Raw genomic sequence first — 233714 nt, 5'->3', positions numbered from 1 at the left:
GACATAGCCTTTGCAAAGCCTCTCCAAAATTCTGTAAGCGCCGGGCATGCCCAAAACATATGGACATGGTTTGCTGGGCTCCCTGAACACCTCACACACCTCCACCCCAAAGAACTTACTCATTCTCGCCACTGTCATATGTGCCTGGTGCACCACCTTAAACTGAATCAGGCTGAGCCTGGCGCAAGATGAGGAGGAATTGACCCTGCCCAGGGCGTCTGCCCACAAGCCCTCATCTAGCTCCTTACCCAGCTCCTCCTCCCACTTGCCCTTCAGCTCCTCCGCCGAGGCCTCCTGCAGCTCCTGGTATATGTCCGATACCTTTCTGTCCCCTACCCACATGCCCGAGACCACCCTGTCCTCTATCCTCCGGGCAGATAACAATGGAAATTTCCCCACCTGCTTTTTCATGAACGCTCGAACCTGCAGGTACCTAAAGGTATTCCCTGGGGCAACCCAAATTTCTCCTCCAGCGCCCTCAGACTAGCAAAAGTGCCATCAATAAACGAGGCCCCCATCCTTTTGATACCTGCTCTGTGCCAGCTTAGGAACCCACAATCTATTCTACCTGGAACGAACCTGTGATTGTTCCGTATCGGGGTCCAGACTGAAGCCCTTGCCTCCCCCCTGTGCCGTCTCCACTGACCCCAGATCCTCAATGTCGCCGCCACCACCGGGCTCGTGGTGTACCGTGGCGGCAGGAGCGGCGCCGTTATCAATGCCCCCAGGCTAGTATCCCTGCAAGACGCCACCTCCAATCGCTTCCACGCCGCCCCCCCTTCCTCTACTACCCACTTCCGAATCATGGATATATTCGCTGCCCAATAATAGCTGAAAATAGTCCGGCAGCGCCAGCCCACCCCCACCCCGATTGCGCTCTAAGAACAGTCTCTTAACACGCGGGGTCTTGTTTGCCCACACAAATCCCATGATAATCCTGTTCACCCGCTTGAAGAAGGACTTGGGGATGAGGATGGGAAGGCACTGGAAGACGAACAAGAACCTGGGGAGGACCGTCATCTTCACGGACTGCACCCTGCCCACCAGGGAAAGCAGCAGCATATCCCACCCCTTCAAATCCTCCTCCATCTGATCCACCAGCCACGCGAAATTGAGCTTGTGCTCTTAGCCACCTGAATGCCTAAGTAGCGAAAGCTCCTCTCCACCATCTTAAGCGGTAGCTCTCCCAGTCTCTTTTCCTGGTCTCTCGCATGTATCACAAAAAGCTCGCTTTTCCCGACATTCAGCTTATACCCCGAAAAGTCCCCGAAATCTCTAAGGATCTGCATGACCTCCCTCATCCCCTCCATATACAGGAGCAGGTCATCCGCATACAGTGAAACCCAATGCTCCCCCCCCCCCCCCCCCCCCCCCCCCGAACCAGCCCCTCCAGTTTCTGGACTCCCTCAACGCCATGGCCAGCGGCTCGATTGCCAGGGCAAACAGCAGGGGGGCACCCCTGCCTCATTCCTCGATGTAACCTAAAGTACTCCGACCGCAGCCGGTTCGTCGACACACTCGCTACAGGGGCCTGATACAACAATTTAACCCACCCTATGAATTCCTTGCCAAATCCAAATCTGCCTAACACTTCCCACAGGTACTCCCCCTCCACCCGATCGAAGGCTTTCTCCACGACCATTGCCGCCACCGCTTCTGCATCCCCCCTTCCGAGGGCATCATGATCACATTCGGGAGCCTCCGCACATTCGTGTTCAGCTGCCTGCCCTTCACAAACCCCATCTGATCCTCATTGATCACTCCCGGGACACAGTCCTCCATTCTGGTGGCCAGGATCTTGGCCAACAGTTTGGCATCTACATTAAGGAGCGAAATCGGCCTGTAGGAGCCACATTGCAACGGGTCCTTATCTCGCTTAAGGATGAACGAGATCAGAACCTGCAACATCGTCGGGGGAAGGGTTCCCTTTTCCTTAGCCTCGTTAAAAGTTCTCAACAATAGTGGACCCAACAGCTCTGAGAATTTCCTGTAAAATTCCAAGGGATATCTGTCCGGTCCTGGGGCCTTGCCCGACTGCATACCCTCCAACCCCTTAACCAATTCCTCCATCTCAATCGGTGCCCCCAACCTGGTTTAGGGGCTGGTTTAGCTCACTGGGCTAAATCGCTGGCTTTGAAAGCAGACCAAAGCAGGCCAGCAGCACGGTTAAATTTCCGTACCAGCCTCCCCGAACAGGCGCCGGAATGTGGCGACTAGGGGCTTTTCACAGTAAGTTCATTTGAAGCCTACTTGTGACAATAAGCGATTTTCATTTCATTAATTTCATCCCTCTACCCGCCCCTCCTCCACCTTAGGATACCTCAGTTGGTCCACGAATTGCTTCATCCCTTCCCGCCTCTCCGGGGGTTCTGACTCATACAATTTGCCATAAAAGTCCTTGAAGAACTTGTTGATCCTTGCCGAGCTCAGCACCGTGTTACCCCCCCTGTCCCTAATTCCCCCAATTTCCCTAGCCGCCTCTTCCGCAGTTGGTGCGCCAGCATCCTGCTTGCCTTCTCCCCATACTCATACACCGCTCCTTGTACCTTCCTCAACTGAGCCTCAGCCTTCCCCGTGGTAAGCAGGTCAAACTCCGCCTGCAGACTCCGGCGCTCCTTTAACAACCCCTCCTCGGGGGATTCCGCATACCTCCCGTCCACCCTAAGTACCTCCCCCACCAACCTCTCCCTCTCCATCCTGTCCCTCTTCTCCCTGTGGGCCCTGACTGAAATTAGCTCCCCCCTGATAACCGCCTTCAGCGCCTTCCAGACCACACTCACTGAAAGCTCCCCAGTATCATTGGTCTCCACATAGCTTTGGATACACCGCCGTATCCACCCACAGACCTTCTCATCCGCCAATACTCCTATGTCCAGTCTTCTCTTCTCCCCAGCCCCAACTCCACCCAGTGCGGGGCATGGTCCGAGATCGCAATAGCCGAATATTCCACCGCCTCCATTCTCGGGATTAGCGCCCTACTTACCGCGAAAAAAATTCAATCCGCGAGTACGCCTTGTGAACATGGGAGACGAAAGAAAACTCCCTCGCCCTTGGCCTAGCGAATCTCCACGAGGTCCACTCCCCCCATCTGGTCCATGAACCCCCTCAGGACCTTGACCGCTGCCGGCCTCTTACCCGATCTTGACCTGGACCGGTCCAGTACCGGGTCCAGGACCGTATTGAAGTCCCCCCCCCATTACCAAACTGCTTGACTCCAAGTCCGGAATCCTACTCAACATCCGCTTCATAAACCCTGCATCGTCCCAGTTCGGAGCGTACACGTTCACTAGCACCACCCGGGCCCCCTGCAACCTGCCACTCACCAGAATATATCTACCCCCTTTATTTGCCACAATACCCCCCAAATGCCACCCGGTTTCTCACCAAGATTGCGACCCCCCCTGGTTTTCGCATCCAGCCCTGAGTGGAAAACCTGCCCCATCCCTTCCTCAGCCTGGTTTGATATGTGATCTTCAGATGCGTTTCTTGTAGCATGGCTACGTCTGCCTTTAGCCCCCTTAAGTGCGAAAACACACGGGCCCTCTTGACCGGCCCATTCAGGCCTCTCACGTTCCACGTGATCAGCCTGGTCGGGGGGCTAATTAACCCCCCCGCCGACTAGCCATCTCCTTTTTTAAGCCAGCCACGTGCCTGCGTCTCCCACACACTCCAGCCCCCCAGCCTGAGGCTCCCCATCCTCCCCTTTAAACTCGATTCTCCTTCAGCCAGCTTTGCATTGTAGTTTTAATCAGTCAAAAGCAATTTCAGAACACAGGGTATGATTCAACTTCCTGGATTAGTCATGTGCATGTTATTGGACAGCTAGGCAGCCTATTAGCCAACCAGGCAGTCAGACTGGGAGGATATTTCAGATTGAGCCACTGCAAATATTCCACTTCCTCAATCACCCTACTGTTCCTATTAGTTCCTCCCACCTCCATTTTGATTGACAGCCGCCCAGTGCCAAATACCAATGACCAAATGTATCAGCCACGGCGCAGTGGGCAGCACTCTCGCCTCCGTGGCAGGAGGCTGCGGGATCAAGTCCCACTCCAGAGATTGAGCGCAGAAACCTAGATTGACACTTCCAGCACGGTACTGCGGGAGTGCTGCCCTACTGTGGGTGCCAACTTTCAGACGCGGTCTGAAGGCTCCAGGTGCTCCCTTGAGCGGATGTAAAAGATCCTGCGGCCGCTGTCTCGGAGGGGCGTCCCTCCCCACCCCTCCCAGTGCCTTAACCGATAGTGATCCCCCCATGAATCACCCGTGAAATCCGGTCATTATCACAGTGCTCTTTGAAGGAGCTTGCTGCGTGCAAATTGGCTGCGGTGTCCCTCGTGCAGCTGCAAGGACACGGGGGCAGTCGGTGGCAGGGCCAAGTGGTTCTGAATGAAAGGCGCTACAAAAATGCAAGTCTTTCCAATCCGTGGGGATGGGGGGGGGGGGGGGGGGGGCTTGTTGCCACGCTCCCCACCCCACCCAAGAAGGCGGGGCGCCTGTAGCTTCCAATGTTGCAACATTGGGGAACTGTAACAATTTGGTGAGATACGCCAAAGGGGGCGGAGCCGGGTGACTGGGAGCTGGAGAATGAATTGGGAAGCAGAGTGTTACCGGGACCTGTCCTTGCGGAGGAGTGGAGATACTGGCCGAGTGGGAAGCGAGCAGACTTTGGCCCCTTTTGGTTAAGAATGGGCGAGGTGATATTGATCAGCAATTAACATGCGCTGCAATGACTAAGAGACCGTCCTTCCCTCAATCCCTCCTCTCAGCTTCCAAATCAAACTTGCTGTACGTAAAAAAATAATAATCTCATTCCCACCCCCCACACAAACAAGGGAAGGGAAGGGAAGAGGAGCTTTGCTCCCTGAAGCTTGAATCATGCAGACATGGGTCAAGGCGAAGCGAGTGGGATTCTGCCTGAGCGACAAGAAAAGGAGGAAGTTGCAATTTCTGCTCTTTGCTGATCTCTGTCGGTAAGCTGGGGTTGGGGGGTCTATTTGCATTCCCTTTAAAGGTACAGAGCTCTGCAAACTCCTCTGTCAACGCGGATGGATGAATTACAGGTGAGTTGCATCTTGTGAATATTGTATTGAGACACTCCTGTGGATCCCGCTGACACGATTCAACCCCCCCCCCCCCCCCCCCATTGCTGAGAATTCTGATTCAATCTCTGGCCACCTCTTCCCCACCTCGCCCCCACCCTGCTAATGCTGACCGACCCCTGAGGAACCTTCTGACAGTCCTGGGGAGACATCAGTAACCCCCCCCCCCACTTTATTACTACACACTTCCCCGGGGAGCACCTGTAAATACTGACACGCTCCCCTGGGGACCCCCTGTAAATACTGACACACTCCCCGGGGAGCACTGTACATACTGACACACTTCCCTGGGGACCCCCTGTAAATACTGACACACTCCCCAGGGAGCACCTGTAAATACTGACACACTCCCCGGGGATCCGCTGTAAATACTGACACACTCCCTGGGGACCCTCTGTAAATACTGACACACTCCCCGGGGACCCCCTGTAAATACTGACACACTCCCCGGGGATCCGCTGTAAATACTGACACACTCCCCGGGGACCCTCTATAAATACTGACACACTCCCCAGGGAGCACCTGTAAATACTGACACACTCCCCGGGGACCCCCTGTAAATATTGACACACTCCCGGGGACCTCCTGTAAATACTGACACACTCCCCGGGGAGCACCTGTAAATACTGACCCACTCCCCGGGGGCCCCCTGTAAATACTGACACACTCCCCGGGGGCCCCCTGTAAATACTGACACACTCCCCGGGCACACCTTGTAAATATTTACACACTCCCCGGGAACCCCCTGTAAATTGGGCAGCACGGTAGCATTGTGGATAGCACAATTGCTTCACAGCTCCAGGGTCCTAGGTTCGATTCTGGCTTGGGTCACTGTCTGTGCGGAGTCTGCACATCCTCCCCGTGTGTGCGTGGGTTTCCTCCGGGTGCTCCGGTTTCCTCCTACAGTCGAAAGATGTGCAGGTTAGGTGGATTGGCCATGATAAATTGCCCTTAGTGTTCAAAATTGCCCTTAGTGTTGGGTGGGGTTACTGGGTTATGGGGATAGGGTGGAGGTGTTGACCTTGGGTAGGGTGCTCTTTCCAAGAGCCGGTGCAGACTCTATGGGCCGAATGGCCTCCTTCTGCACTGTAAATTCTATGAAAATTCTCTGAAATACTGACACACTCCCTGGGGACCCCCTCTAAAGACTGCCACACTCCCCGGAGACCCTCTATAAATACTGACACACTCCCCAGGGACCCGCTGTAAATACTGATCCACTCCCCGGGGACTACCTGTAAATACTGACACTCCCCGGGGACTCTCTGTAAATACTGACACACTCCCCGGGGACTCCCTGTAAATACTGACACACTCCCCGGGGACTCCCTGTAAATACTGACACACTCCCCTGGGGGCCCCTGTAAATACTGACACATTGCCCGAGGACCCCCTGTAAATACTGACGCACTGCCCGAGGACCCCCTGTAAATACTGACACACTCCTCCGGGGACCCCCATTAAATACTGACACACTTCCCGGGGACCGCCTGTAAATACTGCGCACTCCCCCAGGGGGGACCCCGTGTAAATACTGACACACCCCGGGACCCCCTGTAAATACTGACACACTCCCCCGGGGGGACCCCCTGTAAATACTGACACTCTCCCCAGGAACCCCTGTAATTACTGACACTCTCCCCGGGAACCCCTGTAAATACTGACACACTCCCCCGGGGACCCCCTGTAAATACTGACACACTCCCCCGGGGACCTCCCTGTAAATACTGACACACTCCCCGGGGACCACCTGTAAATACTGACCCACTCCCCGGGGGCCCCCTGTAAATACTGACACACTCCCCGGGGGCCCCCTGTAAATACTGACACACTCCCCGGGCACCCCTTGTAAATATTTACACACTCCCCGGGAACCCCCTGTAAATTGGGCAGCACGGTAGCATTGTGGATAGCACAATTGCTTCACAGCTCCAGGGTCCTAGGTTCGATTCTGGCTTGGGTCACTGTCTGTGCGGAGTCTGCACATCCTCCCCGTGTGTGCGTGGGTTTCCTCCGGGTGCTCCGGTTTCCTCCCACAGTCGAAAGATGTGCAGGTTAGGTGGATTGGCCATGATAAATTGCCCTTAGTGTTCAAAATTGCCCTTAGTGTTGGGTGGGGTTACTGGGTTATGGGGATAGGGTGGAGGTGTTGACCTTCGGTAGGGTGCTCTTTCCAAGAGCCGGTGCAGATTCGATGGGCCGAATGGCCTCCTTCTGCACTGTAAATTCTATGAAAATTCTCTGAAATACTGACACAGTCCCCGGGGAACCCCCCTGTAAATACTGACACAGTCCCCGGGGAACCCCCCTGTAAATACTGACACACTCCCTGGGGACCCCCTCTAAAGACTGACACACACCCCCGGAGACCCTCTATAAATACTGACACACTCCCCAGGGACCCGCTGTAAATACTGACACACTCCCCTGGGGACCCCCTGTAAATACTGACCCACTCCCCGGGGACTACCTGTAAATACTGACACTCCCCGGGGACTCTCTGTAAATACTGACACACTCCCCGGGGACCTCCCTGTAAATACTGACACACTCCCCTGGGGGCCCCCTGTAAATACTGACACACTCCCCGGGGACTCCCTGTAAATACTGACACACTCCCCGGGGACCACCTGTAAATACTGACCCACTCCCCCGGGGACCTCCCTGTAAATACTGACACACTCCCCTGGGGGCCCCCTGTAAATACTGACACACTCCCCGGGGACTCCCTGTAAATACTGACACACTCCCCGGGGACCCCCTGTAAATACTGACACACTCCCCGGGGGACCCCCTGTAAATACTGACACACTCCCCCGGGGACCTCCCTGTAAATACTGACACACTCCCCGGGACCACCTGTAAATACTGACCCACTCCCCGGGGACTCCCTGTAAATACTGACACACTCCCCTGGGGACCCTCTATAAAGACTGACACACTCCCCCGGAGACCCTCTATAAATACTGACACACTCCCCTGGGGGCCCCCTGTAAATACTGACACACTCCCCCGGGGACTCCCTGTGAATACTGACACACTCCCCCGGGGACCCCCTGTAAATACTGACACACTCCCCCGGGGACCCCCTATAAATACTGACACACTCCCCCGGGGACCCCCTGTAAATACTGACACACTCCCCGGGGACCCCCTGTAAATACTGACCCACTCCCAGGGGACCCCCTGTAAATACTGACACACTCCCCGGGGACCACCTGTAAATACTGACACATTCCCCGGGGACCCTCTGTAAATACTGACACACTCCCAGGGGACCCCCTGTAAATACTGACACACTCCCCGGGGACTCCCTGTAAATACTGACACACTCCCCGGGGACCCCCTGTAAATACTGACACACTCCCCAGGGACCCCCTGTAAATACTGACACACTCCCAGGGGACCCCCTGTAAATACTGACACACTCCCCGGGGACCACCTGTAAATACTGACACCCTCCCCGGGGACCATCTGTAAATACTGACACACTCCCAGGGGACCCCCTGTAAATACTGACCCACTCCCAGGGGACCCCCTGTAAATACTGACACACTCCCCGGGGTCCACCTGTAAATACTGACACATTCCCCGAGGACCCCCTGTAAATACTGACACACTCCCCGGGGACTCCCTGTAAATACTGACACACTCCCCGGGGACTCCCTGTATATACTGACACACTCCCCGGGGGACCCCCTGTAACTACTGACACACTCCCCGGGGACCCCCTGTAAATACTGACACACTCCCCGGGGACTCCCTGTAAATACTGACACACTCCCCGGGGACCCCCTGTAAATACAGACACACTCCCCGGGAATCCCCTGCAAATACTGACACACTCTCCGGGGACACCCTGTAAATACTGACACACTCTCCGGAGACCCCCTGTAAATACTGACACACTCCCCCGGAGACCCCCTGCAAATACTGACACACTCTCCGGGGACACCTTGTAAATACTGACACACTCTCCGGGGACTCCCTGTAAATACTGACACACTCCCCGGGGACCCCCTTGAAATACTGACACACTCTCCGGGGACCCCCTGTAAATACTGACACACTCTCCGGGGACACCCTGTAAATACTGACACCCTCCCCGGGGACCCCCTGTAAATACTGACACACTCTCCGGGGACTCCCTGTAAATACTGACACACTCTCCGGGGACTCCCTGTAAATACTGACACACTCCCCGGGGACTCCCTGTAAATACTGACACACTCTCCGGGGACACCCTGTAAATACTGACCCACTCCCCGGGACACCCTGTAACTACTGACATACTCCCCGGGGACCCCCTGTAAATACTGTCACACTCCCCGGGGACCCCCTGTAAATACTGACCCACTCCCCGGGAAACCCTGTAACTACTGACATACTCCCCGGGGACCCCCTGTAAATACTGACACACTCGCCGGGGACCCCCTGTAAATACTGACACACTCCCCGGGGGACCCTCTGTAAATACTGACACACTCCCCGGGGGATACCCTGTAACTACTGACACACTCCCCGGGGACCCCCTGTAAATACTGACACACTCCCCGGGGACTCCCTGTAAATACTGACACACTCCCCGGGGACCCCCTGCAAATACTGACACACTCCCCGGGAACTCCCTGTAAATACTGACACACTCCCTGGGAATCCCCTGCAAATACTGACACACTCTCCGGGGACACCCTGTAAATACTGACACACTCTTCGGAGACCCCCTGTAAATACTGACACACTCCCCCGGAGACCCCCTGCAAATACTGACACACTCTCCGGGGACACTTTGTAAATACTGACACACTCTCCGGGGACTCCCTGTAAATACTGACACACTCCCCGGGGACCCCCTGGAAATACTGACACACTCTCCGGGGACCCCCTGTAAATACTGACCCACTCTCCGGGGACACCCTGTAAATACTGACACACTCCCCGGGGACCCCCTGTAAATACTGACACACTCTCCGGGGACTCCCTGTAAATACTGACACACTCTCCGGGGACTCCCTGTAAATACTGACATACTCCCCGGGGACTCCCTGTAAATACTGACACACTCTGCGGGGACACCCTGTAAATACTGACACACTCTCCGGGGACACCCTGTAAATACTGACACACTCTCCGGGGGACCACCTGTAAATAGTGACACACTCTCCGGGGACTCCCTGTAAATACTGACACACTCCCCGGGGACCCCCTGTAAATACTGACACACACCCCGGGGACCCCCTGTAAATACTGACTTACTCCCCGGGGACCCCCTGGAAATACTGACACACTCCCCGGGGACCACCTGTAAATACTGACACATTCCCCGGGGACCCCCTGTAAATACTGACCCACTCCCCGGGACACCCTGTAACTACTGACATACTCCCCGGGGACCCCCTGTAAATACTGACACACTCGCCGGGGACCCCCTGTAAATACTGACACACTCCCCGGGGGACCCTCTGTAAATACTGACACACTCCCCGGGGGACCCCCTGTAACTACTGACACACTCCCCGGGGACCCCCTGTAAATACTGACACACTCCCCGGGGACTCCCTGTAAATACTGACACACTCCCCGGGGACCCCCTGTAAATACTGACACACTCCCCGAGAACTCCCTGTAAATACTGACACACTCCCCGGGGACCCCCTGCAAATACTGACACACTCCCCGGGAACTCCCTGTAAATACTGACACACTCCCCGGGAATCCCCTGCAAATACTGCCACACTCTCCGGGAACACCCTGTAAATACTGACACACTCTCCGGAGACCCCCTGTAAATACTGACACACTCCCCCGGAGACCCCCTGCAAATACTGACACACTCTCCGGGGACACCTTGTAAATACTGACACACTCTCCGGGGACTCCCTGTAAATACTGACACACTCCCCGGGGACCCCCTGGAAATACTGACACACTCTCCGGGGACCCCCTGTAAATACTGACACACTCTCCGGGGACACCCTGTAAATACTGACACACTCCCCGGGGACCCCCTGTAAATACTGACACACTCTCCGGGGACTCCCTGTAAATACTGACACACTCCCCGGGGACTCCCTGTAAATACTGACACACTCCCCGGGGACTCCCTGTAAATACTGACACACTCTCCGGGGACACCCTGTAAATACTGACACACTCTCCGGGGACACCCTGTAAATACTGACACACTCTCCGGGGACCACCTGTAAATACTGACACATTCCCCGGGGACCCTCTGTAAATACTGACACACTCCCAGGGGACCCCCTGTAAATACTGACACACTCCCCGGGGACTCCCTGTAAATACTGACACACTCCCCGGGGACCCCCTGTAAATACTGACACACTCCCCAGGGACCCCCTGTAAATACTGACACACTCCCAGGGGACCCCCTGTAAATACTGACACACTCCCCGGGGACCACCTGTAAATACTGACACCCTCCCCGGGGACCATCTGTAAATACTGACACACTCCCAGGGGACCCCCTGTAAATACTGACCCACTCCCAGGGGACCCCCTGTAAATACTGACACACTCCCCGGGGTCCACCTGTAAATACTGACACATTCCCCGAGGACCCCCTGTAAATACTGACACACTCCCCGGGGACTCCCTGTAAATACTGACACACTCCCCGGGGACTCCCTGTATATACTGACACACTCCCCGGGGGACCCCCTGTAACTACTGACACACTCCCCGGGGACCCCCTGTAAATACTGACACACTCCCCGGGGACTCCCTGTAAATACTGACACACTCCCCGGGGACCCCCTGTAAATACTGACACACTCCCCGGGAATCCCCTGCAAATACTGACACACTCTCCGGGGACACCCTGTAAATACTGACACACTCTCCGGAGACCCCCTGTAAATACTGACACACTCCCCCGGAGACCCCCTGCAAATACTGACACACTCTCCGGGGACACCTTGTAAATACTGACACACTCTCCGGGGACTCCCTGTAAATACTGACACACTCCCCGGGGACCCCCTTGAAATACTGACACACTCTCCGGGGACCCCCTGTAAATACTGACACACTCTCCGGGGACACCCTGTAAATACTGACACCCTCCCCGGGGACCCCCTGTAAATACTGACACACTCTCCGGGGACTCCCTGTAAATACTGACACACTCTCCGGGGACTCCCTGTAAATACTGACACACTCCCCGGGGACTCCCTGTAAATACTGACACACTCTCCGGGGACACCCTGTAAATACTGACCCACTCCCCGGGACACCCTGTAACTACTGACATACTCCCCGGGGACCCCCTGTAAATACTGTCACACTCCCCGGGGACCCCCTGTAAATACTGACCCACTCCCCGGGAAACCCTGTAACTACTGACATACTCCCCGGGGACCCCCTGTAAATACTGACACACTCGCCGGGGACCCCCTGTAAATACTGACACACTCCCCGGGGGACCCTCTGTAAATACTGACACACTCCCCGGGGGATACCCTGTAACTACTGACACACTCCCCGGGGACCCCCTGTAAATACTGACACACTCCCCGGGGACTCCCTGTAAATACTGACACACTCCCCGGGGACCCCCTGCAAATACTGACACACTCCCCGGGAACTCCCTGTAAATACTGACACACTCCCTGGGAATCCCCTGCAAATACTGACACACTCTCCGGGGACACCCTGTAAATACTGACACACTCTTCGGAGACCCCCTGTAAATACTGACACACTCCCCCGGAGACCCCCTGCAAATACTGACACACTCTCCGGGGACACTTTGTAAATACTGACACACTCTCCGGGGACTCCCTGTAAATACTGACACATTCCCCGGGGACCCTCTGTAAATACTGACACACTCCCCGGGCCCCCTGTAAATACTGACACACTCCCCGGGGACCACCTGTAAATACTGACACATTCCCCGGGGACCACCTGTAAATACTGACACATTCCCCGGGGACCCTCTGTAAATACTGACACACTCCCCGGGGGACCCCCTGTAAATACTTACACACTCCCCCGGGGACCCCCTGTAAATACTGACACACACCCCGGGGACCCCCTGGAAATACTGACACACTCCCCGGGGACCACCTGTAAATACTGACACATTCCCCGGGGACCCTCTGTAAATACTGACACACTCCCCGGGCCCCCTGTAAATACTGACACACTCCCCGGGGACCACCTGTAAATACTGACACATTCCCCGGGGACCCTCTGTAAATACTGACACACTCCCCGTGGGACCCCCTGTAAATACTTACACACTCCCCCGGGGACCCCCTGTAAATACTGACACACACCCCGGGGACCCCCTGTAAATACTGACACACTCCCCGGGGACACCCTGTAAATACTGACACACTCCTCGGGGACCCCCTGTAATTACTGACACACTCTCCGGGGACACCCTGTAAATACTGACACACTCTTCGGAGACCCCCTGTAAATACTGACACACTCCCCCGGAGACCCCCTGCAAATACTGACACACTCTCCGGGGACACTTTGTAAATACTGACACACTCTCCGGGGACTCCCTGTAAATACTGACACACTCCCCGGGGACCCCCTGGAAATACTGACACACTCTCCGGGGACCCCCTGTAAATACTGACACACTCTCCGGGGACACCCTGTAAATACTGACACACTCCCCGGGGACCCCCTGTAAATACTGACACACTCTCCGGGGACACCCTGTAAATACTGACACACTCCCCGGGAATCCCCTGCAAATACTGCCACACTCTCCGGGAACACCCTGTAAATACTGACACACTCTCCGGAGACCCCCTGTAAATACTGACACACTCCCCCGGAGACCCCCTGCAAATACTGACACACTCTCCGGGGACACCTTGTAAATACTGACACACTCTCCGGGGACTCCCTGTAAATACTGACACACTCCCCGGGGACCCCCTGGAAATACTGACACACTCTCCGGGGACCCCCTGTAAATACTGACACACTCTCCGGGGACACCCTGTAAATACTGACACACTCCCCGGGGACCCCCTGTAAATACTGACACACTCTCCGGGGACTCCCTGTAAATACTGACACACTCTCCGGGGACTCCCTGTAAATACTGACACACTCCCCGGGGACTCCCTGTAAATACTGACACACTCTCCGGGGACACCCTGTAAATACTGACACACTCTCCGGGGACACCCTGTAAATACTGACACACTCTCCGGGGGACCACCTGTAAATAGTGACACACTCCCCGGGGACCCCCTGCAAATACTGACACACTCCCCGGGAACTCCCTGTAAATACTGACACACACCCCGGGGACCCCCTGTAAATACTGACTTACTCCCCGGGGACCCCCTGGAAATACTGACACACTCCCCGGGGACCACCTGTAAATACTGACACATTCCCCGGGGACCCCCTGTAAATACTGACCCACTCCCCGGGACACCCTGTAACTACTGACATACTCCCCGGGGACCCCCTGTAAATACTGACACACTCGCCGGGGACCCCCTGTAAATACTGACACACTCCCCGGGGGACCCTCTGTAAATACTGACACACTCCCCGGGGGACCCCCTGTAACTACTGACACACTCCCCGGGGACCCCCTGTAAATACTGACACACTCCCCGGGGACTCCCTGTAAATACTGACACACTCCCCGGGGACCCCCTGTAAATACTGACACACTCCCCGAGAACTCCCTGTAAATACTGACACACTCCCCGGGGACCCCCTGCAAATACTGACACACTCCCCGGGAACTCCCTGTAAATACTGACACACTCCCCGGGAATCCCCTGCAAATACTGCCACACTCTCCGGGAACACCCTGTAAATACTGACACACTCTCCGGAGACCCCCTGTAAATACTGACACACTCCCCCGGAGACCCCCTGCAAATACTGACACACTCTCCGGGGACACCTTGTAAATACTGACACACTCTCCGGGGACTCCCTGTAAATACTGACACACTCCCCGGGGACCCCCTGGAAATACTGACACACTCTCCGGGGACCCCCTGTAAATACTGACACACTCTCCGGGGACACCCTGTAAATACTGACACACTCCCCGGGGACCCCCTGTAAATACTGACACACTCTCCGGGGACTCCCTGTAAATACTGACACACTCCCCGGGGACTCCCTGTAAATACTGACACACTCCCCGGGGACTCCCTGTAAATACTGACACACTCTCCGGGGACACCCTGTAAATACTGACACACTCTCCGGGGACACCCTGTAAATACTGACACACTCTCCGGGGACCACCTGTAAATACTGACACATTCCCCGGGGACCCTCTGTAAATACTGACACACTCCCAGGGGACCCCCTGTAAATACTGACACACTCCCCGGGGACTCCCTGTAAATACTGACACACTCCCCGGGGACCCCCTGTAAATACTGACACACTCCCCAGGGACCCCCTGTAAATACTGACACACTCCCAGGGGACCCCCTGTAAATACTGACACACTCCCCGGGGACCACCTGTAAATACTGACACCCTCCCCGGGGACCATCTGTAAATACTGACACACTCCCAGGGGACCCCCTGTAAATACTGACCCACTCCCAGGGGACCCCCTGTAAATACTGACACACTCCCCGGGGTCCACCTGTAAATACTGACACATTCCCCGAGGACCCCCTGTAAATACTGACACACTCCCCGGGGACTCCCTGTAAATACTGACACACTCCCCGGGGACTCCCTGTATATACTGACACACTCCCCGGGGGACCCCCTGTAACTACTGACACACTCCCCGGGGACCCCCTGTAAATACTGACACACTCCCCGGGGACTCCCTGTAAATACTGACACACTCCCCGGGGACCCCCTGTAAATACTGACACACTCCCCGGGAATCCCCTGCAAATACTGACACACTCTCCGGGGACACCCTGTAAATACTGACACACTCTCCGGAGACCCCCTGTAAATACTGACACACTCCCCCGGAGACCCCCTGCAAATACTGACACACTCTCCGGGGACACCTTGTAAATACTGACACACTCTCCGGGGACTCCCTGTAAATACTGACACACTCCCCGGGGACCCCCTTGAAATACTGACACACTCTCCGGGGACCCCCTGTAAATACTGACACACTCTCCGGGGACACCCTGTAAATACTGACACCCTCCCCGGGGACCCCCTGTAAATACTGACACACTCTCCGGGGACTCCCTGTAAATACTGACACACTCTCCGGGGACTCCCTGTAAATACTGACACACTCCCCGGGGACTCCCTGTAAATACTGACACACTCTCCGGGGACACCCTGTAAATACTGACCCACTCCCCGGGACACCCTGTAACTACTGACATACTCCCCGGGGACCCCCTGTAAATACTGTCACACTCCCCGGGGACCCCCTGTAAATACTGACCCACTCCCCGGGAAACCCTGTAACTACTGACATACTCCCCGGGGACCCCCTGTAAATACTGACACACTCGCCGGGGACCCCCTGTAAATACTGACACACTCCCCGGGGGACCCTCTGTAAATACTGACACACTCCCCGGGGGATACCCTGTAACTACTGACACACTCCCCGGGGACCCCCTGTAAATACTGACACACTCCCCGGGGACTCCCTGTAAATACTGACACACTCCCCGGGGACCCCCTGCAAATACTGACACACTCCCCGGGAACTCCCTGTAAATACTGACACACTCCCTGGGAATCCCCTGCAAATACTGACACACTCTCCGGGGACACCCTGTAAATACTGACACACTCTTCGGAGACCCCCTGTAAATACTGACACACTCCCCCGGAGACCCCCTGCAAATACTGACACACTCTCCGGGGACACTTTGTAAATACTGACACACTCTCCGGGGACTCCCTGTAAATACTGACACATTCCCCGGGGACCCTCTGTAAATACTGACACACTCCCCGGGCCCCCTGTAAATACTGACACACTCCCCGGGGACCACCTGTAAATACTGACACATTCCCCGGGGACCACCTGTAAATACTGACACATTCCCCGGGGACCCTCTGTAAATACTGACACACTCCCCGGGGGACCCCCTGTAAATACTTACACACTCCCCCGGGGACCCCCTGTAAATACTGACACACACCCCGGGGACCCCCTGGAAATACTGACACACTCCCCGGGGACCACCTGTAAATACTGACACATTCCCCGGGGACCCTCTGTAAATACTGACACACTCCCCGGGCCCCCTGTAAATACTGACACACTCCCCGGGGACCACCTGTAAATACTGACACATTCCCCGGGGACCCTCTGTAAATACTGACACACTCCCCGGGGGACCCCCTGTAAATACTTACACACTCCCCCGGGGACCCCCTGTAAATACTGACACACACCCCGGGGACCCCCTGTAAATACTGACACACTCCCCGGGGACACCCTGTAAATACTGACACACTCCTCGGGGACCCCCTGTAATTACTGACACACTCTCCGGGGACACCCTGTAAATACTGACACACTCTTCGGAGACCCCCTGTAAATACTGACACACTCCCCCGGAGACCCCCTGCAAATACTGACACACTCTCCGGGGACACTTTGTAAATACTGACACACTCTCCGGGGACTCCCTGTAAATACTGACACACTCCCCGGGGACCCCCTGGAAATACTGACACACTCTCCGGGGACCCCCTGTAAATACTGACACACTCTCCGGGGACACCCTGTAAATACTGACACACTCCCCGGGGACCCCCTGTAAATACTGACACACTCTCCGGGGACACCCTGTAAATACTGACACACTCCCCGGGAATCCCCTGCAAATACTGCCACACTCTCCGGGAACACCCTGTAAATACTGACACACTCTCCGGAGACCCCCTGTAAATACTGACACACTCCCCCGGAGACCCCCTGCAAATACTGACACACTCTCCGGGGACACCTTGTAAATACTGACACACTCTCCGGGGACTCCCTGTAAATACTGACACACTCCCCGGGGACCCCCTGGAAATACTGACACACTCTCCGGGGACCCCCTGTAAATACTGACACACTCTCCGGGGACACCCTGTAAATACTGACACACTCCCCGGGGACCCCCTGTAAATACTGACACACTCTCCGGGGACTCCCTGTAAATACTGACACACTCTCCGGGGACTCCCTGTAAATACTGACACACTCCCCGGGGACTCCCTGTAAATACTGACACACTCTCCGGGGACACCCTGTAAATACTGACACACTCTCCGGGGACACCCTGTAAATACTGACACACTCTCCGGGGGACCACCTGTAAATAGTGACACACTCTCCGAGGACTCCCTGTAAATACTGACACACTCCCCGGGGACCCCCTGTAAATACTGACACACTCCCCGGGGACCCCCTGTTAATACTGACTTACTCCCCGGGGACCCCCTGGAAATACTGACACACTCCCCGGGGACCACCTGTAAATACTGACACATTCCCCGGGGACCCTCTGTAAATACTGACACACTCCCCGGGCCCCCTGTAAATACTGACACACTCCCCGGGGACCACCTGTAAATACTGACACATTCCCCGGGGACCCTCTGTAAATACTGACACACTCCCCGGGGGACCCCCTGTAAATACTTACACACTCCCCCGGGGACCCCCTGTAAATACTGACACACACCCCGGGGTCCCCCTGTAAATACTGACACACTCCCCGGGGACACCCTGTAAATACTGACACATTCCCCGGGGACCCTCTGTAAATACTGACACACTCCCCGGGCCCCCTGTAAATACTGACACACTCCCCGGGGACCACCTGTAAATACTGACACATTCCCCGGGGACCACCTGTAAATACTGACACATTCCCCGGGGACCCTCTGTAAATACTGACACACTCCCCGGGGGACCCCCTGTAAATACTTACACACTCCCCCGGGGACCCCCTGTAAATACTGACACACACCCCGGGGACCCCCTGGAAATACTGACACACTCCCCGGGGACCACCTGTAAATACTGACACATTCCCCGGGGACCCTCTGTAAATACTGACACACTCCCCGGGCCCCCTGTAAATACTGACACACTCCCCGGGGACCACCTGTAAATACTGACACATTCCCCGGGGACCCTCTGTAAATACTGACACACTCCCCGGGGGACCCCCTGTAAATACTTACACACTCCCCCGGGGACCCCCTGTAAATACTGACACACACCCCGGGGACCCCCTGTAAATACTGACACACTCCCCGGGGACACCCTGTAAATACTGACACACTCCCCGGGGACCCCCTGTAATTACTGACACACTCTCCGGGGACACCCTGTAAATACTGACACACTATCCGGGGACACCTTGTAAATACTGACACACTCCCCGGGGACCACCTGTAAATACTGACGCACTCTCCGGGGACACCCTGTAAATACTGACACACTCTCCGGGGACCCCCTGGAAATACTGACACACTCCCCGGGGATCCCCTGTAAATACTGACACACTCTCCGGGGGCCACCTGTAAATACTGACACATTCCCCGGGGACCCTCTGTAAATACTGACACACTCCCCGGGCCCCCTGTAAATACTGACACATTCCCCGGGGACCCTCTGTAAATACTGACACACTCCCCGGGGGACCCCCTGTAAATACTGACACACTCCCCGGGCCCCCTGTAAATACTGACACACTCCCCGGGGACCACCTGTAAATACTGACACATTCCCCGGGGACCCTCTGTAAATACTGACACACTCCCCGGGGGACCCCCTGTAAATACTGACACACTCCCCCGGGGACCCCCTGTAAATACTGACACACACCCCGGGGACCCCCTGTAAATACTGACACACTCCCTGGGGGCACCCTGTAAATACTGACACACTCCCCGGGGACCCCCTGTAAATACTGACACACTCCCCGGGGACCCCCTGTAAATACTGACACACTCCCCGGGGACCCCCTGTAAATACTGACACACTCTCCGGGGACACCTTGTAAATACTGACACACTCTCCGGGGACACCTTGTAAATACTGACACACTCCCCGGGGACCACCTGTAAATACTGACACACTCTCCGGGGACACCCTGTAAATACTGACACACTCCCCGGGGACCCCCTGTAAATACTGACACACTCTACGGGGACACCTTGTAAATACTGACACACTCCCCGGGGACCCCCTGGAAATACTGACACACTCCCCGGGGATCCCCTGTAAATACTGACACACTCTCCGGGGACCACCTGTAAATACTGACACATTCCCCGGGGACCCTCTGTAAATACTGACACATTCCCCGGGGACCACCTGTAAATACTGACACATTCCCCGGGGACCCTCTGTAAATACTGACACACTCCCCGGGGGACCCCCTGTTAATACTGACACACTCCCCCTGGAACCCCCTGTAAATACTGACACACACCCCGGGGACCCCTGTAAATACTGACACACTCCCCGGGGACACCCTGTAAATACTGACACACTCCCCGGGGACCCCCTGTAAATACTGACACACTCCCCGGGGACCCCCTGTAAATACTGACACACTCCCCGGGGACCCCCTGTAAATACTGACTCACTCTCCGGGGACACCCTGTAAATACTGACACACTCTCCGGGGACACCTTGTAAATACTGACACACTCCCCGGGGACCCCCTGTAAATACTGACACACTCCCCGGGGACCCCCTGTAAATACTGACACACTCCCCGGGGACTCCCTGTAAATACTGACACACTCCCCGGGGACCCATGTAAATACTGACACACTCCCCGGGGACCCCCTGTAAATACTGACACACTCCCCGGGGACTCCCTGTAAATACTGACACACTCCCCGGGGACTCCCTGTAAATACTGACACACTCCCCGGGGACTCCCTGTAAATACTGACACACTCCCCGGGGACCCCCTGGAAATACTGACACACTCCCCGGGGACCCCCTGTAAATACTGACACACTCCCCGGGGACCCCCTGTAAATACTGAGACACTCCCCGGGGACGCCCTGTAAATACTGACACACTCCCCGGGGACTCCCTGTAAATACTGACACACTCCCCAGGGATTCCCTGTAAATACTGACACACTGCCGGCGACTCCCTGTAAATACTGACACACTGCCCGGGGACTCCCTGTTAATTCTGACACACTCCCCGGGGACTCCCTGTAAATACTGACACACTCCCCGGGACACCCTGGAACTACTGACATACTCCCCGGGGACCCCCTGTAAATACTGTCACACTCCCCGGGGACCCCCTGTAAATACTGACCCACTCCCCGGGACACCCTGTAACTACTGACATACTCCCCGGGGACCCCCTGTAAATACTGACACACTCGCCGGGGACCCCCTGTAAATACTGACACACTCCCCGGGGACCCCCTGTAACTACTGACACACTCTCCGGGGACCCCCTGTAAATACTGACACACTCTCCGGGGACACCCTGTAAATACTGACACACTCCCCGGGGACCCCCTGTAAATACTGACACACTCTCCGGGGACTCCCTGTAAATACTGACACACTCTCCGGGGACTCCCTGTAAATACTGACACACTCCCCGGGGACTCCCTGTAAATACTGACACACTCTCCGGGGACACCCTGTAAATACTGACACACTCTCCGGGGACACCCTATAAATACTGACACACTCTCCGGGGGACCACCTGTAAATAGTGACACACTCTCCGGGGACTCCCTGTAAATACTGACACACTCCCCGGGGACCCCCTGTAAATACTGACACACTCCCCGGGGACCCCCTGTAAATACTGACTTACTCCCCGGGGACCCCCTGGAAATACTGACACACTCCCCGGGGACCACCTGTAAATACTGACACATTCCCCGGGGACCCTCTGTAAATACTGACACACTCCCCGGGGACTCCCTGTAAATACTGACACTCTCCCCGGGACCCCCTGTAAATACTGACACACTCCCCGGGGACTCCCTGTAAATACTGACACACTCCCCGGGACCCCCTGTAAATACTGACACACTCCCCGGGGACCCCCTGTAAATACTGACACACTCCCAGGGGACCCCCTGTAAATACTGACACACTCCCCGGGGACTCCCTGTAAATACTGACACTCTCCCCGGGGACCGCCTGTAAATACTGACACACTCCCCGGGACCCCCTGTAAATACTGACACACTCCCCGGGGACCCCCTGTAAATACTGACACACACCCCGGGGACTCCCTGTAAATACTGACACACTCCCCGGGACCCCCTGTAAATACTGACACACTCCAAGAATTGTTATGCAGATTGTAGCTCATTCCTTAAGGCTTGCAATGATAAATACTTATTGTTGGTCACCTCATACTGCCACGTCCTGTGTAACACCGGAAGACTACACGAATAGGTGCTTGCATAATCACCACTATCTGATAAGCCGTTTCCTTATTTCTCAAGCAGTTTTGTCTTTGTTATTTTTAGAAATTTAGAGTACCCAATTCATTTTTTCCAATGAAGGGGCAATTTAGCGTGGCCAATCCACCTACCCTGCACATCTTTGGGTTGTGGGGGCGAAACCCCCGCAAACACGGGGAGAATGTGCAAACTCCACACGGACAGTGACCCAGAGCTGGGATCGAACCTGGGACCTCGGCGCCATGAAACTGCAGTGCTAACCTCTGAGCCACCGTGCTGTCTCTGTTCTGTCTTTCTTGGCACAGTGGTTAGCACTGCTCTCTGAAGGAGCTGAGGACCCGGGTTCGATCCCGGCCCCGGGTCACTGTCCGTGTGGAGTTTGCACATTCTCCCTGTGTCTGCGTGGGTCTCACCCCCACAACCCAAAGATGTGCAGGGTGGGTGGATTGGCCACGCTAAATTGCCCCTTAATTGGAAAAAATAATTGGGGACTTTAAATTTGATAAAAAGCTCTGCCTTACTTGTGAGTGTTGAGCAAAATTGGTCAGGCTTCCTTGTTCCACGAGGCTGAGTGTAAGACAAGCTGGGAAATGTAATGACAATTTCAAAAATCTGGCCAACAAAGAATTGAGTTGGCAAGAGTTAATGCTGTTTGACATTTCCTCTGGCTGCAAGGCCAGTCTGGTTGGTTTCAGCTGTGTACGGGACCAGTCGGAGCCAGTGCCTACCTGACAGCTGTTCAAAGACTCCTGTACGAGAGGAACCTCGCCCCTTACTGATTTTCTCTCTCTCTCTCTCTATATATATATCTCTCTCTCTCTCCCCCCCCCCCCCCCCCCCCCCACCCCCACCCCCACCTCCCGAGACCCTCTTCAACCATTGATCACTTCTTATTCTTTACGGGATGTGAGCGTTGCTGGCTGGCTGCCCACACTCCCCCGGGGAGAAGGGTCCGTTGCCTCAAACTGCGGCAGGCACATCCAGGGTGTGGAGTTGGGGAGAATGTTCCTGGATTTCGACCCGGTGTCAGTGAAGGGGGTTTGTGGAGTTGGTGTTTGGGGGGCGGGGAGGAGGATGTGCAGAGAGACGATGATTTTGCATTGACAATTCAGTTCCTAAGGCGGGACAATGTCTGGAAACATTAACTCCGCCCCTCTCCTGATAAATGCTGGAAGCCCCGCTGAAATTTTCCAGCATCCTATGTCCTTGTTACAGTCGTTTTTTCAAAGCTTTATTCAAGGGCCCCATTTTTACCAATCGGCCGACCTTCGCGGCCCACGCCGGCCGACCTTCGCGACCCACGCCGGCCGACCTTCGCGACCCACACCGCCCGACCTGCGCGACCCACACCCGCCGACCTTCGCGGCCCACGCCAGCCGACCTTCGCGACCCACGCCAGCCGACATTCGCGACCCACGCCGGCCGACCTTCGCGACCCACGCCGGCCAACCTTCGCGACCCACGCCGGCCGACCTTCGCGACCCACGCCGGCCAACATTCGCGACCCACGCCGGCCGACCTTCACGACCCACGTCAGCCGACCTTCGCGGCCCACGTCAGCCGACCTTCACGACCCACACCAGCCGACCTTCGCGGCCCACACCAGCCGACCTTCGCAGCCCACGCCAGCCGACCTTCGCGGCCCACGCCGGCCGACCTTCACGACCCACACCAGCCGACCTTCGCGACCCACACCAGCCGACCTTCGCGACCCACACCCGCCGACCTTCGCGGCCCACGCCAGCCGACCTTCGCGGCCCACGCCAGCCGACCTTCGCGGCCCACACCGGCCGACCTTCGCGGCCCACGCCAGCCGACCTTCACGACCCACCATTTTCTCTTACCTTGTTTGATGCTGACAAAAATGGAGGAAATGGTTTTGGGTCCCTTTGGCCCCAATGGTCCCTTTGGCCACCCCCCCCCCCCCCCCACCCCCCCCGTACTTGGGTGGGGGGGAAAAAAGGCTGCGACCATATAAAAAAAAAATGCGGCCCGTGCCGACCATCAGACACGCATGCGAAGTGCGGCCGAATCTTTTTTTATCTGTTCCTGGCCATTTTGAAGGCTGCTCGCAGCCGGCATTATTGAAAGCCGGCTGTCGCGTGCGGATTTGTGCGATCCGGAGCGCCGCCATGGATGGCTCCACAACCCGCCCGCGATCCACCCGCGGGTCGTTCCCCCGAGTTTGACAATGCCGGCAGTAGTGACTCCGCTTCAAAAGGAATTATTGGATAGGAGAGTGAAGATGGAGGCTGTTCGGCATAGTGAGTCTATGCGGTTTCTCTTGAGGACCCATTCCCGTTAGACCTATTCCTGTGTCTTAAAATCCATCTACACAAATTGGTTCCATCACCCAGGCACTACAAAAATTGAGCAATTTCCAAATGAAACCAATCTCGGTTTTGCCATGCTTCAACTGTCCCAGCCTCAACACATCCCTGCAAATTGCGCTTGTCCAATTCCCTTTTGGAGGGGGTGGTGGAATAACATTCCAGACCCAAACTACTAATCCTTCAGTCGCTTCCTTCATTGGCCCACCAATTCATTTGGCAAACATTCCTCCTTGTCATTCCCGACTCCCATTGTGAATCACCATCGTTCGCAAGCTGAATCGGGATCGGAATGGGGAAATTGCAGCATAGCCTAGCCACTATCCCTGGCTCTGTCGGCAAAAACGCCGACCCGTTGTTCTCTGTGATGTTTGCTGAAGGTCTGGGCCAGCAGTCCACAGAATATTCCCTGCTACACCTCGGAAGGGGCGCTGTGGCACGTTTTACCGGCGCATCCACCAGAGAGGGCAGACGGGACTTTGGTTTAATATTGCGCCCAGGAAAAGCCAATACCTCCGACGATGCAATGTACTCTCAGCGATGCGGTGGAGTGAGATTTCACAAAGTATCGGGCGGGATTCTCCGCCCGCGCCCGCCCGGTGACTGGAAACCCCCGCCTGAGATCAATGGACCTTTACGTGTCCCGCGTCCCGCCCGTGGCGATCGTACGGCGGGCGGAGCGGAAGAATCCAGCCCATAATCTTTCATGGGATGTGGATGTCGTTGGCAAGGCAAGGACAGAATTTATTGCCCATCCTTAATTGCCCCTTGAACTGATTGGCTTACGGGACCGTTTCAGAGGGGGGGCGTTAAGAGCCAACCACGTCGCTGATCGTCTGGAGTCGCGTGTAGGCCAGACCGGGTAAGGACGGCAGATTTCCTTCACGTTAATGAACCAGGCGGATTTTTACAACAATCGTCGATAGTTTCACAAGATGAAAGCGAAATACTGAGGACGCTGGTATTCTAAAATAAAAGCAGAAAATGTCGAATCTACCCGGCAGGTCTGGCAGCGACTGTGGAGAGAGAGAAACAGAGTTAACCTTTCCATCGCTTCTTGGTCTTTTGGCTAAGGTGAGCGTGAGGTCATGTGTAATGCCTGGATCTGGCACGTCTCTCTTGAATTGGTTTTTGGAGCAGGCAAGGAGCTGGATTAGGGGTTTGCCCCCTGTCCACACTCTGAGCCCTGGCTTCGTAACTCTGATAAAGGAATAAAATCAATAAATAAAGAGTTAACCTTTCGAGCCCAAATGCTCTTCCACAGAAGCTTCATGGTCATCTTTAATAATAATCTTTATTGTCACAAGTAGGCTTACATTAACACCGCAATGAAGTTACTGTGAAAAGCCCCTAGTTGCCACATCCCGGCGCCTGTTCGGGTACACCGAGGGAGAATTCAGAATGTCCAATTTACCTAACAAGCACGTCTTTCGGGACTTGTGGGAGGAAACCGGAGAACCCGGAGGAAACCCACGCAGACACGGGGAGGACGTGCAGACACCGCACAGACAGGGACCCAAGCCGGGAATCGATCCTGGGGCCCTGGTGCTGTGGAGCAACAGAGCTAACCACTCTGCTATCGTGTATACCGCATGAGATTAGTCGTATTTAGTCAATGTGGGGGATTTGAACCCATGCCTCCACAGGATCGGCTCTGGGTCTCTGGATTACAAGTCCAGTGACGTTACCATTACACCATCCCCATGACTTCTTAGAGATTCTTTGCCATTCTCTTCCCCAGGGAGCAGTGGGGCCTGGGTCATTGGGCGGCACAGTGGTTAGCACTGCTGCCTCACGGCACCGGGGACCTGGGTTCAATTCCGGCCTTGAATTACTGTCTGTGCGGAGTCTGCACGTCCTCCCCGTGTCTGCGTGGGCTTCCTCCGGGTGCTCCGGTTTCCACCCACAGTCCAAAGATGTGCAGGTTAGGTGGATTGGCCGTGATAAAATTGCCCCTTGGTGTTCAGGTCATGCAGATTAGGTGGGTTTAACGGAGGCAGGGTGGGGGAGTGGGCCTGGGTAGGGTGCCTTTTTGGAGGGTCTCTGCAGACTCAATGGGCCGAATAGTCTCCTTCTGCATCATGGGGATTCTATGGATCTCCCTTGGGTGACGGTGCTGCCTATTGACTCACAGTTGACCCAATCGCCAAGTGTAGACCCACAGGGAAAGTTTCAGCTGATTTTAACTAGAAGGGTTCCCTCAGAACCTTGTGCCAGAGGCAGTCAGCAACACCAGGTATAGGGAAAATGAATCCGCTTGGAGTTTGTGTTGTTAGCGCACCTGAGATTAGTGTTGACGTTTATTAATGTCAATTGCGTTGTTACGGTGAAGCTATAAATAGGGGATGCCATTAACAAGTGCAGGCAAGTGAGGGGTCAGTTGACTCGACGGCCTATCCCTGTTCGGTAGCTAAGGGTGCAGCCATAAGACCGGCCTCCCCGAACAGGTGGTGGAATATGGCGACTAGGGGCTTTTCACAGTAACTTCATTGAAGCCTACTTGTGACAATAAGCGATTTATTATGAGTCTCGCTTCTCTCCTCTCACTCAACCCAGCTGCCCCCTATTTATAATCTTTTGGGCAAACGATTAAAGCAAATTAACAAATTGACACTCCCTTGAAGGGCACTGTATCTAAAAACAAAGATTTCAACAGAAACTTAGCAAAATTGAAATACCATTTTGCGGGATATTGACGCACTCCAGCCCCTGTCGTGGCTACTGGACATGGAGGGTATCTAGCACACTGCATGTTCCCTCTCCAGCAACACTCTTGGCATGAATGTAGCTGCAGAGAAGGGGCACACAGTCGGGTCAAAAGACCACCTCATCTGCTCACTGCCTGGACCTGTTAAAGGCATCCCCTATTATATTCTCTTTTCCAGCTCAAACAAATCATCGGTAAGTTAAACTGGCAGTCCCTGGTGGGGCACAGTGACACAAATCAGAACTTCAGAAGAAAACTTACACAATCAAATCAAAATATCATTTCCCGGGGGCTGATAAGGCACTCCAACTCCAGCGGTTCCCACAGGTCATGAGACGCCGCAAGCGTACCAGTGGATATCGGGTGTGCCTAGCCGCCCTCTCTAGGGCCACCTGGCTAAGGGGATCAGGGGTTATGGGGAGAAGGCAGGAGAATGGGGATGAGAAAAATATCGGCCACTGATATTCCGGCGCCTGTTCGGGGAGGCCGGTACGGGAATTGAACCCGCGCCGCTGGCCCTGTTCTGCATTACAAGCCAGCTGTTTAGCCCACTGTGCTAAACGAGTCAATGAGCTCTCTCAATAAAGAAAAGCTCCCAGTCTTGGTTTCAACTTCACCGACTGGCTTGTATCCCATTAACGGTCAAAAATCATCCTTCATCACGGCGCCGAGGTCCCAGGTTCGATCCCGGCTCTGGGTCACTGTCCGTGTGGAGTTTGCACATTCTCCCCGTGTTTGCGTGGGTTTCGCCCCCACAACCCAAAAATGTGCAGGATAGGTGGATTGGCCACGCTAAATTGCCCCTCAATTGGAAAAACAATAATTGGGTACTCTAAACTTTAAAGAAAAAAAATAAAAAATCATCCTTCAGGCCTACAAAGTCCTGGTTCGATCGGACCTGGATTCTCTGTGAGAAGTTCTGGGCGCCGCACCTGAGGGGGGATATCTTGGTGTTGGGAGGGAGCGCGCCATAGATTTACCAGAATGAGACCTGGACCCCAAGTGTTGAATTACATGGAATGATTACCCAAACTAGGATTGTACTCCCTGGATTCTGCAAGGTTGCGGGATGACTTGAATGAGGTTTTCAAATAAGGAGAACAGGTCGGATTAATAAAGATAAATCATTTCCTCTGGTTTGGAAGTCTGGGATTAGGGGTCAAAATCTAAAACATTAGCGCCAGGCCTATCAGGAGTGAAATTAGGAAACTTTTCTACACACATGGGATGGTAGAAGTGTTAATCAAGGGTATTACCCCGAGGGTAAGGAGAGGGTTTCTGGAACGCAGTAGGGACCGAGGAGGGTTGGCGCTGCCAAACCTAGGGAGCTACTACTGGGCAGCAAATGTGGCGATGATCCGCAAGTGGGTGATGGAGGGAGAGGGGGCGGCATGGAAGAGGTTGGAGATGGCGTCCTGTAAAGGAACGAGCCTGGGGGCGTTGGTGACGGCACCGCTGCCGCTCTCGCCGACAAAGTACACCACGAGCCCGGTGGTGGTGGCGGCAATGCTAAGGATCTGGGGCCAGTGGAGACGGCACCGGGGTGCAGTGGGAGCCTCGGTGTGGTCCCCGATCAGGGGTAACCACCGGTTTGTCCCGGGGAGGATGGACGGGGGGGTTTCAGAGCTGGCATCGGGCGGTGATTCGAAGAATGGGGGACCTGTTCATTGACGGGACGTTTGCGAGCCTAGGGGCACTGGAGGAGAAGTTTGAGATACCCCCGGGAAATGCTTTTAGATATATGCAGGTGAGGGCGTTTCTGAGGCGACACGTGAGGGAATTCCCGTTGCTCCCGGCACAGGGGATTCAAGACAGGGTGATCTCGGGTGTATGGGTCGGGGAGGGCAAGATGTCGGCAATATACCAGGAGATGAAAGAAGAGGGGGAAGCGCTGGTAGAGGAGCTGAAGGGTAAATGGGAGGAGGAGCTGGGGGAGGAGATTTAGGCGGGGTTATGTGCTGATGCCCTAAGTAGGGTTAATTCCTCCTCGTGTGCCAGGCTCAGCCTGATACAATTTAAGGTGGTCCACAGAGCGCACTTGACGGGGGCGAGGTTGAGTAGGTTCTTTTGGGTAGAGGACAGATGTGGAAGGTGCTCAGGGAGCCCGGCGAACCATGTCCATATGTTTTGGTCATGCCCGGCACTGGAGGGGTTCTGGAGAGGAGTGGCGGGAGCAATATCTCAGGTGGTGAAAGTCCGGGTCAAGCCAAGCTGGGGGCTAGCAATATTTGGAGTAGTGGATGAGCCGGGAGTGCAGGAGGCGAAAGAGGCCGGAATTCTGGCCTTTGCGTCCCTAGTAGCCCGGCGAAGGATCTTGCTAATGTGGAAGGAGGCGAAGCCCCCCAGCATGGAGGCCTGGATAAACGACATGGCTGGGTTCATAAAGCTGGAGAGGATTAAGTTTGCCTTGAGAGGGTCTGCGCAGGGCTTCTACAGGCGGTGGCAACTGTTCCTAGACTATCTCGTGGAGCGTTAGAGAAAGGTCGGTCAGCAGCAGCAGCAACCTAGGGGGGCGGGGGGCGGGGGGGAATGGGGAATGGGGGCTCGCCTGGGAGGGTGGATGAGCAAGAGATAACATGAAGGATTGGGGAAACTGGCACGTGCGGGAGAGAGCCAGTGTACAAAGCTATGTAACATATCATTTTACCATGTATATATCTTGCTCTGCGAGATTTCTTGTTATTTTGTTACGGGGGGGGGGGGGGTTATTGTTTGTAAGGGTGAAAAATTGTGTTAAAAAACTTTAATAAATATATATTTTTAAAATAAAATAAAATAAAGGGTATTAACGGATAGGTGGCAAAGGCTGGTATATGGTGATCAGCCATTATCTCATTGAATGACGGAAGAGTCTGGAGGGGCTGAATAGCCTCGATAAAGTCCCTAAGTGTCTTTGTGCCTTGTCATTATAACTCCAAAGTTTTTCTGTAGTTCTGCTGCATCTTTACTTCCTGCCGCTGCCCAGCGGGCTCGCCAGGTATTCTGCCTTATTTCTGGTCATGTTGGCGCAGGAAGCTGTACGTGTCAAAGAATTAAAAACATTCAGCATTTTGTTCATCTTACTCTATCATTCCAGGTGTGGGCTTGTCTGAACCAATGTCAAATCACATGGCCTGACTCCTCGTCAAGTGCTAAAACCCTCATCCATGCCTTTGATAGCTCCAGACTTGCCTATTCCATTGCCCCTGGCTAAGCCTAGATCATTCACTCTCCATACACTTGAACTCATCCGGAACTCTGCTGTCACGAAGCACGCCAATGTTATTTGCGAGGGTATCCCAACTTGGAACTCCGCTTCGTGGGGGTGTATAGTTTTATTTTGTTTTGATTTGAGGAGACAAGTGAATAGAGAGCCCAGCGCCGGGTAACGATTATTAAAGACTATTTATTAAAGTAAAGTAAAGACAGATATACACACAAATCGGACTACTCTACCCCCACGCAATTTATGAATTATTAAACACAATTTCTATAGAACATACCTCTCGTTACAAAATATATCTGTGACTCCTGACCTCTGTAAGATTTCCCCTGCTCCCTAAACAACATTCAAATTGAATAACCAGCTATAGGTAGCACATGATACAGGGATGACACTCAAATCGGGGAACCGTCTTTTTCCTGGTCCAGCGTAGATTTTCTAAAACTGCTGTTACGAAGGTTTTCTGCACTGCCTCGGCTCTTAAGACTTAGAAGCTTGCTTGCCGTAAACTTGGCCTTCTGGCTTGGTGGCTGGAAGCTGGCCTATCCGCTTTCTGGCTCCTGATCCTTCCACCAATGGGAGCAGTTTCTCCCTGTCGACTCTGTTCAGGTCATTTTGAGCACCTCTATCAAACCTCCTCTCAACTTACCCTGGCGGGTAGGGTAGGTGGATTGGCCATGCTAAATTGCCCCTTCCTTGGAGGAAAAAAAAAGAATTGGGTATTTTAAATTTACAAAAATGAAGGTACCTCAGAAGAACGTGCTCAGTCACACCACTGGCATTTTATTTGACTTCCTGCCGCAGCCATCTTTATTGTTCTCTGAGCCACTAACTGCAGGATATTCGTACCAAGAGGCCTCAAAGGGACAGGCCACATTAGACACCCTCTTTGCCTTAGCAACAGCAACTCGCATTTACGATAATGTCTTCCATTGTAGCAAAACATCCCAAGTTGCTCCACAGGAGTGTAATCAGAAGAAACTTGACCCCCAAGCCCCTAGGGCCGCCAATGTTTCAGGATTGGCCTGAAATCTCCAGGAATTGAAGATCAAACGGCACTGTGTGCCGCTCTGGGGGGAGATCGTTGGCACGTTGTGAAATATCGTTTTCTTTTCTAATTTTCTTTGAGCATGACTCTTTACAAGATATACAAATATTGAAAAGAACTGAGCCTTTTAAAAATTCCATTGGTGCAGGAAGGCAGTATGTCATAAGGATGGAGATGGGTTCATCGACTAATGTCTGGAGCGCGGGAGGGGGGGGTGGGGGGGGGGGGGGGGGTGCAAGTCAAGTGTTGAAACCTCCAGGGATACATTTAATCCATGAGCCGCAGAAGCGAGATACCCAGGACCAAGCTTGGCCAAACATGTCAGTAAGGAATGACTTAAGAGGTTGGATTTGTGGGAATGTACCAATCTCGGAAGGTTGTAGGGGCTGGACGAGGTTACAGAGATAACTATGGGTGCAGTAAAATAACACACGGTGTGTTACGTAATATAATGTCTCATTCCTTCTAAACCATCAAACTTGCCGCTGGCAAAGCCATCAGAGGTTTGCTGGTGTTAATGATATGTTTTGCATTCCTTTGAGAAATAACTAGCTCCATATTAGACTGAAAAGAGGTGGCCGATAAATTTGCCAGAAGACTGGTGATCCTGAGGACCAAAAATTGATAGAGAGAGAGAAAAAATAAAATGAGAGCGAGGTCCATCTCGTTTAGGACGATGCCTTAAGAGGAAGTCGGCAACCATGGACTCCCATTCAACTGGTCTGTGATTGTGCTTGGCAAAGGACTGTAGTGATCTGCCATTGTCTTCTGCAGCATAACCGACCCAGAATCTCTCCCACTCTTCACTCTGGGCGGCATGGTGGTTAGCACTGCTGCCTCACAGCGCCAGGGGCCCGGGGTCGATTCCGGGCTCCGGTCACTCTCTGTGCGGAGTCTGCACGTTCTCCCCGTGTCTGCGTGGGTTTCCTCCGGGCGCTCCGGTTTCCTGCCACAGTCCAAAGATGTGCAGTTTGGTGGGGTTATGGGGGTAGCGTGAGGAAGAGGCCTAGGTTTGGGTGCTCTACAGAGGGGTGGTGTAGACCTGATGGGCCGAATGGCCTTCTTCTGCACTGTACGGACTCAATGGTTCTTACCATCGGCGCATTGGAAGGAGTTACAGGCTGATAAACAACCTGTTTGACCGTGTTAGGAACGCACCTTCCATAAGACCATAAGACTTAGGAGCAGAAATAGGCCACTTGGCCCATCAAGTCTGCTCCGCCATTCGATCATGGCTCCCCCCCTCCCCGCTCACATTGGCCTCAACTACCTGGACTCTAAGAAATTGTCATAAGGCAATTAACAAGATACTCTAAGCTCTGGTATTCCCTCCCTGAATCCTTCCTCCTCTCTCGCTCTCTCTTCTCCTTCAGGACATCCTTTAAAACCTCTCCCTTGAGGGAGGGGGGGGGCGACACAGTTGCGCAGTGGTTAGCACAGCTGCCTCGCGGCGCCGAGGACCTAGGTTCGACCCCAGCTCTGGGTCACTGTCCGTGTGGAGTTTGCACATTCTCCCCGTATCTGTGTGGGTCTCACCCCCATAACCCAAAGACGTGCAGGGAAGGTGGACTGGGCACACTAAATTGCCCCTTTAATTGGAAAAAAGAATTGAGTACTCTTAAATTTATTTTTAAAAACCTCCCCCTTTGGCCAAGCCTTTGAGCGTCTGTTGTGATATCTCAATCTGTGGCTCGATATCAAAAATTCCGTTGATGACACCCTTGTTAATTGCCTTGTGACAATTTCTTACATTAAGAGTGTTCAAGTTCATGTTGTTAACGCTATTGAGTGTGAGAGAAAGTCACGCTTGATCCATCCAAATCTGGGATATGCTGGGCAGACCCATTGAGGAGTCAGTTTCTCTTTTACAACAATCTAGAAGCTTCTGTTGTCATTGTTCCTGGTGCCTGCGCACGGCTCCTCATTCTGCCTTGGTGGGATTTAAAGCCACAACCTCCCTGTTGCTAGTTCCACGTCCCAACCTCTTGTAAGCTTACCGTACATCTTGCTGGACGTGTAAGAGACAAAATCTGCTGGGTTTTTTTTTCCCTTTAAGCTTCGTAATGTAGAAGCTTCGAGTCCCTCAGAATTGAAGGTCAATCTCCTGGGCAGTGCTCTGAGTTAGAGGCAGCCCTGTAGCACTGCTGCCTCACGGCGGCAAGGTCCCAGGTTCGATCCCGGCCCCGGGTCACTGTCTGTGTGGAGTTTGCACATTCTCCCCGTGTTTGCGTGGGTTTCACCCCCACAACCCAAAGATGTGCAGGGTAGGTGGACTGGCCACGCTAAATTGCCCCTTCATTGGAAAAAGTGATTGGATACTTTAAATTCATAAAAAAGGCACTGTACTGACAGGGAAATTGAATTGGGATCTTTCTTCGTTTTAGGAAAAAAAGTGAGAATTTACATTTGTATAGCACCTTTCAGGACCATGGAATGTTCCACAGTGTTTTTCAACCAATGAAGCATTTTTGAAGCGCATTGGCTGTCGTAATGTAGGAAAGGCAGCAGCCAGTCTGCACATGGCAAACCCCCAGAAATAGCAATCTGGACCCGCGATGATAAGTAGAAGCTTTATTTTCTCTGCATCCGCCACGCCATCTAGGTCGGACGCTACCAGGTAGATCTCGAATCTCTGCCGGAACCAACGCCAGTTTTCACTGAGATTGCCGTGGTACCTGAGCTGCTGTGGAACGGGAATCTCAAACGTCATCTTGCCTGGCTGCTGTTGCTGGTTGTCGCTGTTTGCTGAGTTGTAACTATATGGATTTAAACAGTTCACTCCTGGAACCATGTTTTGTTATGCTCTTGATGTAGCATAAGCTGCTTCCTTGATGTGCACTCTGACAAAGGAAGGTTCAGACTTGGAGATAGCTTTAACACATTTATTAAACTATTAACAATTCTCCTATTTGGATTCGACTCTCCTGTTAATCCTTCTATAGCTACTCAGACTGACGAACCAGTCTGCTACAATCCACGTGGTGGGTGTGATGTGTTTCAAATCAACCCTGTGTCTATACTCACTGAGAGTCGTCACTGGAAAGAGGAAGATCATGTGTGATGTGTCCTTATATATGGGTTGGTGTAATGCCCTCCCGTGGTAGTGTCACCTCTGTGTGTATCGTGAATGCCCATTGGTCGTGTCCTATCTTACTGACCTATTGGTTGACTGTCTGTGTGTCATGTCTCTGGTGCTCCCTCTAGTGTCTAGCTAGGTGTCGTGTATGCACATTAACCCTTTGTGTACTTACAGTGATGTATATCACCACAGTGGTGAATGACCAACAGTAAATGTTTTCATCAAGTTGGCTGAGAGAGAGATATTGTCCAGGGCACAGGGGACAACTGCCTTGCCCTTCCTCAAGTCGTCTCGTGGGATCTTTCCTCTGAAGCTTCATTCAAAAGGTGGCATTTCTGACGGTGCAGCACTCGCTCAGTACAGCAGCGAAGTGCTCATGGGACCACAGAGAGCAGGAGGAGGCCATTCAGCCCCTCGGATCTGCCCTGCCATTCGTTCTGCTCGTGGCTGATCATCCAACTCACGCCTCTTTCCCCCCCCACCCCCCCGCCCCCCACAATATCCTTTAATCCTTTTCGCCCCAAGTGCTATATCTAACTGCTTCTTGAAAACACCCAATGTTCTGGCCTCCACTGAACTCCACAGGCCGACCGCGCTCTCGGTGACAGGATTTTGGAGTGCGGTGTGAGCCTACGGGCGGGATTCCCCGGGTCTGCAGCGGCGTATGGCGCCATTGGCCGCCGGCGGGAGTGCCGCCAGGTGCCTGTGACCTTTTGCACGGCTCGGCCCTCCCCCTGACGGGGATTCACAGTGCGCATGGGGTGGGGGGGGGGGGTTTGGCCAAACGGTCAGTTAACGGACGACAGAAGTTACAGTTTCACTCAGTCATTGATAAAGTGGCTAAAAGTTTAACGATGATTTTTCTTCTCCTCCTCAGGGCAAGAGGAATCGAGGTCATCCAGGTGAGTCACGGCCAGCTTCTCGCATCTTTTAGACCCCTTGATAAAAGGTTAAAACTGCGCCTCTTTCCCCAGCTAGTCTCTTGTGGTGAAGATTCACTCCGCTAATTTTTTTCACTGCTTCGTGGGCGTCACTGGCAAGGCGGTGACGCTTTTGCTGCCCGTCCCTAATTGCCCCTCGAAAGGTGGTGGGGAGCCGCCGCCTTGAACCGCTGCAGTCCCTGAGGTGTAGGTACACCCACTGTGCTGTTAGGGAGGGAGATCCGGGATTTTGACCCAGCAACAGCGAAGGAACGGCCGATATATTTTCAAGTCGGGATGGTGCGCGGCGGTGGTGGAACTGGAGATGATGATGTTCTTGTGCATCTGCTGTTCTAGCGATGGAGGTCGCGTGTTGGGGAGGTGCTAGCGAAAGATTTCTTTAACATGGCAACAGGAGGAACCTCTGGGGGCCTCTACTTGTCACCTCGGGTCAGATTGTTGGAAGTTCATCTTTTAGATATGGAATTTGTAAATATTTCATCGGAGTGAAGAGTGAATAATGTTAGAGAGACTTAGCAGATTAGCAACAGAGGGTTAGGGTGGCGAGGGGGTGTGGGAGTGGGTGGAGTGAAAGATGATGACCTTTCATCGTTTCCTAGTTTCGGGCTATAGGTTATCAACCCGAGTCCATCGCTCCATAAATGCTGCCCAGCCTGCTGAGTGCGACCAATGTTTTTTGTTTGTATTTTCCTCCTTTGGACTTCCTTGCATTGATAACAATTCAAGACTCTACTTCCTCGGGATTAATGAAGGGTGTGTCTTGACAAATGTGGTTGGTGCTTACGCTTGTTTGGCAAGATATTTGACAATGGGATGTGTACCTATCCCATTAATACTGGGAAGAGTTTTTGCAAAGTTACAAAGTATTTATAGGTCATTCAGTCCATTAGATCAATGCTGGTGTTCAATCTCCTTTCACCCCTCTTTAATCTCCTGATCTGAGCCCCCAAAGCCTGTCCACCATCTACAAGGTACAAGTCAGGAGTGTGATGGACTCTCCACTGGCCTGGATGAGTGCAGCTCCAACAACACTCAAGAAGCTTGACACCATCCAGGATTAAGCAGCCCCGCTTGATTGCTCCTCCTTCCACAAACATTCACTCCCTCCACCACCGACGCACAGTGGCAACCGTGTGCACCATCTACAAGATGCACCGCAGCAACTCACCAAGGCTCCTTGGGCAGCACCTTCCAAACCCACAGCCGCTGCCATCTAGAAGGACAAGGGCAGCAGCAGATACATGGGGAACCCACCACCTGTAGGTTCCCCTCCAAGTCACTCGCCATCCTGACTGGGAAATATATTGGCCGTTCCTTCACTGTCGCTGGGTCAAAATCCTGGAATTCTTTCCCGAACAGCACTGTGGGAGTACCTACACCACGCCAACTGCAGCGGTTCAAGAAGGCGGCTCATAGGGCAGCATGTGGCGCAGTGGTAGCACTGTGGAGTTCGCACATTCTCCCCGTGTTTGCGTGGGTTTCGCCCCCACAACCCAAAGATGTGCAGGGTAGGTGGATTGGCCACGCTAAATTGCCCCTTAATCGGAAAAAATGAATTGGGTACTCTAAATTTATAAAAAAACAAAGAAGGTGTCTCACCACCACCTTCTCAAGGAGCAATTAGGGGTGGGCAACAAATGTTGGCCCACATCCCATAAATGAATTTAATAACACTCACCCTATCAGCAGAGCCTCCCTTCCTTTCTTTCTGATATGTTTATCCGGCTGCCCCTTGAATGCATCCACACTACTTGTCTCAGCCACTCCCTGCGGTAGTGAGTTCCACCGTCTCACCACTCTCTGGATAAAGACGTTTCTCCTGGTTGGGTTTAAGGGCGGCCACCTTAGATGTCATGATCCATAGCTCCGGACTGCAACATGCCAATCCGGACACCCCTAGTGAACTGTAACACACACTGTCATCCTAGCCCCTAGTTTTGGCCCCCTGTGCTAGTGCAAACATTGTCGACAGAGACCCTACCAAACTTTTGTATAACTTGAACAAACTCTACCCAATAACCCCTTGATCTTCTCTTTTCTAGAGAAAAGAGGCAGCCTTTTCCTGATAGGCCCAAACCTCTCAGTTTGGGTATCGTTCTGGTAAATCTCTCCACTGCTTTCGTCGAAGGCGAACAGGATTTGTTTTTTATGGTGGTTGAAAGCGGGAACAAACAAACGATTGGGAAGGGGAAGAGAAGGATACGCTGGTGGTGTCATAATATACACCAGTATATTATGGTAGAATTTAAAATACAGTTAGAGGATGACAAGGTAAAATCAAGCACTAGTGTTTTGTGCTTAAACAAAGGAGATTACAATGGGATGAGAGAAGAACTAGCTAAGGTAGACTGGGAGCAAAGACTTTATGGTGAAACAGTTGAGGAACAGTGGAGAACCTTCCAAGTGATTTTTCACAGTGCCCAGCAAAGGTTTATACCAACAAAAAGGAAGGACGGTAAAAAGAGGGAAAATCGACTGTGGATATCTAAGGAAATAACCTGAGGAAGGAGCAGCGCTCCGAAAGCTAGTGACATCGAAACAAACCTGTTGGACTTTAACCTGGTGTTGTAAGACTTCGTACTGTGCTCACCCCAGTCCAACGCCGGCATCTCCACATCTAAGGAAATAAGGGAGAGTATCAAATTGAAGGAAAAAACATACAAAGTAGCAAGGATCAGTGGGAGACTAGAGGACTGGGAAATCTTTAGGGGGCAACAGAAAGCTACTAAAAAAGCTATAAAGAAGAGTAAGGTAGATTATGAGAGTAAACTTGCTCAGAATATAAAAACAGATAGTAAAAGTTTCTACAAATACATAAAACAAAAAAGAGTGGCTAAGGTAAATATTGGTCCTTTAGAGGATGAGAAGGGAGATTTAATAATGGGAGATGAGGAAATGGCTGAGGAACTGAACAGGTTTTTTGGGTCGGTCTTCACAGTGGAAGACACAAATAACATGCCAGTGACTGATGGAAATGAGGCTATGACAGGTGAGGACCTTGAGAGGATTGATATCACCAAGGAGGTAGTGATGGGCAAGCTAATGGGGCTAAAGGTAGACAAGTCTCCTGGCCCTGATGGAATGCATCCCAGAGTGCTAAAAGAGATGGCTAGGGAAATTGCAAATGCACTAGTGATAATTTACCAAAATTCACTAGACTCTGGGGTGGTCCCGGCGGATTGGAAATTAGCAAACGTGACACCACTGTTTTAAAAAGGAGGTAGGCAGAAAGTGGGTAATTATAGGCCAGTGAGCTTAACTTCGGTAGTAGGGAAGATGCTGGAATCTATCATCAAGGAAGAAATAGCGAGGCATCTGGATGGAAATTGTCCCATTGGACAGACGCAGCATGGGTTCATAAAGGGCAGGTCGTGCCTAACTAATTTAGTGGAATTTTTTGAGGACATTAACAGTGCGGTAGATAACGGGGAGCCAATGGATGTGGTATATCTGGATTTCCAGAAAGCCTTTGACAAGGTGCCACACAAAAGGTTGTTGCATAAGATAAAGATGCATGGCATTAAGGGGAAAGTAGGAGCATGGATAGAGGATTGGTTAATTAATAGAAAGCAAAGAGTGGGGATTAATGGGTGTTTCTCTGGTTGGCAATCAGTAGCTAGTGGTGTCCCTCAGGGATCAGTGTTGGGCCCACAACTGTTCACAATTTACATAGATGATTTGGAGTTGGGGACCAAGGGCAATGTGTCCAAGTTTGCAGACGACACTAAGATAAGTGGTAAAGCAAAAAGTGCAGAGGATACTGGAAGTCTGCAGAGGGATTTGGACAGGCTAAGTGAATGGGCTAGGGTCTGGCAGATGGAATACAATGTTGACAAATGTGAGGTTATCCATTTTGGTAAGAATAACGGCAAAAGGGATTATTATTTAAATGATAAAAAATTAAAACATGCTGCTGTGCAGAGAGATCTGGGTGTGCTAGTGCATGAGTCGCAGAAAGTTGGTTTTCAGGTGCAACAGGTGATTAAGAAGGCAAATGGAATTTTGTCCTTCATTGCTAGAGGGATGGAGTTTAAGACTAGGGAGGTTATGCTGCAATTGTATAAGGTGTTAGTGAGGCCACACCTGGAGTATTGTGTTCAGTTTTGGTCTCCTTACTTGAGTAAGGACGTACTGGCACTGGAGGGTGTGCAAAGGAGATTCACTAGGTTAATCCCAGAGCTGAAGGGGTTGGATTACGAGGAGAAGTTGAGTAGACTGGGACTGTACTCGTTGGAATTTAGAAGGATGAGGGGGGATCTTATAGAAACATAAAATTATGAAGGGAATTGATAGGATAGATGCGGGCAGGTTGTTTCCACTGGCGGGTGAAAGCAGAACTAGGGGGCATAGCCTCAAAATAAGGGGAAGTAGATTTAGGACTGAGTTTAGGAGGAACTTCTTCACCCAAAGGGTTGAGAATCTATGGACTTCCTTGCCCAGTGAAGCAGTAGAGGCTCCTTCATTAAATGTTTTTAAGATAAAGATAGATAGTTTTTTGAAGAATAAAGGAATTAAGGGTTATGGTGTTCGGGCCGGAAAGTGGAGCTGAGTCCACAAAAGATCAGCCATGATCTCATTGAATGGTGGAGCAGGCTCGAGGGGCCAGATGGCCTACTCCTGCTCCTAGTTCTTATGATGCAGACACACACTGATGGACACACAGTGGGACCAATCAACATACACAACACTGCAGCCAATCACCAGTGAGAGCACACGCACTATAAAGACAGGGGGCATCAGAGTTCCCGCTCATTCGAGTAGCAGCTAGCTAGGAGCACAGAGCTCACAGCCTGCCAGTTAAAGCTAGTATCGTATTTACCCACAGTTCAAGTATGTTTAAATAGTTAACCTTTTAATAAAATAGTGTTGCACTACTTCAAGTGATGGTGACCTGTATGTGATCCAGAACACCCAATACATCAGGTGGGATGTGACGAAGGGGGAACCAGGAGGAGACGAGTGGAAAACCTAAAAGCCAGCATCAATAACTTGGGCCCCAATGGCCTGTTTCTCTGCTGTGCTTCGGAAATCTGCCTTCTTTGCCCGGTCTGGCCTACACGTGACTCCAGACTCACCTCGACGTGGCTGGCCTTTAACCGCCCCTCTGGAATGGCCCCAAGTGAGACACTTGGTTCAAGGGGCAATTAGGGATGGGCAGAACATGCTGGGCCCAGCCCAACGATGCCCACATCCCCTGAAGGAACAAAGAACATTCTACGTAACTCCTGTCTGTACGTTGCCTTGTGGTGCGATTGTTTGATTTATATTTATTATCCCTGGCCGTGTTATCTGCCTTGTTTTAAGTTAATGTTCATAGTTTATCCTTCTCTCAACAAGGCGACGCATTTTGTGCAAAGGTTTAATTCAAGAGGCGGCTGGATACAGCACATGGGGAGAATGAGATCAAAGGCTATGGGGAGAAAGCAGGATTAGACTATTGAGTTGGATGATCAGCCATGATCGTGATGAATGACGGAGCAGGCTCGATGGGCCAGAAGGCCTCCTCCTGGTCCTATGTATGTAAACAGCTGGTTTTGCGTGGCAGGTGAATTAGCTTCTGAAAAGAAGGGATAATATTTTGGATCGGATTCGCCGGCTGCAGACTCCGGTGGCGTTGTTATGGGTCTTCCCGGAATCTGAGCCAGATTGTCAACGTTAAAGAAACAACTTGCATTTGCATAGCGCCTCCCACTATATCAGGACGCCCCCCCCCCAAAAAATGTTTTTTCTCCCCCCCCCCCCATTCTCCTAAGCCTAGTCACTGCCATAACGTGGGGAACGTGACAACCAATTGCCGCACAGAAAGATCCCACCAACAGCAATGAGACAAATGATGCGTTTTGACTTTAGTGACGTTGGCTAAGCGGTGATTATTGGGCCTGGGCGCTGTGGGGGATCTCCTCCTTCCTTCGCCCGCAGGTTACAGCTCCCGGAGCTTTTACATCCACCTGAGAAGCCATCCTAAACTTTGGCTTAACCTCCCATCTCGTGAGCTGTTAATCTTTTTTTAAATACATTTTAGTGTACCCAATTCATTTTTTCCAATTTAAGGGTCAATTTAGCGTGGCCAATCCACCTAGCCTGCACACCTTTGGGTTGTGGGGCGAAACCCACGCAAACACGGGGAGAATGTGCAAACTGCACACGGACAGTGACCCAGAGCCGGGACCGAACCCGGGACCTCGGTGCCATGAGGCAGCAGTGCTAACCCACTCCGCCAAAGTCAATTGGGTGCTGCCCCCTCATCCCTGGATGTGAGAATGAAGCTTCTCTCCCCCCAATCGGGAGAAATGGGTGCAGGATTGGGCCATTCGGCCCCTCTAACTTGCTCTGCCATTTAATGACATCATGACTGATCTGATTGTGGCCTTAACTCCACATTCCTGCCTGTTCCCCCGTAACCCTCGGCTCCCTTTTTCAATGAAAACTCTGTCTCACTCAGTCTTGAATATCATGGAATCCCTACAGAGCAGAAGGAGGCCATTCGGCCCATCGCCGGCTTCACTGACCCTCTGAAAGAGCACCCCACCTGGGCCCAATCCCCGTAACCCCACCTAACCCCCTCCAAGTCCCTCACCACCCCGAAAGACATCGGCCGTTCCTTCACTGTCGCTGGATCAAAATCCTGCAACTCCCTCCCTAACAGCACAGTGGGTGTACCTACACCCCGGGGACCGCAGCGGTTGAAGAAGACGGCTCACCCACCACCTTCTCCAGGGCAACTAGGGATGGACAATAGATGCTGAGACGCCCACAGCCCGTAAATGATTTAAAAAAGGAATTGCACATCTTTGGACTGTGGGAGGAAACCGGAGCACCCGGAGGAAACCCACGCACACACACGGGGAGGACGCGCAGACGCCGCACAGACAGTGACCCAAGTGGGAATCGAACCTGTGCCCCTGGCGCTGTGAGGCAGCAGTGCTAACCACTGTGCCACCATGCCGCCCAATCACGAGGCCTCCACTGCTCTCTGGAGAAGAGAATTCCAAAGATCCTCTGAGGGGGGAAAAAGTCCCCCCCCCCCCCCCACCTCCTTCTCAATTGGGAGACCCCTTATTTTTAAACTGTGCCCCCTCTCCCACTTTCGCTACATCCTCTCAGCACCTACGCTGTCAACCCCCCACCCCCCCCCCCCCCACCCCCCACCCCCACCTCTCCGAATCTGATGTTGAAAGGGTTGCTGCGCATTGCTGCCATTTAAAAACATAAATTGTTGATACTCTCCCCGCTCCAGCACTTTCCCGCGTCCAGGTATTGTGCTGGTGTCATGCACAGAGGCCACCCATGTCAGCTGGTTCACTGCTCCACCAGCCACAAGGGCCCAACGTGTCATTCAGGTTAATTTGCCCCTGCCACGACCGGCTGCTGATGGACATCCTTCATGTCCCCCACACCTGCAGCTCCAGTTGGTTCCTTTCATCTCCTTAGCGACTGACCCTTGAGGTCTTGGAGAGATTGCTGAGGTGCTTTAAAGGAAGAGCTTTCATTCCCGACACAATTTTCGTGAGCTTTCCCAGCTAATGAAGTCGATCGGAGTGTAAATCCTATTGCCACGTTTCGTTGTTGCTGCTCTCTCTATCCCCTCGTCTGCTTCCTGTTGTGTCCCTCTTCGCCTTCCTTTTTCTGTTCTGCTTCGGGCTCTCTTTGTTCCTGTCTCTTGCATGCTCTCTATCTCTCTTTCTCGCTCGCGCCCCCATCTTTGGGCAGCGGGGTAGCACAGTGGTTGCTTCACAGCTGCAAGGTCCCAGGTTCGATTCCCGGCTTGGGTGATTTTCTCTGCGGGGTCTGCCCGTGTGTGCGTGGGTTTCCTCCGGGTGCTCCGGTTTCCTCCCACAGTCCAAAGATGGCCGTGATAAATTGTCCCCTTGGTGTCCAAAAAAGGATAGGTGGGGTTATTGGATTACGGGAATAGGGTGGAGGTGTGGGCTTAGATAGGGTGCTCTTTCCAAGGGCCGGTGCAGACTCGATGGGCCAAAAGGCCTCCTTCTGCACTGTAAATTCTATGATTCTTTCACTCTCTCTCTCTCTTTGCCCTTATCAACTCCCTTGAGTGTACATTAACATATGAGTATGTCTTGGACCTTCCCAATCATCTATTATCTGTTTCTTCTCCAAAAGCTAATCACACTTGATTATTGTCTAAACTACCATTCTAACCTCATTACTAGGAGAGATTCATTCCAATTGAGACCCTTTCAATACCGTCTACCGCTGACCATTCAGATTCATGACACTCTCATTCGTTCAATCTCGTTTTGCTTGCTCTCGCTCTCTCTCTCTCTCTCTCTCTCGCGCTCTCTTGCCCTCTCTCTCCCCTTCTCTCCCCCTCCCTCTCTCCTCCTCCCTCTCCCTCTCTCCCGCAAAAGAGCTGAACTCCGGAGATGAGCCGAGAGTGATTGTCCTTGACGTCAAGGCAACATTCCACCGAGTCTGGCATCAAGGAGCCCCAGCAAAACTGGAGTCAATGTTTATCAGGGGGAAAACTCTCCACTGGTTGGAGTCGTACCTGACAAAAAGGAACTGGTCGGAGGTCAATCACCTCAGTACCAGGACATCACTACAGGGAAGGAAATCTGCCGTCCTTACCCGGTCTGGCCTACATGTGACTCCAGACCCACAACAATGTGGTTGACTCTTAACTGACTCTGAAATGGCCAAGCGAGATGCTCAGTTCAAGGGTAATAAATGCTGGCCCAGCCAATTACCCACCAATTACTTTTTTTTAAGTAAAAGAGACATGTCCAGGCTTTATGCCTTTTTTGAATTGAACAAAAAGAGTGGCGGACATTAGTTCCTTGATGCATCCTTGAGATCCCAATGAATCGCTTGCTTCTTTTGCCAATTACCTTAAAACTGAATCCCTCTCGGTCTCAATCCTTCCACCAATGGGAACAGTTTTTCACTATCGATTCTGACCAGAATGCCCCCCCCCCCACCTCGTGATTTTGAACCCCTCTACCTTCTGTTCTCGTTGGAGAAGAACAGTGTGGCGATTGTGCCTTTCAGGGCAACACAGCAGAGTAAGGGTCACGTGGCCCATGTGACTCAATCGGGACTCGAGTGGGGAATCAACCCCACGGCGCGAGGCCCCGAGGCTGACTCATTTTTGAGGGAGCGAGCTACAGCCATGAGTCTGCTATACACTTCTTATTACTAAATACCTTCTGTGTTCATTAATGAAGTCTGTGAAAGTGTGTCTTTACACGTGGAAATCACCAAAGTTTACAACTCGGAAGGAGGCCTATCGGCCACTCGTTCCCATGCCGGACATTCGGCCTAGTCCCACTTATCAGCTCTCAGCCTGCGGCCTAGAAGGTCACGGTACGTGCAAGTGCAAATCTTATGTCCTGTGGGGGGTTTCTGCCTCTATTGCAGCGGTGGGCGACCTGCGACCGGGGGGAGGGGAGGGGGAGGGGGGGTGGGGGGGGCCACTGGCGGCCCATCTGGGGTCTGAGTGCGGCCCCCACGAGACATTTTGTTAGCCGTTGCCCACGTGCGGGGTCGCCACATTCCGCTTATTTCTGTCCGGGTAGTTTTTTTTCCTGCCAGTATGGCTGAAATGATAGGGCGAGCGAAGTGAGGGGCGAGCGAAGTGAGGGTGCATGCTGATTGCTCACAACATTGACTGTGAGAGCCGGGCGCTCCCTCTGTGAACAAAGTGTAAATATTTCTTTTGTTTTTACCATTTGAAGTTGATGAGAGTTCTATTAATATATAAATGATTGAGCATTTTTTTATAACTCATTATGAAAAATCCATCCTGTATTAAATGTATTTATTTTTATTCACGGGGTTGTAGTTAGTGAGCAAGCCCAATTTTAGTCTTGCGGCCCTCTGAGATGGAGGAGGATCACTCAGGTTGCCCACTTGTGAACCTAGGTTGCCCAATACTGCTCTGCCATATCCCAGCACCCACATCATTGTCTTTAGGGTCATAGAATGACACAGAGCAGAAGGAGGCCATTTGGCCCATCGAGTCTGCACTGACCCACTTAAGCCCTCACGTCCACCCTATCCTCGTAACCCAATAACCCCTCCTAACCTTTTTGGTCACTAAGGGCAATTTAGCACGGCCAATCCACCTAACCTGCACGTCTTTGGACTGTGGGAGGAACGTGCAGACTCCGCACAGACAGTGACCCAGCGGGGAATTGAACCTGGGACCCTGGCGCTGTGAAGCCACAGTGCTATCCACTTCTGCTACCGTGCTGCCCACAGCAAATGAAAGAGAAGGGGCTTTTAATGAGCTGGATCACAGTGTGGGTTAATGATCCTTCCTTTACCTTGGATATGGTTCAGTGCTCTGTGAGCTAATTCGGCAATGATTATGTGGGCTGATTAATATCAAAGTCTGAACTTTGAGCTAACGGTCTCTGGAACCAGTCCAAAGTGAACAACTCCAGACTTGGCCCAGTCATTCTTAAGATGCAAAAGAAAAGCGATCTGTCCAAGCCATTGGCTAACAAAGCTTGTTTATGAAGCGAGCCTTATCATTGGTATCAAGTATATGGGCGACGGGTTTATTCCGGATGAAAGGTGGAGGAATCCAACACCATAATGGTTATGTTACTGGGTCATAATCCGGAGAGCTGCGTTACCTGGAGGCACAAGTTCAAATCCCATCACGGCAGCTCGAATTCAATTTGTTAAAATAAATTATTACCTAGCCTCGTTATAGTTATTGTGTTGTTATAAAAACCCATCTGGTTCACTGATGCCCCGTTTGGGAAGGAAATCTGCCGTCCTTACCCGGTCTAGCCTACACGTGACTCCAGACCCGCAGCAACGTGGTCGACTCTTAAATGCCTCCTCTGAAATGGCCGAGCGTTGTATTTGAGAAGATGGCTCACCACCGCCTTTTTATGGGGCATTATGGGATGGGCAATGAATCTTCGTCTTGCCCACATTCTGTGAATGAGGGCAACAAAACTGGCAGCTAACAGGGGCACTGGGACCTTTACAGGACATTCACACACGCACTCACGCGCAGTTATCGGCACGTCGGGTGCATGGTTTGATTAAAGTGGTTTCTTGTGGCTGAGTTAAAAATTATTTAGTCAGTTAGTCGTGGTACAGAACTTGTGTGTTGCTGAAAAAGAGACATGCCGTCAAAGCTTTTCGCCTTGCACTTATCAGGACAAATGCAAGAATACCAAATTTCAAAGGGGAGCAACAACTTATACTGCATGAAAAAAGGAGTGTTGATTGATCAGCAAGTTGACTCTGATTGGTGGAGGCGTTGCCACGGAGAATGCATCAAGGAACTAATGTCCGCCACTCTTTTTGTTCAATTCAAAAAAGGCATAAAGCCTGGACATGTCTCTTTTGCTTACAGAGGATGAGTCCCTATGTATTAATATATGGAGCTTCTAGCAAGCATAAATGGCCATATTGCGATTCTTTTTTATTTAAATTAAAAAAACAAAAACATTTAGAGTACCCAATTCATTTTTTCCAATTAAGGGTCAATTTAGCGTGGCCAATCCACCTACCTTGCACAGCTTTGGGTTGTGGGGGCGAAACCCACGCAGACACGGGGAGAATGTGCAAACACCACACGGACAGTGACCCAGAGCCGGGATCGAACCTGGGACCTCGGCGCCTTGAGGCAGCAGGGCTAACCCACTGCGCCACCGCGCTGCCCTCATATTGCGATCCTGACTGATAATCTTAATGTGCTTGTTGGTGGAATTCTTAGCACAATCAGTGCTGTCCAATCGCAGAATCACGTGCAACGTTAGTCCCGATTTTTGCAAGTACGGGTTGGCTGAGTACGGTCAGTACATTGCAAACAGTTGAAGGGACAATGCTCGATAGATTACGAACAATTTTTAAAATTCTGTTGATTGGATAACCATACAGAGAGCTGCCATGCAGTACGAATGGGCCTCCTCCTGCACTAGTATTGACTCCATGAGAAATGATTGATCCCTGCGATGTCAACAGCAGGTCCAATCCTATCTATCAGCCGTGGCTCAGAGAGCAACACTCTTCCTCCTGAGTTGGGGATTGTGAGTTCAAGACCCGCTCCAGACACTTGCGCACAAGATCTGGGCTGATCGCCTCGGTGCCTCATGGAGCAGATTCAGAGGAGACATTGAACCATATTGATCTCTGGTGGATGATAAAGACCCCACGGCCTCCATTTTGAAGACGAGCTGGGAGTTCTCCCCAGTGTTCTGGTCAATATTTATCCTTCAACCGACATCGACCAAGAAAAACCACTGGAGACGCAGACGTTTATTTCATTGCTGTTTGTGGAATCTTGCTGTGCTTAACTTGGTGCTACACAACGAGATCCCGTAAACATTATTCGCCGTGCCAGTGCTCTCTCTCTCTCTCTCTCACCTAACCTGCACGTCTTTGGACCGTGGGAGGACACCGGAGCACCCAGAGGAAACTCACGCAGACGCGGGGAGAACGTGCAGACTCCGCACAGACAGTGACCCAAGCCGGGAATCGAACCCGGGACCCTGGAGCTGTGAAGCAATTGTGCTAACCACTGTGCTACCGTGCAACCCACGATAAGAACACTCCTGTCGGGTTATAGGCTTGCATTCGATCCCCGGGGCATGTGCTAGAGGTCCTGGAAGAGCTTACCCAGATACAGGAATAGGATTTAATTCTCCGCACACTCCAGAGCTTTGAAGAGAGTCGAGAGTTGTTGCGGGGATAGGTATTGAGCACAGAGCCAAACCCCTTTGAGGACGGGGTTCCCTTGTGGGATTTGTCGGTACGGCTTTGCTCTGTACTAACTTTGCAAAGGTTTAGAAGTTGTTCATTCTCCCGGGGACTATTGTGTTGCAGATTGATCTTACCAAATCGATCGAGGATCAGGGACCCTTTGATGTGATCATTCACAAGCTTTCAGACCTGATGCTGGAGGCAGAGCAGAAAGATGCACAGTCACAGCAACTTATCCAGAAATTTCAGGTGAGTGGCGGCATTGACGCCGAATATCGTACAGCACAAGGAGGGTGACATTTGGCCCATTGCTCCCTGTACTGGCCCTTTGAGAGAGCCTATCTCACTCGCCCCTGCTCTTTTGACACAGCGCTGTGATATTTTTCCCCCTACCATCACTAAGACCACCTATTTCCACCTCCATTACTTTGCTCCTACCTCAGATAATCCGCTGCTGAAACCGTCGCTCATGGCGCCGAGGTCCCAGGTTCGATCCCAGCTCTGGGTCACTGTCTGTGAGGAGTTTGCACATTCTCCCCGTGTTTGCGTGGGTCTCACCCCCACAACCCAAAGATGTGCAGGCTTGTTACCTCCAGGCTTGACTGTACCAATTTAAGCCTGGCTGGCCTCCCAAATCCTACCCTCCCCAAACCTGAGATCACCCACAACACAGCTGCCGTGGCCAAAACCTCCATCAGCCCCTGTGCTCGCTGACCCACACTGACTCCTGGTCAAGCCCGATTTTAAAATTCTCATCCTTGTTTTTTTCAGATCTCTCCGTGGCCTCGCCCTCTTCCCTATCTCCGCAATCTCCCTCCCCCTTCCCAACCCTCCGGGATATCTGCGCTGCTCCCAATTCTGGCCCCTCGAGCATCCCCGAGACGTGCCTGTGGCCGCTTGGGTCCCCAAGCTCTGGAATTCCCTCCCTCCAACTCTCTGTCCCTCGACCTCGCATTCCGCCTTGATGGCACTGGTTGAGGTCTACCTCTTCGACCAAGCTTTTGGGGGGTCACCTGACCAAATATGCCTCGGCGTCATATTTTGTTTCAGAAATCTCCTGTTTCCGTACCTTGAGACGTTTCGTTACCTTAAAGGCGCGAGATAAATACGTTATTTGTCCAGTTGTCTTTTGAAAGGCGAATTGGCTTTCGTTGCCCTTTCAGACAGCAAATTCCAGATCATAACAACTCTCTGTACAAAAACATTCCTCCTTTCGCCGCTCTGTCAGTCATGGTGAATCTGTCTCTCTCTCTCTGGTTACCAACCCTTCTGCCAATGGAACCAGTTCTTGTATCAAAACCGTTTGTGATTTTAAGCACCTCCTTTCAAGTTTTGCTTCACCTTCTCTGCTCTAAGGCGACCATCCTAGCTTCTCCCCTCCACAATACCTCGCGTCCCGTCTCTAACTTTCTGGTAGCAGCCATTATCAGCTCAGCTCCCCCCATTGGCAGCTGGGGGGGGATTTAAATTCAGTTAATTCATAGAATCTAGGGCAGCGCAGTGGGTTAGCCCTGCTGCCTCACGGCGCCGAGGTCCCAGGTTCGATCCCGGCTCTGGGTCACTGTCCGTATGGAGTTTGCACATTCTCCCCGTGTTTGCGTGGGTTTCACCCCCACAACCCAAAGATGTGCAGGGTAGGTGGATTCGCCACGCTAAATTGCCCCTTAATTGGACAAATGAATTGGGTACTCTAAATTCATAGAATCTGCAGTGCAGAAGGAGGCCATTCGGCCCATCGAGTCTGCACCGATCCTCTGAAAGAGCACCCTTCATAGGGCCAGACTCCTACCGTAAACCAGGAACCCCACCCCACCGTTTGGACACTAAGGGGAAATTTAGCATGGCCAATCCTCCTAACCTGCATATCTTTGGACTGTGGGAGGAATCCGGAGCACCCGGAGGAAACCCACGCAGACACGGGAAGAACGTGCAAACTCCACACAGACAGTCACCTGAGGCCGGAATCGAACCCGGGTCCCTGGCGTTGTGAGGCAACAGTGTAAACCGCCGTGCCACCCCTTGATGAAGTCAACCTGGAATAAAAGAGCTAGTTTCAGTCATTGGCCGACAAGCTGCCAGGCTGTTGTGGAAATCCATCGAGTTGTGTAGGGAAGGTAGTCTGTCAACCTTGCCTGGTCTGGCCAACATGTGACTCCAGGCCCACAACCTGGGCCGCAGGCTGGAATCTCCAGCACCTGAAGATCAATCTCCAGGACGGTGCTGTGGGCGACCCGATAATTTTCTTTGAACACTACTCTATACCAGATGTAAAAATGGTGAAAATGGGGGGGGAAAGACTGTTTGGCCGACAGTAAATTGTCATCCAATTGAGTAATGAGTCTTTTTGCTTTCTGATTGGCATAGGAAGGCCGGACGTCACAAGGATGGACGTGTTGGCCGAATAATGGCGGGGCGGGCGGGCGGGGGGGACAGGTTATGTGATGGAGTCTCCAGGGATACATTTACACGTAGTTCATAGATTTCATAGATTATACAGTGCAGAAGGAGGCCATTCGGCCCATCGAGTCTGCACCAGCTCTTGGAAAGAGCACCCTACCCAAGGTCAACACCTCCACCCTATCCCCATAACCCCATCCAACACTAAGGGCAATTTTGGACACTAAGGGCAATTTATCATGGCCAATCCACCTAACCTGCACATCTTTGGACTGTGGGAGGAAACCGGAGCACCCGGAGGAAACCCACACACACACGGGGAGGATGTGCAGACTCCGCACAGACAGTGACCCAAGCCGGAATCGAACCTGGGACCCTGGAGCTGTGAAGCAATTGTGCTATCCACAAGGCTACCGTGCTGCCCCACGACACTTGTCGACACTTACCCACAGCAGTGTGGTTGACACTGCAATGGCTAGCGTGCTACTCAGTAGCTTCAAGATGGCGACTCCCCATCACCTTTATCAAGAGCATCTAGGGCCACCCATGTCCCGTGAATAAATTAAAAAGTCATCGGGATGAGGAACGGGAAGGGTGTGGAATGGTTCCCATTGTCAGGAACGAGGGGCGGACTTTCATGGCCCATCGCAACGGAAATGCGGACAACGGTTCAGAAGCGGGATTCTCCGGCACTTCCCGAGGGTGGGTTCTTGCGCCCAACGGCCGGACGGGAGAGCCGCAAAGCGCCGTAGATTTCGGCCACCGAGGGATTTTCTTTTTTTTTTAATTTAGAGTACCCAATTCATTTTTTCCAATTTAAGGGGCAATTTAGCGTGGACAATCCACCTACCAACAAGAACAAAGAAATGTACAGCACAGGAACAGGCCCTTCGGCCCTCCAAGCCCGTGCCGACCATGCTGCCCGACTAAACTACAATCTTCTACACTTCCTGGGTCCGTATCCCTCTATTCCCATCCTATTCATGTATTTGTCAAGATGCCCCTTAAATGTCACTATCGTCCCTGCTTCCACCACCTCCTCCGGTAGCGAGTTCCAGGCACCCACTACCCTCTGCGTAAAAAACTTGCCTCGTACATCTACTCTAAACCTTGCCCCTCTCACCTTAAACCTATGCCCCCTAGTAATTGACCCCTCCACCCTGGGGAAAAGCCTCTGACTATCCACTCTGTCTATGCCCCTCATAATTTTGTAGACCTCTATCAGGTCTCCCCTCAACCTCCTTCGTTCCAGTGAGAACAAACCGAGTTTATTCAACCGCTCCTCATAGCTAATGCCCTCCATACCAGGCAACATTCTGGTAAATCTCTTCTGCACCCTCTCTAAAGCCTCCACATCCTTCTGGTAGTGTGGCGACCAGAATTGAACACTATACTCCAAGTGTGGCCTAACTAAGGTTCTATACAGCTGCAACATGACTTGCCAATTCTTATACTCAATGCCCCGGCCAATGAAGGCAAGCATGCCGTATGCCTTCTTGACTACCTTCTCCACCTGTGTTGCCATTTTCAGTGACCTGTGGACCTGTACTCCTAGATCTCTTTGACTTTCAATACTCTTGAGGGTTCTACCATTCACCGTATATTCCCTACCTGCATTAGACCTTCCAAAATGCATTACCTCACATTTGTCCGGATTAAACTCCATCTGCCATCTCTCCGCCCAAGTCTCCAAACAATCTAAATCCTGCTGTATCCTCCGACAGTCCTCATCGCTATCCGCAATTCCACCAACCTTTGTGTCGTCTGCAAACTTACTAATCAGACCAGTTACATTTTCCTCCAAATCATTTATATATACTACAAAGAGCAAAGGCCCCAGCACTGATCCCTGTGGAACACCACTGGTCACAGCCCTCCAATTAGAAAAGCATCCTTCCATTGCTACTCTCTGCCTTCTATGGCCTAGCCAGTTCTGTATCCCCCTTGCCAGCTCACCCCTGATCCCGTGTGACTTCACCTTTTGTACTAGTCTACCATGAGGGACTTTGTCAAAGGCCTTACTGAAGTCCATATAGACAACATCCACTGCCCTACCTGCATCAATCATCTTAGTGACCTCCTCGAAAAACTCTATCAAGTTAGTGAGACACGACCTCCCCTTCACAAAACCGTGCTGCCTCTCACTAATACGTCCATTTGCTTCCAAATGGGAGTAGATCCTGTCTCGAAGAATTCTCTCCAGTAATTTCCCTACCGCTGAAGTAAGGCTCACCGGCCTGTAGTTCCCGGGATTATCCTTGCTACCCTTCTTAAACAGAGGAACAACATTGGCTATTCTCCAGTCCTCCGGGACATCCCCCGAAGACAGCGAGGATCCAAAGGTTTCCGTCAAGGCCTCAGCAATTTCCTCTCCAGCCTCCTTCAGTATTCTGGGGTAGATCCCATCAGGCCCTGGGGACTTATCTACCTTAATATTTTTTAAGATACCCAACACCTCTTCTTTTTGGATCTCAATGTGACCCAGGCTATCTACACACCCTTCTCCAGACTCAACATCTACCAATTCCTTCTCTTTGGTGAATACTGATGCAAAGTATTCATTTAGTACCTCGCCCATTTCCTCTGGCTCCACACATAGATTCCCTTGCCTATCCTTCAGTGGGCCAACCCTTTCCCTGGCTACCCTTTTGCTTTTTATGTACATGTAAAAAGCCTTGGGATTTTCCTTAACCCTATTTGCCAATGACTTTTCGTGACCCCTTCTAGCCCTCCTGACTCCTTGCTTAAGTTCCTTCCCACTTTCCTTATATTCCACGCAGGCTTCGTCTGTTCCCAGCCTTTTAGCCCTGATAAATGCCTCCTTTTTCTTTTTGACGAGGCCTACAATATCTCTCGTCATCCAAGGTTCCCGAAAATTGCTGTATTTATCCTTCTTCCTCACAGGAACATGCCGGTCCTGAATCCCTTTCAACTGCCACTTGAAAGCCTCCCACATGTCCGATGTTGATTTGCCCTCAAACATCCGCCCCCAATCTAGGTTCTTCAGTTCCCGCCTAATATTGTTATAATTAGCCTTCCCCCAATTTAGCACATTCATCCTAGGACCACTCTTATCCTTGTCCACCAGTACTTTAAAACTTACTGAATTGTGGTCACTGTTACCGAAATGCTCCCCTACTGAAACATCTACCACCTGGCCGGGCTCATTCCCCAATACCAGGTCCAGTACCGCCCCTTCCCTAGTTGGACTGTCTACATATTGTTTTAAGAAGCCCTCCTGGATGCTCCTTACAAACTCCGCCCCGTCTAAGCCCCTGGCACTAAGTGAGTCCCAGTCAATATTGGGGAAGTTGAAGTCTCCCATCACCACAACCCTGTTGTTTTTACTCTTTTCCAAAATCTGTCTACCTATCTGCTCCTCTATCTCCCGCTGGCTGTTGGGAGGCCTGTAGTAAACCCCCAACATTGTGACTGCACCCTTCTTATTCCTGATCTCTACCCATATAGCCTCACTGCCCTCTGAGGTGTCCTCTCGCAGTACAGCTGTGATATTCTCCCGAACCAGTAGCGCAACTCCGCCTCCCCTTTTACATCCCCCTCTATCCCACCTGAAACATCTAAATCCTGGAACGTTTAGCTGCCAATCCTGCCCTTCCCTCAACCAGGTCTCTGTAATGGCAACAATATCATAGTTCCAAGTCCTAATCCAAGCTCTAAGTTCATCTGCCTTACCCGTAATACTTCTTGCATTAAAACATACGCACTTCAGGCCACCAGACCCGCTGTGTTCAGCAACTTCTCCCTGTCTGCTCTGCCTCAGAGCCACACTGTCCCTATTCCCTAGTTCTCCCTCAATGCTCTCACCTTCTGACCTATTGCTCCCGTGCCCACCCCCCTGCCATACTAATTTAAACCCTCCCGTGTGACACTAGCAAACCTCGCGGCCAGGATATTTATGCCTCTCCGGTTTAGATGCAACCCGTCCTTCTTATACAGGTCACACCTGCCCCGGAAGAGCTCCCAGTGGTCCAGATAATGGAAACCCTCCCTCCTACACCAGCTGTTTAGCCACATGTTTAGCTGCTCTATCTTCCTATTTCTAGCCTCACTGGCACGTGGCACAGGGAGTAATCCCGAAATTACAACCCTCGAGGGCCTGTCTTTTAACTTTCTGCCTAGCTCCCTGAACTCCTGCTGCAGGACCTCATGCCCCTTCCTGCCTATGTCGTTAGTACCAATATGTACAACGACCTCTGCCTGTTTGCCCTCCCCCTTCAGGATGCCCTCTACCCGTTCGGAGACATCCTGGCACCAGGGAGGCAACATACCATCCTGGAGTCTGTTTCACGTCCACAGAAGCGCCTATCTGTGCCCCTGACTATAGAGTCAGTCCCCTATTACTATTACTCTTCTGCGCTTTGACCCTCCCTTCTGAACATCAGAGCCAGCCGTGGTGCCACTGCTCTGGCTGCTGCTGTTTTCCCCTGATAGGCTATCCCCCCGACAGTATCCAAAGGGGTATATCTGTTCGAGAGGGGGACAACCACAGGGGATTCCTGCACTGACTGCCTGCCCTTTCTGGTGGTCACCCATTTCTCTGCCTGCACCTTGGGTGTGACCACATCTACAGAACTGCGATCTATGACGCTTTCCGCCACCTGCATGCTCCTAAGTGCATCCAATTGCCGCTCCAACCGAACCATGCGGTCTGTGAGGAGCTCCAGTTGGGTGCACTTTCTGCAGATGAAGCCATCCGGGATGCTGGAAGCCTCCCGAACCTGCCACATCTCACAGTCAGAGCACAGCACCCCTCTAACTGACATTGCGTCAATTAATTAAAATTACAATTTAAATTTTAAAAAAAATTTTTTGAATATTTTTTTTTAAATTTCAAAGTTACTGTTGACTATCTGTTTCCTAGCACTAGATTTCTAATAGAAATGCGAAAGCTAAATATAGTACTCTCCGATCTCTGGCTTAGATATCCCTCTAAATTATAATTAAATAATTATGTTTAATTAGTTACCAATGCTCAGTTTTTTAAATTTAGTGTAGAATCCCAACCAGCCACTCAGGCCACAGCTTTTCTGTGATTTCACTTCAGTTTCCCCCCCGACACACACACAATTTGAAAAAGGTACAAAAGTAAAAATGCGTAAAAATCACTTACTTACCTTCTTCGTGTTAATAATAAAATATGGTACTTACCTCACACCAATGGGTTTTATTATTAGGTTAGAGGAGGAGGGCGGGTGGGAGACACTACACGTGTAGTGTCTCGGGTTTCCTCTCCACCAGAATTTATTGTTGAGGGTCTTCCCAGAGGTCCGCGGGTCGAACTTCCTGTTCCCGCCTTAAATACTAAAATATAAAAAAAAAAACCAGAAAAGAGGGACCGAAAACGGGACCAGGTAAGTGTTTTTAAAGCACAGACTTACCTCCCAGCAATCACTTCCGCACTGCCCCGGCTGAAATTGACAAACCAGCTGTTCTCCCGCCGAAATCGACTGGCCTGCCCCTGCAAAGACAAGTGTTTTTAAAGCACAGACTTACCTCCCAGCAATCACTTCCGCACTGCCCCCGCTGAAATTGACAAACCAGCTGTTCTCCCGCCGAAATCGCCCCCACAACCCTGCACATCTTTGGGTTGTGGGGGCGAAACCCACGCAAAACACAGGGAGAATGTGCAAACTCCACACGGACGGTGACCCAGAGCCGGGATCGAACCTGGGACCTCGGCGCCGTGAGGCAGCAATGCTACCGCCGGGATTTTCAAGGGGCCGCCGATATCTACGGCGCTTTGCGCGGCTCTCCTGTCCGGCCGCCGGTAAGGCCGGGCAGGGCAGGAAACCTGCCCCTTGAACCCCAGCGGAACCGGAAGATCCCGGAAGTGAGTGAGTCGAGTGACAAGGGCACATTTAAGGGGAAGCTGGATATGTGGATGGTGGAGAGAGGAATAGGAGGCTATGGTGATGGGGCGAGATGAAGGAAGATGGGTGGAGACTCCTGTGGAGCAACCACACTGCTGCTTGTGGATCTTGCTGTGCACATTGCCGTGTTTCCTCCAGCGACTAAACCTTTAAAGGAAATTTGCCACTGGGGCTGTAAAGTGCTTTGGGACGTCCTGTGAATGTGATGGGAGTTCTAGAAATGCACTTTCTTACCACCGTTTGTTTTATTTTTGACCCTTTGATTCCAGGATTACGTTGAAGCTCACCCTCAGACCATCCTGTTGGATCCCGTGCCTGCAATGCGAAGACTCTCTGATCGCTTTCAGTCCTACAAACTTATTCAGGAGCTGCAGGCCTTGGACCCAGGTGGGGTTCTTTTGATTCTGAGCACTTTTTTTTTTCTAGGCCCCAGGATTTGAGCTGTCAGGCGTGAGGCCCTGGTGAAGCCCTAAATGGAATGCAGCCTTTGTCAGAGGTCCCGGTGATGAGTTGAGGCGTTAAACCGAGATCTCACCTGCAAAAATTCCTCCCTGCAAAAGCATGATTAACTGCTTTTGTGGTGGTGCCAGTACAAAACAGTTGCCATGGCCAATCGCTCGTGACAATGGTGACAAAATGGCTGCCATGGCTGTTTGCTCCCATGACCACAGAGACAAAATGGCTGCCATGACTGTTTGCTCCCATGACAACAGGGACAAAATGGCTGCCATGACTGTTTGCTCCAATAACAGAGACAAGACTGCCATCACTGTTGCTCCCCTGACAACAAAACTATTCCTCAATGAGGGTTGTGGGCAGTTTGGCAGCGGTTCTGGTGTGAAAAAAGGTTATTTGACCTACGGTCAAGATTCAATCCAATAAGACAATAGAAGGTCTCTTTCCTTTCCAAAGGGACCATGGGAAGGCTTTGGGTGGAGGAGTCGGTCAACCAATGGCGGAGGCAGTTGGGGGGATGTTAGTGGGTCATGTGAACAGTAAAGGAATTAAGAGTTACAGTGAGCGGGCGGGTAAGTGGAGCTGAGTCCACAAAAAGATCAGCCATGATCTTATTGAATGGGGAGCAGGCTCGAGGGGCCAGGTGGCCTACTCCAGCTCCTAGCTCTTAGATTTAAAAATCCAGTAATATGCCTGATTTGAGTTGGCAATGTCAACATTGAGGCTGCCAATCCTATTTTCAAGCAGTCACCGCACCCATTCGCAGAAGCAGAGTGATGAAAATGGATTCCAGTGCTTTTTAATAATTCCGTTTAATTTAAGGGTTGGCCAAGCAAGGTCAAACTAACAGATTGTTGTCAAGTTGAAGCCATGATAGTATTGAATGGTGGAGCCTGCTCGATGGGCTGAATGGTCTGCAGTTGCACCTATTTCTCCTGCTCTTAAATCCTGGCATATAATCATTTTTTTCTGAATACTATATTAGCCACAGAAATACTTTCTAATAATGCATTCATCTCCTCCATCACCAGTTGCTCCAGGGCATATTTTCCACCCTGTGACAGTTTGGCAACATTGTTTGTTATCTTTGCTTAAATGCCTCTGATGTTCTTCACGGAGCAGTGAAGATTCTGGAATTAAAAATGTTCCCCTCCTCCCCCCGCCAAACACCTGCCGCAGACGATGAAGCCTGTTGTTGCTCACGACAACCTTGGATTGAGCTCAAGTTTGGCCACTCCTGTTAGGATCCCTATTTTTCTTTTGTTTCCTTTTTTTAAAGAAACTACTTTCTATCCTCCAGATGATCAGTTTTGCAATCCTCTGTATTTGGAATTGGCAACAGGAAGCCAGAGTGACATCGTGCATCTGATTAAAGAACAAAAATTGACCTTTCCACTCAGTGAGTATCTGTCTGTGCGTGTCTCCATGTGTGTCTCCATGTGTGTCTCCATGTGTCTCTCCATGTGTCTCTCCATGTGTCTCTCCATGTGTCTCTCCATGTGCCTCTCCATGTGCCTCTCCATGTGCCTCTCCATGTGTCTCTCCATGTGTGTCTCCATGTGTGTCTCCATGTTTAGCACAGTGGGCTAAACAGCTGGCTTCCAAAGCAGAACCAGGCCAGCAGCGTGGGTTCAATTCCCGTACCGGCCTCCCCGAACAGGCGCCGGAATGTGGCGACTAGGGGCTTTCCACAGTAACTTCATTGAAGCCTACTTGTGACAATAAACGATTTTCATTTCATTTCATGTGTGTCTTCATGTGTGTGTCCCTGCATCTACCGATGTGTGCCTGTGTATATGTCTCTGCACGTGCCTGTGTGTATATGTATGTCACCTGTATGTGTCTCTTTCCCGCACCTTTTCTCTCTCTCCCTCTGATCACTCCCTCACACTCTCTCTCTCCATTTCTCTCTGTCACCCGGCTTCTCTTGCCCATGTCCGCCCCCCCCCCCCAATCACACCAGACACCCCCTCCCACCCTGTTTTGCACCCTTGCATTTTCACAAAATCTCTCTTGCCAGATCGTTCCCCCCCATCTCACGCGACCCCCCCCCCCCCCCACCTTGCCCAAAAGATCAGTACTGAGGGAGTGCCGCACTGTCAGAGGGTCAGTACTGTGAGGGAGTGCCGCACTGTCAGAGTGTCAGTACTGAGGGAGTGCTGTACTGTCAGAGGGTCAGTACTGAGTGGGTGCTGCACTGTCAGAGGGTCAGTACTGAGGGAGTGCTGCACTGTCAGAGGGTCAGTACTGAGTGGGTGCTGCACTGTCAGAGGGTCAGTACTGAGGGAGTGCTGCACTGTCAGAGGGTCAGTACTGAGGGAGTGCCGCACTGTCAGAGGGTCAGTACTGAGGGAGTGCTGCACTGTCAGAGGGTCAGTACTGAGGGAGTGCTGCACTGTCAGAGGGTCAGTACTGAGGGAGTGCTGCACTGTCAGAGGGTCAGTACTGAGGGAGTGCTGCACTGTCAGACGGTCAGTACTGAGGGAGTGCAGCACTGTCAGAGGGTCAGTACTGAGGGAGTGCTGCACTGTCAGACGGTCAGTACTGAGGGAGTGCCGCACTGTCAGAGGGTCAGTACTGAGGGAGTGCTGCACTGTCAGAGGGTCAGTACTGAGGGAGTGCTGCACTGTCAGAGGGTCAGTACTGAGCGAGTGCCGCACTGTCAGAGGGTCAGATTAGATGTTAAATTGAGGTCCCAGGCTGCTCCCTCAGTTGGTCCCAAGATCACTGATGCGACCATCAATTCACTGAGAGACACGTTGAGAAGTAAACCGTGGTTTTAATCAGCTTACAACTGAGCCTGCCTGTGACCGGTACAACAATGAATGCGGCCCCGCAGGTCAGCTGCCTTCTTCCTGTAAGGAGTGGAGCCATGGGCGAGCCCGTACATGCCCCGACATATCCCCCTGTGGGTGAAGCCGTACAATGGCCCATAGGTGGAGCCCACAGGGTTAAACACACAACATAACACGATACAGCAGTCACATGATATCACAGTGCACTGGCGAATTAACAGTAGTTCCATTCACCACAATCACTATTTCAGAGAAGATCAGGGGGCGCTTCTCCACAGTTTCCTGGCCAATACGTCTCCTTCAATCAAGATAAAGCAGCTTACCAGGTCATAGGCCATGGGCTGCTTTCCCCTTTGAGGGCGGTGGGGCGGGGGGGGGGGGGGGGGGGGGGGGGGGGGAGTGCAGAGCTGACTGGCGGTGATGTAACCCGAGGGTCACCACACCTCAGGCAAGGTCGAGAAAGCGGGGCCTTCATGAATAACCTCAGCCGGTACGGGGAATTGAACCCACAATGCTGGCCTCGCTCTGCATCACGAACCAACCACCCCCTCCCCTCAATATGACATTGTTTGTGGGAGCTTGTTGTTTGCACGTTGGCTGTCCATTTCCTGTGTGCCAAAAGTACTTAATTGACTAAAGTGCTTTCAGACATTTTGTGATTGTGTCCCTCAAATTCTTTTTTTTAAAATTTAGAGTACCCAATTCCTTGTTTTTCCAATTAAGGGTCAATTTAGCGTGGCCAATCCACCTACCCTGCACATCTTTGGGTTGTGGGGGCGAAACCCACGCAGACACGGGGAGAATGTGCAAACTCCACACGGACAGTGGCCCAGAGCCGGGATCGAACCCGGGTCCTCGGCGCCGTGAGGCAGCAGGGCTAACCCATTTGTGTCCCCAAATGACTTGAAAATGCAACCTTCACAGCACCCCCAACTCTCTCTCTTTCTCTCTCTCTCTTTCTCTCCACCCCCAGCTGCCGTTCTCAGTTTCCACGGTACGGAACGGCTGCTGCGTTCTTGCCTGGGAATGTCTCATTGGCAAGAATCTGTCTGCATGTGGAACGCGTGGTAGCTGCGTGTGACGTGCTCTCGGCCTCCGCGTTGACCCGTGGATAACGTGCTGCAGCCTCTATTCGGCGGGGATGGATCGCTGAAGGAAAGGGAGGGAAACATTGATCAATATTGACGCTTAATAAACGGAAGTTTAATGACAAATCCTCATTTGACAAGCGGACGACCTGGGGGCGAAGGACACTCGGGACAGCCGCAGCTTGTTCTGAACTAACCCATTTCGGCCAATGAGACAGTAAAGGCTACTTCAGTTGGCCTCCGTGCCACTGGCTGGGGGAGTTTGGGTGGGTGTTTGGGGGGGGGGGGGTGGTCAGAGGACAGGGGGCACCCGTGATACTGTGCCCCCACAGTATCCTTCAGGATGGGTGCAGGACTGAACTACAGAATCCTAGCAATCTGACAGTGCCGAGGGAGGCCATTCGGTCCATCGAGTCTGCACCAACCCTCCGAAAGAGGTAACCCCACCTCACCTGCGGACACTTGAGGGGCAATTTAGCGCAGCCAATCCACCTAACCTGCACATCTCGGGCTGTGGGAGGAAACCGGAGCACCCGGAGGAAACCCACGCAGACATGGGGGGCAGGGGGAGAACGTGCAGATCTCGACACTGTCACCCGAGGCCAGAATCGAACCCGGGTCCCTGGCGCTGTGAGGCAGCAGTGCTAACTCACTGTGGCACCCTGCCGCCCTGGGGGGGGGGGGGTTTGGGTTGAAATCATTGGCCCGAGGGAGTGCAGCCTGTTGGAGATGGGGTCTTCCACATGAGAGCGTAAACCAAGGCTTTCTCCCTGAAGTCAGTCGCTTTAAAAAAAAAGTACTCTCCTGGCTGCAGAGAGCCTTTAGGGTGTTCTGATATTGAGAAAGGTGCAGTCAGAGGTTCTGGTGGTACGTCTGGGGTGTCAGTGTTCCAGTGTTAATGGTACAGGAAGACCAGAGTGACATCGGCTGGACCTTCGGGCTCACCATTGCGTGGGGTCACTGAATCGTTCTGATGCCTCGTCAATTGGGAGAATGGGATTTACTTAATTTACTTTCTTCCTCTTTCAGTTTGTAAAGCCAGGGTTGCACAAGGGTCGAGCGCCCATGACGTGAGTATCCGAGTTAAATATCACATTGATATTCGTGCTTTATTGTAGAATTATTTCCAATCTTGCACAGCAGAGAATTGATCGGAGTGCTTTTGGCATCTGATTATTTGTGATTTAAGGGTTCAACCCAGTAATATCCCACCCGCCCCCACCTTTAATGAGGTGTTCAACAGTAAATCATATTATCACACTGCATAGCCCGAGGCCATTCGACCGATCGTAACCACGATATCTCTTTGAAAGAGCTACCCAATTTGCCCCTTTCGCCCCTGGGTTTCTCCCCTATTTTTTCCTCCCCTTCAAATTTTTTCCTCTTCGGTTTTTCCCATCATGTGCGGAGACGATGGCGCATTGGTAATATCACTGGACTAGTAATCTAGAGACCCAGCTTGGCACTCTGGGTTCAAATCCCACCGCGGCAGCTGGTGAAAATTGAGTTCAATAAAAACCTGGAATTAAAAATGAAAATCGCTTATTGTCACAAGTAGGCTTCAAATGAAGGTACTGTGAAAAGCCCCTAGTCGCCACATTCCGGCGCCTGTTCGGGGAGGCCGGTACGGGAATTGAACCGTGCTGCTGGCCTGCCTTGGTCTGCTTTACAAGCCTGCGATTTAGCCCAGTGAGCTAAACCAGCTCCTAACCATGAAATCAATGCCAATGGTCGTAAGAAACCATCATTAATGTCCTTTGGGACAAAGAAATCTGCCATCCTTACCTAGTCTGGCCTACATGTGACTGTGGTCGCACAGTCATGTGGTTGACTTTTAAAAAATATCAATTTAGAGTCCCAATTCATTTTTTCCAATTAAGGGGCAATTTAGTGTGGCCAATCCACCTACCCTGCACATCTTTTTGGATTGTGGGGGGCGAGGCCCACGGAGACACGGGGAGAATGTGCAAACTCCACACGGACAGTGACCCGGGGCTATAGAAATGAAAGTCTTTATTCTTTAACCGGATTCCTTCTCTTCACAGATGGCTCTTATCTTCAATGAAGATGGCCTGAGGGATGTCAGCCTTCCCTGTGTGCTGCAAAGCTTCATCAACCACAACGCGGTCCTCCATAAAGTCTTTGTTGTTGGCCCGTCCTATTTTGTTGTCGAGCGGCCCTCTTTGAAGAACTTTACTGTTGGCCAATCGGGTTAGTGTGCCAGTGCCAGCCTTCGGTGTTACGTTGTTTTATTGACATTGCAGGAGGTCTTGTAGCGCAGTATTTAGCGCCCCCTACCTCTGGAGGTTCAGGGCCAACGCCAGGATCGGTTGGCCACAGAAGGAGTGTTCGTAACGCGGTTCAATGGGTTAATAATCAGCTCGGGATTCCTTCCACCACTTCCCCATTACTCCCCATAGGGAAGAAAGTGTGTGCCTAAGCATCCGCTAAAAAATAAATTGACCGGATGAGTGTTTTTTGATTTATTCTTTCTTGGGATGTGGGCATCGCTGGGCTGGGCCAGCATTTATTGCCCATCCTTAATTGCCCCTTAAGCCGAGTGCCACGCTCGGCCATTTCAGAGGGGCAGTTAAGAGTCAACCAGGGTGGCACGCGGCACAGTGGTTAGCACTGCTGCCTATGGCGCTCAGGACCTGGGTTCGAATCCCGGCCCTGGGTCACCGTCCGTGTGGAGTATGAACATTCTCCCCGTGTCTGCGTGGTTTTCGCCCCCACAACCCAAAGATGTGCAGGTTAGGTGGATTGGCCGCGCTAAATTGCCCCCTTATTGGGGAAAAAAAAATAATTGGGTACTCTAAATTTATTTTTTAAAAAGAGTCAACTACATCGCTGTGGGTCTGGAGTCACATGTAGGCCAGATCGGGTAAGGACGGCAGATTTCCTTCCTTAAAGGGGACATTAGTGAACCAGATGGGTTTTTATGACAACCGAAGATCGTTGTCACGGTCGCCGTTACTGAGACCTGATTTTATTAATTGAAGTTCAATTCCACCAGTTGCGGGAGTGGGATTTGAACCCGTGTCCCACAGAGCGTCAGCTGTCACTGTATCCCCTCAAGTGCTGAATTTGTCACAATTTTAATAGTTAGTTCATTAGTTAAGCATTGTTAGATTGAGATTTCTTTTTAAGTTTAAAAAAAAATAAAAAAATTTAGAGTACCCAATTCATTTTTTCCAATTAAGGGGCAATTTAGCGTGGCCAATCCACCTACTCTGCACATCTTTGGGTTGTGGGGGTGAAACCCACGCAAACACGGGGAGAATGTGTAAACTCCACACGGACAGTGACCCAGAGCTGGGATCGAATCTGGGACCTCGGCGCTGTGGGGCTTAGATTGAGATTTGATGAGCAAGTAGTTAGGGAAGTTAGGCCGGCACAGCGGTTAGCACTGCTGCTAGAGGTCGCTGTTTATAAATAAGGGGTCGCCCATTTAAGACGGTGATGAGGAGAAATATTTTCTCTGAGGGCCGTTGAGTCTGTGGAACCCTCTTCCTCAAAAGCGGACAGAGGCAGAATCTTTGAATGTTTTCTAGTCAGAGGTGGAGAGATTCTTGATGAACAAGGGGTGAAAGGTTATCGGGGGTCGGCAGGAGGTTACAGTCAGATCAGTCATGGTCTAATTGAATGGCGTGGTAGGTTTGAAGGAGTGGCCATCTCTTGCTCCTAACTTGTATGGTCACATGTTTGAGAATGGAGGAGGTTGGGCCTGTATCCTTGGAGTTTAGAGATATGAGGTGACTTCATTGAGACACACACAATTCTTTCAGTGCTTGACAGGGTAGATGCAGGAAGGATGTTTCCATTGGCTGAGTGGGAGGGGTTCTAGAACCAGTGGACACAGTTCTAGAATCAAGGGTCGGCCATTTTGGACCATGCTAAGGAGGAATATCTTCACTCTGAGGGTGGTGAACCTTTGGTACTCTCTACCCCAGAGGCTCAATCATTGAGCTTGTCCAAGACTGAGATCGCTAGATTTCTAGATATTAAAGATATGAAGGGATATGGGGCTAGGACAGGGAAATTACATTGAGGGAGGAGACCAGACCTGATCTAGTCGAATGGTGGGATCGTTCGAGGGGCCGAATGGCCCACTCCTCCGATTTCCTACGCTGCTGCGTTCTGATGTGTCCATCCACCTTGGGAAACGATGGACTGCGCCACAGATGAACTGAAAAGTCAGTGGTAAAAGAGTTGGGAGGGAATTGGGGTCAGTGTTAAACCCATGAGTCGCCTTTATTCCAAGGGTGCGGGACTGAAAATGATGGAATTGTTGTTCTCCTGAAATCAGTGAAGGTTAAGAGGAGATTCCACAGATGTGCAAAGTCACAAAGGGTTTCGGAAGAGTAAATAAGGAGGAAGTGTGTCCAGTAACCGGGGGTGGGGGGGGCACTGATTGGAGGTGATTGGAAGGTGCCCGGAGAACGCGTTTTCAATCCATCGTTGCTCCATCATTGGCTGCCTTGCCTTCAGCCGTCTAGACTCTAGGTGGTCACCATCGTCTGTTTCAGGAGACGATGGGCTGCGCCCGGGGTGTTGTCCCTCCTGGATTGGACGGGGTCTGTTGTGGCTGGAGAGGGGCAATGGTGAGAGGCAGTCCCTTCTGCAGCCGGCACAGACGAATAGCGTTGGTCCTCGGCAGGTTCTTTCCTTCCGGAAGGTTCGCTCTTCCGCCATCTGGTGATTTCTTTTCCCCTCTGTTTTCGCGCATTCTCCCTGACTCCCTGTCTCCAGGCACTCCGGACAGCAGCGAGGACGTCCCACGCCTCGACTCCCATCTCGGTCCACTTGCGTCGTTGCTCACAGGCGTCCCTGTACCGCGGACGTGGGCGACCTGTTGGCCTTGCGCCGACACCAAGCTCGCCGCGGCGCCCGTCTTTGGGGTTAACGCGGCCGTCTCCCGTTCAGCCCGCGTGACCCAGCCGACGGAGTCACCGCTGACTCGAGTGGGAACATGGGCTGGCGATCCCTGCCCGCTGCTGCTCCCATGTTCGGCCCCCTGATCTTGCCATGAGATGCCCAATATCCCGTCTGCGGCAGCGGAGGTGGAAACCGTTCAGCCGCAGGTCTCGGCTTGCGTAGGCTGCCGGTGCCTCGCTAACGTAAAGGGCGAGGCTGAGGTCACCAGCCTGTTTAGCCCTCAGCTCTGGAGGCCCCAAACCCGGCCACATTGCTACACCTCCCGCCTCCGTTAAGGTGAAAACCTGCATCTTTGACCAACAATTGCCCACCTATCCAAAAGTTTCCCTTTGCGACTCGGTTAAGTTCTACCTGACACGCCTGTGAACCACTTTGGGGATGTTAAAGGGGCGAGATAAACGTCAAGGACAGGGAGAAGCAAATGGGGGGGGGGGGGGGGGGAGAGGAGGGAGGGAGTGCCGCATTGTGATGGGTTCTGCCTTTGCACTTTCAGATAGGAAAACGATATTCTTTAACAGTCACGAGGTTTCGAAGCCGGAATCGTGTTCACATCTAACGGAGGTAAGTTTGCACGTTTGGTCATCCTGGTTTGCAAATCCCTCCCCCAGCTTCTCCTCTCGCTGTCGCTCTGATCTCCTCCGGCCAACACCGAGCATTTAGGGCAGGATCTTCCGGCGATGGAGACTGATCGGCATTGGCCACTGGAGGAATCTTCCAGTCTCTCCGATGCCTATTTGCGCGGCTCTGCCGGCAAGCCACCAGGGAACACGCCGCAGAGTTGCCACCTCCGATCCCACTGGGGGACAGGGTGGGAAAATCCCGCCTGATGAATCCAATTCTGTCGTTTCCCCCCCCCCCCCCTCAAGATAACTGGCCAAGGAGACAGATGAGGCTGGAGGAGAGATTTGTTCACTCTGCGATGTTGGACAATCTGAAATGTTGGTTTTGGTCTCGGCTGGGGTAATGGGTCCCGTTTTTTTGGGATGCCGCACCCTTGGGAAGGACGTGAAGCCATTGGGGAGGGTTTCAGAAAGGATTCAAGAGAATGGTTCCACGGGTGAGGAACTTCAGTTGGGTGGACAGATTGGAGACGATAGGACGGTTTTGTGGGAGAGAAGGTTGAGAGCAGCCAGGAAAGGCACAGTGGGCAGAACGTTAGACGTTTTAGTTGCTGTGATATGAAGAGTCTAAAGTTCTGTTCCTTTTTCACAAACACACATTTATTTCCTTCCAACAGCCTTTGCACAAAACTCTCACTATACATCATCCGACAGAGGCCACCTGAAGCCCCTTTACATATCAGTGTCAATTAATGGATACTTAACATAAATGAGACAACTAATTGCAATGTCTCTTAACCCATTACTTAACAGTCTCCCCTTCCTTGGAGAAAAAAAAATTAGGTGAAAACAAAATTTCAAGAAACTCAAAAACACACACGATTCCCCCCTTTTTTTTGTTTGGACGAGAAAGAAAAAAAAAACAGTCACAGAAACAAGCTCCCTTCATTAACAATATCCGAAAGTTTCTGTGAACTCGCCCCTCTTTTCGTAAAACAGTCTGACAGTTGATAGCTCCTGTCGACCCATTTAATTTTTGCTATTTCCCCTCTGTCCAACATCTGCTTCAAACTTGCGATGTCTATCCATAACCTCTTTTCATTGACACTTTTTGTAGAGTGCACATTTTCCCACGGGGATTTATTGTCAATGTGACAGTCACTAGGTATATTACCCAAATCCCCGAATCCCCAAATTTCTGTCAATATCATACTTATATAAAAGGCCATATCCACCGCCTCTACAAGGCTTAACGTCTCAGCAGCCAAAGTGCTTTTTACCACTCTCCTTATTTTCTTTGTTTCCCACACAAGCGGGCAACATTTACCATTGTTCCCCAAAAGGAAAATTATAAAACCTCCTGCGTTTGAAACCCCATCACATAAATTTGCGTAGGACGCATCACTGTAAACTATGAGTTTCAAGTGCCTAAGGTCACCTAAAACCAGGAACTTCAAAACACACTCCTGCATTTTTAGTTTGGCCAACGCTTTATTTGCTCTTATTATGTCTTCCACTTTGGGATCATTCATTTTTGTACTCAACTCTAAGACATCAAAACTCACGTCTGGTCTAGTCTGTCTACTTAACCAGTTCAGTTGCCCAATTAAACTTCGCAGTTGCTCTTTTTCTATCTTTGAAACCATTGCGTCTTTTTGTGAAACTCGGCCATGACTAATTGCTATTGGGCTGATGCTTTCCAAATAAGATTGCTGACGTAAAGTTGCCCCTAACTTAGTCTGTCCAATTTCCAGTCCAATATATTTAAATGCACCGGAAGCCTGACTTCCGACCCTGAATTCTTTCCTCAAACCAGAGATTTCAATAGCTTCAGAATCACTAGTCCCACCCCACAAAAAATCATCAACATGCATCATAAAAATGCCAGAAAGATTTCCTTTATAGTGCCAGTAAAACATTGCAGGATCTGCTTTCAACTGGCAACAGCCTAACTTTAACAAAACTGACCTTACCGAAAAATACCAGACTCTAGATGCATCATTTAATCCATATACACATTTGTTCAACTTCCAGAGTACCCCTTCTGTATTAGCTGCTTCCTTAGGAGGACGGAGAAAAATGTCTCTCTGGAGCTGATGCCCCTGCAAAAAGGCAGCTTTTATATCTAAAGATTTGCATTCCCATGCCTTTGTGGCTAATAGAACCAAGAAGATCTTTAAAATAACCTTTCCTGCTGTAGGTGAATCTACCCTTAAATCCTGATGTTCTAAGATTTCTTCAAATCCCCTTGCCACAAGCCTGGCCTTTGCCTTATAAGTTCCATCCGGAAGAACCTTTTCCGTGCAAATCCATCTGTGGGATAGAGCTCTTTGTCCCCTATCTGGTACTTCCGTGTATACCCCAAATTCACTCCAAACATGCGATTCTTGCTGTTTAGCTTCTTTAAAAAAAAATTTTTTTAAATTTTTATTAAAGGTTTTCATAAAATATTGTTGCTCTTTTTAGCCTTAGTTTTACTACCTCTGATTATGTCACCTTTGCTCACGAGTCACCAGGTATCTTTCTGATACCGCCACGTGGTTCAAGCTCGAGTTATGATTAATAAGTCAGCACACCACTTAGTAAGATTGAAATCAACGGTCATTTATTATATACAACAAGTATATAATCCTACTATCTATATAGAAACCTACCACTACTGGCCAATACTTAACTTTAGGAAGGGCCCACCAGATCAGGGAAACGAATGGCTTATCGAATCAGATCTGGCCCGCGGGATTCAAAAAGGCTGATACGGGTCGATGGCTAGGAGTCTCTATCGGGTAGCGATCGCTGGAGTCAGACTCACTGTTTCTGGTCGATGTTCTTGCGAAGGTCTCGAGCAGGAGAAGAAGGGAGAGAGAGAGAGATCTGAACTTGGCCCCTCACTTTATAGGGCCCAGGGGCTTCCCGCCTCTCGGGGCGGCCCTTGACCCTGAGTCCCAAGTGATTGGACTTGTTTCCAATCACTGGGTTCGATATGTCCAATAACGAGGCGATTCCTCGATCGGGGGGTGGTCGTTCACCTGTCTTTATTTCGGCCACTGCAGGCGCCAACAGGCCTGGTCCGGCATTCAATTGCTAATATGTTGCAATTGTTCCCGGGGATAGCCGATTAAACTGCAGATGTCTGGGTTGATGTGCTGCTAATAGTCTTGAGTATCGATCTGGGACGACTTCCCCAGAGCCGAAAACGCTATTCTGTCTGCAGCTGTCCGTTTGTGTCCTGTTGGCTGCTTTTCCCATCAGCCTATTCGGTTAGCCATTTTAAATCGGGTTTTGGCCAAATTAATAGGGAATCAGCCATTTTAGGTGGCTACATTATCAATAACAAAATGAAAAAGAAACCCAACAGGGTTAAGTACAAAACACAGTCCAGAAAAACAACCCTCCATACCCCCCTTCCCCCCTGTACAGAAATAATAAATTAACATTAACCCCCCGACTTAATACAACAAGTATATACACCCCCTCAGACCCTCTAGTGTAAATAACAAAAACAAAAAAATAATAATGAAGTGACCCCTCCCCCCCCCCCCCGAGTTGCTGCTGCCATTGACCAATGTCTACCGCTCTGCCAGGAAGTCTAAGAACGGTTGCCACCGCCTAAAGAACCCTTGTACCAACCATCTCAAGGCGAATTTCACCCTCTCCAACTTAATAAACCCCGCCATATCGTTGATCCAGGATTCCACTCTTGGGGGCCTCGCATCCTTCCACTGAAGAAGAATCCTTCGCCGGGCTACCAGGGACGCAAAGGCCAGAATTCCGGCCTCTTTCGTCTCCTGCACTCCCGGCTCCTCTGCCACCCCAAATATTGCGAGCCCCCAGCCCGGCTTGACCCTGGATCCTACCACCCTCGACACCGTCCTCGCTACGCCCTTCCAAAATTCCTCCAGTGCTGGGCATGCCCAGAACATATGGGTGTGGTTTGCTGGGCTCCCTGAGCACCTAACACACCTGTCCTCACCCCCAAAAAACTGACTCATCCTTGTCCCGGTCATGTGTGCCCTGTGCAGCACCTTAAACTGTATGAGGCTGAGCCTTGCGCACAATGAGGAAGAGTTCACCTTCCCCAGGGCATCTGCCCACGTCCCTTCCTCAATTTCCTCTCCCAACGCCTCCTCCCACTTACCTTTTACCTCCACCACCGAGGCCTCCTCCTCCTCCTGCATCACCTGGTAAGTTTCCGAGATCTTCCCCACTCCCACCCACCCCCCCGAGAGCACCCTGTCCTGTACTGTGTGTGGCCGTAGCCGGAGGAATTCCACCACCTGCCGTCTGGCGAACGCCCTTACCTGTAAGTACCTGAAGGTGTTCCCCGGGGGGAGCCCGTACTTCTCCTCCAGCTCACCCAGGCTCGCGAACTTCCCGTCCACAAACATGTCCCCCAGCTTTCGTATCCCTGCCCTGTGCCACCCCGAAAACCCTCCACCTGTTCTTCCTGGGGCGACCCGTAATGGTGTCCCCGCCGAGGCCCCCACTTCCCCCCTGTGCCGCCTCCACTGCCCCCAAATTTTGAGGGCAGCCACCACCACCGGGCTCGTGGTATACCTCCCTTGGAGGGAGCGGCAGCGGCGCCGTTGCCAGCGCCCCCAGACTTGTACCCACACAAGACGCCATCTCCAGCCTCTTCCATGCAGCCCCCTCCCCCTCCATCATCCACTTGCGCACCATCGTCGCATTGGCGGCCCAGTAGTACCCACAGAGGTTGGGCAGCGCCAGCCCTCCCCTATCTCTACTCCGCTCCAGGAACACCCTTCTCACCCTCGGAGTCCCTCGCGTCCACACAAACCCCATTATACTCCTGTTAACCCGCCTGAAAAAAGCCTTCGGGATAAACACGGGGAGGCACTGGAACAGGAACAAAAACCTTGGGAGCACCGTCATTTTGATTGACTGCACCCTACCCGCCAAGGACAGCGGCAACGTGTCCTACCTCTTGAACTCCTCCTCCATTTGCTCCACCAGCCTTGTAAAGTTAAGCCTATGCAGGGCCCCCCCAGCTCCTGGTCACCTGGACTCCCCAAATATCTAAAGCTCCTCTCCGCCTTTTTTAGTGGGAGCTCGCCAATCTCCCTCTCCTGATCCCCTGGGTGAACTACGAACAGCTCGCTCTTCCCCATGTTGAGCTTGTACCCCGAAAAGTCCCCGAATTCCCTAAGAATCCTCATTACCTCCGGCATTCCTCCCACCGGGTCTGCCACATACAGCAGCAGGTCGTCCGCATAAAGTGACACCCTGTGCTCCTCTCCACCACGCACCAACCCCCTCCAGTTCCTTGACTCCCTCAGTGACATAGCCAGGGGTTCAATCGCCAGTGCGAAGAGCAGGGGGGATAAGGGACACCCCTGCCTCGTCCCTCGGTGCAACCGAAAGTACTCGGACCTCCTCCTGTTTGTGGCCACACTCGCCATCGGGACCTCATACAACAGCCTAACCCACCTGACAAACCCCTCCCCAAACCCAAACCTCTTCAGCACCTCCCACAGGTACCCCCACTCTACCCTATCGAAGGCCTTCTCAGCGTCCATCGCCACCACTATCACCGCCTCTCCCTCCCTCGCCGGCATCATGATAACGTTCAAAAGCCTCCGCACATTCGCGTTCAACTGTCTCCCCTTCACAAACCCCGTCTGGTCTTCATGGATGATCTGCGGCACACAATCCTCAATCCTCGTGGCTAAGACCTTCGCCAGCACCTTGGCATCTACATTTAGCAAGGAAATCGGTCTGTAAGACCCACACTGCAGGGGATCCTTGTCCCGCTTCAGGATAAAGGAGATCAGTGCCTGGGACATCGTCGGGGGCAAAGCCCCCCCCTCCCTTGCCTCATTGAAGGTCCTGGCTTACAGCAGGCCCAACAGGTCCATATATTTTTTATAGAATTCGACCGGGAAACCGTCCGGCCCCGGTGCCTTCCCCGCCTGCATGCTTCCTATCCCTTTGATCAGCTCCTCCAGCCCAATCGGGGCCCCCAATCCCGCCACCAGTCCCTCTTCCACTTTTGGAAACCTCAATTGGTCCAGGAAGCGGCCCATCCCTTCCTCCTCCCGTGGGGGCTCGGATCGGTACAATTCCTCGTAGAAGTCCCTGAAGACCCCATTGATGCCAACCCCACTCCGCACCACACTCCCTCCCCTGTCCTTAACTCCCCCGATCTCCCTAGCTGCGTCCCGCTTCCGAAGCTGACGCGCCAGCATCCGGCTTGCCTTTTCCCCATACTCGTAGACCGCCCCCTGGGCCTCCCTCCACTGCACCTCCGCCTTCCTGGTCGTCACCAGGTCGAATTCGGCCTGGAGGCTATGCCTCTTCCTCAACAATCCTTCCTCGGGCTTCTCCGCATATCTCCTGTTTACCCTCACCATCTCCCCCACCAGCCTCTCCCTCTCCCCCCCGCTCCCTCCGCTCTTTGTGGGCCCCAATGGAGATCAGCTCTCCCCTCACCACCGCCTTCAGTGCCTCCCATACCATCCCCACTTGGACCTCCCCGTTGTCGTTTGTCTCCAGGTATCTCTCTATGCTTCCTCTGTCCCGCTCGCTCACCTCCTCGTCTGCCAACAGTCCCACTTCCAAGCGCCACAGCGGGCGCTGGTCCCTCTCTTTCCCCCATCTCCAAGTCCACCCAATGCGGGACGTGGTCCGAAATGGCTATTGCCGAATACTCGGTATCCTCTACTCTCGCTATCAGCGCCCTACTCAAGATGAAAAAGTCGATTCGGGAATAAGCCTTATGGACATGTGAGAAGAATGAAAATTTCCTAGCTCCCGGCCTTGCAAATCTCCAAGGGTTCACCCCTCCCATCTGGTCCATAAACCCCCTCAACACTCTAGCCGCCGCCGGCTTCCTACCCGTCCTAGACCTGGAGCGATCCAGTGCCGGATCCAGCACTGTGTTAAAGTCTCCCCCCATTATCAGGCCCCCCACTTCCAAGTCTGGGATCCGACCCAACATACGCCGCATAAAACCCGCATCGTCCCAGTTCAAGGCATACACATTGACCAGTACCACCCTCTCTCCCTGCAACTTACCACTTACCATTTATGTACCTGCCGCCATTATCTGCCACAATGCTCGACGCCTCAAACGACACCTTCTTTCCCACCAAGATCGCCACCCCTCGATTTTTGGCATCTAGCCCCGAGTGAAACACCTGACCTACCCACCCTTTCCTCAATCTTACCTGGTCTGCCACCTTCAGGTGTGTCTCCTGGAGCATAACCACATCCGCCTTGAGCCCCTTCAGGGGCGCGAACAAGCGGGCCCGCTTAACCGGCCCATTCAGTCCCCTTACATTCCAGGTTATCAGCCGCATCAGGGGGCTACCCGCCCCCCTCCCCCGCCGACTAGCCATGACCCCCTCCTCGGCCAGCCACGCGCCCGCACCCCACACCCGGCCCGTTCCCCACAGCGGCATACCCCCATCTCGACCCGCCCCACTCGCTCCAGCTCCTCCTTGACCGTAGCAGCAGCAACTCGATTCCCCCTCCTCTTCGCCACCTCCGCACTCCATTCCTGATATATCCGAACCTGCGCGTTCTCCCACCTGCTGCTCCTCTCCTTCTTGGCCCACCTGAGCACACACTCCCGATCGACGAACCGATGGAACCGCACCAGCACCGCCCGCGGAGGCTCGTTAGCCTTGGGCCTCCTCGCCAGCACTCTATGGGCCCCTTCCAGCTCCAGGAGCTCCTGGAAGGACCCCACTCCCATCAGCGAGTTCTTCATGGTGACCACATAGGCCCCCACGTCCGGCCCCTCCAGGAGGCCCAGAATCCGCAGATTCTTCCGCCTCGACCGATTCTCCATCTCCTCGAACCACTCCTGCCATTTCTTGTGGAGAGCCTCGTGCGCCTCCACCTTTACCGCCAGGCCTAAGATCTCATCCTCATTGTCAGAGATCTTTTGTCGAGCCTCTCGGATCGCCACCCCCTGGGCTGTCTGTGTCTCCAGCAGCTTATCAATAGGAGCCTTCATCGGCTCTAGCAGGTCCGTTTTAATCTCTCTGAGGCAGCGCTGGATACCCTCCTGCTGCTCTTCCGCCCATTTCATCCACGCTGCCTGGTCTCCGCCCGCCGCCATTTTGTCCTTCTTCCCTCGCACCTTCTTCGGGTCCACCACCACGGTTTTTGTCGCCCCGCTCCTAGTTGAAGCCATATACTGACAGGGAGCTGTTGTAGACTCCTTCCCACAACGGGAAACATCGAAAAAGTGTCGTTGGGGGGCCCTGAAAAGAGCCCAAACGTCCGTTTTTGTGGGAGCCGCCGAATGTGCGACTTAGCTCCGCATAGCCGCAACCGGAAGTCCCTGTTTAGCTTCTTTGATTACTTTTTCATCTAATTTATTTGAAGCTACCAAAATCTCACGTGCATGTGGGCTTCTACTCCTATTAGTATTCGTAGTTTTACTCCTGTTCCGAGATCTTGATAAACTACGTCCCCTCTCCCGCCTGGTATCTCGTTCTGTACTGCTACTGCTTGATCTTTCCCTTGTGCTGTGGGATGTCCTTTCAATAATTCTCGCCCTTTTCCTACGGACCTGTTCACTATCCGATGTACTATCTGAACTGGCACTGCATTTCTGTGCCCTCCATTTTTGAAGTTCGTTTTCCCAATCCATTGTCTTGACTCCTTCCCCTGAATGCTGTGCATTCAACCAATGTTTATACTTTCCAGTGGCCTTCCCTGCTCTACTAATAACAGTTGCATCCTTCCATTGACTAGACCCTTCAGGCAAGTATGTCACTTTTGTGCCAACTTTTGGCCTTTTCGGAAAAATGGCCTGTTCTAATTCATCAGAAGTGTTGTGTTCCTGCACAGAAACCCTGTCTATATCAGTTAATTAATCCTCATAGTTCTGTAACACATGCATACCAAATGACCCTGGTTCCTCGTCATGTCTGTCTGCTCTGTCTTAAGTTTGAAAATTTGTAATCTGTACCCATTATCCTTGATGAATGTACCCTAACAGTTTGATTGCCATGTTGCAAAATAATTGTTTTGCCATCTATGCCTATGATCTTCCCTGGGCCTTTTCACTCATTAGAATTGTCTCTCTTATAGTATACCATGCCTCCTTGCTGAAAAACGGCATCTGATGGCCGTACATTACATCTTAAAGCTCTGCGAATTCTTTCAGAGATTTCTGCTTCCAAAAAAGCTTTTCTACTGCGATGTAATGCATTTAAATGTTCAGCAAACCCAGAGCTAATTGTAGTCCCCTCCCAAGCTGGAGGCTGGTCATCCAAAATGGACGTAATTTTATGATTTCTACCAAACACTAATTGATAAGGACTATAGCCCCCAACCATCTGCAATGAATTCTTTGCATGTACTGCCCATGCTAAAGCTGAATTTAGCCTGCAATTTAGTTGATCTGCCAAAATTTTCCGAAGCATGTCATCAATGACAGCATGATTTCTTTCACAGACACCATTACTAAATGGGCTTTCTGCAGCCGTATTCATAACTCTGATATTCATGTTTTCACACATATACCTAAACTCATCATTAGCAAATTCTCCCCCATTGTCCGTAAGGAATTTTGCCGGTGGACCCATTCCTGTCCCTAACCATTTTTCCATGATTTGATCCAGAATTACTCTCTTTTCTTTACTTCGTACAATCGTTGATTGACTAAATCTGGTTGCTAAATCTACAAAATGCAAAATAAATATATTATTTGCTTTATCCCAGATCTTAAGGTCCATGGCCACAATGTCGTTAAAATCCCTGGCCAAAGGTAGGGTTACTATCGGTCGTGCTGGTGTCCTTCTGTACTTCCTACAAACTTCACAGCAGTCACTAACCTGTTCTATCAGTTTAGTATAGTCATCATCCCTTACCCCTGCATCCTTTAATAAATTTTTCAGCCTCCGAGGAGACGGATGTGCAAATTGCCTATGCAGTTTTAATACCACAAGCTTTTTATCAGCTAAAGTCCCATTTTCAACTGCCATTAACACATCCTTAACCACTCTACTTGAAATATTATTTGTCAGTAATGGAATACAATAGTGTCCCAACTGTGTAAATTGTAAGTCCACCGTCTTTCCAAAAACTGTTGCCTTATCCTGTTCCACATCCAGTTTCATGTGTGCTTTCTTCATCGACGGTCTGCTCAGAAGCAAAGGTATCTCACTTGATACAACATCCGTGCTAATGAAATGATTCACTCCGGCAATATTGCAAGGGATCACCACTCTTTTCAGCGACTTCAGAGTATTATCATCCCCAAACCTGAAACTTGTGGAACTTTCAAATTCCTTAACCTCGTTACGATTTTCAACATTCAAAGAGTCCAGGTAACATTTTAACCAGTCAATTCCACACACAGTAGATGTGCAGCCACTGTCCAATACAGCACAGTTGAAGGATTCTGCAACCTCATTACCGGCGTAAAACTGCTTGTCAATAGGACAATGCCTTCTTTCTGGTCACTATCTTTTTCCTCTTCTGACTCTTCCGTGTCATGTGTCGCTTCAAACACTCTATCATAACGAGTTGGACAGTTGAAAGCATAATGGTATTGAGAGTCACATCAAAAACATTGATTTATCATGCCCCGTGCATTTCTGGGGTTCATCTTCCTAATGTAGGTTCTAACTGGGTTTCTGTCTTCATAATTTCCTTGTCTCGGACTCCTTCTATAGTCTTAAGCCCTGTTCGTAGCCATACGATTTCGCCATCCTGTTAGTAGTGTATCTTCCATATTCTGCCTTATTGCAGGCTGACCTATTTGGGTCATCAGAGCCATCGGAATCAAATGTTTCCCCAGAAACTTTTGTAAAGCTTTTGTCATCTGTTCGAATAAGGTATCCTTATCAGTAAACTGAACTCCTGTCAAAACCAGGAGCCTATCCATGTTGCTCACTCTAGCACAGTCAAGTAATTTAAAGACCAACACAGACTGTGGAAATTCCAGGTTGTGTTTCTGCAGTCTTTTATATAGTCTGCCAAATTCCATTATATAGTCTTCCATGGGGATATCCTCCATTTTCCGGAACTTATCAAAATCCGACCATGCTTCATTCGTACTTATCAACTCATCTGTCTTATAAATCTTATCCATATAATGTAATAAAGTCTCCAGACCTTCTTCTGAATCTAACTCTTCCAATTCCAGCTCAGAAAGCACTTTGTTTCGGATTTTACTGCCATATGGTAGAGAAAGAGCCAATGCCATACCTTGTTTCCTCTTTCCCAAAGCAGTTACCTTAGTCCACATAACTACTGCATTTCTCCATTGGTCGTACGATTCCCTTTCAGAAAATAAGGGAGGATAGTCATATCCAGCCATCTTTATCCTCGGTTCAGCCATATATCCCTTTTTCTTTCTTTTCTCACTCACTCCTTGGTTTGATCTGGAAAAGTTGTATCTTTCAACCCTTCACATTTACACAGCGACCATCCCCTGCTACCAATTGTTAGACGTTTTAGTTGCTGTGATATGAAGAGTCTAAAGTTCTGTTCCTTTTTCACAAACACCCATTTATTTCCTTCCAACAGCCTTTGCACAAAACTCTCACTATGCATCACCTGACAGAGGCCACCTGAAGCACCTTTACATCTCAGTGTCAATTAATGGATACTTAACATACATGAGACAACTAATTGCAATGTCTCTTAACCCATTACTGAACACAGAATGGCCTCCTCCGCTGTAAGACACTATGATCCTGAAATAGACTGGTGACCATGACTCATAGAGGGAGGCTGCTATCTGCTGGTGGTGTTGGTCATGGCCTAATGGGTAGCTCTCCATTCCACCGTCATCTCTCCCAACCCCTGAGCCAGACGATTGTGGGTACAGATCCCACTCCAGGGCCCTGGGCACATGAAGAAAATGTATTGGAATGAGAGCATTTGAAGAGATGGGCAAGATACAGAAAAACAAAATCCAAGATTCAGATGCAGAACTGAGGATGAGTGTGAGGCAGAGAGGGAGAAAGTAAACGTGAAACACAGAAAAAGGAGGTTAAATACCAAGTGGGAGACCAGGAGGGGGCGGGTGAGCGTGAGTACTAGGAGAGATGTGTTGGGCGGGATCTCATTCTCTGCTCTATGTTGCCCTGTTGTTACAGAGGGACGAGGGAGCTAGCCTTTCGCGTGGGCCTTCAGACAGAACCATCAAATTTATCAGCCGGGGCCTGCAGGCCTCTCTCGGAATGTCGCTGTTCGGGGTGGACGTGATTGTCGACAACGCGACAGGGAAACTTGCAGTGATTGACATCAACGCATTTCCAGGTTGGTGCGGGGCAGGGTCGTGGTCTGTGGGATGTATCGTTGTTCCGATATGTGTCCCAATATCTAACTTTTTTTTTTGAAAACGAACATTAAATTAAATTTAGAGTGGCCATTTGTTTTTCCAATTAAGGGGCAATTGGCCATTCCACCTTGTGTTATGCTGCTTCGTGTAGCATAAGTTGCTTCCTTGATGTATACTTTGACAAAGGAAGCTCCAGACTATGAAATGAGTTCAACGTGTTTATTGAACTATTAACACAGTTCTTAAATGAGTTTGACTCGCCTGCTAATCTAACTGTAGTAACTCAGTCTATCTTTACCAGCCTGCTCTAAGCCATGTGCTGGGTGTGATGCTGTTGATCAACCCTGATGTACTCTCTAGATGTCTGTCTGTGGAAAGAGAGAGCATGTGTGCCCCGTCCTTTTATATGGGTTGTGTATTGCCCCCTTGTGGTAATGCCACCTCTGGGTGTCTTGACTGCTCATTGGTTGTATCCTATTCTAAGTGTTCATTAGCTGCATGTTTGCATATCGTGACATCTCCGGTGCTCCCTCTAGTGTTTACTTAGTTGTAGTGTAGATTAACCCCTTGTGTATATACGGTGATGCATATCACCACACACCTACTCTGCACATCTTTTTGGGTTGTGGGGGTGAGACCCACAAAGACACGGGGAGAATGTGCAAATCCACACGGACAGTGACCCTGAACCTTGTTTGATAATGCGTCTTGGAACGGTTTCCGACGTTAAAGGCGCTACGTAAATGCAAGTCGTTTAAAAAAAATTTATGATCTCTCTACTACCCCTGAACAAGAGGTGAGATTCCTACAGATGCTCCTCATTTTTACCCTTCGTGACCTCAAGAGCATCCCAGAGAGATTTGCAGCCATAGAAACGTTGTCTCTGATGAGAGATGGGAGCCTGTATTCTCCAGAGATCAGACGGATGAGAGGTGACCTAATTGAAAGGTATAGAATTCTGACCGGGCCGGACAGATTGGATGATGTTTCCTCTGGCTGGGGAGGGGGGGCGTCCAGAACAAGGGGGTCACAGCCTCAGGATATGGGGCGAACCAGTTAGGTCAGTGATGAGGAGATACCTCTTCACTCCGAGGGTGGTGAAGCTGTGGAATTCTCCACCACAGAAGGCCGTGGAGGACGAGTCACTGAATATATTTACTAATGAAATAGGGCAGCACGGTGGCGCAGTGGGTTAGCCCTGCGGCCTCATGGCGCCGAGGTTGCAGGTTCGATCCCGGCTCTGGGTCACTGTCCGTGTGGAGTTTGCACATTCTCCCCCCCCGTGTCTGCGTGGGTTTCGCGCCCACAACCCAAAGATGTGCAGGGTAGGTGGATTGGCCGCGCTAAATTGCCCCTTATTGGAAAAAATGAATTGGGCACTCTAAATTTAAAAAAACCATTAATGAAATAGACCCTAAAGGTGTGGAGGGGCATGGGGAGAGCGTGGAGAGTATGGCGATGAGATAGAGGATCAGCCATGCTCATGTTGAATGGTGGAACAGGCTCGATGGGCTGAATGGCCTCCTCCTATTTTCCATTTTTCTATGTAATGCAGCAAATGTGGCAGCCAATTGGCCCACAGCAATATCCCACAAACACCAATATGATTGTGACTAGCTAATCTGTTTTAACGATGCTCCCCGCCACCCCCACCCATCACGCCCAAGCGGGGAGGGGGACACTGAAATAATGACCCCAGGATTGTTTTTTAAAATAAATTTACAGTACTCAATTCATTTTTCCAATTAAGGGGTAATTTAGCGTGGCCAATCCACCTCGCCTGCACATCTTTGGGTTGTGGGGGCGAAACCCACGCAGACACGGGGAGAATGTGCAAACTCCACACGGACAGTGACCCAGGGCCGGGATCGAACCTGGGACCTCGGCGCCGTGCGGCAGCAATGGACCCCAGGATTGTTGGCGGCCACCTGAGGGAAGCTAGTGTCTCGGTTTCTGATGTCTCTCCCGAATAATAATAATAATAATAATCTTTATTAGCGTCACAAGTAGGCTTACATTAACACTGCAATGAAGTTACTGTGAAAAGCCCCTAGTCGCCACACTCCGGCGCCTGTTCGGGTACACTGAGGGAGAATTCAGAATGTCCAATTCATCTAACAAGCACGTCTTTCGGGACTTGTGGGAGGAAACCGGAGCACCCGGAGGAAACCCACGCAGACACGGGGAGAACGTGCAGACTCCCCACAGACAGTGACTCAAGCCGGGAATCGAACCCGGGTCCCTGGCGCTGTGAAGTCACAGTGCTAACCACTGTGCTACCGTGCCGCCCATAGTACCTCCGACAGAGCAGGGCCCCTCGCTGGGTGCGCCGGCCTAGATTTTGAATTGCAAGAGTGGGGCTGAACCTGTGGTGTTGGGTGTTCTGACACACAGATGAGCCAACACAGTTGCATATGGTACAACGCTTCTTTATTTAAACTCACTATTTACAGTTTGGTCTTTGCACTCTGCACGTGGGGGGCTCCCTGCTTGTGGTGTTTCAACAGCTCTTTCTTGTTCCCTTCTCCCCAGACCTACTGACCACCAGGTGTCGTGCTCGTGCTTTTTATGTGGTTGGTGTTCTTGTCTGTGATTGGTTGTGGTGTTGTGTACTCTGATTTGCCTGTTAGTGTGTCCATCATGATGTGTGTGTTTGAATATCATGACATCCCCCCTTTTTACAAAGATATGTGGCTACGTGGTAATAAATATGATCGTGACGTGAGTGCATCTAAGAGTGTGTGTGTGTCGTGTGCAGCATGTGTCTATGACGGAACTATGTACATGGGGCGATGTCGAGTGCGTCACATGAATCCAGTTGTACCATAACATAACAGAAATGCGAACGAGAAAAGAAGAGAAAAAAAACTTGAACAGTTGTCCAGTCAGACGACATCTGGAACGATAAACAACAACAGGTTATCATGTAAAATTGTGCAACTTGTTAAACATATGAACTGTATTATAAGTCCAGTCTAATGGGTTTGCGACGAATTCGGGTTGACCGCCTCAAGGGTGGATCAAGAACCACCGGCTGCTGTGCAGGCATGGCCATGGGTGGCGATGGAAAGGGCGTGATGTGCGGCAGCTCCACAAAGTCATCCTCGGAAGCCTGTTGAGGATCTGGCGTGCTGTGTGGCTGTGAGCGTGGAAGTCGGCGAAGGGCGCGCCGATTGCGGCGACGCACGGAACCACGGGTAGCATGCGAACCAGGAACGAGCGGGGAGCCACTTGTCGGAGGACTTCGGCCGGTGCTGACCAGCCACCATACGGTTGATGGACGCGTACTTTGTCTCCGGAGGACAGGGGGGGCAGGTCCGTCGCTCGTGTGTCGTACCGACCTTTCTGGCGATCACGCTGCAGTTGCATGTTCCGAAGAACCGCCTCATGGTCTGTTGTCGGTGCCAGGACGGAAGGTACCGTCGTCCTGAGGGAGCGACCCATTAGTAGCTGCGCTGGCGAGAGGCCCGTGGATAACGGGGCCGATCGATAGGCCAGCAAGGCAAGGTTAAAGTCCGATCCGGCATCAGCCGCCTTGCACAGGAGCCGCTTTGCGATGTGGACACCCTTTTCAGCCTTCCCGTTCGATTGTGGATGCAGAGGGCTGGATGTCACATGAGTGAAACCATATGCTGCGGCAAAGGACGACCATTCACGGCTGGCAAAACAAGGTCCATTGTCTGACATGACAGTCCTTGGAATGCCATGGCGAGCAAACGTTTCCTTGCAGGCCCCAATGACTGCGGACGACGTCAGATCATGGAGAGGCATGACTTCCGGGTAGTTTGAGAAGTAGTCTATAATAACAATGTAATCTCTGCCGAGCGCGTGAAATAGGTCAACACCCACCTTCGCCCAGGGGGACGTCACCATCTCGTGTGGTAGAAGTGTTTCCGGAGGTTGCGCCGGCTGAAACCTCTGACAGGTTGTGCAGTTGAGCACCATGTTGGCTATGTCTTCATTAATACCCGGCCAATATACCGCCTCCCGGGCCCTTCGTCTGCATTTTTCGACGCCCAAGTGGCCTTCGTGTAGTTGATGAAGAATCATCTGGCGCACGCTGTGTGGAATAACGATCCTGTGCGATTTCATAAGGACCCCGTCTATATTGGTGAGATCATCTCGCACATTATAAAACTGGGGGCACTGCCCTTTTAGCCACCCTTCCGTCATGTGGCGCATCACTCGCTGCAGAAGGGGGTCAGTCGCCGTCTCTGCGCGTATGTGGGCCAGACTAGGATCATCAGCTGGCAGATTTGCTGCTGTCAGAGTCACGTGTGCCTCAATTTGACGCACGAACCCCTCTGCATCTGGTGGTGTGCTCACTGCTCGGGAAAGAGTGTCCGCCACGATGAGTTCCTTCCCCGGAGTGTAGATCAGTTCAAAATCGTACCTCCTGAGTTTAAGTAAGATGCGCTGGAGGCGAGGAGTCATGTCGTTCAGGTCTTTGTTAATGATGTTGACCAGGGGGCGGTGGTCAGTTTCGACCGTGAATCGTGGCAGGCCATACACATAGTCGTGGAACTTGTCCAGTCCAGTTAACAAGCCCAGGCATTCTTTTTCGATTTGCGCGTAGCGCTGTTCGGTAGGGGTCATGGCTCGTGAGGCATACGCAACCGGGGCCCATGATGACGTGCTGTCTTTTTGCAGGAGTACCGCTCCAATACCAGATTGGCTGGCATCTGTTGAGATCTTTGTAGGGCGAGTCGTGTCAAAGAAGGCCAGCACTGGTGCCGTGACCAGTTTGTGCTTGAGCTCCTCCCATTCCCGCTGATGCGATTGGTGCCAGTTGAATTCCGTCGATTTTTTTACGAGATGGCGCATATTTGTTGTATGAGAAGCCAGGTTGGGAATGAACTTCCCAAGGAAGTTGACCATGCCCAGGAATCTTAAGACAGCCTTCTTGTCAGCCGGTCGTGGCATGGCTGTGATGGCGCTAACCTTGTCTGCATCGGGACGGACCCCGGACCTTGAGATGTGGTCCCCGAGGAATTTCAGCTCCGTCTGGCCGAAAGCACACTTCGCACGGTTGAGACGCAGGCCATTTTGTCGTATGCGGGTAAAGACACGTCGTAGACGATGCATGTGTTCCTGCGGAGTGGTGGACCAAATGATGATATCGTCCACATATACACGTACCCCTTCGATGCCTTCCATCATCTGCTCCATAATGCGGTGGAATACTTCAGATGCCGAAATGATGCCGAATGGCATCCGGTTGTAGCAGAATCTGCCAAAAGGGGTGTTGAATGTGCATAGTCTTCGGCTGGCCGGGTCCAGTTGGATCTGCCAGAATCCTTTGGACGCATCCAATTTAGTGAATATCTTGGCTCGCGCCATCTCGCTGGTGAGGTCTTCTCGTTTCGGGATGGGATAGTGTTCCCGCATGATGTTGTTGTTCAGATCTTTTGGATCTATACATATACGGAGCTCGCCAGAGGGCTTCTTTACACAGACCATGGAGCTGACCCATGGCGTGGGCTCCGTGACCTTGGATAGGACCCCTTGGTCCTGAAGAATCTGCAGTTGTGCCTTGAGGCGGTCTTTGAGAGGCGCAGGAACCCTGCGAGGTGCGTGAACGACAGGGATGGCGTCCGGTCTGAGTCGAATCTTGTACGTGTGTGGCAATGTCCCCATGCCTTCAAAAACCTCCTGGTTGTGAGCGAGGAGGGAATGGAGATTCGCGTGGAACTCAGCATCCGGGAAGTCGGATATCTCATCTGGAGAGAGAGACATAATGCGCTGTACCAGGTGAAGGACCTTACACGCTTGTGCGCCCAGTAACGAGTCCTTTGATGAGCCAACAACTTCGAAGGGGAGTGTGGCCGTGTACCTCTTGTGAGTCACCTGTAGCTGGCAAGATCCTATGGACGGGATAACGTTCCCGTTATAGTCAACCATCTTAAGCCGGGATGGTGTGATGGGTGGTTTGACCTTCATGGCCTGGACTGCAGAGTAAGCAATCAGGTTGGCGGATGCGCCGGTGTCCAGACGGAAGGCGACGCGCGATCGGTTGACCGTCAGGGTGGCACACCACTCATCGGCTGGATTGATGGCATTGACCTTGTTGACATCAATGACGGAAACTCGGAAGGCATCCTGGTCATCTGCATCACTTAACTGGAAGTCTTGATGCGTGGGCTGGACGGTCCTGACTCGTGTGCGAGGTTGTCGAGGATGCGCCGGATCCATGGGTTGAGCCGCACGACAGCGGGCTGCGTAGTGGCCCATCATGGCACATATGTGGCACTGTCGGTTTTTTGCAGGACATTGCCCTTTTAAGTGTAGACCTCCACAATTGCTGCACGTCATGACGTCACGGCGTTCGTTGCGCCACTGCGCATGCGCAGTGCGATCTTGCGGTGGGCGCGCCTGCGCAGTGCGTCCCTCGTTGTGGCCGTTATTTTTGGCGCGCACCTGCGCGGGAGACCGCGAAAAGCGCGGGAAGCGGCCGCTGTCGTCCGGGCCGTGGGTCGGGAAGTGATCGACGGCCTGGATGCGTTCGACGTCGTGGGCGGCCTGGCTTGCCGATTCGACGGCTGGGGACCCCCTCCGTGCCAACTCGGACGCCTGAAATCGGGCAAAACGGCAGGTAGCATTTTCATGGAGGACACAGGCTTCCACAGCAGACGCTAAGGTGAGGCTTTTCATTTTAAGAAGCTGCTGGCGTAGGCCACTAGAGGCAACGCCAAAAACAATCTGGTCCCTGATCATGGACTCTGTAGTGGTGCCGTAACCGCAGGACTGCGCTAGAATCCGGAGGTGCGTCAAAAAGGGTTGAAAAAGCTCCTCCTTACCTTGCAGGCGTTGCTGAAAGATGTATCTTTCAAAACTTTTGTTTACTTCAACTTGAAAGTGCTGGTCCAATTTGAGGATGACCGTGTCATATTTGGCCTGGTTTTCGCCTTCTTCGAACACCAGTGAGTTAAAGACATCGGTTGCGTGCGGGCCTGCGTAGAAGAGGAGCATTGCAATCTTCGAGTCATCCGAGACATTCTGTTTTTCGGTGGCACGGATGTACAGGTCAAATCGCTGCCTGTAGAGCTTCCAGTTGGTGCCTAGGTTCCCCGTGACTTGCATCGGCTGCGGTTTGCCGGTGTGGTCCATGTCCAGAATGGCAGGTTAGTAGGCAGGTATCGATCCACTCCTGTACCATGTGGTGTTGGGTGTTCTGACACACAGATGAGCCAACACAGTTGCATATGGTACAACGCTTCTTTATTTAAACTCACTATTTACAGTTTGGTCTTTGCACTCTGCACGTGGGGGGCTCCCTGCTTGTGGTGTTTCAACAGCTCTTTCTTGTTCCCTTCTCCCCAGACCTACTGACCACCAGGTGTCGTGCTCGTGCTTTTTATGTGGTTGGTGTTCTTGTCTGTGATTGGTTGTGGTGTTGTGTACTCTGATTTGCCTGTTAGTGTGTCCATCATGATGTGTGTGTTTGAATATCATGACAGAACCCACGACCTTCTGACTCCTGTCACGTGACTGCACTTCGTAAAAATAAATTTAGAGCACCCAGTTTTCTTTTCCAATTAAGGGGCAATTTAGCGCGGCCAATCCACCTATACCTGCACATCTTTGGGTTGTGGGGGCGAGACCCACGCAAACACGGGGAGAATGTGCAAACTCCACACGGACAGTGACCCGGGGCTGGGATCGAACCCGGGTCGTCATCGACGTGAGGCAGCAGTGCTAACCACTGCTGCCCCCCCCCCCCCCCCCCCCACGTGACTGGACTTTAAATGGGACGTTAAGTGGAGGCCAAGTCCACAACCTCAACTGAGCTTCTCATGTTCCCCAGGGCTCGCCTGTTCCAGGACAGCAAGGGGGCGACTCTCTGCAATCCAGTCCAACGTTTGCCCCGCGTTGAAATCGGACTAAGCGTGTTGGCTGAATTGATCCATGATGGGACCTGGGCCTCCAAAGTAATTCCTGGCTGAGACACTTGGAACAGCCTGTGGATTGTTGAGACACAAATGGCTCACCTTGAATCACTTTGTATGAGGTCACCTGAGTGAGATATTGATTCCAGTACACACGATGGTGTCATTTCCAGCATCTTGAGAGTAAATATTCTCGGCATACTATAACTTCCCACACTCATTACACAAGGGTCAAAGGTCCTCTGTACCAGTCAGTATCGGAACCTAGCCCAGGCAAATAAACTGTCACTTCCTGTAGCTAGTGTTCGTAAAACAAAAACTTTTTTCTTATCAGCTTTGCTGTCAAGGTCACCATTGATTGCCCATCCCTAACTGCCTTTGAGAAGGTGGTGAGCTGCCTTCTTGAACCGCTGCAGTCTGTGTGGTGTAGGTACACCCACTGTGCTGTTAGGGAGGGAGTTCCAGGATTTTGACCCAGCGACAGTGAAGGAACGGTGACATCACTCAATGGTACAGCACTGGGGGCCATTCTTTTGAAAGAGCTATCCCGTTTGACCCCACTCGCCCTGCTCATCGTCCTCACCCCCCCCCCCCCCCCCCCCGCAAGATTTTCCCGTTCAAGTATTTCTGCAATTCCCCCAGGGTGCCACAGTGGTTAGCACTTCTGCCTCACGGCGCCGAGGACCCGGGTTCGATTCTGGCCCCGGGCCACTGTCCGTGCGGAGTCTGCACGTTCCCTCCCCCCCCCCCCCCCGTGTCTGCGTGGGTTTCCACCGGGTGCTCCAGTTTCCTCCCACAGCCCAAAGATCATGGAATCATAGAAGTTACAGTGCAGAAGGAGGCCACTCGGCCCATCAAGTCTGCACCGGCCCTTGGAAAGAGCACCCTACTTAAGCTCGTACCTCCGCCCTATCCCTGTAACTAACCTAACCTTTTGGACACTTGAAGGGCAATTTATCACGGCCAATCCACCTAACCGGCACATCTTTGGACTGTGGGAGGAAACCGGAGCACCCGGAGGAAACCCACGCACGCACGGGGGAGAACGTGCAAACTCCACACAGACAGTGACCAGAGGTCAGAATTGAACCCGGGTCCCTCAAGCTGTGAGGCAGCAGTGCTAACCACTGTGCCACCGTGCCTCCCCACGTGTAGATTAGGTTGATTGGCCGTGCTAATTTGTACCTTAGTCTGCAGAGATGTGCAGGTTAGGTTGCGGATTTACGGGGATAGGGCAAGGTGGCGGGGGAGTGGGCCTGGGTAGAGTGTTCTTTCGGAGGGTCAGTGCAGACTCGAGGGGCTGAATGGCCTCCTTCTACACTGTAGGGATTCTGTGATTCCAGATCGAAATGTTCAAGTCACGATGGTGTGTTATTTGGAGATCCTGCTGCCACTGTCTGCCTGGGCCGTGGATGCTGGGGGTTGTTTTAAAGAAATCTTGGGGTTTTGTTACAACCCCTGATTTTACTGATCGGCTTAGAGAGGGGGTTTAAGGCAGTGAACTCAATGACAAAGCTCCTGGCAGTGATCTCTGGGTCATTGCAAGTGTGTGTTTATCTAAGGTTGAATTGATGCTTAATCCCTTTTTAAGTTTAATATTTGATTCTTCAGTACAAACTCCGAACCAACCCATCCCTAACAGCATGAATCATGTCTTCTTTGCAATGACCTAATTCGTCCCACCCTCAATTTCCACCCCTCTTCTCTGCCCTCCTGGCCACATTCCGCCCTCTTAGCCTTGGAACCATCTGAATCTCAGCGGCCCCTGACTCGTACTGGGTCCCATTCGCCTTTCGCCCCCCCCCCCCCCCCCTGTGCTCGCTAACCTACCTCGGCGCTTTGTTGCAGAACGCCTTGATTTTAAAATTCTCGTCCTCGTTTTCAAATCTCTCACCCCTCCCTGTCTGACTAACGTCCTCCAGCCCAACAGCCCCTCCCGAGGTCACTGCGCTCCACTAACCCCGGCCCGTTGCAAACTCCACACGGACCGTGACCCGGGGCTGGGATTGAATATATCGGCCGTTCCTTCACTGTCGCTGGGTCAAAATCCTGGAGCTCCCTCCCTAACAGCACGGTGGGTGTACCTGCACCACAGGGACCGCAACAAGAAAATCACTCGCCGCCATCTCCTCGAGGGCAACTAGGGATGGGAAATACTGACCTTGTCAACGATGCCCACATCGCATGAGTGAATTTCTAAAAATTATTGGCAACAGTGTCTGCAGCCGCCTGGGTCCTAAGCTCTGGCATTCCCTCCTGAAGCCTCTCTACCTCTCTATCTCTCTTTCTTCCTTTAGGACATGTTAATGCTTGCTTGATAATGGATCGTGTGACGCTCCACGCGACGCAGGTGCCACATCAACATAACGTAGCCGCTATTTGTAAATCCTTTGTGCTCCCAACATCTGGTCCGCGGTGAACATCTGCGCCACCGGGTCGCGCTATCGATGGTGGATGTTGAACTGTGGGGAGAACCACATTTCACCCTTATCCTCGCCTGTTCTGACGCCATGTTTTTTCCCCCTATCCTCTCTCTTTATTCCTAAAGGTTTTACACCACTTCCCCCCCCCCCCCGCCCCCGCCCGCCCCATACAACGGTCTTGGCTCCAGATCAGAAATTGGGATTCCTGGTCCAAGCCACCTTATGAATGAGATGGGAGGAGGGTTTGATAATTGTTGTTGTTCTGTCCACAAAGAAGAGCGGTTTCCAACGCTCCAGGATTGCTCTGGAGTCTCCGGGAATTAAGGACTCATGCCCTGGAGCATTCTGCGGGCCACTCCTGAGAATACTGACCAGGGACGGCACGATGCAGTACGAGGCCAGCAGCGCGGGTTCAATTCCCGTACCAGCCTCCCCGAACAGGCGCCGGAATGTGGTGACTAGGGGCTTTTCACAGTAACTTCATACTTGTGTGACAGTACAAGATTATTATTATGATTACTGCACAATTTCCTGGGGGATAATTTGCTCCCGTGTTTTCACCTTCCCGCAGGATACGAAGGTGTCCCGGAATTCTTCGCCGCCCTCTTGAACCACATCGAGACGCTCCTACGCGAGAGGGAGAGGAATCCAGACGGGAGGAGCCCGGTGGTCAAGATGCCAGGACCTCACTGCTGGCGCCTGGGCGCACAGGAGGCCCGCGCACCCTCCCCCGCCTCGAACCGCGCCAGCAGCCTGGCGCGAGAAACCTGGACGGCGGAGGAGCCCCCAGCGGGGAAACGGAAATCGGATTCTGGTTGCTTCCGGGATTTTGCCATCCCACCGCCCACCCTGTGCCAGTCTAACTGTGAATAAATGCCCGCCTATCAGAAAACCCGACAAAATAATGGAATTTCAAATTGGCACTTTTGAGAAGTTAAGAGATTAATTATTAGAAGAGTTTTTATTATATTTGGTCTTGAATTAATGGTTTTGTGAAGTGATTGAACAGTTTATAATCCTATTTTATATATAGACATGTACAAATATGTGAAAAATGTTACAAAAATTCAAGTTCTTTTTTTTTTTAAATGCACGGATTGTAAAATTTGAGTTCCATTCAGCAGATTTTACGGTCTTACAGTTCAGCTGAGAAGGTTAGCGATGCCAGAGGAGCAAATTCTCTCCCTGCCAGTGTGTCATTGGCCATCATGGCGGTAATTTAGATGGTTCAGTTTTGGCCGTGGCTTGCAGTACCTCCTTTCCTGTTTGCGTGAAGCTTTATGCTTTATTCCACAGGGGAGTTCCCATCCAGCCTTCCACCAACTTAAACATTCGCTCGCACCCCCCACCGATGCACAGTGGCAGCCGTGCGTACCGTCTACGAGATGCACTGCAGCGACTCGTCAAGTCCCCGCCCGCCTCGACAGCACCTTCCAAACCTGCGACCAATGGTGGGAGTGTGGAGGTGGGGCAGGTAGGGAGGTAGGTGAGGTGAGGTGACGACTCCTCCAGGGGCAGGCCCGACCCCATTTGGCAATGGTAGTTAGCACTGCTGCCTCACAGGGCCAGGCATCCCGGTTCGATTCCGGCCTCGGGCGACTGTGTGGAGTTTGCACGTTCTCCCCGTGTCTGCGTGGGTTTCCTCCGGGTGCTCCGGTTTCCTCCCACAGTCCAAAGATGTGCAGGTTAGGTGGATTGGCCATGATTAATTGCCCCTTGTGTCCAAACACGTGCAGCACTTTCTGGACAATCCCGAGTACGCTAATAGCCACAGTAACAACCAATTTAAGATCATCCGTCACATCACATAAATTATTGTGAGCATTTGAAATTTGGAATTCTCGTGTTTGTCCTGATGTGTGCAAGATGAAAAACCTCAGCCACATGTCCCTCCTCTCAGCAAGATTCCGCTCCTGCACTACCGAACCACCGCTTCAAACACAGAAAACAATTTGGAGACATGGGCAGCGGTTGTCGAACTGGATTTATTATCTGACACAGTTGTGAACACATTGTGCAGTGATGATGAACCAAACTGTACCATTGACTGCGAGAGACTCGCCTCGGGCACCTTTGGGGAATACAAACTATTTCCATCACATGGCAGAAAAAAAAAACAACCCTAAAATTGCCCCAAAAACAAACCAAAATTAAACACCATAATAATTAATAGGGTTATCAGGAAAGAGAGTATTCATTTAACAGTCAGAGAATGGCAATGTCACCCATGGAATGATTCTGGGAGCTTTAGGGGGTTTGGATTGAGGGTACCAATTCTGGCGTCCTTTTCGGTTTTGGAAAGGGCTGCCTCGAACCTAACATGTACAAAACATCTGCTTAGTTCCTTTTAATGTGGAGGATGCCTTTCCCTCCGTCACCCTGCTTTGGGGACACGGGCAAACGTAGAAATGAGAAGTCGGCCTCTCGACTCCTTGTCCAGTAAGATCATGGCCGATTGGATTGTAAGCTCGACTGCACCCCCCCCCCGATAACCTTTCACCCCCTTGCTTATCAAGAATCTTTCCAGCTCTACCTTAAAAATATTCAACGACTCTGCTTCCACCACCTTTTGAGAGTTTCAAACACTCACCACTCTCGAGAGAAAATAATTCCCATCTGTCTTAAATGGGCGACGTCTTATTTTCAAAAAGTTACCCCCCTAGTTTCTCCCACAAAAAAATGAAATGAAAATCGCTTATTGCCACAAGTAGGCTTCAATGAAGTTACTGTGAAAAGCCCCTAGTCGCCACATTCCGGCGCCTGTTCGGGGAGGCTGTTACGGGAATTGAACCGTGCTGCTGGCCTGCCTTGGTCTGCTTTAAAAGCCAGCGATTTAGCCCAGTGAGCTAAACCAGCCCCAAGAGGAAACATCCTCTCCACTCGCCTGCGAATTACCCTCAGGATCTTATATGCTTCAATTTAGTCGCTTTTCATTCTTGTAAACTCCTTTCCCCCAAAGATTGCCCAGCCCATTCCAGGTATTATTGTGGTGAGCCTTCCATGAACTGCCAACGTATTTACATCCTTCCTTAAGTAAGAAGAACAATATTGCACACAGTGCCCTAGCTCTGGCGAGGGCCTTATTAACTTTCGTGAGCAATTCTAGGATTAGGGGCCACTCTCCACACCATCTCCCTCCCCATCCCACCTCCTCTTCAGTCCTGTTGGGTAGCGGTTGGGATGACAGTGCACAAGCTCCACATCCCTGGCTCCAACGAACAACAGGTTTTTCATTTGGCTCCCCAGTAACTGGGGCAATATTAAAGACGTTTAGGCTATTGTCTCGGGGAGCGAGTTAATGACCGCCGTTGCCACCAAGGAAGGTTTCATCGTTGTCTCTCTGTCAATTTGACCTCTCAATGGTTCACGTGACTGGATCCCGCATTGGGGGGAAAGAAAAGTCAACCCCTCGATTCGCGAAGACCCAAAGAAATTCACACGAGGGGCGTACTGGGGGCAGATTGGTTTACAGCGGCATAATGGAAAACAGAGATTTGCTCTGTCCATTAACAGGGTTTTTAACAATCACGTTACAGGGTGGTCGAAACTTGTCATTTTTATTCTACAGGGCGACGAGATCACTCCAAACATACGGCTGTGCTTTGAAATTCATTGCTTTTCGAAAAATGAAATGAAAATCGCTTATTGTGACACGTAGGCTTCAAATGAGGTTACTGTGAAAAGCCCCTAGTCGCCATATTCCGGCGCCTGTTCAGGGAGGCTGTTACGGGAATTGAACCGTGCTGCTGGCCTGCCTTGGTCTGCTTTCAAAGCCAGCGATTTAGCCCTGTGCGAAACCAGCCCGTTTTCAATCCGCCTCTTCACAATGAGAAACGCCCAATTTTCAATTCTTCCCTTGTATAAAAGCTGTGTCAAAATCTTTCTTTAAAGCATCAATAAGGGGTCGGCACGGTGGTTAGCACTGCTGCCTCACGGCGCCGAGGGCCCGGTTTCGATCCCGGCCCCGGGTCACTGTCTGTGTGGAGTTTGCACATTCTCCCCGTGTCTGCGTGGGTTTCGCCCCCACAACCCAAAGATGTGCAGGGTAGGTGGATTGGCCGCGCTAAATTCCCCCTTAATTGGAAATTTGTTAAAAAGGCAACAATATCCTTTCTGCAGTGTGGAATGCAAACACCTCCTGTGCCAGGAGATGTGCATTTAGCTGTGTAGAACTTCTACACTTTCCCACTCCACTGCACCATTGTCCTCTTCAAAAATGACCAATCAATTCTTCCTTCTATCAGATGATTGATACAATTTGTGATTGTAAAGAGTTATTCTTGGTCCTTATTTGGAAGCTCATTACGCTGTTGCCAAGGTAACATCTTTTGCACGTGGGCGGCACTGTGGCACAGTGGTTAGCACTGCTGCCTCGCGGCTCCAGGGACCCGGGTTCGATCCCAGCCTCGGGTGTCCGTGCGGGGTCTGTAAATTCTCCCCGTGTCTGCGTGGGTTTCCTCCGGGTGCTCCGGTTTCTTCCCACAGTCCAAAGATGTGCAGGTTGGGTGGATTGGCCGTGCTAAAATTGCTCCTTGGTGTCCAACGGTTAGGTGGGGTTACGGGGATGGGGAGAGTGCGTTTTCGGAGGGTCGGTGCAGACTCGCTGGGCCGAATGGCCGCCTTCTGCACTGTAAATTCTAATGATCCAATTTAGATGAGACATAAATTGTGTGAATCGCACCATTAATCTTTATCCCTCATGACTGTATTTGAGGGGGGTATTTCAGTGGAGTTTCCCCCATTGAAGCGTAAGCCCCTCAGTAAATGAGAACGTGGTTCCAGTGGCTGATGGGTCGGTACTCAGGCGACACAGGGTAAACGGATTGTCAAAAAGACGAGAGACCAGAGGAGCCATCATTATTTTGAGATGTACAGTCAGAGCTTGCAGCTGTACATTAGAAACAGGAGGCCATTCGACCCCTCATGTCTGCTCCACCATGTCAGCAAGACCATGACCTACCTCGGCTCACGTTCTTGTCTGATCCCACTCAATTCCCCTAGAGTCCGAAAATCTGCCCCTCCCAGCCTTGAATATACTCGCCCACAGCTCCGGGGGTAGGGAATCCTCAAGATTCACCCCCCCCCCCCCCCCCCCTCCCTGTGTGTGTCAAGAGATTTCTCTCCTCCTCAGCCCTAAAAGAAACCACATCCCCGGATTCTGGGCCCTCTACCCACCTTCTCGGTGTCTATCCTCTCAGAATCTGGTGCGTTTTCGTGAAATTGCCTCTCAATTTATCTGAAGGTCAAGAGAACATAGGCCCAAGTCTTCCCCCACAGGACTATCCTCCCCTCCCGGGGAACCGTCTAGTGAATGTTGAACCTGCCTCTTGGGCAAGTATATCTGCCGATAGATGGGACCTTCATCCTGACTCCCCAGCAACAACACCCAAGGGTAATCCCGACTTGAATGGGACGATGATGGCTTTTAAATTTGTAATTTTTTCTCTCTCTTTCTCCTCTAAATCCAACCCTTCCCTAAATGGGTGACATTGCCAATTGTAAATGAAGAACTGCACCATGCACGACTGCACCCTGTCCATGCAGCTTAAAGCCTGGACTATATAACAGTACATAGCCTGCAAAATAGAGGAGAGAATGTGGATAGTTAAACGCATGATTAGCAAGGTGAGGGAGCTGAGCTCCGTTGGGAGTGCCTTAGCCTCTTCGAATGTTCCTCAGCTTCTCCGCAACCTTCTTCAACTCCTCCTCGATCCCCACGAGGTTCTTTAGCTTGTGTTCCTGGGGAGGGAATTTGAAAAAGGAAAACAGTCGGACAGGCATTGTCAAACTTGCGGGTCGGGAGGGTCGCCGGAGCCGTCCGTCGCGGCGCTCCCGGTCGCTCAAATCCGCGCGCAGCAGCCGGCTTTTAATAATGCCGGCTGCAAGCGGCCTTCAAAACGGCCAGGAAGAGATTTTAAAAATTCGTCCGCACTGCGCATGCGCAAAACTATGCGCACCGACAATCGGGCACGCAAGCGCAGTGCGGACGCATTTTTTTTTATTTTTTAGATGGTCGCAGCCTTTTTTTTTCAAGTTCGGAGGGGCCAAAGGGACCATTGGGGCCAAAGGGACCCAAAACCATTTCCTCCATTTTTTCAGCAACAAACAAGGTAAGAGAAAACGGTGGGTCGCGAAGGTCGGCCGGCGTGGGTCGCGAAGGTCGGCCGGGTTGGTAAAAATGGGTCCCCGGAAAAAAGGTTTGAAGAACGCTGCAGTAGGACATCACCGCAAAACTATTGGGAGTCAACCACATTGCTGTGTGGCTCTGGAGTCACATGTAGGCCAGACCGGATAAGGAGGGCAGATTTCCTTCCCTAAAAGAACATTAGTGAACCAGGTAGGTTTTCAACGACAAAAATCGACTATGGTTTCAAGGTCTTCATTAGTTTCTTAATTTGTGATTTTTATTGAACTCAACTTTCACCATCTGCCGCGTAGTGGGATTTGAACCTGGGACCCCAAAGCATTACCCTGGGTCTCTGGATTACTCGTCCAACGACAATACCGCTATGTCGCCGCCTCCCCAAAGTGTAGGAAACGCGGCAGCCAATCTGAGCACAGCAGGATCCCACAAAGAGCGCTGCGATAATGACCAGGTCGTCAGTGTTTTGCGTTGACTGAGGGATAAATATTGGCCAGGACGCTGGGGAGAACTCGCCTGTTCTTCTGTGACTAATTTCTAAACTATTTCATTGGCTGCGGAGCAATTTGGACATCCTGAGATCATGGAAGGTGCCATATAAATGAAAATGATTCATGGGGAAAGTTAATTTCCCCTCAAAGCCTCTAATTTCTCTGTCTCAGTCTTTCAGTTACATTCGTAACCGTATCTATGGCAGTGCCAGTGGTCAGATGCCTCTCTTGTGACTCTAATCTGCAATTCACACAACTCATTCAGACCAGAAACTGAGCTGGACCCAAATTAATACTCCCAAAAGACTGGCTGCCATCGACAAGGCACAACTCAGGAGTGTGATGGAATATTCACCACTTGCCTGGGTGAGTGCAGCTCCAACAACACTCGAGAAGCTCAACACCACCCAGGACAAAGCAGCCCCGCTTGATTGGCACCCCATCCAAAAACATTAACTCCCTCCACCACCGACACACAGTGGCAGCCGTGTGTACCGTCTGCAAGATGCACCGCAGCAACTCACCAAGGCTCCTTCGACAGCACCTTCCAAACCTGCAGCTGTTACCAACTGTAGGGCCAAGCGCAGCAGACGCATGGGGAACACTGCCTCCTACAGATTCCCATCCAACGTACACACTATGTGCTACTAACTATGAAGAGAGATTGGATAGACTGGGATTGTTTTCCTTGGAGCAGAGGAGACTGATGGGGACATGATTGAGATGTATAAAATTATGAGGGGTAGGGATAGAGTAGACAGGAGGAAACTTTTCCCCTTGGTGGAGGGATCAGTGACCAGGGGGCAGAGATTTAAGGTAAGGGGCAGGAGGTTTAGAGGGGATGTGAGGAAAACCTTTTCACCCAGAGGGTGGTGGGAGTCTGGAACTCGCTGCCTGAAAGGGTGGTGGAGGCGGGAACCGTCACAACATTTAAGAAGCATTTAGATGGGCACCTGCAATGCCAAGGCAGACAAGGCTATGGGCCGAGTGCTGGGAAACGGGATTAGAATAGTTAGGTGGTTTTTGACCGCTGCAGACGCGATGGGCCATTTCTATGCTTTTGACCTCTATGACTCCTGGCTGCAATTTTTGCTTTTGTTCCTTATCCTCAAACCCCACTCACCAGTGTGCCCAGTCCTATTAACCAGTTCCACTCCATTCCTCGAGAGCGTAATAAAGCATTCGCCTGTTGTCTCTCAGACCCACACAGCTCAGCTACATCATTCACCCCCCCCCCCGTTACTTGCTCTTAATCTAAAACCTCGCCCTGGCAAAGACTCCCCTCTGGCACTTAGCACTTCCCTCCGGGAAGCACGTGTCACAACAACCCGATGGCAAGTGGATAGGAACATGTGGACTGCGAGGAATTAATTGTAAATTTGATGTGAATGGAGTGCAATAATGATTCAATTAGCCAATAAATCACCCTATAGATTTGGCAGCTCAGGGCCTGCTGGGGGTGAGCCAGGGATCCTGAACCAGCTCAGGATAGTTGGGTTTGAAGTAACGATTTGGCCAAACGCCACACTGATGTCCCACAGGCACTTGCGCCCCGGAGGCAGGTAGTCGTGTCTCGTGCAGGAGCGATGGATCAATGCAGGTTCTCGCTGCATTGTGCATTTTTAAGTCGGCATTAAACAACACTGCTGAGAATAATGACAGCATTGCCGCGATTTGGCAAGTTCAGCCCCTCTGACCGATCCTCCGAGAATCCGCTTCTGGCCGGAAGCAGTTTAGAAGGTGCGTTGCCTTCTTTTCGTTAACCGAATAAACTAAATCGACACACTGCGGGGAAAGTTAACAATGCAGTTCCTTAAAGGGGCCCTGCATCAAAATGAACAAATAATGGACAGGTTTTATCAGTCATTCCCGCTGTGGGGACCCCGGCGGCGGAGGGTGGGAATGATGGGAAACCCCTTTGACAGCGGCGCAACTGGAAGATCCCACTCCCAGCCAGTGTCGGGACTGGAAAATGAAATGAAAATCGCTTATTGAAGTTACTGTGAAAAGCCCCTTTCGTCATATTGACCGAAAGTCGCCACATTCCGGCACCTGTTCGGGGAGGCTGGTACGGGAATCATACCGTGCTGCTGGCCTGCCTTGGTCTGCTTTGAAAGCCAGCTCTTTAGCCCAGTGTGCTAAACCAGCCCCTACATTGTGTGTGTGTGTGTGTGTCTATGCAACAAAGGGAGAAATTTGGAAGGATTTCATCACTTACCCTGCACACCTTTGGGTTGTGGGGGGCGAAACCCACGCAGACACGGGGAGAATGTGCAAACTCCACACGGACAGAGACCCAGGACCAGGATTCGAACCCGGGTCCTCCGTGCCTCAGTCCCAGTGCTAACCATTGCGCCACGTGCTGCCCCTGAATGAACTGCTTATGATATGTTAGTGCTGTCAGTTCTCTGAATTCGCATAGTGTTAGCACAGTGTCCTGTCTGAACTTTTTAAACATTTGTTCATGGGTGAGGGCATCGCAGGCTGCGCCAGCATTTATTGCCCATCCCTAATTGTCCTTGAGGGAGCAGTTAAGAGTCAACCACATTGCTGTGGGTCTGGAGTCACATATAGACCAGGTCAGGTCAGGACGGCAGACTTCCTTCCCTAAAAGGACCTTCCCTAAAAGGACATTAGTGAACCAGATGGGTTTTTACGACAATTGACAAAGTTTTATGGTCACCATTAAACTCTTAATTCCAGACTTTTATTAAATTCAAATTTCCCCATCGGCAGTGGCGGGATTCGAACATGGGGACCCCAGAGTATTCTGGGTCTCTGAATTACTAGTCCAGTGACAATACCACTACGCCACAGCCTCCCCCAGACAATGGATCAAACGGCACATCCAGACCAAATGTTGGGCGAGTGCTGTCCCCTAACCTTCCTGTTAACGGGAAGTGTAAATCCTGTGGGTGACATTGTCGGGAGATGAAACCATTGCTGAAGATGAACCTCCGCTTATATCACAGCTGATCACAGCCCCGACATGTGTCTGGAAGCTCCCTGCTCGCTACAGGGGAATTCGAATTCTCGGATAGGGAGATAATTGGCCAATTGGCAAACACGATTAAGATGCCACAAGGAAACAACAATGAGTTAAATGACCAGGCAGTGTGTTTTATTTTGTTTGTGATGTCAATAAAAGAATATTGGTCAGACTTATATACATCTGAACAGGGAGAATGGTGGGCGGGGAGAATGGGGGGGGGGCAGCTTTGGAAGACACTCTGAGAAGTACTATTCACGGAATGATACTGGAGCTGAACAGTGACATTATAAGGATGGGTTGCACTGAGGGTGGCATGTTCTTCACTGAACTACAGAGTAAGCCTACAGTTGTTGTGTGCTGGAGTGGGAATCAAGCAGCAATGATGAGTGAAAGAACAGCTACTTTGAATTGAAGGAGCCTGTTTTCCCTGTGCGGAATGAAGAATAACCTTAAAGAAGACAGTAACAATCTCATTCACCTTGACATTCAGGAGAAACAAGAAATAAATTGCATACTGACCTCATATTTCTGTTTCCTTTCTTTTTCCTCCTCTTCTTCGTCCTCATCAATCTCTTCTTCATCCCGTTCTTCACCATTTTCAATCCCACGGTGCCTCTTCTCCGGGTACTCACGGTCATTGTCATGTCTATTCAAGGCCATATCTTCTTCTAGGAAATGATGTCTCTTATCTTCTTGCGACTTTTTCTCATGGGAATGTTTGTCATCAGCCTGGTGTTGTTGGGTCTTGACTCCATTTTCCTCCGCTTCAAACTGATCAGTTTCTTCATCGCTGGCATTTTCTTCAACTCGTTTCTTAACATTGCTGCGTGCTCCCTCATTTCCCTTCTTAAAGTCATCTTCTTCTGAACTATGATGCTTCTTCTCATCGGCTCGCTTTTCTTCGTCAAGTTCCAGTTCCTCCCTTGCAATCTTCTCAATCAGTTCGTCTATCTTGAGGGCATCAGGGTCCTGCTGTTCATCTTCATTGGATAGTCGATCTTCCTCAGAAGATCCTCTACGTCTTTTCTCGGGACTTCTCTTATCTTCGTCGCTGAGCTCTTCCTCACTTTCAGGCATGACTTTCTTGGTGTCATCTTCGCCATTCATGACTTTATCATCATGTTGCCCCTTCAGGTTTTCTTCTTCACTTTCCTCATATTTCTCCATGTCTTCCTTTCTCTTTAAAGGGACATCATTCTTAGCATTGGCTCTTCCTCGGTGACTAGCATCGTCCTTCTTGTTCAACATATGTTGTTTCTTCATGTTGTCCTCTTCATTCAATTCAACACTTTCTTCTGGTGCATAGTTCCATCTTTTGTTGCTTTTCTTGGGCAGGCTCTCCCTGGTCACCTCTGTGGATGGAGAAAACGAGTTGAAGAACATCCAAAACAACCGATGACGCTGGCAAGACCGGCATTTGTTGCCCATTCCTAATTGCCCTTGAACTGAGTGTCTCGCTCAGCTATTTCAGAGGGGCAATTAAGAGGCAACCACTTCGCTGTGGGTCTGGAGTCACGTGTAGGCCAGACCGGGCAAGGACGGCAGATTTCCTTCCCTAAAGGGGACATTAGTGAACCAGATGGGGTTCTGCCGATGATCGTTGTCACGATCGCCGTTACTGAGACCAGCTTTCAATCCCAGATTTTATTTATTAATTAATTTGTTTATTAATTTAGGAGTACCAAATTCATTTTTTCCAATTAAGGGGCAATTTAACGTGGCCAACCCACCTACCCTGCACATCTTTGGTTGTGGGGGCGAAACCCACCCCAACACGGGGAGAATGTGCAAACTCCACACGGACGGTGACCCAGAGCAGGGATCGAACCCGGGACCTCGGCGCCGTGAGGCAGCAGTGCTAGCCACTGTGCCACTGTGCTGCCCTATTCCAGATTTCATTAATTGAATTCAACTTCCAGCTGCCAGGGTGGGATTTGAACCTGTGTCCTTGGAATGTCAGTCCAAAAACAATTCCTTTGAAGAGGTTTGTGTTATATAATGCCACACACAGCTAACAGGGATAAAGGTCTGAGAGAAGTGGTCTCCACTATGTTGCCTATCGCTTTAAGGCGTCTTGGCTTGAGTTTCCTTTGCATTCTGAATAGGGACAACCTGAGGTCAACTGAAGGCTGCTGGTGAAGGCTGTTTATCTCTAGATTGGCAACTGCTGAACAAAGAACAAAGAAAAGTACAGCACAGGAACAGGCCCTTCGGCCCTCCAAGCCCGTGCCGACCTTGCACTCTGTCTATGCCCCTCATCATTTTGTAGACGAGCTGGTAAATTCACAGCCGAGCTGGGTTCAGCGGGAAACACAGCCCATTGCCAACTCATGTTCCGATCATTGCTGATTGTTTAACTTTAAAAAAAAATTTAAGTACCCAATTCATTTTTTCCAATTAAGGGGCTATTTTAGCGTGGCTAATCCACCGACCTTGCACTACTTTGGGTTGCGGGGGCGAGACCCACGCAGACACGGGGAGAATGTGCAAACTCCACACAGACAGTGACCCGGGGCCGTGATCGAACTCAGGACCTCGGCGCCGTGAGGCAGCAGTGCTAACCACTGCGGCACCGTGCTGCCCTTTCCCCCCCAATTCAAACTGCCTGAGATCTGCAAGTAATGGTGATATAGTTTTTTTTTTTTTTTTTTTTTTTTTTTTTTTTTTTTTTATCCCTTGTCTCTCCCTGACCCCTATCCCAGTCTCTCCCTGACCCCTATCCCAGTCTCTCCCTGACCCCTATCCCAGTCTCTCCCTGACCCCTATCCCAGTCTCTCCCTGACCCCTATCCCAGTCTCTCCCTGACCCAGTGTGTCCCTCTCTCTCTCTCACTACTCCCTATCCCAGTCTCACTCCCTCTCTCACCACCCCCTATCCCAGTCTCACTCCCTCTCTCACTACCCCCTATCCCAGTCTCACTCCCCCTATCCCAGTCTCACTCCCCCTATCCCAGTCTCACTCCCCCCTATCCCAGTCTCACTCCCCCCTATCCCAGTCTCACTCCCCCCTATCCCAGTCTCACTCCCTCGCTCACTCCCCCCTATCCCAGTCTCACTCCCCCTATCCCAGTCTCACTCCCTCTATCCCAGTCTCACTCCCTCTCACTACCCCTATCCCAGTCTCACTCCCCCTCTCACTACCCCTATCCCAGTCTCACTCCCCCTATCCCAGTCTCACTCCCTCTCACTACCCCTATCCCAGTCTCACTCCCCCTCTCACTACCCCTATCCCAGTCTCACTCCCCCCTATCCCAGTCTCACTCCCTAACCCTATCCCAGTCTCTCATCCCCTGTACTTCAGTCCCTATCCCTGTCCCACCCTGACCCCTGTCCCACCCTGACCCCTGTCCCACCCTGACCCCTGTCCCAGTCTCTCTCACTACCCCCTTTCCAAGCCTCCCTCACTATCCCCTTTCCCAGTCTCCCTCACTATCCCCTTTCCCAGTCTCCCTCACTCCTCCCTTTCCCTCACTCCCCCCTTTCCCAGTCTCTCTCTCCTCCCTTTCCAGTTTCTCTCTCGCTCTCCCTTTCCCAGTCTCTCCCTCTTCCCCAATCTCTCGCTCCCCCTCCCTGACCCCTTTCCCAGTCTCTCCCTCCCTGACCCCTTTCCCAATCTCTCTCTCCCTGACCCCTTTCCCACTCACTCTCTCCCTGACCCCTTTCCCACTCACTCTCTCCCTGACCCCTTTCCCACTCACTCTCTCCCTGACCCCTTTCCCACTCACTCTCTACCTGACCCCTTTCCCACTCACTCTCTCCCTGACCCCTTTCCCACTCACTCTCTCCCTGACCCCTTTCCCACTCACTCTCTCCCTGACCCCTTTCCCACTCACTCTCTCCCTGACCCCTTTCCCACTCACTCTCTCCCTGACCCCTTTCCCACTCACTCTCTCCCTGACCCCTTTCCCACTCACTCTCTCCCTGACCCCTTTCCCACTCACTCTCTCCCTGACCCCTTTCCCACTCACTCTCTCCCTGACCCCTTTCCCACTCACTCTCTCCCTGACCCCTTTCCCACTCACTCTCTCCCTGACCCCTTTCCCACTCACTCTCTCCCTGACCCCTTTCCCACTCACTCTCTCCCTGACCCCTTTCCCACTCACTCTCTCCCTGACCCCTTTCCCACTCACTCTCTCCCTGACCCCTTTCCCACTCACTCTCTCCCTGACCCCTTTCCCACTCACTCTCTCCCTGACCCCTTTCCCACTCACTCTCTCCCTGACCCCTTTCCCACTCACTCTATCTCCCTGACCCCTTTCCCACTCACTCTATCTCCCTGACCCCTTTCCCACTCACTCTATCTCCCTGACCCCTTTCCCACTCACTCTATCTCCCTGACCCCTTTCCCACTCACTCTCCCTGACCCCTTTCCCACTCACTCTCCCTGACCCCTTTCCCAGTCACTCGCCCTGACCCCTTTTCCAGTCACTCTCTCTTTCTCTGACCCCTTTCCCAGTCACTCTCTCTCTCCCTGACCCCTTTCCCAGTCACTCTCTCTCTCCCTGACCCCTTTCCCAGTCACTCACTCTCTCTCTCTCTCTCTCTGACCCCTTACCAGTCACTCTCTCTCTCTCTCTCTCTTCCTGACCACTTTCCCAATCTCTTTCTCCTGACTCTTTTCCCGGCCCCTATCCCCCTCTCTCCCTCCGGTGTCTCTCCCTCTCTCTCCCGGTCTATCCCGGTTCCCACGGGGAAACTGGTTACAATCAATGGTGATATAGTTGTCTTTAGTTCGTGGCTTTCAAATTGATTTGCCAGGGTGAGATTTTTTTACCCCAAGCCGCTTTTTAATCTGTACTTTATGAAGTGAGCCATCATTTAGGGTTACCGTACCATGGTGGGTCAGTTCTTCCAACTCCTTCAGAAGATTCTGGTGACGAACCATAGCCAGAATCCTTTCATCTAACGAGGGAAATAAAAGATCAGGGTTAGTTGTAGCAGGTTCAGATCCCAGGGAAACTAACAAAGGTGAGAAGGAGCAGGTAGATGATAAAAATGCAAGTCAAGGGAAATCAAATGGGAATACAATGAAAAACCGACACAAATACAGATTGGAGATGTAAAGAGAGGGATAGGTGTTGTGTTATGTACTCTAGGATAACACAGGTTGCAGCTGGATGTAGTTTTAACCAAAAGATACTCCAGACCATGAAGTTAGTTCAATCTGATTTAATGAACCAGTAGCACAGTTAGCACAGTTCTCTATGAGTTTGACTCTGCTCACCTACGTGTGGTTACCCTGTCTGACTGAACCAGACTAGCTCTTAGCCACGTGCTGGGGGTGTGATACTGTACATACACCCCGACTCACTCTGTAGATGTTCATCAGTGGAAAGAGGTGGAATGTGAGTGCCTCGTGCCTTTATAGTGAGATACCACCCCTGAGTGTCCTGCCTGCTTATTGGTCATGTCCTGTTCTCTGTGTTCATTAGCTGCCTGTCTGTGTATCATTATCTGCATGTCTGCACATCATGACAATAGGTTGCAGAGAGATTGAGCGAGGAAGGGCCAGAGAGCGACAAAGAGAGAAATAGGAAGACAGGAAGAGAATCAGAGAGAGCGAGAGGCAGGAAAGTAAGAAAGAGTGAGGGAGAAAGAGTTTGAGGTGGGGAGGAGGGGTTGGGGAAAGGGAGATAGAGAGAAAAAGAGCAATGGAGATAGTCCCGGGGGGGGGGGGGGGGGGGGGAGGCAAACAGAGAGTCAGAGAGGGAGAGGAGGAAGAAGGAGAATGAGAGAGAGACAGGAAGAAAGAGAAGACAGAGAGAAGGATGGAGAGAGTCAGGTGGGGGAGGGGAAAAGAGAGAGTCAGAGAGAGAGAGAAAAAGACAGAAGCAGAGAATGAGAGATGGAGAAACAGGGAGAGAGAGAGAGATGGAGAGTTAGAAACGGGGAGATTTATTATTATTAATTATTTGGAGAGAAGGACTCAGAAAACCACAGAGGAGAGAGTGAAAGACAAGCAGCTAAAGAAGAGAGAGAGGGAGCCAGTGATCAATGAACACTCTCCTAGAATGAATGAGCCATTGCATCCAGAAAGGTGGGGAGGAGAGAGGGGGGGGGGTGCGGGGGGAGAGTAAAGGCAAAGAAACATAAGAGGAAGAATGGATCTGAAGCACTTTGACCTTCTCGGAGGATCCTGCTGCATTCACCGCTGAGTGGCAATGGATGTGGTTTGGAAAGCGTATCTGAGATCACTTCAACAATACACCTGGTAACCTGCAGAGGGAGACAGAGATACACACAGCCATTTAAATGACCCTTACATATGGCAGAACAGGAGGCCATTCAGCCCGAGCCTAACCCACAATTCAATTCGATCCTGGCCGATATCGCAATTTATTTCCCCTAATTTCAGACCCTTTAATACCCTTGTTTAGCAAACATCTATCCATCTCAGATTTAAAATGAGTAATTGAGCTAACATCAATTGCTCTTTCTTCCGATGCCCGTAAATTAAACTCAAAATGCTGGAGTTTCACCGTCTGCATTCCTTGCTGCTCTCCAAGTGGCTTGTAAACCGGTAGACTGATGCATTGTTACTCGGCACATGTCTGCACTGTGACAGTGAGATGGATGTAGCACCCTCGGGATAAATATACACATTTGCAATCAATTCCTGGGCTCTTTACAAATGCTGAAACTCTCAGTGAAATACGGCGAATTCTAGGATGACAAGTGCTGTCCTCTGATAATAATCATTATTAGTGTCACAAGTAGGCTTACATTAACACCACAATGAAGTTACTGTGAAAAGCCCCTAGTCGCCACACTCCGGCGCCTGTTCGGGTACACAGAGGGAGAATTCAGAATGTCCAATTCACCTAACAAGCGCGTCTTTCGGGAAACCGGAGCGCCCGGAGGAAACCCACGCAGTCACGGGGAGAACGTGCAGACTCCGCACAGACAGTGACTCAAGCTGGGAATCGATCCTGGGATCCTGGCGCTGTGAAGCAATGGTGCTAACCAGTGTGCTACTGTGCTACCCTTGTGAAGGGATGTGTGCTCGCTGGATTGTAGAAGAATGAGTTGATCTCATTGGAACGCAAAAGATTCTGAAGAGGTTTGATAGGGTGGACACAGGGATTGCTTCCCGTGCCTATTTAGCACAGTGGGCTAAACAGCTGGCTTGTAATGCAGAACAAGGCCAGCAGCGCGGGTTCAATTCCCGTACCGGCCTCCCCGAACAGGCACCGGAATGTGGCGACTAGGGGCTTTTCACAGTAACTTCATTGAAGCCTACTTGTGACAATAAGCGATTGTTATTATTTCTTATGTTCTTCGGGGATAAAGTCATCCCCTTAGCTGTCAGTATTCGAGAAATATGCCCTCTCTAAATGTGGGGAGGAGCCTATAGCCTCGGCCCGAATCTCCTGTCTGGAGCCTCAGTGGTGTTGGGGCATTGAGGGTGGACATATCATAATGATGTGCAGGTGAGACCGCTTCCATCCCGGGACATGACTCCTGAAATCATCGACGCCCTCGCAACACTGAGCATCCCTGGATTGGGGAAGAGTGTGACCCTGCCCGCCCCCCCCCCCCCCCCCCCCCCAAACCTGCCTCATCGCTGCCGACTGGATGCTTGGCCAAGGCTACCAGAGGTTCTGCACCCACAGAGTGGGGAGTGCAGGAGGGGGGGGGGGGGGGGGGGGGGGGGGGGGGGTGCTGAGGGGACAGAGAGCGAAAATTCCGGGTGAAAGAAATGAGTTGAAACGACTGCATAAAAGTGTGGGATGGAGACCGGGATTGGGAATGCCGGCTGACGTTTTCCTCTCTCTGCCGGAACCTGGGTGTAATTGAAACTCGGATCTCACAGCTCAGTTAGAGGGAGTGTTGGCCAGGCTAAATTGGCCCTTAATTGGGGAAATAAGGAATTGGGTATTCTAATTTTTTTTTTCTTTTTTAACCTATGTTGGTTCCCTGTCCAGCGATGCCTCAAATTTAAAATTCTCATTGCTTCGGTTCAAATTCTTCCATGGCCTTGCAATCTTTGAAATCTCCTCCAGCCCCACAATCCTCTGCGATCTCCACGCTCCCCAATCCTTTCAGCATCTCCCAATTTAAATTGTTGCACCATCGGCTGCCTGGGTCCTGAGCTCTGGAATCCCTCCCTAAGCCGCTCCGGGCTTTATCTTTCCCCCTAAAACCCACCTCACCTGTCTCAATATTACCTCAGGTGGTTCAACCTTTGTTTGCTAACACTCGTGTGAAGCAACTTGGGATGGCTCCCTACATTAACAGTGCTACATAAATCATAGAATCCCTACAGTGCAGAAGGAGGTCATTCAGCCCATCAAGTCTGCACAGACCCTCCTGAAAGAGCTATCTAGGTTCACTCCCCCCACCCCATCCCTGTAACAACCAGCACATCACTGGCACTAAAGGGCAACTTAGCATGGCCAGTCTACCTAACCGGCCGTGTAACTAAATGTAACTTGCTGTTGTTCTGGAAGTGATTATGGCCACGTTTGAGGGGAGGGAAGATACTTTAAACAGCAAGGATGCAAAGAAGCCGAGAAAAGTCACAGCTTACCATCTCATCTTCCTTGTCCAACTCAGATGACAGAGGTCGGCAGCTCACTGAAGCAAACAAATAACAAAGCATTGACATAAATTGTTTTCATGGAATTCTGGATTAATACTGAAGGCAGGTCAGTCAATTATGTAAGACTCCTTCCTGTTTATTTCCTTTGTTCCCATATATTTTATTTTACTATTTTGGTCCCTGGACCCATAATCAGGATGTGCCTTTAAGCAGAAGACCTAAAGTTGAAGCAGCCTGCTAATTAGGACACTGTGTTCCCAGGTTTTGTATTTTGCAAAAGGAAAAACCAGACTCTACGGCACCGAGTGGATCTTAGGAACCAGGTGTGGAGGGAGTCAGTCTGATTGGTTAACTGGCGACCACTGGTTTGGCAAGGGATAGTGTTCTGCCTGGCAACAGTCAGTGATTGGTTCCTGTGTGAAGCTTTCTCTTTTTTTTTTCCCAATTGAGGGGCAATTTAGCGCGGCCAATCCAACTACCCTGCACACCTTTGGGGTTGAGGGGGTGAGACCCACACACACACACTGGGAGAACGTGAAAACTCTACACGGACAGTGACGCGGGGCTAGGATCGAACCCGGGTCCTCTGCTAACCACTGCGTCACCAAGCCGCCCCACCCTGTGTGAAGTTTTCTGAGGGAACACTATCTTAAATGAAAGAACTGCTCCATTGTTCTGAAAGCATTGCGTTCTTGGCACATCCTTTCCTGTGAACCAAAATGATGCTGAGCCAGCGTAGAAGGTAGACAGCCTTGCCACCTCAATCCTTGAAAGAAGAAGTACCAAAACAAAAGCCTGAACTTCAGAAAGACATTGACTGGAAGTCATCCCAGTCCATCAAGGATCCTCATTCTTTTATTTATATTTTCTTTCCCTTTCCACCAATATTTCCTCTGTGTTGTTTGGCTGTGTGTGTATATATAGATAGTGGGTGAATTAGGAAGTGGGGGGTTAAAAAGAGATAGTAGACTAGTCAGTTACATTATCTGTCCAATTGGGCTCAACCCAGGATACGGGTGTTTTAAATAAAATCTAATTTCATCTGTGTTGCAACTCCGGGTGAAGTGGGACTGGAATTGATGGCGCACTAGCCCATGGTGTTGCGATAACAATGACAGTGACTCTTGATCTCAGGAACCTTCCCATCTCCTATGATTATCTCAGCAGGGGTTCATTTTTTACTATTTATTTCGGTGTCCAGCCACAGTCGGGCGGAAGCTGTGCTGTTGGCTGGGTGGGGGGGGGGGGGGGCACGGCCTTCGCCAAGGGCTGGGGGGGGACTGGTGGGGGTTGCCCAGTTATAACATCAACTGGGATGGTAACACTATTCAAAGACCCAGCCTCCAGTACTCTTTCAGGAAGTGAATTCCACAGACTGACGATCGTCTGAGAGAAAAGAGTTCTTATCTCCATCCGAAATGAGGGACCTCCTATTCTTTTTGAACTGTGTTCCCCTGTTCCAGTTCTCCCACCAGCATCCTTTCAGCACCTCCCCTGTCAACTCCACTCAGGATCTCGTAAGTTTCAATACGTGACTCCTGCCATGATATGCAAACATGCAGCTAATGAACACATAGAGTAGGACACGACCAATGGGCAGTCAGGACACTCAGGGGTGGTATCTCACGATAAAAGGGACGAGGCACTCACACCCCGCCTCTTTCCACAGACCAACATCTGCAGAGTGAGACAGGGTGTATCCTCAGCATCACACCCCAGCACGTGGCTTAGAGCAAGGCTGGTTCAGTTAGACTGAGTCACTACATTGAGATTAGCAGAGAGTCGAACTCATTGAGAACTGAGCTAATAGTTCAATAAAACACATTGAACTCACTTCGAAATCTGGAGCATCTTTTACCCAAAACTGCATCAAGTGGCAGCTTGTGTTATTCCAAATTACATAACACAACAACTCCATTTCATATTTTATCTGACAGTATTCCTGTGAAATGCTCTGGTACGTTTTGTTATATCCAAGGGTGCTATAAAAATGCAAATGTCTGTGGTTGTTATCAGGGCATCCCCCAGACTAAATGATTGCCAGAATTAAATAGCATCATTTGCACTGTTACAGTCACTGGATTTGCAGTCTCTGGATCTCCATATTCAGTGTATCTGCTCCAATAACACATAATCCTCTCCTCTCCAACCTTTTGGAACCAAACAAATCTTGACTACATTCGCGAGGACATTCGGTCCATTTTGTTTGAAAGAAGCTGCATTGATGCTACCTCTTCAATCATGGGCCATGCTGCCCACATTCAGCTTAACTTAAACCAGAGCTGAAAATTGATTTAATAATCGCCACACGCCACAAGGTTGGCCGTAATAGTCAGGGGAAGAAAAATAATAATTTGGGAATGAGGAAGGAGTTTAGAGCTCGGAAGGGGACTCGTCTCTCACCCAATTACTTTATCAACCGTCTCTTTAACCAGGGATTGCAAAAGTTAACACTTTGTGCGTTTTTACAATACTGTCTGCCCCTTTTTGATTTCCTGCCCACGTTTAACTGGGAGAATCAGAGAGAGGCAGAGGTACATAGGGAAAGAGATAGAGAGTGGAGACAGAGAGAAAGAGAGAGCAGGGACAGATAACAGAGAGAGAGAGAGACGGGGCAGATAACAGAGAGAGAAAGTGGGGACAGACAAGAGAGAGAGGGGAGGAGAGAGAGGGAACAGATAACAGAGAGAGAGAGGGGGGGGACAGTTAACAGAGGGGGGGGGCAGATAGCAGAGAGAGAGGGAAGGGGGAAAGGTAACAGCAAGAGAGAGAAGGAGGACAGACAGAACGAGTGAGGGGGACAGATAACAGAGAGAGAGAGTGGCAACTAACAACAGAGAGAGAGAGGGGACAGATAAATGAGAGAAGGGGATCAGATAACAAAGAGAGAGGGGGACAGTTAACAAAGAGAGAGAGATAGGTGACAGATAACAGAGAGAAAGTAGGGACAGACAGAAGAGAGAGAGAAAGAGAGAATGGGAACAGGCAGCGAATGAGACAGAGAGAGTGGGGGCATAAAGAGAGAGAGAGAGAAAGAGTGGTACAGAGAGATATAGAGTGGAGTCAGAAAGACAGAGAGAGAGGGAAAGAGAATGGGGACAGACAGAGAGAGAGAACAGAGAGAGAGAGAGTTGGGACAGAGACAGCAAGAGTTGGGGACAGGCAGAGAGAGAGGGAAAGAGAATGGGGACAGACAGAGAGAGAGAGAGAGTGGGGGACAGAGAGAGAGAGAGGGGGGACAGAGACAGAGAGAGAGAGAGAGAGTGAGGACAGACAGACAGAGAGAAAGTGGGGACAGAGACAGAGAGAGAGAGAGTGAGGACAGACAGAGAGAGAGAGAGTGGGGACAGACAGAGAGAGAGTGGGGACAGAGAGAGAGAGAGAGAGAGAGTGGGGGACAGAGACAGAGACAGAGAGTGGGGGACAGAGACAGAGAGAGAGTGAGGACAGACAGACACAGAGAGAGTGGGGACAGACAGACAGAGAGAGAGTGGGGACAGACAGAGAGAAAGTGGAGACAGGTTGAGAGAGTGAGTGGGGACAGAGAGGGAGAGAGAGAGTGGGGGACAGAGACAGAGAGAGAGAGTGAGAACAGACAGACAGAGAGTGGGGACAGAGAGAGAGTGGGGACAGAGAGAGAGAGAGAGTGGGGGACAGAGACAGGGAGAGAGAGTGAGGGCAGACAGACAGAGAGAGAGTGGGGACAGACAGACAGAGAGAGAGTGGGGACAGACAGAGAGAAAGTGGGGACAGACAGAGAGAGAGTGGGGACAGACAGAGAGAGAAGGTGGAGACAGAGACAGAGAGAGAGAGAGAGTGAGGATAGACAGAGAGAGAGAGTGTGTGGGGACAGAGACAGAGAGAGAGAGAGTGGGGACAGAGACAGAGAGAGAGAGTGGGGACAGAGACAGAGAGAGAGAGAGAGTGAGGACAGATGGAGGGCGAGAGAGAGTGGGGACAGACAGACAGAGAGAGAGAGAGAGTGAGGACAGACAGAGAGAGAGAAAGTAGGGACAGACCAAGAGAGTGAGTGGGGACAGAGAGAGAGAGAGAGAGAGTGGGGGACAGAGAGAGAGAGAGAGAGTGAGGACAGACAGACAGAGAGAGAGTGGGGACAGACAGAGAGAGAAGGTGGAGACGGAGACAGAGAGAGAGAGAGAGAGTGAGGATAGACACAGAGAGAGAGAGTGTGGGGACAGAGACAGAGAGAGTGTGTGGGGACAGAGAGAGAGAGTGGGGACAGAGACAGAGGGAGAGAGAGTGGGGACAGAGACAGAGAGAGAGAGAGGACAGACGGAGAGAAAAAGAGAGTGGGGACAGACAGACAGAGAGAGAGAGAGTGAGGACAGACAGAGAGAGAGTGGGAACAGAGAGAGAGTGAGGACAGACAGAGAGAGAGTGGGGACAGAGAGAGAGAGGATGAGGACAGACAGAGGGAACAGATACCAGTGAGAAAGAGAGATTGAACTGAGACACAAACAATGAGGGACAGGCGGAGACGCGGAGGGTGGGGGATTGGGGGATACAGCAAGATATATAGAGATGGAGCTGAACAGAGAGAGAGAGAGAAACAGAAAGTCAGAGGGAGGCAAAGGAGGAAGGAAGGAAAGAAAGGGGGGAGGATAGAGAGTGGCAGGGACGAAGATGGAAGGAGAGAGAAGAGAATGGGGGGAGAGGGAGAGACAGAGAAAGGGAGAGGAGGACGGGGGGTGGGGGGGAAAGAGAAGAGCAAGGGAGGAAGTGTGACAGAGAGGAGAAAGAGGGGGACAGGAGAAGGCAGGGAGAGGCAAAGGGAACGAGAGAGGGGAAATGGAGACTGTCCAAGGTGCTGAAAGTCAGTTCTGGCTCTGTGGCCCGGGGCCAGGGGATTACAAAAGTGGAATTGACATCCTGGGGAAATTGCTGGCATTTCTGAGCATAAAAAAATAATCCCCCCCCTCCCCCCAAGCACACAGGCCCTGAAAATCTAAACTTTTGCATATTAAACAACACCTCCCTACTGTGCATCATCACAGAAACCTCTCACATTGAGAGCAGGTGGAGGTACAATCTTTGAAAACACATTTTAAAAAACAAACAAATCAAGACCGTATTAAATGTTGCAATAAACTTACCCTGGCAGCACATCAGAATCCAGACAACAAAACCCTTGAAAATCATCCTGAATGGAGATATTGATGGAGTTGAAGGGTAATTGGTTTTTTTTTATTTGGGAGGGGGGAGGGGGGGGGGCAGGTTTTATTAGTGGGAGAAGCAATTTAAACAGAAAAAAAAAGATCAGAGGGAGGGTTTGGGATGAATTTCGTGCAGGTAAAAGGGACAAGGGATGAAAGGGGAGGGATGGGGGCACCTTCCTCCTTTCCTGGTGCTCTGAAGGCGCCTGGGAATGGTGAGGGATTTTTTTTAAATAGCCAAACCAGAGGAAGTGATGTCAATCCAACTGCAGGAGCTCATTGTACAGATTTTTAAAGGCATGTTCAATCACCAGTTACAGTTCCCCCCAGCACAAAAATATGAATAGACCTTCAGCTATTGAGATGATGACAATCAGTGTTGCAATTAGCATGTCCACTACCCCCTCTCCAATTAAAGGCATTGATAAAGATCAGAAAAAAAGGATTAGAGAATAGATGTTGGGTTGAAGTTATGACAGATGGGCAAGACGTCTCTCTCCCCCCCCCCCCCCCCCCCCCCACTCCTTGCAAAATCTCCCTTTAAATAGTCAGATTAATAATGATGATTATATTAGTGCGATTCCCTTAGGTGACAGTGCTGCCGTCGAGAAACAGCAACGTAGAGCTGGGAGTGAGTTAGAGGCAGGAATCTGATGGAGGTTCTCGAATGGTTTAAATGTAGAGTGGCAAGGGCAGCACGGCGGCGCAGTGGCTAGCACTGCTGCCTCACGCCGCCGAGGTCCCAGGTTCAATCCCGGCTCTGGGTCACTGTCCGTGTGGAGTTTGCACGTTCTCCCCGTGTCTGCGCGGGTTTCGCCCCCACAACCCAAAGATGTGCAGGCTAGGTGGATTGGCCACGCTAAATTGCCCCTTGATTGGAAAATATGAATTGGGTACTCTAAATTTATTTTTAAAAAACCATCGGAAGGACTTTATGTGATTTCAAAACCCATTTCATTTTTGGCTGGAGCTGAAGTATATTTACTCGCTCTTGGAATATGAGCAATGAGTTTTTAAAAATAAATTTATTTAAAAAAGAAAATGTAGAGTTGCAGATATTTGGGGGTACATTTAGGGTTGACGATTGCGGAGGTTCCATAAGACATAGGAGCAGCAGTTCGCCATTCGGCCCATCGAGTCTGTACCGCCATTCGATGAGATCATGACTGATTTGATGTGACAATCCTCGACTCTACTTTTCTGCCTTATCCCCATAACCCTCGATTCCCTCTGATTAGAAATCTGTCTCTCTCAGCCTCGAACATACTTTTTATTTTATAAATTTAGACTACCCAATTATTTTTTTTCAATTAGGGGGCAATTTAGCGTGGCCAATCCACCTAGCCTGCACAGCTTTGGGTTGTGGGGGTGAGACCCACGCAGACACGGGGAGAATGTGCAAACTCCACACGGACAGTGACCCAGAGCCGGGATCGAACCTGGGACCTCAGCGCCGTAGGCAGCAGTGCTAACCACTGCGCCACCGTGCTGCCCTAGCCTCGAACATGCTTAACGACCCAGCCTCTACAGCTCTCTGCAGTAAAGATTTCCACAGATTCACTCCCCTCTGAGAGAAGAAATTCCTCCTCATCTCTGTCTGAAATGGGTGACCCTTTACTCTGAGATTTTGCCCTCTGGTTATACACCCACGCACAAGAGGAAACATCCTCTCAGCATCGACCCTGTCAAACCCCCTGGGAATCTGATATGTCTCAATAATGACTTGTCCCCATGTTCACAGAAAAATGTTCACAGAAAGTTACTGCGTTTTCTCCAGGGTCGCGCACAGCAACGCCCTAGAGATTGATTTACAATTCCCGGAGACCCCAGGCCCATCCTGGAGGATTGCTAACCTTAAACAAGTTAGAGGCTGGAGGGATTTGGAGCAGTTTACTGAATCAATACCCAGAAGTGGATGCAATACACTGATCTAATCAAAGATTTAGAGTTTCTTTTTAAACCATTAGTTTTAATTGGATTTTGAATTCGCACAGAAAACGCATAAAGCACATGCGCAGTCCACAATGGGCCGCATTCACGGCACGCCAACTGCAGCTTTCTAAAGCTTGTGCAGAATCCGAGAGATCGGAAATAATTGGTTCAGTCTCAAGAACCTAACCAGCCACATGTTAGCGCAATTAACTGATTTAACTTTGGGAATTCGCTGGAATGTCAAAAACAAGCTGAAGGAGGCAGCACGGCGGTGCAGTGGTTAGCACTGCTGCCTCACGGCGCCGAGGACCCGGATTCGATCCCGGGTCACTGTCCGTGTGGAGTTTGCACATTCTCCCCGTGTTTGCGTGGGTCTCACCCCCACAACTCAAAAAGATGCGCAGGGTAGGTGGATTGGCCACGCTAAATTCCCCCTTAATTGGAAAAAAAAGAATTGGGTACTCTAAATTTATTTTGAAAAAACCATCAAAAGGACTTTATGTTATTTCAAAATCCATTTCATTTTTGGCTGGAGCTGAAGTATATTTTTACTCGCTCTCGAAGTATGAGCAATGAGTTTTTAAAAATAAATTTAGAGTACCCAATTCTTTTTCCAATTAAGGGGCAATTTAGCGTGGCCAACTCACCTAATCTTCACATCTTTGGGTTGTGGGGGCGAATCCCACACAGACACGGGGAGAATGTGCAAACTCCACACGGACAGTGACCCAGAGCCGGGATCAAACCTGGGACCTCGGCGCCGTGAGGCAGCAGTGCTAACCACTGCACCACCGTGCCGTCCGCATACAAACATTAACACAGCAGATGATAAATAGTGTCAGAAAATCGCCACAGTGGAAAATTATTGCCTGAGGTAATATATTTTCTTATATACCATGGGGACCTCGTTTGAATTTATTTTTGCGCTAATTTAAATTCATGTCTTCCTGATTCTATTATTCCATCCTAATTTAAAGTAACACTCCTTAGCATCTACGTTATTTAATGTTTTAATTATGGACTGAGGCTCCCAGCCCACAACCACTCAATTGATATTTTACATCTAGGTTTCAAAGTCAAAATTAATTAAAATTACTCATAAGCAAAATTTATTTTGGAGCGATTAAATTGCTCAAGGTCAGAGACGTTCCTCTGCTTGTTTGTTCAGGAACATACGAATTAGGAGCAGAAGTCGGCAATTCAGCCCTTCGAACCTGCTCCGCATTTCAATCAGATCGTGGCTGATCTCTTCCTGATCTCAAATCCACCTCCCACCTGTTCCCCATATCCCTTTAACCCTCTCGTCCGCGTGACCACGCAGTATATTTACATACTATGCCATTGAGTTGGAATTGATGAAAGTTCACCCTACCCAGGCCCACTCCCCCACCCCATCCCCATAACCCCACTTCACCTGCACATCCTTGGGCATTAGGCAGCAATTGATCGTGGCAAATCCGCCTAACCACACCTTCAGGCTGTGGAGGAAACCGGAGCACCCGGAGGAAACCCGCGCAGACACGGGGAGAACGTGCAGACTCCGCACAGACAGCGAGCCAAGCCGGGAATCGAACCTGGGACCGTGGTGCTGTGAAGCCGCAGTGCGAACCAATGTGCTACCGGAATCGGACCCAGGTCCCTGGCGCCGTGAGGCAGTGGTGCTGACCAATGTGCCGCCCCTTCTAATGACCTTTGGACCTTTCCAAGCACGTTGAAGGCACTGAAACATTGATGACTGTTGTAGGAAACATGGCTCCCACAAACATCAACGTGACAATGAGCAGATAATCCATTTGAATGATGTTGCTTGAGGGACTGCGTGGCCACTCCTAGACGTGGTATCAGAGGATCCGCTACATTCATCCAGGCCTTGGTTTAACATCAGTCGTACGAAGCACCTCGTTACGGTGCAGCGCTCCCTGGCGTGCCAGCCTGGACTTTGTAACCACTCTCTGACTGCACCGCACAAATCCCTGATTCAGAATGTTACCAACTGAGCTGTGACTGGCACTTTACGAAGAGCGGTCACTTGAGGCTGCCTCTGGCAACAGTGAAATCACACCCCAACGTTGGGGTGTCAATTTATTAGAGGGGGTTGTCATAATATACACCAATATATCATGGTGCAGACACACACACACAAACACTGATGGACATGCAGTGGGACCAATCAGCATACACAACACCGCAGCCAATCACCAGTGAGAGCACATGCACTATAAAGACAGGGGACAGGAGAGTTCCTGCTCATTCTAGTAGCAGCCACCTCGGAGCACAGAGCTCACAGCCTGCAACACAGACATTCACCATGTACTGAGTGCATCACCTGGTTAGGACTAGGCAAGGGTCAACAGTTAAAGCTGGTATTGCATTTACCCACATTTCAAGTATGTTAATATAGTTAACCTTATAATAAAATAGAGTTATCATAGAATTTACAGTGCAGAAGGAGGCCATTCGGCCCATCAAGTCTGCACCGGCTCTTGGAAAGAGCACCCTACCCAAGGTCAACACCTCCACCCTATCCCCATAACCCAGTAAACCCCACCCAACACTAAGGGCAAGTTTGGACACTAAGGGCAATTTATCATGGCCAATCCACCTAACCTGCACATCTTTGGACTGTGGGAGGAAACCGGAGCACCCGGAGGAAACCCACGCACACACGGGGAGGATGTGCAGACTCCGCACAGACAGCGACCCAAGCCGGAATCGAACCTGGGACCCTGGAGCTGTGAAGCAATTGTGCTATCCACAATGCTACCATGCTGCCCGTTGCACCACTTCCAGTGTTGGTGACCTGTTTGTGATCCAGAACACCCAACACATCAGGGGTAGGGGTAGAATTGAGAAAATTAAACGAAGAAACAAGCGAAGCCTCAGACATTGTGCCTCCGGTCTCCTGGCACCAGATTATTCCAGTGCAGACTTTGAGCAAACAGAGATTGTGAATCTAAATAATTAGATGCAAATTCGCCTAGTACATTCTGTACAGCGATAGAGCCTCACACAGCACAGCACCTCACTCCCTCACAGCGACATGTGTTGAAGATCTTTCAGATAAATCATAGAAAACTACAACCCCCACTGCTTGCCAAGATCTTATGCACCGTATCCCAGTCTCACCCAATGTGCACCCGACCCCATTCAGATAGAAATCTCACCCCACAAAGCCTGTGTATCAGCCATGGCTCAGCGGGCACACCCTCGCCTTTGAGCGAGGAGGTCGCGGGTTCGCCTCCAGCTCCAGGACTTTAGTTTGAAAACGTGAAGGTGACACACCAGGGGAGTGCCGTGCTGTCGGTGATGCTGCTTTTCCAGGTGAATGTCAAAATAAACGGCGCGAATCAGCCGGGCATCGCGCCGCCCCAAAGGTGCGGAATCCTCCGCATCTTGAGCGGCCGAGCCCTAACCTTGAGGGGCTAGGCCCGCGCCGGACTGATTTCCGCCCCGCCAGCTGGCGGGAAAATGACATTGCCGGGCGGCGCATGCGCGGGAGCTTCAGCGGCCGCTGACGGCATCCCCGCGCATGCGCAGTGGAGGGAGTCTCTTCCTCCTCCGCCATGGTGGAGACCGTGGCGAAGGCGGAAGGAAAAGAGTGCCCCCACGGCACAGGCCCGCCCGTGGATCGGTGGGCCCCGATCGCGGGCCAGGCCACCGTGGGGGCACCCCGCGGGGCCAGATCGCCCGGAGCCCGCCCGCGGATCAGTGACCCGGCAGGGGGTCAGAGAATCTCGCCCCTGGTTAGAGGAAGAGCAGGGTCACTGTTTATCACTGACAACAGATTACCTGATCATTATGTCACTGCTGTTTATGGGAGCTTCCTGTGCATAACTTGGCTGCTGTGCTTCCCACAATGCAACAGCAACCACATTTCATTGGCAGTGCTTTGGCATGTCATAGAATCATAGAATCCCGACATTTCAGTGTAGAAGGAGGCCATTCGGCCCATCGAGTCTGCACTGACCCTCCGAAAGAGCACCCTACCTAGACCCAGTCCCCTCCCTATCTCCGTAACCCCACCTAAGCTGTTGGACATTAAGGGTCAATTTAGGATGGTCAGTCCACCTAACCTGCAGATCTTTGGACTGTGGGAGGAAAACAGAGCACCCAGAGGAAACCCACGCAGACACGGGGAGAAAGTACAAACTCCACACAGGCGGGGGCGGCACGGTGGGACAGTGGTTAGCACTGCTGCCTCACGGTGCCGAGGACCCGGGTTTGATCCCGGCCCCGGGGCACTGTCCGTGTGGAGTTTACACATTCTCCCAGTGTCTGCGTGGGTCTCACCCCCACAACCCAAAGATGTGCAGGGTAGGTGGACTGGCTGCGCTAAATTGCCCCTTAATTGTCCAAAAAAATAATTGGGTACTTTTTAAAATCTGCACACAATCAACCAAGTTCGGAATCGAACCCGGGTCCCTGCCGCTGTGAGGCAGCAGTGCTAACCGCTGTGCCACCGTGCCGGCCCAGTGGCCTTGAGAGCTGATATAGAGTAAGTCTTTGTCTCTGTTCTCAATCAATATCCGCATTGCCCCCTGGGGTGCTGAGTATTCTGAACGGGACATGTTGTGCTGTTGGCATAGAGGCGCTTGCTTCCCAATTGGTGCAATACACGGATAGGTTGGGTATAGAGGGATACAGCACTAGGGGGTGCTGAGAGTTTTTGGCCAAGGGCTGGGACAGCATTTCTTGCCCATCCCCAATTGCCCTCGACCCGAGTGTCTTTGCTCGGCCATTTCAGAGGGGGGCAGCTAAGAGTCAACCCCATTGCTGTGGGTCTGGAGTCACGTGTAGGCCAGACCGGGTAAGGGCGGCAGATTTCCTTCCCTAAATAAGGCCATTGATGAACCGGATGGTGTTTTACAACTGTGGATGATAATTGTCCCAGTCGCCGTTACTGAGAGCAGCTTCCAATTCCAGATTTTCAATTCCATTGCGGGTTTTGAACCGGACTCTGGGTTAGTCGTCCAGTAATATTACCACCGCATACTGCCTCCCCTTAGCCCTTATGTAGAACTTACGGCTCGAAAGGAGGCCATTCGGCCCAGCTGGCCCATGCTAGTGTTCATGCTTAGCTCAAGCTGCCTCTCACCCCTTTTCATCCACTCTATCAGCATACGCTTCCATTCTAATCTTACTCATCTAGTTGAGTAGACTGGGACTGTACTCGGAATTTAGAAGGTTGAGGGGGGATCTTATAAAAACATATAAGATTATGAAGGGAATAGATAGGATAGATGCGGGCAGGTTGTTTCCACTGGCGGGTGAAAGCAGAACTAGGGGGCATAGCCTCAAAATAAGGGGAAGTAGATTTAGGACTGAGTTTAGGAGGAACTTCTTCACCCAAAGGGTTGTGAATCTATGGAATTCCTTGCCCAGTGAAGCAGTAGAGGCTCCTTCATTAAATGTTTTTAAGATAAAGATAGATAGTTTTTTGAAGAATAATGGGATTAAGGGTTATGGTCTTCGGGTCCGGAAAGTGGAGCTGAGTCCACAAAAGATCAGCCATGATCTCATTGAATGGCGGAGCAGGCTCGAGGGGCCAGATGGCCTACTCCTGCTCCTAGTTCTTATGTTCTTATCCATTGAATGCATCAAAACGATTCTCCTCGACCACTCCCTGTGGGAGCGCATCCCCCCTTCTCGCCCCTCTCTGGGTGAAGGAGTTTCCCCTGATTCCCGACTGGGTTTGTTATGGTTACAGAGCCTGGTTCTGGCCTCACCCACAATTGGAAATAGCTTCCACCCTATCAAATCCACCCAGAGACATAAAGACCCCCATCGGGAGAACCCTCAGCCTTCTTGTGTATTTTCAAAGCTACACTGAGGATCATTAATATAGTGAAAGAACATGAGGAATATGGGAGGGATTCCCTCAGCCCAGGCCGGGCCGGACCATAGAATCGCCGGGGGGGGGGGGCGTCCTGGTGGAGGGGGGGGGGAGGGTGGTCCGACCCCAGGGGCCCTCCGCTGTGGCCTGGCCCGCGATCGGGGCCTACCGATCAGCGGGCCGGCCTCTCGGGCTGGGGGCCGCTTTTGTTCCGTGCCGGCCCCTGTAACCCTACGCCATGTTGCGTCGGGGCCGGCGCGGAGGAGGGAGCCACTGCGCATGAGCGCAATCACGCCGGCCCCACTGCGCATACGCAGACCCACGGCGCCCACCTGACGCCGGCAGCGGCAGCGGGACCGCGTGGGTCGCTCCAGTGCGGTGCTGGCACCCTGTAGGGGTCAGAATCGCTGCTCCTGAGGGCCTGTTGACGCCGTGGAGAAACGCGACGGCATCAACGCTCAGCCTCAGGATCGGAGAATCCCGCCCAGGAGCAGGAGTGGGCCAAGTGGCCCCTCGAGCGTGCACCACCATTCAATACCATCGTGGCCTTAAGCCACTTTACTGTCTGTTCCCCCATAATCCTTGACTCCTCTACCAATCAAAACATCTGCCTAACGCAACCCTGGATATATTCAATGACACCCCCCCCCCCCCCCCCACCCCCCCAACCCCTGCTCCCTGGGCTCAAGAATTCTGAAGATTAACAACAAGAAATTCATCCCTATCTTAACCTTAAATGGCGGAGCCCTTATTCTGACACGACGTCCTCTTGTTCCAGAGCCCCTCAGGAGGGGAAACTTCCTCTCAGCACCAACACCGTCAAGCCCCCCCCCCCCCTCACAACCTTAGGTTAGTTTACAGTGTTAAAGGCGCTACGTAAAGGCAGACTGTCGTTGTCGCTGAAGCTTCAACTTCATTTAATAGACTTCAAAACGTGACCGTGAATGAGACCAGGCCAAGGAACATGATGCAATATTAATCAGCCTCGATACAAAGAAAAAAACACGCTGAATTTTCCAAAGGGCAAGATCACTTATTGACAGCGCAATAATAACATGACGCGCCTCAGTTGTTTCCATTCGGTCGGTGCCCGACACGTAACCCCTCGATGCCCATTGTAAAACCTCAGCCCCGGAACCGATGCACACAAGATGTCAGGTAGGATGTCGACGTGGCGCAGCGGTTAGCACCGCTGCCTCACAGCGCCGAGGACCCGGGTTCGATCCCTGGTCACTGTCCGTGTGGAGTTTGCACATTCTCCCCGTGTCTGCGTGGGTCTCACCCCCACAACCCAAAGATGTGCAGGGTAGGTGGACTGGCCACGCTAGGTACTTTCTGAAGTGGAGTCACTGCTGCGATGGAGGAAACACAGCAGAAGCTCTCTGAATGCGATAACAACCACATCCATCTGTTTTTTTTTAAAATGACGATTCTTCAGGGATATATCTGGAGGGAACTTTTCTGCACTTCTTTGACATGATGTCTCCTGAGAGATGCAGGTGGAGCCTTTGCGTTAATGCCTCATGTGAAAGACTGCATCTCCGACAGTGCAGCAACCCCTCTACTCTCCACTGGGAGCATCTGCCTTGATGGCATCTTCAAACCTCCAGACTTTGACTTGAACCCCCTGATTTGTTCTGCTCTTGTCGTAGCATAAGCTGCTTCCTTGATGTTCACTCTGACAAAGGAAGGTTCAGACTTGGAGATAGCTTTAACATGTTTATCACTGTTAACAATTCTCCTACTTGGATTTGACGCTACTGTAAATCCTGCAATAGCTACTCAGACTGACGAACCAGTCTGCTACAATCCACGTGGTGGGTGTGATGTTCAATCAACCCTGTGTCTGTACTCACTGAGAGTCTCCACTGGAAAGAGACTGAGCATGTGTGATGTGTCCTTTTATATGAGTTGGTGTAATGCCCTCCTGTGGTAGTGTCACCTCTGTGTGTATCGTGACTGCCCATTGGTCGTGTCCCATCTTACTGACCTATTGGTTGAATGTCTGTGTGTCATGTCTCTGGTGTTCCCTCTAGTGTCTAGCTAGATGCAGTATATGTACATTAGCCCTTTGTGTACTTACAGTGATGTATATCACCCCCCCCCCCCCCCACCACCACCACCACCAGCTTCGGAGAGCAGTGGTGTGGACAACATTCTCACACCTGGGACCTGCGAATAGTGAGGCGGGTTGGGGGTTGTGGCAGTGATCTGTGGAGGACAGGATTTAGGACATAACACCAATCGAAAAATAGTGGGGGACGAGGACTTTTTCCTGCTGCTAGTGCACGTTTATCACCAGCTTTAATTAAAGACGTCACAACTCGCAATCTGTATTTGTATCTAGGGTGGAGTCACTCAGATAAACTTCGTAAATTTTAATGAACAAGGCTGACTACAGCTCAAATCCTTCTAAAGATGGGCAAATAATCTATTATTTAAAATGTTGATTCAATCCTTTCATAACTCACAGTTGGCACTTTTTTCCACTCACTGTGAATATTAATATCTGTACAAACAGCAGTTCCTTTTATTGAGTTGACTTTGTTGAGGTTGGTATTTCTAATTGTGCCTCCCCTTCCCCACCTCATTCTCTCCCAGGCTAACTTCCTCAGAAGACCACAGAGCCGTGTGTTTGATTGCTTTTGTGATAAGGCCCCAGGCTGTTTTTGTTTTATGCTTGTTGTTGTCTCCAGGGCCAGCTGGGACAACCCCCATCTCACTCCATGCCCCATCTTTGCAGATTCTATCTGAGTTGGCCACAGGACATTGTCCATTGCTCCCAACTGATGTCCTACCTGTAGACTCTGGAATCGCTTTCCCCAACTGACCCACCACACCCCCTTCACCCACCAGCCCATCTTCAAGAAGGCTTATCAAAATCCTTTCATGGGCCAAAGCGGGTCGCTGTTCAGAGCAAACGGGACGGAGACTGGGAATTCTACGTCGAGTAACTCCCCTCCTGCACACACGAGTGCGGCCTCAACCGGTACCTGGGATTCATGTCGCATTACATTCATCCCCCACCATCTGGCCTGCGAAATCCTACCAACTGTCCTGGCTTGACACAATTCACACCTCTTTAACCTGGGGTTACCCCATCTCTGGATCTGTAAAGATTTAATCACCTGCTAATGCTCGCATTCCAAGCATTGTCTGGCATCTTTGAATTTGTCGATATATATGTTTTGTAAGGGCCACGAAGAATCCAGCACGAGTTTTAAGGATACAAAATAATAACGTTTATTGACTATAACAATATATACATAACAGTAGCAGTAACTTCCCTTGCTACCTTCTCCTTCCTGCTGGTTCCTGAACTGGCCAGCTTATTTATACTAGGAGTTTCTCCGCCCCCCTCATTGGGGAAGTTCATACTCCCATAGGATTGTGGGATAGTCATTAGCCCCCAGCCAATCGTAAGTAGGCAGGTTATAACATCCCTCCCCCCCAAAGTCCAAGGAATCCACCGAAGACCCTGGCGAAGGAAGGCGTCGAACTCGTTTGGCCGCAGGCCGGACGCCATTTGCACGTGGCGCTGGATCAGGCGGCGTATAACGAGATGGAGACCGGCGCTTCCGTGATGAACGGCGCGGTTGTACATCCACGGCCTGTGGACCCAAGGATTCCCCCTCTGATTCATCCTGTGTCTCCATCTCGGAGTCAGAGTCTGCTGCCTCCGTCATGTCAGCGTCTCTATCTCCATTCGGTCCCGTAACGACCTGCGCAGGCTTCGAGTGAGGCACCAGTGGAAGATTTTGAGGACTACCTTCCCTTGTCTCTGGTCTTTGCTGCTGATGAACTGAGCTCCGGGGGCGGAGAATCTTTTGAGGGGATGATCTTCTGGACCGGACGAGGTCTACATGTTTTCGCTGGAGACGACCTTGGGCTTGCACTTGGTAAGATATAGGGCCCGTTTGGCGAAAGATTACACCAGGAACCCATTGGGCACCACCAGCAAAATTCCGCACGAATACTGGGTCACCGGGCGCAAACTGCCGAATCGGACGATGCCGAGACAATCCCATCCTCGTCGCCAGTTTTGTAAGGGCCACGAAGAATCCAGCACGAGTTTTAAGGATACAAAATAATAACGTTTATTTACTATAACAATATATACATAACAGTAGCAGTAACTTCCCTTGCTACCTTCTCCTTCCTGCTGGTTCCTGAACTGGCCAGCTTATTTATACTAGGAGTTTCTCCGCCCCCCTCATTGGGGAAGTTCATACTCCCATAGGATTGTGGGACAGTCATTAGTCCTCAGCCAATCGTAAGTAGGCAGGTTATAACAATATGTTTCTGGAACATACCTCTTCATTCACCTGAGGAAGGAGCAGCGCTCCGAAAGCTAGTGATATCGAAACAAACCTGTTGGACTTTAACCTGGTGTTGTAAGACTTCTTACTCTGTCCACCAAGGCACAAGTCAGGACTGTGATGGAATGCTCTCCACTAACCTGGACGAGTGCAGCTCCAACAACACTCAAGAAGCTCGACATCATCCAGGACAAAGCAGCCCCGCTTGATTAGCACCCCATCCACCCCCTTCAACATTCACTCCCTCCCCCACTGACGCACAGTGGCAGCCGTGTGCACCGTCTACAAGATGCACCGCAGCAACTTTTAAAAACATAATTTACAGGATGTGGGTATCACTGGCTGTGTCAGCATTTATTGCCCATCCCTAATTGCCCCTTGAGAAGGTGGGGGTGAGCCGCCTTCTTGAAACGTTGCAGCCCCTGTGGTGTAGGTACACCCACTGTGCTGTTAGGGAGGGAACTCCATGATGTTGCCCCAGCGACAGTGAAGGAACGGCCAATATATTTCCAAGTCGGGGTGGTGAGTGACTTGGAGGGGAACCTCTAGGTGGTGGGGTTCCCAGGTATCTACTGCCCTTGTCCTTCTAGATGGTAGAGGTCGGGGTTTGGAAGGTGCTGTCTAAGGAACCTTAGTGAGTTGCTGCAGTGCATCTTGTAAATGGTACACACGGCTGCCACTGTGCGTCGGTGGTGGAGGGAGTGAATGTGTGTGGAAAGGAGGAGCAAATAAGCGGGGCTGCTTAATCCTGGTTCTGAACACCACGTTCAGCTTCCTGAGTGTTGGAGCTGCACTCAACAAGGCTCCTTCAACAGCACCTTCCAAACACACGAAAGATTCTATGGGCAGTTCTTTCTTTCACACACTGTAATTATTATGTTTTTTAAAAAAAATTTAGTGTACCCAATTCATTTTTTCCAATTAGGGGACAATTTAGCGTGGCCAATCCACCTACCCTGCACATCTTTGGGTTCTGGGGGCGAAACCCACGCAGAGACAGGGAGAACGTGCAAACTCCATACGGACAGTGACCCAGAGCCGGGATCGAACCTGGGACCTCAGCGCCGTGAGACTGCAGTGCTAACCCACTGCGCCACCGTGCTGCCCTGGAATTAATATTTGAGTATAGCCTAAAAGCATAACATTTTAATTTGATTTTCGATGTAAAATTTTGAACTTCTTGTCGCAGTGAAGCAAACACCCACAGACACAGGTAGCTTGTGAAGTGCGATGATTAACATCCAATGTACTGTCAGTGAAATGTTTCTCTGTGCCTGAATCAATGCATAAACAAATCCAATTCGCAAAGCTGCAGAAATTTTCAATTCCAGGCTCATGCAATCATCACTCTCTGTTACTCTATTTATCTCCGTCTGATTCACCATGCATGGCATCTCACCAAACATGCATTGACCCGCAGTCCAGGCGCTGGCCAGAAAGACAAAAACACGAAATTCAGCTTGTTGGGGGCAAATTTAGAGTACCCAATTTTATTTTTCCAATTAAGGGGCAATTTAGCGTGGCCAATCCACCTAGCCTGCACATCTTTGGGTTGTGGGGCTGAGACCCACGCAGACACGGTGGGGGGGGGGGGGGGGAATGTGAAAACACCACACGGACAGTGACCCGGGGCTGGGATCGAACCCGGGTCCTCGGCGCCACAAGGCAGCAGTGCTAACCACTGGACCACAGTGCCGTCCCCCAAATTGAGCTCCTACTGAATTTCGTCCCGGGTCGTGGGAGCTTCAGCCAACAGGAAGAAAAAACGCTTTCAGAATATCCTTCCTGGACCTTTTCCTCCCACCTTCCCTCAGGATGAGGCGGGTATGGCTGTCTTTCCCCCTCCGGTACCACATCCATTCTTCAGTAAAGAGACCACAGAAAAAGATGGATTTGCATTTATATAGTGCCTGTCACAACCATTGGACATCTGAAGCGCTTTGAAGCCAAAGAAGTACTTTTTGAAGTGTAAGAAACACAACACAGGGCACCAAAAACTAGATTAAAGAGGTAGGTTATAAGGAGCTTCTTAAAACTGACATCAAGGAGCGCCGTGGTTTAAAGAGGGAAAAATCCCAGACCTTTGAACCCAGGCAACTTTTTAAAAATTATCTTTATTAGGTGATTAGTAGGCTTATATTAACACTGCAATGAAGTTACCGTGAAAATCCCCTCATCGCCACATTCCGGCACCTGTTCGGGTACACGGAGGGAGAATTCAGAATGTCCAATTCACCCAACAAGCACATCTTTCGGGACTGTGGGAGGAAACCGGAGCCCCCGGAGGAAACCCACGCAGACACGGGGAGAACGTGCAGACTCCGCACAGATAGTGACCCGAGCCGGGAATCGAACCCGTGACCCTGGCGTTGTGAAGTAACAGTGCTAACCACTGTGCTACCGTGCCGGCAATTAACAATCCAACTGAGGGCACAGCCGCCAACGGTGGAACGATTAAAATCGGATGGCCAAGGGCAGCGCGGCGGCGCAGTGGGTTAGCCCTGCTGCCTCACGGCGCCGAGGTCCCAGGTTCGATCCCGGCTCTGGGTCACTGTCCGTGTGGGGTTTGCACATTCTCCCCGTGTCTGCGTGGGTTTCACCCCCACAACCCAAAGATGTGCAGGGTCGATTGGCCACGCTAAATTGTCCCTTAATTGGAAAAAAGGAATTGGGCACTCGAACTTTCTAAAAAAAAAAAATTAGATGGCCAGAATCTGCGGTGTGCCGAGATCTTGGGAGGGCTGTGGAGATGGAGGGGGTAACGAGGAGAGGGAGACATGGAGGGATTTGCAAACACGGATGAGAATTTTAGAATCAATCAGCACAAGTCACCTAATGCTCCCCGTTTAAGATTGTCGCACTCGTATCTAAATCTTTTCACAGCCTCATTCCTCCCGATCGCCGTAGCCTCCTCCAACTCTTGCCTCCCACATTTCCTCCCCTTCACCTCACCATCCAGACCCGCAATCTGGAGCCGTCCCCACATAACAATTCCACCTCTCCACTCCTTTAAAACTCTTTCAAATTCACCACTTGCCGCCTGCTACTTCATCTGTAACCGGGTGCCCCGGATTCCTCCCACAGCCCAAGGATGTGCAGGCTAGGTGGCTCGGTTATTCTAAATTGCCCCTTCGTGTCCAAAGATGTGCATGTTAGATGGCGTTATGGGGTAGGACGGGCTGGAGTGGGCCTAGATAGGGTGCTCTTTCAGAGGGTCGGTGCAGACTCGATGGGCCGAATGGCCTCCTTCTGCACTGTAGGAATTCTAATTCGCCGCCGGAAGGGTTTTACAGGTTGATAATTGACCTGTTTTGGCCATCACGTCCCAGGCGAATAGTATTCGGTGTATTTAAAGAGAGACCAGGTAAACACACGAGGGCGAAGGTGAAATGATAGAAGGATACGGTGATGGGTTGTGAAGAAGGCTCATGTGGAGCAGAAACACCAGCAACGGCCGGTTGGACCGAATCGCCTGTTTCTGTGGCTGTGCGTTCTGTGTCTCGACACGAAGCCACTACACATTCAACAACATCACTCACTGAAACTCAGAGGGACATCAATATTTCAACTCCTGCCAGTTAGGTGAGGAGTGCAGGTGATCGGTCCTGACAGAGCATTCACTGGGTGGGACTGCACTCGCACAATACCCAGACTCTGTAACCTCTCCAGGCAGCTGCTATCTCGGCCGAATGTGCTCTCCCCGGGCACTGACTGAATTATTGAACACGCAGCCCTCCTGCTCTTGTACTCACTGTATTATCATGCTTTTGTTCTCGGACTGAAAGGCTTGTGACGGAAACAATAGCTGTACATCTATGCCTATAAAAGCTATTAAAGTTCCTCCTGTAATCAGACAATGCGGCAGCTGTGTGTGTTTGTGTACCTTACATAAGACCTGGGCTATCGCTCCCGGCTACAATACTCCATTCATTTCATGGAGAATTGCACAGCACATAGGCTGCACAAACAGGACATTCGGCCCAACTAATCTATGCTGCTGGTCCACAAGAGCATCAAGGTGATGATGGGTTTCAATGAATCAAACAGGAAGCAATGGGGAGGCAGTGGCATACTGGTATTCTCATCGGACTAGTAGTCCAGAGACACAGAGTAACGTGCTGGGGTCCCGGTTTCAAATCCTGCCACAGTCTAAAGGGCCATTGTTGTGAAAACCTGTCTGATTCATTAATGCCCTTTAGGGAAGGAAATCTTACCTAGGCTGCACATCTTTGCGTTGTGGGGGCGAAACCCACGCAGACACGGGGAGAATGTGCAAACTCCACACGGACAGTGACCCAGAGCCGGGATCGAACCTGGGACCTCGGTGCCGTGAGACTGCTGTGCTAACCACTGAGCCACCTTCATTACAGTATTAAAGTACAGCCTTCGGAACAGCGACCACGACACCACACAACCCTGCCATGGCAATCTCCGCAAGACGTGCCAGATCATTGACATGGATGCCACCATTACACGCGAGAACACCACCCACCAGGTACGCGGTACATACTCGTGCGACTCGGCCAACGTTGTCTACCTCATACGCTGCAGGAAAGGATGTCCCAAAGCGTGGTACATTGGCGAGACCATGCAGACGCTGCGACAACGAATGAACGGACATCGCGTGACAATCAGCAGACAGGAATGTTCCCTTCCAGTCGGGGAACACTTCAGCAGTCAAGGGCATTCAGCCTCTGATCTCCGGGTAAGCGTTCTCCAAGGCGGCCTACAGGACGCGCGACAACGCAGAATCGCCGAGCAGAACCTTATAGCCAAGTTCCGCAGTGCGGCCTCAACCGGGACCTGGAATTCATGTCGCATTACATTCATCCCCCACCATCTGGCCTGCAAAATCCTACCAACTGTCCTGGCTTGACACAATTCACACCTCATTAACCCGGGGTTACCCCTATATCTGGATCTGTAAACACTTAATTAACTGCAAATGCTCGCATTCTAAGCACTGTTTTGCATCTTTGAATCTGTCTATATATATATGTTTCTGGAACATACCTCTTCATTCACCTGAGGAAGGAGCAGCGCTCCGAAAGCTAGTGACATCGAAACAAACCTGTTGGACTTTAACCTGGTGTTGTAAGACTTCGTACTGTGCTCACCCCAGTCCAACACCGACATCTCCACATCATAAAGTAAGCCTACTTGTGACAATAAAGGATATTTATTTATGTGAATTTAAAATTTAACCAGAGGGACAATAAGAAATTATTTCGCACCGAGGGTCGCTGAACTAGAACTCACAAAAGGATGTGTGGAATTAGATCTCAGAGGGACCTTTAAGGTAATGGAGCACACACTCGAAGAGGATTCATTTTTTTGAGGAATTTGTAGGGTTAAAAGTGAATCTTGACACATCACCACAACCAACTGTTACTTAAGTAACGTATGTGATCGGGCGGCACGCGGCACAGTGGTTAGCACTGCTGCCTCACGGCGTTGAGGTCCTAGGTTCGATCCCGGCTCTGGGTCACTGTCCGTGTGGAGTTTGCCCATTCTCCCTGTGCCTGCGTGGGTTTTACCCCCACAACCCAAAGATGTGCAGGGTAGGTGGATTGGCCACGCTAAATTGCCCCTTCATTGGGAAAATAAGAATTGGGGACTCTTAATAAAAAAGGGAATGCGTGTGATCAAACCAGAGGGCTTTGTGTTGGATTCTAGTCCGCTCCCTTACTTGGACCTCAGCAGAGAAGATACATTGTAGGTATTTGGATCAGTTGTTGGGCCTCAGGAGAATCAGCCAGGCTTTCCTTTGCTGACTGGTATTCTTGTAGGTTTTTTTTGGAAAGTGCACAGAGAAATGCTGAGGTTTATGGCACCCAAGGTGGCCCGATGTCCCTCAGATACTGCAATCCCAACCAAATCCTACCGCCATAATCCCAATCCCCACCCTCTCCCCCCAAAAGGCTGTCTCTTTCTCTGCTCTGTGTCCTTATCGACCTCGGACTAGTGTTCACCCCAACCACTCTGAGTGGAAAAGCATTCAATACCCCAACAACCTTCAACGTTTCTCCCAACTTTCTCTCCTCATTCTCATCAACAAATTGTCAATGACCCTTCATTGCGAGGAAATAGTCTTCCAATGCTCATCCTTGAGAGAGCTTCTTGCGCTGTGGAGTTAGCGTCCCTGCCTCTCTGAGTCAGGCGCTCCGGGTTCGAGACCCACCCCAGGACCTGGTGGCCAAGGAAGGTGTGTTCGTAACGCGGCCGAAACAGGTTGAGCGTCAACCTGCAAAATCCTTCCCAACACTCGCCAATGGCTGGCGGCGAGAGCGGGAGAGATTCCTGGTGAGCTGAAAGAATGTCAGAGCCTTGACCAGCTTCAGACTACAACATGCAGGTAATTGTGTGCGTTACCACAGCAACCTGGACACTGAGTGAACTCTAACACACACACATATCCATTGTACCAAACCTTTCATTGTATAGTGGATGCTGACTCACTTATGCAACGGGGAGCTGACTGCAGCAGAGCACCCATCATGGGGTGGGTTAACAAACAACACTCGGAGGGCACCACGGTGGCGCAGTGGTTAGCACTGCTGCCTCACGGCGCTGAGGTTCCAGGTTCAATCCCGGCTCTGGGTCACTGTCCGTGTGGAGTTTGCACATTCTCCCCCGCATCTGCGTGGGTTTCGCCCCCACAACCCAAAGATGTGCAGGCTAGGTGGATTGGCCACGCTAAATTGCCCCTTCATTGGAAAAAATAATTGGGTATTCTAAATTTATAAAAAGGGGGAAAAAGGTGGTGATGAGCTGCCTTTTTGAGTCGCTGCAGTCCCTGTGGTGTAGGTACACCCACCGTGCTGTTAGGGAGGCAGTTCCAGGATGTTGCCCCAGCGACAGTGAAGGAACGGCCGATATATTTCCAAGTCAGGATGGTGAGTGGCTCGGAGGGGAACCTCCAGGTGGTGGGGTTCCCAGGTACCTGCTGCTCTTGTCCTTCTAGATGGTGATGGTCGTGGGTTTGGAAGGTGCGGTCGAAGGAACCTTGGCGAGTTACTGCAGTGCATCTTGTGGATGATGCACACGGCTGCCACTGTGCATTGGGTCGGTGGTGGAGGGTTTGAATGTTTGTGGATGGGGGAGCTAACTCCACACAGTGACCCAGGACCGGGATTCGAACCCAGGTCCTCAGCGCCGTAGGCAGCGATGCTAACCACTGTGCCACCGTGCAGCCCCCACCACCACCTTCTGAAGGGCAACTAGTGATGGGCACCAAATGCTGGCCAGCCAGCAACGCCCACATCCCGCAAGTGAATTTTTAAAATCACTGTCGGCACAGGGACACCATTGTGCACCACGCTCTCGCCATCTACGCCAGAGAACTAACTGGCCACCTCCTCCACTGGGCGAGGAAAGGCTCAGGTTTCGCTCTGGTGCCTCCCAGTGCTGAATAGCCAGCTGATCCTAGTCAGCCTCACAAGGCCACAGAAAGCGTGGAGTACGATTCAGCCGCTCGTGGATGAGAGACGAGACAGAGAAAGCCAGGGAGGTCAAATTAAACCGAAACATTGGCAAAGGCTGAGACAGTAACATGGTGATTTAAAATGTCATCGGGGAGAAGTGATTGACTGCCGGCTCTCTTGCTGTTTTGCACGGCGGCAGGAAACACAAACGCACCAGTCTCCTCGATAATGCAGGCAGGCTCATTCCTGCCACCAGGGCATCAGACTGCAGGATACAGACTGCACTATACACCAATGAATGAGCAAGAACATTGTTATGCAGACCACAGATTCAAAGAATACCCAAGCTGCAAATGCACGTTAAAATGATTCATTCTTGTAAATTCCTTGATGCACGATCAATTACACAAGGACGAGAGTTGGATGCAATCGAGGCTTTATTAGACTAAGATGTGTGGCCTCCGACAGCAGCTGGTGAAATGGCTGCTGTACGAGGAGCACACATATTTATACTCCGCCTACTGGGCGGAGCCAGCAGGCAGGGAACTACCCCCGTACCTGTGGTACAGGGCCTTACCACAAAGCACCTAATATATACATCAGGGGTGTCTACCACATTCCTATTCCGTTACATGTGATTTCCAGGACTGTACACTTTGGACAGAAGCGATTGTAAACTGTGCTTGTCACGGTTGGGTGACGTTGCAAGACTCTTACAGCAGAGAAGGCCATTGGCCCATCACGCAGCCCTTTCTCAATTGTTTACTTCCCCCCCGGGGATGTGGGCGTCAGGCCAGTATTTGTTGCTCATCTTTAATTGCCCGTGAACTGAGTTGCTTGTGAGGCCATTTCAGAGTCAACTGCATTGCCATGGAGTGAGTCACATGTAGGCCAGAGCGTGCCAGGCTAGAGAGGGATGGCAGATTTAGGGACCACTGCTGCTTCGTACAGCCAGGGACCAGGATTCAATTCCAGCTTGGGCGAGCATCTGTGTGGAGTTTGCCAGTTCTCCCTGTGTCTGCGTAAGTTTCCTCCGGGTGCTCCGGTTTCCTCCCACAAGTCCCAAGATGTGCAGGTTAGGTGGATCAGCCGTGATAAAATTGCCCCTTTGCGCCCAAAGGGTTTGGTAGCGTTATGGGGATAGGGCAGGGGAACGGGCCTCGATGGGTCCTCTTTTGGAGGGTGGGTGCAGACTTCATGGGCCGAATGGCCACCTTCTGCACTGTAGGGATTCTATCATTTTCTTCTCTAACGGATCCAACCTCAGGCCTCCTCCTGGTCATTCATCAAGCTCCATCCGTGTCTCCTTCTAAACCTTAGCTTCCCTGTCAATGCTTTGGTTTTTTTGCTTTAAATCACACTTCGCGATAGTGAATCCCACATTCTTACCACTCCTTAGGTAAAGAGGTTTCAATCCAGTTCAACCGATTGGATTCAGTCGTGTCCGTCTCACTTTTGTTGGAGGTTTTGTGGGGCGCTGTGGGGTTAGCGTCCCTGCCTCTAAGCCGGAAGCTACGTGTTCCAGTCCCACCCCAGGACGTGATGGGCAAGGGAGGTGCGTTCGTAACGGGGCCAAGCAGGTCGAGTATCGGCCTGCAAAATCCTTCCCAACACGCCAAGGCAGGCGGTTAGAGCGGCAGAGATTGCTGGTGAGCCGTCTGATGAAGAGAGAGAATGTCGGAGCCTCTGTTGTATTATGCTTCTTCTTGTAGTGAAAACAGCGCCGAAGGAGAGAGCCGGGAGATTTAAAAAGCGCGGGAGGAGAGAGCCGGGACAGTGCTGGGAGAGGTGAGTGCACAAAAGGTGTGGCAGGAGTGCCTTTAGTCACGGGAGTGCTGATTGGAACAGAGTGCATCTGAGTTTAGGTGAGTGACTGAGTTCGGGTGAGTGGCTGTGTTTTTGTTGGTGTTCGGGTTTATCCTTGAGGTTCTATAAAGAATTAAAAAATATATATATTTAAATTAATTAACTAGTTGAATATGGCTGGACAGGTGATGTGCTGTTGCTGTATGATGATGGAACTGGTGGATCCCATTGAGACCGTCAGTTACCACATCTGCAGCAAGTGTTGGCTGCTCGAGGAATTTCGGCTCAGAATTGATGAGCTGGAGACCGAGCTGCACACACTGCGGCACATCAGGGAGGGGGAACATTACCTGGACGCTTTGTTTCAGGAGGCAGTCACACCCGGTAGAATAAGTTCTGTTAATTCGGACAGTGGTCAGGAACAGAGTCGTGTGACTGCAAGGGAGGCAGGTAGGGGCATCCCGAGTTTAGGAGTTGAGGAGCCTCAGCCCTTGACCTTGTCCAACAGGTATGAGGTACTTGCTCCCTGTGTGGATGAGGAAGAGGGCTGTAGGGAGGATGCATTGACTGACCACTGCACCGTGGTACAGGAAGCCATTCAAGAGGGGAGAGCAAAAAGACAAGTGGTAGTTGTAGGGGATTCTATAATTAGGGGGATTGATGGCATCCTTTGTAAACCAGATCGAGAGTCCCGCATGGTATGTTGCCTGCCCGGTGCCAGGGTGAGGGACATCTCTGATCGGCTTGAAAGGATTTTGGAGAGGGAGGGGGAGGATCCAGTTGTTGTGGTCCACGTTGGGACTAACAACATAGGTAAGACTAGGAAAGAGGACCTGTTTGGGGATTATCAAACACTAGGGACTAAATTAAAGAGCAGGTCCTCCAGGGTTATAATCTCTGGATTACTACCCGAGCCACTTGCCAATTGGCATAGGGTTGAGAAAATTAGAGAAGTTAACACGTGGCTAAAGGAGTGGTGCGGGAAAGAGAGATTCCATTTCATGGGGCATTGGCATCAATACTGGGGCAGGAGGGACCTGTACCGTTGGGACGGTCTTCACCTGAACCATTCTGGGACCAGTGTTCTAGCGAATAGGATAAATAGGTTGGTCACAAGGACTTTAAACTAGCAAGTTGGGGGAAGGGAAGTGTAAAGCTATGGACAGTATCATGGTTAATGGAGATCAAGGCAGCAGGTTACGTGACAGGTTATTATGTAGAGATATGGGTTCAAAGACAAGGAAAATTAGGAGAAAGGGTAAGAGGAAAAATAAATTGCGAAAAGTTACTGATCAAGGTGTTAGGATTCATAACAAAGACATAAAAAACAGCATAAGTGTACTTTACCTGAATGCTCGTAGTATACGAAATAAGGTAAATGAGTTGATGGCGCAAATCATCGTGAATGACTATGATTTAGTGGCCATTACTGAAACATGGTTAAAAGATGGTCACGACTGGGAGTTAAATATCCAAGGGTATCAGACTATACGAAAGGATAGAATGGACGGTAAGGGCGGTGGTGTAGCTTTGTTGTTTAAGGATGGCATCCGGGCAATAGTAAGGGATGATATTGGTGCTATGGAGGACAAGGTTGAATCAATTTGGGTGGAAATCAGGAATAGTAAGGCGAAAAGGGCACTGATAGGAGTAGTCTATAGGCCACCAAATAGTAACAGGATGGTAGGGCAGGCAATAAGCAAAGAAATAACGGATGCATGTAGAAACGGTACAGCGGTTATCATGGGAGATTTTGATCTGCATATCGATTGGTTTAACCAGGTTGGTAAAGGCAACCTTGAGGAGGAGTTTATAGAATGTGCCCGGGATAATTTCCTGGAACAGTATGTAATGGAACCTACAAGGGAACAAGCGGTCCTAGATCTGGTCCTGTGTAATGAGGCAGGATTGATTAATGATCTCATAGTTCGGGATCCTCTTGGAAGGAGCGACCACAATATGGTGGAATTTAAAATACAGTTGGAGGATGACAAGGTAAAATCAAACACTAGTGTTTTGTGCTTAAACAAAGGTGATTACAATGGGATGAGAGAAGAACTAGCTAAGGTAGACTGGGAGCAAAGACTTCATGGTGAAGCAGTTGAGGAACAGTGGAGAACCTTCCGAGCGATCTTTCACAGTGTTCAGAAAAGGTTCATACCGACAAAAAAGAAAGACGGTAGAAAGGGGAAAAATCGACCGTGGATATCTAAGGAGGTGAGGGAGAGTATCAAATTGAAGGAAAAAACATCAAAGTGACAAATATTAGTGGGAGACTAGAGGACTGGGAAGTCTTTAGGGGACAACAGAAAGCTACTAAAAAAGCTATAAAGAAGAGTAAGGTAGACTATGAAAGTAAACTAGCTCAGAACATAAAAGCAGATAGTAAAAGCTTCTACAAATATATTAGACAAAAAAGAGTGGCTAAGGTAAATATTGGTCCTTTGGAAGATGAGAAGGGAGATTTAATAATAGGAGACGGGGAAATGGCTGAGGAGCTGAACAGGTGTTTTGGGTCAGTCTTCACAGTGGAGGACACAAACAACATGCCAGTGACTGATGGAAATAAGGATATGATAGGTGAGGACCTTGAGATGATTGTAATCACTAAGGAGGCAGTATTGGGCAAGCTAATGGGGCTAAAGGTAGACAAGTCTCCTGGCCCTGATGGGATGCATCCCAGAGTGTTAAAAGGGATGGCTAGGGAAATTGTAAACGCACTAGTGATAATTTATCAAAATTCACTAGACTCTGGGGTGGTCCCAGAGGATTGGAAAGTAGCAAATGTGACACCACTGTTTAAAAAAGGAGGTCGGCAGAAAGCGGGTAATTATAGGCCGGTAAGCTTAACTTTGGTTGTAGGGAAAGTGCTGGAATCTATCATTAAGGAGGAAATAGCGGAGTGTCTGACTAATTTGGTAGAATTTTTTGAGGACGTTACCAGTGCAGTAGATAACGGGGAGCCAATGGATGTGGTATATCTGGATTTCCAGAAAGCTTTTGACAAGGTGCCACACAAAAGTTTGCTGCATAAACTAAAGATGCATGGCATTGAGGGTAAAGTGGTAGCATGGGTAGAGGATTGGTTAACTAACAGAAAGCAGAGAGTGGGGATAAATGGGTGTTTCTCTGGTTGGCAACCTGTAACTAGTGGGGTCCCTCAAGGATCAGTGTTGGGCCCGCAGTTGTTCACAATTTACATAGATGATTTGGAGTTGGGGACCAAGTGCAATGTGTCAAAGTTTGCAGACGGCACTAAGATGAGTGGTAAAGCAAAAAGTGCAGAGGATACCGGAAGTCTGCAGAAGGATTTGGATAGGTTAGGTGAATGGGCTAAGGTCTGGCAGATGGAATTCAATGTTGCCAAGTGTGAGGCTATCCATTTTGGGAGGAATAACAGCAGAATGGATTATTATTTAAACGGTAAGATGTTAAAACAATGCTGCTGTGCAGAGGGACCTGGGTGTGCTGGTGCACGAGTCGCAAAAAGTTGGTGTGCAGGTGCAACAGGTGATTAAGAAGGCTAATCGAGTTTTATCTTTCATTGCTAGAGGGATGGAGTTCAAGACTAGGGAGGTTATGCTGCAATTGTATAGAGTGTTGGTGAGGCCACATCTGGAGTATTGTGTTCAGTTTTGGTCTCCTTACCTGAGAAAGGACATATTGGCACTGGAGGGAGTGCAGAGGAGATTCACCAGGTTAATCCCAGAGTTGAGGGGATTATATTATGACGAGAGATTGAGTAGACTGGGACTGTACTCATTGGAGTTTAGAAGGATGCGGGGGGATCTTATTGAAACATATAAAATTATGAAGGGAATAGATAGGATAGATGCGGGCAGGTTGTTTCCACTGGTCGGGGAAAGCAGAACTAGGGGGCATAGCCTCAAAATAAGGGGAAGTAGATTTAAGACCGAGTTTAGGAGGAACTTCTTCACCCAAAGGGTTGTGAATCTCTGGAATTCCTTGCCCAGTGAAGCAGTTGAGGCTCCTTCTTTAAACGTTTTTAAGAAAAAGATAGATGCCTTTCTAAAGAATAAAGGGATTCGGGGATATGGTGTACGGGCCGGAGAGTGGAGTTTAGTCCACAAAGATCAGCCATGATCTCATTAAATGGCGGAGCAGGCTCGAGGGGGAAGATGACCTACTCCTGTTCCTAGTTCTTATGTAAGCTGCTTCCTTGATATATGCTCTGACAAAGGAAGGTTCAGACTTGGAGATAGGTTTAACACATTTATTGAACAGTTAGCAATTCTCCTACTTGAGTTCAACTCTCCTGCTAATCTTGTTACAGTAACTGAGTCTAACTAACCAGTCTGCTCTAAGCCATGCGGTGGGTGTGATGCTTCCGATCTGCCCCTGTCCTTCTCTCTGAGTGTCGCCTGTGGAAAAGAGGAAGAGCATGTGTGCCCTGTCCTTTTATATGGGTTGCCTCCTTGTGGTAGTGTCACCTCTGGGTGTCTTGACTGCCCATTGGTTGTGTCCTATCCTATGTGTTCATTAGCTGTATGTCTGCATGTCATGATGTCTCTGGTGCTCTCTCTAGTGTTTACTCGGTCCTAGTGTATCTACATTAACCCCTTGTGTATTTACAGTGATGCATATCATCACAGGCAAGACAAATTATGGCCTGTCCTGATCAAGGAACGTGTGCGTGCTGATGATTCTGCACTAGTCGCCCAGACAGAAGGCCAGCTCTGAAGGCTCATGTGCGACCTACCCTAAGTCTGGGTCATGCTCTCTAATGCAGTTATGGGACAGGGTGTTGCGTCTCTTGCCTGCGATCAGACTCAACACTCACTGGAAGCCGTCCAGTCTGCAATTATCTGATACCGTGGATCCCCAGTGACAGCCATGAAGAGCTCGACGCACACATTGGAAAGGCAGCAAACCAACGTTGGCCAACTAACAGGCATGGAGGAAATGACACTCTGATCTCAGGACCAAGCACATCGTCACATGGCAGAGAAGCTTGGACAACCTAACCCCATCAAGAAAAAAAGGCTCGCTCGTTTCCATCTTCGGTGTCTACCACATGTCTGCGGCATCACAGGGGACCGAGAAAGTCACCAAGGGAGCAGTCCTTTCCAATACACCAAGCATGTCAGTGCTCATCAAGCAAAGGCGGTTGCGCTGGATCAGGCATATGCACAGGCTGGAAGCTGCCTCCATCTCCAATGCGGTGAATGTCAGATATTGGTGGAGATATTTTATTTTATATCTATTTCTCTAATGTTTTTAAATGCCTGCGTTAAAGGTATACATTTGTTGCAGTATTATTAAAGGACCTAGACTAAGATATCCAGACTGTGTGTCGGCCAAAGCTGCAATTAAGAAGTCATAAAAGGTGATATCATGATTGATTCTTTTAAAAGAAATGTTTTTTAAAAGTGTTTCCAATTAATGGGAAAATTAGCGTGGCCAATCCAACTACCCTGCACATCTTTGGGTTGTGGGGGTGAGAACTACGCAGACACGGGGAGAATGTGATAACTCCACATGGACGTTGACCCGGGGCTGGGATCAAACCCAGGCCCCTGGCGCTGTGAGGCAATGATTGATTTTAACCATTTATTTGTTTACATATAGAGGGTTAATGAAACATTGTTATGATTGCTGGAGATTGCCTGGTGGGTAGATAATTCATGGGGGAGTGATGTTAAGTCCTAGCTAAGCAGGTCATGCAACTTAGTGGGATACAGGTGTAATCAATGGGAGGAGCCAGGTCTGCCTGATGTTTTGCAGTTTGCAACAGGACTCGACTCTGACAAGACAAAAGGATCTTTAGTTGAACAACAGTTGTGACAAATGCTGCTAGGTTGAGCAGGAATGTGCTGAATCTGCTGTTGAAAGGGTCTCTCGCTTCAAAGATCTGCACAGCTGAGCAATTAAACTGGTTTTGTCAACTTTATTTATAAGTGGCATTTGAACTGCATTGGGTTTGCTGAATTAGAGTTAGTTGCGGAATATATAGTAAGTTGAAGTATTTCCTTGTGTTTAAGAACTATTTAACTGATAATTGCAATGCTATTTCTTTGATGTTAATGTGGTAATTTTGTGTTTAAATTAAAGTTTGTTTTAACATAGAAGATATCTATTGGTCAGGGTCATCACTACTGGGGTGAAGTGTCCTTTCCTCACATGTTTCCAAATGTAAACATTTTTTGGGGGTTCTATCCGGTATCCTAACAAATGTTGGGGTCTGATCCGATATCGTAACAGCAAGGATGTGTTATGGGGGGGGGGGGGGGGGGGGGTAGTTCCTGCCCAAGAGACCAGCCCCAAAGCTCCGGTTCAAGGATACAGTCAAAAGACACACAAAAGCCCTCAACATCAATCCACGACAAGTGGGGAAGCTAGCAGACAACCAATGCAAACGGCGACACCAACAATGACAGAATGGTGTGTCAGAAGCTCCAATGCAGACTCCAGTCCTGCAAACGAGGCATCAGCAGAGATCATCCCGCACCGCTGGCGAGGGGCAAACTCCTGCCTGGCACTCGTGGCAGGCTTCGCGTTTAGAGAATCAGCATGTTCAGCCCTCAAAAGGGCGGCACGGTAGCACAGTGGTTAGCACCGTTACTTCACAGGGCGAGGGAACCGGGTTCGATTCCCGGCTTGGGTCACTGTCTGTGCGGAGTCCGCTCGTTCTACCCGTGTCTGCGTGGGTTTCCTCCGGGTGCTCCGGTTTCCTCCCACAAGTCCCGAAAGCCGTGCTTGTTGGGTGAATTGGACATTCTGAATTCTCCCTCCGTGTACCCGAACAGGCGCCGGAATGTGGCGACTAGGGAATTTTCACAGTAACTTCATTGCAGTGTTAATGTAAGCCTACTTGTGACACTAATAAACATTATTAAAAGACAGAAGTGCAGCAGCTGATTGCCTCTGACCTCACCAATTCCGCAGGCTGTGCCCCCATCATCTCCTGCAGGTGGAAGGGTGCCAAATAGTATGAAGGGCTTTACCCTGTCTCTAACTATCATCTATCTGACCTGGAAACCAGAGATAAATTCACCAGCGAGTACTCCACATCCCGACAAGCACAAAACCAGACCGCCAGTTTTTATTTTTGTTAAATCAAGAGTACACAATTATTTTTTTTCCAATTAAGGGGCAATTTAGCATGGCCAATCCACCTAACCTGCACATCTTTTGGATTGTGGGGGTGAGACCCATGTGCAAACTCCACACGGACAGTGACCCGGGGCCGGGATTTGAACCCAGGTCCTCCGCACCGTAAGGCAGCAGAGATAGCCACTGCGCCGCCGTGACGTCCTTAGACCACCAGAGTCGATCATTCCTTTCAGTTGCTCCGGAAACATTGCTGCGCCGAAGCTGGCTCCAATCCGAGCTACGTTTTTGATTTAATTGAAGTTGACCTTTTCACTCCTCGCTTGTCAATGGTGTAACGTGGGGCTGACGAGCTGAATACAGGAATCTACGCAGCCTAATTTAGTTCCGATGGCCGCTCCTTTGCCGCACCTATGGCGGTCAGGCTGGTAGCTGTCCAAGCCCCCAGCTCTCAAAGTCCCCCTCGAAAACCTACTGCCAGTGACCAGGTTTGCAGTCACCTGCCCTAATGTAACAACAGATTTAGATTGTGCCTTGCGCATCGCAAAACGCAGAAGCGAAAATTAGACAAGAGTGCCATGCAAGGAGACAAATGACCAAACGTTTGGTCAAAGGATAGATGTAAATGGACGGCTCAGAGAGAAACAGAGGTCGAGAGGCTGAGAGGGTGTTGCAGAGCTCATTGTGTGGTTGAATTTTGTTTCATAAATGCCCTGGGGGTTCGAATCCCGGCCCTGGGTCTCTGTCCGTGTGGAGTTTGCACATTCTCCCCGTGTCTGCGTGGGTTTCGCCCCCACAACCCAAAGATGTGCAGGGTAGGTGGATTGGCCACGCTAAATTGACCCTTAATTGGAAAAAAAATAATTGGGTCCCCTAAATTTACATTAAAAAAATTAAATGCCCTGGGAAGTTCCTTGGTAGATCTTATTGCTTCAAAGGCACTCGGGAAGCCCAGGTTGGTATTGCAGGTATCAATAAAAGCTACGCACCAATATGAATCCATGCTTTCATGAGAAAACTGGTGAACACAAGTCGGTATCTTGGCATGAAATATGTTACCAATACAATTTGACAGCAGCCCAAAGGGCTGTTCCTACCCTTAATGTTCTCACGTTCTAAATTCCAGAACCGTCTTTGAGAACAAACGTGGCACCACAATAAATTCTCTCTATTTTGGGGTTTTGACTGACGTCTCAAAGTCGGGATGACGACTCTGCAAGGCCTCCCCTCCACCAACAAGACTCGACTCAGCTGGCTGCTACGGCAAGTCGGAATGCTCATAGTGACATTACGGGCCTCGCTCGAATGGAACCTTGACCCTTGGGCAAGCGATTGGATTCCCAATTGTTGCGATGATAGCAGAAAATAACCCACCGATTCAAAACATTTCTAACCAGCCCGCAGCATTCGGGTAGCAAGGAGCAACGCTCAAAAGGTTCTGTCACAGCAAACTCCGTGGCACGGCAGAAGTCGCCTCACAATCAGGCTCTCGCTTCTCGTTGCTGTGTCTGAATTGATTGTGCCTCCAGAAGGCCGCAGGCTTTGATCCACACACCTGTGCCTTCTCAATCGATCAGACCAGGGCAGTAGTTAGGTTGCCATCGCTGATCATTCACCTCCGAAGCGGACAGTTCTATTTTTGTGAGGTTAATTGAGAGGTAAATAAAATCACAATCCTGCAAGATGATATGATTGCAACCGTCTTGGCTGGGAGATCTGAAACAGAGTGTAGTAATATAATCAGGGCCTAGTTTGAAGGCTGATTAAATTGGATATCTTAAATTAAAGAATTGGGCACTTTAAAAACCACCTTCTGCAGAAGCCTGCAGAATCTGAATATACTGAACTCAAGACAAGCTGCCGGGCCTGTCTGAAGCAGCCCCTGAATAACCCATCAAATAATTATCGCTGCTACTTTTACATAGAATTTACAGTGCAGAAGGAGGCCATTCGGCCCATCGAGTCTGCACCGGCTCTTGGAAAGAGCACCCTACCCAAGGTCAACACCGCCACCCTATCCCCATAACCCAGTAACCCCACCCAACACTAAGGGCAATTTTGGACACTAAGGGCAATTTATCATGGCCAATCCACCTAACCTGCACATCTTTGGACTGTGGGAGGAAACCGGAGCACCCGGAGGAAACCCACGCGCACACGCGGAGGATGTGCAGACTCCGCACAGACAGTGACCCAAGCCGGAATCGAACCCGGGACCCTGGAGCTGTGAAGCAATTGTGCTAAGCACAATGCTACCGTGCTGCCCGTGGCACTTAAGATGCATTGGCCTATTGTTCGCAGTTCCTGATAACCCATCAAGCAATCATCGCCCCTCCCAGAGTGGGCTCAGGTGCCCTGTCAGCAGGTCATCAAGCAGACCATTGGGCACTGAGACCCCGCCTCCTGAGACTCCATTGGCCGAAGGCCAAGGGCCGCTGGAGAAAGTGGGTGGGTGGCGACAGGGGGATAAAAATAGGGATTCCAGACATCCAGGGAGCAAAGACTGGAAGAAAAGACTCAAAGCAAATGACTCGAAGTAAAAGACTTGAAGCTTGGTGTGTGAGGTGACCAGACCAGACGGAAGGAAGCAAGCAAGAGCCAGCGAGAATCACCTTTACAAAGAGGAACCAGAGGGACTCAGAGATCGGATCTGCAGCTTACCAAATCACCTTTATGGGAAGTATGGTCGAATCCTGGGTGTTTCGTGTATATACAGTGGGTAATTTATGGGTTAACTATATTTAATAAAGTGTGTTGTTTTATATGTGTCCTATCTTTTTCTACTCATAAATAAAGACACCTGGGTAAACTTTATTTTTTAAAAATAAATTTAGAGTACCCAATTAATTTTTTCCAATTAAGGGGCAATTTAGTGTGGCCAATCCACCTCGCCGTGTGCTCGCTTCGGTAGCACATATACTAAAATTGGAACGATACAGAGAAGGTTAGCATGGCCCCTGCGCAAGGATGACACGCAAATTCGTGAAGCGTTCCATATTTTTTTTTTTTTTTTTTTAAAAGGCGGGGGGGAAAAAATCCATCGACCCTGCACATCTTTGGGTTGTGGGGGTGAGACCCACGCAGACACGGGGAGAATGTGCAAACTCCACACGGACAGTGACCCAGAGCCGGGATCGAACCTGGGACCTCGGCGCTGTGAGGCAGCAGTGCTAACCACTGTGCCTCCTTCAGTACTGCACTGGCAGTGCAGCACTCCTTCAGTACTGCACTGGCAATGCAAGCCTGGGAACTATTTGCGGAGGTCTCCGAATGGGGCCTTGAGCTCTCAACATTCTGACACAGCAGGCCCCCTTAATGTTCCAGAAAGAGGACCGGGACAACTAGATTAAATAAGAGTTGATGAGATGTTGCACTGCGCTCATAAGTAACACCTTCAGGTTGGGCGGCACAGTGGTTAGCACTGATGCCTCACAGCGCCAGGGACCCGGATTAAATTTGGGCGACTATCTGTGTGGAGTTTGCATGTTCTCCGCGTGTCTGCGTGGGCTTCCTCCGGATGCTCCAGTTTCCTCCCAAGGTCCACAAGCTGTGGAGGTTAGGTAGATTGGCCTTGTTCAATTGCTCCTTATGTGCAGGTTAGGTGGGGTTACGGGGATAGGGCAGGGGAATGGGCCTAGGTGGGGTACTCTTTTGGAGGGTCGGTGTTGAACCGATGGGCCGAATGGGCTCCTTTTGCACTGTAGCTATTGTATGGAAATAAAACCAACAAAAATAGCAGCAACGAGCAGGACCGCTGGGAACAAAGAGTGCAACAAATCAGCAAACGTCCCAAATCAGCTTCACTCCAATTGCTAGATATTGTCAAAGTCGACTGCAATGAAAACTAACATTAATTTTTTTTTCTTCTTTAAATCCTTTTTTATTTTCTATTTGGAAATAATTCAGCCATCAATGATTCATGCTCACAGTCCTGTTTGTAATGTCGGAAGCAGTAACCTTCACTGAGAAACCTTTAAACGTGATTGCCCGCGGTAAAATTAAAATTCCATCATCCGCTCGTGAACTACTGCCCGTCAAGTTAAACTACCTGCGAGTTCCCAACAGCAGCTGTACGGTGAGGAAGTCGGCCGGGCTTGAAGCCACAGCCTTCACAGGAAATGGGGACAAGGGTACCCAGCAGCCCCCCGGTAGTCAGATTAATGCCAAGCTATCTTGCTATGCAGCGCTAGTGATCCTGGGGGGGGGTCTGCTTGGGCGCACGGCACCTGTTGGTTCAGGTGAAGCATTTGAGGGCAAGACAATCGACGATGATATGACATGCCCAGGATTGGGTTTTAGAGGAACCTAGAGTTTAAAAAAAATAAATTTAGAGTACCCAATTCATTTTTTCAATTAAGGGGCAATTTAGCGCGGCCAATCCACCTACCCTGCACACCTTTTGGGTTGTGGGGGCGAAACCCACGCAGACACGGGGAGAATGTGCAAACTCCACACGGATAGTGACCCAGAGCCGAGATCGAACCTGGGACCTCGGCGACGTGAGACAGCAGTGCTAACCCACTGCGCCCGCAGTCTTAAAAGGGTATTCAGTCATGCGCCTCGGCCATTGAATCGTGGATTTCGAACTCAGAACGGTCGACGCGGAGAGCTCGCTCGGCTACTCCGAGCCCAGCCAAGTCGGACAACTGCACAGGAACCCCGTCACCTGCAGAATCTTCTCCAACTTACTCTCCTCCCCAATGGAGTAGGTCTGACTGCTCCTTCCTGGATATTCCTGGCCAGTGCCATCCCAGGAATTCTGTCACAGCTGGTTTCAAGGATGAGGTCGGGGGGGGGGGCGGGGGGGTATCCTCTTGTGGTGGCTGTGGATGGAATGCCAGCCTGGCCCACGATACCCCAGCCACTCCAGAGAGCACCGCCAAGGTACAATTGCATTCTGTAATCGGGTGGCCATATTTAAGTGAACACTGCGTAATCTGCTACCTGTGAAATGTTCTGGCCCCCGCGCTGGGTGCTTTGCAGTGTGCTGGTCATTCTTGGGAGGCCGTGAGGGTGAGAAGCTCAGGAGGGATCCCACCCGCCTTCCCAAACTCTCCTGGTTTAGGCTCAACTTTGTGCCCCCCCCCCCCCCCCCCCCCCCCCCTCCCGGCCCCCCACCCCAGATTACAAATTCTCCTCCGAGGAGAAAAGTGGAGAAGGGAAAACAGAAAATGTCTCCTGAGGGCGCGACCTCCAACCTGAGCAGTTTAAAGGAGACGCTACAGGGTCGATCTGCGAGGGCGACTGTCCTTGGGTCAGGTCTCTACGCCAGCCGTCTCGACAAGATGCTAACGTGGAGTTGCTCCGTCGCTGGAAAGTAATTGCCCCTCACTCTGCCTTGTTGAGATTCCTCTGGTGCTGGTTGGGTCCGATATACAGCAACGGGCTGTGGGTGGGCCGATCGATCACTTCTCGACCGAGGTATGGCTGGAGGACCTCTGGAACCCGCACACTACCATCCTGAAAGCAAACGACACGAGCATTGAACAGCAATTTCGGAATCGAAGCACAAGTTAAAAACATTCCGCGCACCATCATCACCCTCCTTGTTTGACCAGGATCAGTGGGATTTACCTTTAACTGGTTACATTCCAAGATAGCAATCAGAGTGCGAGGCACAGCACACGCAGTCCCATTAACCTGTGTTGAAGCAGAAGGAGAATTAGACAAGTGCATCATTTCCTTTCGAAACCACATGGTGCCCAGGCAAAATAGAAAAGACACAGGAGAATTAGGCCATTCGGCCCATCGAGTCTGCTCCGCCATTCGATCATGGCTGATATGTATCTCATCCCCATTCTCCTGCCTTCTCCCCATAACCCCCGATTAATCAAGAACCTATCTCTGTCTTTTAAAAATTTTTTAGAGTACCTAATTAATTTTTTCCCAATTAAGGGGCAATTTAGCCCGGCTAATCCACCTACCCTGCACATCTTTGGGTTGTGGGGCTGAGACCCACGCAGACACGGGGAGAATGTGCAAACTCCACACGGACAGTGACCCAGAGCCAGGATCGAACCTGGGACCTCGGCGCCGTGAGGCAACAGGGCTAACCCACTGCGCCACCGTGCTGCCCATCTATCTCTGTCTTAAAGACACTCAGTGATTTGGCTTCCACAGCCTTCTGCAGCAAAGAGTTCCACAGATTCATCACCCTCTGGCTGAAGAGATTCCTCCTCAAAACGAAAAAATAAGTCCTTTTATCGCATTTTACAAAACGATCGGGCAGGAGCTGCCTCACACGTGTGGAGGAATCAAGATAAGGTTGGCATCTAACAGGGACAATAATCTCTTACCGTTAACGTCTTGCTCGCTCCTGATCGTTTCTGCCTCACTCACCATCTCCGTGCTGCCGTGGTCAGTGTCTTCCTTAATTCACCTTCCCTTCTCCTGTACCAAATACATCATCCAACATGCTATGCCCCTCGTCCCCATATCCCTTACTGCACTGAAGGTGCGATTGCTCGAGATGCATTTCCCCACATCAGAGGAGTTATATAAATGCAGGTTATTGTTGTAGGGAGTTCCCATCTCTGGATCTATCTTTCCAGGACGTTTTTATTTTATAAATATTTTTATTCTCCTCCTTTTTCCCCAAATTTACACCCAACAATAATCAGTAACTAATGTAATGTCAATCCCCATATTTATAACAATGATCCCATCCTCTCCCCCCCCCCACCCCCCCAAACATTAGCCCGCATGTTAACGTAAACAAATAATAAAAAGGAATCAGGAGTCATCCATAGTCAACATTAACACTAGGGGCTGGTTTAGCACAGTGGGCTAAACAGCTGGCTTGTAATGCAGAACACGGCCAGCAGCACGGGTTCAATTCCCGTACCGGACTCCCTGAACAGGCGCCGGAATGTGGCGACTAGGGGCTTTTCACAGTAACTTCATTGAAGCCTACTTGTGACAATAAGCGATTATTATTATTATTATTATTAACACATAGTGCCCCTTCCCCCAACTCTTCCAGCTCCCCCCTCCTAATGTTCGACGTGATCCGATTCTCGAAAGCGCACAATGAATAACGCATATGAATTGTAGAACCCCTCCATCCTTCCCGCAGTTCAAATTTGACCTTCTCAAGAGTCAGGAATTCCAACAGGTCCCCCCGCCACACCACACCATGCCTGGGCACAGGGTGGAGATCAATCTCCCCAACAGGATCGTCCTTCGGGCAATCAACGAGGTTCCAGGGCCTTTAACAGACAGCCTCGTCTCTCTTATGCCTTGTGTCGCAACAGTAGCTACACATCGAAAGTACTTCACTGCTCGTGAAGCTTTGGGATGTCCTGTAGTTGGCGAAAGGCGCTACGCCAATGCAATTTCTTTCATTCCGGGGAAGCATGAGACCAAACGGATCCTCATCTCGAGTAAGCTGGTGATTGCCGTAGACACTCACGGAAAGAAAAACGCGTTTCTGAGGCCAAGTTTCTAGCCAAAAAGTAGGGGGTCGGCTTTCACACGAGTAATATTCGAGGGGTTAAATCCACCCTTCACGGTCGTCTCCGAGTTGTCAGGTTGGAGACGGTTCCTGCCAACCCTGCCCCAGTGCAAAAGGAGCCAAAAATTGTTAGAGAATTTTTATTTACAAATAAATAAATAACCTCCATGAAGACAGATGTCAATTTGTGAACACTAAATTCGTCAAAAGCTAAAGCTATACCCCCCTTAGACATAAATTCTGACAATTTCATTTCTTCTTCATGGTCAGTTGTCTTCACTAACACTGCTTGCTCTCCAACGTTGCTCACTGACCTACTGGCAGGTTCAAATTGATGGGACTCTCACCCGGTTTTCCCAGTACAGGTTAATCTGCACCCTTTCTTCTGCCGACGTTTGATTATAACCGCGGAGGTGCGATAGCCCCGTCCCCAGCCTCTGCTGGGAGAGCAGGGAAATCCTCACGCCTTCGGTCACTGTACAAAGTGGCTTTGTCTTCATAAACCCGGCACACCATCCGGGCCTGGCTTCGCCGAATTATCTTGCCTGCTTCGGGGCGGAGATTTGGACATTACCGCGTGAAACCGAGAGTCTTGTCTCTATCTGCACATCTAACTCTCGGGTGCCTGTCCAAGCTGTGCAGAGGGGTTCCTCTGATCGCTATCCTTCTTCTCCATCATCTTGAACTCGCGGGCGGCTGCGCAGTTCCTTGCCCGCTCTCCCGTCTCAGCGGCTCGAAGTTGGAACGAGGCTGTGTCTCTGCCGTTGCTGCTTGGTGTCACGTTGCCACATTGGAGAGCAGGATTGGCAGGGACGCAGAGGGCACCAGTGAGGTGGTAGCTTTGAGATAATGCGTTGACCCGCAGGGACACTAGGAGCAGAACAGCTGTTGAAGAAGGTGTGCTATTCTACGATTCTATCAACAAGCAGATTGGAACCGGGGCTAGTTTGACTTCAGCGGTGCGCAAGCAACCAGCACAAAGAGTTTGGATTTTTTGGCCATTGCCCAAGTTTTATAAATTTAGCATACCCAATTCATTTTTTCTTTCCCCAATTAAGGGGCAATTTAGCGCGGCCAATCCACCTACCCTGCACATCTTTTGGGTTGCGAGGGCGAAACCCATACAGACATGGGGAGAATGTGCAAACTCCACACGGACAGTGACCCAGAGCCGGGATTGAGCTTGGGACCTCCGCGCCGTGAAGCCGCAATGCTAACCACTGGGCCATTACCCGAGTTAAGTACGGCTTTACCAAGAGTCTAGAAAATCACGGGCTGATCAAATCGAGGCGTTTCAAATGCTGATTTGAAATCGGGGAGGCGGCGGCGTAGTGGAATTGCAACTGAACTCGTAATTCAGAGACCCAGGAGCATGCTCTGGGGACCAGGGTTCGAATCCTACCATGGCAGGTGGTGCAATTTGAATTGCCCTTGAGAAGTGTAATAACGACCGTGAAACCGCTGTCAATGGTTGTGAATGCCCACCTGGTTCACTAATGCCCTTTTCGGAAAGGAAATCTGCCGTTCTTACCCGGTCTGTCCGACATGTGACTCCAGGCCCACAGAAATGGTTGAGCGAGGCACTCAGTTCAAGGGGCAATTAGGGATGGGCAAAAAATGCAAACCCAGCCCAGCGAGGCCCAAATCTCGTGAATGAGTAAAGGAAATAGGATCAATGAGTAAAAGATCGAGCTGGCCATTCTACTTACAGTGTGAGAGTATTTTAGACGATCAGCTTCCTCATAGTACATGATATTCAACCTTTTGCTTTGGTAATCCGTGCAGTTGGACGCGCTTGAAAGCTTGAAAAAGAGGAAATAAAATTACTGCCGTGCGTTTTATCGAAATAAAAATAGAGAGCACGGCAGCACGGTGGCGCAGTGGTTAGCACAGCTGCCTCACGGCACCGAGGTCGCGGGTTCGATCCCAGCTCTGGGTCACTGTCCGTGTGGAGATTGCACATTCTCCCCGTGTCTGCGTGGGTTTCGCCCCCACAACCCAAAGATGTGCAGGGTAGGTGGGTTCGCTGCGCTAAATTGCTCCTTAATTGGAAAAAATGAATTGGGTACTCTAAATTTATTTTATTTTTTTAAAAAAAGAGCTAAATGCAACACAGGAGTGGAAATTAAGTCTCATACTTCAGAAAATGTTAAACTGAGATAAGACCCCCCACTGCTGCAATGTACCAAGGCTCCAATGAAGCACCTTGCAAGCCCCCCCCGCTACCACCTAGAAGGACAAGAGCAGCAGATACATCATCACCTGAAAACTCCCCTCCGAGTCACCCACCACCCCGACTCGTAAATATATCGGCCGTTCCTTCACTGTCGCTGGGTCGAAATCCAGGAGCTCCCTCCCTAACAGCACAGTGGGTGCACCTACACCTCAGGGGCTGCGGCGGGTCATTCAATGACTCATCACCACCTCCTCAAGGGGCAATTAGGAATGGGCAATAAATGCTGACGTCCCCCAGTAATGCTGAGGTTCCAGGAAAGTTCTTCTTTCTTCAATTGAATTTACGTCATACAACAAGGCGGGAAACACTTCAGGAAAAAACGTAGACAGGAAAGAGGCCTCATTGCAACGTCGGAAATATTAAATTTTCCAATGTGTCATGTGAGAGTACCTTTAAGAAATGGGTTTTTATAGATCATAGAATTTAGATCATAGAATTTACAGTGCAGAAGGAGGTCATTCGGCCCATCGAGTCTGCACCGGCTCTTGGAAAGAGCACCCTACCCAAGGTCAACATCTCCACCCTATCCCCACAACCCAGTAACCCCACCCAACACTAAGGGCAATTTTGGACACTAAGGACAACCTATCATGGCCAATCCACCTAACCTGCACATCTTTGGATTGTGGGAGGAAACCGGAGCATCCGGAGGAAACCCACGCACACACGGGGAGGATGTGCAGACTCCACACAGACAGTGACCCAAGCCGGAATCGAACCCGGGACCCTGGAGCTGTGAAGCAATTGTGCTATCCACAATGCTACCGCGCTGCCCCTTTATAAATGGATGTGTATATAAATATCTGTAGTGAGAGTACCTTTAAGAAATGGGTGTTTATAAATGGGTGTGTATATAAATATCTGTAGTGAGAGTACCTTTAAGAAATGGGTGTTTACTACTGCAGTGATGTCAGAGAGTGGGTGGAGCTGGGCTGTGTCAGCTTTTTACTTTTGTTTTAGGCTGTTTGCTGCAGGGTGTGTTTTAGTTTCATTTTCAGCGTTGGAGCTGAAGCCAGACAGAGCGGGTGTACTGTTGTTCTCTCTGCCACCAAAAGACTATCTCTTGATCATTTGGTGAATTCAGAATTATAAATGTTTTCAGAAGTGACTTTAACCTGATGAGCTTCTGATAAAAGTTTTGTTTTTAAGTCGTATGGATGTTAAAAAGGAAAGCTTAAAGGTTTACTTAGTGTTGTATTCTTTGGGGGATGTATTTGAATTGATGGTTGCTAAGATGTTCACTGTATGTTTTAAAAAGGTTAACTTGAGTTCATAGAATAAACATTGTTTTGCTTTAAAAAATACTTTTCCATTTCTGCTGTACCACACCTGTAGAGTGGGCCGTGTGCTCCCCATACCACAATCTAGTAAAAGTTGTGGGTCAGGTGAACTCCATGATACACTTTGGGGTTCTCTAAACCCTGGCCCATAACAAATGAAAGATAAACCGTAGAATGTGAATTCCAATTACATCAGACCGGGAGGGCAGCCTGCCAATTTAACGGTGAGTGATAACAGACCCATAAACAAAGCGAGGAGAATAAATTTAACACATAATGTTGTCACGCTCTTGCGTTCATTGCCCAAGGGGAAGCAGATTGAAGAGTAGCTTCCAAAAGGAAATTGGACAGATGCTTGAAGGGAATACATTTGCAGGGCTGTGGGGAAAGGGTTGGGGGGGGGGGTGAGCCAACGCTGGCTCGATGGGCTGAATGGCCGACTGGTGTATCAATCAACGAACAGGAGCAACTTAGGTGACAGCAAAGCAACTTTTAAGCTGACGTGGATGCTATCCTCGGATAATTCAAAGGGTGGTAATAATCCTCAACCCAAGTAGCAGCGATGTAAACGGTTCAGATACGCACAGGTTGGTCCGCCTTACTTAAGGAAGCATATACTTGCGTTGGAAGCAGTTCAGAGCAGGTTCACTTGGCTGATTCCGGGGACGAAGGGGGCAGGTTGGGCCTGTGCTCATTGAGGTTTAGAAGAATCAGAGGTGATCTTATTGTAAGACGGAAAATTCTGAGGCTCAACAGAGTGGATGCTGAGGATGTCTCCTCTCGTGGGGGAATCGAGAACTGGGGGGGGCGCAGTTTAAAGAAAGGGGGTCTCCCATTTCACATGGAGATTGTGAGTAATTCCTTCTCTCGGGGTGGTTAGTCCTGTGGAACTCTCTTCCAGAGAGCAGTGGGGTCTGGGTCAGCAAACACGTGCAAGGCTGAGTTAGTTAGGCTTTTGATCGACAAGGGAGTCGAAGGTTATGGGGGACATGCAAGAAAGGGGGGTTGAGGACACAACCAGATCAACCAAGATCATATATATATTTTTTAAATTTAGAGTACCCAATTCATTTTTTTCCAATTAAGGGGCAATTTGGCGCGGCCAATCCACCTACCCTGCACATCTTTGGGTTGTGGGGGAGAAACCCACGAAAACACGGGGAGAATGTGCAAACTCCACACGGACAGTGACCCAGAGCCGGGATCGAACCTGGGACCTCGGCGCCGCGAGGCAACAGGGCTAACCCACTGCGCCACCCAACCAAGATCATATTGAATGGCGGAGCAGGCTCGAGGGGCTGAATGGCCCACTCCTGCTTTCAGAAGATGTTCAAAAAAGTCCCCCCATAAGACATTAAGATGTAAAGTTAAAGCTCATGTGATTGGGGGCGGTGCATTGAGATGGAAAGAAAACTGGACTTGACGACAGACAGGAAACAAAGTAGGAATTAAAGGGTATTTTTCCAAATGGCAGGCAGTGACTAGTGGGGTACAGCAGGGATCAGTGCTGGGACCCCAGCTATTCACAATATATATTGAATGATTTAGAGGAGTGAACAAAATGTAATATCTCCAAATTTACAGATGACACCAAGCTGGCTGGGAGGGTGAGCTGTGAGGAGGATGCAGAGATCGTTCAGTGCGATTTGGACAAGTTGAATGAGTGGGCAAGTGAATGGCAGATGCGGTATCATTTTGATAAATGCGAGGTTATCCACAGTGGGAGCAAAAACAGGAAGGCAGATTATTATCTGAATGGTCGTAAGTTAGGAGAGGGGAATGTGCAATGAGGCCTGGGTGTCCTCGTACACCAGTCGCTGGAGGTAAGCAAGCAGGAGCAGCAGACGGTAAAGGATGGAAATGGTATGTTGGCCTTCATAGTGAGAGGATCAGAGTACAGGAGCGGGGATGTCTTGCCGCATTTATACAGGGCCTTGGTGAGGCCACACCTGGAGTATTGTGGGCAATTCTGGTCTCCTTATCTGAGGAAGGATGTTCTTGCTATCGAGCGAGTGCAGAGAAAGTCTACCAGACTGATTTCTGGGATGCCGGGACTGACGCACGAGGAGAGATTGAATCGGTTAGGATTGTATTTGTTGGGAGTTCAGAAGAATGAAGGGTTTTAGGACAGAGATGAGGAGAAATTTGTTCACCCAGAGCGTGGTCGGCCTGTGGAATTTGCTGTCAGAGAAAGCAGCTGTGGCCTAAACACTGGATGTTTACAAGAAGCAGTTCGATACAGCATTTGGGGTGAAGCGATCGAAGGATATGGGGGGAGGCGGGACCAGGCTATTGAGTTGGATGATCAGCCATGATCATAATGAATGGCGGAGCAGGCTCGAGGGGCCGAATGGCCTCCTTCTGCTTCTATTGTTTCTATTTCTTCTGATCTTATATTCAAAAGGGAGCTGGGTGCGTGGGTCGGGAGATGGGACAAGAGCCATGTGGGAAAATGACTTCCTCTCCTTGACTATTTGTGCGTTTTACAGGGGAGTGAGGGGCTGAAAGTGATCCTTTTTATTCTTTCACGGGATGCAAGTGCCTCTAGCATTTATTATCCACCCCCAAATGCGCTCGGGAAGGTGGTGCTGAACCGCCTCCCTGAACCGCTGCAGTCAGTGTGGTGTCGGTGCACCCAGGGTGCTGTGTAGACGCTGTTCGGGGGAATGACCACCACGGAATGATTTGGCACATGTGGCGGCCATTCAGCCCGTTGTACAGGTGCTCCCACTTCAAAAGCGCTATCCAATTAGCCCCAACCCCATTGCACATTCCCTGCAAATTTCTCCCTTTTCTTCCATCCACCTACCCTGCACATAGAACATAGAACATAGAAAAATACAGCACAGAACAGGCCCTTCGGCCCACGATGTTGTGCCGAACCTTTGTCCTAGATTAATCATAGATTATCATTGAATTTACAGTGCAGGAGGAGGCCATTCGGCCCTTTGAGTCTGCACCGGCTCTTGGAAAGAGCGCCCTACCCAAACTCAACACTTCCACCCAACACCAAGGGCAATTTGGACATTAGGGGCAATTTATCATTGGCCAATTCACCTAACCCGCACATCTTTGGACTGTGGGAGGAAACCGGAGCACCCGGAGGAAACCCACGCAGACACGGGGAGGACGTGCAGACTCCGCACAGACAGTGACCCAAGCCGGAATCAAACCTGGGATCCTGGAGCTGTGAAGCAATTGTGCTATCCACAATGCTACCATGCTGCCCTTGAGAACAAATAAATCTACACTATCATTTTACTGTAATCCATATACCTATCCAATAGCTGCTTGAAGGTCCCACATCTTTGGGTTGTGGGGGCGAAACCCACGCAGACACGGGGAGAATGTGCACACTCCACACGGACAGTGACCCAGAGCCGGGATTCGAACTCGGGACCTCGGCGCCGTGAGGCAGTAACGCCAACCACTGCGCCACCGTGCTGCCCAAAATTTCTCCCTTTCAAGTATGTATCCAACTCCTGTTAGAAAACTCTTACTGAACCTGATTCCACCCGCCTTTCGGGCAGTCCGTCAGTCACACGCCATCCATATTCACAGGGGGCGATTCTCCAATATGGAGCCCAAGTGTTCGCGGCGTCGTGAATGCCGTCGCGTTTCACGACGGCGCGAAATGGGCACGGGGACGGCCGATTCTGGCCTCCACAGGGGGCCAGCACGTCGCTGGAGAGGTTCACGCCGCTCCAGCCTCCCTTCCCGGCGCCAAATGGGCACCGCGCCAACCCGCGCACGCGCGGGTGATTTCTTTAGCGCGCCGGCCCCGACCAACATGGCGTCGGTGGTCAGGGGCCGGCCGCGCCGGAATGTAGGCCGGGGGGGGGGGGGAAAGAGGCCGGCCTGCCGATTGGTGGGCCCTGATCGCCCCGTCGGAGGCCCTCTCGGCCTGCTCCCCGGCTGTTCGCGCAGATTTCCCGCCGGCAGCGACCAGGGGTGAACAGTGCCGGCGGGACTCTGTCGTGTCCGCGCGGCCGCTCGGCCCGGAGAATTGGCGGCCACGCCGATTCCAGCGGCCCGCAGCCAGCGCCGCCGCCGATTCTCAGCACTTCAGAGAATCGCGCGCCGGCCTCGGGGCGCGGTTGTGCCGATTCTCCGGCCCGGCACGGGGCTCGTAGAATCATCCCCACAAGCTGAGGAGCTGACCATGGAGAACCTTCAACACACAACTGCACAGCCCAGCAAAGCACGTTCATACATTGCTCTTCAGGCTGAGAGCAGACAGTCTAAATGCTATACAGAGTTGTCCAAGTGGCTGTTAACCTGTCTTGTGAGTTATTTGTGAAGTCGGTACACACTCAACAGTGAATCCAGCAACCTACCTCTCCATAATTACCCCGTCCAGGCATCCAGGCTTCAATGTCGAACTTGCGATAAGCTGGCAGCCCAAGTTCCTGGGTCGGCATATCCAGCACCCTGCCAAAAACACCCGGATATATTAGCAACGCTGTGACACAAAGGGGGTCAATGGTGCCGAGGGAGGGCCGGGTGGAAAATGGATAAACATCAAGCTGGGGGACAGATAAGCAGGTCTTTATACAGAGAATGCCCGGCAGTGGAACAGGGTCACCAGGGATACGTCCAGGGCGCCTGGATCATTTGCAAAATAAAAAAATATCTTTAGACTGTGGGAGGAAACAGGAGCACCCAGAGGAAACCCACGCAGGCACGGGGAGAACGTGCAAACTCCGCACAGACAGTGACCCAGGGCCGGAATTGAACCCGGGTCCCTGGAGCTGTGAGGCAGCAGTGCTCACCACTGTGCCACAGAAAATCAAGACTTATTCCCCAAAAGGCTAAGTGTCAACACTTAGATTGCCAGCCACGGTCTAACTGATTAGCGGAACATGCTCGAGGAGTTGAATGGCCTCCTTCGACCCCTGTCTTCTTATTTTAAGAATGTTAATGCTCTTCACTTCTCTTCAGAGGATGTTGGCTCCTCACTGGAATAAAACTTTCCATTCCCTCGTTCAATGGTTTTTTCCGACCTGGCTACTTGAAACATTGAAAGGACATCTCAGACTGGTCCAATGCTGTCTTAATCTGTAACCTGCCACCCAAGCCTGGCTGTTGTTTGGTTGGGACTTACTGGACGGCAAGCAACCCAGCTCAAGGGGCGGCACGGTGGTGCAGTGGTTAGCACTGCTGCCTCACGGCACCGAGGTCCCGGGTTCGATCCTGGTCCGTGTGGAGTTTGCACATTCTCCCCGTGTCTGCGTGGGTCTCACCCCTACAAACCAAAGATGTGCAGGTATAGGTGGATTGGCCGCGCTAAACTGCCCCTTCTTTCAAAAAGAATTAGGCATCTAAATTTACCAGAACAAAAGTATCAGAGCTCATCTGGGAAGATAAAAGGACATGCATTTATTTAGCATCTTTCAGGAAAAATTGGATTCCTGAAGTATTTCACAGCCAGCGATATACTTCGCTGACTGCTGACATGTAGGAAATGTGGCAGAAAATCTGCAAACAGCAAGATCCCAGAAACAACAAAGCGATAATAATCAGATAATCGGTTTCAGTGAGGTGTTGGTTGAGGGATAAATATGGCCAGAATGGGGTGGTTTGCACTGCTGCCCCACAGCTCCAGGGACCCGGGTTCAATTCCGGCCTTGGGTCGCTGTGTGTGGAGTTTCCACATTCTCCCCGTGTCTGCGTGGGTTTCCTCCGGATGCTCCGGTTTCCTGCCACAGTCCAAAGATGTGCAGGTTAGGTGGATTGGCCATTCTGAGATTGCCCCTTAGTGCCCAGGGATGTGCAGGTTTGGTGGGGTTACCGGGATAGGGTGGGAGAGTGGTCCTAGGTGGGGTGCTCTTTCTGAAGGTCGGTGCAGACACGATGGGCCGAATGGCCTCCATCTGCACTGTAGGGATTCTATGGCACGAAGGACACCGGGGGAAGAGTTCCCCTGCTCTTGTTCAAAATGCTAGCCTTGGGATCTTTAACATTGACCTGAAGGGGCAGACTAGGCCTCAGTTCAACATCTCATCCGGAAGACAGCTCCTCTGACAATGCAGCACCCCCTCAGCACTGCTCCGAGAGTCAGCCTAGCCTTTGCTTTTCATGCCCAGTGGGACTTGAACTCTAAACGTTTTTGACTTAAGAGGCCAGAATGCTACCCATTAGACAACAGCCCCAACAGTGGAGACGCCCAAGGAGCAGCGGGGCCTGGGGTTGGGGAAAGCAGCGGGGCCTGGGGTTGGGGAAAGCAGCGGGGCCTGGGGTTGGGGAAAGCAGCGGGGCCTGGGGTTGGGGAAAGCAGCGGGGCCTGGGGTTGGGGAAAGCAGCAGCCCCGTTAGCCGGACTGTTCCAGGAGTGAGGAAAGCAACCGGAGGAGTGGTACCAGAAAGGAAAAGTAATCACCCAGCAGAGAAATTAAATGAACAGATTGCGCTCCTTCAAACGTGTTGGACGATAAACCAACTCTCAATCTCACTTGTAGTGGAGTCCAAGGTCAGAGAAGATCTCCTTCTGTAGCATCACAAACTCGTCCAGGAGCGCCGTGCTCTCGGCCCCAGTCTCTACAGCTGTTACCCCAAACATCTCAACCTTCAACAGAACAGAAGCAAGCTGTTAGAACTGACCACTGGGGAGCAATGCCTCACGTACCTCTTGTTAACTTATGATGACAGATTGCATAGACCGGGGGCGTCATTCTCCGACCCCCCGCCGGGTCGGAGAATGGCCGTTGGCCGTCGTGAATCCCGCCCCCGCCCCCGCCGAAGTCTCAGGTACCGGAGATTGGGCGGGAGCGGGAATCGGGCCGCGCCGGATGGCGGGACCCCCCGCTGGATTCTCCGGCCCGGATGGGCCGAAGTCCCGCCCAGGAATTGCCTATCCCGCCGACGTAAATCAAACCTGGTATTTACCGGCGGGACCAGGCGGCGTGGGCGGGCTCCGGGGTCCTGGGGGGGGGGCACGGGGCGATCTGACCCCGGGGGGTGCCCCCACGGTGGCCTGGCCCGCGATCGGGGCCCACCGATCCGCGGGCGGGCCTGTGCCGTGGGGGCACTCTTTCCCTTCCCCCTCCGCTACGGCCTCCACCATGGCGGAGGCGGAAGAGACTCTCCCCACTGCGCACGCGCGGGAAACTGACAGCGGCCGCTGACGCTCCCGCGCATGCGCCGGGAAACTGACAGCGGCCGCTGACGCTCCCGCGCATGCGCCGCATTTCCGCGCCAGCTGGCGGGGCAACAAACGCCATTTACGCCAGCTGGCGGGGCGGAAATCCCTCCGGCGTCGGCCTAGCCCCTCAATGTTGGGGCTAGGCCGCCAAAGATGCGGAGAATTCTGCACCTTTGGGTCGGCGCAATGCCCGTCTGATTGGCGCCGTTTTTGGCGCCAGTCGGCGGACATCCCGCCGTTGGGGGAGAATTTCGCCCCAGGTTTGTATTTTTTCTGGAGTATAATCTTTTATTATTATTGTCACAAGTAGGCTTACATTAACACTGCAATGAAGTTACTGTGAAAAGCCCCTAGTCGCCACATTCCGGCACCTGTTCGGGTACACGGAGGGAGAATTCAGAATGTCCAATTCACCCAACAAGCATGTCTTTCGGGACTTGTGGGAGGAAACCGGAGCACCCGGAGGAAACCCAGGCAGAACATACACACTCCAAACAGACAGTGACCCAAGCCGGGAATCGAACTTGGGACCCTGGCGCCGTGTTGCAAGCTTCAAAAGTTGAGAGTTTAACGATTAAGGGCAGGAAACCCACGCAGGCACAGGGAGAGTGCGCACATTCTGCAGAGGCAGTGACCCAAGCCGGGAATTGAACCTGGGACCCTGGCACTGTGCTAACCACTGTGACATCAAGGACTAATCTAATATATTAGGAGAGAGGGAGAGAGAGACCCCCTTAGAGCTACCGCCAGGTCATTCAGGGGTGATGTCCAGAAGCAGATCTTCACACAAAGGAGAGTGGAAATCTGGAACTCTCTCCCCCAGAAAGCTTTTGAAGTTGTGGATCAATTAACTGGGATTGATAGATTTTTGTTGGACACAGATATTAAGGGACGCAGAACAAAGGCAGTAGATACAGATCCCCCGTGATCTAATGGAATGGCAGAACAGAATAGAGGGACTGAATGGATTATGCCTGTTTTGATGTAGCAGTTTCCATGCTTGAGTCAGAGAGTTATGGAATCACACTCTAATTCACCAGTTTAAATTTGTTACTGTAAATGTCACAGCAAGGTTATTGACCGAAATGAATAAAATAGAAACTGCTGGATGAACTCAGCAGGTCTGGTAGCATCTGTGGAGGGGAAACATAGGTAACAGTTTGAGTCGAAATGACCCTCCTGCAGAACTCGTTCATTTTTTTCTGAAAATGTTTTAAAATTTTAATTTTCCCCCCCACCCAACTCAGGGGTAATTTAGCGCGGCCAATCCACCTACCCTGCACATCTTTGGGCTGTGGGGTGAGCCCCACGCAGACACGGGGGGAATGTGCAAACTCCACACGGACAGTGACCCGGGGCTGGGATCGAACCCGGGACCTCGGTGCCGTGAGGCAGCAGTGTTAACCACTGTGCCACCGTCCCGCCCTACAGAACTTGTTAATTAGTTGCCATCTTACATTTTTTTCTTTTCCCGATTCCCAAGGTTCAGGTACCATCTTCCAACAGCGAAGTAAGTACCTTTGTTGCTCATGTTTACTCACAGGGGTCAATAACACTCCAATCAAAAGATTATAGGTTGAAGAGCAATTCCAGGATTTAAGCTCACTATCTGGGTTGATGCTGCATTGTTATACAGAGGGAATGCTGCACTGTCGGAGGTGCCGCCTTTCAGGTGAGTCGCCAAAGTTAAGACTATGCCTGTCAGTAAAAATCCCAAGCCGCACAGGGAATACACTTGGGAGTCTTGGCCAACATTCCTCCAGTGCAATCAGCAACGAGAAAAATGTACTGCCAGCTTATTTTTGTTTGCTCTACGCCCAGAGTGTTTCCAGGCACATTCCCCAATTGAACATAGAAAATACAGCACAGAACAGGCCCTTCGGCCCACGATGTTGTGCCGAACCTTTGTCCTAGATTAATCATAGATTATCATTGAATTTACAGTGCAGAAGGAGGCCATTCGGCCCCCTGAGTCTGCACCGGCTCTTGGAAAGAGCACCCCACCCACCCAACACCAAGGGCAATTTTGGACACTAAGGGCAATTTATCATGGCCAATCCACCTACCCTGCACATCTTTGGACTGTGGGAGGAAACCGGAGCACCCGGAGGAAACCCACACAGACACGGGGAGGACGTGCAGACTCCGCACAGACAGTGACCCAAGCCGGAATCGAACCTGGGACCCTGGAGCTGTGAAGCAATTGTGCTATCCACAATGCTACCGTGCTGCCCTTAAAAACAAATAAATCTACACTTTTTCATTTTACCGTAATCCATGTACCTATTCAATAGCTGCTTGAAGGTCCCTAATGTTTCCGATTCAACTACTTCCACAGGCAGTGCATTCCATGCCCCCACTACTCTCTGGGTAAAGAACCTACCTCTGATATCCCTCCTATATCTTCCACCTTTCACCTTAAATTTATGTCCCCTTGTAATGGTTTGTTCCACCCGGGGAAAAAGTCTGACTGTCTACTCTATCTATTCCCCTGATCATCTTATAAACCTCTATCAAGTCGCCCCTCGTCCTTCTCTGTTCTAATGAGAAAAGGCCTAGCACCCTCAACCTTTCCTCGTAAGACCTACTCTCCATTCCAGGTAACATCCTGGTAAATCTTCTTTGCACCTTTTCCAAAGCTTCCACATCCTTCCTAAAATGAGGTGACCAGAACTGTACACAGTACTCCAAATGTGGCCTTACCAAAGTTTTGTACAGCTGCATCATCACCTCACTGCTCTTAAATTCAATCCCTCTGTTAATGAACGCGAGCACACCATAGGCCTTCTTCACAGCTCTATCCACTTGAGTGGCAACTTTCAAAGATGTATGAACATAGACCCCAAGATCTCTCTGCTCCTCCACATTGCCAAGAACTCTACCGTTAACTCTGTATTCCGCATTCATATTTGTCCTTCCAAAATGGACAACCTCACACTTTTCAAGGTTAAACTCCATCTGCCACTTCTCAGCCCAGCTCTGCATCCTATCTATGTCTCTTTGCAGCCGACAACAGCCCTCCTTACTATCCACAACTCCACCAATCTTCGTATCGTCTGCAAATTTACTGACCCACCCTTCAACTCCCTCATCCAAGTCATTAATGAAAATCACAAACAGCAGAGGACCCAGAACTGATCCCTGCGGTACGCCACTGGTAACTGGGATCCAGGCTGAATATTTGCCATCCACCACCACTCTCTGACTTCTATCGGTTAGCCAGTTCGTTATCCAACTGGCCAAATTTCCCACTATCCCATGCCTCCTTACTTTCTGCAGAAGCCTACCATGGGGAACCTTATCAAATGCCTTACTAAAATCCATGTACACTACATCCACTGCTTTACCTTCATCCACATGCTTGGTCACCTCCTCAAAGAATTCAATAAGATTTGTAAGGCAAGACCTACCCCTCACAAATCCGTGCTGACTATCCCGAATCAAGCAGTGTCTTTCCAGATGCTCAGAAATCCTATCCTTCAGTACCCTTTCCATTACTTTGCCTACCACCGAAGTAAGACTAACTGGCCTGTAATTCCCAGGGTTATCCCTAGTCCCTTTTTTGAACAGGGGCACGACATTCGCCACTCTCCAATCCCCTGGTACCACCCCTGTTGACAGTGAGGACGAAAAGATCATTGCCAACGGCTCTGCAATTTCATCTCTTGCTTCCCATAGAATCCTTGGATATATCCCGTCAGGCCCGGGGGACTTGTCTATCCTCAAGTTTTTCAAAATGCCCAACACATCTTCCTTCCTAACAAGTATTTCCTCGAGCTTACCAGTCTGTTTCACACTGTCCTCTCCAACAATATCGCCCCTCTCATTTGTAAATACAGAAGAAAAGTACTCGTTCAAGACCTTTCCTATCTCTTCAGACTCAATACACAATCTCCCGCTACTGTCCTTGATCGGACCTACCCTCGCTCTAGTCATTCTCATATTTCTCACATATGTGTAAAAGGGGTAGTCTCAGAGTTTGAGCACAGATCGTAGTCGGAGGAATTGGTTGGGCCTGGAGGTTAGAGACTGTAGCGATATACATGTCTACTGCTCGCCAGGGTTGCTTCAACAGGCACCATGGCGGCACAGCGGTTAGCACTGTTGCCTCACAGGGCCAGGGACACGGGTTTGATTCTCGGGTCACTGTCTGTGCGGAGTCTGCACGTTCTCCCCGTGTCTGCGTGGGTTTCCTCCGGGTGCTCCGATTTCCACCCACAGTGCCAAAGATGTGCAGGTTAGGTGGATTGGCCATGATTGATGTGTGGGGTTACAGGGATACGACGGGGGAGTGGGTCGAGGTAGAGTGTTCTTTCGAAGGGTCGGGGCAGACACAAATGGCTGAATGGCCTCCTTATGCACTGTAGGGATCCCATGAACAGCATCTTGCCGGGCTACAGGGTAGAGTGTTGGAATGGGATTGACTCCCTCTGTACAGAGAGCCAGCGTGGTCTCAATGGGCCAAATAGTCTCCCTGTGCCGGAATGATTCTGTGATCTCCCACCTCTGCGACCTCTATCAACAAGACAAGGGGAACGCCCCCCTCTCCAGGTTCTGCACCGAGGCAGTCACAATGTCCTGACCAGGGGGCACTCCCTCATCGCCAGTGGGTCAGAAAGCTGAAAGTCCCCCACCCAACAGCACCATGGGAACACCTTCACCACACACACTGCAGCGGCTCCAGATGAAGACTCAGACAAGGATATATGGATCAGTAATCCCCCACCCCCCCTAAAAATCTAGCAGGATAAAGGATGTGCTACCTTGGTGAAATGGTGAACTCTGTACAATCCCCAGGCCTCCCTGCCTGTGTCTGTCTCTGTTCTGTAACACGTGCTGCAACACACCATCCTGGAAAAGACCAACAGCGTGACCTCCATCGCACGGGCATCATTCGCCCCAGTAACATCCAACAACAACAACATGCATTTATATAGAAACCTTTAATACAGCGAAGAACCTCAAGGTGTTTCATAGGAGCCCAACCAAACACAATAGAACACCGAGGCGCACAAGTAAATATTAGGCCAAAAGCTGAATGCTTGGTCAAAGAGGTTGGTTTTAAGGAGAGGCTTAAAGGAGGAGAGACAGAAGGAGAGAGAGAGAGAGAGGGGGGAGAGAGAGGAGAGAGAGAGAAAGGAGAGAGAGAAGGAAGGAGAGAGGAGAGAGAGAGGAGAGAGAGCGAGGAAGAGGAGAGAGAAGGAGAGGAGAGAGGGGGAGAAGGAGAGAGAGAGAAGAAATGTCTGGAGGGAGTTCCAGAGCTTAAGGTCGATATGGCCGTAGGTCCTGATGCTAATGGTGAAGCGATGGAAATAGGGAATGCACAAGAGGCCAGAGTGGGAGTAACTGAGACGTCTCGGTGAGCTGTAAGCCTCCAGAAATGGGGAAAGGCAGGGCTCTCTCAGCTGGAGGGAGATGTTGGGTGAAAACAGTTGAGAGAGCTGCCCATATAATTATCTTTATTGTCACAAGTAGGCTTACATTAACACTGCAGTGAAGTTACTGTGAAAAGCCCCTAGTCGCCACATTCCAGCGCCTGTTCGGGGACACAGAGGGAGAATTCAGAATGTCCAAATTACCTAACAGCACGTCTTTCGGGATTTGTGGGAGGAAACCGGAGCACCCGGAGGAAATCCACGCAGATGCAGGGAGAATGTGCAGACTCCACACAGACAGTGACCCAAGCTGGGAATCGAACCTGGGACCCTGGCGCTGTGAAGCAACAGTGCTAACCACTGTGCCGCCGTGCCACCTGTGCCTAGAAAGGTAGGGGTAGAGAAGATAGAGAAAGAGACAGTTCCCATTGGCAGAAGGATCAAGAACCAGAGGACATCGATGTAAGGTCTCTGGCGAAGGGCGTAAGAGTGACTTGAGAGCGAGGTGGAGGCAGGTTCAATCGCCTGAGAGCGAGGTGGAGGCAGGCTCAACCATGCCTTTCAAATTGGGTTATCTGGAGAGAAAAGAAAATTGCAGGGGCTACAGGTCCACTGGCTCCCTTCCACACGGTGATCATTCACTGATTGTACACCAGCGGGTTGGATGTAGGACCCTCTGGGGCTAAAGCACACATCGCAAAGAGATGAGGGGAGAAAGTGGAAGCTAAATGTTACACGACGAGCTTCGAAATCGCTCAGTGCCACTCGGCACGGACGGCAAACTGGGATGTCAGTGGAGAAGAGTAGGGTGACGCAACACTTTCCATTCTCACCCAGCGCTCCTCAATAATTCATTTTACCTCACGGGCAGATCCTGCAGGTTCACAGCGTGATCCATGAAGTAACCTGGAAAACAAGAGCGTCTTTCAACAGGAAAACAATTCCACGTGACAAATTATTCACAGCACAGAGAGAGGGAGGCCGTTTGGTTCAATGAATCCAACCTCAGGCCTCCTCCTGGTCATTCATCAAGCTCTATCCGTGTCTCCTTCTAAACCTTAGCTTCCCTGTCAATGCTTTGTTTTTTTGCCTTAATCACACTTCGCGATAGTGAATCCCACATTCTTACCACTCCTTAGGTAAAGAGGTTTCAATCCAGTTCAACCGATTGGATTCAGTCGTGTCCGTCTCACTTTTGTTGGAGGTTTTCTGGGGCGCCGTGGGGTTAGCGTCCCTGCCTCTAAGCCGGAAGCTACGGGTTCCAGTCCCACCCCAGGACGTGATGGGCAAGGGAGGTGCGTTCGTAACGGGGCCAAGCAGGTCGAGTGTGTCAACCTGCAAAATCCTTCCCGACACGCCAAGGCAGGCGGCTAGAGCGGCAGAGATTGCTGGTGAGCCGTGTGATGGAGAGAGAGCATGTCGGAGCCTCGACCATCACTATCCATAGCTCCAGGTTACAACAGGCAGGTAGAGAGATTCCCCGAGTGAATTGTAACACATCCCCGCCGCCACCTTCACATTTATACCCCCCGAATTACATCAAGCTCGAGTACAAGTGGCCAAGTTACACAGTCCTCCTCACAGCGCTGTCCCCATTAATGTGGAGTTGTAACTAATCGTGCAACTGGTCCTCCTAGTTGTCTCATTATGTCCCGTTCGGTTTTCTGAAAGATCGGCGTCTACCATCGCAGATTCAGTGCGGAAACTTTCTCGCAAAAGGGAGTTCCCTCGCTAAACCTCTCCACCTCACTCGTCACCTCCTTAACAATGTCTTTGACCAAGTTATTGAACAGCTGCCCTAATATCGCCGTGCGAGGGTCAATGTCAAACTTTTGGTTGATAACAGTCCTGTGAACTTTCACTGCTTTTAAGGTGTCATATAAATGCAAGATGTTGCTGTTGATAGGCGAACTTAAATATTACGATACAAAGTAAAAGGAGAATATTTTGCAAAACGAAACCGAGAAAGCAAACTAGAGAAAAGAAAGTTAAATGATTGAAAATTAAATTTGAAACTCACACACAATGCATTTGTGTCAAGGTTGCTGAGAGTGAGCAGTTTGTACTGAATGTTGGAATTGCATACATAATATAATAAAAACTTTATTGTCACAAGTAGGCTTACTAACACTGCAATGAAGTTACTGTGAAAATCCCCCAGTCGCCACACTCCGGCGCCTGTTCATGTACATTGAGGGAGAAATCAGAATACCCAATTCACCTAACCAGCACGACTTTCGGGACTTGTGGGAGGAAACCGGGGCGCCCGGAGGAAACCCACGCAGACATGGGGAGAACTTGGAGACTCCGCACAGACAGTGACCCAAGACGGGAACCGAACCTGGGACCCTAGCGCCATGTTGCAAGCTTCAAAAGTTGAGAGTTTAGCGATTAAGGGCATTATATCCATTTTCTCGGAAAGTGGGATGTAGTGAGCTGGGGGCTCTTTCTTGAAAGCTGCCGGCTACACGTTGGGCATCGAGGGACGAGGTCCCACGAGCTGAATGCCTTCTTTCCCCACCCTTGAATTTTCTTAAACGAACAGCTACAGTGCATTTGTTAAGTGCACAGAGCTCTTAAGTTTCTGAATTTAATAACTTGTAAACCCCCCCCCCACTTACCATAGAATTTAGAGTGCAGAACGAGGCCATTCAGCCCATTGGGCCTGCACCAGCCCTTGGAAAGAGCACCATACCTAAGCCCATACCTCTATCCTATACTCACACCTCCACTCTATCCCCGTAACCCAACCTAACCTACTTTGGACACGAAGGGGTAATTTAGCATAGGCAATTCACCGTACCTGCATGTCTTTGGACTGCGGGAGGAAACCGGAGCACCCGGAGGAAACCCACGCAGACACGGGGAGAACGCGCAGACTCCACACAGACAGTGACCCAAGCCGGGAATCGAACCTGGGACCCTGGAGCTGTGAAGCAACGGTGCTAAACACTCTGCTACCGTGCTGCCCACTTACCAAAGGAAATAGTTCCTCCCTATCTACCCGACCAACTTCTTTAGTCTCCTTTAGAAACCTCAATTGGATCACCTTTAAACTTCCATACTCAAGGCAATACAAGCCTAGTCCATGCAACTTTATTCCTAGCCTATCTTGTGGGACGGATGTACCTGCGATGCCAACCTCGGCTGTTCCCGCCAGACAGAGATCTTCAAAACGAGTGGGATCAATCTGGTAAACCTGGGAGGATTTGGCATTGGGTCTCATCCCGCAGCCCTCCTGTAAAAATAGGAATTTGACATGTTTAGAGACCCTCTGTGTTCTGCCATGTTAAGCAAGAGGTCTTAAGATTTAGAACAGTTGGCAAAAGAACTAGAGTGGAAATGAGTTCTACACACAGCGCCACTGTTAAGATCTGGAACACACTGCTTGAAAAGGGAGCATAAACAAGCGTTTCAAAACGCAATTAAGAGGACTGATTTGCAGATTTAGGAGGAAAATGTTAGGTTACGTGGCTAAATCGGATAACTCCTTCAAGGAGCCCGCAGAGACGCGATGGGTTGAATGGCCTCTGTCCGCACTGTAAGACTCCATATTTCCAAGTCTGTTTTGCATCAGCAACGGGACTTGGCAACCACGCAGGGACATTCAATACACAGCTGAGGCTCACGGGATTCCGCCGTGGTTCAGCGGGTAAGCCCACTTGCTTCAGAACCAGAAGGTTGTGGGTTCAAGACCCACGCACAGAACCCGAGCACGTATTCTAGACCGACACTCTCCCTGCAGGACTGAGGGAATGCAGCGCCGCTGGAGGTGCCGTTTAGCAGGTGAGATGGTAAACCGAGGCCCCGTCACACTCTCAGCTGGGTGTAACAAAACCCCGTGGCGCTATCGCGAGAGGAGAAGGTGAGTTATCGCTGGTGTCCAGGGCAATATTGATCCCTCAACCAACATTATAAGTTATCCAGTCATTTATCACATTGCTGGTTTGCTGTGTGCAAATTGGCTACCACAGCCATTTTCCTACATTACAAATAGAGTTTGCGATTGGCTGTAAGGTGCATTGGTGACGACATGAGGTTGTGAAAAGTGCTGCACACAGAAAGTTTACTTTGTTTTCTGATGAAATGGCTGTAGTAATAACCTTTATTGTCAAAAGTAGGCTTACATTAACACTGTAATGAAGTGACTATGAAAAGCCCCTAGTCGCCACATTCCGGCGCCTGTTCGGGTACACAGAGGGAGAATTCAGAATGTCCAATTCACCTAACGAGCACGTCTTTTGGGACTTGTGGGAGGAAACCGGAGCACCCGTAAATTCAATGAAATTCTGTACTTACAAACACAGCCCCTTTCAGCATGTCTGGCACAGTTATCGGAATGAATCCCTGTGAAGAGTAAAATCACAGGGCATGAGACAGTACCGAATCCATCTGTTCACACAATTACCAAGTTAGGGGGTCCATGACAAAATATGCCAATAATAGTAAAGTTTTTCATGCTTCAACAATTATTTTTTTAAAATAAATTTAAAGTACCCAATTATTTTTTTTCCAATTAAGGGGCAATTTAGCGTGGCCAATCCACCTCCCCTGCACATCTTTGGGTTGTGGGGGCAAAACCCACGGAGACACGGGGAGAATGTGCAAACTCCACACGGACAGTGACCCAGAGCCGGGATCGAACCTGGGACCTCGGCGCCGTGAGGCAGCAGGGCTAACCCACTGTGCCACCGTGCCGCCCTATGCTTTAACAATTACTGTGGCAATCACTCATGTTTTACGTAGCGGCAATTTCTCCGTCCAATCCCTAGGCTGTTGAAGACAATGACTGTGTTACGTTCCACAGTGATTTTAAACAGCTGGCATCAGTTTCAAATCCCAGCTTGGAAATGGAAAATATAATAAATTTCTTTCAAATCTCCTCCAACTATCCGCCATTGTGCACAGCGCTCTCTGACTCACAAACTGGTTGGTTGAAGGGCAGCACGGTGGCGCAGTGGTCAGCACTGCTGTCTCACGGCGCCGAGGTCCCAGGTTCGCACTGTTAAGTAATGGGATAAGAGACATTGCAATTAGTTGTCTAATTTATGTTAAGTATCCATTAATTGACACTGATATGTAAAGAGCTTCAGGAGCCTCTGTCAGGTGATGTGTAGTTAGAGTTTTGTGCAAAGGCTGTTGGAAGGAAATAAATGTGTGTTTGTGAAAAAGGAACAGAACTTTAGACTCTTCATATCACAGCAACTAAAACGTCTAACACGTACCGTCTCTGGGTCACTGTCCGTGTGGAGTTTGCACATTCTCCCCGTGTTTGCGTGGGTTTCGCCCCCACAACCCAGCGATGTGCAGGGTAGGTGGTTTGGCCACGCTAAATTGCCCCCTTAATTGGAAAAAGATTAATGGGCAACTCTAAATTTATTTTAAAAACTGGTGGGTTGACGCTGCAGTCTGTGCGCACAATCCGAGTTGACATTCGTGCATCAGTCTCCTCCTTGTGATGTTAAACATTCCGTGGCATCAAGATTACTGGGCGGTCCCGGGCGCCCTGGTTAAATTCATCCCTCAAGCTCCGTCACCGAGAAAGAATGACCTCGATCATTTACCTCATTGATGTTTGTGGGATTTTTCTGTGTGTGATACGGTGACAGGGGAGTTGTCCCCGGTGTCCTGGTGCTAATATTTATCCCTCAGTTAACGTTGTTAAAAAAACAGATTTTTGTTTTCTGGTCGCGATTAAATCCCTGCCTGTGGGAGCTTGCTGCGCACAAATTGGCTGCCGTGCTTCACACATTGCAGCAGTCCCAAGGAAAGAAAGTGCTTCACTGACTGCAAAGCGCTCTGGGGCATCGCTACAGAGATCACAGGATCAGAGAGACCTGGATCACAGAAGGCGGCCATTCTACCCATTATGCCTGTGCTGTCCCTCTGAAAGATTAGTTGCGCTCAGTTGCATAGTCTTGCTTTCTTTGTCCTGTGACCCTGGAAATAATAATAATAATAGTTGCTTATTGTCACAAGTGGGCTTCAATGAAGTTACTGTGAAAAGCCCCGAGTCGCCACATTCCAGCGCCTGTTCAGGGAGTCCGGTACGGGAATTGAACCCGCGCTGCTGGCCTTGTTCTGCATTACAAGTCAGCTGTTTAGACCACTGTGCAAAACCAGCCCCTAAAGTTCCTCATTCTCAAGCACCTGTATGTCTCCCTCTTATAATTACTTATGGGACCCGGCAGCACAGTGACACAGTGGTTAGCACGGATGCCTCACGGTGCCGAGGTCCCAGGCTCGATCCCGGATCTGTGTAACTGTCCGTGTGCAGTTTGCACATTCTCCCCGTGTTTGCGTGGGTTTCACCCCCACAACCCAAAGATGTGCAGAGTAGGTGGATTGGCCACGTTAAATTGCCCCTTAATTGGAAAAAAAATGAATTGGGTACTCTAACTTTATTTTAAGAAACCATATTGGACCAGACTCCACCAGCTTTCATTTTAAACGCAAGTATTTATTTTGTATGAAACTCAGCCAAGCATTCTCCACTTGATCCAGTGATTGGGCTGGAATCAGGCATGTTGATGATGTCCCGGAAGGACAAGGTGGGGCTAAGCTGTGCCGGGCATCATGGTCAAATAACCTGTCCACAGTTACCGGCTAGGCTCACGCAGTTGGCAGACACCTGCTAAAGGCACTACCGGGTGTTCAATGTCCATAAAGCTCTATCCCTTCAGCAGGGGCGGGCTGTGGTATGGAGAAGACAGCAGAACAAAGGGACACTCAGTAGGATTCAGACTCGGGTAGCTCACCTTTCTGAGGAGTTTGCTCATCGTGAACTGCACCAGGGCGAGCTGTAGCTCGCTGCCTGCCCCCCGCAGATAGTACGATCGGTGGCCAGAGACGTGTGAGAGTCGCCTAGCAAGGAGCAAAGGCAGACAAATTTAGTCCAACATTTAAAATCAAAATCAGCTTCCACATTTGCAGGTGCACTCACCTTAAATACAGAGGAACTGTTTCCTCCGGTCGAGGCACTCCGCAAGATGGGGGCAGAACATTAAAAGTAGAGCGAGGCCATTCAGGGATGATGTGGGGAGCACTTTTCGCAGAAAGGGGAATGGGATTCTGAAACTCTTCTCCCTCCAAAAAGCCTTTGAGGCTGGGGTTCAATTAAAAATTGAGAGTGAGATTGACAGGTTTTTATTGGATCCGGGTAGCACAGTGGGTTAGCACTGGCGCCTCACTGCTCCAGGGACCCAGGTTCGATTCCCGGCTTGGGTCACTGTCTGTGCGGAGTCAGCACGTTCTTCCCCGTGTCTGCGTGGGTTTCCTCCGGGCGCTCCGGTTTCCATCCACAGTCTAAAGATGTGCAGGTTAGGTGGATTGGCCATGCTAAATTGCCCCTTAGTGTCCAAAAGTATAGGTGGGGTTACTGGTAAGGGGGCAGCACGGTGGCGCAGTGGTTAGCACTGCTGCTTCACAGCGCCGAGGACCCGGGTTCGATCCTGGTCCCGGGTCCGTGTGGAGCTTGAAGAGAGGGGGGGGGAAAGAGAGGGGGGAGAGAGAGGGGGGGGAGAGAGAGGGGGGGGAGAGAGAGGGGGGGGAGAGAGAGGGGGGGGAGAGAGAGGGGGGGGAGAGAGAGGGGGGGGAGAGAGAGGGGGGGGAGAGAGAGGGGGGGGAGAGAGAGGGGGGGGAGAGAGAGGGGGGGGAGAGAGAGGGGGGGGAGAGAGAGGGGGGAGAGAGAGGGGGGGGGAGAGAGAGGGGGGAGAGAGAGGGGGGGAGAGAGGGGGGGGAGAGAGAGGGGGGGAGAGAGAGGGGGGGGAGAGAGAGGGGGGGGAGAGAGAGGGGGGAGAGAGAGGGGGGGGAAGAGAGGGGGGGGAAGAGAGGGGGGGGAAGAGAGGGGGGGGAAGAGAGGGGGGGGAAGAGAGGGGGGGGAAGAGAGGGGGGGGAAGAGAGGGGGGGGAAGAGAGGGGGGGGAAGAGAGGGGGGGGGAAGAGAGAGGGGGGGAAGAGAGAGGGGGGGAAGAGAGAGGGGGGGAAGAGAGAGGGGGGAAGAGAGAGGGGGGAAGAGAGAGGGGGGAAGAGAGAGGGGGGAAGAGAGAGGGGGGAAGAGAGAGGGGGGAAGAGAGAGGGGGGAAGAGAGAGGGGGGAAGAGAGAGGGGGGAAGAGAGAGGGGGAAGAGAGAGGGGGAAGAGAGAGGGGGAAGAGAGAGGGGGGAAGAGAGAGGGGGGAAGAGAGAGGGGGGAAGAGAGAGGGGGGAAGAGAGAGGGGGGAAGAGAGAGGGGGGAAGAGAGAGGGGGGAAGAGAGAGGGGGGAAGAGAGAGGGGGGGGAAGAGAGAGGGGGGGGAAGAGAGAGGGGGGGAAGAGAGAGGGGGGGAAGAGAGAGGGGGGGAAGAGAGAGGGGGGGAAGAGAGAGGGGGGGAAGAGAGAGGGGGGGAAGAGAGAGGGGGAAGAGAGAGGGGGAAGAGAGAGGGGGGAGAGAGAGGGGAGAGAGAGGGGGAGAGAGAGGGGGAGAGAGAGGGGGAGAGAGAGGGGGAGAGAGAGGGGGAGAGAGAGGGGGAGAGAGAGGGGGAGAGAGAGGGGGAGAGAGAGGGGGAGAGAGAGGGGGAGAGAGAGGGGGAGAGAGAGGGGGAGAGAGAGGGGGAGAGAGAGGGGGAGAGAGAGGGGGAGAGAGAGGGGGAGAGAGAGGGGGAGAGAGAGGGGGAGAGAGAGGGGGAGAGAGAGGGGGTAGAGAGAGGGGAGAGTGAGAGAAAGAGGAGAGTGAGAGAGAGAGGAGAGTGAGAGAGAGGGGAGAGTGAGAGAGAGAGAGAGAGGAGAGTGAGAGAGAGGGGAGAGTGAGAGAGAGAGAGAGACGGTGCTTGTACAACCAGTACAAGAAACCCTGGGCACAGTAGGAGAGGGGAGACAGTGCCATCTTGTGACTGCCTCTAGTTAAACCCGGGAAGCCTTTTACATGAAGAGCAGTAAGTGCATTAGCTGTGCCATTAGGAAACCGCCCGCAAGCTTTCTCTTTCGGTCTGAAGGGCAAACCATTTCTCTCAAAACAAATGAACTCAAACACCTGAAACGGTGAGAAGCCCACAAACCAGTCCTGATTAATTCTGAGGGGCATAGACAGAGTGGATAGTCAGAGGCTTTTCCCCAGGGTAGAGGGGTCAATTACTAGGGGGCATAGGTGTAAGGTGCGAGGGGCAAGGTTTAGAGGAGATGTACGAGGCAAGTTTTTTTTTTTTTACACAGAGGGCAGTGGGTGCCTGGAACTTGCTGTCGGAGGAGGTGGTGGAAGCAGGGACGATAGTGACATTTAAGGGGCATCTTGACAAATACATGACTAGGATGGGAATAGAAGGATACGGACCCAGGAAGTGTAGAAGATTGTAGTTAGTCGGGCAGCATGGTCGGCACGGGCTTGGAGGGCCGAAGGGCCTGTTCCTGTGCTGTACTTTTCTTTGTTAACAATCTGCGGTAACGGGGCTTCAAATTGTGTGTCATCGCCAGCTCCAGGGCAGATGGTGAAGAATGGAAACAATGGACAGAACTGCCCGCGAGAACGGGCATAAGCACCGACAATACACGCAACTGAGCCTCGGGAGCTCCATTTAATTCTTCCCTTTGCCGTTTGACAGTCAATGGGGAGGCAGCTCTAACAATACAACGCCTAGGAGAGACGGATTCATCGCCAGCAGAGCACTTACTCACTCGCAGGCAATGGGGTCACACTCTCAGGATAGGGGGGGGGGAACCGTATTGGACAGAGATGGGGAGAAATTTCAGCTATGTAGGGCACTGGTGAGATATTGTGTCCAATTTGGATCACTGAATCCTGGAAAGGCCAGGGGAAATTTTCCAGGAGAAATGTCTTGCATCCACCACAGACTAAGCATCAGACTTTGCTACAGATGCAAAATAATGATGCCAAAAATCAAAAAGCAACAGTGGTGCAGTGTGAAATGTTATGGCTGCTAGAACTGCCCCTCTGATGGACCTCAGCAGCCATCAGAAGCTCCAATTGCATGGGTGCCCCTTTTAAAACGAGTTTTTCATGGGGTGTAATTTGCGCTGGTGGAACTAGCCCATTGTCGTCCATCCCTAATTACCCCTCGAGAAGGTGGTGGGGAGCTGCCTCCTTGAACCGCCGCAGTCAATGTGCTGTTAGGGAGGGAGTTCCAGGGTTTTGACCCAGTGACAGCGAAGGAACGGCCGATATATTTCCAAGTCAGGGCGGTGCGTATGGTCATTGACTGGCACTTGCGCGATGCAGTGGCCTTAACGGTGCAGGCTACATTAGCAGCCAAGCATAGGAACCAGGCTATGGACACATTGCGAGTATCATAGATCACAGAATTTACAGTGCGGAAGGAGGCCATTCGGCCCCTTCGAGTCTGCACCGGCTCTTGGAAAAAGCACCCTACCCAAGCCCACACCTTCACCCTATCCCCATAACCCAGTAATGCTAGAGGAGATCAATTAGTTAATGGGACACTACCTTGCTCATTGAAGTGCATAAGACATAGGCGCGGAAGTAAGGCCATTCGGCCCATCGAGTCCACGCCACCATTCAATCATGGCTGATTTCAACTCCATTTACCCGCTCTCTCTCCATAGCCCTTAATTCCTTGAGAAATCAAGAATTTATCAACTTCTGTCTTAAAGACACTCAACGTCCCAGCCTCAACCGCCCTCTGTGGCAATGAATTCCACAGACCCACCACTCTCTGGCTGAAGAAATTTCTCCTCATCTCTGTTCTAAAGTGACTCCCTTTTATTCTAAGGCTGTGCCCCCAGGTCCTAGTCTCCCCTGCTAATGGGAACAACTTCCCTACATCATGTCAGTCCATGAGGGTTTAGTGGGCCTCCGACCTACCTGGTGCAGGCCTACACAGACCAAGGTCCTAAAGCACTCCGGAGAAATGTGGAAGGCCACTGACATCTCAAAAGGGAAAGAAGTAATATTGCACACCTGCGACCTTAATGCCAGTGTTCCCAGTTTAACCATCTAAATATCAACTATGGTCTTAGTTCAGATCTCAGTTGGGAACGTACGAACATGGTGTATAATTACAATAGAGCACAGTGGAAAGCTTGGAATTAACAGTAAAATTAAATTCCGATTTCAGGATTCGAGTACCAAACAGCCAGGATCGAACTCCAGTGCGTCAAATTCCTACCTGCTTAATCCTACCATTTGGAATTTCTTTTTTTTCCAATTAAGGGGCAATTTAGCGAGGCCAATTCACCTACCCTGCACATCTTTGGGTTGTGAGACCCACGCAGACACGGGGAGAACGTGCAAACTTCACATGGACAGTGACCAGAGCCGGGATCGAACCCGGGTCCTCGGCGCCGTGAGGCAGCAGCGCTAACCACTGCGCCACCGAGCTGCCCCACCATTTGGAATTTCAATGGTGCAACCCCATTGACTTTCAATGTACAATCCCAATGGATCAACCACTTTTCCATTTACTCCCAATGGAATGAATCCCTTCCCGTTCACTCCCACGGTGTAAAATCCCCCTTTGACCCCTGATACAAATCGGTTATGATCCAATCTGTCAATCCACTGAAAACTAAAACACAAATGTTTGGACGTCTCCCTGCGGAGTTTTATCGCATTCTACCATTGCACCTTGACGGAGACCAGGATTTGGACGCATCCCATCTTACCGTTGTCGAATTATGTCCAAGTCTTCCCCAATTTGCAAATGGCCCTTGGGTTTAAAATCAAACACTGGAAGATAAAGGAGGAAGGAAAAAGTCAGCAGACCTGTGCGATTTCAGACACAAATTAAAAGGGGAGGCTTTTCCAGGATTGGCAGACCTTCCCAGCACTGCTCACTCATCGTCTGGACATTCGACTCCCCAGCTCCCGTAAGAACCTCAAGCACATCTCGCGGGCATCAGAGCAATTGTGTTACAGCAGGAGCTTCACAGTCCCATCAGGAAGTCTGGGTTGCTGTGGCACTTTTACCTGCGTGTTGCATTCCGGAGCTATGAATAGTGATGGTGGAAGCGCCAACTTCCTTTCCACCTCAGGGCGAACCACGACTCTCTCCTGCTCCTACCTCCTGCCATTGGCGTGTTGGAAGGAATTGCAGGTTGTGTTATGGATGCACCTTTCTTGGCCGTCAGGTCCTGGGGGTGGGGCTCGAATACGGAGCACCAGGCCCGGAGGCAGGGGCGCTAGCCCACTGCGCCACAAGACCTCAATTCAGAGCGTGTGTTAATTGCCGAGGTTAACTGGAAGTCGGTAAAATATTTGCAAATCTCGGGCTCTGGGTCAGAAGCTCCAAAATTGGAAGGAGCAAAATAGTTTGAAACTCTCACCCGTGCTTCTGTTACCTCCAGACAGGACTGCTCACTCCTGGTCAGCCTCTCTTACCCTACCCTCTGTAAATTTGGGGTCACCCACAACTCGGCTGCGTGCGTCCCAGCCAGCACCAAGTCCCATTCACCCATTGCTCCTGTGCTCGGACCGACGTTGGCCCCTGGCTAACCAATGCCCCGATTTAAAAATTTTCATCACTGTTTTCAAATCCCTGAAAAAGTGGCCTCGCTCCTCCCCATCGCTGTAATAGATTAACATAGAATTTACAGTGCAGAAGGAGGCCATTTGGCCCATCGAGTCTGCACCGGCTCTTGGAAAGAGCACCCTATCCAGGCCCACATCGCCACCCTATCCCCATAACCCAGTAACCTCACCCAACACGAAGGGAAATTTTGGACACTAAGGGCAATTTAGCGCGGCCAATCCACCTAACCTGCACATCTTTCAACTGTGGGAGGAAACCGGAGCACCCAGAGGAAACCCATGCACAGACGGGGAGGATGTGCAGACTCCGCACAGACAGTGACCCAAGCCGGAATCGAACCTGGGACCCTGGCGCTATGAAGCAATTGTGCTAGCAACCATAATGTCCTCCACCCCACCACATCTCTCAGAGTTCTCGGATTCTGGCACAGGGAGCATTCCTGGTTTTAAACACGCCACAACCGAAGTTCACGCCTTCAGCTGCCTTGGCCTCAAACTCGAAAACACCCTCCCTTAACCTCTTTAATCCTTAATACCTACCTCTTGGAGCAGGTTTCTGGTCACCTGCCCGAATATCTCCTTACGCAACTCGATGCTCAATTCTACTTGATAACATTGCGGAGCAGCCTTGCAATATTTCACTTTGTTAATGGTGTTCATTATGTACATTCCATATACTGTGGGTATTGATGGGCAGTGCAGTGGGTAGCACTGTTGCTTCACAGCGCCAGGGACCCGGGTTTGATTCCCGGCTTGGGTCACTGCCTGTGCGGAGTCTGCACGTTCTCCCCGTGTCTGCGTGGGTTTCCTCCGGGTGCTCCGGTTTCCTCCCACAGTCCCGAAAGACGGGCTGTTAGATGAATTGGACATTCAGAATTCTCCCTCTGTGTACCCGAACAGGCGCCGGAATGTGGCGACTCGGGGATTTTCACAGTAACTTCATTGCAGCGTTAATGTAAGCCTACTTCATAGAATGCAGGAGGCGGCCATTCGACCCTTCGAGCCTGCACTGGCCCTTGAAAAGAGCACCGTAGTTAAGCCCACACTTCCACCCTATCCCCGTAACCCAGTAACCCCACCTAACCTTTTTGGACACCAAGGTCAATTTATCATGGCCAATCCACCTAACCTGCACATCTTTGGACTGTGGGAGGAAACCGGAGCACCCGGAGGAAACCCACGTGCACACGAGGAGAGAGTGCAAACTCCGCACAGATAGTTGTGACACCAATGAAGGTTATTATTAACTAAAGCATTCTCACCTGGTTTAGCACCAATTGTTTCAACCACACGAGCCTGGCTTTCATCACCTACAGGCTTCAAAGAAAGAGAGAGCAGGTAAGCGGCAGAAGAAACCGATGTGAACCAGACCTAGTCAGGGAAGGGAGAGGAAAGTCACACACATCAATACAAAATAATCCTTACCACACTTGGATGAGTCCAGTTGGGTAGCTTCAAAGCTTTCAGATAGAAGTGTTCATCCAACTGGCTCTCTTGTTGATAGAGGGCATTTAATTCCAGGCGAATTTCCTTTCCTCGGTCTCGCAGCCTCGAGAAGTCAGGGTGCTGTTTTCAATACAGAATGCAAAAGAATTACATCTCTCAAAACATCCTTCCCTTTCCAGCAATCTGCGTCATCTTATTAATCAATTTCGTTTTTCAAATTAATCTTGCAATCTGAAGATCCATCTCAGGTTCACGGAGTGCTCAGTACAGGCAGAAAATCAGTCGGCCCCTTCTAACGTCAGCCGTGGATCACGATAGCGCTAGCTCCTCCTGAGTCAGAAGATCGGGGGTTCAAGTGTCACACACACACACACACACACACACACACACACACACACACACACACACACACACACACACACACACACACACACACACACACACACACACACACACACACACACACAAAGGTTGACCAGTGCAGTACTGAGGGAGTGCCGCACTGTCGGAAATGCTGCCCTCTTGACGATGCGTCTGCCATCTCAGGCAGGCTTAAAAGATCCCACGGCGTAATTTCAAACGAGGAGCAGGGGAGTTCCCCTCAGTATCCAATTCCCTCTCTGATAATCACAAGTGATGTGGTCGGTTAGCTCAGTTGGCTGCACTGTGGTGCAGGATATCGGCAGTAGCACAGGTTCAATCCCTCCTGTGCTGGCTCTGGTAGGTTGTGGAGGCTTGCTCTTTGCCTCACCCCACACTGGACTGGTGCCCCTCATGTTATATAACTAATTGTCCCTCTCTAACGGAGAATGATACCTTTGTGGTACCATTACCATATATAAAACATAGCAACTGCATAGTATTTATGAGGACCAGTACAATCTTCTGTCTTAACTGCATATCAATTAGGTGCTAATTGTTTTCATGTGGTGAGTATTAATTGGGGACTCACCTATACAGAATCCCCACACTGCAGAAGGAGGCCATTCAGCCTATCGAGTCTGCACCGACCCTCTGAAAGAGCACCCTATCTAGGCCCATGCACCCATCCTATTCCCGTAACCCCGCCTAACCGTTGGACACTAAGGGAAAATTTATCATGGCCAATCCACCTAACCTGCGCATCTTTGGATTGTGGGAGGAAACCGGAGCACCCGGAGGAAACCCACGCAGACACGGGGAGAACGTGCAGACTCCGCACAGACAGTCACCCGAGGTCGGAGTTGAACCCAGGTCCTGGCGCTGTGAGGCAGCGGTGTCAGCCACTGTGCCATCCATGGCTTATATATATTTTGAGGATCAAACTGAAAGGTGGTTCCCTCCCCCCTGTGGGAAGTGCGTCGTATGCACTGTAAATAAATACTTGTAAGTGATTAAAGACTCCAGTGTCCTATCCCTTTGCCACTCGGTGTGGGACCGTTGGTGGTTTAAGGAACAGAGTTGCTGAGATGGGCGTTGCGTCGCTGGTCTGTTCTGGAATACTCAGTCCGAGTGGAACAATCTTCGAAGGACATCGGAAGGTTCAATCTCGTGGGCTGGAAAGTGAGCCGGCCAAAATCAGGAGGTGCGACTTGATTTTGTATTGCTACCCATCTGCCAGATGTGGGCCTCGCTAGCCGGGCCATCATTTATTGCCCATCCTTAATTGCCCTCGAACCGAGTGGCTCCCTCGGCCATTTCAGAGGGGGAGTAAGAATCAACCTCATTGCTGTGGATCTGGAGTTACATGTAGACCATGGCAGATTTCCTTTCCGAAACGGCATGAGTGAACCAGAGGTTTTTATTCTGTTTTTTGTTTTTACAACAATCGGCAATGGTTTCATGTTTACCACAAATTTAATTCCAGAATTTATTGGTTTCAATTTCACCATCTGCCTTGGTGGGATTCGAACCCGGGTCCCCAGCACATTACCTCTGGTCTCTGGATTACTAGTCCAGTGACAGTACCACTGCGCCACTACCTCCCCAACTGGACTGGTAATCCAGGGGACAGGAGTTTAAATCCCATGACAGCAGCTATGGGATTTAAATGTAAGTGTCCCACCTGGGGCTGTCACCCATGTCTATGAGGTTATTTTATCGATCATTTGTTTTATTTTACAAGAGACCTCTTAAAAGTCATCTCATTATAGGAAGGATGTGGAAGCATTGGAACGGGTGCAAAGGGGATTTACCAGGATGCTGCCTGGATTGGAGGGTAGGTCTTAGGAGGAAAGGTTGGGGGAGGTAGGGCTTTTCTCATCGGAGCGAAGGAGGATGAGAGGTGACTTAATAGAGGTTTATAAGATGATGAGGGGGATAGATAGAGTGGACGTTCAGAGACTATTTCCTCAGGTGGATGTAGCTGTTACAAGGGGGCATAACTATCAGGTTCGGGGTGGGAGATATAGGAGGGATGTCCGAGGTAGGTTCTTTACTCAGAGAGTGGTTAAGGTGTGGAATGGACTGCCTGCTGTGATAGTGGAGTCGGACACTTTAGGAACTTTCAAGCGGTTATTGGATAGGCACATGGAGCACACCAGAATGACAGGGAGTGGGATAGCTTGATCTTGCTTTCGGACAAAGCTCGCCACAACATCAAGGGCCGAAGGGCCTGTTCTGTGCTGTACTGTTCTATGTAGAATAGAAAAAAGGACAGCTGGGACACGGGATCGGTTGCTAGGAGGCAGAGATCTGTGAATAAACCTATTACCTGCAAAAGGATCCATGTCTAGTTTCATACGTCACCACCTGACTTAGATCCAATAACACATTAGTTGCCTGTTAGGTGGTGTTTGATCTATGCTGCTATTAGTTTGCTTGTTATGGTAAAAGTCTTAAAGTGAGAATTTTTTCCCTTTGGTCACCCGGCAATTCTTCAATTTTTTAAAAACGTTATTGGTCTCAAAGGAGATCGTAACAGTGGCTATCAGAGTTTTCACATCCTGGACTAGTTTCGATTCCCTCAGGGGCTGGAGTAGAATTTTATAAATTATTCGCCTCCCTTATTTGACCTGCCCTTTTAATGTAGGACTTCAGCCTCTTCCATGAGATCATGTGGTTAAGATGGGGTGAAGGGGGATGGTTACAACCTAATGGAGATCAGAGGCTTCTTTATTCTTCATTTGCTTAATGGAGACACTCAATAGACAGCCGAGCCAGTCTTGACTGATGAGAGAGGTCGTACTTACTGATTGAAGAGCTTCCTTATTGTGCTTGTCCTGCAAACAACAAAGCAAATGATTCCAAATGTTATACTTCTGTTAAAAGTAAAAAAAGGTGAAGAACATTTACTTTGATAACATTTCCACTCTGCCCGAGTTTCTTTTCCTTGCACACAGCGCTCAGAAACACAAATCCAGGTGATAGAATCCCTACAGTGCAGGAGGAGACCATTCTGCCCATCGAGTCAGCACCGACCCTTCAGAAGAGCACCCTACGTTGGCCCAATTCCCCGGCCCATCCCCATAACCCCACCCAATCTTTGGACATTAAGGGGCAATTTATCACGGCCAATCCAGCTAACCTGCACATCATCGGACTGTGGGAGGAAACCGGAGCACCCGGAGGAAACCCACGCAGACACAGGGAGAACGTGCAGACTCCGCACAGACAGTGATCCGAGATCGGAATCGAACCTGGGTCCCTGGCGCTGTGATGCAGCAGTGATGACCACTGTGCCACCCTAGATCATCCTGTTAATTTTACCTTACCCAGCCTGCTTCCCTGCAGTAATCCATCACCGGACCTCAAACCGCTAAAAGACAAACCAATAAAAAACACACAGGTAAAAGTTTTGGTTTACTTGAATCTGTGATATGGTACGAATTAAGTAATGGCATGATGGGAAAACTGGTCAAAAGGTTTGATACAATACAAGAAAGACTGAAACTACTCCTTCCAGCTCACCAGGCCCAGGTAAAGAATGCTGCCCTAACTATTTTCAGACTAGTATGGCTGTAGGCCAACTCTGCATAACTTGAAGTCTGAAAATATCAGCGAAGGTCGAGCCATTCCAAAACACCGGACCTCGGCAACTCCTGATAAAACTAACTCGTCATAACCCAGGGCCGTAGGAATTTAAAACAAAGATAAGTTCAGGAAGAAACAAGTCTATTCTGACCTTTCAATGTTCCCTCCGAGGACTAAATAACGGTATGAGTGATATGACCAAACATGGTCTGGTCTTTGCTTCCGTTTGTATTTCCGATCAAACTCCTGACCATACTGTTGTCACATAATCTTGATAAAGTTAATGTATAAATATTGAGCTAATTCCCCGCGAAAGCGCGGAACTTGTGAAAGACTGAGCAGTTTTGTTGACTGCTCTCTGACTTCAAGTTTCAGCCATTACTGCAAGCAGTTGTTTTCGAAAATAAAGCTTGTTATTCTGTCTTAACGAGTGTGTTGAATTTTTCTACCACTGAAGCGGGAAAATATTGACTTTGACAAATCAAGTGAACATGTTTTCTCCCAATGACACCTCGGTGTCAGCTGAGGATCAGTGGGTAACATTCTTGCCTCCAAGTCGGGGGTTCGTAGGTACAAGCACCACTCTAAAGATGTGGCCACAAATTTGATGCTGACATCCCAGTCTGCTCTCTCGGATGGATGTAAAAGATCACATTACGCTATTGCAAAGATGAGCTGGGAATTCCATCCCGCCTCTCTTGGTCTCGAAGTCAATTTTATCTCTCAACCAAAAACTCACAGATGATCAGGTTATTATCAAACAGGGCAGCACGGTAGCATTGTGGATAGCACAATTGCTTCACAGCTCCAGGGTCCCAGGTTCGATTCCGGCTTGGGTCACTGTCTGTGCGGAGTCTGCACGTCCTCCCCGTGTCTGCGTGGGTTTCCTCCGGGTGCTCCGGTTTCCTCCCACAGTCCAAAGATGTGCGGGTTAGGTGAATTGGCCAATGATAAATTGCCCTTAATGTCCAAATTGCCCTTGGTGTTGGGTGGAGGTGTTGAGTTTGGATAGGGTGCTCTTTCCAAGAGCCGGTGCAGACTCAAAGGGCCGAATGGCCTCCTTCTGCACTGTAAATTCAATGATAATCTATGATTAATCTGGGACAAAGGTTCGGCACAACATCGTGGGCCGAAGGGCCTGTTCTGTGCTGTATTTTCTATGTTCTATGCTGTGTGTGGGAGCTTGTTGCACACAAACTGGATGCCCTGGTTCATGTATTCCAACAGTGGCTACACTTCAGAAGTAGATAGTTGTGAGAGCCCAGCTGGTAACACACTCGCCTCTTGAGGCAGAACCTCCTGGGCCAAAAACAAAAATCAAGATTGACACACCAGTGCAATACTGAGGGAGTACTGCACTCCCAGAGATGCCATCCTTCAGATGAGAGGTTAGACGAGGCTCCACGTAGCCTCTCAGGGTTAAAGAAGGGCACGGTAGCACAGAAGGGCAGCACAGTGGTTAGCACTGTTGCTTCACAGCTCCAGGGTACCAGGTTCAATTCCCGGCTTGGGTCACTGTCTGTGTGGAGTCTGCACGTTCTCCCCGTGTCTGCGTGGGTTTCCTCCGGGTGCTCTGGTTTCCTCCCACAAGTCCCGAAAGACGTGCTGTTAGGCGAATTGGACATTCTGAATTCTCCCTCTGTGTCCCCGAACAGGCGGTGGAATGTGGCGACTAGGGGCTTTTCACAGTAACTTCATTGCAGTGTTAATGGAAGCCTACTTGCGACACTAATAAAAAATTATTATAAGACTAATATGCAAAGAATAGGAGAGTTCTCTCCAGTGTTCTGGTCAATATTTATCCCTCAATCATCATACCCCAAAAAACAGATTGTCTGGTCATTATCACACTGCTGTTTATGGGAGCTTGCTGTGTGCAAATTGGTTATGGTATTTCCGACATAACAACAGTGACTACACTTCAAAAGATTATTTAGTTGGGTTGTAAAGACATTTCAGTTATCATTATGCTATCATCTTGGAAGAATTTCTTTCTTACTCACCAGGAGGGCTTTGATTGAATCACTGATTTGCCTTTTCTCGTTCTCCAGCTTCTCTATTTCCTCCTTCGCTTTCATCAACTGTTTCCACGTGGACACCTGTTGGGAAGGAATAACTGGAAACAGTAAACAAGGTGGAATCAGTGTGCTGTTTTCAAAGCACTCCAAACAAAATTTCAAGACAGGAAAGCTTTTATGATAAAATTACATTCTGCATCGTCTTTTGTGCTATTCCTGACCTTGCCACAGGAACACTCTTAAATCCTTGTTTCCTAGCAACGTTTCTCATTCCTAGATTACTGCCAATAGGGTGGCACAGTAGCACAGTGGTTAGCACTGTTGCTTCACAGCGCCAGTATCCCAGGTTCAATTCCCACCTGGGTCACTGTCTGTGCGGAGTTTGCACGTTCTCCCCGTGTCTGCGTGGGTTTCCTCCAGGTGCTCCGGTTTCCTCCCACAAGCCCCAAAAGACTGTTTGGTGAATTAGACATTCCGAATTCTCCCTCAGTGTACCCGAACAGGTGCCGGAGCGTTAAATATATTCAACAATGGAGCACCCACAACTCTCTGGGGCAGATAATTTCAAAGATTCACAAATCTTTTGAGCGAAGCAATTTCTCCTCATATCAGCCCTGAATGATCTGCCCCTTATGTGGAGATTGTGGCTCCGTGATTTACATTCCCAAACCAGGGAAATAATTGCTCAGCATCTACCTTATCAAACCCCTTCAGAATCGTGAATGTTTCAATGAGATCACCTCACATTCTTCTAAACTCCAGAATATAGACCCAATGTTCTCAGTCTCTCATCACAGGACAACCCCTCAGCCCAGGGAACAATCTATTGAACCTTTGCTGTTCTACCTGCAATGCAAGCATCTTTTCTTAAATGTGGAGGCCAGTACTACACAGTATCCCAGATGTGGTCTCATCAAAACAACCAGTCTGACAATATTGAGAGGCAGGTGCTGGTGAGGTAAAACTGTGTGTCACCAGCAACATGTGAAACCTAGCACTATTTGCATGCCTTTACATAGGGGCATGGTGGCACAGTGGTTAGCACAGCTGTCTCGCAGGGACCTGGGTTCAATTCCGGCCTCAGTTTCCTCCAGGTGCTCCGGTTTCCTCCCACAGTCCAAAGACGTGCAGGTTATAGAATCACAGAATACCTACAGTGCAGAAGGAGGTCATTTGGCTCATTGAGTCTGCACCGACTGTCTGGGAGAGCACCCTGCCGAAGCCCAATCCCCTGCCATATTTAGCATGCATATCTTTCGACTATTAGAGGCAACCGGAGCACGTGAAGGAAACCCACGCAGACATGGGGAGAGCGTGCAGACTCCGCAGTCACCCAAGGCTGGAATCGAACCCAGGACCCTCGCGCTGCGAGGCAACAGTGCCAACCAGGGTGCCACTGTGCTGTCAGGTGGACTGGCCATGATAAATTGCCCCCTAGTGTCCCAAGGTGTGCAGTTTAAATAGTGGCTCAAAGTAGAGAGGATCTCCAGGAAGATCGCGCATATAGACACTGACAAAGATGCAAGAAAGCAGACAAGACCAAGCATTGTTTGGCATCTTTGAATTTGTCTGTATATGTGTTTCTGGAACATACCTCTTCATTCACCTGAGGAAGGAGCAGCGCTCCGAAAGCTAGTAACATCAAAACAAACCTGTTGGACTTTAACCTGGTGTTGTAAGACTTCGTACTGTGCTCACCCCAGTCCAACGCCGGCATCTCCACGTCAAGGTTAAATAGGGTTACAGGGATAGGCCGGGGGAGCTGGCCTCGGTAGGGAGCTCTTTCAGAGGGGCGACGAGGGGCCGAATGGCCTCCGTCTGCACTGCAGGGATTGTGTGATTCACATGGGAAATTGGGAGGGGGTTGGGTAAGGGTACACGGGAAGGCGAAGAGAAAGGCGAGGTGAACTTACGATGTCAGCCACATCCTCCCTGGTCAGCTCCCCCTTGCGATTCTGCACATTGTCCAGCACAGCCCGGGTGTGGCTGCAGACCAGCTCCATGTCCAGCTGGGGTCTGTCCGAGTACCCGTCCCTCACATGCTGGTACAGGCTGCTTCTGCTGCAGTGGCCCCGGGAGAAGGCACGGCCGGCGGGGACCTCCAATTGGGCCAGTGCGCCGCCGGCCCCGCTCCCCAGGGCCCGGAGGACAGGAGCCGGACACCGAACCCAGCCTCTCAACGCCGCCTTCCACCAGGGCGCCGCCATCTTGCTGACCTCTGCACTCCGCTCTCCCGGCGACGTCACGGGCCGCCTGCCAATCGGCGAGGACGGCCCGCGATGACGCAACGACGTGAGGTGGGCCGGGCAGCCTGGGCTCCCCTGCACGTGCCATGGGGACCCAGCCCAGCCCAGCTCTCTGCAGTAAAACCTCCAGGGACTGTTTCACCTCAAAGACCTTCTTTTAAAGAGTCTGTGGAACTATTTCCCATCGCTTATCAACGAGTTAGTTTCATATATTATTATCATAGAATCATGGAATGATCACAGCGCAGAAGGAGGCCATTCAGCCCATCACATCCAGCCTAGTCCCCTGGAAGAGGAACTCACCTGGTTGCATTTCCTCTGCCTTATGCCCATAGCCCTGCAAATCTTTTGCTCTCTGGAAGGGAGGGACTTAGAGTCGGGCCCACGGCTTGGGAGGGGGTGGGGGTCCAGTGCGGCTGGGGGTGGGTGAAATCCATGGGGGGAGGGGGCGGGAGTTTGGGATTAACCTGGGGGTTGTGCAGTCGGGGGGTTGGGGTATCATATCACATACGGGACCTATGGTGTGGAAATTATATCTTCTTGGTTCTCGCGGAGTCCGAGCTCTCCCGCTGAGGGGCGGCGTAACTCCATTCAGCTATGTATCAAAGTTCAGCCAGTAAGGAACTTCTGAGAGGGGTGCCCCTGTGCAGCTTTGGGGTACCTCCCCAAATCCAACACTGGGGAGCTAGGAGGTTACGGGCCATTAAAAATCAGTAAGAAGTCTTGCAACACCAGGTTAAAGTCCAACAGGTTTGTTTCAAACACTAGCTTTCGGAGCACTGCTCCTTCCTCAGGTGAATGAAGAGGTATGTTCCAGAAACATATATATAGACAAATTCAAAGATTAAAGACAATGCTTAGAATGCGAGCATTTGCAGTTAATTAAGTGTTTACATATCCAGAGATGGGGTAACCCCAGGTTAAAGAGGTGTGAATTGTATCAAGCCAGGACAGTTGGTAGGATTTCGCAGGCCAGATGGTGGGGGATGAATGTAATGCAACATGAATCCCAGGTCCCGGTTGAGGTCGAACTCATGTGTGCGGAACTTGGGTATAAGTTTCTGCTCGGCGATTCTGCGTTGTCGCGTGTCCTGAAGGCCGCCTTGGAGAACGCTTACCCGGAGATTAGAGGCTGAATGCCCTTGACTGCTGAAGTGGTCCTCGACTGGAAGGGAACATTCCTGCCTGGTGATGGTCACACGATGTCCGTTCATTCGTTGTCGCAGCGTCTGCATGGTCTCGCCAGTGTACCACGCTTCGGGACATCCTTTCCTGCAGCGTATGAGGTAGACAACGTTGGCCGAGTGGGTGGTGTTCTCATGTGTAATGGTGGTACCAATGTCGATGATCTGGCACGTCTTGCAGAGATTGCCATGGCAGGGTTGTGTGGTGTCGTGGTCGCTGTTCTGAAGGCAGGGTAGTTTGCTGCAAACAATGGTTTGTTTGAGGTTGCGCGGTTGTTTGAAGGCAAGTAGTGGGGGTGTGGGGATGACCTTGGCAAGATGTTCATCTTCATCGATGACGTGTTGAAGGCTGCGAAGAAGATGTCGTAGTTTCTCCGCTCCGGGAAAGTACTGGGCGATGAAGGGTACTCTGTCGGTTGTGTCCCATGTTTGTCTTCTGAGGAGGTCGGTGCGGTTTTTTGCTGTGGCGCGTTGGAACTGTCCATTGATGAGTTGAGCGCCATATCCCGTTCGGACGAGGGCATCTTTCAGTGTCTGTAGATGTCTGTTACGCTCCTCCTCGTCTGAGCAGATCCTGTGTATACGGAGGGCTTGTCCATAGGGGATGGCTTCTTTAATGTGTTTAGGGTGGAAGCTGGAGAAGTGGAGCATCGTGAGGTTATCTGTGGGTTTGCGGTAAAGCGAAGTGCTGAGGTGACCGTCCTTGATGGAGATGAGTGTGTCCAAGAATGCAACTGCTTTTGCAGAGTAGACCATGGTGAGTTTGATGGTGGGATGGAACTTGTTGATCTCATTGTGTAGTCGTTTTGATACATCGTTTAGATACATCGATGACATTTTTTTCCTTTGGACCCACGGCGAAGAATTACTGACATGCCATGAATGAATTTATAAAAAGCACGCAATGCATTAAGCTGACAACAACAGAGGGACCAGGCCGTACAAAAGAGGAAGAGTAGGTTTGCTTCATTTACAGCTCAAGTGGCAAGTTACATTCGTGCCATATAAGTGCCAGGCAAAGACCATCTCCTACAAAAGAGGATCTAACCATTGCCCCTTGACATTCAATGGCATTATCATCGCTGAATTCCCCACAATCAAAACCCTGGGGGGGTTACCATTGATCAGAAACTGAACTGGACTAATTTATATCGTGGCTACCAGGGCAGGTCAAAGGCTAGGAATACTACAGCGAGTAACTGACCGCCTGACTCCCCAAAGCCTGTCCACCATCTACAAGGCACAAGTCAGGAGTGTAATGGAATACTCTCCACTTGCCTGGATGAGTGCAGCTCCAACAACACTCAAGAAGCTCGACACCGACTTCCGGTTTCGGCTATGCGGAGCTAAGTCACACATTCGGCAGCTCCCACAAAAAAACGTACCTTTGGGCTTTTTTCAGGGCCCCCAACGGCATTTTTTCGACGTTTCCCGAGGTGGGAAGGAGAGTACAATAGTTCCCCGACAGTATATGGCTTTTACCAGGAGCGGGGCGACTAAAAAAGTGGTGGTGGACCCGAAGAAGGTGCGAGGGAAGAAGAACAAAATGGCGGCGGGCGGGGACCAGGCAGCGTGGATGCAGTGGGCGCAGGAGCAACAGGAGGTTATCCAGCGCTGCTTCAGGGAGATTAAAGCGGACCTGCTTGAGCCGATGAAGGCTTCTATCGATAAGCTGCTGGAGACACAGACGGCCCAGGGAGTGGCAATCCGCGAGGCCCGACAAAAGATCTACGACAACGAGCCTGGCGGTAAAGGTGGAGGCGCACGAGGCGCTCCACAAGAAATGGCAGGAGAAGGTCGAGGAGATGGAGAATCGGTCGAGGCGGAAGAATTTGTGGATTCTGGGCCTCCCGGAGGGGCTGGAGGGGCCGGACGTGGGGGCCTATGTGGTCACCATGTTGAACTCGCTGATGGGAGCGGGGTCCTTCCAGGGGCCCCTGGAGCTGGAAGGGGCCCATAGAGTGCTGGCGAGGAGGCCCAAGGCTAACGAGCCTCCGTGGGCGGTGCTGGTGCGGTTTCATCGGTTCGCTGATCGGGAGTGTGTGCTCAGGTGGGTCAAGAAGGAGAGGAGCAGCAGGTGGGAGAACGCGGAGGTTCGAATATACCAGGACTGGAGTGCGGAGGTGGCGATGAAGAGGGCCGGGTACAATCGAGCGAAGGCGGTGCTGCACAGGAAGGGGGTGAAGTTGCAGCCGGTGCGACTGTGGGTCACCTACAAGGACTGGCACCATTATTTTGAGTCCCCGGAGGAGGCGTGGGCCTTTGTTCAGGCCGAGAAGTTGGACACAAATTGAGGGTCGTGGTGGGCGTTTGGGGATTGCGGATGATATGTTACTTTGTGAGGGGGGGGGTCCTTTGCTCTTGTTCTTTTTTTTTTCTTTTTTCTCTCTGGTTCGGTTAGGGTGGGTTGGGCACTGTTTTGGTTGGGTTGGTCGGGGGAGCTCTTGGAGGGGGGTAAGCAAATGGAACAGGGGTGGATGGCCGGCAGTGAGATGGGGCCCCGCGGGGGAGGGGGAGGCCCGAGTCGGGGGTGAGGGGACTGGGCCTGTAAAGCCCTAGGAGCTGCGACAGAGGTGGCGGGGCGGGGTAGGTGGAAAGCGCGGGCTTTTTCCCGCGCTGAAGACGGGAGGGGGCGGGGCCAGGGCAGGGAAGCGAGGGTTGTTTCCCGCGCTTGGGGTGGAAGGGGGAGGGGGGAGAGCCTGCGGATGGGGAATGGAAGAGGAGGGTGTGTCACACAATGGGAGGAGTCGAAGGAGAGGCGGGAGTGGCCAGGGTCAGCAGGAGTCAGCTGACATCCGGAAGGGCAATGGGGGGAGTAAAAATGGGATGGGTCTCCGCCGGGGGGGGGGAATCGAGTTGCTGCTGCAATGGTCAAGGGGGAGCTGGAGCGAGTCGGGGGAGTCGAGACGGGGGTCTGCCGCCATGGGGAACGGGCCGGGCGTGGAGTGCGGGCGCGTGGCTGGCCGAGGAGGGGTTATGGCTAGTCGGCGGGGGAGGGGGGGCGGGTAGCCCCCTGATCTGGCTGATAACCTGGAATGTAAGGGGACTGAACGGGCCGGTCAAGCGGGCTCGCGTGTTTGCGCACCTGAAGGGGCTGAAGGCGGATGTGGTTATGCTCCAGGAGCCACACCTGAAGGTGGCAGACCAGGTAAGATTGAGGAAAGGGTGGGTAGGTCAGGTGTTTCATTTGGGGCTGGATGCCAAAAATCGAGGGGTGGCGATCTTGGTGGGAAAGAAGGTGTCATTCGAGGCGTCGAGCATTGTAGCAGACAATGGAGGTAGGTACGTAATGGTAAGTGGTAAGCTGCAGGGAGAGAGGGTGGTACTGGTCAATGTGTATGCCCCAAACTGGGACGATGCGGGTTTTATGCGGCGCATGTTGGGTCAGATCCCAGACTTGGAAGTGGAGGGCCTGATAATGGGGGGAGACTTTAACACGGTGTTGGCTCCGGCACTGGATCGCTCCAGGTCTAGGACGGGTAGGAAGCCGGCGGCGGCGAAAGTGCTGAGGGGGTTTATGGACCAGATGGGAGGGGTAGACCCTTGGAGATTTGCAAGGCCAGGGGCTAGGGAATTTTCATTCTTCTCACATGTCCATAAGGCTTATTCCCGGATCGACTTTTTTATTTTGAGCAGGGCGCTGATAGCGAGAGTAGTGGATAGCGAGAGTAGTTGATACCGAGTATTCGGCGATAGCCATTTCGAATCACGCCCCGCATTGGGTGGACTTAGAGCTGGGGGAGGAGAGGGACCAGCGCCCGTTGTGGCGCCTGGAGGTGGGACTGTTGGCGGACGAGGAGGTGAGTGAGCGTGTCCGAGGAAGCATAGAGAGGTACCTGGAGGCCAACGATAACAGGGAGGTCTGAGTGGGGATGGTATGGGAGGCGTTGAAGACGGTGGTTAGGGGAGAGCTAATCTCCATTCGGGCCCACAAGGAGAGGAGAGAGCAGAGGGAGAGGGAGAGGCTGGTGGGGGAGATGGTGAGGTTAGACAGAAGGTATGCGGAGGTGCCTGAGGAGGGACTGTTGAGGGAGAGGCGTAGCCTCCAGGCCGAATTTGACCTGTTGACCACCAGGAAGGTGGAGGCGCAGTGGAGGAAGGCCCAGGAGACGATTTATGAATATGGGGAAAAGGCAAGTCGGAAGCCAGCTTCGGAAGCGGGACACAGCTAGGGAGATCGGAGGAGTTAAGGACAGGGGAGGGAGTGTGGTGCGGAGTAGGGTTGGCATCAATGGGGTCTTCAGGGACTTTTATGAAGAACTGTATCGGTCCGTGCCCCCACTGGACGCTGGAGGGATGGGCGGCTTTCTGGACCAATTGAGGTTCCCGAAGGTGGAGGAGGGACTGGTGGTGGGAGTAGGGTCCCTGATTGGGCTGTAGGAGCTGGCCAAAGTGATAGGGAGCATGCAGGCAGGGAAGGCACCGGGGCCGGACGGTTTCCCAGTCGAATTCTATAAAAAATATATGGACCTGTTGGGCCCGTTGCTAGTTAGGACCTTCAATGAGGCAAGGGAGGGGGGGGGCTTTGCCCCCGACGGTGTCCCGGGCACTGATCTCCTTGATCCTGAAGCGGGACAAGGATCCCCTGCAGTGTGGGTCTTACAGGCCGATTTTGTTGCTAAACGTAGAGGCTGGCGAAGGTCTTAGCCACGGGGATTGAGGATTGTGTGCCGCAGGTCATCCACGAAGACCAGACAGGGTTCGTGAAGGGGAGGCAGTTGAACGCGAATGTGCGGAGGCTTCTGAACGTTATCATGATGCCGGCGAGGGAGGGGGAGGCGGAGATAGTGGTGGCGATGGACGCTGAGAAAGCCTTCGATAGGGTAGAGTGGGGGTACCTGTGGGAGGTGTTGAAGAGGTTTGGGTTTGGGGAGGGGTTCGTCAGGTGGGTTAGGCTGTTGTATGAGGTCCCGATGGCGAGTGTGGCCACGAACAGGAGGAGGTCTGAGTACTTTCGGTTGCACTGAGGGAGGAGGCAGGGGTGACCCCTGTCCCCCCTGCTCTTCGCACTGGCGATTGAACCCCTGGCTATGGCACTGAGGGAGTCGAGGAACTGGAGGGGGTTGGTGCGGGGTGGGGAGGAGCATAGGGTGTCGCTCTATGCGGGCGACTTGCTGCTATATGTGGCGGACCCGGTGGGGGGAATGCCACAGGTAATGAGGATCCTCAGGGAATTCGGGGATTTCTCGGGGTACAAGCTCAACATGGGGAAGAGCGAGTTGTTCGTGGTTCACCCAGGGGACCAGGAGAGGGGGATTGGCGAGCTCCCACTAAAAAGGGCGGAGAGGAGCTTCAGGTATTTGGGGGTCCAGGTGGCCAGGAGCTGGGGGGCCCTGCATAGGCTTAATTTCACAAGGCTGGTGGAGCAAATGGAGGAGGAGTTCAAGTGGTGGGACGCGTTGCCGCTGTCCTTGGCGGGTAAGGTGCAGTCAGTCAAAATGACGGTGCTCCGAAGGTTTTTGTTCCTGTTCCAGTGCCTCCCCGTGTTTATCCCGAAGGCCTTTTTTAGGCGTGTTAACAGGAGTATAATGGGGTTTGTGTGGGCGCGAGGGACTCCGAGGGTGAGAAGGGTGTTCCTGGAGCGGAGTAGAGATGGGGGGGGGCTGGCGCTGCCCAACCTCTGTGGGTACTACTGGGCTGCCAATGCGACGATGGTGCGCAAGTGGGTGATGGAAGGGGGGGGCTGCATGGAGGAGGCTGGAGACGGCGTCTTGTGTGGGTACGAGCCTGGGGGCGCTGGCAACGGCGCTGCTGCCGTTCCCTCCAAGGAGGTATACCACGAGCCCGGTGGTGGCGGCTGCCCTCAAAATCTGGGGGCAGTGGAGGCGGCACAGGGGGGAAGTTGGGGCCTCGGTGTGGACCCCAATATGGGGGAACCACCGGTTCGTCCCAGGGAGAACAGATGGAGGGTTTTCGGGGTGGCACAGGGCAGGGATACGAAGGTTGGGGGACCTGTTTGTGGACGGGAAGTTCGCGAGCCTGGGTGAGCTGGAGGAGAAGTATGGGCTCCCCCCTGGGAACAACTTCAGGTACTTACAGGTAAGGGCGTTCGCCAGGCGGCAGGTGGTGGAATTCCCACGGCTGCCGCCACGCACAGTACAGGACAGGGTGCTCTCGGGGTGGTGGGTGGGAGTGGGGAAGATCTCAGAAACCTACCAGGTGATGCAGGAGGAGGAGGAGGCCTCGGTGGTGGAGGTGAAAGGTAAGTGGGAGGAAGAGTTGGGAGAGGAGATCGAGGAAGGGACGTGGTCAGATGCCCTAGGGAGGATGAACTCTTCCTCATCGTGCGCGAGGCTCAGCCTCATACAGTTTAAGGTGCTGCACAGGGCACACATGACCGGGACAAGGATGAGCCGGTTCTTTGGGGGTGAGGACGGGTGTCTTAGGTGCTCAGGGAGCCCAGCAAACCACACCCATATGTTCTGGGCATGCCCAGCGCTGGAGGAGTTTTGGAAGGGCGTAGCAAGGACGGTGTCGAGGGTGGTAGGATCCAGGGTCAAACCGGGCTGGGGACTCGCAATATTTGGGGTTGCAGTGGAGCTGGGAGTGCAGGAGGCGAAAGAGGCCGGTATTCTGGCCTTTGCGTTCCTGGTAGCCCGGCGGAGGATTCCTCTTCAGTGGAAGGATGCGAGGCCCCCAAGCGTGGAATCCTGGATCAACGATATGGCGGGGTTTATTAAGTTGGAGAGGGTGAAATTCGCCTTGAGAGGGTCGGTACAAGGGTTCTTTAGGCGGTGGCAACCGTTCCTAGACTTCCTGGCAGAAAGGTGACATTGGCCAATGGCAGCAGCAACTCGGGGTGGGGGGGTGGGGGGTTTACTTTATTTTTGTTTTTGTTATTTACACTGGAGGGTCTGAGGGGGTGTATATACTTGTTGTATTAAGTCGGGGTGTTAATGTTAATTTATTATTTATGTACAGGGGGTAGGGGGGTATGGAGAGTTGCTTTTTTGGACTATGTTTTGTACTTAACCCTGTTGGGTTCCTTTTTCATTTTGTTATTGATATTTTATGAAACCCTTAATAAAAATCATTTTTTTTTAAAAGCTCGACGACATCCGGGACAAAGCAGCCCGCTTGAATGCTCCTCCTTCCACAAACATTCAAACCCTCCACCACCGACAAACAATGGCAGCCGTATGTACCATCTACAAGATGCAGTAACTCACCAAGGTACCTTAGACAGCACCTTCCAAACCCACGACCACAACCATCTAGAAGGACAAGAACAGATCATAGAATCATAGAACCTACAGTGCAGAAGGAGGCCATTTAGCCCATCCAGTCCGCACCGGCCTTTGGAAAGAGCACCCCACGCCTCCCCCCTATCCCCGCAACCCCCACCTAACCTTTTTTGGACACTCAGGGGCAATTTATCATTTACCACCTACCCTGGAGCTGTGAAACAACAGGGCTAACCACTGCGCTACCGACTTGGAAATATATCGGCCGTTCCTTCACAGTCGCTGAGTCAAGATCCTGGAACTCCCTCCCTAACAGCACAGTGGGTGGACCTACACATCGGGGACCGCAGCGGTTCAAGACGGCGGCTCACCACCACCTTCTGAAGGGAAACTAGGGACGGGCAATAAATGCTGAGATGCCCACATCAGGTAAATTAATTTAACAGATTTTAAAGTCAATGGTCCTACATTTGGTTAGTGACAGCAACGTCCCTCAAATATCCCTGGCTGCTTATTGTCCAGAGGGAAGATTTTGAACAAATCATTTCAAATGAAAGTAGCTTCATGGGTGAGGGTTCCCTGCATTGTTTTCTTTGGGGGGTGATTGAGGAGAAAGAAATTAAAAGTCAATCAGCTGGTGAATTGATGGGGAGCAGTCGTTGTGGTGGTGGTTGCCGGGCAACCACTGCTTGGGGCCACGTGACGGTCGGAAGTGACGCATTTCCGGGCGCGGGGTTCAGTCGACGCGCAGCCCGGGGTTCAAGGATAGGAAGTGACGAGTGGGGCGGGGTTTGAGGGGAGGAAGGGACGCACGGCCCGTGGGCGGGGTTTAAGGATAAGAAGTGACGCGTCGCCGAGGTCGCGGCCGAGGGGGCGGGGTTCAGGGACAGGAAGTGGCCCGGAGTAGCGGTCACTGCCGGGGTCAGGAGCCGGCGGAAGTGGGCACAACAAGGCGGAGGGACATGGACAATTCGGCCAAGGAGCGGGAGGCCTTGGGCCTGGTGGCCGAGGCCGAGAAGAAAGTCCGCTCGGCCCGCTCCTTCATGGCCTCCCTGTTCGGGTGAGTGGATGGGATAGGTGGGAAGGGAACTAATAAACACTGGGGTTACTGTAGGGTCTGGTCTATAAACACTGGGGTTACTGTAGGGTCTGGTCTATAAACACTGGGGTTACTGTAGGGTCTGGTCTATAAACACGGGTTACTGTAGGGTCTGGTCTATACACACTGGGGTTACTGTAGGGTCTGGTCTATAAACACTGTGGTTACTGTAGGGTCTGGTCTATAAACACTGTGGTTACTGTAGGGTCTGGTCTATAAACACTGGGGTTACTGTAGGGTCTGGTCTATAAACACTGGGGTTACTGTAGGGTCTGGTCTATAAACACTGGGGTTACTGTAGGGTCTGGTCTATAAACACTGTGGTTACTGTAGGGTCTGGTCTATAAACACTGTGGTTACTGTAGGGTCTGGTTTATAAACACTGTGGTTACTGTAGGGTCTGGTCTATAAACACTGGGGTTACTGTAGGGCCTGGTCTATAAACACTGGGGTTACTGTAGGGTCTGGTCTATAAACACTGTGGTTACTGTAGGGTCTGGTCTATAAACACTGTGGTTACTGTAGGGTCTGGTTTATAAACACTGGGGTTACTGTAGGGTCTGGTCTATAAACACTGTGGTTACTGTAGGGTCTGGTCTATAAACACTGTGGTTACTGTAGGGTCTGGTCTATAAACACTGGGGTTACTGTAGGGACTGGTCTATAAACACTGGGGTTACTGTAGGGTCTGGTCTATAAACACTGGGGTTACTGTAGGGACTGGTCTATAAACACTGGGGTTACTGTAGGGTCTGGTCTATAAACACTGTGGTTACTGTAGGGTCTGGTCTATAAACACTGTGGTTACTGTAGGGTCTGGTCTATAAACACTGGGGTTACTGTAGGGTCTGGTCTATAAACACTGGGGTTACTGTAGGGTCTGGTCTATAAACACTGGGGTTACTGTAGGGTCTGGTCTATAAACACTGGGGTTACTGTAGGGACTGGTCTATAAACACTGGGGTTACTGTAGGGTCTGGTCTATAAACACTGGGGTTACTGTAGGGTCTGGTCTATAAACACTGGGGTTACTGTAGGGTCTGGTCTATAAACACTGGGGTTACTGTAGAGGCTGGTCTATACACACTGGGGTTACTGTAGGGTCTGGTCTATAAACACTGGGATTACTGTAGAGTCTGGTCTATACACACTGGGGTTACTGTAGGGCCTGGTCTATAAACACTGGGGTTACTGTAGGGTCTGGTCTATAAACACTGGGGTTACTGTAGGGTCTGGTCTATAAACACTGGGGTTACTGTAGGGTCTGGTCTATAAACACTGTGGTTACTGTAGGGTCTGGTCTATAAACACTGGGGTTACTGTAGGGTCTGGTCTATAAACACTGTGGTTACTGTAGGGTCTGGTCTATAAACACTGTGGTTACTGTAGGGTCTGGTCTATAAACACTGGGGTTACTGTAGGGACTGGTCTATAAACACTGGGGTTACTGTAGGGTCTGGTCTATAAACACTGGGGTTACTGTAGGGACTGGTCTATAAACACTGGGGTTACTGTAGGGTCTGGTCTATAAACACTGTGGTTACTGTAGGGTCTGGTCTATAAACACTGTGGTTACTGTAGGGTCTGGTCTATAAACACTGGGGTTACTGTAGGGTCTGGTCTATAAACACTGGGGTTACTGTAGGGTCTGGTCTATAAACACTGGGGTTACTGTAGGGTCTGGTCTATAAACACTGGGGTTACTGTAGGGACTGGTCTATAAACACTGGGGTTACTGTAGGGTCTGGTCTATAAACACGGGTTACTGTAGGCTCTGGTCTATAAACACTGGGGTTACTGTAGGGTCTGGTCTATAAACACTGGGGTTACTGTAGAGGCTGGTCTATAAACACTGGGGTTACTGTAGAGGCTGGTCTATACACACTGGGGTTACTGTAGGGTCTGGTCTATAAACACTGGGATTACTGTAGAGTCTGGTCTATACACACTGGGGTTACTGTAGGGCCTGGTCTATAAACACTGGGGTTACTGTAGGGTCTGGTCTATAAACACTGGGGTTACTGTAGGGTCTGGTCTATAAACACTGGGGTTACTGTAGGGTCTGGTCTATACACACTGGGGTTACTGTAGGGCCTGGTCTATAAACACTGGGGTTACTGTAGGGTCTGGTCTATAAACACTGGGGTTACTGTAGGGTCTGGTCTATAAACACTGGGGTTACTGTAGGGTCTGGTCTATAAACACGGGTTACTGTAGGGTCTGGTCTATAAACACTGGGGTTACTGTAGAGGCTGGTCTATTCACACTGGGGTTACTGTAGGGCCTGGTCTATAAACACTGGGGTTACTGTAGGGTCTGGTCTATAAACACTGGGGTTACTGTAGGGTCTGGTCTATAAACACTGGGGTTACTGTAGGGTCTGGTCTATAAACACTGGGGTTACTGTAGGGTCTGGTCTATAAACACTGGGGTTACTGTAGGGTCTGGTCTATAAACACTGGGGTTACTGTAGGGACTGGTCTATAAACACTGGGGTTACTGTAGGGTCTGGTCTATAAACACTGTGGTTACTGTAGGATCTGGTCTATAAACACTGGGGTTACTGTAGGGTCTGGTCTATAAACACTGTGGTTACTGTAGGGTCTGGTCTATAAACACTGTGGTTACTGTAGGGTCTGGTCTATAAACACTGGGGTTACTGTAGGGTCTGGTCTATAAACACTGGGGTTACTGTAGGGACTGGTCTATAAACACTGGGGTTACTGTAGGGTCTGGTCTATAAACACTGGGGTTACTGTAGGGACTGGTCTATAAACACTGGGGTTACTGTAGGGTCTGGTCTATAAACACTGTGGTTACTGTAGGGTCTGGTCTATAAACACTGTGGTTACTGTAGGGTCTGGTCTATAAACACTGGGGTTACTGTAGGGTCTGGTCTATAAACACTGGGGTTACTGTAGGGTCTGGTCTATAAACACTGGGGTTACTGTAGGGTCTGGTCTATAAACACTGGGGTTACTGTAGGGACTGGTCTATAAACACTGTGGTTACTGTAGGGTCTGGTCTATAAACACTGGGGTTACTGTAGGGTCTGGTCTATAAACACTGGGGTTACTGTAGGGACTGGTCTATAAACACTTGGGTTACTGTAGGGACTGGTCTATAAACACTGGGGTTACTGTAGGGTCTGGTCTATAAACACTGTGGTTACTGTAGGATCTGGTCTATAAACACTGGGGTTACTGTAGGGTCTGGTCTATAAACACTGTGGTTACTGTAGGGTCTGGTCTATAAACACTGTGGTTACTGTAGGGTCTGGTCTATAAACACTGGGGTTACTGTAGGGTCTGGTCTATAAACACTGGGGTTACTGTAGGGACTGGTCTATAAACACTGGGGTTACTGTAGGGTCTGGTCTATAAACACTGGGGTTACTGTAGGGACTGGTCTATAAACACTGGGGTTACTGTAGGGTCTGGTCTATAAACACTGTGGTTACTGTAGGGTCTGGTCTATAAACACTGTGGTTACTGTAGGGTCTGGTCTATAAACACTGGGGTTACTGTAGGGTCTGGTCTATAAACACTGGGGTTACTGTAGGGTCTGGTCTATAAACACTGGGGTTACTGTAGGGTCTGGTCTATAAACACTGGGGTTACTGTAGGGACTGGTCTATAAACACTGGGGTTACTGTAGGGTCTGGTCTATAAACACTGGGGTTACTGTAGGGTCTGGTCTATAAACACTGGGGTTACTGTAGGGTCTGGTCTATAAACACTGGGGTTACTGTAGAGGCTGGTCTATACACACTGGGGTTACTGTAGGGTCTGGTCTATAAACACTGGGATTACTGTAGAGTCTGGTCTATACACACTGGGGTTACTGTAGGGCCTGGTCTATAAACACTGGGGTTACTGTAGGGTCTGGTCTATAAACACTGGGGTTACTGTAGGGTCTGGTCTATAAACACTGGGGTTACTGTAGGGTCTGGTCTATACACACTGGGGTTACTGTAGGGCCTGGTCTATAAACACTGGGGTTACTGTAGGGTCTGGTCTATAAACACTGGGGTTACTGTAGGGTCTGGTCTATAAACACTGGGGTTACTGTAGGGTCTGGTCTATAAACACTGGGGTTACTGTAGGGTCTGGTCTATAAACACTGGGGTTACTGTAGGGACTGGTCTATAAACACTGGGGTTACTGTAGGGTCTGGTCTATAAACACTGGGGTTACTGTAGGGTCTGGTCTATAAACACTGGGGTTACTGTAGGGTCTGGTCTATAAACACTGGGATTACTGTAGAGTCTGGTCTATACACACTGGGGTTACTGTAGGGCCTGGTCTATAAACACTGGGGTTACTGTAGGGTCTGGTCTATAAACACTGGGGTTACTGTAGGGTCTGGTCTATAAACACCGGGGTTACTGTAGGGTCTGGTCTATACACACTGGGGTTACTGTAGGGCCTGGTCTATAAACACTGGGGTTACTGTAGGGTCTGGTCTATAAACACTGGGGTTACTGTAGGGTCTGGTCTATAAACACTGGGGTTACTGTAGGGTCTGGTCTATAAACACGGGTTACTGTAGGGTCTGGTCTATAAACACTGGGGTTACTGTAGAGGCTGGTCTATTCACACTGGGGTTACTGTAGGGCCTGGTCTATAAACACTGGGGTTACTGTAGGGTCTGGTCTATAAACACTGGGGTTACTGTAGGGTCTGGTCTATAAACACTGGGGTTACTGTAGGGTCTGGTCTATAAACACTGGGGTTACTGTAGGGTCTGGTCTATAAACACTGGGGTTACTGTAGGGTCTGGTCTATAAACACTGGGGTTACTGTAGGGTCTGGTCTATAAACACTGGGGTTACTGTAGGGTCTGGTCTATAAACACTGGGGTTACTGTAGGGTCTGGTCTATAAACACTGGGGTTACTGTAGGGTCTGGTCTATAAACACTGGGGTTACTGTAGGGTCTGGTCTATAAACACTGGGGTTACTGTAGGCTCTGGTCTATAAACACTGGGGTTACTGTCGGGTCTGGTCTATAAACACTGGGGTTACTGTAGGGTCTGGTCTATAAACACTGGGGTTACTGTAGGGTCTGGTCTATAAACACTGGGGTTACTGTAGGGTCTGGTCTATAAACACTGGGATTACTGTAGGGTCTGGTCTATAAACACTGGGGTTACTGTAGGGTCTGGTCTATAAACACTGGGATTACTGTAGGGTCTGGTCTATAAACACTGGGGTTACTGTAGGGTCTGGTCTATAAACACTGGGGTTACTGTAGAGTCTGGTCTATACACACTGGGGTTACTGTAGGGTCTGGTCTATAAACACTGGGATTACTGTAGGGTCTGGTCTATAAACACTGGGGTTACTGTAGAGTCTGGTCTATACACACTGGGGTTACTGTAGGGCCTGGTCTATAAACACTGGGGTTACTGTAGGGACTGGTCTATAAACACGGGTTACTGTAGGGACTGGTTTATAAACACTGGGGTTACTGTAGGGTCTGGTCTATACACACTGGGGTTACTGTAGGGCCTGGTCTATAAACACTGGGGTTACTGTAGGGTCTGGTCTATAAACACTGGGGTTACTGTAGGGTCTGGTCTATAAACACTGGGGTTACTGTAGGGTCTGGTCTATAAACACTGGGGTTACTGTAGGGTCTGGTCTATAAACACTGGGGTTACTGTAGGGTCTGGTCTATAAACACTGGGGTTACTGTAGGGTCTGGTCTATAAACACTGGGGTTACTGTAGGGTCTGGTCTATAAACACTGGGGTTACTGTAGGGTCTGGTCTATAAACACGGGTTACTGTCGGGTCTGGTCTATAAACACTGGGGTTACTGTAGGGTCTGGTCTATAAACACTGGGGTTACTGTAGGGTCTGGTCTATAAACACTGGGGTTACTGTAGGGTCTGGTCTATAAACACTGGGGTTACTGTAGGGTCTGGTCTATAAACACTGGGGTTACTGTAGGGTCTGGTCTATAAACACTGGGGTTACTGTAGGGTCTGGTCTATAAACACTGGGGTTACTGTAGGGACTGGTCTATAAACACGGGTTACTGTAGGGACTGGTTTATAAACACTGGGGTTACTGTAGGGTCTGGTCTATACACACTGGGGTTACTGTAGTGACTGGGTTATACACACTGGGGTTACTGTAGGGTCTGGTCTATAAACACTGGGGTTACTGTAGGGTCTGGTCTATAAACACGGGTAACTGTAGGGTCTGGTCTATAAACACTGGGGTTACTGTAGGGTCTGGTCTATAAACACTGGGTTTACTCTAGGGTCTGGTTTATAAACACTGGGGTTACTGTAGGGTCTGGTTTATAAACACTGGGGTCACTCTAGGGTCTGGTTTATAAACACTGGGGTTACTGTAGTGACTGGGTTATACACACTGGGGTTACTGTAGGGTCTGGTCTATAAACACGGGTTACTGCAGGGTCTGGTCTATAAGCACTGGGGTTACTGTAGGGTCTGGTTTATACACACTGGGGTTACTGTAGGGTCTGGTCTATACACACTGGGGTTACTGTAGGGTCTGGTCTATAAACACGGGTAACTGTAGGGTCTGGTCTATAAACACTGGGGTTACTGTAGGGTCTGGTTTATAAACACTGGGGTTACTGTAGGGTCTGGTCTATAAACACTGGGGTTACTGTAAGGTCTGGTTTATAAACACTGGGGTTACTGTAGGGTCTGGTTTATAAACACTGGGGTTACTGTAGGGTCTGGTCTATACACACTGGCGTTACTGTAGGGTCTGGTCTATAAACACTGGGATTACTGTAGGGTCTGGTCTATAAACACTGGGGTTACTGTAGGGTCTGGTCTATAAACACTGGGGTTACTGTAGGGTCTGGTCTATAAACACTGGGGTTACTGTAGGGTCTGGTCTATAAACACTGGGGTTACTGTAGGGTCTGGTCTATAAACACTGGGGTTACTGTAGGGTCTGGTCTATAAACACTGGAGTTACTGTAGGGTCTGGTCTATAAACACTGGGGTTACTGTAGGGTCTGGTCTATAAACACTGGGGTTACTGTAGGGTCTGGTCTATAAACACTGGGGTTACTGTAGGGTCTGGTCTATAAACACTGGGATTACTGTAGGGTCTGGTCTATAAACACTGGGGTTACTGTAGGGTCTGGTCTATAAACACTGGGGTTACTGTAGGGTCTGGTCTATAAACACTGGGGTTACTGTAGGGTCTGGTCAATAAACACTGGGGTTACTGTAGGGTCTGGTCTATAAACACTGGGGTTACTGTAGGGTCTGGTCTATAAACACTGGAGTTACTGTAGGGTCTGGTCTATAAACACTGGGGTTACTGTAGGGTCTGGTCTATAAACACTGGGGTTACTGTAGGGTCTGGTCTATAAACACTGGGGTTACTGTAGAGTCTGGTCTATACACACTGGGGTTACTGTAGGGTCTGGTCTATAAACACGGGTTACTGTTGGGTCTGGTCTATACACACTGGGGTTACTGTAGGGTCTGGTTTATACACACTGGGGTTACTGTAGGGTCTGGTCTATAAACACTGGGGTTACTGGAGGGTCTGGTCTATAAACACTGGGGTTACTGTAGGTTCTGGTCTATAAACACTGGGGTTACTATAGGGTCTGGTCTTTACACACTGGGGTTACGGTAGGGTCTGGTCTATACACACTGGGGTTACTGTAGGGTCTGGTCTATAAACACGGGTTACTGTAGAGTCTGGTCTATAAACACTGGGGTTACTGTAGGGTCTGGTCGATAAACACTGGGGTTACTGTAGGGTCTGGTCTATAAACACTGGGGTAACTGTAGGGTCTGGTCTATAAACACTGGGGTTACTGTAGGGTCTGGTTTATAAACACGGGTTACTGTAAGGTCTGGTCTATAAACACTGGGGTTACTGTAGGGCCTGGTTTATAAACACTCGGGTTACTGTAGGGTCTGGTCTATAAACACTGGGGTTACTGTAGGGTCTGGTCTATAAACACTGGGGTTACTGTAGGGTCTGGTCTATACACACTGGGGTTACTGTAGGGTCTGGTCTATACACACTTGGGTTACTGTAGGGTCTTGTCTATAAACACGGGTTACTGTAGGGTCTGGTCTATAAACACTGGGGTTACTGTAGGGTCTGGTCTATAAACACTGGGGTTACTGTAGGGTCTGGTCTATACACACTGGGGTTACTGTCGGGTCTGGTGTATACACTGGGGTTACTGTAGGGTCTGGTTTATAAACACGGGTTACTGTTGTCATGTGAGAGCACTTTGAAGAAATCTGTGTTATTAATGATGTCAAATTGGGTGAAGCTGGGCTGTCTGACAGCTTTTAACTTTCAGTTTAGGCTGTTTGCTGCAGGGTGGTTTTTAGTTTCATGTTTGGGTTTCATTTTCAGTGTTGGAGCTGAAGCCAGATAGAGCAGATGTACTGCTGTTCTCTCTGCCATCAAAAGACTATCTGTTGATCATTTGGTGATTTCAGAATTATAAATGTTCTCAGTAGTGACTTTAACTTGATGTGTTTCTGTTCAAAGGTGTTTCTTTTGTCTTCTGGATGTTGTTTGGGAAGTTATTAAGGATTACTTAGTGTTGTATTCTTTGGGGGTTTTACTTGAATTAATAGTTGCTAAGATGTTCACTAAGTTATAAAAAGGTTAACTTGAGTTCCTAGAATAAACATTGTTTTGTTTTTAAAAATACTTTTCCATTTCTGCTGTACCACACCTGCAGAGGAGCCGTGTGCTCCCCATACCACAATCTAGTAAACGTTGTGGGTCAGATGAACTCCATGATACACTCTGGGGTTCTTTATTCCCTGGCCCATAACAATGGGGACCGATGTATAAACACTGGGGACCGATGTATAAACACTGGGGTTACTATAGGGTCTGGTTTATAAACACTGGGGTTACTATAGGGTCTGGTCTTTAAACACTGGGGTTACTGTAGGGTCTGGTCTATAAACACGTGTTACTGTAGGGCCTGGTCTATAAACACTGGGGTTACTGTAGGGTCTGGTCTATAAACACTGGGGTTACTGTAGGGTCTGGTCTATAAACACTGGGGTTACTGTAGGGTCTGGTCTATAAACACTGGGGTTACTGTAGGGTCTGGTCTATAAACACTGGGGTTACTGTAGGGTCTGGTCTATAAACACTGGGGTTACTGTAGGGTCTGGTTTATAAACACTGGGGTTACTGTAGGGTCTGGTTTATACACTGGGGTTACTGTAGGGTCTGGTCTATAAACACGGGTTACTGTAGGGTCTGGTCTATAAACACTGGGGTTACTGTAGGGTCTGGTCTATAAACACTGGGGTTACTGTAGGGTCTGGTTTATACACTGGGGTTACTGTAGGGTCTGGTCTATACACACTGGGGTTACTGTAGGGCCTGGTCTATAAACACGGGTTACTGTCGGGTCTGGTCTATAAACACTGGGGTTACTGTAGTGTCTGGTCTATACACACTGGGGTTACTGTAGGGTCTGGTCTATAAACACTGCGGTTACTGTAGGGTCTGGTCTATAAACACTGGGGTTACTGTAGGGTCTGGTCTATACACACTGGGGTTACTGTATGGTCTGGTCTATACACACTGGGGTTACTGTAGGGTCTAGTCTATACACACTGGGATTACTGTAGGGTCTGGTCTATAAACACTGTTACTGTGGGGTCTGGTTTATAAACACTGGGGTTACTGCAGGGTCTGGTCTATAAACACGGGTTACTGTCGGGTCTGGTTTTTAAACACTGGGGTTACTGTACGGACCAGTTGATAAACACTGGGGTTATTGGAGGAGTGGTTGATAAACACAGAGGGCTGTGTTGTGCTTTGTGTTAATAGTTTTGAACTGGTAATCTAATCTAACATATCAATGTTAAATTATTGGAAGGCACTGTTTCTTGTCTGCACCGTCTCCATAGATGAGACAAAGTACATTTCTGTTGGTACAACTCAGTAAGGGCTCTTTAATTCATCCAATAACCAACACCCCATAAAACAAACTAACTGGAAATTTCTGTTCCTGTTGTCTGTTACGTTGACTCGCTGAAGTGATTGTTCTGCGAGGAATAACTGGATGTGAAGTTCTTGTGGGATGACCTGAAAGGTTTGATGTGGCGTAGGTCCTCCTTTTCAGTAGGAGCTATATTCTTGGATGTTCCAGTAATTTCTGGATGGTGCTGTGTTCTTTGAGTTTGGCAGTAGTGTAAAGTTAGCATCGAGAAATTAATGATTTTAGTTTGGCTCAGATTAGTATGAATCTGCTGAATACTCCACTTTGCAAACCGTCCTGGTAATCTGTCCCTTCAGGGTTTTAATTTGAACGGACCCTTTTTATTTTCATAAAACCCCATCGCTTCAAGATAGCTTGCAATTCATGTGAGATTAAGCTTTTTATTCTAAATAAAGTGATGTTTTATTGGACTGGACAGTTTAACTGAGGTGAAATTTAACGAGACTGATTCAGGTGGTAATTTTTATTTTCCCAATTGAGGGGCAATTTAGCGTGGCCAATCCATCTACCCTGCACATCTTTGGGTTGTGGGGGTGAGACCCATGCAGACATGGGGAGAATGTGCAAACTCCACACAGACAGTGACCCGGGGCCGGGATCGAACCCGGGTCCTGAGCGCCATGTGGCAGCAGTGCTAGCCACTGTGCTGCCGTGCTGCCCTGATTCAGGTTATAATAAAGGAAGTTGCATTGTATAGCTCCTTCCATGTGCTTGGGTCTTTAAAGCACTCCGCATCCGATTAAGTACTTGTCCGGGGTAGTCACCATTGTAATGCAGGAAATGCAGCAGCCTGTTTGTGCACAGCAAGATCCCACAAGCAGCAAAGAACTAATCTCAAACTACCAGGCACATCTTTGTGCTTTGGTGATCTCTACAATACCTACAGTGTAGAAGGAGGCCATTCAGCACCGACCCTCCGAAAGAGCACTCCACCCAGGCCAGTCCCCTGCCCTATCCCTGCAACCCCACCTAACCTGCACATAGAACATCTTTGGACTGTGGGAGGAAACCGGATCAGCCGGAGGAAACCCACGCAGACACGGGGAGAAAGTGCAAACTCCACACAGGCATTTGCCCAAGGCTGGAATTGAACCCGGCTCCCTGCCACCTGTACCACCATGCTGCCCGTATGGAATGGCAGATCCATGGGATCTATTGCATGGACCCGAGGTGAAGACCGGACCTTGGTTTAATGTTTCATCACTGCCTCTGGCAGTGCAATGCTTCCTCGGTACTGCACCCTTCTCGATTATGTGCTCCGGCCCCTGAGGTGGGACACGTACGCACAACCCTCTGATGCAGGCGAGGGTGCTCCCATTGCCAAGGCTGCCATTTTATATGGACACCTGATATACACATGCTTTTTGAGTCTTGAAGTGCTGATCTTGGACTGGAGCAAGATTTTTTTTTAAATTGAGATGCGGCCGTGGTTGGGTGGGCCAGCATTTATTGCCCATCCCGAATGTCCCTTGAACTGAGTGGCTTGCGAGGCCATTTCAGAGGGCAGTTGAGAATCAGCCACATTACTGTGGATCGGGCACGTAAGCCAGACTGGGTAAGGATGGTAGATTTCCAATATTTTTATCATTGAATTCAAATTTCACTATCTGCTGTCATTACCCTGGGCCTCTGGATTATTAGTCCAGTGACAATACAACCTTGCTCTCCCCAACGCTCGAGTCGAGACTCTGGCCTCATTTGCAACCTCTCTTCTTTATTGCAATTGTTGGCGGGCGTATAAAAATGGCAAGTGCGTTTTGCAGAAATTCCAATTTTCCAATAAAATTTGAAGAGCTTCGTTTGTGGGAGATGTAATCCTAATTGCGGACGTCACGCAAGAGGCCAGACCTGTGGGGAATCTCGCAAAGAAGCATTGTGTCTCTCCTTTTCTGAAACGGTGCAGTGGAATTTTCCAGATGGCCTCTCTGCTGGGGTTGTGGTATTTAATTAAGAGCTGGCTCCATCACGTCTGGGCGATTAGTGCTCGAGCAGCATTGCTTGTGCCAGGGTTGCTGTGTCAGCCATTTTGAGCTTGTTCGTGTGTCTGGGTTAGCAGTCCCTTGGCTGAGGAAGTCTCGTTTGCAGCTGGCAGTTTTCTGCCTGAGTACAGTTGTGAAAAGTGTATTGGTGCATCAATAGCCTACAGGCAGAAAATGTTGTACTTCTAGCATTCTACCCATTCTGTTTTGTAATGAGTTGCTACATTCCCTAGCATTACAACAGAGACTCCATTTCCATTCCTCTTAACTGCTTTGCATCGTTTCTTGGTTATAAAAGTAGGTAAAACCTGCCAAGAAATTTGTTTGGCCTTTGCATCAGTGCCCAAAAGCTACCCTGGGCTGGGAACAGTGGAAAATGTTCCTGGTTTCAGTGGTGGTTAAAGCAGAGCGGGGCTTTCATAGAATTTCATAGAACTTACAGTGCAGAAGGAGGCTATTCAGCCCATCGAGTCTGCACCGGCTCTTGGAAAGAGCACCCTACCCAAGGTCCACACCTCCACCCTATCTCCATAACCCAGTAACCCCACCCAACACTAAGGGCAATTTTGGACACTAAGGGCAATTTATCACGGCCAATCCACCTAACCTGCACATCTTTGGACTGTGGGAGGAAACTGGAGCACCCGCACAGACAGTGACCCAAGCCGGAATTGAACCTGGGACCCTGGAGCTATGAAGCAACTGTGCTATCCACAATGCTACCGTGCTGCCCCAAACTTGAGGGTAGAAAGTGGCAGGTGTATTTTTAGAACCATGGAATACCTATAGTGCAGAAGGAGGACATTCGGCCCATCAAGTCTGTACCGACCCTCTGAAAGAGCACCCTGCCAAGGGCCCTCTCCCTATCCCCATAACTCCACCTAACCTGCACACCTTTGGGCTGTGGGAGGATACCGGAGCACCCGGAGGAAACCCACTCAGACACGGGGAGAACGTGCAAAGTCCACACACAGTCACTCAAGGTCTGAATTGAACCCTGGAGTGGTGCGGCAGCGGTGCTAACCACTGTGCTGCTGTGTCACTTTGCCTCCTAGGCTGGGCCAGCATTTGTTGCCCTTCACTAATTGCCCTCAAGAAGGTTCTCACCTTCTTGAACCGCTGCACTACCTGTGGGATAAGGAGGGAGTTCCAGGCATAAATGCAAGGTCTGTTCTTTTTCCCCTCCCCAGTTTTCACTGCCCCCGTCTACCCCGATCCTCTCCATTTCCTTTCTCCCTTATACACAGAAACCAGCCGCTCATCACTGCTGGCCTAGTGTGTGTGTGTGAGAGAGCTACTGGGGGCCTGCTTCCCAACCTAGTTGGTCCATGTCTATCTACTGTCTCACCCTTCTTCCCCATGCCTAACCATTTTTCTAACTCTCTCACTCCAGCAGATATGACTGAATAGGAATCTGGCTTCGAGAACATAAATATTTTTTCACCATCCCTTTGCTAAGAGCATAAGAGTACTGTCCCATCTATAGCCTAACTGAATTGAGCTACATCAGCACAGACCATGGGACCACACCTGGTCTGCGATGGCTGAGAGAATGTGTTTGCTACACCGGAACCAGGTGCAATTTGTGCCTTGAATGTGGTACATTAGTCTTCTAGATTGGTGTGTATCTGTGAAGTTATAATATTTGAGAAATTCCTAATGAACACAAGAGGATTCTTCAATCAGTTACACATTTTGTTCGATGAGATCCCGTCATGGCTTTGGCCTTTCTAAGCAACATAGTTGGTGTTATTATCCTGCAGTTCATCTAGCATCCTGGACTTTATTCCCTCGTGATTATCCTGTTGATTTCATGTTGTCTTTTCTCCTGACAAGGTTGTGTGATGTTTGAACACGGGGCCGAGGGTTGGTTGTTATCCTGTTTTAGCAAGAAGCATATTGAATCGTTAAAGTGATAGGTGGTTTGTGCACCGTCTTATCGGTCTCTTTTTTGTGCTGTAATCCTTGCATTCATCAGAAGGGAGTGCATTTTGGATACCCCTTATCTCGGTTATAGAGATGATGAGTGCAGCCAAGGCGATAATGATGGGTGGATGGTTGCTGTGGTGGTGGGTGATGGGGTTAGATTAGTCATCACTTTGATTGAGGATAGTCCCCGGCGAGGGCGCGGTGTCCCCGGCGAGGGCGCGGGGTCCCCGGCGAGGGCCAATCGTACTGGGCTTTTATTTAGCCTTTATTTGTTGCTTTGAGTTTTGAGAATCCGCGCTTGTCTCCTTCGAAGGCCCGGGCGGGTCGTGTATCCGGGAGAGGACTGGGTTCTGCCTGAGTCTTTCCTTTTTGTGGTTGGTGTTTTTGGAGCTATTGGGCTGGGAGGAAATGAGTGGTGGCACATGCCTGGGTGTGGTTGGTTAATCCTTGCTCAACTTGTTGAAATGAGTGTGTGCTATGCCGCTGCATTGTTTGAGCCCTACCGTTTGGGGGTAGGCTTAATGGGGGAGTTAGGAGCCCTCCTCCAATCGGTCTTGTATATTGGCTGCCTGAGTGTCCCCTCGTTGTGGCTGGGTCTTCTGGGGGAGGCAGAGAGTTGTTTCAGAGGCAGCGCTGCTCTGTCCCCTTTGCATCCATGCCTGTTGACTTTTTTTGTGCTGAACTCTACCATTGTGGTTTTGTGGTGTTATTTGTTAAAATGAAAACTTCAGGGAAAAAAATAATAAAACATTTTTATAAACAACATCTTATCCGTCATGGTTGCATGGTGGAGCAAACTTAACGGGCCGAACGGCCTACTATTCCAACCAGCTCTGTAAGCTTGAAGGAAAAGATGCTCCCCCTGGGTCTCTGCATCGACCCTTCCCCACTCCCTCTAACTTCCAGAATAACATGGGAGAATAAAAATTGGTCCACGCTTTATACAAAAAAAACAAGTTGAACATCGTTTAAGAAGGAACATAAATTTGTACTGTGGAAAATATACTAAAAGGACCCAAACTGCCTTAAATATTAGGTGCAGTGTCTCCAGACTCTATCTGTTTCGGGCCTTGCTTGCTGTTGCTCGAAGCCAAATGTAAATGCTGTTCACCCTAATCAGTTATTGCCTCGGGGCATCTGGCTCCCTTTCCGCTGGGCATTAAGCAGTAAAATGCACAGCCGTCTCTCCAGAGCAGCCTCTTAAGGACCACCTGGGGAGCTGCAGTAATATTTGATCCCAGCCCAGAAGCAATTATGTCGGCACTCCTTTCAAACTCCACGTGTAACTTATCGAGCTAGTGTCAGCATCTAGGTTTAAATTTGAACAGCGTTGAAATACGTCCTGGTTCAGTTGCAAATGTCACAAAGCTGAATTTGGCTTCGGTTAACCTGTTTGGTGTCTGGTAGCGAAGAAAGATGAGTGTTTATGCCTATCGTGATATCGGGTGCAGCCTGCAGCTGGTGAAGTACTTTAGAAGTGTAATGTCACCGTTTTAATACAGGAAATGTGGCGGAAAATCTGTGCACAGCCAGATCTCTCTCATCGATATAACAAATAACCAACCAGGTGATCAGCATCTTTATTGTCACAAGTAGGCTTACATTAACACTGCAATGAAGTTACTGTGAAAAGCCCCTCGTCGCCACACTCTGGCGCCTGTTCGGGTACACGGGGAATTCAGAATGTCCAATTCACCCAACAAGCACGTCTTTCGGGACTTGTGGGAGGAAACCGGAGCACCCGGAGGAAACCCACGCAGACACAGACATGCAGACTCAACATAGTGGTCAAGGGAGTAATATTGGCCAAGGCACTGGGGAGAACTCCCCTGAATTCTTTGAAATAATGCCACGGGATCTTTTACATCTTCGACACATCAGTTTGGAAATGTACTCAAGTCCCTGGAGTAGGAACTTGAATCCTACAATCGTTTTTGACTCTTGTCTTCCCTTCAAATAATCTGTGAAAGCAACAAACTGCAAGAAACACTTTGCTCAGACCAGTTATTTCAACAGTATAATTATATTTACCTTTCACAATTTATAATTTCCTTTCTGAAAAGAAATCTGTTCGATCTTCAAGTCAGAGTTTAAAAATAAGTTCCTGAGAATAAAATAATTTTTTTTAAAAAATGAATTCAGTAGTGTGGTAACTTGACCACCAAACACGTTAACCGTTTCATATATAGAAGTAACGATGTTTAAAATACAGTATGGACTCAAAAAACGGGAGCAGCTAGTTAAACATCAAAACAACAGTAACAGAATGGAACAACCGGCAGTTAAATACAGATATACACGGGTAACAACAACTAATGATGTCACAGCACTTACTGATGACATCACTGGATTTAATTAAGAAGATGCATAATAATAACACTTCCATAATGATTAAGTTTGTCTTTCAGCAGCAGAGTGTCATTGTGGCCATAATGCATTGATCGTTAAAATTTATAAAATATTTGTTCAATCCTAATTGTATTTCCGGTTCGTAGTATCTCGAATGTGGTGTGGAATCTGCATTGGTCCTCACAAGTTGGGGAAGAACTCTTGCACGCCTGTGTGTGTGTGTAAAGGCGTTGGGGAAATTAAACTCTGGCTCTATTTGACAAACTCTCTTAGTGCCAGTTGTAAATGGCTGACGGAAGAAAAGATCTTTTGTTTTGAGGACGAGGATTCTGCTGACCACTTGGAAATAAAAGCAAAAATGTTGTGGGGGCGGGTGCGCGCTTTTGAGATTACTTCACTCCTAATGAGACTGGTTCTTGTTTAAGCAAACTACTTTAAATTCTAGCGGACAAAGGGCTGATTATCAACCAATGGCAAACCCGTTGCCCTTCACAGTGTCTACTCGCAGATCCTTGTCATAAGGAGCTCACTGTCCCTGTTTATTTTGTGCAAGTTCTCAATTACTATGCCCATTATTTATTTTGTTACAAACCCTGGGCCAATGCGCAGTCAATTCCAGCCCCACTTATCCCGGAGTCGCAACACGGTTGAAATTAACTTTTATTTTTAAAATACCCGAGGTCTTCGGTTGCCCAATAACTGCAGTCACGGGTTTGGAAATGTAAACACATTTATCCAATTATTTTTTTCCAAATGATGGGCAATTTAGCTTGGGCAATACACCTACCCTGCATCTTTTTGGGTTGTGGGGGTGAGACCCACACAGACACGGGGAGGATGTGCAAACTCCACACGGACAGTGACCCGGGGCCGGGATCGAACCCGGGTCCTCAGCGCCGTGAGGCAGCAGTGCTAGCCACTGTGCCACCGTGCCGCCCTGCACTAGTAACTGTAATTAAATAGGCAGCAAATACAACTGGTTAACTACTATTTAATCTCTACTCCCACCCCCCCCCGCTTTGTGTGTGCGTGCATGCATGCGTGTGTGTGTATAGATACACACATAGACAAATAAACACAGGGAAAAGAGGGGTGTAAAATAATGAAAGTAAAAGGATGTCTTTGTTTCAGATGGGCATCTTCCAGTTAGTTTCTTCTTCAGTCTGGGCTTTCAGATAGATATTATCTTTTCTTTCAGCTTGTAACGGTTTTCGTATAGACGCACAGACTATAGGCAGCCAGCATTCAAGAGAGAGACGGCTTCTATTAGGTTCTAGAACCTTCTGCCTTCAGACAGAGGCAGCAGAAAGAGAGAGCTTACAGAGCTGCTTCTGCCTTGAGTGCCCAGTGGCTTCTCCTGGGTTCCCTCTGAAAAACCCCTCCTGACAGGAGCCCAGGCAGAATACTGTCCCTGGCCAATCCGCCACCAGCCAACCAACCAATCGAAATGAACCCTTGCAATCCCATAAAGTCTGGGTACTTCTGCCCAAAATACAAAACTTTATAACACCCGTGTATTATTTTGACACCTTGAGTTCCTTCCTTCCTCTGCTCGACTTAAAGGAATGTCTCCATTAACGATACCAAAACGGCAAAGATGAAATAAAAGGGAACTCATCAGGAAGGGCCTGTACAATTTGGGACTATCAGATCGGTCAGCTTCCCCTGAATGGAGTGGGTTATACAACTGGAACATACCTGTGTTTTCCTCAAGGAATGGTGATGAAATGTCAAAAGGCTTTGCAGGTGGGCAGGTTGATCAAGGGTTTATAACCACAATTCCTCATTAATTGGATCCCAATCCAGGGGTGAAATATGAAATTAGACTGAAGTCCTTTGTTTTGATAGTTGGTTAGTGCGGGAGTTCCAGGATTTTGACCCAGCGACAGTGAAGGAAGAGTGATATATTTCCAAGTCATGGTGGTGAGTGGCCTGGAGGGGAACTTCCAGGTGGTGATGTTCCTGTGCATCTGCTGCCCTTGTCCTTCTAGCTGGAAGCGGTCACATGTTTGGAAGATGTTACCCAAGGAGCCTTTGAGTTCCTGCAGTGTATCTTGTAGGTGGTGCATACTACACGTTTGCAGACGACACAAAGGTTGGTGGAATTGCGGATCGCGATGAAGACTGTCAGAGGATACAGCAGGATTTAGATTGTTTGGAGACTTGGGCGGAGAGATGGCAGATGGAGTTTAATCCGGACAAATGTGAGGTAATGCATTTTGGAAGGTCTAATGCAGGTAGGGAATATACGGTGAATGGTAGAACCCTCAAGAGTATTGAAAGTCAAAGAGATCTAGGAGTACAGGTCCACAGGTCACTGAAAGGGGCAACACAGGTGGAGAAGGTAGTCAAGAAGGCATACGGCATGCTTGCCTTCATTGGCCGGGGCATTGAGTATAAGAATTGGCAAGTCATGTTGCAGCTGTATAGAACCTTAGTTAGGCCACACTTGGAGTATAGTGTTCAATTCTGGTCGCCACACTACCAGAAGGATGTGGAGGCTTTGGAGAGGGTGCAGAAGAGATTTACCAGAATGTTGCCTGGTATGGAGGGCATTAGCTATGAGGAGCGGTTGAATAAACTCGGTTTGTTCTCACTGGCACGAAGGAGGTTGAGGGGCGACCTGATAGAGGTCTACAAAATTATGAGGGGCATAGACAGAGTGGATAGTCAGAGGCTTTTCCCCAGGGTAGAGGGGTCAATTACTAGGGGGCATAGGTTTAAGGTGAGAGGGGCAAGGTTTAGAGTAGATGTACGAGGCAAGTTTTTTACGCAGAGGGTAGTGGGTGCCTGGAACTCTCTACCGGAGGAGGTGGTGGAAGCAGGGACGATAGTGACATTTAACGGGCATCTTGACAAATACATGAATAGGATGGGAATAGAGGGATACGGACCCAGGAAGTGTAGAAGATTGTAGTTAGTCGGGCAGCATGGTCGGCACGGGCTTGGAGGGCCGAAGGACCTGTTCCTGTGCTGTACATTTCTTTGTTCTTTGTACTGTCACTGTGCATAGATGGTGGAAACCAGGGGGCTGCTTTGTCCTGGATGGTATTTGAATGTTCTCTGTGATAACTACCACACTGCCAAGGCTAGAAAAAAAATCTGCATTCAAAAAACATTTTCTAAACCTGACTACCTTGGGTGAAGCTGCCAATTGAGTGGTGATTTGGGGTGATCTTGTGCTGTGGACCCATTGGATGATGACCAGAGACCCTTGTTTCTTCCCTGGACAGCACCCTGGCCCTGTCCAAATTTTAACGTTGTCCTCCTTTTCTGTTCAGGGCGTCTACCAGATTAGAAGAAGCATGTGAAATGTACGCCAGGGCGGCAAATATGTTTAAGATGGCCAAGAACTGGAGTGGTAAGTATAGACATCAACCATCTCACTCATTGTGCGTATGTGTGTGCGTATGTGTGTGCGTATGTGTGTGCGTATGTGTGTGCGTATGTGTGTGCGTATGTGTGTGCGTATGTGTGTGCGTATGTGTGTGCGTATGTGTGTGCGTATGTGTGTGCGTATGTGTGTGCGTGTGTGCGTGTGTGTGTGTGCGTGTGTGTGTGTGCGTGTGTGTGTGTGCGTGTGTGTGTGCGTGTGTGTGTGCGTGTATGTGTGTGCGTGTATGTGTGCGCGTGTATGTGTGCGCGCGTATGTGCGCGCGTATGTGTGTGCGTATGTGTATGTGTGTGCGTATGTGTGTGCCATGTTGCCTGGCCTGTTTTTCAAATTGTGCTTGTGGGTTCAATTACAGTAATGGTGAGTATTAATCACACCAGCGCTCAGCTGCTTGTACCAGAAGCAGGATACAGGCACAGATCAAATTTACATGGCAATGGATATCGTTTCCGGGATGGTATTTTAACGGTGTGAAAACGGCAAGGAAAATTGGTTACATTGCACGATGTCCTGTGCCAGCCATGGCCCCTCCAGAAGGGAACTGGTGAGGTGGCAAACACTCTGTTAGGGTATTCGACCATCTTGGCGCGGGAGCTGGCATGAAACTCAGGGGGGTGGTCTTCCCCAGTGACCATTTACATCCTGGCTCTGAGAACGGTGACTTTGCTGAACTCTGAGCTGGGAGCTCACTTGCTGGTAGCCCCCAACACAGCTTGGTGGTTCTGACTGACCATTTATCAGGCAGCAGACCTGAGCCCCTTTAGGAAGCCTCTGGGTTCACCCGAGGAGAGTGAGCGTTGACTAACAAATGGATACATGAGCAGGCAACACTCATGGTACCACGGTAGTTACGTGTTGGACACTGCATCGAACAGACAGCCAGGATTTGAGAATAAAACTGCTCTAATCAAAATGGAGAACAATCTCCGACAATTGTGTAAATGTTACCATTTTTTGTCAGAGCCTTTTTTTTTTTAGAAACAGAAAGCTTGTCCTGCTCGAGGGGGAATTGGATGATTATCTTAAAACGGGGAACGTGCAGTGCCTCTGGGAGAAGGCGGGGAAGTGGCATGAGGTGAATTGCTCCTTCAGAGAGCCAGCACAGAGACAACCAGCCGAAAGGCCTCTTCCTGCGCTGTAACCACTCCGCCGTTCCATGTTGGTTACTGCCATTTTAATTTGGCACAGATGAAGTTGCTTGGCCAATACATTTTATGGATTCCTTCTCCTGGTATTTTGGCAGGGTCTGTCTAAATTCAGGTATAGGGGCCTTTTTCTTTTGCAATATGAACAGCAACGCCAACAAGAGATGTTGCAACCTCCTGTGGGATTTGGCCAACTGTTCCTATATTTGCATTATCCATGTGTTGTATTTATCAAAGAGTATCCTGTTTGAGCTCTTTGAGCGTGGAGCAGTTTGCGTGTTCACAGTATCTGCCGTGTTTTCCACAATCAGCGGCCAGCGTGCGTTGGTGTAACCCACTGCTGATTTGTGTACATTTTTCTTTAGCCGCAGGCAATGCCTTCTGTGAGGCTGCGAAGCTCCACCTCCACTTGCAAAGTAAACACGATGCAGCAACAAACTTTGTCGATGCAGGAAATGCCTTCAAGAAAGCTGATCCCCAAGGTAGCATCTTGGTCCTCCGTCACACAAATGAATTACCGACGTGTTCTTGTTTGCAAAAATGCAAATCAAATTTAATTCTAAATACTCGCATCACTTAAAATTGCCATTTCAAGTTTCATATTTTAGATTCAATTTCATACCATTGTTACTTCCAGTACATGAAATGTAGTGTGCAATTTATGTACCTGACTCTGTTGTAGCACAGCGGGTATCACTATTGCTTCACATCGCCAGGTTCGATTCCCCGCTGAGTCTGTACGTTCTCCCCGTATCTGCGTGGGTTTCCTCCGGGTGCTCCGGTTTCCTCCCACAAGTCCCGAAAGACGTGCCTGTTAGGTGAATTGGACATTCTGAATTCTCCCTCTGTGTACCCGAACAAGCGCCAGAATGTGGCGACTAGGGGCTTTTCACAGTAACTTCATTGCAGTGTTGATAAAAGCCTACTTGTGACAATAAAGATTATTAATTATTATTGTATTTTGGCTTTTGTATAAAGGCAGTAATTATTCACAATTGCAAGACGCTGTTTATTCTGAGAATCAGAGGCAACAGATTTGGAGTGGCTAAATTGACCATCGCAGCTAACTAACCACCATTGGCTTCTTGTATGGAGGCAGACCAAATAGGGCCTGACTAATCTACTAACTTGGAGCCTCAATCAGAGTTTAAACTTATGTTTTTGTACTGGCACAACAGCAAAATGTCTCCCTCCTTGATTGAAATGTTGGGAGGCTGGAGGAGTAGCTGAGCCTGCGAGCTATGTAAGCAGAACAGCGGTAAGAGGAGCGACTGGGCAGCACGGTAGCACAGTGGTTAGCACAGTTGCTTCACAGCTCCAGGGTCTCGGGTTCAATTCACGGCTTGGGTCACTGTCTGTGTGGAGCTTGCATGCTTTCCCCGTGTGTGCGTGGGTTTCCTCCGGGTGCTCCGGTTTCCTCCCACAGTCCAAAGATGTGCAGGTTAGGTGGATTGGCCATGATAAATTGCCCTTCGTGTCCATACATGTTAGGTGGGGTTATGGGGATAGGGTGGAGGTGTGGGCTTAAATGGGGTGTGCTTCCAAGCGGATACAATACAACAGGGAAAGAGAGGGAAAAGAGTATAATATTTCTTTGAAAATAGCAATGAGCATAATTTTTAAGTGGTAATGTTTGTGGTTTTTCTTTTTTTTTTTCCAGAGGCCATTAATTGTTTAAACAGGGCTATAGAGATTTATACAGATATGGTAAGATGCTGATTCAAATATTTGTAATGTTGGAAGTCAGCTGCATAGCCTCCGAATCAGAAAGTTGCAGGTTCAAGCCCCCCTCCAGACTTTGACCGCAAAATTGACTAACCGTCCTGTATATTGCTGAACTAGGGCCGTATTGCTATTTTAGATGGGATGTTATAACCGAGGCTTGGTCTGAAGAGATGTGAATGATTCCCCACAACATTATTCAGTGTGCTGACCAAAATTCTTCCTTCCATCAGCACCAGAATAACTGGTCATTTTCTGCGGGATCCTACTGTTTGATGGTGAGGTTATGCACTGATACACCAAACCCCTCTGCTGTGCTACTATCTCTCGTTCAGATCTACTCATTCTTGAACTAGGCAAGAGGGAACCAAAAGGATTTGTCTCCCACAACAGTGCCAGGGGGAGCTTGTGGCCATCCATGCTGTAACCAAATTATTCCTTGTTTGTTTAAAATCAACAGGAAACAAAATATATTACTCCTAAAGCCATTGTTTTAGGATTAGTTATTTTTTAGCTGTTAATTGAAGAGACCTGTCCAACAAACAGAACTTGCTGCAACCTAAGACGAATTGTAATTCACCAAAAGGAAGGCATGTTATTTTAAAATCTTCCCTCTTGTCGAAATGCACACTCCTTTCTCTGTTTGTTATGCAGCCAGGACTGTTGATGATGGTTTTGCAGAATATCCAAGCCAGTTTTAATTATTCCAGCAGGTTTAGCAAGCACAATATGAACCAAACGAAACACATCTTGGAACATTGTCCCCGCTGCTAGTCTAGGACTGACCTTTTTGCATCTTTGTTTCGTTGTCGCGATCAGTCTTCTGAAGGGCCGGTCTTTGATGGGAATTTGTTCTTGTGCTCAGGGCCGGTTTACGATTGCAGCGAAGCACCACATATCGATAGCGGAGATCTACGAGAGCGAGTTGGTGGATATCGAGAAAGTAGGTATCCGAGCTGCCCTTGTGTTTCCTGTTGTATTTGTGCAAAAATATTCTGTTTCGTGCTGGCCTTTTTAAGTGTTAAACTGGATTGCTACATGCCGCTAACCCTTGTCCCTTTTATTTACTCCTTTTTATAGCTTGACGACCAAGGGTTTCTGGTGATTAGTTGTGAAGTCGACCAGGAAAATTTAGAGTCATAGATGTTTACAGCATGGAAACAGGCCCTTCGGCCCAGCTTGTCCATGCCGCCCAGTTTCTATCACTAAGCTAGTCTCACTTGCCTGCATTTGGCCAGTATCCCTCTATACCCACCCTGCCCAAGTAACTATCTAACTACTTTTTAAAAGACAAAATCATACCCGCCTCTACCACTGCCTCTGGCAGCCCATTCCAGGTGCTCACCACCCTCTGGCCTCTTTTGCATCTCTCCCCTCTCACCTTAAACCTCTGCCCTCTAGTTCTAGACTCCTCTACCTTTGGGAAAAGATGTTGACTATCTACCTTATCGATGCCCCTTATTATTTTATAGACCTTTATAAGATCACCCCTAAGCCTCCTATCCTGCAGGGAAAAAGGTCCCCAGCCTCTCATAACTCAGACCATCAAGTCCTGGTAGCATCCTGGTAAATTTCTTCGTCTCTGTTATCTCGGTACCATATTGTATTAAAACTTTGAGGAAATTATTCTCTCCTGGTCCTGTAGGATTGGTATGTTGTTCCATGGGTGCTGATCACAACACCAGCTTGGATTTATATAGCGCCTTTCGGAGGATTATCAAACCAAATTTAACTGAGCCGCAAAATGATTATTACGACAGCCAATCAAGTCATCTAGATAGATTTTTAAAGAAGCGGGGTTTAAGGAGAGAGCTTGGGGAACTGAAGGAACCCATCCCAAGATGGAGCCATTAAAATCGGCAATGCACAAGAGGCCAGAATTGCAGAAACATAAGTATCCTGGAAGATTGTGGGGCTGGGGGACTTTACACCGGGTGGGGGTGGGGAAAGGACACGGTGAAGTTGCGAACAAATCACTGACCACAAGGACGGCACGGCAGTGCAGTGGCTAGCACTGCTACTTCACAGCGCCAGGGTCCCAGGTTCGATTCCCGGCTTGGGTCACTGTCTGTGCGGAGTCTGCACGTTCTCCCCGTGTCTGCGTGGGTTTCCTCCGGGTGCTCCGGTTTCCTCCCACAAGTCCCGAAAGACGTAGGGCGGCATGCGGCGCAGTGGTTAGCACTGGGACTGCGGCGCTGAGGAGCCAGGTTCGAATCCCGGCCCTGGGTCACTGCCCGTGTGGAGTTTGCACATTCTCCCCATGTCTGCGTGGGTCTCACCCCCACAACCCAAAGATGTGCAGGGTTGGTGGATTGGCCACGCTAAATTGCCCCTTAATTGGGGGAAAAGAATAATTGGGTACTTTAAATTTAAAAACAAAACAAACCACTGACCACTTCGGCTTCCAATTGATGAGTCATCACTTGTGTCAGTGGGCTATTCGCCTGCAGTAGGCTGCACAGAATAGTCCATTCCTGCACTTGCTCAAAACCTGTGTTTCTTTTGTCTTAATATTATTGAAAGATAAAAAGTTTGAGCTATTGCTCAATCGGTTTCAAATATGGCAGAATGCCAGTCTGTCCTGGTTTGGCCTGTGACACGCGACTGCTATTATTCAGAGTTTTTTCTCATTTGGTAAATACTGTTTTTCACTGAAGCGGCCTCACAGCTTCACTTATTCTTTTTCAGGCAATTGCACATTATGAACAGGCAGCTGATTACTACAGAGGTGAAGAGTCCAACAGGTTAGCAAAGCTTTGATTGCCACTGAATACACTTGCAAAGGACCTTCCATCTCGAAGGACATGGGGCAGTAGACGTATGGAAACACCGTCACCTGGACGTTCCCCTCCAAGTCACTCAAAATCCTGACTTGGGCGGCACTGTTCCTTCGCAACGTCAGGGACCCGGGTTCGATTCCCAGCTTGGGTCACTGTCTGTGCGGCGTATGCACGTTCTCCACGTGTCTGCGTGGGTTTCCTCCGGGCGCTTCGGTTTTCTCCCACTAGTCCTTAAAGACGTGCTGTTAGGGTGAATTGTACATTCAGATTTCTCCCTCTGTGTACCTGAACTGGCGCTGGAATGCGTCGACGAGGAGATTTTCACAGTAACTTCATTGCAGTGATAATGTAAGCCTACTTGTGACACTAATAAAGATTATTATTATCAGCCGTTCCTTCACTGTTGCTGGGTCAAAATCCTGGAACTCCCTCCCTAACAGCACAGTGGGTGTACCTACACCACACGGACTGTGGCGGTTGAAGAAGGCAGCTCACCACCACCTTCTCGACGTAATTGGGATTGAGCAACAAATACTGGGCCCAGCCCAGCGACGCCCACATCCCGCAAAAATTGATTTTAAAACGCATTATTCTTTTTGAAGTAGGGACGAAGTGCAGCATGTGGCGCAGTGGTTAGCACTGGGACTGCAGCGCTCAGGACCTGGGTTCGAATCCCGGCCCTGGGTCACTGTCCGTGTGGAGTTTGCACATTCTCCCCGTGTCTGCGTGGGTTTCACCCCCACAACCCAAAGATGTGCAGGGTAGGTGGATTGGCCACGCTAAATTGCCCCTTAATTGGAAAGAATTAATTGTGTACTCTAAATTATTTTATTTTTAAGAAATATATATATATTATCCCGGTTTTGTCCAGTTGCTGCATTGTGGAATAATGAAGCATCTTGCTAGTAGTATAGAGTTGTGCAAAATATATTAGTTCAACATCTCCTTGCCGTCACAAATTTGTACATTCAGCATTTTCAGTGTTAAACGTGGACATAGAGTGACCAAAGATTATAAACACAGTGAAGCATGCACATATACAAGATTTTTTAACAATCCAATGCTTGCCTTTTATTTAAAGTTGTGCAGAGGTCATGCAAGATAGTTCTGAATATATTTAGCCTGTCGATGCTTTTTTCCTCTCTGCAGTTCTGCAAATAAGTGCTTGCTGAAAGTCGCTACGTATGCTGCACAGCTTGAACAGTATCCCAAAGCCGTAGAGATATACGAGCAGGTTAGTGAATGTTTTCACCCAGGGGATATTTGTCTCCCCGAGCTGCTCATGATCATAATGAATGGCGGAGCAGGCTTGAAGGGCCGAATGGCCTCCTCCTGCTCCCAGCTTGTATGTTTCTAATGAGGGCGGGCAGGACTGTTTTTAATTCTAGTTGGAGCTCCCCTGATTAGTTGATGGATAAATGCTTTCTTTGGCATCGTACAGGGTAGCGAAGGCCCCAAGTTAGATCTCCCTTTTAACTGATAGAATCTGCCCCCGGTCAGTTCCTGGGTTCCATTTGATCATGGTTGGTCTCTATATCTTAATTCCTTCAACCCATCTTCCCAAATACCTTGATTTTCCCCTTACCTAACAAAGATCAATCTCTGGTTTGAGAATTTCAATTGACCCTTCATCTCCCCAGACCAGCTTTAACCTCCTAGAGGAAATCCTGTCCAAATTCTACTCCCCTGTAAGAGTGAAGTGGTGCCTCCTACCATCACCCCTAGATGGCCTGGCTCGAAATGGTCAGCCCGGGTCTGGGCTCCCACGGAATTGATACAACGCACAAGGAGGCCATTCGGCCCACTGTGTCTGCACCAACTCTCCAGTTTAGTTCTTTTCCCCTGCCTTTCCGCGCGTGCGTGCGTGTGTGCGTGCGCGCGTGCGCCCTGGCCCTTTTTAAAAATAAAGAAAATTCTCAATCTTGTCGCATTTAACATTTGATTCTTGCCGTGAATTTATGCTTTTGTACACCGCAGGTAGGCACTACCGCCATGGACAGCCCCCTCCTGAAGTACAGTGCTAAAGAATACTTCTTCAAAGCTGCCCTCTGCCACTTCTGTGTCGATATGTTAAACGCCAAGGTAGGTCAGTGCCAGAGAACCATTCGATGTGATTGCTACTTTGCCCCTAGCTGCTTTTTAGAACTGGTGTGGTTTATTGGTAATGGTTTTGGAGGTGATTTAAAGGTGCTGGTTGTGGGAAATGTTGCCCGTGAGAATTCGGAATGAGGTTGAAGCAACGGGCATTGTCTGTAAAAGCTTTTACTCCACCTCCTGGGGAGAGAGAGAACTTTAGAGCATCTTTTTTTTATCGAAAGAAAAAACCGTGACGGTAGATTTTTATGCACCGGTGGTGCACTCCCGTGCGTTTTAATAGATAATAATCTTTATTGTCACAAGTAGGCTCACATTAACATTGCAATGAAGTTACTGTGAAAATCCCCGAGTCGCCACATTCCGGCGCCTGTTCGGGTGCACAGAGGGAGAATTCAGAATGTCCAAATTAGCTAACAAGCACGTCTTTCAGTACTTGTGGGAGGAAACCGGAGCACCCGGAAGTAACCCCCGGGGAGACTCTGCACAGACAGTGACCCAAGCCGGGAAGCGAGCCTGGGACCTTGGTGCTGTGAAGCAGCAGTTCTAACCACTGCTGCCATGCCGTCCGTAAAAGGAGAATGTCTGGAGTGGGATATGAACCCACGCCCCTAAAAAAGGGATCAGAACTCACCAGGCTTGAATGAGGCAAGGAAACACACTCCTTGAGTCTGGCGCCTTAGACAACTCAGCCATCCTGACCGATTCGCAGAAACTGCAATTAAAATTATAGTTTGATACAGCAAACTGCAATTAATATCGCTTTCCTCAAACGTTACGGCTGCCGATTGAGAGGACAAGCTGCAGAAATCCCAGGCAGATGCCTTGTGTCAGCATCCACAGCCCAGTTCTTTTGAGACTGAAGAAGGCTCTGTCCATCGGCGAGCTCGAGGACTTGGTCGGGTTTGTCAATCTGAGTTTTATGTTTGGCGAGATGTGAAGCTAGCAAAATCCTGGCCCTCAGCTGGTGTGAGGAAGATAATAGGCCTGTGGAATAACCTATCATGCCTCTTCTGCCTGTTATCAGTTTTCTGCCATTTTTTTGATTTTTGCATCCAAGTGTATCCCACTGCGTTTCAATTATCCCACAGTTGGCCATTACGAAATACGAGGAAATGTTCCCAGCCTTCTCGGATTCCAGGGAGTGCAAACTGGTCAAGAAGCTTCTGGACGCCTTTGAGGAGCAGAACGTTGATGGCTACACAGATGCGGTAAGGGCTCGAGATTGAGCAAATCAGATTTGTCACCAAGTATCGGCATCATTCGGCTGACACCGGTCATTGTCAGGGATGTTAAAAAGATGTTGGGAACGTTGTGCATTTCAAATTGCAGCAGGAGTTCTCGTTGGATGTAATGGTTTCTAACGCAGTATTTGGAGAGTTGGGCTTGCCTTGACTGACATGGTTGCCTGTAAGAATAACTGTTCAAAAATAATATCCAGTGGCTTGGGAGGTCTGAGACATCCCAAGATGTGTCGTTTCCTGTAGTAAGCCAGAGGTGCTTATAATATTTTAAAGTTTTCTAATTAAAGGGCAATTTAGCATGGCCAATCCACCTACCCTGCACATCTTTGGGTTGTGGGGGTGAGACCCACACCAGGACGTTGAAAATGTGCAAACTCCCACGGACAGTGACCAGCGGCCAGGATCGAACCCGAGTCCGTGGCGCCGTGAGGCAGCAGTGCTAACCACTGTGCCCCGCGCCGCCCGAACTGATTGCATTCTAACAACTGTTGGAAAACCTGTCGCACCAAACAAGATTTTGGCCGTTCTACTTTGCCCGTTGAATGCAGATTTAGATTTATTGTCACATGTACCGAGGTACAGTGGAAAGTATTGTTCTACGTACAGTCCAGGCAGATCGCTCCATATAAGAAAAACAGGACATGCGATATTGGGTGAAGGTACAGCACAAAACTCAGTGCCGGGCCAGCTGCCTGGAGAAGTTCGGTGTTAACTATTGATCAGAGATGACATGATAAGTATCCGCATTTGATATAATGATCATTAACTTGCACAGTACCATGTACAATGGTGTCAGAAGTGGGAATGGTTCTCAATGCATGAAGCAGTGTTTCTGTGACAGCCCCGATATAAATAGACTGAGGGGCGTGAGGTTAATTCATATTAAGGACACCACCTTGAATGGTTTCCCCACAAATAATTTCATCCCATACTGCTTAAATGATCTCTCCACCCCCATGGCCATGGGCTTGCTCGCACAGTGGGTGGATGAAAGATGTCTTTTTGTAACGCCTTTCACAGCCTCTGATGTCCCAGAGCCCTTTTAGAGCCAATCAAATGTGGTCACCGTTATGTTGTCGAAAGAGTGCTGTGGGACGTTCACACCGGCCAGGCAAGCTCTCGGTTTACCGTCGCATCCAAAGGTATTCATCACCCTCTGCATAAAAAAAAAAACCTGCCTCGCACATCTCTAAACTTTGCCGCACGGACCTTAAACCTGTGCCCCCTGGTGATTGCTCCCCCCCACCCTGGGAAAGAGTGCCTGCCCATCCACTCTATCCATGCCCCTCATGATCTTGTAGACCTCTATCAGACCCTCAACCTCCATTGTTCTAATGAAAACCGTCCGCGTCTATTCAGCCTCTCTACATATCTAACACCCTCCAGATTAGGCAATATCCTGGTCAACCTCCTCTGCACCCTCTCTAAAGCCTCCACATCCTTCTGGTAGTGTGGCGACCAGAATTGTGCGCAATATTCCAAGTGCGGCCGTACCAAGGTTCTATACAACTGTAGCATGACTGGCCAGTTTTTTTTAACTTGATGCCCCGTCCAATGAAGGCAAGCATTCCGTACACTTCCTTGACTGTCTTGTCCACTTGTGTTGCCACTTTCTAAGGCATTGAAGCTGACTTTATTCCCTTTTACAGGTGAAGGAGTACGATTCCATCTCACGGCTGGACCAGTGGTTGACTACGATGCTTTTACGCATCAAGAAAACTATCCAAGGGGAAGAGAGCGACCTGCGTTAAGGAGCAACTGTATATATATTATAACAAAATATCTCTGTAATCAATACCCGACGAGTGAGAGGGGGGAGGGGGTGCTTTTTGATAAAACATACATTGCAAATCAGAAAAGCGATGGAACATTCCAGAATTGGAAGTGTTTGAACAATTTTTGCGTTTATTTAGGAAGAAAATAGTGATGCTTACAGATTGGGCTGGGGTGAGCTTTTTATTTCTAAACCAATCTGTTGGAAACCATGGATTTCGCCCCCCCCCTAACCAACACCTACCGTTTTCCCCCTGAATCCTTCTTGCAGAACACCTGTTCATATATGCGATTTGTCTGTTTAAATTTATGGCATTAACTTTTGATGTGTAATAAAACTTGTAGCTATTCGAGGTAACCCGACATCTGGCCACGAGAATAGAGAGAGGGGGAAAACACCCGTGGTGATTGCCTGATTCGCTCGGCACAGTTTTCTTTCTATCAGCGAGTTAATTAGCCGACGGCTGCCCCTGAGCGCCGACCAAGGACAGGGTCAGCCTCGGTTGTGATGCCCGCTGCAGTCGAATAGCCAGCTGCTTTTTTTTTTCTCCCCAGAGCATGCGTGAATCCCTGCTGGGATTGGTTAGCCCAGAAAGTAAGCGCTCAGCTTTTGGCAGTTTGGGGGGGGGGGAGATTTTCGATGCGTGGCAAGGGGGAAAACTTGCTTGTGGTACATTAAGTTATATAACGTGTTTTAACCTGAATCTTCTCGTGTGCTACTCGATGCACGCTGTTGACTATTTTTCTGGTATTTAAATGCTTTTTGGATATGCATTTTAGGGCAGCGTCTGCCTCGGGCCAGAGTAGACATGGCATCACGTATCACATTACTTGGAGCTCTTGAGGTCTAAACAGACCAGCTCTCTGGGAACTGTAGGTTTACTGTGCACAGCAGATCTGATGAGATTACGTTTTACATCTTACATGGGGGAAATGTGTGGGTATGACATTTAGCTAGTTGCAACCATTGTATAAATGCACTATATCATATTTTTAAATCTGAATAAATGTTACAGCCAACTATTTTTTTTTCTTTGCTGCAATGTTCAGTTCGTTCTACACAACAGAACTTTAGGATTTTGCATCTTGCGTTCACAAAGAAGGTGATCTCCCGCTCAGCTAGATGGGCACTGTGGCTCTCATTGTGAGGGTGCGACGGCCCGATGGCAGTTAAGAGAATGAGGCAGGGATTCTGCTCCTGCGCACCCCCGTGACTGGCAGAGGTGTGTAATGGGCCAGGGCTTAGAAATTCCAAAGTGTATTCTGAAGTTCACCTGGCCTATACCCTTTATGTTGAATTTGGCGAGGATGAGCACTTCTGATGTGATTCATCAGACTTCCTAGGCGCTTTTATCAAAACAAAGTTTATTATAAGAATGTAGTTTCCAAAATTCTTGCTGTGGTTTATATATGTTATCAATTACAAACTTAAAGAAAACACAACAGCTACAGTAATCTCTACATAACTCTTAATGAATCCCCTTTAGTAACTGTTCCAATTCAATACAAAATCCAATAAACCTAAACCCCTTTCAAGGGCGTGGCCCAGCACACTGTAATCTCACTGAATGGGACTGGTCCTTTCCCGGAGATCCAGCCTCCAACCAGCAGATTCAAAACTCCTTCTGGAAAGCAATTCTATCTTTAAAGTTACCAAGGCAGTTTGCCACACGCAATGTGGTTTCAGTTCACTGAAACAGCTTTAAAATGAAAACAGGGAAATACTGCTCCTCTTCTGCAGTCTAAAGCAACAAACCGAAACTGAAACCGTAAAACCCCTCTCACCTGACAGCCACAGTCCAGCTCCACCCACAAATGACATCACTGAAGCCGTGCTACAGGTCATGTGGTAAGACCAGACATTTCTTAAAGGCACACTCGTGTGACATGTGGGTGAAACTAAAACCGGTGGTGACCAGTATGCGCGTGCACAATCCATAGAATCCCACACCGCACAAAACATTGCTGTTTTTAAACTGTTTTGTTCCTGTGTTTGTCGTCTTGCCCAGTTTGATGCTTGCGTTCTGCGGTGATGTAGAATGGCGGCCATTGTAGTGCAGGAAGCATTTGCACACAGCAAGCTTCCACCAGCATTGCGGGATACACATCAGCCAGGACATCACGGAGAAAACCCGCACCCTACACCTCTTCAGAGTAGTGCTACAGGATCTTTTATGCCCGCCTGAGACGGAAGACTGTTTAATGCCTCATCCATAAGGTGGCACCTCGACAGCGCAACACTGCCTCGGGTACAGTCCGGGAAGAGCAAGCTAGATTTCTGTGCACGGATGGCCATGTGCTATATTTGGGGCCTTGTAGCCTGTGTCTTTAACCTAATGAGGAAGTTCATTCTTTTGGATTAAGATTCGAGACGGCATGCTGTATCTATTAAAATGTGTACAAACACCATTTGCAGGATCAGGCATAGCAAGCAGAGGTTTGCACACGTTAACCTGAATACTCCAGTCCGGGATCTGTAATTAATATTCATTTCATTTATTGTGATTATGTCCATCCTGCGGTGTTTTTTTTAAGAAAATATTTTATTGAGGCATTTTAATTTTAACATTTCAAACAAAGATCCAACAAACACAAAAAAACCCACAAAAACATACCCATCCCCCCCCCCCCCCCCCCCCCCCCAAAGCATAAACCCTAACTATCAAAGTCCATGTAACTACTCCATCTCACGGTTCTCCCTTCATTAGATTTCCTACCCTTTTTTAAAATTGTTTTTATTCAAAAATTTTACAAACCACTACAGAAACAACAATAATAAAGAAAAGCGAATTAACAACTTAACGGAACAAGGTGGGGTATCTGCACTTTACCAGTGAAATCTATCCACCACCCATAAACCCCCCCCCGTTTGCTGCTGCTGCCGACCCCCACTTAACGTTCCGCGAGAAAGTCAAGGAACGATTGCCACCGCCTGGAGAACCCCTGCAAGGACCTTCTTAAGGCAAACTTTATCCTCTCCAACCTGAGAAACCCCGCCATGTCACTGACCCAAGTCTCCACACTTGTGGGTTGCGCGTCCCTCCACATTAACAAGAGCCGTCTCAGGGCTACCAAGGAGGCAAAGGCCAAGACTCTGGCCTCTTTCCACTCCTGCACTCCCAGATCTTCTGACACTCCAAATATCGCTATCCCCCAGCTCGGCTTTACCCGAGTGTCCAAGACCTTGGACATAGCCTTTGCAAAGCCTCTCCAAAATTCTGTAAGTGCTGGGCATGCCCAAAACATATGGATATGGTTTGCTGGGCTCCCTGAACACCTCACACACCTCCACCCCAAAGAACTTACTCATTCTCGCCACTGTCATATGTGCCTGGTGCACCACCTTAAACTGAATCAGGTTTAGCCTGGCAGAAGATGAGGAGGAATTGACCCTGCCCAGGGTGTCTGCCACAGGCCCTCATCCAGCTCCTCACCCAACTCCTCCTCCCACTTGCCCTTCAGCTCGTCCACCGAGTCCTCCTGCAGCTCCTGGTATATGTCCGATACCTTTACATCCCCTACCCACATGCCCGAGACCACCCTGTCTATCCTACGGGCCGGTAGCAGCGGAAATTCTCCCACCTACTTCCTCACGAAAGCCTGGACCTGCAGGTACCTAAAGGTATTCCCTGGGGGCAACCCAAATTTCTCTTCCAGCGCCCTCAGACTAGCAAAAGTCCCGTCAATAAACGAGGCCCCCATCCTTTTAATACGCGCTCTGTGCCAGCTTAGGAACCCACCGTCTATACCTGGAATGAACCTGTGGTTGTTTCGTATCGGGGTCCAGACTGAGGCCCCTACCTTCCCTCTGTGCCGTCTCCACTGACCCCAGATCCTCAATGTCGCCATCACCACTGGGCTCGTGGTGTACGATGGCGGGAGCGGTGCCGTTATCAATGCCCCCCTGCAAGATGCCGCCTCCAACAGTTTCCACGCCGCCCCCCTCCCTCTACTACCCATTTCCGATCATGGATATATTCGCTGCCCAATAATAGCTGCAGAAGTTCGGCAGCGCCAGCCCACCCCCACCCCGACTGCGCTCTAAGAACAGCCTCTTAACACGTGGGGTCTTGTTTGCCCACACAAATCCCGTGATAATCCTGTTCACCCGCTTGAAGAAGGACTTGGGGATGAGGATGGGAAGGCACTGGAAGACGAACAAGAACCTGGGGAGGACCGTCATCTTCACGGACTGCACCCTGCCCACCAGGGAAAGCGGCAGCATATCCCACCTCTTAAAATCCTCCTCCATCTGATCGACCAGCCGCGCGAAATTGAGCTTGTGCTCTTAGCCACCTGAATGCCTAAGTAGCAAAAGCTCCTCTCCACCATCTTAAGCGGTAGCTCTCCCAGTCTCTTTTCCTGGCCCCTCGCATGTATCACAAAAAGCTCGCTTTTCCCAACATTCAACTTATACACCGAAAAGTCCCCGAAATCTCTAAGAATCTGCATGACCCCCCATCCCCTCCACCGGATCCAAAATGTACAGGAGCAGGTCATCCGCATTCAATGAAACCCAATGCTCCTCCCCCCGCCCCCCCCCCCCCCCCCCCCCAAACCAGCCCCCTCCAGTTTCTAGACTCCCTCAATTCCATGGCCAGCAGCTCGATTGCCAGGGCAAACAGCAGGGGGGCACCCCGCCTCGTTCCTCAATGTAACCTAAAGTACTCCGACCGCAGCCGGTTCGTCGACACACTCGCTACAGGGGCCTGATACAGCAATTTAACCCACCCTATGAATTCCTTTCCAAATCCAAATCTGCCTAACACTTCCCATAGGTACTCTCCCTCCACCCGATCGAAGGCTTTCTCCGCGTCCATTGCCGCCACCACTTCTGCATCGCCCCTTCCGAGGGCATCATGATCACATTCTGGAGCCTCCGCACATTCGTGTTCAGCTGCCTGCCCTTCATAAACCCCGTCTGATCCTCATTGATCACTCCCGGGACACAGTCCTCCATTCTGGTGGCCAGGATCTTGGCCAACAGTTTGGCATCTACATTAAGGAGCGAAATCGGCCTGTAGGAGCCACATTGCAACGGGTCCTTATCTCGTTTAAGGATGAGCGAGATCAGAGCCTGCAACATCGTCGGGTGAAGGGTTCCCTTTTCCTTAGCCTCATTGAAGGTTCTCAACAATAACGGGCCCAACAGCTCTGAGAATTCCCTGTAAAATTCTACGAGATATCCGTCCGGTCCCGGGGCCTTGCCCGACTGCATACCCTCTGTGGTATTATCAGGTATTGCAGTACCCGAGAGGCTGAAGACCATTGGTTAAACCTAGGAGTTTACCATTGGCTGTTTGGTATGTAGCTCCGCCCTGACAGGCGGGGTATAAGAACCGGTGCCATCCCAGCAGCCCTCATTTCTGTACCGAAGCTGCTGGGGAATAGTTCTAATCTATTAAAGCCTTCAGTTATGTTACGACCTCATCTTTGATTGTAATTGATCGTGCATCAATTTAATAGACTCCACTTAAGCTGAAAGGATGGATCTTCGAATCAAGCCGGAGTGTCTACAACTCAGCCCCCATGCGGAAACCTCGGCGGCGATATTTAAGCACTGGCTGGCGTGTTTTAAAGGCTACCTCGAGACGGCCGGAGGCACCCCCTCAGGAGAACAGAAAATGCATCTCCTGCACTCAAGGGTAAGCCCTGGGATCTACACCCTCATCGAGGAGGCGGAGGACTTTGATGCTGCGATCGAACTGTTAAAAGGACATTATATCCGCCCAGTAAACCAGGTCTACGCACGTCACCTGCTTGCAACTAGACGGCAAAGCCCCGGGGGATCGTTGGAGGAGTTCTACCGTGCGCTACTGGTGCTGGACAGAAACTGGCTGCCCGCAAGATTCGGGGAGGGAACACACGGAACTCCTAATCCGGGATGCCTTTGTAGCAGGTATGAGCTCCTTCGAGATAGAACATAGAACGATACAGCACAGTACAGGCCCTTCGGCCCACGATGTTGCACCGAAACAAAAGCCATCTAACCTACACTATGCCATTATCATCCATATGCTTATCCAATAAACTTTTAAATTCCCTCAATGTTGGTGAGTTCACTACTGTTGCAGGTAGGGCATTCCACGGCCTCGCCACTCTTTGCGTAAAGAACCTACCTCTGCCCTCTGTCCTATATCTATTACCCCTCAGTTTAAAGCTATGTCCCCTCGTGCCAGCCGTTTCCATCCGCGGGAGAAGGCTCTCACTGTCCACCCTATCTAACCCCCTGATCATTTTGTATGCCTCTATTAAGTCTCCTCTTAACCTTCTTCTCTCCAACGAAAACAACCTCAAGTCCATCAGCCTTTCCTCATAAGATTTTCCCTCCATACCAGGCAACATCCTGGTAAATCTCCTCTGCACCCGCTCCAAAGCCTCCACGTCCTTCCCATAATGCGGTGACCAGAACTGTACGCAATACTCCAAATGCGGCCGTACCAGAGTTTTGTACAGCTGCAACATGACCTCATGACTCCGGAACTCAATCCCTCTACCAATAAAGGCCATCACTCCTTAGGCCTTCTTCACAACCCTATCAACCTGGGTGGCAACTTTCAGGGATCTATGTACATGGACACCTAGATCCCTCTGCTCATCCACACTTCCAAGAACTTTACCATTAGCCAAATATTCCGCATTCCTGTTATTCCTTCCAAAGTGAATCATCTCACACTTCTCTACATTAAACTCCATTTGCCACCTCTCAGCCCAGCTCTGCAGCTTATCTATGTCCCTCTGTAACCTGCTACATCCTTCCACACTGTCGACAACATCACCGACTTTAGTGTCGTCTGCAAATTTACTCACCCACCCTTCTGCGCCCTCCTCTAAGTCATTGATAAAAATGACAAACAGCAACGGCCCCAGAAGAGATCCTTGTGGTACGCCACTTGTAACTGAACTCCATTCTGAACATTTCCCATCAACCACCACCCTCTGTCTTCTTTCAGCTAGCCAATTTCTGACCACATCTCTAAATCACCCTCAATCCCCAGCCTCCGTATTTTCTGCAATAGCCTACCGTGGGGAACCTTATCAAACGCTTTACTGAACGCCATATACACTACATCAACTGCTCTACCCTCGTCTACCTGTTCAGTCACCTTCTCAAAGAACTCGATAAGGTTTGTGAGGCATGACCTACCCTTCACAAAGCCATGCTGACTATCCCTGATCATATTATTCCTATCTAGATGATTATAAATCTTGTCTCTTATAATCCCCTCCAAGACTTTACCCACTACAGACGTGAGGCTCACCGGTCTATAGTTGCCGGGGTTGTCTCTACTCCCCTTTTTGA

General features: G+C 50.4%; 4 protein-coding genes and 1 non-coding gene across 6 annotated transcripts; 3 read left to right on the top strand and 2 right to left on the bottom strand.

The window, feature by feature from the left end:
- Positions 1-4570: 4570 nt before the first annotated feature.
- LOC140402332 (inositol-tetrakisphosphate 1-kinase-like) lies at positions 4571-90173 on the top strand. Of its 2 annotated transcripts, XM_072490043.1 has the most exons (10): positions 4573-4973; positions 35736-35760; positions 48610-48735; positions 57044-57161; positions 58531-58629; positions 62143-62183; positions 63159-63324; positions 66545-66612; positions 78695-78857; positions 89760-90173. In XM_072490043.1, the coding sequence occupies exons 1-10, from the start codon at positions 4879-4881 to the stop codon at positions 90059-90061; spliced, it is 1203 nt and encodes a 400-aa protein (XP_072346144.1). In that variant the 5' UTR covers positions 4573-4878; the 3' UTR covers positions 90062-90173. The 2 variants fall into 2 exon arrangements, with proteins under 2 accessions (XP_072346145.1, XP_072346144.1); XM_072490044.1 differs by lacking the exon at positions 48610-48735 and having other exon boundaries at positions 4571-4973.
- A 981-nt stretch (positions 90174-91154) lies between these two features.
- Positions 91155-112741, bottom strand: LOC140402334 (uncharacterized). Its single transcript, XM_072490045.1, has 6 exons — positions 112469-112741; positions 107343-107389; positions 104935-105028; positions 103646-103714; positions 99333-100165; positions 91155-94927 (listed from the first exon to the last, which is right to left on the bottom strand). The coding sequence occupies exons 1-6, from the start codon at positions 112512-112514 to the stop codon at positions 94844-94846; spliced, it is 1173 nt and encodes a 390-aa protein (XP_072346146.1). The 5' UTR covers positions 112515-112741; the 3' UTR covers positions 91155-94843.
- Positions 112742-143808: 31067 nt separating this feature from the next.
- On the top strand, positions 143809-143915 carry LOC140402572 (U6 spliceosomal RNA). Its single transcript, XR_011938173.1, has one exon. It is a non-coding gene; the product is annotated as a U6 spliceosomal RNA (small nuclear RNA).
- Positions 143916-144829: 914 nt separating this feature from the next.
- sars2 (seryl-tRNA synthetase 2, mitochondrial) lies at positions 144830-186507 on the bottom strand. The gene is made up of 16 exons (XM_072490042.1): positions 186200-186507; positions 184272-184367; positions 181488-181517; positions 178297-178437; positions 178134-178188; positions 176007-176070; positions 171156-171261; positions 168697-168744; positions 167527-167635; positions 165258-165303; positions 163786-163873; positions 158334-158446; positions 156220-156313; positions 150076-150168; positions 146488-146553; positions 144830-146373 (listed from the first exon to the last, which is right to left on the bottom strand). The coding sequence occupies exons 1-16, from the start codon at positions 186491-186493 to the stop codon at positions 146242-146244; spliced, it is 1575 nt and encodes a 524-aa protein (XP_072346143.1). The 5' UTR covers positions 186494-186507; the 3' UTR covers positions 144830-146241.
- A 9274-nt stretch (positions 186508-195781) lies between these two features.
- napab (N-ethylmaleimide-sensitive factor attachment protein, alpha b) lies at positions 195782-227434 on the top strand. Its single transcript, XM_072490041.1, has 10 exons — positions 195782-195960; positions 215541-215620; positions 217164-217280; positions 218459-218505; positions 219386-219463; positions 221209-221264; positions 222450-222534; positions 223278-223382; positions 224486-224605; positions 226288-227434. Exons 1-10 carry the CDS (start codon positions 195863-195865, stop codon positions 226387-226389), a joined length of 888 nt encoding a protein of 295 aa, XP_072346142.1. The 5' UTR covers positions 195782-195862; the 3' UTR covers positions 226390-227434.
- Positions 227435-233714: the final 6280 nt, after the last annotated feature.

This window comes from Scyliorhinus torazame, chromosome 25 (genome assembly GCF_047496885.1).
Source record: "Scyliorhinus torazame isolate Kashiwa2021f chromosome 25, sScyTor2.1, whole genome shotgun sequence".
Taxonomy (NCBI): Eukaryota; Metazoa; Chordata; class Chondrichthyes; order Carcharhiniformes; family Scyliorhinidae; genus Scyliorhinus; species Scyliorhinus torazame.
This window is presented reverse-complemented; position numbering and strand designations above follow the sequence as displayed.

What these genes read in the sequence shown, in the direction of transcription:
- LOC140402332 (XM_072490043.1), top strand. Translation starts at nt 4,879, where the DNA reads ATGCAGACATGGGTCAAGGCGAAGCGAGTGGGATTCTGCCTGAGCGAC. An exon ending in AACTTATCCAGAAATTTCAG is followed by an intron (nt 48,736 to 57,043) that starts GTGAGTGGCGGC and finishes CTTTGATTCCAG; the next exon opens with GATTACGTTGAAGCTCACCC. An exon ending in CTTTACTGTTGGCCAATCGG is followed by an intron (nt 63,325 to 66,544) that starts GTTAGTGTGCCA and finishes TTGCACTTTCAG; the next exon opens with ATAGGAAAACGATATTCTTT.
- LOC140402334 (XM_072490045.1), bottom strand. Translation starts at nt 112,514, where the DNA reads ATGATTTTCAAGGGTTTTGTTGTCTGGATTCTGATGTGCTGCCAGG. An exon ending in CAGCAGGATCCTCCGAGAAG is followed by an intron (nt 103,715 to 104,934) that starts GTCAAAGTGCTT and finishes TTCCCTCGTTAG; the next exon opens with ATGAAAGGATTCTGGCTATG. An exon ending in GGAAGAACTGACCCACCATG is followed by an intron (nt 100,166 to 103,645) that starts GTACGGTAACCC and finishes CTCCATCCACAG; the next exon opens with AGGTGACCAGGGAGAGCCTG.
- sars2 (XM_072490042.1), bottom strand. Translation starts at nt 186,493, where the DNA reads ATGGCGGCGCCCTGGTGGAAGGCGGCGTTGAGAGGCTGGGTTCGGTGT. An exon ending in AACAATTGGTGCTAAACCAG is followed by an intron (nt 176,071 to 178,133) that starts GTGAGAATGCTT and finishes TTTATCTTCCAG; the next exon opens with TGTTTGATTTTAAACCCAAG. An exon ending in GTCTAAAATACTCTCACACT is followed by an intron (nt 146,554 to 150,075) that starts GTAAGTAGAATG and finishes GCTTCAACACAG; the next exon opens with GTTAATGGGACTGCGTGTGC.
- napab (XM_072490041.1), top strand. Translation starts at nt 195,863, where the DNA reads ATGGACAATTCGGCCAAGGAGCGGGAGGCCTTGGGCCTGGTGGCCGAG. An exon ending in GATGGCCAAGAACTGGAGTG is followed by an intron (nt 215,621 to 217,163) that starts GTAAGTATAGAC and finishes ATTTTTCTTTAG; the next exon opens with CCGCAGGCAATGCCTTCTGT. An exon ending in TCGATATGTTAAACGCCAAG is followed by an intron (nt 223,383 to 224,485) that starts GTAGGTCAGTGC and finishes ATTATCCCACAG; the next exon opens with TTGGCCATTACGAAATACGA.